The 275,629-nt window shown below is 45.1% G+C and overlaps 7 protein-coding genes and 2 long non-coding RNA genes across 22 annotated transcripts in view; 4 read left to right on the plus strand and 5 right to left on the minus strand.

Moving 5' to 3' along the window:
* EIF2B5 (eukaryotic translation initiation factor 2B subunit epsilon) overlaps positions 1-24,866 on the minus strand; it is a 26,988-nt gene extending 2,122 nt beyond the window's left edge. Inside the window, exons 1-16 of the mRNA XM_083739472.1 lie at positions 24,567-24,866; positions 18,632-18,756; positions 17,367-17,552; positions 17,069-17,246; positions 15,477-15,557; positions 14,789-14,866; positions 13,419-13,731; positions 12,580-12,725; positions 11,902-12,040; positions 10,805-10,906; positions 9,535-9,642; positions 9,222-9,312; positions 6,785-6,908; positions 2,820-2,945; positions 1,532-1,642; positions 1-1,047 (exon numbers count right to left, since the gene is read on the minus strand). The exon at positions 1-1,047 is cut by the window's left edge and continues 2,122 nt beyond it. Coding sequence (XP_083595598.1) covers positions 982-1,047; positions 1,532-1,642; positions 2,820-2,945; positions 6,785-6,908; positions 9,222-9,312; positions 9,535-9,642; positions 10,805-10,906; positions 11,902-12,040; positions 12,580-12,725; positions 13,419-13,731; positions 14,789-14,866; positions 15,477-15,557; positions 17,069-17,246; positions 17,367-17,552; positions 18,632-18,756; positions 24,567-24,731 — 2,139 coding nt within the window. The 5' untranslated portion in view covers positions 24,732-24,866 and the 3' untranslated portion in view covers positions 1-981. The remainder of the gene's footprint in view (positions 1,048-1,531; positions 1,643-2,819; positions 2,946-6,784; positions 6,909-9,221; positions 9,313-9,534; positions 9,643-10,804; positions 10,907-11,901; positions 12,041-12,579; positions 12,726-13,418; positions 13,732-14,788; positions 14,867-15,476; positions 15,558-17,068; positions 17,247-17,366; positions 17,553-18,631; positions 18,757-24,566) is intronic.
* Positions 24,867-57,302: 32,436 nt separating this feature from the next.
* On the plus strand, positions 57,303-105,349 carry ABCC5 (ATP binding cassette subfamily C member 5). Of its 6 annotated transcripts, XM_083739129.1 has the most exons (30): positions 57,303-57,407; positions 61,590-61,772; positions 71,484-71,644; positions 71,899-72,054; positions 72,386-72,533; positions 76,789-77,022; positions 77,858-78,031; positions 78,825-78,972; positions 79,398-79,546; positions 80,014-80,121; positions 81,593-81,943; positions 82,819-82,890; positions 83,268-83,392; positions 83,711-83,783; positions 84,609-84,812; positions 85,419-85,562; positions 85,760-85,862; positions 86,399-86,583; positions 87,724-87,870; positions 89,090-89,219; positions 90,227-90,380; positions 90,495-90,623; positions 90,791-90,977; positions 92,123-92,212; positions 97,977-98,166; positions 99,319-99,478; positions 100,662-100,740; positions 101,658-101,771; positions 103,101-103,265; positions 103,726-105,349. In XM_083739129.1, exons 2-30 carry the CDS (start codon positions 61,644-61,646, stop codon positions 103,825-103,827), a joined length of 4,311 nt encoding a protein of 1,436 aa, XP_083595255.1. In that variant the 5' UTR covers positions 57,303-57,407; positions 61,590-61,643; the 3' UTR covers positions 103,828-105,349. The 6 variants fall into 6 exon arrangements, with proteins under 6 accessions (XP_083595255.1, XP_083595260.1, XP_083595256.1 ...); XM_083739130.1 differs by lacking the exon at positions 61,590-61,772 and having other exon boundaries at positions 57,318-57,407; XM_083739132.1 differs by lacking the exons at positions 57,303-57,407; positions 61,590-61,772; positions 71,484-71,644; positions 71,899-72,054; positions 72,386-72,533 and adding an exon at positions 72,649-76,345.
* On the minus strand, positions 105,231-107,700 carry LOC310845098. Its single transcript, XR_014564452.1, has 2 exons — positions 106,744-107,700; positions 105,231-105,310 (listed from the first exon to the last, which is right to left on the minus strand). It is a non-coding gene; the product is annotated as an uncharacterized lncRNA (long non-coding RNA).
* A 22-nt stretch (positions 107,701-107,722) lies between these two features.
* Positions 107,723-137,819, plus strand: RNPEPL1 (arginyl aminopeptidase like 1). Of its 2 annotated transcripts, none has more exons than XM_083739343.1 (11): positions 107,723-108,980; positions 115,207-115,347; positions 117,041-117,192; positions 118,075-118,191; positions 119,657-119,892; positions 122,015-122,128; positions 124,594-124,706; positions 126,494-126,602; positions 131,040-131,267; positions 133,091-133,233; positions 134,687-137,819. In XM_083739343.1, the coding sequence occupies exons 1-11, from the start codon at positions 107,955-107,957 to the stop codon at positions 134,957-134,959; spliced, it is 2,652 nt and encodes an 883-aa protein (XP_083595469.1). In that variant the 5' UTR covers positions 107,723-107,954; the 3' UTR covers positions 134,960-137,819. The 2 variants fall into 2 exon arrangements, with proteins under 2 accessions (XP_083595469.1, XP_083595468.1); XM_083739342.1 differs by having other exon boundaries at positions 107,737-108,980; positions 119,657-119,904.
* Positions 137,820-139,389: 1,570 nt separating this feature from the next.
* CAPN10 (calpain 10) lies at positions 139,390-164,379 on the plus strand. 6 transcript variants are annotated; one of them, XM_083739517.1, is made up of 14 exons: positions 139,390-139,560; positions 143,112-143,200; positions 144,712-144,858; positions 148,152-148,283; positions 149,633-149,829; positions 151,065-151,282; positions 152,199-152,340; positions 154,294-154,460; positions 154,931-155,214; positions 156,334-156,536; positions 158,094-158,349; positions 158,894-159,099; positions 160,817-160,862; positions 162,578-164,379. In XM_083739517.1, the coding sequence occupies exons 2-14, from the start codon at positions 143,198-143,200 to the stop codon at positions 162,605-162,607; spliced, it is 2,031 nt and encodes a 676-aa protein (XP_083595643.1). In that variant the 5' UTR covers positions 139,390-139,560; positions 143,112-143,197; the 3' UTR covers positions 162,608-164,379. The 6 variants fall into 6 exon arrangements, with proteins under 6 accessions (XP_083595643.1, XP_083595647.1, XP_083595648.1 ...); XM_083739521.1 differs by having other exon boundaries at positions 139,391-139,560; positions 144,655-144,858; XM_083739522.1 differs by having other exon boundaries at positions 139,550-139,731; positions 144,655-144,858.
* A 767-nt stretch (positions 164,380-165,146) lies between these two features.
* Positions 165,147-186,205, minus strand: LOC310844880 (cytochrome P450 2J4-like). 2 transcript variants are annotated; one of them, XM_083739614.1, is made up of 10 exons: positions 185,508-186,205; positions 180,698-180,811; positions 177,323-177,485; positions 175,349-175,498; positions 174,171-174,331; positions 173,473-173,652; positions 171,635-171,776; positions 167,452-167,639; positions 166,683-166,824; positions 165,147-165,981 (listed from the first exon to the last, which is right to left on the minus strand). In XM_083739614.1, exons 3-10 carry the CDS (start codon positions 177,438-177,440, stop codon positions 165,803-165,805), a joined length of 1,260 nt encoding a protein of 419 aa, XP_083595740.1. In that variant the 5' UTR covers positions 177,441-177,485; positions 180,698-180,811; positions 185,508-186,205; the 3' UTR covers positions 165,147-165,802. The 2 variants fall into 2 exon arrangements, with proteins under 2 accessions (XP_083595740.1, XP_083595739.1); XM_083739613.1 differs by lacking the exon at positions 185,508-186,205 and adding an exon at positions 181,866-182,101.
* A 5,633-nt stretch (positions 186,206-191,838) lies between these two features.
* On the plus strand, positions 191,839-205,144 carry LOC310844909 (cytochrome P450 2J4-like). The gene is made up of 9 exons (XM_083739655.1): positions 191,839-192,117; positions 194,505-194,667; positions 195,542-195,691; positions 199,576-199,736; positions 201,059-201,235; positions 201,456-201,597; positions 201,802-201,989; positions 202,545-202,686; positions 204,587-205,144. Exons 1-9 carry the CDS (start codon positions 191,938-191,940, stop codon positions 204,763-204,765), a joined length of 1,482 nt encoding a protein of 493 aa, XP_083595781.1. The 5' UTR covers positions 191,839-191,937; the 3' UTR covers positions 204,766-205,144.
* Positions 199,964-201,050, minus strand: LOC310845158. The gene is made up of 2 exons (XR_014564526.1): positions 200,649-201,050; positions 199,964-200,286 (listed from the first exon to the last, which is right to left on the minus strand). It is a non-coding gene; the product is annotated as an uncharacterized lncRNA (long non-coding RNA).
* Positions 205,145-213,451: 8,307 nt separating the features above from the next.
* Positions 213,452-241,206, minus strand: LOC310844886 (cytochrome P450 2J2-like). 2 transcript variants are annotated; one of them, XM_083739620.1, is made up of 9 exons: positions 240,990-241,206; positions 231,154-231,316; positions 229,500-229,649; positions 227,125-227,285; positions 225,856-226,032; positions 224,960-225,101; positions 223,148-223,335; positions 222,302-222,443; positions 213,452-213,914 (listed from the first exon to the last, which is right to left on the minus strand). In XM_083739620.1, exons 1-9 carry the CDS (start codon positions 241,155-241,157, stop codon positions 213,622-213,624), a joined length of 1,584 nt encoding a protein of 527 aa, XP_083595746.1. In that variant the 5' UTR covers positions 241,158-241,206; the 3' UTR covers positions 213,452-213,621. The 2 variants fall into 2 exon arrangements, with proteins under 2 accessions (XP_083595746.1, XP_083595747.1); XM_083739621.1 differs by lacking the exon at positions 213,452-213,914 and adding an exon at positions 221,013-221,713.
* Between the last annotated feature and the right edge of the window lie 34,423 nt (positions 241,207-275,629).

A 275,629-nucleotide genomic window follows, 5' to 3' on the forward strand; every position in this document is an offset into this window, starting at 1 on the left:
AAAAGAACATCTGTTCTGCTGCAGCTGGGTGTGGATCTGCTGTTCCAGATCCAAAGGGTTAAGACTGGTCAGTAAGCAGGCTTGACGCAGACAAAAGGCTCCCACCATAAGGGGCTACAGATTTTTCATTTATGAATGAACTCCTGGTGAGGTAGGTGAATGTTTCCCCGTTTTGTATGAACAGAAGTTGAAACAGAAAAGGCTTGTGATTCTGGCAAAGGCTGCATTGCCAAGTAGACCTCCAAGTTAAAACAGAAGCTAAGCCACCTCTCTTCTGAATCTCTCCGGATCCAGGAATAACTCCACCTCCATCTGCAGCAGAGGCTTTGGGTATCAGCCCTGACTTTTGGCTGCTGAACTCTCTTCCTGCCTCATGTTGCTTTACCAGCTGTTCCCTTCAAGGAAACGGGGGGGGGGGGGACAACACCCACTGCACGTGCAGCACTACAGGAAAGTCAGGGGCTGCTGGGGCATCTGGTCTTATGGGACTGTCTTCTACACAAATCTGAAGTGGCTCAAAGCCCCCAAGGGTTAAGGCTGACATGGAAATCGGTCTGGAACTGGCTCTGTCACCACCTCCAGCAGCAGCAAAGCCCCCGTCCCAGTGGACAGCTTCCTTATACAGCACCATAGATGTTTGTGTGTATACACATACATGTTTGTATACACACATACATACACGCACCTTCACACATACATGTCTCAGAAAAATCTTTTAACATTCCACATGTCTCTGGCTTTTCCTTCTGACTGCTCTCTCACTGTCCTGCGTGTGGTGCCTTTTCAGGGGAAGATGCTAAGTACATAAACAGCAATGGGATTGTCAGTCAGCTTTGATTTTCAGGTCTCCCACGTACACGCCATGCACCGGGTCTCGCTCTTGCTCGCTCCGCCGCTTCGCCAGGCAAGGTCTGGCACTGCGACCCTCTCCCTCTTGGAAGCAGGGAGAGGGGGCATCTCTTTCTGAGAAAGGCTGCCAGGTCAGTTCTGCTCCCCTTCAGACGACTCCTCTTCGGCCTCCTCTAGCCACTGGATAAACTTCTGAAGCTAAGGAAACAAAGAAGAAGCTGTAACAGGACGTGACAAAATCGGCAAAGGCAATTCCCCAGTGGAACACCAACAGCTTCAGACATTTTCGCTACCAACAACTGAGCTCACTTGTATAGGCTGATCCACACGTACACAGAAGTTTGCTCGCTTCATCCTTGGTTTACCACACACTGCATGGAGCTTACAGGTACAGAATGAGGTGGCAGAATGCCCTGTACCATTTCAGGCTCCAGCAGGGGTGTGTTGGCACATTATTGAATGTTACCCCGCTTAAATAGGCTGGAGTTCAGCAGTAGAGCACCTGTAATGTATGCAGAAGGTCCTTGGTTCATTCCCCCATCCCCAGGTAGGGCTGGAAGTTCCCTCTGCCTGAAACCCTGGGGAGAGACTGCCAAAAGGTGCCATGTGTGCACTTGCTGGTCTCAACAGAAAGCGTCAAAACAACTGCCTATAAAGGCTTCCTCTCACCCTGGAGACTCACCCGCTGGTTTTTACGAAGCTGCCTGCCTTTATCCGATGTGTCCCGTTGAGAAAACCAGGAGAGAATCATCTCTTCTGCCAAGATTTCCAGCTGGTAGAAAGTCATCAACACCTGCAACAAGAGCCGTGGGCACTTAAGATGAAGTGGGCAGCTTATTCTGGATCAGGTGCTTATTCGGGGGCCAGAAGGGCACAGCAAACCAATGTCAGAAGCTTGCTTGGTTGGTAGGAGAGGCCCTGGGATGCAAGATGAGGAGGCTGAGGACAGGGAACTGTGCAGAGCAGGCAAGGCCCACACAGCCCTCTTTCAGTTCCTGAGGCTTCATAGAAATGCCAGAACTTTTAAATAAAAACCTTCTCCTCCTGAGGCTTGCATGGAAAACAGCTGGTGACAAAAGTCAAACCTGTACAATGCAGCCCTACCACACTGCCAAACCCCAGTTATGTCTGCCTGGCACCTTCATTATATATCTTGAGGCACCAGGCAAAAATGTTCCTTCATCACAAGTTCTCAGGGTGGCTCACAGAATAAAATACAAGATAGTTAAAACAAAGACACCAAAATTATTAACACCCGCCCCCCGCCGCCTTCCCACAAACACATTTAAAACGCTGTGGAATATTAATCAGCTGAAGGCCTGGTTGGAGAGGAATGTTTGGCAAAGAGGCACACACCCTCCAAGGTCCCTGGCAGTCTCAGCAGCGCAGGTGATACAAGAGACTTGTATGTCTCCACCAGCTCAGGGGAGAAGAAAGACTTCTGCGATTCAGGAGCCAGAGCAAAATCTCGAAGGTCTCCATTTTCACTTAACACCCCTCCTTCAAACTCAACAATGCTACAGAGAAAAAGTCTGAAAAAGTGGCATCTTTTGCCAAAAAACAGAAGATTTTGTGCGGACCCCTGTGGTTTGAGTAGCTTAGGCTTCTGAGCCTTTGCAAAAACTTGCTTTCAAAACTGGGATCTGATCTGAGGGTTAGCGTCTTCTTGCTACACAGCAAGCACTTGGTGTTTGTGCGTCTTGGACATTTGCCTTTAACAAGGGGCACACAGCAGTGTGTTCTGCGCCAACCGTGTTGGCTGCACAAACAAGTCCCTTTCAACGATAGGAAAGCAGCTTCTTAATCAACTCCTGCTGACAGGCACATGAACCCTTCCCTTCCTGATAAGGGACAGCTCTTAAGTGCTGGTGCAGAAAACAAGGCATAATTCAAGCAGACACGTTGGAAAGAACAAGCTCTTTCTCTCTCTCTCACACACACACACCCTTCCCATTGGCATAAAAACTCACTTTGGCCATAGACATGCATAGGTTTTCGTGCTCCAGGAAGAACTCCTCAATAGCGTGCAAGGCATCCAAGTGATCTGACGCCCGCTTTATGTAGTTCTTGAAGACTGGAGCCCAGTTCTTCAGCAACTGTTAGAGGGGTAAAGTGGGCAGAAGAGAGACAAAGAGGTGACCACTTAGAGGTATCATATACAGACGTGCCATTACATCAGTGTTTCCCAAATTTGTGCCTCCAGCTGTTGTTGTTTTTACTACAATTCCCATCATCCCTAGCTAGCAAGACCAGTAGTCAGGGATGATGGGAATTGTAGTCCAAAAGCAGCTGGAGAGCCAAGTTTTGAGAAACATTGCGTTACGTTATACAAATATAGGGCCCTCTGGGGAGGGCCATAACTCAGTGGCAGAGCACAGGCAGAGCATGCAGAAGGTCCCGGGGTCAATCACAAGCATCTCCAGGTAGGTATGGGAAGGAGTTCAGCCTGAAACCCTGGAGAGCCACTACCGGCCAATGCAGGCAGTACCGATCTGGATGGGCCAATGCCCTGATTCAGTATAAGGCTTCCTTTGTTCATCATCTTATCACTAGAGAATTTGACCTTGACATGCTGACAGCAGTTCACAGCCCTGACATTGTCTAATTAAGCCTTTCTCAGCCTTGGGTCCCCTGTTGCTGCTGGACTGCAGCTCCCATCATTCCTCACTACCAGAACCAGTGGTCAGGGATGTTGGGAGTTGTGGTCCAATAAAAGCTGGGGGCCCAAAGTTTGAGAAAAGATGGCCTAAATTAATGGAAAACAATAAGGCAGCCTTTGACCACTTGGTACCCTCCAAGTTGATACTCCCCGGGGTTGGCAAAGTCTGCTTTAAGGCTAAATTACTTTGGCCATCAATCACATTAAACACATTTAGAGCTAGCTCCTTTCTGGAATCATAGAATGACAGAATTGCAGAGCTGGAAGGGCCCCCAAGAGTCATTGAGTGCAACCCCTTTTCCAGATGTTTGAAAACAAGGCCTTAAGAGTTGGCAACAGAACGACAGGATGCTTTATTAGCACCTGTAGCAACATCTGATTGTGATACTAATTAAAACTCGTGCAATTGGAAATGGTGCATTGTCCCTGCTTGGCAGTTCAGGACGGATGAGGGCCTTACAACGCAGCTCCATCACATACACTGCAGCATGGTGGGAATTTATTACAACTTACAAATAAACAAGAATCGCTTGTACTTGAGGCTTAGCGCTTCTGTTGATTTTGCTCCACAGCAACCAGTTATAGGTTACAGATTTGGGCGAAGCCGAAATAAATTAAACTCCTTTCACATTATCTATTACTGTATAACTATGTGTGTTATCTGTGCGCCCTTCAAAGGCCACCCAGAAGTTCTTGGACTACAACTCCCATCAGCCCCAGCCAGAATGGCCAAAGGTCAGAGAATATGGGAGCTGGGGAGCCAAAACTTGCTCTAAAGGCAGTCAACATTCCCACTAATAGCTCACATTCTCACAAGGACCAGAGCTGCTTGCTTATTAACAGAGAGCTTGTAAAAAAAAAAAAAAGTAATTTCCATTTGTTCTAGAAATTGGGTTGATTTTTTAAAAAGTATCTTGATCACGTAGCGGATTATTATTTATTCCGTAAATTAAAATAAAGATGCAAGGGGCGGGGACTGTATATACTGTGTGTGTGTGTGTGTGTGTGTGTGTGTGTGTGTGGAGTTAATTTTGGGGGCAGCTTGCATGAAATGGAAACGCAGAATTAATTTGCAAGCTTTGATTACACTCAAGAGGACGTGAGTGACATCCTGGCAGAGCCCTCAGCATAACAGGAATGAATGGCAAGTTTTGCATGTACCATGAAAAAGGCATAAAAAAAAGAATTTATTTACTCATGTTTCACCTTTTGTAAGCACCCAAGGCAACACACAAGGAGTAAAACAAAACCAGTTAAATATGGAAAACATTTAGCCGAAAGAAAGAAAGAAACCTGCAATATTCATTATGAAAAGCACTGGATTGGATCCAGCAGGGTCTGTCTGCTGACGGAAGGCTCTCTAATCCAGCAGAGGCTTCTGTCCGTGGGACTTGGAAGAAGGTAGTTTCTGCCCAGTTTTCCCTCCCTCTTGCAGCCACCCACACACCTTCCCCAGATTAGCTCCAGAGGACTGGAGAAAAGGGAGGGTGGTGCAGGAGGAGAGGAGAGCCTTCAATGGAAGGGACAAGATTCCAACCCAAAGCAATGCATCAGCCTAGAACACTGGTCTTCACCTGGTGGTCTGTGACCTGATCCAAGGTGAGTCTCAACAGGAGCACTGCCACCATGCAAACATATGGTGAAAGGTTAAGAAATGAGTCTCTGCTGCGTTAAAAGTGGGTCCAGGGTCTGGAAAGGGTAGAGGTGCCTGGTTTAGAGAAATCAACACGGGGTGGGGGAGAATGGAGAGGGGATTCCAATCAAAAGAACTCTTCCAGTTCTTTTGCCTGGCTGCTATATGCCCTTCAGCTGTGTTAATGCCTGGATGGAGAGAGATGCCTCTATAGAAAACACCAATTTTTGCATGGATGACCTATAGCCCACTACCCAAAGAGCCACATCCATTGCCCTACCTGCAATTTACAGGTGGCCCCAGGAAGGTTGACCATGAGAAAATATGGCCCTCAGGATGAAAAACAAACAAACAAGCCCACTAAGAACACGGAACCATAGAATTGTAGAGTTGGAAGGGACCCCAGGGGTCATCTAGTCCAACCCCCTGCAATGCAGGAATCTCAGCTAAAACATCCATGACAGGTGGGCTTGGTGGATCAGGCCAATGGCCCATCTAGTCCAGCATCCTGTTCTCACACACAGGCCAACCAGATGTCTGTGGGAAACCCGCGAGCAGGATGCGAGCACAACAGCCCTCTCCCCTCCTGTGGTTTCCAGCAGCTGGTACTCAGCAGCATTGCTGCCTTCAAAAATGTGGAGGCAGAGCACGGCCATTATGGGTAGTAGCCACCGAAAGCCCCCTCCTCCATGAATTTGTCCAATCCTCTTCTTAAAAGGTTTCCCACTTCTGGTGTAGACAATTCTGAGCAAGAATGCACCAGGCAGGTTCCTCTGACACAACAGCAGGAGTGGAAGAAAGGAGCAATTAAGTTGGGCTCCAGTGGAGCCCCCCATGTATCCTCTGGGGGAGGCTAGTTGTCGAATGCACCCCTCGCTTAAGAAGCCTTCCTGAAGCTCCGTTTGCGCTCGCCCGAGACAAGTCAGGGCACTGCAAGGATTATCAGCACAGACTGCCAGGAACAGGAGAAAGGATGAAAGACAGGAAGCCCTTTGCATTCCTGGCCAATCCTCTCCTGCACCATTTAATTAGCACTCTGGAAGCAGCAAGACAGCCCCACTAAGTATAGCACTTCGGCCAGAGCCTGTTAACAGCTTCTTACTATTTTATACTTACAGGAAAGAGGAGTTACGAAAGAAAACTATTAAAGCATTTAAGAGGCAGCGCCACCATGACAGAGGAAAGGGGTGGGGGAAGCAAGAACGAAAAGATGCAGCTACGTTAGGGATTTTGACTTGTTGGATTTTCTTATGCTTGCTTTGTTGGCTTTTAATATATGCTGCGTGAATTGATCCTATTTACACTTTCGTATGCTGCCTTTTTGGTGAAGGGTGCATAAGAAGTATTTTTTTTAAAAGAAAAGAAAAGATAGATAGATAGATAGAAGATAGATAATAAGCTTTCCAGACCACAGATGAGCAGGAAATTGAAAACACAGCGAACACTTTCTCTGCAGATAATGCTTTTACAGTTCACAAAATCCAACACAGGAATTGCCCAGGGAGAATCTAGCAGTATCTCATCGGAGGCAGCTGGTTCAGACCTGTGTTTCTGGAACAGCAAATACTGCGCTTTCTCCCAACAGAGGGGAGTTCTTGAAGAACTAAGGACAGACACTGCATCCAGCGAGCAGGGAAACTCACAGGGACTACCAGCATGCAGTAATGTTGAGGGTCCTTTTCTGCGTTTAGCTGCTGCAGTGGGAACTCCAGAACCACTTTGCTGAGCACCTCCATCACCTCTTTCAGGCCAATATTATAGGCATATCTGAATGGGAAAGAGAGAGATAGCAAGGCATTATGGAACATGGACGGGAAACTCATCAATCTCCCCTATCTGATCTGCTACCCACTATCAATATGCACAGCGCTTTCAACAACACTCTGTAATTACTAGTGTAGCATTGCAGGGTGGGTTGGCTCAAATGAGCAAGGAAGAATATCCAAATAAATTAAGTCATTTTAAAGAGTTCCCTGCTGTGATCCTTTGTCTGACATTTTTTAAACAATGGCGGAAGTCTGACCATGTGGTTTTCATTTACAACTAAGTAGGGTGGGGGTTTTTTTGTTCTTTGTTTGTTTACACTTTTTCATTCCAACCAGACCTGGCACCTCTGCATATTTTACATGCTTCCATTTTTTACTTACAAAGATAACATCTTTGAAATATTGCCATATAGGCTCTTTCTTACAGCCAGCACTCATGGTAGTTTTTGAAGTTAAAGCTGCACACTGGAAAAATTTATATTTTCTTCTCCTCCCCTCCTCTCAGGGCTGCTCCTTTCTGCCTCTGCCTATCCCTGCCTTCCCCTCACAAAAACAAATTAGCAGGCAAAAATGAAATTCCCATGACTGGAGGGTGGAGGCAAGGTCAGAGAGCTACTGGAGAGACTTGAACAACTTACTTTCATCAGGAGAAAATGAAATGCCTTGTGTTTGGTAGGCAGACTATCAGCACTTCTCCCATAACTCACTTATCTTTGGTAGAGGCACTGATCTAGTTTAGAGATTCACTTTACGGCTATCATGCTTATATTAAGATTCTGTGTTAACATAGCTGTCATTTGAAAAAAGCCTTTCTATTCACTACTTTGTTTTTAACAATCTTTATCTGCTCTGTGATACTGCATGCTCAGCCGCAGTCCCCAGTGTCCAGACCCAGCCCTAAATATTTAAGAGTGCCAGCAAAGCCTACGACCAGAACTTTACTGCCACAAAAAAATCCTATATAAATAGCATGCTGAGAAAAGTAACATGCCGATTTGACAAGAAGTTCACAGATTATGTTCTCAGTTGATTTATTACTACTACTACGCCTACTATTAGCAGTAAAGAAACTCATACTGTAACTCACACTACAAGTGTTAATAATTATAGAATCACAACAAAAAAAAAATTTTTCAGTAGCACCTTAAAGACCAACTAAGTTAGTTCTTGGTATGAGCTTTCGTGTGCATGCACACTTCTTCAGATACACTGAAACAGAAGTGTATTCTGTTTCAGTGTATCTGAAGAAGTGTGCATGCACACGAAAGCTCATACCAAGAACTAACTTAGTTGGTCTTTAAGGTGCTACTGAAAAAAAAATTTTTTGTTTTGACTATGGCAGACCAACACGGCTACCTATCTGTAGATAGAATCACAGTTAGAAGGGTCCAACCGCCTGCAATGCAAGAATCTTTCACCCATCGTGGGGCTTGAATCCACAACCCTAAGATTAAAAGTCTCTTGCTCTACCAACTGAGCTATCGCAGAGGCATCTGGGAGTTTGGCCCTGCAGCTCAGCAGTAGAGCCCATGCACTTGTTCACAAAAGACCCCAGAGGAGAACATGAAGATGTGTCAGATTCTTTGCTTCAGTGGTTCTCAAAGAGTGGGCAGCTCTTGGAACATCGATGTTAGAGGAGCCTGGACCAGGTCAATGGTCCACCTACTCCAGCATCCATCTCTGCATCCCTCCTGCAGTTCCCAGCAGCTGGTGCTCAAAGGCATCCTGCCTCTGACCGTGGAGGCAGAGCATAGCCTTATTCTCCGTGGGCGTAAGGTTACAGAGTGGGGAAGGATCCTGTAGCAGACAGACCTAGAACAGGAGTCGATGTTGTTGGACTCCAAGCCCCACTAGCCCCAGGCAGCGTGGTCAATGGTCAGGGATGACTGGAAAGAGAGTCCAACAACATCTGGAGCACCAAAACCCAGCCTAGAGAGGTTTCCTAACTTAGAGGTTTAGCACTGCAACCACCCAAAATGTCTCTGCTATCGTGGAAGAGGTGGAGAGACAGCGAACATACAGACACGCCTGGTCAGAGCATCCTCTTCCTCCTCCTGCCCACTTCCGTGACTGGCTTTAGAAATAAGCCTGAGATGCAAGAGGAACAGAACAGGGAATTGACCTGAATTCTGCTTTATCTCCTGCTGTTCAAAAATCAAATTGACTCAAAATAGAGCTTTGTACATGTAACTGTGGGCCTCACGCGTGCAATTGCAGCTCTGTATAATTGTCTTGTCTCTGGACTGACCACCCTCAAATAACAACCTCCTGCAAGTTCAAAACGTCTGGGGGGTGGGGGGAAACATTGTCATACTTGAGAGAGTTGATCTCCAGAACCAGGTTGTCACAGGATATGTTTTCCTCTTCGCCCCTCTGCAGGGTACCCAGCACCTCATTCTGGAAAACTGCAAGCCAAGGATACAGCAGATAGTTAGATCAGAAGCAACAAACACCGGCACTCCCTGCGAAAGAGCCAATAGCAGGAGGCATCAGTTCCCAAATCTGCAAAGCCCAGTGGCCAAACTTGGATTCTTTTTATTGCACAAGTGGTTTTCTACACAGTACACAACAGGAAAGAGGATGCATGCAGAGCTAACTCCTTACCTTGAAAGCCAAATGGCTCTTACCTTTGATATCATCCAACAGAGGAGAAGCTGTCCGGCTGTCTGCTCCTTCAGACCCCAGGCTCATATCACTTTCTGACTCGCTTTCTTCTTCTGCATTTAAAATGGGACCTATTGAAGATGGAAAGAGAAAGTGACCGGCTGCGGAAGTTCCCCACAAAATCAATTTGGCCAAGCACCCCTTCGTCATTTCTACGCCCCAGCCCAGAGGATGATATTCCACCTGCTGGGTGTTTATGCAAAGCTATGAAGCCACTCAAGAATGCCTTGTAAAAGGTCAGGGTTCGCCTAACCAGCCCCTTGCACACAAACCCTGAGCAAGGCCTTACACTTGCACAACAAGGTTCCCCCCTCCCTCGCCTCCCTCCACACCCCTGAAATTGGCTCTGGGGTCATCCAGAGAACTTCAGGAACAGCGCATATGGGAAAGAGAGGGAGGGATCGTTCCATCTGGCAAGCTGAAATGCTTGTGGAGATGAACAACTGGAAGAACGCAGTGCTGAACCCCACCCCACCCTTGCTCAGTCTTCCAAGGACTATGTACTGCAAGATGCTCTCAGCTGATCATTGGACACCACAGCAAGTATTAGGAAAGGAAACTGTCACCCAGGAGTGCAGGATCCTGCCTATGGAAGGCATCGGCATGGCCTCCCAAGTAGGACATGTTCCTAGGAGGCTTTCTCGGTGGCTGCCCCCAGCCTTTGGAACTCCCTCCCTAGAGAAGTTAGATTGGCTTCCTCCTTGTTGTTCTTCCACCAGCAGGTGAAGACTTTCCTGTTCCCACCAGCTTTTGGGACCTGACTGCTTTAAATTAAAGGGCTGGTGCCATGCTGTTTTATTGTGATTATCTGTATGGTTTTAATAGATTTTATATGTGTATATAGTTTTAAATGCATCAATGTTTAGGTGCTCCTTAATAATAGTCCCCCCCCCCTATAATTTTAGCAGTTCTTATTTTTTTCTCTAAAATAAGATACCCCTGCCTTGATTCCCATCATGGGAAAAGGTGTATAAATATATAACTATAAAGAAAATATTAAGAATAAGAATCCTGTATCTGGCTGCTGGCTGTGCCATATGGAGGAAGCCTGAACATGGAACAAGTCAATCATTTGCAAAGCTAAGGGAAGCTGCTGCCTCTTCTGCTTTTTTGCCCAGCTCCTGATCATTCCAAGGGCATCCCACAATCAACAGCCCTCTCCTCTGTGGCTGTGACATTCCACCAACAGGCACCTGTTCAAACCCACTTTGCCCCAGTGCTGTTTGTTCTTACCCCAAAGACTCTGCCTTTGCTCCACTTGGTCCACGTCATTCTCATCATCTGCTTTCCAGAGATAGCCTTTCCCCTCTGAGCCAACGTCCGCTATATTGTAGCCTAGAGTAGGGGGGAAGGAAGCAACGTTGGCTTGATTTCAACCACTTCTCAAGAAACAGGCTAGGTTAAGAAAAGGAGGCAGCCAGCATGACCACACACACACACACACACACCAATAGATGTGGCCCCAAACAGTGCGTGATGATCTGTAGATCAAGGCTGGCAGCCTGTGTTCAATATTGAAAATGGTACTGTACATGTTTAGCATGGTATTTCCCCATCTGTATCTCTTCCCCCAGACAGTCATCTTTCTTTTCAAATCGTTCTCTAAAACACAGCATCAGATTATTTCCATGTTACCAACCAACCAACCAACCAACCAACCAACCAACCAACCAACCGACAACGCAGAGTTAACAGTGGGCTCTCCCTTTTAAGCAGGTTCAAGCTATTGCTTCTTTATGTAGCTCACAGTTAAGCCTATGGAACCTAGCCCACAGGAGGCAGTGATGGTTCCCAACTTGGGTGTATTTAAAAGATTAGGCGCATTCATGAAGAATAAGGCTATCTGTGGCTACTAGCCATGATGGCTACACTCTGCCTCCATGGTCAGAGGCAGTAACACTTCTGAATACCAGTTGCTGGAAGCCACAGGAGGGGAGACAGCTCTTGTGCTTGGGTCCTGCTTGGTCCAGCAATTTCTTCTTATGTTCTCCAACAGTTCAGCCCTAATTGAAATTTTCAAGATGCAGAAATTAAGGCTGGCAAAACCATAGCTGAGCTTGGATTTGAACCTAAGATCAGCCTGATATGCTGAACGCTGCACCACCTAACAGGAGGAGCTGAAGGCTCTCCTGCATCTCCTCCCTACTGCTCCCCTAGGGAAAGGTCCCTCGGCCACTTGCTTAACCACCAGTAGCTGCACATATATCTAATTTCCCAAACTGAACAAGCACAAGGCTCTGCAAAAGCCACCATGAATACAAGGCATGGGGGGGAGGTAGGGAACCCCATACTTTGTTTGCCAGCAATTCCAGACAGAATTGCTCACACACCTTTTAGCTTCACGTTGCTCTCTTCTTTGTTCACACCCGAATCATCACTGAACTGGTCGTCCTCCTCCTCCTCTTCATCCGTGGGATGCAGAGAGATGACGGTGCCTTCTTTGAGGACCATGTCAGGTCCCACCACCACCTGGAAATGAAGCAGTGTTTCCAACTATGCCAGGAATACCTGGTGCTTTGACTCCTCCGGGAGAAAAAAGCACCTGCAAACCCCAGACCCAGAATTCCAGAGCGTTCATGCAGGCAGATGGTCCAAGCAACAAATCCAAGCGCCTGCGGAAGGGTCAGTGGTCAAAGCCGCCAGCAATTCTCATCTTGGCCATCACACTCTTGCTTTAAAGCAAAGCTGATAGCTGCTCAAAATGCCTTGCAATCTTTACGTCGCAAGGACCCCCCTAGAGCAAGTCATCATTATCCCTATTTCGCAGACTGGCAGCAGTGGCTGGGTCAGTGATTAGCCTAGGGCATTCATCAAGCCGCCCAATGTGGCTGGGGCAACCCTAGTCAGAAGGGCAGGGTACAAATAATAAAATGTTGTTGTTGTTGCTGCTGAGCAAGTCTTCAGCCAGAATTTTAATTCTGAAACGGCGTCTTGGGGACAAAGGGCCAGAAATTTGTCTACCGACGTATCACAAGCCCAAGGGCAGAGCAGCAGCTCTTCAAACTCACCTGGGAAGTGAGGACGCAGCGAGGATTCAAGGTTACCCCCTTCTTCACTTCGGCCTCATCACAAACTATAGACTGTTGGATTCGTACTTGGTCCCCTACATGGACGCCGTTCCACAGGAACGCCCTCTCCAAAATGACCTCATCCCCTGCCAATCACAAACAAAAGGACGTGAAACAGAACTGTCATCTTACACTACACAGTTACCCATTATGCAGCAGAAACACTCAATGCTGCTAGCTAAGCCTAAAGACGCTCCATGCAAGAACCTGGGATGGTCAATATATACCCTGACTCATCCTAGCCCTCCTTTGTCACAGCTTCCCCAATTTCCTACCTCTCCCACTCACCCATCCTTCTCTTGCAGATGGTAAGATGTGCCACCTTCCATGTTCTGAGCAGAACCTAGCATGCTGTGACAGCTCTGAGCCTGTCCCCAGTGTTGGGAAGCTGGCGCTCAAGAACGAGAGGTAGCAGCAGGTCTTTTATGTGGGGAAAACACAAGGAGCAAAAGAAGAAAGACTCAAGCTTAACTCAATGGGTCAACCCCAGGAAGTCTGAGCCTGAACCAACCCAGGTCATGCAATGCACTCCAACCCAGCTGTGACAGCTTGCAATCCAGAACAGATTGTCAAAGCCTATGCTACACTGTCTGAGTAGCAGAAAAATTCCCTGAGACAGAGATGGATAATTCTGCCCCTTCCGACGTAAATTCACCTCCCCCCATTTTTCTCTTGGTGGCTATTTATCATTTCTTCTATCAGAACTCCTGCTCCTTCAACCACAAAACGGTGCGGACTTCTCCACCAACCCATGCACCCTCGCCTAGGGAAGAACTTGCCTATTTTGCAGTTGGGGCCAATAACGCTGTTGGTTATGGAGCATTTCTTGCCAACGGATGTTCCCTGCCCGATGAGGACGTTCTCTTCCAAGACGCTGCCATGGCCCAGGCTCACCCCCGCCCCCCGGTAGATGTTGTGCCGCGAATGCATGCAACTCTGCGTCTTGTCGTCGGTGAAGTTCATCTCCGGAGTCAACGGGTAAACCCAGCGCTGCAGGACGTCAAAGGACACGGACTCGTACATCAGCAAGTTGGACACAGGGGCGCCATACTCTTCGGATGTCACATGCATATGGATCTGGTTGCCCAGGACCTGGAGAAGAGAGAATCACAGAATTGTAGAGTTGGAAGGGGCGCCCAAAGGTCATCTAATCCAACCCGCTGCAATGCAGGAATCTCAACTAAAGCGTCCAGGAGAGAGGCACTATTCAGAGATGCTATTCAAAAAACAGCAAGGACAGGCCATGGTCCCCGATTCCCAAGCAAAGGGGCTGAAAGTTTGACTCCTGTCCGTGAGTAAGCTGGAATTTGACTCGGATTTTGGATTCTCAAAGACTTCAGCTGCTTGTTGGATTTCTACCCTTCCAGGGGTTTCATTGCACACAGCTATGGCACCCCTGCAAAGCTACTTTCATAGGTCGTCACTCAATAATTAGGCCACATACCAAGCTGAGCATAAGACAACACCTACGTTAAAAAGAGATAAAGAAAAGGTCAGAGATGGTCTTGGCTGTGAGCCCTGGAAGACCTGCTCCCTGCCTTGCAGGCCTTTTCCACTTAGCCTGGGAGGGCCCTAACTGACTCTAGCTACAAAGCTGAGGCTGCCAAACAGAATCCTGAGCTGGGCTGTAGTTGGGAATTTTTGTTGGAGGATGGGGTTGCTGTTGGCTATTTTGTATCTTTATTTTAGATTTTGTTGTGATTCATATGGAAACATTTCAGTTTGGTTTTGTATTTTTAAATGCTTTATTTATTGTTTGGAACTACTTTTGCTATGTGCATATATATTTTTCTCATATTGTTAAGCCACCTTCAGCATGGTGGCACATGAAAAGGTGGCATACAAATAAAATTATGTATGTATGTCTGAATAGGTTTGTGCAAAGAAACGTTTTAAGTGGCTGCCGAAAAGAATACAGTGAAGGTGTGTTCCTGATGTCAAAAGGCAGTGGATGTGCCTCAGCAACCAGCCTGGGACAACAATCTGCCACATTAAGCCAAAACATTGCTCAAATATGACACTAAAGATTGAGGCCCCAGCTCCCTGTACTTCCTCCACCCACAAACCCCTTCATCAGTCCTTGACGTTAGCACTGTGCAGCCTCTGGCTCTTCATCCTCTCAGAGCAGCCTCCCATCACACAAACTTACTTCTTCGTTCACTAGAAGCCCACGCACCAAGTCATCCCGAGTTTGATAATCAAAGTTATCCGTGAATAACTCTGCCACCTGCGAGAAGAGAAGATGCGCAACGTAAGGGTAAACAAGCCAGAACAGGAAGTCACAGTTCCAAATAATCCTCTTAAGAAAGCTTTGCATCAAGATGAAGAAAATGCAGTGAATTTCTTTCTCTCTCTCTCTCTCTCTCTCTCTCTCACACACACACACACACACACACACACACACACACACACCATTATGTGTAACACAAAAGAGATTTAATGCATCCAAGTAGCCACTGATAGCCTTAACCTCCATAGCCTTATGATTACAACCCTTGGGGGATTTCCATTTTAGAGAAAAGGCAAGTAAGAGGGGGCATGGCAAAAGTCATAAAATCATGCATTGTGTGGAAAGAGCAGAGAAATGTTTTTCTCACTCTCCCATAATACTCAGGGCCATGCAGTGACAGATGGAAGATTCAGTTTGTTTCACTGCAAAGCAGTCGTTCCTCTAGGCTGAAGAAGTCCTTCTGCATAAGCTATTTCCCTAAACAGCAGACCCCAGCCAGCCCTCAGCGTCCAGCTAACACATTTTGCCTTAACGTTGCTAAACACAAAACAACGCTTGAGATGGAGGCCTCTCCAGCGGCAACACTCAGTCTGCTTCTGACACCCACCTGTGGAGAGCAGATGCTGATGTGGCAGTCCAACAAATCATGTCGTATTTGTACTTCTTCAACGTTGCCCTGGAACAGGCTCTAAAAAGGTAAGGACACAGCAAAGGCCTAGTGAGCCTTGCACAACAAATTCGATACGTGCTAACCTAGAGAATTGACAGCAAGAATCTGGCAGGAGGAGTGCCTTGAATGGACCACGCGTGTATGGTGTCACATGAACCAAGCCCAACAACAAGCTCAGACTAAACCACCTGCAGCAAAAACATTTAGTGCCTGCAGAAACAGTACACAGAATTGAAATCAGGAGCAAACTCCAATACGTTTTCAGCATTTAATACTTTAATCAATGCATGTTTGAATGTTAATGGCATAACCGTTACCTGCTTTTCTTCTAAGTTTCCTGGTAAAGAATGCTAACATTTCTGTAAAAATCAGTGGTTTTCTGCTTGTGAATGGCCTGTGTGTTTTTCACAACACTACACAGGGAATCTAGAGAGCTCTACAACACTCCCCTGTGACCCCATTGGTAGGGTGAAATGAGATGTAAAATAATAAGCTTCCCAGTGTTTCCAGACAGTATCACAAGTTAAGTGGAGGTGCTCACAAAGGAAAACACAGGCAATCTGCACGTCCTCTATATGAACATATGAAATTGCTTCACACCAAGAGAGCCCAGTTTTGTCTGCTCCAAGAGCCAGCAGCTCTGAAGGTTTCAGGCAAAGGTGTCTTTTCAAATTTTATCAGAACCCAAGATCGTTTGACTTGAAACACCAATGACTCAGGCTAGGACGAGTCCCACCAAAGCTAGGGATGAACATATTTTCCCCGGTTGTATGAGCTTGCCTAGGATTTGAACTGAAAGTGAGGATCATGCACCTAGTTTAAGACTTTCCACACTTTTAAGGCAACGTGTGGGGTTCCCTCACAGCAGGAAGTGTTAAACAAACATCCACAGCATTCTAATAATAATAATAATAATAATAATAATAATAATTTAAACTTCCCCTTCTCTTAGCTCACTCTTCTGTCCTCTCCATCCCCCCTTCTTTCTCCCATTATCTGAACGCAACAGCACTCTATCCAATTGTGATTCCCAACCGTCTGAACTGGTAATCCAAGACACACTGCTTTGGACCATGGAGGCAGAGCCTAATTGTTCCTTTGAGAGGGAGAACCCAAAGGCTCTGTGGGTTGCAGCCAGGCGCAAGGTTCCCTACTCCTGTTTTAGGCATGCATACAACATTTTCTTATTCAACCATCAACGAACCCTGCAAGATAAGACGGGAGGTGCACTGAACTGTCTGTGCTCAAAAGCAAGCCTGAGCCCGGGTCTTGGAAGGGAACCAGTGATGGATTATCAGGAGAAGAACATAACTGGGTGAGGAATTCAATGTCACATTATTAGGACTGTTCCATCACTGCAAGCAATTCTCTCCTCTCCTCCCCCATATGAATCCCCAGCACCTCAAAGCTAGTTGGGAAGGGAGACCCCTATTGCACCAACAGGGCTCGCTGCGCTGGCTCCCACTCACACAACTGTTTAGCCCAATCTGATCCTCAGGTTCCTGACAGTTGCTCCCCTATTAACACACCGTAGGGAACCGAAAGCGTTTCAGCCCTTGAGTTCTCTGGTAGTGCAGCACTTGCTTCGTCGCACTGTCCATGGCAAGGATGACGTCATCCTCTTGGCACCTGGAACGGTGGCCTGGTGTGGATTCCTTGAAAATCATTGTCATCACAGACACGTTCTTCTCCAGCTTCCGCCGTAGCCTGTAAAGAGGTGGTCAGGGTGTGGTGAAGGAAGAGAGGTTTTAATTTAAGTGACACACACCAGGAGGAAACAGTCAGAGACTCAAGAAAGGCTGCTTCATCTTCCTCCCAGATACCCACCTGTGCTCCTGCAAAGCTGTGGAAATGTTAATATTGGACACCACATCTCCAGAGACAAGTATGAAGTCAGAGCGAACGAGTGACTTGGCATCAACATCCCTCAGCACATCACCAAGTGAGCGGTAGAGGTCTGAAGTCACAAACCGTACAGTATTTGGAGAGGCTGGACGGCACCACTTAGATTTCCTGGCAAAGAAGGCAGATAGAATGGAATTAAAGGGGGCATATGCACACTGTGTACAGCAGATGACGACTCCATGATGTTTTTTTCTGGCATTAGAAGAAACAAAAATCATATTACAAATCAAACGGCTTGAAATGTCTTGAGGGAGCAACAAGGAAATAACCCTAACACCCCCTCCCCCATTGGTTTTAATGAAAATAAGTGTTTCTTTCTTGCCACTTTTGTTTTTGTTTTCTGTAAAGATGCCTTGAGCAGCATGTGGCAAGAGAAGGCATCTAATAAATTTAATTAATAATAAAAATGCGGAGGATCGGGCTAAAAGATTTCTCCATGCACGGGGGAGATTCCAAAAAAACACAGAATACTAAAATGCTACTAGTCATTCTAAGAATTCAGAATAAGGAGTGATATAAATCCAAAGACATACCTACTTAAAAAAAACCAAAACCAGCATTATGAACCAAAATCACCAAATGAGTCTACCTGAGCAGAGCATAAAGCTACAAGACTGCTTAGCCCACATTTATTATCCTTTATTAGCACTGCTATAAATTTGGAGATCAGGAACTATTCCAGATTATCTTGGAAAACAGAGATATTGACTTGTGTATGAAGTATAAAAGAAACCGTCTACAGGAAACCTCTCATATGTGGGTGTCACCTAACAAAAGAAAGCTGGAAAGAATGAGTTGATTTTAAGGTATCTTTGATATCTTAACTATTCTGTCACTCTACTGTTTGTATAAAGAGTGTGTACTACAGACTTTGAGGAAAGCAGGGGCTGGTTTAAAATCCCGTTTTCTCTCTTGCTAACATTCCCTCTCCCCCCAACATCTCTCTCTGCCTCAGTTCCACCACTTAGCACACTCATACATGGAGCCCAATTCCTAGCAAAGCACAGCATCATCTTGTAGCATATCTGCCCTTGGATGCCACAAACCTATATGCCACTTGAAGCATGAGGTTATGAGGGCTGACCACCTCCGGCCTACAAAAGCCATGCACCCACCATCAGCAGGAATAGCTGACCTGAGATAAAGCTAAGGAGGACCAAAAGCAACAAAAATGTGTCTGCTCTTACAGTAAATGTTCCTTGATCTCTGCTGACTTCCAGCAGCAGAAGACGAAGGTTTCCTCCACTCCAGTTGCAGTTAGGAATTCCAGGGTGTAATCTATCATGGCTACATTTGCCAATGGAATCAGAGCCTACAGGATAAAGAAAAGTCAGTGTCTCCACAAAAAAAGTTATAATACATTATATTCTATAATTCTGCTAGCAGGAACACACCCTAACATCTTGTTCAATGTGTGACTGTATTTAATGAAACAGTCTTTGTGGTGTTGTTTTTAAATAGCAGCCATGGGGGGGGGGGGGATAGGATCAGGACCACAGCAAGGAGGGTTAAGCCTGCCCTCCCACAGCACACCTGAGAAAAATCAGCCCCCAAGCTGCTACTGGTGCTAACAGTGTCTTCTCCCCAATGGCAAACTTCAAGGGGTTATATTCAAGGGGTTATATTCATCTGGACTGGGATGTCCAGCACAGAGATACTCCCTGCATGGTCCCAATCCACAGCCACTAGGTTTTTAAAAAAACCAATCAGACATGCATTTAGCATAGTGTGTAATTTGACCTTGAAATTAACAACCCCATACCCTGGGTTTATAGAATTCATGCCCCTGAAACTTGTTAGAATAATGTTTTGATCCTCTTTAACAGCACTGCTGAGTTTGAAAGTTTTATGTTCTTAGTCCTGCATGACATTCCATCTTCCTTCTAGCATTAGCCAATTAAAATTTTAAATTGTGTATGTTACCAAATCTCACCACAAGTGGCCTTCTGAAGATATTAAAACGACAAGCTAAGTTAACAATGAGTTGCAGCTTTTATCAATAGGCCATCTTAATATTTTCATGCCTTAGTCCAGCAATACAACAGAACCAGCATGACATCCAAATGAGCACATCTTCCATCTCGTGTAAAAGGAAGGTGACACGCATCACAGCATAGCAACAGCTATATTGAACCAGGCACTGGGGTACATCTTCAGCCATGGCCTCTAATTTTCCATTCTTTTTCAGTCTCGGCTCCACTAATTTAACCCTCCTTAGTTGGTTGGTCTATCAAAGAAATTAAGGCAGCAATCCTATGCACATTTTCCTGGAAGTAAGTCCCAATTAACACAATGGGACAATCAACACAAGTACGCGTGCCTAGGATTGCTCTATAAGGCTGCAAATCTAGGCACATTTACTAGGCACATTCCCACGTAATTTGGTGGGAATTGGAACCAAGCAGAAATGCAAAGGATTGCATCACAAAGTATGCTCTCCTGCTTTAAAGTTCCACAAGCTTTTCACACTGCACGCAGGCTCCATTTAACCTGACTCTTCAACAAAACATACTAACGGTCAATAATACACGGCCTGGTATGAATTCCTGCTGTGTCATGCTCTCCTATCTCCCATTGCTGATGCAGCAGCCAGCAAATCACATCCTTTTATCTCCCGTTCTGTCCTCAACCAGTCTCCCAAAATAAGTGGCAAGATGATGATTGTATTTATATGCTGCCCATCTAACTTGGGTTGATCCAGCCACTCTTGGAAGCTCCCAATAGAATATTAAAAACACAATAAAACATCAAAGGTTAAAAACATTGCATGTCCAGTTGCCAAAGTCATCATTTATTTATATACTGCCATTTATCTACTACAGTATCAGGGTGGTATACAAAGATAAAATGGGAAAGAGCCGTGCAAAATAATGATTAAAACAACTGGACACTCAAAAAACAAAAAACCTTCAAGTTGCTACATAGGCCTGTTGGCATGGGAAAGTCTTCAAAAGTGAGGGTGCCTGCTGAATTTCTGCTGGAAAAGTGTTTCAAGGCATGGGACCACTGACACTAAATGTCTGACTTCTGTTTGAGGCCAGTAAGGCCTCTTTAGCAGTGGGTACAATGAACAGCGTTCCTCCAGATTATCCCAGTGAACAAGCTGGGATATAAGGACTTGGGCGATCCTTATGGTACCCTGGACCCAAGTTGTTCATCGGACAACACTAAAGCTACACATCCTCCCAGGCTGCGACAACCTCAAATTTTAGGTAGTAAAAGTACTCTTCTTACAAGACTGGCTGGCTAATTCAATGCAGGGAAGGAATGCAGTTTTGTGTGGTGGTTTTGCCTCTTTAGCCTCCAGCAAAGCCACAACTCCCTCAAAGCGACACATTACGACAGCAGCTTCCACGTCAGCAAGGTAAAAGCAAAGCAGCCTCCAAAATACTTGCTGGAGTTCCTTTTTCACTAACCACGGTCCAGGTATGTGTTTTATTTTTCCTCACCGTAAAACCTGTTTGAATCATTTCTGTGTATAAACCAATTAACAAGTCAACCTTCCAAAAAACAAAAAACCCACAAGTCAGCCTTCTCACACATTCCCTGCCTCATGGCTTCATTCCACAGAGTCTAGACAGGCGAACCAACAGAACTTTTGCTAGAAACCTCTGCCTGTAATTTTCGTTTCAGCCCAAATTCAGTCTTTCATTCACAGGAAGTACAGGAAACGAGATAGCACAGCCATACTTCAGCTGTTATAATCCCTGATCCCTCCTATTTCCCTTTCCCCCTGGCTGTTACCTTGTGGTGTGAGGGTTCTTGACATATGGCCACATCCTCAAATTTCAGGGAATAAAAATGCTCTCTTATCACACTGATCAGCCATTTTTCCTTTCTTACACAATGGCACACATTGTTTCCAGGCACACATGACAACAGTAGCTCCAACAGCCGGAACGTTAAACTGGTGCAGATTGTTTCCTAATTAACCACAGCATGGATCTGTAGTTTATTTTTCTTCACTGTAAACTAGTGACTGATGGGAAGTTCCCACATTAAAGTTTTAAGACCTAGGGGGACCTGCATGTCTGAGGTGTACACGTGCCTATAGGTGTCTGGCTTGTGCATTTTGCCGAAAGCCAACTAACTCAATGAACCATACAGCTTCCAGGAAAACTTCAAAGTGCTAATTGTTAAAACCTTTAATCGTCTGGACTCAGTAACTTTTAGAAATGCATCTACCCACACACTCTCCCTTTAAATCAAAGATTGCTGGGCGGGGGGAAATCCTTCTCCTGCTTCTCAAGTTAAGACAGGTGACTATATTTAACTGGGCCTTCTCACAGTCGTGGCACCCTTCTGTTCGTTCCTGCTCATAGCCTACAAGTTCATCTATGAGAGTTTCTTAAGAGCAATGCTATTGTCTCCATCAGCCCTTGCAAAAAAATTAGTTCAGTTCCCTTCCCCCCATCGTGCCACAAAAACTTGGCAGCAACTTGAGTCTAATCAATTCACTCCAGCTTGCTGCATATGGTATTCTTCACTTAAAGTTTCTTGTTAGAAATGAGTCCCAAGTTCTCTTTGTGTGTTCTTTAACATGCACTCTGCTGAAACTGTTTTAGCAAACTGTTGCATGTGTTCATTCCAAAACAAGCATGCAATCAAGTAAATGCTGCACATAACTTCTCAGATGACTGCAGGTGCCTCAAAACTGAATCATATTTTTATCAGCCACCAGTAGCCATCACTGTGGACTCCTCTTGCAAGAAAACATGATGAATTCTCCAGCCTACCAAGGAATCTGCTCAAGAGCTGACTGATTCTCTTTTCTTGAACTATGACAGGGCTCAGCTGCTATTTTCACAATAATAGGTGTCTCTTTTTAATAAGTTTTGCCAGCTGTAAACTGAAAAACTATCCAGCAAAGCCTGCTTAACAACCAGCAATGACACAGATTACAAGGGCTTCCTAAATACTGGATTCCCCCCCCCCCCCTTTTAAAGGCAAGATCAAAGGATGACACATCTTCCACAACAACTGGTAATTTCAGTGGAAGGCATGCTGTTGTTCATGGATCATATGAATTATCCCAGAGAAGTTACCTTCTCCATCAACTGACAATATCTAGAAAGGCTTAAGTCTTAGTACTAACCCTTCTATTGCACTGAATATAAGGGATCATGACTTTCCTTACTTTAAAAGATGCAAGCTAATGTTCTGACAGGTGGAAAGATGACTTAATCTGGCTCACTTTCAGAAAAAAGAACATCTTTCCAGCCCTCAGAAATTATCCCTAAAACTTCCCAATACAGAGATTTTTCATTGGCATTTGTGTGTACACAAAATGCTTGCAGTGTTGAGTGCATGGCTCAGAGGCTGGAGGTGAACATCTTAAATATGTCCCTACAATGAGATTCTTGGAACTATCAGTTAAGAAAGGAGTGTGCTATGAATGGAGTCTAAAGATACAATGGAAGTCATCTCTCCAAGAATGGAAGACACAAAGGGTGGAATTCAACATAGCACTAAAGAAAATGTTGTGTCATTGCTAGGATTTCTCCTTATACAATAAAACATTCTCCCCATACACCCCCTAAATCTTTTATGAAGTTCCCCCAACCTTCTGCAGCACATTTGGGGACAATGGGGTGTGTGCATGGGGGCAGGGGGCTTGGAGAAAACAAAAAGTCCATTGCACAAGGGGCTCATTCGGCTTGTGCAATTGTTTAGTTGAAGGTCAGCCATTCTTTTTTATAAGAAAAGAAATAATTTCTGCTGCTTTAACAGCAAACTGTCATGCAACAGGAGAGATGAAGCTTTTTCCAAAGATGAGCAAAGATCAGTGTTGGGAGAAAGGAGGATGAATTTCAACCACTGAATGACAGCACAATCCAAACTGTGACCAACCACAGGGAAGCTCTATTGAATCCAATGGGGCTTACTCATAGGGTACACGTAGGAAGCTGCCTTATATCAAGTCAGACTATTGGTCCATCTAGCTCAGTATTGTCTGCAGTGACTGGTGGTGGATCTCCAGGGTTTAAGACAGGGAACCTCTCCTAACCCTACCTGGAGATGCCACCGGGGATCAGACCTGGGGCCTTCTGCTTGCAAGGCAGACACTTTAACACTCTGGGCTGTGGCTCCTCCCCAAAATGAGCCAGACAACGGGGGTCCACCCAGCTCAATACTGCCTACACTGGCCAGCAGCAGCTCTCCAGGATTTCAGTCAGGAGTCTCTCTCAACTCAACTGGAGATGACACTGAAGACTGAATCAGGCCAACGCAGACAAGAGCTGCAGTCCTTCCACAAACATCAGATGATGCTGCCTTAGGCCGAGCCAGACCTCACGGCACTGCAATCATCTGCAAGGGATTCCCACACAGCAGGGTTGATGTTGCCATCCTTCATGTAACATTTGCAGACACCTTTGTAACACAGAGCTGAGTCAGCTTCAGGGACCAAGGCTGCTGGCAGACCAATTCTGCGTTACGAAGATGTCTAGATTTGTGACATGAAGGCTGGCAACATCAACCCGGCTGTGTGGGAATCCCTTGCAAATGGTCACAGTGCCTGGAGACAGGGTATGCATCCACAGCAGTGACCAGTGGAGAAACGAGAGGAGGAGCGCAGAGAGAATAAATGCCACGGTACACCTGCAGCAGTACAACCAGAGGACGCCTTCATCCACCCCAGCTGCAACAAAACATGTCTCTCCCGCTTCGGTCTCTACAGCCGCCGCGGCCGCTGAAACCTTCCTGAGACAGATGCCAGCAGCGCTTTCCCAACCTCCCTGGCTGCTGGCTAGAAGTGCCGGCAGCTGTAGTCCAGAGATCTCCTTCCTTGGAGGTTTTAATGTGGAGATCGGGGGGCCATCTGTCAGGGATCCTTCAGCCAGGATCCGTGCCTTGCAAGGGGTTGGAGTAGATGACCCTCGGGGTCCCTTCCAACTCTACGGCTCTAAAACACCTGGGCACCCAAGGCTGGTCCACTCAGCTCAGAATGATCAGCGCTGACCAGCTAGCGGGTCTCTCCCAGACCTGCCCGGAGATGCCTCTGAGGGTCGAACCTGGGACACGCCTCCCTCCCCCACCGACCCTCAGGCAAGGCAGAAGCTCCGGGCGCTTCGCTCCGCGAGGGAGGCAAGGCCGCCACGCCGCCACCCCTGGCCGCCTCACCCGGGGCCGGTCCTTGGAGACGGGGCAGAAGCGGCGGTTGAAGCTGTCGGCGACCAGCACGGCCTGGAGAGGCGGCGGCGGCTCTTCTTGGGGTTCGGCTCCCCGGGAGCCCCCGGACCCGGCTCCACGCTTCCCTGAGGAGGAGCCGCCGACGCGGGCAGCCATCACGCCTCGCTCTCACTCACTCGCTCTCGCTCGCGGCCTCCGTCGGCCCGCCTCTTCCGCTTCCGGAAAGAGCGGGGAAAGGTGCCTCAGAGTGGACGGTGCCTCAGAGTGGGCAAAAGACGGAGAGCATAGACCAGCGCGAGGGGGGGAGGCGAGGAGTGAGGGACCCGCGCGGCGCATGCGCACGCTCGACTTCGTGTGGCGGCGCGTGGCTCCGGCGCCTTTTTTTTCTTTAGCGGCTTGTTCTATGCACAGAAGTTGGGAAGCGATCCTGCACCCAAATAAAATGGTTGCTGACTTCAGAGTAAAATAATAAAAGTTATAATTTTCTTTACAATTTTTGTTATTATTACAATACTATTATTATTATTCCCCACCCGTCTTTTTACCACGCTGGGCTACTTCCAACACATATAAAAACATAATAAAGCATCAATCCTTAAAAACGTCCCGATACAGGGCTGCCTTAAGATGCCTTCCGAAAGTTAAGTAGTTCTTTATCTCCTTGACATCTGATGGGAAGGCATTCTCCAGGGAACCCCCCACACAATTTTTATTTTTATTCTTTTAAATAAGGATAAATGCATAAAATTTTGCCTGCTTGCCTCTCCCCAGACTTGGAGCAGGTCCTGCCTGAGTGCTTTGGTTTGCGATAACTTATATGCAGAATTCATCATGCGAAAGGCTGGGCTGGAAGAATCCCAAACCGGAATTAAGATTGTCGGAAGAAATGTCAACAACCTCAGATATGCAGATGACACAACCTTGACGGCAGAAAGTGAGGAGGAATTAAAGAACCTTTTAATGAGGGTAAAAGAGGAGAGCGCAAAATATGGTCTGAAGCTCAACATCAAAAAAACGAAGATCATGGCCACTGGTCCCATCACCTCCTGGCAAATAGAAGGGAAGAAATGGAGGCAGTGAGAGATTTTAGCTTCTTGGGCTCCATGATCACTGCAGGTGGTGACAGCAGTCACAAAATTAAAAGACGTCTGCTTGGGAGTAAAGCAATGACAAACCTAAACAGCATCTTAAAAAGCAGAGACATCACCTTGCCGACAAAGGTCTGTATAATTCAAGCTATGGTTTTCCCAGTAGTGATGGATGGAAGTGAGAGCTGGACCATCAAGAAGGCTGATCGCCGAAGAATTGATGCTTTTGAATTATGGTGCTGGAGGAGACCCTTGAGAGTCCCATAGACTGCAAGAAGATGAAACCTCTCCATCCTTAAGGAAATCAGCTCACTGGAAGGACAGATTGTGAAGCTGAGGCTCCAATACTTTGGCCACTTCATGAGAAGAGAAGACTCCCTGGAAAAGACTCTGATGTTGGGAATGATTGAAGGCACAAGGAGACGGGAATGACAGAGGACGAGATGGTTGGACAGTGTTCTCGAAGCTACCAGCATGAGTTTTACCAAACTACGGGAGGCGGTGGAAGACAGGAGTGCCTGGCATGCTCTGGTCCATGGGGTCATGAAGAGTCGGACACAACTAAATGACTAAACAACAACAACAATGCCTCTCTCAGGGTGTAGGACAGTCCTGAGCCCACTACTCTCAGGGAGGGAACCGCCAGAAGACCCTCGGAGCTGGACCTCAGTGTCTGGGCTAAACTGTGCGGGTGGAGACACTCCTTCAGGTATACTGGACCAAGGCCATACCAGTACCCCTGGATCTGTAGTAATCTAGGAAAAGACAGCATATTTGTAACCTGATGCAAAATATAAACAAGATCTTAACCCATTTATCTTTTTTTTCAAGGCGGGGGGAAGCTAATGAGTGTATTATTTAGATAATAGGCTTGGCAAGGATTTTTAGACTAAAGGTTTACAGCATCACTAAAGGCAAGGCTGGGTTTGAAGAGGAGAAACTGTGCTGGTTGGCAGGAATAAAACAGCTAGATTAGACTTCTGCTGAGAAACAGATGCTGCATCAGAGACCAGCTGCCCTGGGGAAATAAAGCAGCCCAAAATGGTGGGAGAGGATTAGCTGGCATGTCAGCGCAAGAGAGCATCTGCCTGGGATAAAGGACGCTGCGTCAGCAAAGGAGGTCCTCTTTGTACAAACGGTGCTGCCGGCAATACTAGCTTTGACACCATGACGCTGAGCAGTAGAAGAGTTCAGGTAGGCCACTTGCAGATTGTTTGATACCAGAAAACCACTTGAGGAGATTAGATTGGTTAGCCGCCTATTCTGGATGGGGTTACACTCCCTCTGAAAGAACAGGTTAATAGTTTGGGGATGCATCTTTGTAATTGAAGGTGACACAGGCAGCCTCAGTGGCTAGGAATGCTTTGAAGGTGACTCAGAACCTACAACTAGTCCAGAATGCAGCAGTTAGACTGGTGACTGGGAGCTGCCAAAGGGAACATATAACACTGGTCCTAAAGGATCTTCACTGGCTCCCAATACGTTTCTGAGCACAATTTGAAGTTTTGGTACTGACCTATAAAGACCTAAATGGCCTTGGCCAAGTAGACCTGAAAGAGCATCTCCACCCCCATCTGAGGTCCAGCTCCAAGGGCCTTCTGGCAGTTCCCTCACTGCGAGAAGTGAGGTTACAGGGAACCAGGCAGAGGGCCTTTTTGGTAGTGGCGCCCGCCCTGTGGAATGCCCTCCCATCAGATGTCAAGGAGATAAATAACTATACAGCTTTTAGAAGACATCTGAAGGCTGCCCTGTGTAGGAAAGTTTTTAATGCTTGATGTTTTATTGTGCTTTTATATTTGTTGGAAGCCATCCAGAGTGGCTGGGGCAAACCAGTCAAATTGTTGTTGTTGTTATGTCAGCGATGTCTTGGGCAGGTATAGTTTGGCCAACACGATTCATGCTCTGGTCACCCCAAGGCTTGATTACTGCAACGCACACCATGTGGGGCTACCCTTGGGGGTCTGGTGTGGATGCTCCAGCTGCAGCTAGATGTTAATAGAGGCAAGCTACCACCAGCACATAACTCCTGTGCTTAAAAACCTTGCACTGTTTGATCATAAGTTACTGGGTCATTGTATTAATGTGCAAGGCCCTTAATGACTTGGGTCCAGGATACTTTAAGGGCTGCTTGATTCCTTCTAACCCTTCTGAAGGTCAGGGGTAGAACATCTACGGTAATTTGCATGCACAAATCCCCAGGTTTAATCCCTGGCAGCATCTCCAGTGGCAAATATATTCAGTAATCTGAAATACAATCTTTACCTTTTAATTAGAAATAATAATAATAATAATAATAATAATAATAATAATAATCTTGAAAGGAAGTATTACCATTTCAACTGCTGGGGTAAAGTAGGAACCCCATCAAAGAAAAGGAAAGATGTATCCAGCATCTGCTTCCTTGTTTCCCTCATTCTCTGTGCTAATCGGTCACAATAGAAAGTGAAACTTGAAGCCCAAATGCATCCAAAGTGTCAAGGGAGACACCAAGAGCATTGGAAACCTTACTTGTTTTGTATCTGAAGGTTCGGGGGGGGGGTGGCCAGGTTGGAAGAGGATTCACAAATGAAGGGAAGCTACTCTCCTTATTTGTTTCATAAAATTTACACACCACTTGATTGTTAAAAAACCAAAACCAAAACCCAACAACTTCAAAGTGTTTTACGAAAGGTAAAACAGCCAAATCAAGAAAAATTCACAACCCTACTTGAAAGCATACAAAAGTTCAGATGCTAAAGCAGATAAAAATTACCTCAACTTTCTCAGCATCTGGGTAGGCTTGTTTAAAGAAGAATGTTTTTAGCAGGCGTTCTTTGCGGACATCACACCCCAAAGTACTATTGTTTGGGGGGGGGTGGGAGAAGGGATAGCATTTGCCAACAGCACAGTGAAGACAAGAGCTGTGAATCTATTCCTGGTGTTTCCTGTCAGATGGAGATGGGGGAAATGTCACTTTGGATGTTGTGGGAATACTTCACCATCCCTCCAACAACTGGGGAGCAAATGTTAGAACTGGCTGAGGCCAATCAGCAGGTCTTGGTGACAAAGCAAGGAAGTGGTTCCTAAGTTTATAGTCTTATGCCTTACCTTCATAAGAAATAGTAAAATGTTCAGTTTGGAATCAGAAGTCCAGCAATCTTAAATGAAGCAAAATCACACAGTCACGATTCTCTCTCTCTCTCTCTCTTTCGGTTAATGGGACTGAGGGTTTCTGAGGGTATCCTGCTTGGGGCAAAAAGGAGTTGCAGGTCAAAAAAAAAGTGATTTCTAGGCACCAGGTTAGGGAAGGCTGATTTAGGGATCTGGAAGCAGGAGGACAGCTTACTGGCCCAGTTCCAACCTTTAATAGCAGTCTCTTAACAGAGAGTGTTAACCAGAGGTTGCCTTCTGTTTGTCTCAAGAGACAGTGGAGGAATGTGCCTTTGCGGGTGAGAGCAAACTGTTGGCCTGTTTCAGCATTTGCTGTGGCTGTAGAGACCCTTAGGGGAGACATGTTTTGTTGCAGTTGGGACAGATGAAGGTGCCCAGTTGTGCTGCTGCAGATGCACCATGGCATTTCTTCTGTAATAAACGAAAATCTGCCCTTATTCCCTTATGGGGGACACAAGAGCCCTTATAGAGTCCTTTGCAGGTTCTCCATCGGTCAGAGAAAATAACAGAGGCCAACCAGAGAATACTGAGAAGCAAAGCAGCTTGTAAGCCTGATCTTTATTGAACTGTTGCAACAGGGTGCCCCCTTCACATGCAGGAGAAGGAGGAGGACCTCAAACAAAGGTGTGTCTGTCCTTATATAGACATTTTAAATTGCCCGCTCTGGAGTTCAAGACCACCCCCAGAAACACCATGCATACATCACAGAAGGGGTGGTCTACAACAGAAATCTGAGTGCATTGTTTATCTCCTGTCATTGTTTATCTCCTGTCTGGCAGGTTACCTGTTAATGCTTACTTGATTGGATACCCTGGGGAGCCTGACCAGTCTTTTGTAGAGACAAATACTTAATTCCTGAGCATTAATTCCTTAATTCATACACAGATATACCCTTAAGACAGGTTTTGTGAATGAAAAGACAATGGGGAGGCTTTTCCATTTTCCTTTGACCATGCAGAGAAAACATTTGGTCAGTTTGGGAGCCAAAATGGCTCCAGGGCTGCCCTCCTGTGCTGCCTCAGACATGTGGCCCATACATTTATGTACGTGTTTGCCTGGCATATCCATGAACATTTATTCTATATATAAGACCTTAATTTTTTTTTTTCACTTCTTTCTGCGCTCCTCCCAGCTGTCATTCCTCTCCTGGTCACTGCTATGGATATAGATTCTGTCTGGCCCTTGAGACTCTTCCCAGGCAACACCTCCTCCCCAGGGCTCCACTATGTTGCACCCTCTTTCTTGCCTGGATAGAGAGCTGTGTCTCTCTGTGTGGAAATCAGCCTTTTGTAGGAAGGTTGAATTTGTATTCATTGCTTTGCCCACTTTTGTCCTAGCATTGGCACATGGCCCCTGGAAGGTGACCCATAATAGACTGTGGCCCTCTGGCTGAAACAAGGTTCCCCAACCCTGTGCTAAAAGCATTCCTTTCCAGTCTCCAGGCTGCTGTTGAAAAGGTGTGGGAGCTTTTCCCAAAGCCAGTGCATTCCCTGGCTTCCCCCAGAGATGGTTCACTTCGTAGCCACCAGCTGGAGCTCTTGCTCTGCTTCAGTCCCTGTTTGCAAACCAAGAGAGGAACACTGTTGTTGGCATCTGTCTCGAGAGACAATGGAGTGTGCCTCTGGGGGTGAAGTCAGGCCACTGCATACTATCAGCGTAATATCTTGTCAATCCACTTTGAAAGTTTTGCTTCCATACAAAGTGACAGAGAATTTAATAAAGATAGTGAAGTTGAAGAATGGGTGTTTTCCTTTCACCCAAGTGTTTCCACCCCTTGCGACCACCACCAGAAGCCCCCCCCCCAAAAAAAAAACAACCCTTCCTGGTCTATTATTGTAAATGTTTTGTTGCAAGTGGACTTGAGAAACCATTTTTTTGCTCTGCTCAGGGCAACTCGGGACTCGTGCCGTGTGGATCCTGGCACAGGAGGAAAGGCACAAGATCCCCCTTGGTGCTTTAACTGATTGCGCAGGTCTTGGCTTGCATGCCTCCATACCTCAAGCTTTTATCTACAACAACACGTGTATATTCCTTTGGTACGAGCCGCTGACGTGACGTCCAAACAAAACATAGGAAGATCGATTCATTTCTCAGGCTATTTGCACAAACAGTTGCTACAGACGTCAAGCTACAGCGAGCTCTTGCACAGCCCTTGTTCCCCCCTCCGACCTTGAGACAAGGGCAATCAGTTCTTAAGGCTGCAAGCGATTAATATCAGTTAGAAAGTTGATGGGGCATTCAGCTCCCACCTCTCTTTTCTCTCCAGGAAACTGAACTGCTTGCTTTCCTCCAATTCTCCCCAGACACGAATGTGTGGCAGGAGCCCAGACATTCAATAGTTCCAGTTACAGATAGGTAGCCGTGTTGGTCTGCCATAGTCAAAACAAAAAAAAATTCCTTCCAGTAGCACCTTAAAGACCAACTAAGTCAGTTCTTGGTATGAGCTTTCGTGTGCATGCACACTTCTTCAGATACACTGAAACAGAAGTTTCCAGGCCCTTCTATATAGTGAGAAGGTGGGGAGGGGTATTACTCAGAAGGGTGGTGGGAATGGGTGATTGGCAGATAGCTGTGATGAGCCTGTTGACGACTCTTAACGACTGCAATAGGTCTTACAGGAAGAAGCGAGGGGTGAAAAGGTGAAAAATGGCTTTGTCATGTATAATGAGATAAGAATCCAAGGTCATTCAAGGCAGTGTTGGAAGAACACAGCCTCCCACAAGCTGTCACAAATGCACATAAACTCCAGCAGCAATTATGAAGAGAGCAAAAGGGAGAAGGAAAGGAAACAAACATTTCTATCTCTGCCCTATTTGTAGGTACAAATAGGCTTCTAGTTGCCTCTGGGCGGTCAGATGGATTCCATTTATAAGGGCTTCTTGATGCAGGTGGGATTCTGATTGATGAGTGGCTCCAACCAGTCAATCCCAGGACAGACATAATGCTTCAGAGAAGTGGGCATAACACTGTTATTTGGGGGGGGGGAGTTCCCGGACCACCTTCTAATTCCTGAAATAGCTAGCTAGCTTCCTGATGATGTGATGGGCCATGAAGGGGAACAAAGGAAGTGGCTCTGTGCAAGGTGACAAATGGGTGGTGCCCCCTCCCTCAACTCATGGGTAGTGAGAAGGGAAAAGGCAAAGTTGAGAGCAGATAGTTTGGAGTGATGTGAGTTGGAAGCAAAGCAGCAATCTGGGAAAAGAGGAAGACAGCGTGGTGTTTGAATCCAGGGCTGGGAGAAACAAGACCCACTTGGAGTGTCCATGCTGTGAACCCCTTCATCGTAGGCTTGGGTTGTATATATGTGTAAATAAACAATATATCATAAAGACACCACAGTCTCTGCTGGTGCATATGAATCTTGGGCAAGCGCTTGGAATCTCTGGAAACTCATGTCACTTGGAGATTAGGGTGGCGTGCAGCAAAATCTTTGGGAAACTGGGAAAGGGAACGGTCAGAGTGTTATCTGCTGCCTGTGCCCTGCTAGAGAGCAAGCTTTCATCAGCTTGTGTGTTGGAGGGGAAGCGTGACTTCACCTGCAGAAGGGGATGGAGTGGCCCACCAGCATCTCTCGGTCATTCTACAGGTGTAGTGCGGCTCCAGAAGATAACAGCCCCTCATCCAGGAAAACTCCTGTGTAGGACTGTGCCTTTAAGAAACATTTCCTGCTCCATTGCTCCACCACAAATGTTTTGTAACGTTATCCTTAGTCTCATGGTCATAGATGTTTATCTTGAAAGGCTGGGCTCTGGGAATTGTGTCAACGTTGAGAAGTCTTTGCTGTTTACGCACTCAGTTCAGGAACCACAAATACTGTACACATTCACCCCCTCCTCTAAACGGCACTGGGTCTTCACCTCTGGGAGAAGCCGGGAGGAAGGGGGTAAACATCCTAAATGTTTAACAGCAGCAAGAACAAAAAGTCCCCCACCCACAGATCAGGCCAACCAGAGTCAAATGGTTCGGGAGCCTGACTCACACACTGGGAATGAAGAGTCAGGGTGCCTCTGAGGACATGCTCAAGGAATCCTCTCCTGAGCCACCCAAGTACCAGAACTGAGCTCACAAGCCGTTTGCACAAAACTCAACTCCTCGATTTCCTCCAAAATCAAAGGAATAAAGGCTCCTGAGCCACAATTTTGTGCCTGAATCTGGTTGATGGAATGCATCTTTCCGCAGGGCCTGCAAGACAGAGCTGTTTCGCCTGGCCTTTGGTTTAGACTCAGTCTGACCCTTATGTTTCCCTCCCCTTATGCTTTTGATCTATGGGCTACCGGTACTTTAAAATGAGGCTGCATTTTAAATTGGTCCCCCCCCCCATTATGTTTTTACTGTAATTTTACTGGTGTTAGCTGCCGTGAGCCTGGCTCTGGCCGGGGAGGGCGGGGTAGAAATAAAATTTATTATTATTATAATAATTATTATTATTAATCCAGTTTGAGCAACAGCCCATGTAGTGAAGAAACGTCTCCACCCCCATCATTCAGCCCAGACACTGAGGTCCAACTTCAAGGGCCTTTTGGTGGTTTCCTCACTGCAAGAAGTGAAGTTACAAGGAACCAGGCAAAGGGTCTTCTTGGTGGTGGCGCCCGCCCTGTGGAACGCCCTCCCATCATATGTCAAGGAAATAAACAACTATCTGACTTTTAGAAGACATCTGAAGGCAGCCCTGTTTAGGGAAGTTTTTAATGTTTGATGCTTTATCATGCTCTTAATATTCTGTTGGGAGCCGCCCAGAGTGGCTTGGGAAACCAGAGTGTTGGGCTAGGGCTTAGAAGACCAGGGTTCAGATCCCCACTTGGCCATGAAGCTCACTGGGTGACTCCTGTTGTGAAGGTACCAGCATCTCCGTGTGTTGCCTGGAAAGCAGACCTCCAGGACTGGGCTGCAAACAGAGCAGGTGTGCTGGTCCCGGGGGGATGGTACCGTTACCGAAGTCCGAGTTCGCAAGACGAGAGGCGAGGTCCGAAACAGGGAGCCGGGTGGGGAACAGGAACGCTGGAAGGTCAGCAGCAGGAGGCCGGGCAGGGAGCAGGGACACTGGAAGGTCAGGAGCAGGAGGTCGGGCAGGGAACAGGAACGCTGGAAGGTCAGGAGCAGGAGGCCGGGCAGGGAACAGGAACACTGGAAGGTCAGGAGCAGGAGGCCGGGCAGGGAACAGGAACGCTGGAAGGTCAGGAGCAGGAGGCCGGGCAGGGAACAGGAACACTGGAAGGTCTAAGCCAACAACGACGTTGCTCCCGCAACCTGGGACCGGGCTGACTGACCTTTATCTTCTTCTAAGGCCAGGGGCGGTCCCAGCCCCCAGGAGCCCCGCCTCCCCTGGCCTTAAGGCGAGCACTCCTCCTGGGAGCAACCAGTTCCCTTCGCCTCTCTGCCCTAAGCCTCTGCAGTTCAGGAGAGGCCGAAGGGTTACTGGGCCCCGGAGGAGGCTCACCTGCAGACACTGAGTCCTCAAGCACCTTTGTGGCCAGAATGGTTTCACCTGGTGCCTGCTCCTGAGGATCTGACACAGGTGCCGGCTCCTCAGAATCTAGGCCTTGCCCCAGTTCAGCCGGCCCTGGAGGCGGGGACTCCTGTGCAGGCTGGGATTCCTCTGGTTCAGCCTCTGAATCGGAATCCCAGGCCATCACAGCAGGTAAGTTAATCACCGCCCATATCAGTCACACCCAAGGCACATTGCACCTAGATGTAGTTATGGCAGCCTCTAACGCCTCACAGGAATTTGTGTGGTGGATGGAAACCAGTGGCTTGGTAAATCAAAAGTTAGATTTGACATTTCCAACATAATGTGTGCAACTTAATGCTGTTCAGTTTACAGCTGCAGTTTCTCATACACTTCATTCCTGGGCAAGATTTTCACAGAGAGAGCAAATCACTCCCACACACTCCAGGCTGACTTTATTGGAGAGTCTCAATTGTTACTCTTGCCTTCGTAACACTAGGAACATTGCATGGTGATGTCCTTATTCTGGTTTCCAGTTCATATGACCTATTAGTTTTCCAGTGGAAATCCCCTGTGCTTTAGAGAGAGTGCAATGACTTCCACACCTTCAGAAAGACGTTGGAAGCCTACACTGTCTAAAAGATATCTACAAAACAACAAACCCATGCCAACACAAGAAATACAAGACAAACTAGGGGAGACCCAAATACTTTGGCTAACACGCCATCAACTACATGCCTTCTTAAACAATCCAGCAGTAAAATCAGCAGCCACTATGCCCTTGACCACCTTTGAAAACCTTCTCCTGAGGGACACGGCGGCAAAGGGATGGCATCCACAATATACAAAATATTGCTCCAACATCGCACAAACCCCCTTGACACAATCAAAGAACAATGGGAGCACAGTTTAGGCTATGAAATTAACTCTACCCAATGGACTAAAATGTGGTCTAAACCTCCCTTTAAGTCCATATCGGACAAAAGAAGGAAACTCACTCTGAAACTCACCTACAGGTGGTACTTAACACCACGGAAACTGGCACCAATACGCCCAGGAACCTCACCAAGATGTCGGAGAGGCTGCACCTCCACAGGCACATACCTCCACATGTGGTGGGAATGCCCTAAAATCCAACCATTCTGGACAGCAGTCCTACAAGTGATATGCAAAATAACAAAACAGGTATTAGAACTCACCCCAGAACTGGCCCTACTGAAAATCTTTAAGAATGACCACTCACATTATACAGAGCTTATAACCCACCTACTCTCAGCAGCCAGAAGCCTCATAGCCAGACACTGGAGAGACCTATCAGGAGTAAACATGGACCAATAGTATCAAATTGTATGGGAAACAGCCTTACTATAAAAGCTAAGCAATAAACTCAAACTGACACGGGGACAAATAGAAGAGGATGCCTTCACCCCAGTATGGCTCCCCATTATCACATACACAGCCCAACAAGACAATGACAAGAACTCACCAACATACAAATCAATCTGATTTACCTGACCCAACAAGCCCCCCCTCACAAATGCAAACAAACCCCACTGCAGCCAACCAACCACACCTGCCCCCCAATACCTCTAACTACCAAGAAAATGTAATAAACGAATAAAAAGAGAGCCTACCCAGTTGACACTGACACAAAACCCCACACATACACTATACAAAATAATATAAGCCTCACCACCCCATCCCTCTTCTCCCCCTTCTTCCCCAACACTAATGTCTCATAACAAATGCAACTGATTTGTAAGAAAGTCTGTACAACCTGAAAAAAGAAACAAGGCATGTACTTTTATAAACCAAGAAAATGTTTAATAAAAATAAATTTAAAAGAAAAGAAAACAAAGAAGCTTGCAGGTGTAATTTCAGAGCCTCTGCCTCTAATCTATGAGAATTCTTGGAGAACAGGTGAGGGCCCTGCAGACTGGAGCATATAATGAAGTCTGTGAGCACTTAGAAAAGTGATTATGAAGACCCAGCATGGTTTTTTCATAAGCAAGTCATGCCAGATGAATCATTTCTTTTTTTATGGAGTTACAAGCTTGCCGATCGGAAGGTTGGCGATTCAAATGGTGCAAATAGTTCGAACGGTGAGCTCCCGTTGCTTGGTCCCTGCTCCTGCCAACCTAGCAGTTCAAAAGCATGCCAGTGCAAGTAGATAAATAGGTACCGCTCCAGCAGGAAGGTAAACGGCGTTTCCATGCACTGCTCTGGTTCGCCAGAAGCAGCTTAGTCATGCTGGCCACATGACCCAGAAGCCAGTAAAGCAAGATGAGCACCGCAACCCTAACGGTCAGGGGTCCCTTTACCTTTACAAGCTTGGTGAATCAGGGAAATGCTGTGGTCATAGTATATCTGGATTTCAGTAAGGCTTTTGACAAAGTCTCCCTTGATGTTCTTATGCAAAATGTCATCACTGGAGAGCCATTGTTATAGAACCATATTGTACTGTGCTATGACAGAAGTCACTTTTCCTTTCTTGGAAAGAAAGAAATGAGGCCTCTTAGGTGTTAGTGATGTGTGAAATCTAAGCTTGATATTTCCATAAAGCCCAAATTATACAGAGATGAGAAATGACACCCAAGCTACTAACCCTGTGCTCTGTAACTTATGCAAAGATAGCTCTCTTATGCAAATGAATTTGTTTAGCCTATATTTTGAAACCCAGCACTGGGAGCCAGCATGGTTCTGTGAGTGACAGGTCCGGGGGAGTCCAAGCAAGTCCTAAATCTTCCACGCAATTATTGCATGGCCGATGGCAAATCACAATCTTCGCTGCAGTTCATCATCTTTACAGAAGGAATCATAGTGACATAGGTTGTTGAGGGAAAAGCTATACTGAGATGGCAAAACAGCATCAATGTTAGCATGTAAAAGTGTTTCATAAGCCAGAAAAATAACAGCACACACCCTACAATGGTAGCTGAGCCTGGGATTTTATTAGGTAAGTGTGGGTGTATAAGCAGGTAGGAGGTCAGTAGAACAAATGCACAGACTCAGATTTACGTAATCTTGGGATTAGCAAAATGCTGAGTCACTTTGATAGGCGAGTTGCATATGAAAGGGTAGTGTATTGCAGCCCCGCCCCCGCTGAAGATGTGTGCTCAATGAGCCTACGCATTTTTTGCATTGCATCTTCTCTGCGATCAGTGCTGGTCCTTCGATAGTGGGCAGGTACAACCCCATGGCAACACTGTCCTCAATACATTTTCCACGCAGAAGTAAGTGGTAGCTTTGTGCTTTTGCAGGGTCTCTGTGCAAAAATGTGTGTCTACCCAAGAAGACATTACTGGGGGCCCCTGGTGACCTCACTGTATGAGGTGGGGACAGATACAGCCCCACTCTCATTCGGCCTGATTCAATATCATCATGTGGAACTGTTCCACAGGATCTACTGAGAACCAAAGCATTGCAAGAATCGAAGGCAGTGGTTCTCAAAGGGTGTGGCACGCCACATTGGTGTAGCAGGAGACGATGGCAAGTGTGGCAGGAAGATTCAAGGACAATCAATATTGTGTTCTGGGAATCAGCCATGTTCTTATGTGGTTGCATTGTTTTATGCTTTTCGGATTCCCTATGATGTCAAGGAAATAAACAACTACAGCGGTACCTCGGGTTAAGTACTTAATTCATTCTGGAGGTCTGTTCTTAACCTGAAACTGTTCTTAACCTGAGGTACCACTTCAGCTAATGGGGCCTCCCACTGCCGCTGCGCCACTGGAGCACAATTTCTGTTCTCATCCTGAAGCAAAGTTCTTAATCCAAGGTACTATTTCTGGGTTAGCAGAGTCTGTAACCTGAAGCGTCTGTAACCTGAGGTACCACTGTGTTACGGTAAAATCTGGGTGCTTGTCGGACTAAGTCCGCGGGTCCCTGCGGAGGAAAATGAGCTCAGCCGGAGACAGGAGCAAGCTGCAGAAGATCCAAGTTTATTGCGCAACAGGTCCAAGGCGAGATTGAACAGTGAGAAAGGGGTGACATGAACTTTTGAAACTTCCCTCCATGCCCCAGAATACAGTGCAAAACACATCCCAGTTACATCATGAATACATTAAGAAGAGGTTGGGTTACACAGGATTAACATATGGAGGAGGGAGGGGGGAATATGCAGAGCTGGAGATATGCGCAGATAAGCATATCCTGAGTATGATGAGAAGCATATCCTGAGTGATGAGAAGACAATGGTCCATGTACTGGCATTGCCTGGAGGAAAGGCTTGGCAGAGTGATTTGACAGGATTAGGGTATTGACACCTTGCTTGAGGTATTATGGAGGACAGGGGAGGTGTGATGGAGTCCTAGAGAAATTGAGCAAATTGGCACGTTGATTTTCTATGAATTTTATAGATTTTAGTCCCTTTGGACATTGACAATTGGAAATAAATGGATATATTGTAGCGAAGAAGAAGGTGAAGAAGACATGCCCTCCCCTTCTGTATCAACTGTATCTGACTTTTAGAAGACATCTGTAGGCAGCCATGTATAGGGAAGTTTTTAATGTTTGATGTTTTACTGTGCTTAATAGGTGTGATGGTTTGTGTATGCTCTTCGCAATAAGCACCCTCTGTTCACTCAGAGAGATATTTGCAGTTCTTTATTTTGCATATGTACAAGCAGCACAGTACAATCATGCATCCAAATCGTCTGGTTCAGATTCGGGCAGTGGTCTTCTCCTGCTTCTCCTCCAACAGGAAAGGTGGGGAAGCTTCATGGGACGTCTCTGTTTCCTGCGCTTTAACCCTCTCCTTTCCTGTGCCATAAAGAAGGCTGATTGCCGAAGAATTGATGCTTTTGAATTATGGTGCTGGAGGAGACTCTTGAGAGTCCCATGGACTGCAAGAAGATCAAACCTCTCCATTCTTAAGGAAATCAGCCCTGAGTGCTCACTGGAAGGACAGATTGTGAAGCTGAGGCTCCAATACTTTGGCCACCTCATGAGAAGAGAAGACTTCCTGGAAAAGATCCTGATGCTGGGAAAGATGGAGGGCACAAGGAGAAGGGGACGACAGAGGACGAGATGGTTGGACAGTGTTCTCGAAGCTACAAACATGAGTCTGACCAAACTGCGGGAGGCAGTGGAAGACAGGAGTGCCTGGCGTGCTCTGGTCCAGGGGATCACAAAGAGTCGGACATGACTGAACGACTAAACAGTTCCTTTGCCAAAGGCACAGGCATAGGCTCTCTGTCTGTTCCTGAACTCCCTGTGTGGTGCTGGGGCTCTGCTTCAGCATCAGAGAGCCTTCCCACCTCCTGGCTCTCTCCCTCTTCCCCTTCCGTCACTTCCTCTCTGTCTCCTTCTGACTGTTCCTGCTCTGACTCTTCTCTCCCCCCCCCCAAAGGCGTTCCTTGGCAGTCCCACGACAATAGGTTTGATTTGTTTAATTTGTTGTATGCTGCCCTCAGTGGCTGGGCAACCCAGTCAGATGGGAGGCATCTAAATAAATAAATTGATGAAGCTAATGATATTATAAAGTAGTTGTGTTCTTTGTTATAAATAAAGCACTGTTGGAGGAGGTGTTTCTTCTCCCACCTTCCAAATGTATTTCTTATCAATAAAAACATTGGTGTGGCACAAGCAGATTTTTATTCTGAAAATGTGGCCCAGGAAAAAAAAAGTTTGAGAACCACTGATCTAAGGAAACAGCATGCATGTCTACAATGTTCCTTGGCAGAAAACAGATGCATTCTCTTACAAGGGACTCATGGTGCCAAAATGGTACTCTCCGTACGTTGCTGGCTCTACCAGGAGGCAGAATGAGGAAGCTGCCTCAGGCGGCAAACGCTGAAAGGCAGGAGGTGAACAGAGCTGTGTGAATTTCCAACCATGCTTACAAAACAAAAATACACCACTCAGAATAAAATAACCCCAAACAGCAGTAAAATTCCAACCCAACCAGTTTATATTTGCAAGCTCAAAGCTCCCGGTGGAATATTCTACAGGAAGATATCTGATTAACTGTGGCCAAACCAGCACATTCAGTTAAAGTTCAAGCCATTATTCTAGTTTACAATAATAACTATGCTTAAATTTGCACCAACAATCAAACAAAAAACACTTTGCATGGCTCATTATGTGTGGCGTTGAAAAGAAGCAAGCAGAGGACATGATAGAAAGGATTTTGCATCAAGAAAGTTTTGAAGATTTGGGCGGGCAATAATAGACAAATGCCCTTAGAGGGGAAGGAAGAAAAGTTGTTACTATTATCATTTCTATAGCAGTCTCTCAGCAAATATTCCCTGGGCTGCTTGCCACAAATCAATCTTTAAAAAGCAGCATTAAAATGTTTATTAAAATGTTTGTAGTTGATACTGTTTTAAAATAGGTTTTTGTTTTATTTTCAGTTGCATTGTTTTTCTACTTGGTTCTCTGCCACAAAAATGACCCTTTATTTTATAGCCACTTTCCTCCATTTCATCTGCTATATTCCTCAGAAAGGAAGCTTAGACTGTATTTTTCAACTTGCTTGGAATCTTGCCCTCCAGCAACTCCTGCAGCCAAGCTGGTGCCAAATGTCTTACTCTGCTTAGGACCACATCAGCCAGGCTGAGAGGGGAGTCTTGTTGGGTTTGGGGGGGGGTCTCCCCCGCAAATTATAACCATACTTAACCCTGGGCAGCACATCCTGTTATATCAAAAATTATTGTTCTTCATCTTAAAGAAAGCAAAAGACAGTGATGAAGAAGGTTAACTGAGAGAAGAAGAAGAATTTATTTCCAACCCAGCCACTCCATTAAATGTGCTCTTGAGCTAAGACACAATTCGAAAAGAAACATAAGATATTGGCTGAACTGTGTGTTAAAAACACCAGGCGAGTCCATGCTTAAGGCTATTTATTACAAGTTTCCCACTGTATAATGTGGTTTTCTTCTTACAGGTCATTTTGCAACCCTTCCTCTTAGCCTGTTATTAAGCACTTGCAAAAGGATTTTGCAGGGCGCCATTGTGGTGTGGGAAAAGTACTCCGTAATCAGGCTGCAATCTGAGCCCAGGAAATTTGCAGTTGGTTGGACTGGAGCCAATGGGACCTCTGAGATCAATTTGCTCAGTATCAGGGTTCTGGCTGGCTGGGTACCTAAGAAGAGCCTGCTGGATCGATTGGGTCATACAGACCCAGCCCAACCATTAGGCATTTCCTCAGGCGGCAGAAGCTCCCCAAGCAGCACGCCTGTGGGTGCCCCATCTGCCCTGCCACCTCAACCAGCGGAGAAGTGGTGCTGCCATCTGTGCCGATTTTGGGCATGACTGCGTCTATTTGGGGCAAGGCCTCACCCAAAATTGGTGCTGATTGTCTTTTGTAGTCTGTGCTGTGGCAGCAGGAGCAGGTAAATGGTTGCCCATAAGCTAGAGATTCCCCACCAGGGTAATGGATAAGAAAAGCGATGGACTAGGCGGAATTGGTAGAGCCAACAGCAATAAGAGAACCTAATGAATTTTAAATAAAAGCATACATTCTGCTCATGCAAAAACACCAGGCAGGCCCCACAAATAACTCAGAGGTGCATTTTAAAGAAAATAACACATTCTACTCATGTAAAAACACGCTGATTCCCGGACCGTCTGCGGGCCAGACTGAGAAGGCAATTGAGCCAGATCCAGCCCCTGGGCCTTAGTTTGCCTACTCATGGGTTATTGAATGGTGGTTATGATATAAGCAAAGGGGAGAAATTGTAAACACCATGGAAAACGGGAAAGGAAGTAAAATAAAAAAGAAAAAATTATTGTGTTTTGGGGTGTATATGTGAATTTTTTGAAATTTAATAAAATATAATAAATAAAAACCCCACCAGGGCAATAAATGAGCAAGGTGAGGGATGGGCGGTGTTAAGTTGTGGGTTGACATAGCTGACGACACAGCGATTTCTCCAAATAGCTCTTTATTTCGTAAGCTGGAATAGAACTGACTGCAAACAGCTCAGCCGGCCTGCTTTTATAGGCAGCCGGCTGTCAACATTGTAGCAACAACAGCCCAGAGTTCCCGCCTAAAATAACTGACGTGGACCTGAGTGAAAACTATCTACAGACCTGAGTGAAAACTATATACAGTATCCCCCTGCTGGCCCAGGGTGAAACTTCAGTACATAACACCCCTCCCCACCGAGATAAGGCGTTAGTTACAATCGTAATGGTTTCCTTGTATACAGCACTACGCATAATGGTTCAATTAGGCACAAAAGCATATCAGTTACATTTCCCATACTTAGACCAACAGTGATACATGTCCAACAACATAGTCCTTTAAATAAGTTGGGCGCTTAGGAACTCTGCCAGACCGCCGGGGACTGGTAGCCAAGTCCGGAGGGCCACACAGTTCTTGCTGAGGCTGTGGTGCGACCCTAGGTGGCGTTGGAACCAACTCCCCTGGATCCGCTGCTATGGGTGGAGCCTCCGCAAGTGGAGTGGTTTGGTTCGGCTCCACGCTGGCAGTTTGCGAGGGAGGTGTAGGTGGGGCCTCGCCATCTGTACGTGTCTCTTCTGGAGCCGCAAGCGCAGTTGGGGGCACCTCGGTAGTGTCCAAATCCCCAACCCTGTGCCTAAGCTGGTCTATGTGCCGTCGCCACAAGCGTCCGTCTTCGAGTGCCACCTGGTACGAGGGAGGTCCAGTGACTCCCACTACTGTGGCTGGCACCCAAGGAATGTCCCCCACATAGTTCCGGGCAAAGACCTGGTTTCCTGGGACAAATGACTGTGGCGCGTTGGCACAGCCTGGGGGTTCAGCCATGGCAAAGTCCGGGTGTAGCCGGTTGAGCGGTGACCTGAGGCAGCGGCCCATAAGCAGTTCAGCAGGACTCCGCCATGTGGCCGCATGAGGGGTGATTTGTTGCACGAACAAGTATTCGGCGACCCACTCATGCCAGTCTCCCCGGTCCAGGCGCGCCAGTGCCTCTTTTGCCGAGCGCACCATTCTTTCCGCTTGCCCGTTGCTGGATGGATGAAAGGGTGCCGTTAGGGCATGGCGGATGCCCAGTCCCAAAAGATACCGCTCAAACGTGCCTGACGTGAACTGCCGTCCGTTGTCAGAGACAAGGACATCAGGACACCCATGCGTTGCAAACAGGCCTCGCAGCACCCGGATGACAGCTTCGGTAGTGGTGGAGGGCATCAGGGCGACCTCCAGCCATTTGGAATAGGCGTCCACCACTACCATAAAGGTCCGGCCGTGAAAGGGGCCAGCCAGATCGATGTGCACCCTCAACCAGGGTGTCTTTGGCGTCTCCCAGGTGTGTCCCTTAGCTGCCGGTGGTGCAGGCCTCGACTCTTGGCACGCTTGACAGGCGGACACCCAGGCAGTGATGGCATCGTCCATATTAGGCCACCAGACGTAACACCAAGCCAACGCCTTCATTTTGACAATTCCCAGGTGGCCAATGTGCAGAGCCTTCAGGACGCGCTGACGGAGTCCCTGGGGAATCACGACGGGGTCTCCCCACAGCAGACAGCCGCGATGAGCTGAGAGTTCATGTTGTCTGGTTGCGAAAGGCTGGAACTCTGATGCAAAAGGCCCTTGTGGCCACCCCCTCCACACCCAGTTGAGCACCCGGCTGATGGTGCGATCCTGGGCAGACGCGGAGGCCACAGTGGCAGCCGATACAGGCGCTGCCGGAAGATCCTCAATCAGAAGGAGCGATGAAGCTGGAGCCGGGTCTTCCACAAATGCTGGAAGAGGGCAACGGTAGGCAGCCAGGAAAACAGTCCATCGCAGCATGCGTGGCGAGAGGACCGGTGGAGTTGGACGATCACTGGTGAGGAGGCCCAGGAGTGGCTTGTGGTCAGTGATGAGGTCAAAAGTCCTGCCATAGAGGTATTCATGGAACCTCTTCACTTCAGCCACAAGTGCCAGTGCCTCCTTGTCGAGCTGGCTGTAATTCCGTTCCGTCGGAGATAGCGTCCTGGAAAAGTAGGCGAGCGGTGCTTCTCTTCCGTCTGGAAAACGGTGACTAAGGACAGCACCGATGCCAAAAGGTGAGGCGTCGCAGGCAAGGACCAGCGGCCTGTATTCACTGTACTGTACCAGCACACTGTCTGATGAAAGGAGAGCCTTGACCGCGTTGAAGGCCGCCGTCTCCCGATGACCCCAGGCCCAAAGTGTCTTAGTGCTAAGGAGTCGGTGAAGAGGCTCAGCCACTGTGGCTTTGTGGGGCAGGAACAGGTTATAAAAGTTCAGCAGCCCCAGGAACGCCTGCAACTCCGTCTTGTTCTTTGGGGTGCGGGCCTGCTGGATAGCGTGGATCTTGGATGTGGTCGGGTGAAGGCCGGAGGCATCGATAAGATAGCCCAGGAACTCTACCTGTGGAACGGCGATCTGGCACTTCTCCCTCTTTACCTTGAGCCCGGCCTCTTGGAACCTGGTCAGCACGGCACAGAGGCGCTCGAACAGCTGCTGGTGTGAGTCTGCAGACACCAAGACGTCATCAAAATATGGTACCACGCCCGGAAGCCCTTGCAGGAGACGCTCCATAAGGCTTTGGAAGATGCCAGGAGCCACACTCACCCCGAACTGCAACCGGCGGCAACGGAATCCCCCCCGGTGGGTGACGATCGTCTGGGCTTCAGCAGTGGCATCATCGACTGGCAGTTGTTGATAGGCTTGGGCAAGGTCCAGCTTAGCGAAGACCTTACCCTCACCCAGGGAATGCAGCAGGTGTTGGACAACAGGAACCGGATAAGCGTGCTGCTGAAGTGCCTTGTTGATCGTGCATTTGTAGTCAGCGCAGATTCTCACCGACCCATCTGGCTTGACAGGCGTGACGATGGGGGTTTCCCACTTGGCGTGGTCAACTGGCTCCAAAACTCCTTGGGCGATCAGTTTGTCCAGTTGTTCGTCCACCTTAGCCTTGAGAGCAAAGGGAACCCGGCGTGGCTTTAGCTTGATGGGGGCAACTTGTGGATCAAGGCTAAAGGAGATGGGCGTACCTGTATATTGCCCCAAGGTGCCATCAAAAACCTCGGCAAAGTTTTTGACCAGACCCTCAGTCTCTGCGTTAGAGATGCAGTTGATGCCGGTGACTGCCAGGACGAGGGCATCAAACCAGTCTAGCCCTAGGAGGCTTGGCCGCTGACCTTCGACCACCACCAACTGGAGCAGGCCCGAAAAATCCTTGAAGGCGATCCGGAACCGGCCAACGCCTACCACGGGAATGTCGTTTCCCTGGTAGTCTCTCAGGTGTACGCGGTGAGAGTCGAGTTGCCTTTTGGACACTCTGGGTACCAGTCTTTTGATGGTGCTCCAAGACACGATGGACAGGGCAGACCCGGTGTCGATCTCCATGTCACATGGAGCTCCTTCAATGAGCACCGTGACGTTCAGCTTGCGTCGCGTAGGCGGTTTGGCCAATCGTGGTTCCAGATGGGCAGCGGCAGTTGGTGAGAGCGAAACAACTTTCCTTGGCAGACTGGAGTGAAGACTTGGACTTGTGAGTCGATGAAGGGGGGGTGTCAGACGGAGCCGATCGGCAGACCTTAGCGATGTGGCCCCTTCTGGAACACTTCCTACAGATGGTGTCTCTGAATCGACACTTGGCACGGGAATGGTTGCCTCCGCAGCCGGCACATTCCGGTTGGCCCTTGGACTTCTGTTGGAACTTCCTGCGCTCCCGCTTTGTCTGGTGCATGTCATCGCCTTCACTGGAGGATGCCTCATCACTGCTGGCCTCTTCATGATGCACCGGAACTGGCTCCCTAGCAAGACGCGGGCTGCTGGATTTGCGGATCTCCTGGGCGGAGCGTTCAGCAGCTTCTGAGGCCACAGCCTCCTCAATGGCTTTCTGCAGCGTGAGGTCTGGCTTGGCGAGGAGACGCCGTTGCAGATGGATGTCCCGGACCCCGCAGACGATTCAATCCATCAGGGCATCGTCTAAGTCTCGGAACTCACAGTGCATTGCAGCCTGTCGCAGGGCGGTGGTGTAGTTGTTGATTGACTCCCCCTCTGCCTGGTTCCGGTGGTAGAACGCATGGCGGGCAGCAATCTTGGACGGCTTTGGTGTGTAGTGGTTGCGGAGCTTCTCTTGGATCGTGTCCCATGGTGTTGCCTGGACTGCTTCAGGCGCAACCAATGCTCGGGCCGTCTCAAACACCTCAGGCCCACAGAGGCTGAGGAATAGGCCCCGCTTACGATCCTTTGATACTGCTGTCAGCTCGTTGGCTTGGAGGTAGCAGTCGAACCGAGCGAGGTAGGAGTCCCATGATTCAGAGGCTGGCGCAAACGGCGGTAGAGGCACAAGTGAAGCCATGATTCCGATGCCGGCGTGAAGGGCGATGGATGGAACACAGTGCTCTAGCCAGAACAGTCAGCTCTGAATTGGTTCTGTCCAGTGATTTCGCTCAGTGATTTCGCTCTGTGATTCAGCTCAGTTCAGAGGCTGGCCGCATCTGGCTGTGCTCTGATGTCCATCGATCCCACCTTCGTCGCCAGTGTTAAGTTGTGGGTTGACATAGCTGACGACACAGCGATTTCTCCAAATAGCTCTTTATTTCGTAAGCTGGAATAGAACTGACTGCAAACAGCTCAGCCGGCCTGCTTTTATAGGCAGCCGGCTGTCAACATTGTAGCAACAACAGCCCAGAGTTCCCGCCTAAAATAACTGACGTGGACCTGAGTGAAACCTATCTACAGACCTGAGTGAAAACTATATACAGTATCCCCCTGCTGGCCCAGGGTGAAACTTCACTACATAACACGCGGCTACATTTCAACACAGCTCTTTTGCTTCTCCAGATCAGGCCCAATGCAAAGGACCAATTTACCATCTGCAGGAGCAATTAAACAATTAAAAACATGCATCCTCAGCCCTGCCCCAGATATTCTAAGACTGGGAGCTTTCGCTAGTGGTGAGGCTTTTTCTCAGTCACCACTTGATAAGTAGGAATGAATGAATGTTTATTCTTGCGGCCAAACAGCCAGCATACTAAAACCAGAGTTTCTGCATAGTTCTTTACAAAAACGATAAAGACAATCAGTATGGAATTTAACAATCAATATACTAATTCAATAGACTTGAAATGTGTGTCCAAGGAAACAAGAACTCCATTTAAGAATAAGAAAACTTAACTATAAGCTGTAACAATTTGTGTTTACCCTCATTTACCCTGGAATTCAAACCTACGTAACATATCTTGCTTACAGCAGCTGGTTTTTTCACCTGCCAGAAAGGGATGAATCAGAAGGTGAAGTGAGTTGCAAGAGATAAGAGCCTCTGATGAAACCAGGAACTCTTTGAAAAGTGACTGGTAAAGAGCGTCCCCTGGGGAAAATAGGCTCCTGTGAATTGCCCCCAAGTCTGCAAGGGGCATGTAGCAACTGGCAGAAGCATCCCAAGATCATGGCATCAGATATATCTCCTGTCCTAGTTCTGTCCATGGAAATGTAATCCTTCCTGCACGAGATGTAGAGGGAAGTGAGGGGCAGATAGGGCTCATCAACCTGGGAAGGAAGCCCATCTAGGAGGACAAAAACTCTGGTCCTAAACCTCATTTGTCAGAAATGCTTTGAGAGTAAATCCCAGAGGAAAAATCCATACCTGCTGCCTTGTGGGATATCTTTTGGAGAAGCAAAGTAAACCCGATGCAAATCTGGAGTGGAGCCCTCAGTGCGGTTAGATGGTGCCTTGTACACTGTCTCCTTCCAGCAACTCCTGCAGCCAAGCTGGTGCCAAAGATATTGCTTTCCTTTCCTTTGGCTCACATTAGCAAGGCTAAGAGAGGATGTTCTTGTCATCTGGGCAGTCCAGGGCCCCATACACACTGCCCAGGCTCACACCCCAGGGAAGAGAAATTGTGGAGGAGAAGGAGAATAACTCAGAGAACAGTTGCTGTTGTCCCATCACCTCATTTAGTGTCCCCAAGGCTCCCATCTCATATTACTCTTGATGTTTCTGTCCTGGAGGTGCTCTTGAACTTGATTAGAGGGGACCGGTTGGTGCAAGGGATTCAGATCGGAGCGAAACAATATAAACTTAAAGCTTTTGCAGATGACCTTGTTTTGACATTGCAAGAGCCAGAATCTAGCACAAAAAGAGTGTTACAATTGATTCAGGACTTTGGTCGGGTAGCGGGCTTTAAATTACACAAACAGAAAACTAAGGTGTTGGGAAAAAACTTGACAGATGCAGAGTCAGAACGGTTTCAGAGAGAAACAGAACTAACTGTGGTTAAAAAAGTAAAGTACCTAGGGGTAAACATAACAGCAAAAAATCTGAGTCTATTTAAGGACAATTATGAAAAATGTTGGTCTGAAATTAAGAGAGACTTGGACAGTTGGTCAAAATTGAAGCTTTCTTTGTTAGGCCGAATTGCTGCTATTAAGATGAATGTATTGCCTAAGATGCTGTTTTTGTTTCAAACATTGCAAATTGTGGATAAGACGGAGTGCTTCAGGAAGTGGCAGAGAGATATTTCTAAATTTGTCTGGCAGGGCAAAAAGCCCAGAATTAAGTTTAAGATATTAACTGATGCGAAAGAAAGAGGGGGCTTTGCCCTGCCAGACTTAAGGTTGTACTACGAAGCCGCAGCTTTCTGCTGGCTAAAAGACTGGCTACTTCTAGAGGACACTGATGTGTTAGATTTAGAAGGTTTTAACAATGCATTTGGTTGGCATGCATACTTATGGTATGACAAAGTTAAGATCAATAAGGCCTTTAAGAACCATATTGTCAGGAAAGCAGTGTTTAATGTCTGGACAAAATACAAAGACCTATTGGAAAATAAAACTCCAAGATGGCTATCACCTCTGGAGGCTAAGGCCCGAAAAAGACCCAATATGGAGGCCAAATGGCCGAAATATTGGGAAATAATAGAGAAAGAGGGCAATAATTGGAAATTGCAGAGTTTGGAAAAAATGAAAGACAAAGTGCGAGACTGGTTACATTACGCTCAGATTCAAGAAATTTTTAAAAAGGATAAAAAGTTAGGATTCCAGGTGGAGAAATCGAAGTTGGAAACAGAATTGTTAGAACCTAAGACTAAAGTACTCTCAAGAATGTATAACTTGCTGTTGAAATGGAATACACAAGATGAAATGGTTAAGTCGGCTATGATAAAGTGGGCACAGGATATTGGGCATAATATTATGTTTGAGGATTGGGAAAGGTTGTGGACCACGGGGATGAACTTCACGGCATGTAATGCTCTGAAGGAAAATGTAATGAAAATGATATATAGGTGGTACATGACCCCAGTTAAACTAGCCAAAATATGCCATGTGCCAGACAATAAATGTTGGAAATGTAAGGAAAATGAAGGAACATTCTTTCACCTCTGGTGGACTTGTCCCAGGGTGAAGGCCTTCTGGGAAATGATATATAATGAGCTGAAAAAGGTATTTAAGTATACCTTCCTTAAGAAACCAGAGGCCTTCCTCCTGGGCATTGTCGGCCAGATGGTGCCAAAGAAGGACCGAACATTCTTTTTGTACGCAACAGCAGCAGCAAGGATACTTATCGCCAAGAAGTGGAAAACTCAAGATCTACCCACTCTGGAAGAATGGCAGATGCAGCTGATGGACTATATGCAACTGGCTGAGATGACTGGCAGAATTCGAGACCTGGGAGAAGAGAGGGTTGAAGAAGATTGGAGGAAATTTAAGACTTATTTACAAAAATATTGTGATTTGGTGGAAAGTTAAGTAGGATGTTTGATCATAAATAATTGGCCACCACAAAATCGGATCGGAATGGGATGTAAAGTGAGATTAAGAGAAATTAATTTACAGAGGATTATATTTAAATAAGTGGTTATAAAATTTGCAAATTAGATGATAAATTGCATGGAAAAAATCTATGATGATGAAAATGGCAGCGGGAGATGTGAGGAAGTCCAAAGAAGTTATGAAACTCTGTTGAGATAAAAGAAAGGTTGTTTATCTTTGTACTTTATTTTGTAAAAACCCCTAATAAAAATTTATTAAAAAAAAAAAAACATATTACTCTTGATGGTGTAGCACTTAGAGTGAGGCTGGGAGACCTCAGACATGAATGTTAGATGCGGCCCCCAGACCCCTCTATCTGGCCCTCGCAACTCTCTCCTGGCCCCACACCCCACCAGCCCTACTTCACACTGTCCTTCAAACTAGCCTACTGTACCAAGTTAACATTTACATTTGTTGCTTCGCCTCTGTCCCCATCCGCCATTTGCATGTGGTCCCCAGAAGATTGCTTAGATGGGAGTGCGGCCCTTAGGCAATTTATTTACTCTCTTTTTCAAGTGTCAAAGGTTCCCTCATTCAGCCCTGAAGCTAAAGTTTGGACCATTACGGTAGCCTGGCAGACTGCAAAGTGCAGAGACCCACCATTTTAATTTTCCCAGAGACATCTATACATATGAATTATCCCAGGCAAAGGCTGATCGCCAAAGAATGGATGCTTTTGAATTCTGGTGCTGGAGGAGACTCTTGAGAGTCCCATGGACTGCAAGAAGATCAAACCTCTCCATTCTTAAGGAAATCAGCCCTGAGTGCTCACTAGAAGGACAGATCCTGAAGCTGAGGCTCCAATACTTTGGCCACCTCATGAGAAGAGAAGACTCCCTGGAAAAGATCCTGATGTTGGGAAAGATAGAGGGCACAAGGAGAAGGGGACAACAGAGGACGAGATGGTTGAACAATGTCATAGAAGCTACCAGCACGAGTTTGTTCAAACTGCGGGAGGCAGTGGAAGACAGGAGTGCCTGGCGTGCTCTGGTCCATGGGGTCACAAAGAGCCGGACACGACTAAACGACTAAACAACAACAACACGCCACACATTTAAAGCCCATGACTTCCCCTAAAGAATCCTGGGAACTGTAGTTTGTCAAGGGTGCTGGAAGATGCAGCTCTGGAAGGGGCAAAAAACAGTTCCCAGGACTGTTTGCAGGGAAGCATCATGTGCCTTAAATATATGTTGTGTGTGACACGCAGCATGTGCAACACTCTGGTTGATTCTAGCCATTAAATATAGGTGATATAGATTGGTCCCATTCAAATTATGGTGAAGACAGATGGCATGAGGACCATAAAGCATATTGCAGTTAATGGTTCTTATCTGGCTCTTTTCCTCTTTTTTTGAAGACAAAAGAAGAGAGTTGGAGTCTATTGGAGTCTATCTGGCTCTTGTTGACGGGCAACTATGTGCATTTAACAACTGGCAGCCCCAGGTGGCTTCTTCTAGGCACTGTTCTTCCTTGCTGGGTTAGGGCATTTAAAAAGAAGCTCTGGAACACAATGTCAGAACAAAACCTGCATATTTTCATCAGAAATTATGGCTTCATGTTGTCCTTCCTGGTGTCTTGTTTCTCATAGGGTGCCAGGAGACGGTTGTGGCCAACACCCAAGTCACAAAGTAAAGAGACAACTTTCCCAAGTGTTAAATCACCCTCGCCCTTTTTCAAGTTCTTACCCTGGAGCAGTATGTTTTTAAAAATATTAAAAATATTTATGTTTTGTAGGCTCAGCCTTGATATCATCATCATATACCAACAAACAGCATACATATTTATTTAGGAGGGAACAAACCTAACAGGGCAAAAATGGCTCCAGACAACCCACTGAGGACAGAATGTGCTCAGTGGCCAAAGAACGCTAAGAATTATCACGTTGGAAGGGATCCCAAAGGTCATCTAGCCCTACCCCCTGCAATGAAGGGTGGGACAGGAATGGAGTATCCTGAAAAAAGGCAAGAGTGCTCCACAACTGCAATGTTTTGGTTGTAGATGGGGAATTTTGGATGATGGACCAAATTTGGCCAGGCAGTGGTCCCAAAACTGCCTGCCAGGCTGTTCCTTGCAAGCCACGCCCACCTGTTCCATACCTGACAATCTACGTCACCTGGCTACAAAAGGAGCAGTTGGAAGCTTAATGTGAGCTCCCAATTGCTGGAGAAAGGTATGTTCCCAATGCCCAAGTAGGGAGCCCACCTTGGTCCAATAGCACAAAGCTCTGTGTTAGCAGCAGCTTCAATGAAAACTTTGACAGCTGTGTTGTCCCACATACTTGTCAGCCATCTGATATCATGATTTCAGGTGATTGACAGACACTATGTCCCACCCACTCGGTTTTGTTGAAGGCCCAGTCCCCCTGGGCTGGTAGGTATATTTAAAACAGGAGTGCAGAACCTGCCGCTCTTCATGTTGCTCTACAACTGTTTCTTATCCCTTGCTTGCTAGGGCTGATGGGAGTTGGAGAGCAACCACATCTGCAAAAGAATTAAAGAAGCCTTTGCTCCATTTGAGTGTCCACTGTTTTACTGAGGGAAGGGGAAGTTGAAATTAAGATGGTTTAGTAATTGAACACATGGTCTCCTGACCAAAATGCTGAGGGTGATCATGAGATGGAGAATGGAATCAAGTAGGCATCTGAAAGAGGAAATGCTGCAGCAATGGGTGATTGGAACATTTGCATGTTGGGGTCACTAGGGTCATGCCTAAGGAGTGAAAGGGGAAGGGGAGGGGAGGGGAGGGGAGGGGAGAGAATTTCTCCCAAATATTTATTGGGCCTTGTGAGCCATTCACTTAACAAATGCCTCCCTGCTGATAACAATCAGCTGCACTGCTGGTTCCACCAACCCTCTTGTCTTAAGGAGCCTAAGAAGCCATTATTTAAATGGTCCTGACAAGTATCTCCTTTGTTAGGGAAATTATGGGTAAATGGTGTACAATGACTAGCAAATAGCTGACAAAATGGCATACCCTCCCTGTCCTTAGTGAATGGGAGAAGAGTCTTCTACTTATTTGGTGATGGATCACTCATAGCCAAGCAAGATTGTCTTCCATGAACATGGTCTTAACAGTGAGTCCGTAAGTGACTGTGGAGGTCAGTTCTGATCCACACATCCTTCCACAGTGGGGACATAGGTTTCCTGGCAGGAGTTGATCACTGTGAGGGTTTGCCAAGTGTGCCTTTCTCTTAGCACATTTCTCCCTTTCATCCTGCATTTGAGCGTCTTCAAAGGTCATGACACCTTTGGTAAAGGCTGTTCTCCAACTGGAGTGTTCACAGGCCAGTGTTTCCCAGTTGTCAGTGTTTATACTACATTTTTTTAGATTTGCCTTGAGAGAGTCTTTAAACCTCTTTTGTTGACCACCAGCATTACACTTTCCATTTTTAAGTTCGGGATAGAGTAGTTGCAGCTGGTGGGAACCAAAATCCCAACAGTTGGGAGCCCTCCAACAGCATCCAAAAGGCCACAGGTTGCCACCCCTGCTCTACATATGAGGAGCGTGGACTGTAAAAATGAGTGTATGCAAATCATCTGTAGCAATAACTTACATATGCAAATTAACTATAGCACTTCCCCCATACTTGGCTCCAGGAGAAATATCCAAATTACATTTTGATTGGCCTTTTATTGCAAGCTACCCCTGAGGCCATTTATTCAAATATCTGAAGAGCTGTCCCATGGAAGATGAAGCAATTTTGTCTTTTGTTGCTCCAGAGGGTAAAACCCAAACCAATTGATTCAAATGAAAAGAGATTCCGGGAAAACATTAGGAAGAATTTTCCAACAGTAAGAGCTGTTAAATGGGTGGAAAGGGCTTTGGAAGGAGGTTTTTAAGCAGAGGTTGGATGGAGCACCTGTTAGGGATTCTGTGATTTCTGCATTGCAGGAGTTGGACTAGATGACTATTATTCTATTTTCCGTGGCCTTACCTTTGCCTCTCAGCTGCAACAATTTCCCACTCTCACTTACAGTACTTAGGTTTTGAATCAAGGCCCAAGCATTTCCTTCCTAACAAATGAGGTGGTCAGTAAGGTAGGAAGCCATTGCTAATTATACCATCCTTGTAAGTAGGTCACCTTATTCTTCTCTTGCATGAGTTCTGGGCCTGCTAGGATCTAATGGAGTGCTTGCATTTCATGTATTTATTTAGAAAATGTCAGCTCTGCCCTTCAGTTAAAACTCTCAGGGGAGTATACAGGAAAATAATTAACAGTGCCATCTTAGACATGTCTTCTTCAAGCCACACTAAAGCCAACGGGGCTTCCTCTCGGGCAAGTGTGTTAATTGCAGACTAAGACAGTAACTACGTAAAGTGCTACAGAAAGAAAACACAGAAGCAGCCTTGAAACAAAGTCACAACCAAGGCATTCATGGCCTTTTAGCCCCAATGTTTTAACTCTCCCTGCCCCATATCCTAGATATCCAGCCTTAGGGCTGGATCAGGCCAATGGCCCATCTAGTCCAGCATCCTTTTCTCCTAATGGCCAGTCAGATGCCTGTGGGAAATCTGCAGGCAGGACATGAACTGCATTGGTCTCCTCTCCTGTGAGTTTCAGAAACTATACGCTGCTTCTAATACTGACGGTAAATATAGCCATTAAGGCCAGTTGCTATCAATAGCTTTACGTTCCATGACATCACAGCATATGCTTTCGTAGACTAAAGTGCACCTCTTCAGCTGCATCCTTGCTCCCAGCAGCGTAGTGTGGGCAGGTTGGAACTGCAAATCAGGGTATGAAGTTATATATATGGCTTTAGTAGAAATGTTATAAGGAAATAAGTACAAATAGATTATTAGTGTATTAAAGGGAAAAACAAGGTTAGAATATGTTAAGATAATTATAGGACAGAAAACAGAGGAAGATGGAAAGGAATTGCTGAAACAATTAACAAAAGTGGAATACAAAAAGGGAGGTGTGAGGAGGTCGTTGAAACAAGTGAATGAAAGATATTGAAATTGTTTGCTGTGTCTTAAATTGTTTTTGGTTTGTTTTGTTAGTTTAATGTCATAGTGTTAGTGTTATGTAGTGTTTTTGTTTTTGTATTGTACTGTATTGTCTTGTTTAACTTTTTTTTTTCTCTTTTGTAGTTAAACTGTTGGGAAAGTAATAAATATTTTTTTTTATAAAAAGGAACTGCAAATCAGAGGGCAATGCAATGAATTGCACGAAGTACAGACCACCTTACTCTCAATACATGCCCACTTGACTGCTTTGGTGTGAGGAACTGGCACCTTTACAAGTGCCAACTAACGTTTGTGCCACACTTGCTAGCAATCAGTCTTTCAGTGTGGCAGCCACAAGAAAATAAATGCACACGAAAGCTCATACCAATATTTTTTTTAATATTTTGTTTCCCTGCCCATTGATATCACTGATTTTACTTCTACTTTGAATCAACAGAAGTCTAGTGTCCAGATCAAGGGAAGTAATAGTTTCTCTATTCTGCCTTGGTCAGACCACACTTGGAATACTGTTTCCAATTTTGGGCACCACAATTTAAGGAGGTTGACAAGCTGAAACATGTGCAGAGGAGGGTGACCAAGATGATCAAGCGTCAGGAAACCAAGCCTTATGAGGAACGGTTGAAGGAATTGGGTATGTTTAGCCTGGAAAAGAGGAGACTGAGAGGAGATAAGATAGCCATCTTCAAGTATCTTTTTTTTAAAAAAATATTTTTATTAATTTTAAGAAATACAGAAAAAAGAATAAAGGATAGTTATAAGAAAATAGAATAGAAGAATAACAAATTTCCATGTTCTTTTTCCATCCAATCTAAAGGACTTCCCCACATCCTCCAAACCCTGCGTTCTCTGTCATATAAAACATCAGCAATTTGTTAACTTATTTCAAAACTTATTGTATCTTCCATTTTATCATGTTCCCTGATTTCAATTTTACTATAACCCAATTCTTGTATGCTTTGTATTAAACACAATAAAGTTATTTCATTATTTTACCTCTAAATTCTTGTGTCTTAATTTTCATTTCATTAACTTACATTTGCTGAAGCTAGAGTTTCCTGAAAGGTGCATTTTTTTAACATTCATACAGCTTATAGTGTTTTTTCAACATCTTCAAGTATCTTAAGGACTGTCACATGGAGAAGCGAGCATGCTTGTTTTCTCCTGCTCTGGAGGGTAGGACTGGAACTAATGGCTTCCACTTGCAAGGAGGAGATTCTGACTAAACATTCGGGAAACTGAAGAAGTGTGGGAGTCACCTTCCTTGGAGGTTTTTAGCTGAGATGCTTTAGCCGAGATTCCTGCATTGCAAGGGGTTGGAGTAGATGACCCTTGGGGTCCTTTCCAACTCTATATGATAAGCTTGATGTGCATTTCATAGAATCATAGACTTGTTGGAAGGGATCAAGAGCGTCATCTAGACCAGTGTTTCCCAACCTTGGGCCTCCAGCCCTTTTTTGAACTACAATTCCCATCATCCCTGACCACTGGTCTTGCTAGCTAAGGATGATGGGAGTTGTAGTCCAGAAACAGTTGGAGGCCCAAGGTTGGGAAATGCTGATCTAGACCACCCCGCTGTAACGCAGGAAAGCTTTCTCCTAACGTGGGGCCAGAAGCAACGACCCTGAGACTAGTTTGTTGTTAAAGTTATTGGTATTAGCAGTGAATGTTTCACATTGATTATCTGAACTACTTATGAGGTTTTCGTTGATTAAAGCGGTACATGAACCTTGTCAAATAAAACTAAACCACTCCTATCCACTCCGCGCATTCTATGAAGCCGGCTCAGTACCACCGCAAAATCCTATGGGCGTTTTTTACAAAGAAAAATCCAACGGAGCTCATTCCGGGTGGGGGGGTTTAGAAGCTCCCCTTTCCCCAAAACCACCGCGCGCGCAGAGACTGCAGATTAACAGCGACAGCAGGTCTACAGAAGCGAGCCCCACAGCACCCCATTCAGTTCAATGGGACCCCATTACCAGGGAAAGCGCGCATGGGTCCGCGCAGCTCAAAACCGGCTCGTGCCATTTGCAGCTCCCGCTGCAATATACCTCAGAGTCCGAGCTGGGAACCCTCCACCCCCCGGACACGTGCGCCGCCCTAGGGGGTGGGATGCGCACGTGTGAAGCGCCCAGAAGAACCCGAGAGGCGCTCAGAATGTTCAGGACCCGGCCCGCGAGAGGAGAGGATAAAACTGGGAGGAGCCTGCGGAAAAAGGAGCCGGCTTGCCGCCCCGCGCGCTGCCTTGTGGGATGCGTAGTCCCTCCGCATCCCGAGCAAGGGCACAGGCAGGGAACGCGGACTACATCTACCGAAGCACCCCGCGAAGGAGGGGAAAAGCAGACTCTGCTGGTGTGGTGGTAAGTGGTAGCGGACTGGGCTGCCCGCGCAGGCGCAGTGCGACTGAGGAGCCGTTCTGAGGTTCTCGGGCTCCCCAGTTGTGGCTCCGGGGTCGCTGAGGGCTGTAGAGGCGCTGTCGCTCAAGCCAGGTAGGAGGGCGGTTATTCAAATGGGGGGGGGGGCGATTATTTAAATTGGGGAAATTCCCCCCTCCCTCACAAGACACTTGAGGGGGGGGGGACGCCTCAAAGGAGGTTTGTTCTCCTCAGAAGCCCTTTTTTGGGGGGGGTCAGGGGTTGTTAAGGGGACCTCAGGGGTCGTTTTTGTGAGGGGGGGTTTATATATATATTTTGGGGGGGAGCTGCTCCTGAAGACTTCTCTCCACCCTGGACTCTGAACGGAGTTCCTTGTAAGGAAAAGGTGGAGGCTGTTTGGTATTTTTTTTTGGGGGGGGGGTGTTTTGGAAGGTGCGGGGGGGGGGGAGAGAAGGAGGACATTTTGAAAGAGATCCGCCGGGGAGGCGCCCTTCTCTCCCCCCCCACAATACCTTTGACTTTGGGCTGGGGTTTTTTGTTTGTAATTTATTTATGGGAGGGGGCGGCGGCCTATGAATGCATGAGACATTTCGTGCGGGGTGGGGCCAGGAACGGGCAGGATTGGAAAGGGGACATACATATCTATCTATAGATTTGCATATGCAGTCAGAAGATTAACAGTACCAAAAGGACGGCCTTCCCTAATTGCTGATGCAGCCTCGGTTCCAGTAAGAAGTGGAAGCTCATTTCCTCCTTCCTTTCTTCTCCCCCAAGCAAAAAAAACAACAATAAAAAACCTCCACCTCCCCATCATTCCCAGTTTATTCAGGAGCCTAGATTCGTTTCTTCCTCTTCGATTTGCAAACTTGGGCAGCTCCTTGTGCCACCCACGCTCTTCCTCATCGAGACCTTTGGGGTAGAGCCTTGAAGGGGGCAGTGAAACAGACACCGCTTTCCTTAAGTGGGGAGGGCAACTGGGGGGGGGAGGGCATTGGGAGTCCTTCTGAAGGGCTGGCTGACCACTTCTGTGCCTATTTACTTGGGAAGGAAGGCCAACCGTGCTCAATAGTGACATAGGCTTGCTCTCAGGTAAGTGGCTGGCATTAGGATCGCAGGCTTACTCTCTAGTAAGTGTGATTCGGATTTCACTCCTTGAATTTTTGTTTGTAACTTCTTTATGGAGGCGGGGGGGGGGAGCCTATGAATGAATACAGAAATTGGTGTGTGTGTGAGAGAGAGATTACAAGGTGCAGAGTCAGCCCTGGTGTTTTTCCTCTCCTGCCCTACCAGAGGTTTAGGATGCTCCCTCCCTTGCACACTCCTGCAGAACAGCACATCTTTCTACAAATCTAGTGACAAAGGACTTTCCTGTTCTCCCTTTTCATGCAGAATAATGATTTTTCAGTCATCCAAGTCCTCCCTCTTTCACTTTGCTGTGCTTTTTAAAAGGCGGTCCCTCACCCTCTTCAGGTATCTGCATGGAAGTGAATGGGATTGCGAAATGGCCTATGCAGAGCAGTTTACAGGTTGAGGACCCCTCCCTTGTTTACGTTGCTGCTGCTGTTTTCAGTGGCAGAAGGGAGGCTGTCTAGTGCTGGGTACCTTTCAAGGGACGGTAAGCGTTGAGAAACCGAGGATAGGCGCTGCCGCTGCCGCCCCACAGTTCTAAAATTATGCATTAAAAGTGTTGTTTAAAACAAGAACTGCTTGCTGCTGTTTATAAATTGGCCCCACAGATGGTGCTGCAAACAAAGTAATGGATGACCAAGCATCAGTTCTGGCAGCACAGAGAGAGGATGCAGAATCATCCTCCTGACTACCCAGAAATTTTATAAGGGAGTGGTGTTCTGTGAATGCTTTTTTCTTGGGGGAGGGGGTTCAGTATACGCAGATCCCTTGGAACAAGTCAAATGCAACTACCCTGATGAGCTGCAAATGAAAAGGACATTGATCTGTCAGTTGGTACCTTAGGAAAATAGCTTTTCTAAAGATCTTTAAATTCATGTGAAGACTTGTGCAGTTTTTACCAATGACAAAAATGATTATTTCATGGCAACATAGCAAGATTTGCAGACTCGTGCACTCTGAGGCTGTTTCATAGATCTGCTATGATGATGTATTAATTTTTTTTGTAAAGACTGCTTTAAATGCCCTTGGGGTATCAAAGGCAATGACACCAGATCAAGGTGACTCCCCACCCCCCACCCCAAGGGATGGCTTTATAGACAGTTGATTTGTTGCCATAACCTTAAAAAAGGGTGAGGAAAGGAATTTCGACGTCATTGGGAGGATGAAAACATAGTAACATGAAGGAGTTCCTATGGAAGGTATAGTTGCTTACAGTGTGATCCCAACTATTTTCTACTTGAAACTAAGACCAATTGAATTCTATGGTGTTTACTCCATTACATAAGATTAGTCCTGCAGCCTTAGTGACTAATACACTGAACTTGCATTGTTGCTGTATTTGAGACACAGTGTGAGGTGCATTAATACAGTGCATTGGCTGTAACTATTGCATAGTGCAAGATAACATTCAAATGAACTTGCAGAGAATAACAGCTTGTTTCTGCATGTGCATTTCTTCAAAAGTCACTGCATCTTCTTATCCTTGCCTTAAAAATAAACCTGTTTCTTTGACAGATTTATGTGGAAAATAGATTCTTAGTTATGAGTAACATAAAATAGTTTGAGTGGGGTCCTATAAGAATAAAGATGAAACAACAGATTTCTAAAAGAAATATGTTCTTCCCATTGGGAGGCTTAGAGCGGCTATTGCTATATTTGTGCAATGGCAATTATACCTTCTTTGCTGATATGGATATTCAGTTTGAAATAGCAACAATTGTTGTGGAGATTGGCACCCATAGACACTGTCCCTTAAAGTATCATAACTCCTTATAGACTAGTATGTTACAGCTGTGGACAGAACTGCAATTTGTTTTTTATGTTACCATGAGGCATAATCCCTTTTTTGCCACTTTCTGTCTGTAGGAACTTAAAGTACCGGTATGTGTTTTGTTGGGGACGCAGGTGGCGCTGTGGGTTAAAGCCTCAGCGCCTAGGACTTGCCGATCGAAAGGTCGGCGGTTCGAATCCCTGCGGCGGGGTGCGCTCCCGCTGCTTGGTCCCAGTGCCTGCCAACCTAGCAGTTCGAAAGTACCCCTGGGTGCAAGTAGATAAATAGGGACCGCTTACCAGCGGGAAGGTAAACGGCGTTTCCGTGTGCGGCTCTGGCTCGCCAGAGCAGCGATGTCACGCTGGCCACATGACCCGGAAGTGTCTCTGGACAGCGCTGGCCCCTGGCCTCTTGAGTGAGATGGGCGCACAACCCCAGAGTCTGTCAAGACTGGCCCGTACGGGCAGGGGTACCTTTACCTTTTTTATGTGTTTTGTTGTAGCCAACTTTGTGCTTGTGCTGCTTAGAATAGCTGGGTTTCCATTCTTCCTAATGCATAGTTCCGTCCGACAAAAGCTTAGTTTTATTCATATTGCTACATCTTGTGCTTTTCCTTTCGGAAACATGTAGTGAAATTGAGGAGTGTGTTGATAGGTCTGTTCAGTCAAATACAGTAGTCCCTCATGACCTTTCTGTGCTTGTCAAGATCATGGCTGGGTCCTGCATGTTAAGAATTGTGAAGTGTTTTAGAACAGATGATAAAGCTATCTTCAGGCACATGGACTCCAAATGCTGCTTCTGAAACTTGCATGACAAACTTTTTAGGGAGTAGTGTGTGTGTGTTTCTCTTTAGTTTGAGATCACTGCTAGGCTAGTGCATGGGATGTGGCATATAATCTGCAGCAATGTTAGACACTCAGGTATATAATCTAATCGCCCAATGGCACCTTAGACCTAGGTTACAGTAGCCACAATGGAATGTCTTGGCACCGCCCCTCCCCCCAATTCATGATGGTGATGATTAATTCCATTTCTATACCACTTTATATTGTAAATAACAAATCTCAGAATAAATCAATAAATCCAGAATAAATCAAATTCAAGCTTGAAATAAAATATTTCAGATCCTTCTCAAAGTGACATTTTGCTTTCCCCAATCACCAACCTGGCATTAAGAGATCTGTGTGACAGCAGTTGGACCCGTACCAGTCACAAAATGTGTCTGGCGCTTGGCTAATTTCTGACATGGATCTGCAGGTGGTAACGGAAGGATAGTAGCATGGTCATATTTTGCTATAGGATTCAAAAACTGCAATCCAGGTTTGTTTAAAACATCCTTTAAGAAGATACGGGGCGTGATGATTCTAATGCAAGATTGCTTTGTCTCTTTTTCCTCCAGTTTTCTGTGTGGCAGATACATTTGTTAACCCTGGCGTTAACAGAAGGAGAAGATGAAAGATATCGATCTAGGAAAAGAATATGTTATACCCAGTCCTGGGTATAGAAATGTGAGGGAGAGAGGCAGCCCAGGCCAACATGAAGAACAAGACGGGCTGAATTACCGGCAAGACAAACACAAGGTCAGGAGCTATGATTTTTGTCTTTTGAGTGGCAGCTTTTGGAACTGCCTAGTTTAGCAGCTTTAATTTTATTACGTCAGCTTCATATTTATAATGAGAACATATGAAGAGCCTGTAGAGGTCCGGAGGGTGGCAATATGAGAACAGGCTTTCTCTGTGGTGGGTTCCCACTTGTGGATTGTTCTCCCCAGGTAGGCTCACTTGGCACTTTTGTTACATATGTTTAGGCGCCAGGCGAAAACATTCCTCTTCTCTCGGGCCTTTGGCTAATTAAACCCATCTGTGGCCTTTTAAACTGGTGTGTTTATTGGTAATTTTTGTTACTATGTTATGTATTTTTGTGTTTTTATATTTTAAATTGCCATGTGATCCTCAGATGAAGGGTGGTATAAAAACCACTGATTTTATTAAAAACAAACAAGCAAACAGAATTTCACAGTTGCTGTCACAGAAAATACTGTGTGCCAGCTTCCAGTAGATTATGTGTCATGTAGTAAAGAGACCTGTGATGAGGATACACTCACACAGATCATAGAATTATATAATTGTTAAAAACTTCCAAGGAAGGAGAGTCCTTGGATAGTAGAAACTTTTCCTGTTGTCTGCTTGAATGAAATTTTTGGTCGTCACTGGCTTATTTATATGCTATTATTATTGGTACTGGTGTATCCTTGCTGATGGATTTGCCTAGTAGAGTCAGATTTGTGTGGCAGCTGCTTTCATTAGTTTTCCCAACTCTTGTCACCCAAGAACTTAAATGGAGGTATGGTAGATTGAACCTTGTATGTCTTGGTGCTGATGCTTCATCGCCTGCTTTTTTTAAAGCAATGCACCCTTCTAATTGTGGAATGTCAACCAGTTTTCTCTTGATGTGTGGCAGTCAAAGTAGTATGGGTTAATTCATAGACACCCTGCTTATTGCAGGTAGTTAGGCTGCTTTGGGGACGTGGGTGGCGCTGTGGGTTAAACCACAGAGCCTAGGACTTGCCGATCAGAAGGTCGGTGGTTCGAATCCCTGCGACGGGGTGAGCTCCCATTGCTCGGTCCCTGCTCCTGCCAACCTAGCAGTTCGAAAGCACATCAGAGTGCAAGTAGATAAATAGGTACCGCTCTGGTGGGAAGGTAATTGGCGTTTCTGTGCGCTGCTTTGGTTTGCCAGAAGCGGATTAGTCATGCTGGCCACATGACCCGGAAGCTGTATGCCGGCTCCCTCAGCCAATAAAGCGAGATGAGCGCCGCAACCCCAGAGTCGGTCACGACTGGACCTAATGGTCAGGGGTCCCTTTACCTTTAACTAGGTTGCTTTGAGATGAGCATATTATTTAGTACCATGAGGATTTCAGTGAGTGTGGTTGTCCTTTCATATTCATAATTATAATGGTAATAGCAAGGGTTTGGAATCCATTTGTGTCCCATGAAGTTCTAATAGGCCTTCTGGTTTCTGGAGGCTGTATGTAGCCAGGGGATACTTTTACCTACTGAGGGATGGGTGATTTTTCGAGATAGGCAGGGTATAAATAATAAAATTATTATTAAAATTATTAATACTTATTAGAAAAAAGTCTCCTCCAGCACCATAATTCAAAAGCATCAATTCTTCGGCGATCAGCCTTCTTTATGGTCCAGCTCTCACTTCCATACATCACTACTGGGAAAACCATAGCTTTAACTATACGAACCTTTGTTGGCAAGGTGATGTCTCTACTTCTCAAGATGCTGTCTAGGCCTGTCATTGCCCTTCTCCCAAGAAGCAGGCATCTTTTAATTTCGTGCCTACATCACGAAAAAGTTGGTCTTAAAACAGAAATTTGAATGTTGTTTTTCTCCTGTTGTTGTTTATCTCCTGTCTGGCGGGTTACTTGATTGGATTTCCTGGGTAGCCTGGCCAGTCTTTTGTAATGATAAATACTTAGTTCCTGGGCCATGTCACAGGCTCACACCCCATTCATATCTTAAATGTGCCCTTAAGACAGGATTTGTGAGGAAAGAGACAATGGGGAGGTTTCCCACTTTGACCTTGCAGAGAAAACATTTGCCCAGTTTAGGAATCAAAATGGTTCCAGGTCGGTCTTCCTGTGCTGATCTATGTACATGCTTGGTTAGTACATTTATGAACATTTCCATATATCTAAGACCATAAAATTCCTATCACACCATGTGGAAATTCTGAATATGTTTGAAATGTTGAATATTGCCCAGCCCTATAACACTCTTACTGTGATGTGAACTGAGCCAGGGCTGCATCTTCTTTTTTGTTGCATCTGGTGAAGATGCAGTTCTGTCCCATAAAAGCTTATGCTGCAATATATATGGTGCTTTTGTGCTGCTGCTCCTGCCCCCAAATGAAGGAATGTGTTCAAGTGAGTTAATGGAAAACTCCCCCTGCCATTGTTTTTTTTAAGCAGGTGCCCCATAAGAGCTTGGAACCTCAAAGACTGCGCTGTGGGCCATAGTTTCAAGTGCAGTGTCAGCTCTTAGCTTTTCTTTAATGCTATAGGCTTCCTGCTGTTGTTTGTGACTCAGCAGAATATTGCTCTCATTGTTAGGGGAAGTTAGAATTCCTGTGTTCAAATGCTGGTGGTGACCTTTCACTAAGCTGGTTCCACGGGTGAAATCCAGAATCCAATAGTAGCACTTAACTGGCACATTGCTGGTGACAACAGTGTTTCTATAGGCAGGCATCATAGCTCTTCAGATTGGCTTATGTCCTAGCTTGGGTTTATGCATTGTGTAACATTTTCAGCAAAGAAACTTGAAGCAGCTAGGGGTAGTTGCCTGTGGACTGTGCAGCTAATGTAGCATATTTTTAATGTTCTCTGCTCTCCTTGAAGGCTTCCTTTACAGTATCATAATCTGGCCAATTGAACGTGGGTCTGTTAAGTATCTGCGAACAATGTTTGTGAAATTGTGGAGGAAAGAGTTTAAAAAGAAGGTGTCGAAAGCATGGATAATACAATATCCATTTCTGGATACACACATCAAGAGAGCTGCAATTGTGTTGCAAAAATGGGCTGAGCCAAACATTTTTCAAAATCAGAATTAGGGGGTTGTATCCAACAGGGCTTCCCCTTCTTTCTTCTGTGTCCTCCTCCCTATTTGCTCCAGAGCATCTATGATTCTATGATCTCCCAGCATTTTGGAGCCAATTTTGCGGGTGTGTGAGGGCATCAGAGGAGACTGAGTTTCGTTGGATTTAAACTGATCTGGGGCTATTTTTTACTCCCCTTCAACTAACTGCCTTGCCACTCAACCCAGAACAGATAATTTTGTGGCCCTGTTAAAGTTTAAAAAGTGAAAGGATTATCCAGTGGAGTGGGAGGAAATATCCTCTTGGTATCAGCAATGAAATTTATAAATTTAGCTGGTCTACTTGTGTCCTTTCCACTTCACAGTGTAGGCTACACAGCCTTTTGTCATCATTCATGCTTGGAAAAATGTTGGGCCATGACAGTATGCTCTCCCACACTTTATGTTCCTTGTGTTCAGAATGATTCACAAGTAGCATTTTCTTGCCTGAAACAAGACAGGAAATCAGTCTTGATATGACCTGCTGTTATCCTGGAGTTTTCATTTGAGCTCTCCAAGTCTGTGCAGCAACAGGAAAAAAGAGGCTAATCCACATAATGAAATATTAGAAAAGAGATTGAAAACACAGTATCATAATGCTGTCTTATAAATCTGGGGAATGCTGTCTCTCGAATACTGTGTATACTTCTGATGGTCCTAATTAATTATGTTGTTTCTAAATACTGTATTTCCCACACCTGTCCATTTTCCATTGGGGTACCTTATTACCATCTTCTTTCCCCATGATGTTTGCAGTTCGGTATATAAAACTTACAAAGCTATTCTTATAGAATTATTTTTATTCCTACCCTCACACAACACTTGACTTTCTGTTTTCAGTTTTCTATTGTGTTAAGACTCTCGATAAATAAAACTGCAGCGTGAGAGGTAGCTTCATGCCCCCCACATGGCAATGCCATATAATCACTGGCTTGCCTCTGCTTCATAGCACTCCTGGAGCTTGCCCTTACCGTTGCAATTTCTGTCATCTGCCTAGCCTCCCCTTCAAAGCTATCCTGTTAACTCCTTAACAATATATATCTAAGTTCCTCTTTTCTTGCAGAACTATTGTTCATGCCCTCTTCTTTTTGAGGGTGTTTGATCTGTACTTGCCTTCTCTTTTCTCCTCCCAGCTGTGCCAGGCAGCCACTAGGCGGGTCTTGTTGTTTTCTGTCATTGCAATTCAGGCCCCTCCTGTGTCCTTGCAGCCTAGCCTTCAGATGCCATTGGTGGACAGAAGGCATTTCTGCATCCCATGGAGTAGACATGGGAAATGTTGCAATAGGGCGGCCTTGCACATTCTTTTTTTAAAAACCAAACCCGAAACTTGGCTGTGGCCCTCGTTGAAAAACAAAAGTATTAAATTGTCACTTGAAATAATGAAGGGCCTTGCTAGAAGGATAAAAGACATGTAGAAACGAAGTTGCTGAAGTGATCAAACTCTTGCTATTCTTTCCTCCAGGCTACATGTTTTTTGAAATTTATTGCAACTAAGCCTTTTTCACACCTTGCTTGGCAAGGAAGTCCACAAATCACACAGTGTGAGGAGAGACTGTGCAAGGAACACATTATGTAAATGTGCTGAATTGAGTAACTATTTGTGAGAGTTGTATTCATATTTTACGTCAGTGGTTTTAGGGGAGCATGTTGCTGAAGAACCCTAGAACCCTAGAAGTTTTGGTTATGTTAGGCAAATATTTAAACCAGGTTAAAATGATGGAGCTTTGCATAACGATATGACAGTCTCTTTACTGCAGTCTTCCTCAACCTGGTGCCCATCAGATGTTTTGGGCTACAACTCTTATCAACTCCAGCCAGCATGGCCAGCTGTTAGGCATGAAGGGAGCTGTAGTTTGAAGCATCTGGAGGGCAGGATGTTGTGGGAGGCTGCATGAATGTGTTGCTCGCTGCTGTCTTGACTTCTCAATAATTAGAGGACCCAAATACTCCTAGAGTTGTGATACGTTGCGTACTATGACCCCAACCCTTGATCTGCGAAGAACAGCCCTGCATAACATTATTGATTGTTAAATTTCACTGTGCTTCTGGCAGACGCATTGCTGTTCTTTTCATTATTCTTAACTGCAGGGACAAATAGTGAGCCAGAAACTTAATTGTGTGACTGTAGAAGTGCAAATAAGTTGGTACTTAATCCAGTTTGGTGAAGCTCCTGCTAATTCTCTGCAAACAAGGAGTAAAATGGACTGGATTCTCTGTACTATGGCTGATGAAAACTAAATATTTAGAAAAGATTGTAATGTTCTCTTTGAGTTGCATTTCATTAAAAAATATCAGTAGAGCTTTTGGATTACACAGCTAAGTAATTCAGGGAGGAAATGCAAGTTGCTCTTGTGGGCAGCCAAAACTCTCTTCTTAGAGTGTATTAAGTTAATTGTAGAAATAATGTAATAATTAAACAAACAATGCATAATTCAGTCTTGTCAGCAACTATGAGGGCACTAAAGCGCTAGCTGCAGCTGTACCCTTCCATAATGCAAAATCCTTGTAAAATATTTTTTTAAAGATAGATTGTGGTTTCTTTCCACCACCATCCAGAGATTATACATTGCAATATATATGTATATTGTGAGCTACCCTGAACCTCAGCCTTGTGTACTCCCCCCTCCCTGTCTGTGAGGAAGAGATCAGAACCTTCTAGTTCCACTTTAGTTTAACTACAGTTTAACATTGCCTCCAAACACTAAGTTGTTGTTAATCTTAATCAAAGTTTGCTAAGACCGTTACTTAATGGTTTGGAGTTGTCTTGTTTCAGCAAACCATAAGTTAACGACAGTTTATGTGGTTCTAGGTGGCAAGATGGTAATCTTAAAGGGTGATGGGGGCAGGGCTAGGAGCATAAGAGCCCAGGGTTGCAGGTTCTGAATATTTTTACAGTGCAAATACATGCTTAGGAGGTGCATGCCATTTATACACTTTAAAATGGAAGAATTGCAGAGATAGATGCTCTTTTTCTGCATGGTCCCCCACCCACTCCACCATGGCTTGAAGACCAAAGGAACACTATTCATACCTGCCTCTGGGGGTGAAGTCAGACTGCTGCATTGGCAACACCATAGTGACCTCCCCAGGGCGGCAGCATGGGCAGTGTGTGTTTGGAGGTCCTGGGCTGCCCAGACAAATTACCCCTCTCTTGGCTTTGCTGATATGGTCCAAAGGAAAGTAGAGCAATACGTTTGACACCAGCTGGGTTGCAGGAGTTGCATTTAAGGCATACAGTGGTACCTTGGGATGCAAACGGGATCCATTCCGGAGCCCCGTTCGCATCCTGAACAGAACGTAAGACACGATGGTGTGCCTGTGTGTATGTGTGGGTCACGTTTTGTCGCTTCCGTGCATGCATGTAATGTCATTTTGAGCATCTGCGCATGCGCGAGTGGCAAAACCCAGAAGTAAGGCACTCCGTTACTTCTGGGTTGCTGCGGAGTGCAACCTGAAAGTGCTCAACCTGAAGCACCTTAAACCTGAGGTATGACTGTATAAGGCACTATCCAACCATCTTAGGGTTCCTTCATAGGGATTTTTTTTTAATAAAAAAAAACCTTCCTAAAAAAAACCCTGTAAACCAGTTAGAGGTGCTTGTAGCTTTCTCTTATCTGCTTCAGTCATTGAAATGAAATATGTACTGTAATGTATTTTTTCTTTCCGGAAGCAATACCTGTTTAGGTTAGCTAAGGTTAACCACCTGCACCTCCACTTTTCTCTTATGCTGAGCTACATGTATACAGTATAGTATGTTACTGGTTGTTTTATTTCATGAGCGCTCTCTCTCTCTCTCTCTTTTTCCCCACCTTCTTAGTATGGTTTCAGAAAATGAACAGCTATAAAGGCCTTGTGATTTTCAAATCACATGTAATAGCTTCGTGTGTGGGATTATAGAGGATGATAGGATTTTCAATTACTGTGTCTCGTGGGAGCTCTGAGGCAAACTGGAGAAGGTTTTTGAAAAGTTAATCAGGGCTTGAGTAATTCACTTGAGGCTATGCTATTGCAAGTCACATTTGTGTCTCGATTGGGCTACAAGATGAAGATGCAAAATAACATCTTCGTTATGTGCTAGAGAGGCTGGTGCTTTGAGCACAGCAGTGGTCAGGAAAATTTCAAATACTTGCCATGTTACTGAGTGAAGAGGCAGAGTTATTCTTCTGAAGAAAAGAATGGCATGTTCTGACACTTTAACTCTCTTCAGCTCAGTTTGTATTCTGTACCACATGGGCTTTCATAGGCGCTAGTCAAAGGTTGTGTCATACACCACCAATTGTTTAATTATATATTGGAGATTAGATTATACTATTATTCTGTTAGATTCTCCTGTCTGTAAAAAGTCATTAAGTCATTTGTCTTGTAAGAAAGTAAAATTATGAAGCACATGTTTAAAGTACATTATTTAAAAAAGAATCTGTAAAGTATTGGGTGTTCTTGCTGCTAGCAGCTTCATGTGGTATTTTAGCTTTGTGGCATTCTTGTAAGTTAATTAGTGACTTGCCCAATCCAACTTCAAGAATCAGTGGGCTGGGTTTCCTACATCCTAACTGAACACTCCTCTCTCTGTCACACATTTGATATCTACAGATTCCCCTGCTTGAAAAGGTGGGTTTTGGTGTTTGCTAGTTAATTTCAGGAGTGGTGCTCTAGGCCAAGGAACAATAACAGCTGGACTTAACTGCCTTATTAAGGGCATCCTTTGTTGCTAGGCCTAACTTGACTACCCTAATACAGTATAGACTATGTAATGCAGCTCTTGGTTTGTGATTGTTTATGTAGAGAGGATACAGTTTCTGGGCTCCAGAGCTTGGTAGTACAGTGGTGCCCCGCAAGACGAACGCCGCGCAAGACGGAAAACCCGCTAGACGAAAGGGTTTTCCGTTTTGGAGGCACTTCGCCAAAGAAATTTCCCTATGGGCTTGCTTCGCAAGACAAAAATGTCTTTGCGAGTTCCTGCGGGTTTTTCCCCCTCCCCCCTTTTTCTAAGCAGCTAAGCCGCTTATCAGATGATCCGCTAAGCTGATAAGCCGCTAAAAGCCGCTAAACTGCTAATAGCGCTAATCCGCTAAGCTGTCAATGGGCTTGCTTCGCAAGACGAAAAAACCGCTATATGAAGAGCCTCACGGAACGGATTAATTTCGTCTTGCGAGGCACCACTGTATATGCAATAACTTCTCCTTCCTTTTGAAGAATAAATACTTTTTTTCCAAGTTGCATGCAGGTAGGAAGGAATTGTTGTTTCTTTAAGAGTCGTGTCCGCTATGACTTTTGTAGGACAAATTGATAAAGTTATTGCAACTTTGGTGTGTACATAGCAAATGTCTCTCTCCTAATGAGCAATCAGAATTTCTCCTGATTGGAAGATTTGGAATTGTTTGAGAAATGAAGTGAAAGCTTTTTGTTATTTTGAACTCCCTGATGAATTGGGGTTGGCACAGATCAATGAAATGGGTTTGCATGACACAGAGTATCCTTTTCAAATTATCCAAAGCATGCAAGTTAGAAATTCATTTTTGAAAAGCTGCTCTGGGGTGGGTAGAGAAACCACACTAATTTGCAGCTTTAACTAAATGGTGTCGCACCTGTTTCATCCAGTGCTTTGAAATTATTAACTTTGGTTGTTAACAGGATCTTGTGAAAACTGTTCTGGGTGTATGCGCTGGGTGTTGCCAGAAAGAAACAAATCAGATATAGCAATGTACCAGATGAGAACTATTTTCATCAGTCAGGAAAGGCAGGCAAGGAAGGATGGGTCTATCAGTGGCTATTAACCATAACAGCAAAATGGAACTTCAATTTTCAGACGCATGCAACAGGAGCGAGTAAGGTCAAGGAAAAATCCTGGCAGGACATATAGAAGTCCTGGCTCCAGCTTGCTGGAAGGACCACAAAAGACCTTGTTAGTTTCTTATCCTAGAACTGGCATTGCCTTTTCTTAATGCTCTATACATTCTCTAATAATAATAATAATAATAATAATAATAATAATAGTAGTAGTAGTAGTAGTAGTAGTTATGGTATCTCCCCCTGGAAAGCTGGAATTCTGTAGATTCTACATATGCCACTGGATTAGGTAGTGGAGGGCTGTGTTGTAGCTATGTAGATTTCAATTCCCCAGGCAATATGGTGGCCCATGACTCAGACCCATAGGAGAAATGTCACTTGAGGGATTATATTGCTTGAGGGATTATAATTTAAATGCAAACTACTGGTGGTCTTCAGAGCGTTTCTCTGAGGGATATGATGCAGTCTGCCAGTCACCAGATATTCAGTCAGAGGAGAAGATAAAAGATGATCTGATGCCATTCCCTCCAGCAAAGAGCAATTCTGTGGTTTTCCTGTTGTAGATAGGAACGCACTAGCCCCCATCAAGCAGGGTCGTCAAATTGCTTGGAATACAGGAAGCTGGCAGATATAGGTTCAAACCTCTGGCCCATCTAGTTCAGCATTGTCAGCACTGACTGGTAGTGCCTAGCCATGGTTTCTAGATGGAGTCTTTCCCACTTTTACCTGGAGGTGAAGTGGGATATGCAAAGTATGTGCTCTGCCATTCTGTTAGGATCCTTAATATATGAAATGGACTGAGGCAGAAATAATGCTTTTTAATCCAATTTATTTGCATTCTGTTTTTTTCCTGTCAAGCCGTTTGAATTCCAAGATGCATTGGAAACAGCTGCTCGGGCAGAAGGTCTTCCATTAGATGTCCCAACAAATTCTCACTTGGGCGTGTTGGATAAGGGCCATCACAGAGGAAAATATCACCATGGCTTGAACTTGATGAAACCTATCCGGACTACTTCAAAGTAAGACTTTGTGTATTAAACTACAGACACAACTGATCTGAAAATAGAAGTATTTAGAGGTGATAGAAGCATGCTTGTTGGAAAAATAGCAACTTTGATTTTAAAAAGTGAGTTCCCACTCATACAGCTAAGCTTGCTAAGAAAAAGTGGCAGCCACCATCTTGAATAATTAAAGGTCTTATTTTACTTCTGAAAGCTGTAATGTGTTTTATGCTTTTGGTTTTGTTATAATATCTCTTTTCCTCTAATTATAGACATCGACATCCAATAGACAATGCCGGACTTTTCTCCTATTTGACATTCTCTTGGCTTACTCCTCTGGCACGAACAGCCTATAAGAAAGGAGAACTGTTCACAGAAGATGTATGGTCCTTATCAACCCATGAGTCGTCAGAGGTTAACTGCAGAAGGTATGTTTTTGCTATGTTGTCTCTAAAAAGATTTGCCTTCCTTGGGATAGCCTACTGTAAGATGTTGTGTCAGGTGATGATTGAAGGCTGTTCTGGCTACTTCTTTCTGGAAATTTCTCCTATCTGTTTTCTTTGTCTTTTCCCTTACTGTCAGAAATGAACTTAAGACCATCTAATTAAGGGCTATGCCAGTGGCTCCCCTTTGGATCTTCTTCTTTCTCCTCCTTTCTTTATTAAAAATTTCCCACTCTTGTCCCATTTAGTTCATGTTATTTGATGTTGAAGAAAATGGAGGTGAGATTCCTTACATCTGTATTTTGTGTTGTTCCAGGCTGGAAAGGTTGTGGCAGCGAGAACTGCATGAACGTGGGCCAGATGATGCCTCTCTCCGAAGGGTCGTATGGGTCTTCTGTCGCACCAGGCTCATCATTTCCATAGTGTGCTTGATGGTCACACAACTTGCTGGCTTCAGTGGACCAGTAAGTACTATCCATCCTTTGTCTAACATCCAGAGTGGGCTCCATCCCATTGCCAGTGCTAATGTATTCCAAGTTCTTGCAGAGGATCTTCGAAATGTTTTGATTAGTTAGAAATATGCCTTGCAGTTTGCAGAAAATGAATAAGTCTTTTCAGAATGCTGCGGGAATCTTAAAGCTTTCAAACTGTTCTGTGTGTATGTGGCGGTTTTTATTGTTTGTACGAGGTGGCTGGATACGGGAGGGTGATGAATTTTGGGGGAAATCAGCAAAGCAGTCCTTTGTTAGGTCACTTGCTTTGAGTGCTCTCTGCAATAAATGGAATGGAGTGCTGGTACTAAATCACTTCTTAAGATCTGTAGGAAACAGGGCTCAGAGGATTCTGCAGAGCTAGTGTTGTTCGACTTCTTTGAAAAGGCAGTCGGATAGGTTATCCTTCTGGTGGCATGATTGGAAGACTGTAGCTGCTACTTGTAGGTGGTAATGAAGATGCAGCATGTAGGACTTGACATTCACAGCAATTTTTTTTTGTCGCCTGTTTGTTGCACGTGCTGTGCAAGATTTACTCTTTAACATCTTGACTAAATCTATTCTCTACAAATTTCCCTTGAGGAGTAGGAGCAGTGTTATTGCTTGTAGTACACATTTCAGTGTGCTGTTAAGCGGGATGGTTCAATGCTTGGGTAAGTACAGCTGAGGTTAATGTTAAAAACAGTCTTGTCTTTTGTCTCTCTCTTTTTAAAAATTTCCAAACCCCACTCATTTTCTTAAATCTCGAAAGTTTTCTTGCGTTCCTTGTTAAGAAGGGAGTAAGTAGTTTTTCTTGGTTTTCTTTGTTCTGTTTTGTTTGTTAATAGCTGGTGGTGGAACTTTGAATCACTTGCAAGTGGCTTTATTTGATAATGCTTTTAATTGCCAGTAAGAATGAGGTTTAATCAGAACAAGCTTCCCCCAAGAAGAGCTTCTGTCATTGTTTCACTACAGGGACCTGTGGATGCTCTTACCTCTAGCATAGAGTCGGTAGCAGAGTTGCCCCTTATGTCTTTGGACTACATGATTCCAATCTATCAAACCCAAACTGCAGGACAGGAAGGAACTGAATAGAATATACTCTGTGCTGGATTAGGATGTACCTAATCTGTGCACATCCTCCATTACTCAGTAACCTGTGTTCTCTGAATGAAGAACTCTATTAATTGACTTTGTTGTCTAGAACAAGAGAGGAATCCTTACTACCTCGCTACTTTGAAACCTAATTGCTGTTCATGCTGAAATATCAGTGTTTTTTGTTTTTTTGTTTTTAAATCTTTTCGTGTGAGAGTGGTGCTTGAAAACAGAGCACCCAAATTACCCTTTTGTATTGCTAAGTAAAGTGAGCCATTTTTGCAAATTGCCATTCTCAGGAGTAAACATGGTATGCTAATGGGAAGCAGCAGTTCTTAAAATTCTTAAACATAGAGGTGTTACTGTCCATAAGTTCCTTGTATATCCAGATGTGCAATAGTCTGCCCCCCTCCCCCTTTAAAGTATATTTTGTAAAAATTTCTTTCCTGGCACTGTTTTCAGACTCATGTTAACCCTTCATCCAGTTGAGACAACATGGGTTTGTCTAATGCCTGTAGAGCTCAGAATGAGATGTAACTTTTAAAAATATGTTCTATTGTGGGGGCTGCTAAGCATTTCATGTTCAGGTTTGCTCAGTCCTGCCAAAGGTATTAAATTTGGGTTTGGATGATGCTCAAAAGCAGCCTTTTCTCTTTGGAAGAACAGCAAAAGTTCCTGTTGCAGTGAAGTGCAGTTTGATTCCTCATTTAGTTTTTGAAGAAGGTGTATTGTGGGGTGTGGGGAGGGGGGTTGGTTGGAAGGAGGAGCTATTTGAGGTAAGCCTCCAACTCTTCCAGTTCAACTCCAGCCACAGCTTCCTTTGTGCTGTAAAAGCTGGATGCAGCTGGGGGGGATTTTTCTCTGTAGTGGAACCAATGACAGAAGCTGTTCTTTAGAATTTCCAGGATGGCTGTATTCTGCGATCAGAATGAGACAGTCAAGCTGGGCAGAATCCAACGCCAAGATGAAAGGTAAGGTGACGTTTATTCATGGGAATGCTTAAGATAGTCAGGCAGCTAAGGGCAGCTGTTTCCATGATAGTTTTCAGAAGTAATTTCCCATACCTCTGCTAGTTTTGGTAGCTATAATTTTTGTACAGTTTTATATGATGATATTCTCTTCATTGCTTTAACCAAAAACAATGTTATAAGATTGAAAATGTTGTCATTTCCCCTCTTAATATTGCTATAACAACTTTCTTCAAATCTTAAAAAAGTGTAACCAACCTTTCTTATTCTACACTGGAGTTTCTGATTTCGTGTGCAATAAAAAGGAACACTCTAAATTAGAGAAGAAGAGAATTCCTTCTGATGTTGCACATGCTCTGCTAGAGACTTTTCCCCCTGTACCACACCTGTCAGTGTGTTGTAAGGTTTTGGCTCAGGAGTTATTGGCTCTTCCACTGACTCAGCTGCCTTTGTAGGATTGAATGCTAGGAAAGAACCAAATACCTTCTTGCTTAAGTAACACCAAGCCAGCTGCTATGTCTTGAACATGAAGGATGTAAAGCAAGGCCAATGGAGGAGAAAGCTGGCTTACATAACCTTGAAACATGAGCTGTTGCACTTTGATCAGGAATTTGTATAAGGCTCTCTTTTTGTGCTTTTAATGGTCACTTTGGGAACATGATGGACACCTGGCTCTTAACATGTGCACATGGAAGTGCATGGGAGAAATGCTATACAGTTGAGTTCTCGATTATGACATTCAGAGTTGACTCCCTCAGGACTCACGTGCTTGTTCTGCCTCCATTTTTTAATCTGTCACTTGATGCTGGGCTTTAGCAGCTATTACCTTTGCTTGAAGCAGTGTGCGTTCGTTTCCCATCCATTCTTGTGTTGCACAGAACTCTGATTTGCAAACCTTAGTTTAGTCAAGAGGACTTCCTGCGGACTCTGAAAGCCTTCCCAAACCGCTGCCTTGGTTTCAGATTTTTGTGGTTGGCAAAGGTACTTCAGCTCTGATTAAAGAACCCTAAACGCCAGCATCTGTAGGCATCGTTGAAAAAGTCCGACTGGGAAGCCTTATTGTAGTAGAGCTCTGTTAAACCAATCACGAAAGCCCACCTGGCCTTGGAAGTCTTCCTGACTAGCCACACAAGTTTCGCTCTTCCTCGGACTTTGTGAACAAATACTGGCTCTGCTTTTTCATGTATCGTTTAAATTCTTTGTGTATGTGAAGTTTTAACTTGGTTTTGTGTCGGAAGCCAGACTGTATGTTGGATTCAGGCCTTGTATAACTTTTCCTTGTGTGTGCAGATTTGTATGTTTTCCACAGCACCTTTCTTTTCTTTTCTTTTGTACAGTGTTTGTGAGATGTTTTTATCCATTTTAATATGGTGGCACTTTACAAAATAATAATAAAGTTACTGCTCCCATTTATTAGTACTTAATATTGCGATGAACGTGAGTTGTGTACTGCACTGTGCCCCTTGGTCAGCACATGCGATGGGGGACTCGTGCTTTGGTGCTGTTTCCCTCTCTCTTTGCAGGTGGTGTTTGAAATGTGATTGCCGAGGTAAAATTGTTTTTGTCTTTTGAGGGGGGAGGCCGGGGTGGAGTGGGAGAAGGGTTGCATTTTTTTTTTAATTGTTGCTATCGCCTTTTTTATTTTCTTGCTTGTCCTTTTCTTTACTATTAAACTGCTGATGTTTATTTTCAGGAATGTTTTGCAAAATGTCCTTCTCACACTCTTCCCCAGTTCAACTGTAGGTACATTTGTTCCTTTTTATCAAATAAGCACGTTTGAAACAAAGAAATAAAACAGGTCTTAATGTCATGTGTATATCTTTTATTTTTTATTTTTAAAAAAGATGTGCTCAGTTTTTGCATAAGTACAGATTACTATAAAGAATATGATGATGGATTGCTTTCAGCTAACTGACAGATTTATGTTAAGTTAGATTACCTCAAGGAGCAGGATTTTCTTATAAACCATTGAAAAATTCCAAATTATTTCACTTGCGGAATTTTGACTTTACTGCTTGTTTTCAGCATGGATTATTTAATAGCTGTGGTTCCAAAGACTTCCGATCAACAATACATGTTTCTTACTGGAAATGAAGTAGCTCCTTATTTCTAACTTAACATAAAACAATTAAATGGTTCCTCTGGCACATTGAGGTGTTCATGCATGTTTGCATTTCTCCCTGTAGGCCTTTGTTGTGAAACACCTCCTTGAATACACGCAGCAAACGGAGCCCAACCTGCAGTACAGCCTCTTGTTAGTTTTTGGCCTCTTAATGACAGAGATAGTGCGCTCCTGGTCCTTGGCTTTAACCTGGGCTTTAAATTACCGCACTGGGGTCAGACTGCGTGGAGCTATCCTTACCATGGCTTTTAAGAAAATACTCAAGCTGAAAAATATCAAGGAAAAGTCTTTGGGAGAGGTAGGCTGAAATGCATCCTTTTGCCATTGCAAAAAAAAAAAAAAAAATTCCTGGGAGGTGGGAGTGGGTGGTGTGGGGATGCCCCCACATACTCAGAGTAACCTGCAGTTCAAGTCAAACAGATACAGCCCCCAGCTAGACAGATAACTCAGGCAAGCAGTTTATGCAGAGGGCTCTGTGTGTTCCCTCCACAGCCTTAACCTGTCCCAAGTGCCTTCTGATAACATGCTGTTTAGTCGTTATCTGAACTAGTCCTGCTTAAAGTAAAGCCAGGAAGGATAACAAGACTTCTGAAGGTGGGGAGCAAAAAATGGTCTGCTGTGCTTGCTTCAAGGAGTGTTTATCCGCAAGTGCCTTTGCTCTTGCATTTCATCTTAATTGGCTTGGCGTGGGGTAGGGGCAGACTTACCTGAAAGGCCAGCATCACCCATATGAATCTCTCCAAGCTATTCGGTTGGCCCTTCCTGGCCATACAATTGATGGATATCAAGTGCAGGGCTTCTTCTGCAGTGGTACTCAAATGTGGAATTCCCTTGCTGGGGAGTTTTCTTTCCCCACCTTTGGATTTGAACAGTCATTTGGAGTTTCTTTCTTTCTTTCTTTCTTTCTTTCTTTCTTTCTTTCTTTCTTTCCGTATTGCTCCATAGCTGCCTTTTAGTGTTCAGTTTTATTGACTGGTAGTTGTTTTTTAAAACAAAATGAATTAAATGGTTGTTGTACACTGCTTTGAATGCACATGTGCAGAAAAGCTGCCTGTAAATAATAGGAGTTAAATCTTCTGAGGATAATGTTCATCTCTTCTCCCTGGTCATCTTTCATTTACATTGTGTTTCAGCTCATAAACATGTGTTCTAATGATGGACAGAGAATGTATGAGGCGACAGCAGTGGGTAGCTTGTTGGCTGGAGGTCCTATCGTTGCTATTCTTGGCATGGTTTATAACGTCATCATACTGGGACCAACAGGTTTTTTGGGATCAGCAGTCTTCATTCTTTTCTACCCAGCGATGGTGAGTAGGTGCCTATCTGCCTATGAGCTGAATGTGTATTTAGGAAGGAAAGGTCAAAAAGTCTGCTACAATCAAATGTGATTCTTTTTTTATATGAGTAGCACTTCCTTTGTGTAAAGGAAAAAGTGTGTCAGCTGCATGTTGGTGGTCGCATATGAAGGTCAAACATTGATCTTCTTTGCTAGATGATACACAGAAATAAGGATCAATTACAGTTGTGGTAAATCTGCAAAGAAGTCAACCACACAAATAGATATGGTTCCCAATGCTTTTTGATGAAACTATTTAGGGAAATGTCTGTAAAAACCATGAAGTCTAAAAACATACATTTTTTAAAAAATACCCCATGTAATATATTTAGTAAATACACACTACAGAATGTTAATCATATTGCACACAGCACGTCACATACAATATCTAAACAGTGTTTAAAACTATTACAATGACTGACATACAAAAACGTAACCCAAAATTGTTTTCTAAAAAAATCCAGTCTTCTGAATAATATTACTGCATTTAGAAAGTTGTAGCTTTAAGCAAGAGAATGAAATGTGGTTTGTTCGTGGCAGACTTTGTTATTTCCTTTTAATGCTCCCTGCCACTTATCCTGTGTCTGGATGCTTTCAGATAGCCTTCCTTCCTTCTTGGGCAGCAAGACCCCTAGAGATGAGAAAACCACCATTAAGTCACCTTGCACAGCCCTGGTGAACTTCGATTAATATGTGTTGTTTGTTGTTAAAGGTGATCCTACTGTGTCTGCTCTTGGGTTTTATGGTGCCTCTTTTCATTGCAGATGTTTGCATCCCGCCTTACAGCTTATTTCAGAAGGCAGTGTGTGTCTGTAACCGATGAGCGTGTCCAGAAAATGAATGAAGTTCTTAATTACATTAAGTTCATTAAAATGTATGCCTGGGTCAAAGCCTTCTCTCAGAATGTTCAAAGTGAGTGTCAGTTTCCTTTCTCTCCACCTCCCAACAATTTGGCAAGAAAGAGACCTTGCTAGATCATTTAGCACTCTGCTTCGGCTGAAAGCTGGTCATGACACTGGAAACTTCTTTCTCACTGTTGTTGAACTCGTATGGCTGTTTGTAATGCAAGAGCCAATCTGCATTCATGCTTGGGATTGCTAGTCTTAAAAATGACGCGCTCCAGTGCTGGGCATTTTAAAACCTAAAACATAGGCATATTATTTGTCTTTGGTATTAGTACTTATCTATATCATCATTTTGTTCCACGATAAGTTTAGTTCTGGAACATATCTGTGATGTCATGACTGAAAGTTCTCTAACTAACATGGAGAGCTTCATGCATGCGCTGCGTGTTCTCCTTGTCTCATGTGTTTTGCGGTTGTGTTCTCTATTCTCAGAAATCAGAGAGGAAGAACGCAAAATCTTGGAACGTGTTGGATATGTCCAGAGCATCACTGTAGGAGTGGCTCCCATAGTTGTAGTCATTGCCAGTGTGGTGACCTTCTCTGTTCATATGATCCTTGGCTATGATCTAACAGCAGCTCAGGTAATGTTAACTTCAGACATGGGAATGGGCAGGCTGGGTGGCTGAAATCATCCTTTACCTGCTTCTGGTCTGTGACGCTTCTTCCCATTGCCATTACATTGGGTGAAGAGAGCTTTCCTCCACCTTGGTAGTTGAAAAATCGGGGGTGAACAAATAAAAGCAATAATTACCAACTTTAGGATCCAACTTCTCCTATCCTCAAGGGCCTTGACAAAATTGTCTCCACCTGTCAGTGGAATGTCAGCAGTGCGGGTGCACAAAGCACTTCAAAGGGGAGGTTATTTCACAGGGATGGGGCCACCACAGAAAAGGCCCTCACACACACTTCTCTCTCTCTTCCCCCCCTTCATTAGGGGCTGGGGCTACAAGCAGGGTTTCTTTTGCTGATGTTAATGCTTAAGCAGGCTGATACAGGAGGAGGCATCCTTTTAAATATTGTGCTAAAAATTCTTTCATTTGTGTTTCAGGCTTTTACGGTGGTTACAGTGTTCAACTCGATGACTTTTGCTCTGAAAGTCACACCTTTTTCTGTGAAGTCTCTTTCTGAAGCATCTGTTGCAGCTGACAGATTTAAGGTGAGCAGTCGCAACCTTACTACTTTAGCTCCTTTCAGCCCAAGAAGGGTGTGATGTAGACATTATTGACTTCTCTTGAAATTGCAAGATTGGCCATTTTACAGTAATATACTGACTCAAATCTTAAAGTATGCACTTACCTCCATTGTAAAAAGTGAGTGTAGGATTGCATCATTCTTAAGCATAAGCCTGTAGAGAAACATGGACAGCATGTCATACATGCATTTTTAAATGTGAGGATTTCAGGCTACTGTAAGGAATATAGGTAACCATAATAGTTTATAGTATCAGTTGGTTGCTTAGAACAGTGACTTTCAATCTTCAGAAAACCATATCTGTTTCTTCTGTGGAATCCCTGTGAGTTGCAGGAGATTCTGTGGCTTATTTTAGGATGTTCAGTCCTTTGCAATAGAGAGCTGTCCGGGCTGCTAGACCTCACCATTGTCCTGTGTGTGTTGAGAGTGCATATCAGAACACAACCAGGATGCACATTGCAGCTTGGATATACCACTGGGCTTCTAGGAGTTTTTGGCTGGAGCCCAGCTCTTTCCCCAAAGCCAAAGCCATTTTACATATGTATGTATATATACATTTTATATGCATAAATGGCTCTTGGATCTTTAAGCTACTGCCACTTGAACAATCAGAAATTCCTCAAGCAAGCTAGCAATTTAGCCCATTTTAATCATTTTTAATTATTTGAGAGAGCAGCAGCAGAATCATTACAAAAAGATACAAAGAGGAATCAACTGAGTTTTGCTCAGAGTAGAGTAGACCTAATTTAGTAGTCCAGTGCAATTCCCATAATTATTTCTGGGTAGGGAATTGGTATCTGAGGGAAAGGTGGATATTGGTTGGAAATAGCGGTTTAACTAACTGGAAACTGCTTGGTTTTCATTTGATTTTTCTGTGCTAAACTGTTTGACAGATATTGTGGAACCTAAGAATATATGAGTATATGGATGTGGTGGAAAACATGATAAAGAGCCTCTGTACTATCCTCAGAGTTTCTTGTAACTTGTCAAATTCTTAGGCAACTGAATTTTGTGCAGGGAATTCAGCCCCCCCCCCGAACACTGGCTAAGAAACATTTTGCATCCCTAAGTCTTGTGGAATTTCTAATGAGCAAACCTTTCCTCTGCTTCCTCTTGTCACTCTATGTCATCCTCCAAACCCTGAAATGCAAGATGAATGGGGGGGACGGACGGACGATATTAAACCTAACCATATTTGTGTCCAGAGAATGGTGACTCTGCAGAAGACTCTCTGTCTGAGAACCACCACATTCATGGCTAGCCAGGCCCTTTTGTGGACCTGGAGTTAGTTTTCACTAATGAGCTACCTTTTGCTCTTCAGCTTCCTTCCACTGTATAGCCTGATGTGTGTTGCTGCGTGAGTGTGCCGTAGGCTTGTCCCCTTCCAGTCTTGACCAGGTGTCTCATCTTTGCACCTCTCTCACAACTCCTATCAGAGTTTGTTTCTAATGGAAGAGGTTCATATGGTAAGGAAAAAACCAGCCAACCCACACACCGCCATAGAGGTGAAAAATGCCACCTTGGCATGGGAATCCTCCCATGCCAGTGTCCAGAGCTCCCCAAAGATGACTCCTAAAATGAAAAAAGACAAGAAAGAGAAGGGCAAGAAAGAGAAGATGAAGTTGCAGCAACGCGAGGGACAGCAGGCGATGCTAGCTGAGCAGAAGGGTCAACTCTTAGTGGACAGCGACGACCCGCCAAGCCCGGAGGAGGAGAACAAAAATGTCCATCTAGCAAATGTCCGGCTGCAGAGGGTTCTTTACAATGTTGACCTGGAAATCGAGAAGGTGAGGAATCAGAACTCTCTCTCCTTTGCATCAGAACTTAAAAGGCTGTGTTTTGTGTTTGCGGCAAATACAGTTTCAGTACATCAGTGCAATAATACACGTATTAAGTCCTGAAAAGAGGGTCAGGCATGCTACAGAGCTGTGACCTACTATATAGCCCCACAGGAAGGGTCCATGTGAGTGCTCCTATAGGTTTTTACACATAAACACCAGTGCTGTGTATAATAAGTGAAAGGCTAAAGTGACTTCCCTTCAACACAGTGCGGAGCCAGTGGCATGGTGGTTAAGGTGTTGGACCTAGGACCCTGGAGACCAGGGTTCAAATCCTCACTTGGCCATGAAGCTGACTGGGTAACCTTAGGCCAGCCGCTCACTCTCAGCCTAACCTACCTCACAGGGGTTGTTGTGAGGATAAAATGGGGAGGAGGGGAACTAGATATGCCACCTTGAACTTATTGAAGGAAAGGTGGAATATAAGTGTATCTAAATAAAAATTTAAAATGCAAAAACTGATGCTGCAGTCCTGTGCATGCTTAAATGGGAGTAATCACCAATGTGCATAGAATTGTGCTGGTCGTTGCTTTGAGTTTACTATAGTTTGAGTTTTGTGGAAGTTGTTTTGTGGCAAGTAATTCCAGAAGATATTGGCAACTTCCTGACAAGGGAACTGATGTGAGACTAAAAATACTAATGCTGAGGGCAGCCTTCTCCGGTACTGCAGATTTCTTGCCTCCTTCCCTCCCCACCCCCCACCAATTGTATAATCTAATATTGTCAGTGATTCCTCTCCCCACCCCTTGCACTTGTTAAGATTGCTTCCTACCATGAAATACTATTTCTGTTAGAATAACATTTCTTTTTATGGTCTAATCTAGGGGAAACTTGTTGGCATTTGTGGCAGCGTGGGGAGTGGAAAAACCTCGTTCATTTCAGCCATTTTAGGGCAGGTGAGAAACAATCTCGTGTTTTCTTATTTTTTCCACACTGTCTGTTTTGCTGGCTCTGTTTGCATTCTGCCTGTGAGAGGAGCACGATATCTGTGCCACCAACAGTTGCATTTTGCTCAATGTACCTTTAGTCCACATGATAAATAATTTATCAGACCTCAGACTTGGATCATAAACAACAAGTGAGGCATGCTTAAGATCTTAAAAAGTTTTAAATAGCTATGCATGCTGAACTTGAAACAAGCTATGCTTTTTTTGTGCTCGAGAGGTTGAGCAGGGCGGGGGGGGGGGAGTATAAGAGGAAAGGAAGGAGGGAAAACCTTTCCCATACAGATGTGGAATGGTATCATTTCTAGACTTCCTTCTGCTTGTTTCAGATGACTCTGCTGGAAGGCAGCATTTCTGTGGATGGAACATTTGCTTACGCAGCCCAGCAGGCCTGGATTCTCAATGCAACACTTAGAGACAATATCCTCTTTGGGAAGGAGTTTGAAGAAGAAAGGTTTGTAAGCTGTAGTGATATACTGACAAATTGCAAATGCTCAGCCTGGTCCAGCTTGGTGCGAGTTAAAAAAGATACTCCATATGTCCCTTTATTTCCGTACTATCATTGCATGCCTTCTGAAGCAGTTTTGTAATATGTACTGCCTGCCTTAGTCTGATTAAAAGTTTGCAATTTCTGGCCTTTGGTTTCTTTGGTATATTTGCTCCTTTTCTAATTTTTCATAGCTCCTTTTCAGTCCTTCCTTCCTCTGTTGCAACTAACACCATACCTGGAAATGTTGCTGTTTACTGCTTTTTAAAAATGTGTTTTTTCCAGGTATAACACTGTGCTGAATGACTGCTGTCTCAGACCTGATCTGGCTATCCTGCCTAATGGAGACTTGACAGAGGTAGGAATCTTGTTAGGCAGCCACTCTCCCAGGGCAAACAGCTCACTATAAGGCCAGGCACTCTCACACACCTCATTTTGGTGTACTGGTCTGTTGGCCATGTCATGTTCTCTTTCTGCCTTTGACTGCACTTACTTCCCAGGATTCACAAGCCCAGTGAGCTATAATAATAATAATAATAATTTATTATTTATACCCCGTCCATCTGGCTGGGCCTCCCCAGCCACTCTGGGCGGCTTCCATAAAAACCAAAAATACACTAAAATGTCACACGTTACAAACTTCCCTGAACAGGGCTGCCTTAAGATGTCTTCTGAATGTCAGGTAGTTGTTTATCGCTTTGACATCTGCTGGAAGGGCGTTCCACAGGGTGGGCGCCACTACCGAGAAGGCCCTCTGCCTGGTTCCCTGTAGCTTTGCTTCTCGCAATGAGGGAACCGCCAGAAGGCCCTCGGCGCTGGACCTCAGCGTCCGGGCTGAATGATGGGGGTGGAGACGCTCCTTCAGGTATACTGGACCGAGGCCGTTTAGGGCTTTAAAGGTCAGCACCAACACTTTGAATTGTGCTCGGAAACATACTGGGAGCCAATGTAGGTCTTTCAAGACCGGTGTTATATGGTCTCGGCAGTTAGGTGGTTTGGCTCAAATGTGGAGGAAACGTAGTGCAGGCCTTTGTTGTTTTGGGGCCAATAAACACTGATTTCCATCTTGCTGGGCTATCGTGCAACTTCTCTGAGGTCTTTGGAAGAAGCACAGGATATAAATGTAATGTTTCATCTTAAGTGATAAAAAAGGAGATCCTTTAACAAAGCATCTTTAACTTAGATTGGTGAACGAGGCGCAAACCTGAGTGGGGGGCAGCGCCAGAGAATCAGCCTCGCTCGAGCTCTGTACAGCGACAAGGACATTTACATCCTTGATGACCCTCTCAGCGCCTTGGATGCCCATGTTGGAAACCACATATTCAACAGTGCAATACGGAAGCACATGAAGTCAAAAACAGTTCTCTTTATCACCCACCAGCTGCAGGTACACTTGTGGTTCTGCCCTCAGCCTCTCCATCAGTTTGACGTGGGAAAAGTAAGTTTGGGTGAGGGTAGATGCCGCTGTTGAGAGTAGCTGTTAATCTGTACGGCCCAAATTGCTGATCGCTCTACAGAGGGGAAAGGTAAGAGGCATCTTCACTGTCTTAAGTGTGAGCGCAGAGGGGAAGGCAGCCAAGGGAGTCTGCAGAGAGAAACCAAGGAAATGCATCCAGAATTAAATAACTGCAGCCACACGCACAGTACACCTGGTGGTTAATGTGCAGAATAAGGAAATGAGGCTGCAGCAGTTGGGTTTTCAAGTTTGGAAAAATCTAGTGGATCATAAAACAGGAATGGGCATTTTAGACGAAAATAAACTGCTTTCAAAAAAACAAGAACGAGGTTCTTCAGTAAAGCTGACTAGACACAGTTTCAGGATAAACAGATGGAAGTACTGTTCGGTGTAATTGTAATTAAACCTATATTATTGCGCTAGTTGCTTCATGGTATTGTGATAACCCATTAACATCAGGAAGGGGGAAATGAAAAAGGAATTTGGGCATAGCAGCCTCACACAGTAATTATTCTCTCCCTGTCTTTGGCCTTGTAGTATCTTGTGGATTGTGACGAAGTGATCTTCATGAAAGAGGGTTGTGTTACTGAGAGGGGAAGCCATGAGGATCTGATGAATTTGAATGGTGACTATGCAACCATTTTTAATAACCTGCAACTGGGAGAGACTCCACACATTGAGGTATCTGTTACTACCTTTTCTTATACTTGCAAGCCATTTGTTGCAGCTCTCATGGAAAGTGACTAGTCATTGTTTTTTTTTCTTGTTGATAGGGGAAGTTTCTACTGAGAACCGTCTCTGTAATTATCTTTGTTGAATGTGCTGTTTCGGAGTTAAAATAGGTTGTGTCCAATTTCCCCCATTTGTTTTCCTTCCAGATTAATTTAAAGAAAACCACAAACAATTCATTGAAAAGGCACCCAGATAAAGGCACTAAAACAGGATCTGTGAAGAAAGAGAAAGCAGTCAAGAAGGAAGAAGGTACCATTTTCCACCCAGAAATGCATGCAAACTTACTTCTGCTCAAATGGAACTCTGGCTTAAAGTGATCTAGTCCATCAGTGTATTCTGTTTGGATTTAGTACATTCCTGATGGTTTTCAATACAGCTGACAACCTGGTTTAGGTGTGGATAACCCATCTTGCCCTTTGGCATTTGAAGCTTTAAGTTCTTGTGTGCCACAGAGATGCTGGTTAATCATTAAAACACAGCATCTGGACAGAGAAGTTTGTGTTACACTTGTAAACTTTCATTGAGTGATGTGAGGGCCTGAATACTGATAGGGGTTGTCTTTATATGAGAGAACGTAGAGCAGAACTTAATTCTGACCCACTAATCATTTCAATCTATTTGTTTTATAAATATATGTCATGCATAATTAGGGAAATCTGTATAAGGAGGATGCTGCAACATTCACAGTGCAGATAGCAGTCTCTGGGTCTTGTCTTGTTAGTCTGCTCACTTCTTGCTTCTCTGTCTCTCCCCCCACCCTCCTCCTGTGTATGTGTGTGTTTTAGGTCAACTTATGCAGCTGGAAGAGAAAGGCAAAGGTTCTGTCCCTTGGTCAGTTTATGGCGTCTATATCCAAGCAGCTGGAGGCCCCATTGCTTTTATCATCATCATGGCTCTCTTTATATTGAATGTGGGCAGCACTGCATTCAGCAATTGGTGGCTGAGTTACTGGATCAAGCAAGGCAGTGGGGTAGGAGCCAACAATATATTTGATTTGCTAGTGGATTAAGACGAGATTGTCTTCATGGGATCACATGGTCTCTGCAGTCCTTTTAGCTGTAAATGCCAGGCTAGATCCTGCAAGGTATTTGCTCTCCCACAGAACTACAGGCCCATCTGCAAATCCTTCCATAACAAGGGTGAGAACCAGTCAGACAGCAGCTCTGCTAAAACACCATCCTGTCAGTCAGTGGATCACAAATACCTGTCGTTTATAAAGTGTTTTCATGCATTCTGAGCACTTTACATACATTGTGTTGTTTCAGTACAGTCAACCCTCAGTTGTCGAACATAATCCGTTCCATAATCCTGTTTGGCTTCCGAAATGTTTCACAACCGAGGCGTGGCTTCCAGTTAGTTGCAAAAGCTTCCTTCACTCAAGCGGAAGCTGTGTTGGACATTCGGCTTCCAAAAAATGTTCTAAAACGAGCATTTACTTCTGGGTTTTTGGCGTTTGAGAGCCAAAAGATTCCAAAATGGAGGCGTTTGGGAGCCAAGGTTTGACTGTACTTAACTCTTGAAGGGTAGGTCGATGATATTATACCCACATGACCTTGTGGGTTGTTGAAATTTACAAGAAGAAGCAAGTAAACTCTTTGGGAGACGGGGTAGTTAAAGCTTATAGCAATCATATGCAAAATGAGCTTAGAGAGCTAGTAATCAAAATTGTTAATAACTATTTCTAGGGAGGCTTTGATACTGGAGCAGAACCAGGTGGCTGAGAGACAGCGTCTGTTGGTCCAGTATCTAGAAAGAGCTAGGAAAAAGAATGGAGAATGACAGATCTGTAAGTGCAATAATGTATACAAGGGAAAGTTTTTTTCCAAGATAATTGTCAGCCAAAATAACTTTTATCTCAGAGGGAGCGTGGCCTTATATTGTTGCAAGAACAAACTTGTGAGCCTGATTTGATGGTTTAATTAAATAATTGCTTTGACGTTAAAGTGCATATTTAGCCGTATTATCCTAGACTTCCAGAAGGACTCTAAAAATTCCACCAGCAGAGTTTCATTTGTAGAAATATAGAAATTCAAGGCTAATACAAAGTTTGGTCACCTGACTGTGAAACAGGGCAGATCTATATACTGTGTATGTTCTTGATTTTTAATAGAACACTACTCTCATGTTGGGAAATGAAACGGTTGTGAGCAGCAGTATGAAGGACAACCCACATATGCATTACTACGCTGGCATCTATGCGCTCTCAATGGGTATCATGCTGATTCTGAAGGTTGTGCGTGGCGTCGTCTTTGTCAAGGTATGTGTATGTCTCCAGAGGCAGGAACAGAACGGCTTTTTTCGTTTTGTGCAGCAGAGCCCAATGGCCAGGTTCACTGAGGTGAGCCAGCTTTGTGGCGTATCGCAGAGGAATATTCCTTCATTTCCTTTTGGCACCTGCCTGTCCACCCGTGATGTGTCAGGTGACTCAGATTCAAGGGAAAGAATTGGAAGCACACTCATACTGGGCTACAAATGGAGATCCCTGCTGAAGATGGGATTTGCAGCCGCAGCTGATTGGTGCTGGGCTGCCAAATCTGCTTTCGGCTGGGTTTCATTCCACTCTGGACTTCCTGAGCCCAGAGGATCCCAGCAGGGTTTGTAGCCACCATTAATCTGCACCAACTGCCAACCTGACTTTGTCTAGGATTGCCTGCACTTGGGAGCTGCTCTTGAGTTCAGTCCCAGCAAGGTTGGCATTTGGTGGAAGATTTAAAGAGTACTGAATACAAGCCCCACTTTCCAAGGAAACATTGGATGCATCCTTTAAGGCAGTGTTTCCCAACCTTTGGTCTCCAGCTGTTTTTGGACTACAACTCCCATCATCCCTAGCTAGCAAGACCAAAGGTCAGGGATGATGGGAATTGTAGTCCAAAAAGAGCTGGAGACCAAAGGTTGGGAAACCCTGCTTTAAGGTTCCCAGTTGTTCATTTTCAGCTGCATCTGCACCTGATTTTGCATACAATGTCAGGTGTGGAGCAGGTGACTTGGGGAAAATAGACTTGCAAGCCAAATGAGAACCCTGTTTGGCTTACCCATGGACTGAAGAGCCTCCCTCTCCCCCTCTGTCCAGCTGCCACCACCCTAGTTTGAGTCATCCCAGATATCACTTAGAAAGCATTCCCAGGGCTCTCTGCACAGTCTGCTTTTTCTTTTGGAACCTTCGCTTCTTGCATTGTGAGGAAGGAAAGGAGGGATGCTTCCTTGTGGTTGCAATAGCCTAGCTGCTTCTTTTGAAAGGAGCTGGTGGGAAAGATATTGAGAGATGTTCTGTGAATCTCCATTTTGAAGCCTGCCAGCCAGGGATGGGAATCTGCCCTTCCTGATGATGTTGGACCAACTCCCATGAGCCCCTGGCAGGTCAGGGATGCTGGGAGTTCATCTACACCTGAAGAGCTGTAGGTTCTTCAGCCTAGTTTTAAGTGCATATATCAGATATCTTTGTCTAATTCCATAAACTTCCTTTATTTTCATTGCAGGGGACATTGCGAGCCTCCTCCAGGCTCCATGATGAGCTCTTCCGACGGATTCTTCGCAGCCCTATGAAATTTTTTGATACAACTCCTGCAGGGCGAATTCTTAATAGGTTCTCCAAAGACATGGATGAAGGTAATTGGTCTCTGTTAATGACCTATACTTGGTCTCTGTAAGTGACCTGTTCGGACTAACTGGTAACTGTGGAAAGGATGTGTTTCTGCCAGGGCTACCTCTTCTGGTGGCAAGCTTTCTATGTGTAGATTCTTTTTTTAAAAAAAATAAAAAATGGCTGACATTCAAGCATGTAACCCATACCCATGTGGAAAATAAATATACAAGAATAGCTGCCAATTTGAAGTGGTGTGGTTCCAATAAGACTGTACCCCCCCCCCAAGATGTTATGGAAACTTTTAAAAATGCATGTAAAATATGAAATGTATCTATGACTGGTGGGGCAGAGTAATTTCTTTTATTTATTTGTCAAATTTATACCCCACTCTCTGCCTCCCAAAGCAGCCCAGGGAAAGTCCTGACTGACGTTTTCTAGTATGAAAACTAGTGAGGTTCTAAAAATTATTTTTTATTAAATTTTCAGTTTTGCAATTCCAAATAAACATTTTACAAACGTTAAAATATCCAGTGACTTCCCTTCTTCTCTTTCCATGGTTCATTTTGCATATACATCCCTGCATATTTTACTATAACCATTCAAATCAGTTTTCCACTTTTACATCCATCAATTTTTTTTACTCTATTGAATTTATCTTAATGCTGCCAGCGTTTTCAGCTGTAAACAGTTATTTTCCATATATTCCATATATATAGCAACGTTTTCCCCCCCAAATGCATATAGATGAAAGGGGAGAGCATGGCTCCAAATGAAGTTGTGGGTCAGGGTTTTTCCTAAAGTGGCAGGTTGGTATTTCTGTAGCTGAACAAGCCTGGTTGTAGATATGGTGACAGCCAGAATTAGAGTTCTGGATAGATATGGCCTGGGTTGGAAGAATATGGTGGTAAGTTTCTGTTTCCTGGGTAGAAGTGAGACCTGAATTTCTGAAGGAGAGCTTTTACCAGATCAGAACTCTTTTTGTGTTCAGTCTCCTATGTGAAGACTGCCATCTCCGTCTATTTTTTTCCAGTTGATGTTCGCCTGCCATTTCAAGCGGAAATGTTCATACAGAACGTCATCCTGGTGTTCTTCTGTGTGGGAGTGATCTCTGGTGTCTTTCCATGGTTCCTGATGGCAGTTGGGCCCCTTGTCGTCCTTTTTATAGTGCTGCATGTTGTATCGAGGTAAACGCAACCGTTGTTCAGGGATTCTGCAGTCATGTTCCCCCAGACAGGTGACACAAGTAGTTTGCAGGGCCAGATATCTCACCCTTCCAATTGATTCTTTTCTTTCTGCAGAGTCTTCATTCGGGAGCTGAAGCGTCTGGACAACATTACACAGTCCCCGTTCCTCTCACACATCACATCAAGCATTCAAGGCCTCTCTACGATCCATGCCTACAATAAAGGGCAGGAGTTTCTGCGCAGGTTATTGCTCTACTTCTCTGAAACACAGTATTTGCATGTTAATGTACTCTATATATACTGACTGCTGTCATTTGACTGCAGTCAATTTTTGGTGAAATTTCTCTGCATTTAAAACAAAGGTAAGCTACCTAGAATCCTACTAATATCTCTCATCATTTTTCTTTTAGATATCAAGAACTGCTGGATGACAATCAGTCACCCTTCTACTTGTTCAGCTGTGCAATGCGCTGGCTCGCTGTCAGACTGGATATTGTCAGCATTGCCCTCATTACGACCACTGGCCTAATGATTGTTCTCATGCACGGCCAGATCTCGCCTGCCTATGCTGGGCTGGCCATCTCCTATGCTGTTCAGGTAATGGCGTCCCTTCTGAAGTTTTCAAAATTGCATTTGAATCTTTGAACTCCAGGTGTAAGTAGAAACGCCATTCTTGTGCAGTAGTAAAAATACATTGTTTGACCATATCTATAATAAAAGCTAAAAACTGGCCACGCTGCTTCGCCTCTCTGTCTGAGCCCACAGACATTGGCTGGATTGCTGATATTACATAATACCATGGAGCTTTTCTTCTTTTTTTGCATTTGTGTTAAGGGTGACTGAGAAATCACAATTAATTCAGAATTCAGCTGCAAGACTGGTGACTGGGAGCGGCCACCGGGACCATATAACACTGGTCCTAAAAGATCTTTGTTTGCTCCCAGTATGTTTCCTAGCACAGTTCAAAGTGTTTGTGCTGACCTTTAAAGCCCTAAATGACCTCGGCCCAGTATACCTGAAGGGGGGTCTCCTCCCCCATCGTTCAGCCCAGACACTGAGGTCCAGCTCCGAGGGGCTTCTGGTGGTTCCCTCACTGTAAGAAGTGAGGTTACAGGGAACCAAACAGAGTGCCTTCGTGGTGGTGGCACCAGCCCTGTGGAACACTGTCCTGTCAGATGTCAAGGAGATAAATAACACTGCAACTTTTAGAAGACATCTGAAGGCAGCCCAGTATAAGGAAATCATTAATGTTTGATGTTTACTTGGAAAGCTAAATTCATTCAAATGAAGATGAGAAATCATAACCACTAGTCTGTGTTCAGAAGCTGTTTTTAATTTTTAAAAGTAAATAGTGTTTTTCATTATAGTGTTTTTCATTTTAAAATACCATTAGATTTGGATAGAAAACACACCTTTGTGGTCAACTAATTCAATAGGCTACCAACACAGACTCTTATTACCTACAGATTAATAGGACAACAGGAGGAAAGAGTAGGAATCTAGAATGAAATTGCTATCTTTGAGGTTTCAAATCACTTTCTTTAGGTTAAATCTAAGAGCCTCTTATAATTCTCATGTTGTGCTTCTACTGTTCTGGCAATAGTTCAGATTCCATATTGGTTCTTTGCATATCACTATTCAGATTAATCTAAAACGTTTATCACCAGTCCTTAGAAGCATTCTTTTTTAAAATGCATTTATTTATTTTTTAAAGATAACATCCTTGTCTGTTTTGTCATCAGCTCACAGGGTTATTCCAGTTCACAGTCAGGCTAGCTTCAGAGACAGAGGCCCGCTTCACCTCAGTGGAGAGGATTGACCACTATATCAAGGTACTCAAAATATTTTTTCTATTGCTTTTACTGGTCTTAGATGACCTCTCTATATAAAAGTCCCTCCAGCCATTTAACTGTGCTCTATACTGGCTTAATTTTTACATGTATGCATATAACACCTTGTCTTGATTTATTCTGTATCATTTGACTGCATTAATTTTCATTTCTTTTAGGAAATTTCATTAAGAAGCATTAATGAAAAATATATTTTAAAAATTGGCTTAATTTGACACGTTGTGATATGAGCTTAACCTTGTGGGTGGCATGATCATAAAAATGTTGGTTTCTGCTTCCTTCACTGAGCAGCGAAGTGCTTGTCACAAGACAATGTTTACATTCCACAGTCACGTGCTGTTGGGTTTTCTCACGGGAAAGGAGACTGGATGTGACGTACACTGGTTTCCTGTTTTTCACTGTTCTTTGCAGTTCAGTGAGATTCTCTCCGTGCTTTAGAGGAGAGAGGATGCCTTTCTCTGCTCCGGCAGAGGGAAGATGTTTTTCTGTAAATTACCAGCTTTGAAGTGTAAATAAAGTAATATAGAGCATGTTGGCACGTACTTTTCATCATTCTGCTGTGCACTGGACACTGCTTATCTCCAACATTTGGTTCCGGGCCCAGAAAAACGCAGTGTTTTGAGAATGGACTCCAGAAGTCGGGCTCCTGGCAAAGGAACAAAGGAGCAAAGAATTGGAGTGCCGGCAAAGGATCGGAATGCAGAGGGACAGATCGGAACGGATATCTCTGCACGTCAAGATGATTTGATGAGGTATGTGCTACTGCTCCGGGCAGCCTGCCAGCTTCTAATTAATGGCTTTATGGCTGGACTTTGAACTTTTATAGCCGGTTTTGCCGTGGCACAGGCAAAAGGCTAGAAGGATAAATTTTTCCTATGCTGGGGGAAATCGAAAGTAAAGCAGCTGCAGCAGTGTCGCAGCATGAATTTAAGACAGCAGAGAGAACTTTCACTTTTGAACTTGCTTTTGGAATGAAGCAGCTGCAGCTGTACACAGACGCAGCTTGTATAAAGCAGCTTGATTTAAAGCAGCAGAGATGACGCAGAAGGCTAATGCCAGAGTCATGATGGCTAGCTGCAGAAGGCTGGCTGATGCAAGTGGGGAATCTGATGCCAATCAGCCAAATGCTCAACTCACAGTAGCCTGTGATACTGCCATGATTCAGAATGAAGCAGATCGCCGGGGTGCTAGCTGCATCAACAAGGGGGAGACTTCACAGACGTCATCCCATAGTGCAGTGGAACCACCAGATGGCGCCAAAGCTTTGAAGGCAGTGAAATGCTACACGTGTGGACGTCTAGGCCATATGAAGAGGGAATGCAGATATCCCAGGGCCAAGACAGAGCAGCGCAGCGAAAGCTCATCGCGTGGAAAAGGCCGAGGCAAAGGCAAAGGTCCGGTGTCCAGGACAACGCAGCACAAGGCAATGGTCTCACGCTTCACTCCAAAGGTTGCAGAGGTCCAGAAGACATCTAGATCTTTCTTCGTTGTTGATTCAGCGGCGACCCATCACATGTGCAACGATAAGCGACTGTTCGTGTCTTTTACACCGCAGGAAGGTGCGATTCACCAGGCGGATGACCACACAATTCCCAGTAAAGGCTACGGAACTGTTGTTCTTCACAGTTTGGACTTATCGATACAGGATGTGCTTTATGTGCCAGATGCTAAGCATAATCTGCTCAGCGTTGGACAGCTGAATGAGCGGAAAATTGACGTTTCCTTTAAGAACAAAAGGTGCATCATCACAAAGAAAAATGATTATGTATTGCATGCTGAATATGTTGATCGTTTGTATGTTTTGTATTTTGATGATGTTGTGCAGGATGACACTTGTTGCATTGCAGGTTCTAACAAAAGTTTGCATGCAGAATGTATTCACGATTTTCATCGAAAATTTGGTCATTTGCATTTTGAGGCAGTATCTAAAATGCCTGCCTTGGTTGAAGGTATGACTATTAAACCCTGCAGGTACCACATGAAGTGCAAGGCATGCGCAGCAAACAAGGTAAAAATGGCTGCGAAAGGTAAGGTGTCTAGTAGGCAAGCTACAGAACCATACCAGGTTGTTCATGCTGATTTGGTTGGACCACTAGCGCCCTCTTTGGGTGGAAACAGGTACTTCATGGTTCTCATTGATGCATTTTCCAGGTATATTTATGTATACAATCTCAAGCAGAAATCAGAGGCTTTCCCAAGGTTCAAGGAATTCTGTGCTTGGTTGGAAAATGTGCATGGTAAGAAGGTAAAGACTCTTTTCAGTGATCGCGGGGGAGAATTCACTTCTCAGCAGTTTGAAGCTTTTCTGACTGAGAAAGGAATTCAACATGATTTGTCTAGTCCTCGCTCGCCATGGCAGAATGGACTTGCGGAACGAGCAAATCAGACATTGCTTCAAGGGTTAAAAACCTTGCTGCATGATGCCAATCTTCCAGAGAGTTATTGGGCCGAAGCTCTCTCATGTTTCACTTACAGTTATAATCGCAGGTTATCTTCAGCGATTGGTTGTACCCCCTATGAGAAGATGTTTGGCAAGAAGCCATACATCAAACACATGAAAATTTTTGGTTCTGACATGTGGGTTCACTCACCACAAAACTCCAAGTTAGACAAGCGTGGATTGCATGGTATCTTTCTAGGTTATCAGAAAGGGTCTTACAGAATAATGATGACTGACTCTAAGGAAATTAAGCTCACAAGAAGTGTTGAGTACAATGCCAAGTGGGGGGAGAATGTGGGAATTTTCCAATGTTATCCTGATGACAGTGATGAAACTGAGGATAGTCAAAAGCAACCGCAACAACCCACACCCACTGATGAAGGTTCTGAGTCTGAGTCTGAAACTGAATCGGGTGATTCAGAGGATTTCAAGAGTGCGAAAGCCTCTATGCGACCCTCTGAAAGCTCTGATCAAGAATTGGAGGAACCATTGTTCACAATAGGTCACTTTTCTCCTAAGAAGGAAGAGGAGAGTGTTGAAGACTTAAGGCTAATTCGCAGGTCACAGAGAGCAACAAAAGGCAGACCTCCAAAGAGATTTGCTGATGAGTTTGCTAAGATAGCAGTAACAGCTGTTAAAAGCACCAAGAAGGTGTTTGAACCTTCAAGTTTCCAAGAAATCCAGGATTTGGATTCAAAGGAAGCTGAGCCATGGTTAAATGCCATGAAGGCTGAGCTTGATTCCTTGGAAAGGAACAAAACATGGGACCTTGTTCCAGTAGTTCCAGGAATGAAACTGCTTGGAAGCAAATGGGTCTTCAAAGCGAAGACAGATCAAAATGGCAAGATAGTCAGACACAAAGCCAGATTGGTAGCCAGAGGTTTTGCACAGGTACCAGGTGAAGACTATCACGAGACCTACTCACCCACCGTGAGGTATGAGAGCATTAGGCTTATGCTCAAGCTAGCTGCAGAAGAGAATCTACACATTAGTCACCATGATGTGAATACAGCTTTTCTGTACGGATTTCTAGATGAATCACTTTATATGCTTCCACCTGATGGCGTACAGGTAAAACAGGGATTTGTTTGTGCTCTGAAGAAGTCCCTTTATGGTCTCAAACAAAGTGCACGGTGTTGGCACACAAAACTCACTGAAGTATTGTTTTCTCTAGGTTTTAAGCAAGGGAAAGCTGATCCATGTGTATTTGTCAAAGAGGAGGGGCAAAAGAAACTGTATTGTTTGTTTTATGTTGATGATCTTTTATTCTTTTGGAAGGATGTCACAATGTACAATAATGCCCTAGCTCAATTGAAAGAGCACTTTGACATGAAAGATCTTGGTGAGGTAAACAACTACCTATCTCTGGAAATAGAGAGAGATCAAGATGGTAACATTCTAGTACACCAGTCACGTAAAATTGCTGATGTGTTAAGCAAACTAAACCTGATGGATGCTAACCCTGTAGACACACCGATGACAACAGGTTATCAGGTAGATGACACTGGAGAAGCATTTTCTGATACTACACTGTACAGAAGTGTGCTAGGCAAGCTAAACTTCATTGCCAGATGTTCAAGACCTGACATTGCTGTTAGCTGTAATTTGCTAAGCAGACAAGTCAACAATCCTACTGTTAAGGATTGGAAAGCTCTGAAACGCATAGTGCGGTATTTGAAAGGCACTATGCATTACAGACTGAGATTTAACAATCAGAAGTCTGGTGGTCTTGAGATATTTGCAGATGCAAGTTTTGGAAGTGACACTACAGACAGGAAAAGTACGTCTGGAGTTTGCTATAAGTACAATCAGGGTCTATTTGATTGGTCATGCAAGAAGCAAACAACAGTTAGCTTAAGTACTTGTGAAGCTGAACTGAATGCACTGTCTTATTCACTTAAGGATTGTGAATGGTTGTTACAATTGTGCAAAGACATAAAAATTCCTGTCAAATGTCCAATCCAGGTTTACCAGGACAACAAAGCATGTTTGGCTTTGCTGAATTCTGAAGGTTGTAAGCAAAGCACGAAGCACTTGCAATTAAAGTTGCAACATGCTAGGGAACGTATTCAAAAGGGACTCGTAACGGTGTCCTATATGCCAGGTAATGAAATTCCTGCTGATGTATTGTCCAAGATTGTATCAAGGGATCAACACTGTACCTATGTGCAGAAGTTGGGTTTGTACTAATATTGTACGAACACGCTGCCCAGTGATGTTCACAGAAAGGGGGAGGATGTTGGTTTCTGCTTCCTTCACTGAGCAGCGAAGTGCTTGTCACAAGACAATGTTTACATTCCACAGTCACGTGCTGTTGGGTTTTCTCACGGGAAAGGAGACTGGATGTGACGTACACTGGTTTCCTGTTTTTCACTGTTCTTTGCAGTTCAGTGAGATTCTCTCCGTGCTTTAGAGGAGAGAGGATGCCTTTCTCTGCTCCGGCAGAGGGAAGATGTTTTTCTGTAAATTACCAGCTTTGAAGTGTAAATAAAGTAATATAGAGCATGTTGGCACGTACTTTTCATCATTCCGCTGTGCACTGGACACTGCTTATCTCCAACATATTGGCAACTGAACTCCAGGAAGAACACTTGTCAAAAGAAAGAAAGAAGGAATGTTCTGAGTTGTGAGGTTCCTTCTGTTCGTGAAGGGGATGAGATCTTGTGATGGTGACTTTTCCCAATCCATTTCAGGAAGTGTCTGAAATCTCCACTGGGAGGAGGCACCCCCTCAGTTTTGGGGGCTGTCAAAGCTGAATCTGTTCTCAAAAATAAAATTTGGTAGTACAGCAGTAATACTCAACAAACAGAGAGCTGAGAAAAGAGTTTGACAGAAGGTCACTTCTGTGTCCTAGATTTATTCCCCACATTGCCAATATTTATCCCCAAAAGTTTATGTAGTCATAATCCATCTAGCTTATGCAATGAGGAGGGGTGAGAGAGAATTCTCTGAGAAACCAATACCTTGGGCAATAGCTGTAACTGAGACAGCTCTTTGCTCCAGAAGCTTCTGACACTTTTGTTCCCAAATTGGATGTAAGAGGAGCTGTCCCATCATCATGGGGTATTTTCCTTCCATGACTGAAGATTTGAGGGAAAGAGTGCCTTGATCTCAGTAAAAATGCTTCGAGGTCAGGAGTCGCCCTATCTCTCCCATGCATGATGTGTCAGTTTCTGTTGAATCTTGCTTGTGTTGAAGAGTCAGTTACCAGCTGTAGTCTCTTAATGAGAACATATTCCTGGGGCCACTGTTCTCAGCTGACACCTGACCTCTTTTTTTTTTTTTAATCCTCTGCAACTTTCTAAGACTCTTTCTCTGGAGGCTCCAGCTCGGATTAAGAACAAGGCTCCCCCTCCAGACTGGCCCCAGGAAGGAGAAGTCATCTTCGAAAATGCAGAAATGCGGTATCGGGAGAACTTGCCGCTTGTCCTCAAGAAAGTGTCCTTCACCATCAAACCCAAGGAAAAGATTGGCATTGTGGGAAGGACAGGGTCAGGTAAGGACATATCTAGGCAACACTCCAGGAAGCTAAAATCCAGCCCCATGTATCTTTGCGAAAGTGCTGCCATCAGTACCAATGAAAGCTGACTGGAGCCACCTAGTGGCTCATGTGTCTGGCACTTGTTATTTCTGAAGAAGAACACCCTGCACATTGGCAACTATATGCACCTGCACAATTGACACACCCACTACAATAAAACTTGATGGTTTGGCTTCATTTAGTCCTGTTGGCCCAATCCTGCGGAATGCTCTGCCAGGAGAGATTCAGCAGGCACCTTCTGTGCCAACTTCTAAACGCCTTTTGAAAACCTTTCATTTCTGCCAGGCCTATGCAGGCAGTAAAGAGCACATCCTTCCAAAATGGTTTGCTGATGTTTCTTTTTTTCTTTCTAATGCTTTTATTGTATGTTTGTATTGTTTTAAATGACTTGGATATATATTAAGATATAGCAGTATAGAAATATTTTTTTATAAATAAATACAGTGGTACCTCGTGTTACGTACCGTCCCCCTTATGAATGCTGCGGGTTACGTGCTCTGCTAACCCAGAAGTAGATGCCCCTTGTTGCAACCTTGGCCCCGGGATGCGAGCGGAAGTCGCGCTCCAGTGGCGCTGCAGCAGCAGGAGGCACCATTAGAGAAAGCGTGCCTCATGTTACGAGCGGTTTCCTGTTGCGAATGGACCTCCGGAACAGATTAAGTATGTAACTCAAGGTACCACTGTATAAATAAATTGAGTGTCTTCTGGGTTCCTCCCAGGAATATGGCTTTTTCTCTGGTCAGAGTTGTTTTTATTATAGTCTTTTGGCTCCTTCACTCTCAGAATTGCAGTCAGAGGTAGCTATAGAACCTGCATTTTATTATTCTCCTCTCCTTGTCCCATTTCACTTTTATATTATGTCTATTGAATTATAAGCCATGATGTTAAGCTGTGAACTGCTTGAAAGGTGGAATCTAAATATATTAGGCAAATTTTAAAAAGTAACTTTTGGCTGCTAAAAGGCTGACATGGCATCTCTAATTTTAACCATTCATGGAGTGAGTTTTTAATGTATTTGCTTCTGCCTGTTGTCTGGACTTGGACCATGACTGTGTGTTACAGAAGTCACCAGTTAACCCTTAATTCCTCCTTGCTTTTCCACCCCAGGGAAGTCCTCTCTAGGAATGGCTCTCTTCCGCTTGGTTGAACTGTCAGGAGGCTGCATTAAAATTGATGGAGTGAAAATCAATGACATTGGCTTAGCAGATCTCCGGAGCAAGCTGTCCATAATTCCTCAAGAGCCTGTGTTGTTCAGTGGTACCGTGAGGTTAGTTTCACCCATAGCCAAAGAGGTAGAAAAGAGCTTGCATCTTCCTCTCCCTCACCTGCCACCCTTCAAGTGAAATGGCCTTAGCCACAATAGAAAAGGGAGTTCCATTGCCCTGGGACATGGAGTAGTGATTCACTGCTGCTGTCTACTTCCACTGTCCCCATTTTGTTCCTTTTGTAAGGCAAAAGGGAATTGAATTAAGTATCTTAGTGCTGCTTAAATATTGATTCGATCTTCCTCAACGTGTTGCCTTCTTGATGTTTTTGGACTCCAAAATCCCATCAGCCCCATGCAGCTCATGGTCAGGGATGATGGGAGCTGTAGTCCGGCAGCAGCCAGAGGACACCAGGGTGAGAAAAGTTGGTTTAAGTATTCTGTGATAAATGGTTGCCATTGCGACTAACCCCCAGGTCAAGGGCTTCTCCCCCACCCCACCCTCAGGTATTACTGATTTGGGGAGTGGGAGCTGATGATGATAATACCGTAGACCCAGCAGTGGGTTGGGCAGAGCCCAGCACTCTTATGAGGGATGCAGATGTCCCTTCTTCCCTGTCACCCAGTTGATAAGTCCCACTCCACAGTTAATCTGTGTTTTTCAACCGAGGAGGGAGGGTTGCGTGGCTCTCTCTATGTGCAACTGTATATGGTGGCCACACCCACAATTGTCCTCTGTGGTGCAATGGGTCAGTGTGTCAGGCTGTTAACCAGAAGGTTGGTGGTTTGAGCCCACCCAGGGACGGCTGAGGACAGTATTCCTGCATTGCAGGGATTGGACTTGATTGACCCCCCCCCCAGGGTCCCTTCCAACTCTAGTTCTACAGCCCCTGGAGGGTTGGCCTTCAGGCCAATATAGGTTCGCCACCTCTGTCCTAGACACTTGTTTTTGGGAGCGCGCCCTAGTTTTACCTAACCTGCGTGAACAAAGATGATTCAGTCTTACAGACTTCTAAGTCTGTGGTGCTGGCTGCAGAAAGTCACAAAAACATGTCCGCTTAGTATGGCATTTGAGCGTTGGGCAAAGTGGCTGGTTTGGAGCAATTCATCTTTGATTTTGGGTTCCTTGAGGTGGTCTTTTGAAGATGGCCTGATTTCCATGGTGCTTGTGTCTTGGTGGGTGCTTACATGCCTTTTGAGAAGAGAATTGGTGATCGTATCCTGTTACACTCTTTCCCTCCTCTAGATATAACTTGGATCCTTTCACGCAGTACAGTGAAGAGCAAATCTGGGATGCTTTGGAGAGGACTCACATGAAGGACTGTGTAAGTAAGGGGATTGGTGACAGGGGTTGGGGGTTCTTTAGCAGCCCAAGTGTGCAGCACCTTGGCCGTGTAAGATGGTTGCCAGTGTCCCATTTGCATGAGAAAAAAGTTTTTCTAGCAAGCAAGCCATCATCATCATCATCATAAATTTATTATTTACAGTATACCCCGCCCATCTGGGTACCCTTGGTCATTCCTTCAGGTATAGAGCAATTGGATAGGATTGACTGAAATGAGTCCTCTATCTTCTTTTGTAAAAGGAAAAAAAATGCAGGGAAAGCTAATAAGGTGCAAATTATATAAATTTATTAAATTATCTGGCTTGAAGTTAAGCACATTTGTTAACTGGTCACATACATACCCTTACTGGCTCTGTTTTTTAGAGTGAGGCCTGGCTCATATAAACAACTGGAAAATTGGAAGGATTAAGGAGACTTGCACAGATGTGCAGTGATGCACATAATGAGGGTCAGCATAACCCATCTGGATAACAGCTTCTAAGAGACACATATGCATACAATTTGTACATGGTTTCCAAGATCACTGCTGACCTGCACGCTTACAGGGTCAGAGATCATTACTCACTTTTGAGTAAAAGTGATTCAGATGTTATAAATTAATAAAGGACCGTGCCAGATGAATTCTTGTGCACACTCTTGACTGAGGTAGGGCTCCTCGTTGGTGATGCTGTGTGAATCTGGTGTGGACCATGCTGGAGGTTTCTAAAAATCAGAGGAGAATGCTTACTTTTAATCTTGGATCTGTGTGTCATGTTCCTTGCGTGAGAGGTGCTTGGACTCTTGTGACACACTTCGTTTTTCTCATAACCGGTTGTGGTGCTCCTGGAAAACACTGTTGTGCTGCAACAGTGCCAGACCACAGCATTGATCCATCTCTATTCCCTTGTTCTGGTTCAGATTTCTCAGATGCCCATGAAACTTGAATCCGAAGTGATGGAAAATGGCGAGAACTTCTCTGTCGGGGAGAGGCAGTTGCTTTGTATTGCCAGGGCATTACTGCGCCGTTGTAAGGTGAGCTGGTGTGTAGAAGACAAAGACCATATGTATTTGGCATATTATCTTCTTCCCTAAGAAAAGCTTGTTCCAATGTCAGGATTAAAGCAATAGTTAACTGGCTTCCACATCTTTTACTGTAGATAATTTTCCAGAATGCTGTCTTTGTTCAGAGTACACATGTCGGCTTCATCCTCTGATCCCAAAAGTGAAACCTGTTTAGCTTTCTGCATTTTACTCTCTGCCTCCTTGCTTGGTCTATCCTCATCTGCACAGGCAGAAGAGTGCATACAGTTTCAGCTCCTTTCCTGTTACGCTACTAGGGCAATTTTCTACTGTGATGCACATTGCATGCACATGTTGGATTTAAAAAGAAGGAAACGATAAAAGCCAGCATATGTTTGAAGTTTTTGGCAGTCCCGGTTTTTTTAACCATTATCCACCATTTATTCTGACAGTATCAATCTGCTGTTGGGGTCCAGCAGACTCCTAGCTGGACACAAAATGTATTGTGGTACACTGGGCCCCACAATATCAACTTAATTTTTTGTAGTGAAGAAGAATGTACAGAGAAAACATCCTGTAATGTTTTTTTGGGGGGGCAAACAGGCCTGTGCCTTGTGCCTAGGGAAAAGATCCAAGCCACCAATTAGGCAGTCATTTATGGGCTATTAGAAGGACCTGGACGAAAAGCAGAAGAGGGAGCAAACAGTAACTTTAAATGCATAGGTGAAATACTAGTCATAGTAAATAACAGAAGGGGTCCAATGTATCCCAACAGCCTAATAGGCTTCCTCCTCCTAATCCCCCCAGCTAAGATGGTGTATCAAGTTTGCACTATTTTTTGTGTTGAGAGAGCCAGCGCAAAGCAGAATTCAGCCTCCTAGGGTTAAGACCCTGTTGGGTGACCAAGATGGTGCCTTCTTTATGCTGTTGGACTTCCAGCTCCCCGTCAGCTAACATGTTCAATGTTCAGAGATGATGAGAGTTGCAGTTCAGGAACACCTGGTGAACCCAGTGGATCCTTTGAGTCCTTTCATAGTGGGCTGTTCCCTGGGGCAGAGCAGGAGGACTCCAAACAACTAAGGTCTATGGATTCCCACTGTGAGGCAGCTCCCTGTGGCTACTCTCTGTTTAGTCTCTCCCCCTCACCTAGGAAAAGTACTTTATTTATTCTCTTCGCTTATTTGTCTGTTTGTACTTACTTTCCTACTTGTACTTTGGTTTTCTTGGCAGCTTCTGTCAGGGCTTTGTTTTGTTTTGTTACATTTTTGGTCCTTCTTGGGAGCACTGAGAGAGTTGTATGTCTCTATTTTTAACAACGTTCATGTTACGCTTTCTATTCAGATCTTGATCTTGGATGAAGCAACAGCTGCCATGGACACAGAGACTGATTTGCTGATCCAGGAGACTATCAGGGAGGCATTTGCAGACTGCACAATGCTGACAATTGCTCACCGCCTGCATACGGTTCTGGGCTCTGATCGGATCATGGTTCTGATGCAAGGGCAGGTGAGCAAGAAATGAACCTTCCCCCCTCCCTACGCAGAAGATCACACAGAACTAGTGTTCTCAAGCCGTTGCAATGAGCCCCTCTTCAACCCAGGACAGAATTGTGCAATGCTTACATAATTAGGAGAGATCTCAGGTCTGGTTTAAATGTTAAAACCTCTGAGCTGTTCAGCAATGAAACACACTGCCTTAAAGAGGTGGTTTGATATTCTTCACTGGAGACTTTTAAGGAAAATCTGAACAGGTTCTTTGTTGGGGTGCTTTAAAACTTGTTTTTGAAAGCTTCCGTGTGGGGCTGATGGGTGCTATAGTCAAAACATATGGAGGGCACTAGGTTGAGGAAGGCTGGACTGCTTTAATGTTGTCGTGTTATTCAATGTTACTCCTTTTGGTAAATGAAAGGTTTAATGGTATACATTCCATGTATCTCTAATGGTCTCCCCCTTAATTTTTGTTTTAGGTGATGGAATTTGATACTCCATCGGTTCTCCTGTCCAATGAGAACTCTCGCTTCTATGCCATGTTTGCTGCTGCAGAAAATAAGATTGCTGTCAAGGGCTAAAATTCAGGGCAATGTCACTTTAATCGGGAGGGTAACAGTTTCTGCCTGTGGCAGGAACTCCTCTGTCTTCATGTTCTCCAAGCAGATTATTGCCTTTTCATCTTTTAATTTTTAGCATTGTGGGTCACGATCCAGTTCTTTTCTAAAAAGTACTGTAAGGAGGGTTCTTTATGGTTTTTATTATGGTATTTATTCCATATTCTTGTTACTAGTTTTTTGCTATTAAATGCACTCTACAAAATGGCTCAGGGAGCCATGATTATAAATTTATCAAGAGGCCTATATTGAAGCTTTATACATGTAGCTATATCTATACAGAATTCTGTACATAGCCTATATTTACAGTGGAAATGTAAGCTGTTTATTTTATATTAAAATGAGCGCTGTGTTAATACCAGTGCATATTATTTTCTATCATTTTTGTACAGTTTTACGGTACTGGGAACCTGGCTTTTTCCAGGCTGCGTTAGACCCTGTTCCGTCTTCTGCAGTCTGTTTTCTCTTAGCGCTGGAATTTCCCAGATCTCTGGATGGAAGTGGGCTTTTGCCCTTGTCTCCTCCTGTGTCCTGTTGTCACTGTCCTTCACAGAGGAGAGATGGGTTCTGTTGATGTGGCTTGGTTTCATCAGACCCATCATGCTCTTTGGCACATTGCTAGGGCACATGGAAGTAGTGGCAGCTGTTTCCCATAACACGCCTGCAGTGGGCGTCAGGTTTCTTTGTGTCTCTTGTGAGATTCATAAATGAGCTTTGTCAGTAGCAAGAGAGGAAGAACCACACATTAGCATTAGATACCTTTAAAGAAAAACTCATTGCCACTTGCTCTGGTGCAATAAAGGGAATGTGAATACACATTCTCTATCAGCAGAGTTCGGTTTATATTTTATAGAAAGGAAATGCAAACTGCTTCTGCTTTGCTGAGCACACCCACCCATCATTAATGAACTACAGCAATTAACCACCATCAGATTGATACCCTGGTGCTGTCTGCAAAAGTTTTCAAAGTGGCCTCTGCTGAATTATAGATCTAGTGATCTAAATACACTAATACTTCACTTGGGAAGCTTTTCAGATACTTGGGTGTTTGTAACAATTCTTTGCCCTACTCTGTCTGCGTGCAAGCTTTTTATTTTCTGCATATTTGTTCCTATAAGTATCCCTCCCACCACCACCACTGCAATTTTTAGCAGGCTCCTGCTGATCAGGGTTTAACACTGGTGTAGGAAATTTTATTTTCTTACTGTAAAGAGACCTACCTCAGGTGCTGAGTCCTGTGTGGTACGTTACCATGGTTACTGTACGCCATCCCCGTTGTCTGGGGCCAGTAGCCCAGATGGGCATGGTCAGTCTTGTAATAGCTGTGATTTTAAAATTGGTCAGCGTTGCATGTCTTTTTTCCCCTACTCTTTTTTTTTTTCCTTTGGTCCAGTTGGACATTTTATAGCCTTAGCATGTTTGCAAATTGTCTTGTTGAGACAGAAATCTGAAAAAGTGAATAAAAACTATTTTGGGCTTTGTAAAACTCTTGTGTGCATTCTGTTATTTGGGCCGTGGTGGATATCTTCCCAGCAATAAAGTACATGGAATTTGCCCTGCCGTTACTACTTGGTGCCAGCAATGTTTTTTTTAAAAAAGGGGGTACTCAAGGGTATGCAGTACAGGAACCTCTTTTTTGTTGTTATTAAAAAGTGTGATACTTACTCTAACAACCTCATGGTGAGTACTGGCACCTATTTTTGGGGGGGGGGGAAGCACTGGGTGTCAGCTACATGAACAAATCAACATCCCTAGTACATCAAGCTGCAGCTCTTTCTTCAGAAGCACTGGCTGCATCCCAACTGCAGTGCAAAGCAGTAAAGGGGACACAAAGCTACATCCCTTCTGCAGAGGTGTAAGGAAGAGCCAGTGTGTCTTTGCGGCTAAAGTATTTGACTCTAGGAGTTGGAGACCGAGATTTAAGGACTCCGTGCTCCAAATGCACCATGCAGCTCATCGGGAGAGTGGGCCAGTCCCTTGTCTCTCAGCCTAATCTGCTTCACAGGGTGGTTGCGAGGCTAAAAGGGAGGGGAGGGGAGAACCCCAGAACTCCTTAAGCAAAGGCGGGGCACAAATGTAATCAAATGCATTTGTAGTTTTAAAGCAAGCAATGCTGGGACAGGGGTAAGTAACATCATTGTACAGTGGTACCTCGGGTTACAAACACCTTGGGTTCTGACTCCGCTAACCAAGGTAGTACCTTGGGTTAAGAGCTTTGCCCCAGGATGAGAACAGAAATTGCATGGCGGTGGCAGCAAGAGGCCCCATTAGCTAAAGTGGTACCTCAGGTTAAGAACGGCTTCAGGTTAAGAACGGACCTCCGGAATAAATTACGTTTGTAACCAGAGGTATGACTGTATATGGTAAGAAGGACAGTTGCTTCTGTTGGCTCTGCAAAAATAATAATCTGTTCCATGCCAGGATGGAAGGTGCCCTTGCAGTTAAGAATCAAGCTTTATTTCTATGCTAACTGGTTAACAGCATGGTTTGAGAAAGCAAATTATCACAGCAGTAAGGAAGCCGAGCAGCTGTATGCATGTCTACTCAGGAGTAGGGTTCACTGAGTTAAGGGAACTACTCACCACAAGTCATTTAGGAAATCCGCTCCTCCAATCCAGAGCTGAGGAGAGGCAAAGGTATGATAGCTTTATTTGCCTCCTCACCTGCCAGGTGGTTGGGGGCATATGCTATTGGGTGCCTTTAAACAGCGCCCAACACTCCTGCGCCACCTCAACTTTCCCAAAGGGAAGGCTGGAAAGGGCAAGAAAAGATTGTGCACTTGATTCCATGAGCTAGGTGAAATTTGGCCAGGGGATGGATCCAGCACACAAGCAGCCCTGCCTACTCCGTGTTAAAACAATTGTTGAAGGAATTTTTTACCACAGGGCTCTTATAAATACTGCTTTCAGCAGAACACCAGCTTGCTTCTTGGCAAATATCTCTTGACATCTGAAATAATAGGCTCCCGAAACAAAAACAAGGAAAAAGTCATTCAAGCTGGTTTCCTATGTTAGATGATTCATTATTGTAATTGAACACTTAAAAAAAAACAACCCAGCTCTGTGAATGTTTTGGTCAGTTTTGCTCTTGATTTTAGTAGGTACAAATCTTTATACTGGCTTGTATCCAGTATTAGCCCTACCCAGTGTGGACCCACTGAAATGAATGGCCATGACTTATTCAGGACCAGTAATTTCAGGTCTACTCTTTATAATCTGGATGCAACACATTCTGATTTGTAGCGTCCTGGGATTAGATAAAGGAAACAAAACTTATTAACAAGCAGGCATGCTGATTCCGTAGGCAAAATGATTTGCCTAAAGGGCTCAGGGCTTAAGTACCTCAAGTACCACCATCAGCTGAAAGGCAAGAGAGCTGTGTGAATTTCCTCCCATGTTTACAAAACAAAAATACACCTGCATCACTTGCCCAGAGAAAAAAGTTTGAGAACCCCTGTACTAAGGGAAAAGCTGCTCTGCCCAAAGAGTGTGTTTAACCTATTTTTTGGATTTCAAATTTAACGTACTTGTGTGTGTGTTTGCAACGCCCTGCCAAATCACAATGCTCTAGAGCATGTGCAGAGTCTCTTCTGCTTGGCTTCCTTTTTCAGCGCAACGCGTCGAGTACCCAAAGAAGAGAAGACGAAATAATGAGCCTGGGGGAAATATATTAAGGGTCTTTTGCCGGGTCGACCCGACTCCGCTCCGAATCCTCTCCGTGGCCGTCCACACGGCGAGGCCTCGGCCTCCGCTCCTCCTCCTCCTCTCCCTTCCCCCCTGCTGGCCGCTGCCGGCCTCCTCCTGGCCCCGAGCCGCCTCCCGCTTCCCTCGGGCGCCTCCCGGCGGCCGGCGGCCCCGCACCCTCGGCGAGGCGCCGCACGCGAGCCCGGCAGCCAGTCGGCCCGTCCGTCAGGCAGCCAGGCCCCGGCGCTGGGCAGGGCCAGGCCGGGCCGGGCCGGGCCTCTTCCTGGCGCTGCCGAGCGGCCTGCGCGAGCCTCCCGCCGCCGCCGCGCCGCCTCCCGCCCATGGATTTCACATAGCCGCCGCCTGGGCCGCCCGCGCGCGCCTCTCTCCGCCCGGCGCCCTCCGCCCATGGCGGCCTCGGAGAGCCCCCCGGACGTGGCCTCGGCCTCCAGCTCCTCGCTCTTCCGCCTCCGGCACCTCCGCCTGGGGCTGCACTTGCGGCCCGACGCCCGCGCCTTGGCCGGCTGCTCGGTGCTGGAGCTGTGCGCCCGGCGGGGATGCCGAGCCGGCAGCGGCAGCAGCGGTAGCCAGAGCCGCCGGCAGGCCCTGGTGCTGGACGCGCACCCGGCCTTGCGGGTCGCCTCGGTCGCCTTCCGGCCTTCCCCGGCCGGCGGCGGCCGCTGCGGCTTCGTCTTCCCCGACGCCGCCTCGCCGGGCAGCGCGGAGAGCCGGGGCGGCGGGGATGGCGCCCCGAGGTGCCCCGCCTGGGACCCCGCTCCCGCCTCCTCTTCCTCCTTCTCCTCCTCTTCCTCGGAGCTGTCCGGCCCGGAGAGGAGCGACCCGGCCCCCGGGCGCCTCTTGACCCGCTGCCCTTCCCCGCCCACCGGGTGCCCCTCTCCCACGCCCCTCTCGGACCCCCACCCGCACTGCCCGCTCAGCACCCCCAGCGCACTTTCGGCCTTGGGGCCGCCCCTGGCCCCTGAGCTGGCGGGCCCCGGGCCCCCGGCAGACCCCCTGGCCGCCCACCGCTGCCACCACAGCTGCCCGGTGGCAGGGCCCCCCGACTTCCTGGTTTCAGCAGACTGCCCCCTTGCCCCTGGCTCTCAGGGTGGGACCCCTCCGCCGGACCCCGAGGGTGCCCTGAGGGGTGCAGCGGCTGCCCCGCACTCTCCCCTCGCTGCCCCGGCCAGCCCCATCAACCACTTTTCGTGCTCCTTTTCCGACTTTCCTCTCGTGCCTGGGGTGCCCCCTCCACCCATTCCCACCTTCCCCGATGACCCCACGCCGGCCTCGGTGGCTCCCTGCCCGCTTTTCTTCAGGGTGGACCCCTTCACGGACTACGGTTCGGCCCTCACCATCTCCTTACCGTCTTCCCTGGAGCCTCACCAGCCCTTCCAGGTCATCATCCGCTACACCACCATTGATGGACCCGCTGTAAGTGCCCCTTTCTCTGCGCAACCCCAAAGATTGTGTTTTGGGGTGGGTGGGTGGGTGGTGTTCGTGGGGGCATTTTAGGGGATAACTTGCAGTGGGGGTGATGGTCATGGAGGCTGTGCAGATCTGGAGCTGATTGCCCTTTGACAGCAGCTCGGCTGGAGTACGGAAGATGCTGCAAGGTCTAAGAGGATACCAGCGTGGTTAAACAACAGAGTCAAGGAAGTTACAGTATAAAGGCCAGCTTTGTTTAAGGAAACTGAAGCCTCATCCAGGTGACGGGAACAAGAAAAAGAAAGCAGATTATTGCAAAAGAAATGCAAACTGACAGTAAGGGATGCAGAAAAATAACTTGAGCGACAAGTTGCTAAAAAGAATAAAAAATAAATGCATTTAAATACATTTCAAGTGGGTAACTTTGCTAGACCATTAGATGGGGAAAACCTGTTAGATGTAGAAAACCAGAACAATTGATGCACGTTCCAGAGCAGGGACAGGAAACTGGTCTACCATATATAATTAGATTATGACTTCTGCCATTCTTGGCCATTGGCCTTCTGGTTGGGGCTGATGGGAGTTGGAGGCCAACACAAGTTGGAGAGCTATAAAGGTTCCTCCTCTTAATTCAGGAGGATACCCTCCTGAAGAGATCCAGCACTGCTGCCTGGACCCTTGTGGAAGCGGTGAGTGTTTTCTAGAATGCATTCTAGCATCCTACGCAACAGGCAAGGGTTTTGTGGCAGGCAAAAATATGTGAAAAGACTTCTCTGAGGTTTACCTCCAAATCCATCACGTTAGCTGTCATGCCACATTGGTCTGCATCAAACGTAATGGGGCTGACCCAACAACAAATGATTAATAAAGTTCAGTTGCTCCTTTCCCCTCTGCTTCCCTCATCCTCTTGGGCACCCAGCTGTATTGGAGATTTCTCGTTTCTTAACCACAGTTTCCTGGGACATCTGAGCTGGAAAACTGGTCTGAAGGCTCCCTTCAAAACAGAATATCAAACCAGGACCAATGAGCCCTTAATGCACAGTTTCCCAGTTTGGATACCATATGCAACTGGTTTAAGATATTGGAAAGTCTCCTCTGCAGATAGGCATGTGGGACAGGTGGGGGCAGGGATCCACTTGAATTCCCCTTCCCTTCACTCTCCAACCAGCGATCCTTTGCTCTTGATCTGTTACAGGTCACCTTGTGACAGCTGCTGACACGGCCTTATCCTTTCCAATGAACATGGCATTTGTAATGAACTCAACTCCCCCCACCCCAAAGACTTAACAGGTGTCTGATAATAACTTGCATGCATAACAAAACATTTTCATGGAATAACGTTTCTAAAAGATGTTGCCTCTGCTCCCTATTTCTCTATCCTCTCTATTATATACGATATTATATCACTTCCAGAAGATGTTCAGATTTCGATTCTTGCCACATTCTTTCTAGAAGGTAGGGTCAGAATTGGGGAACAGCTGTCAAGGACACTCTCGGATGGTACCATCACAAGGCTTCTGTCAAGAAAACAGCTATGTGTCGGTTAAGTCAAGGAGACTGAGATTTGGAATAAGAGCAATTCCCTCTCCCCAGAGAATCCTGGATACGCTGTGAGGGGAGTTTAGAGATCTCCCTGCACAGAATTTTCAGCACACTCATGAAACCAGAATTTAAAGGATTCTTTAGAAAAGCTGGACTGCAAACAGGATTGGAGTTGGTGACTAGTTGCCAGTTCCCCAAGACAATTTGCAACGATGCTAGATGAACAGTTTCAGTAAGCAATTGACTTACGTTCCACTGCACCCCAAAATAAGCTTTGGGGTATGCTGTATATCTCTGTGACTTTCCCCTTTTAGATCCTCAAGACCCTCAAGAATTCTTCTCTATCAAGCCATTGGTTTTGTGCAGTGCTTTTTAACACATGGTAATCCTACTTGCAAATAAGGCGTTGGAGCTGTGCACTCCAAACAAAGCTTTGGGCTACCATAATAAGTCTTATACCTGCAGCTCCAGGGGAGTATCTTCTATGAGACACTCCTAGCACTGCAGCCCCCCAGCGCTTTGATTTGACTCAGGATACTGAGAAGTGTATTTCCTCCATTCCATTTATTATCAGTATATAAGGGGAAATGGATAAAGAGCTGGGGGCGTGGACCCAACAGATGTGGGCCACACCATATCACACACTGGTACAACCAGGAGACTGTTGCTTTTGAATCGCCACAGCAATGCTTCATTTTGGTGCAAGACACCGTCACACATGCTGGGCTGTACCCACACCAATAATGGCCAACGTATATGAAAATATGGAGCTGGAGTTATGCACTTCTGCAAGCAAGAGACTATTGCCTTTGAGTCATCCTAACGTTGTATCTGCTACAAGAGATAATCAGGCAGGCAGCTCCTATGTAAATAGTCCCTTCTACCAAAATGAAATAGTCTTATTGATATCATAGAATTATAGAGTTGGAAGGGTCCTCTAATTCAACCCCCAAAGCTTAGTGCCAGATGTGCAACCCCAGTTCCTGCATCATTTCTGCATGCATTAGCAATTATTAGTGTGGACCCAATGCTCTTGACTCCTGGGCTGGGTGCCGTGCTAGGGCACCCTGAAGGTGACAGTCCTCTGGTTGGGTAAGTATGATTTGTGGTGGCCCCAAGCCTATTGTGGGTTGTGCAGCTCCAGTTCCTTACTTGTGTATTTATTTGCAAAGATTTGCATGGCCAACAGTGTCTTTTGCAAAAAGAAAGAGTTGAGTTGGAAATAAGGCTAGGGAAGTCCGAAAGCGATAGTCTCTTGGTTTTGTGGCGTGCACAATCCCAGTTTCTTACTCATTTCCACATATATCGGGCAGTTCTTGATGTAGATCTAGTATACTTTTTGGTGAATTGCTCAGAAATTACACCAGGTGAACACAGTGTTCTGGTGTTTCATAGATACCACTCTTCTGGAGGTGGGTGGGTGGTATATGATACCACAAAGCTTAATTTGGGGTGTGCACTCCCAGTTCCTTATTAATTTCTGCATATACTGCAATGTGGCAAACAAAACATTGGGCTGGACACAGTTCTAGAGTGTCTTTGAGGGTTACACAGCTATAATTCCCTTTTTTTATTTTTACATACTTTGGTGATTAGTTGCACAGGGACAGCACTCTCCATAGCATCGTGCACCACAACAAAGCACTGGGTCTTATACAATGCTGAGGCTGACTCTTGAGGCAGTTCCCTCCCCTCCCTGGGATGACAGAGTCTGTTGCCTTTGGCCATTATCCTTTTTTGTGCAGGAATTTATTTGCTCCTTCCCATCTGTTTGAAATCAACTGCTGGACAATATAGTATTTACTTAGATTTCCCCATCCTTATTTCAAATCCTCAGGGCCTTTCCATTCCCTCTTCACCCTGTTTGATAGGTGAGGTCAAGAAAATAGGGCTTTAACCCACTTAGGAGCAGCTATCCATAAATGGTTGGTATTTTTCTCTTAAATCTTTTTCTCTCTCTTTGTGATAATCGGACAATTGAACTTCTTATCTTTACTGTTGTGTGCTTTTCGTGACAATGGAACAAGCCATGCTTGTCCACCAGGTTCTAAAAAGAGGGCAGTGGAAAGGCCTTTGTCTCTCTGCTGCCTCTTGGAAGGCTGCCCGTGGTCAAGACAGCTGGAGACCTCTGTGCCATTTCGTTCGAAATGTTGACACAGCTCTGGATTAATTTCCTTCTGTTTCTCTGCACTCCTCCCTTGCTGTTCTTTCCAAGTGAACAAGGCACACATTCTATGAGCGTTTCATTTCTCCTTGTGCTGTTTGGCGTAAAGCACAGATTTGTAGGAAGGCTTGAACTGTCTTTACTGTAAAAGTCCAAATATATATATAAAACCGGCTTGTAGCCTTGGGATCAAAATGTTTTGGAATTAGCTAGATGCTCGCTAAATGAATGGCATGCTTGAATCTCTCCGTCCTGTTTAGAGCTTGGAATTTTAAGAAATAGGAGAGGGCGAAGAGAGGGGATTGGTCGGCTGGCTGCCGATGTCACAGCTGGCCCAACATACCACTTGATTGAGGGCCAAGAGAGAGAGAGGGTTGGTCTAGCATGGGTATGTCTGTATCTGGAGCATGGGCAACCTAGTTTGGGACGACTCCTGGATTTTTTCTTCCAACGGAAAGATTAATCATTGAATCAGTAAAAGAATGTAAACTGTAGTGTGTTTTTGACCATCCATAATTCCTTTGATGCCAAGTCCATGATGTGGCTGTCAACAGGCTTGGTGCTGGAAGCCGAGGGGTAGCAGCAGCCTTTTCAGTACTTTTCCTCTGTTGATCTGTAGTGTACGGATAAGTGAGGAAACTCTTACTGTTCCTCTGGGTTTCTGATTAAGGGCAGGAGTATAGTATTGGCAGGGTAGGACTGATGACCAGGCTGCCAGCTGACTGCATGCACACTGTGGAAAGTTACCAACCTGGTCCTCTCCAGATGTTTGGAACTACAATTCTCAGCACCTCCAGCCAGCCTAGCTATCTGCTTTGCATCCTGAAGGTCTCAGGTTCAGTCGCTGGCATCTCCAGGTATGGCCTGGAACATCCCCTGCTTGAAACCCTTTATAGCTGCTGCCAGCCAGTGTGGGCAGTACTGAGCATGTTGGACCAGTGGCTTGGTTCAGTATGAGGTAGCTTCCTTTGTAATACTTTTTGTTGAATTTTCAAAAGTTGGACATATATACTTCAATACATAATAATTTTAACTTTTCTCAACTTCCCGCCCCATTTTCCATTGTGTTTCAGTCCCCCGCTTGCTGCACAATACCTTCTTATACCAATACATCAATACTATATTCTCTAATTCCTTCTGTTGCTCACATTTCAGATCCTGCTTGCGAGTTCATCAAACTATAATATTTCCTGAGATAGTCCAAAAAGGGCTTCCATTCTTAGTATGAGAGAGCTTTTCCTATGTTCTTGTGCTGGTGGGAGTTATAGTTGAACCACTCTGAGATCTATGGGTGTGGGGCAGTTTACAAATTTAATAAATAAAAATAATAAATAATAGTCCAAACATCTGGACGGCAGAAGCAAAGGTTAAGTTACCACGTGGCTAAGGGCCATCTGGATTCACTGTGAGCAAGGCTTGCTGTGTATGTAGAAATTAGGCATATATGTAAGTCCTGCTGCTGTTTTTGGCATTGCATTTTAATTCTGTTTCTAATGGCACTTGTACACATTGTGATGCCGCCAGTGCAGGTTAGTCCAGTGCGGTGGATTCCAGTTATGGTAAGGTTAGGTGAGCCAGGGTTGCTGAGAAGAACAATCACATGGGGGGGGGGGAACTTGCCTGCAATTACACAGAGAAGTTATTAAGTTATTTCTTTGATATAAATCAAGCACAGAGAGACATGCTATTATTCTGGTTTGTGAAATCAGAGCAGATGCATGGCACCAGGGAGAAGATAAAATGGAAAACCTTCAAGCACGCATGATGGGAAAGTGTGGGACAAAGAAGCCTGTTCGGAAGAAACCAGCCAGCCTTTGACTTGTTGATGCCCTCTGAATATACATTTTTATTTATAAAGCTTACTGTCACTTTTTGATAGAATGCCTGAAGTCATGAATCAAACAATTAAAACAAAATACCTGTTACAAACAGAACAATACTTCAAAACTAGCAGCAGCAATGTGGAAATGACACCAGCTTGGGCATCTGTCAGTGTTATTTTAAACACCTTTCTTGAACAAAAATTGATGCTTGAGTTTGCTGGCAAAAAGCATGCAGAGATGGCATTTGGTATGTTTCCTCAAGGTAGTTGAGTTTGGTAGAGCAAAGAATTGGTGACCTGAAGTGGTGGTGAAGTATGTCTGGGAGGAGCCATACCTTCTGGTGTGTTAAGTAGTAGTGGTACGGACTGGCTAAGTAATTAACTATTAACAATTAGACAGCTTTCAACATGGATAAACTGTGATGGTTTCTTTGCCTGCCTCTCCTGGTTCACTTTCATACAGGGCATTTGGTTGGTCCTCCACTACGGTTGTGCCAATGTTGGTGGAAAAGGACGCAGTTTGGCTTACTCATGGACAGACACAGGGCTTGTCTGCCTCCCTCTCCTCTTCCCTCATGAGTGATGTGTGCAGTTTAATAAAATGAAACTCGTCTCACTCTTTTAAAAAATACTCTCTGCTCCCTTAGGGCCGTTGGTTTTATTACTGTCATTTCTCACACATTCCTTCTTGTTGCTTCCATTAGATCTGGTGGCTGGATCCTGAGCTGACCTACGGCAACGCCAAGCCATTTGTCTTCACGCAAGGCCATTCCGTGTGCAACCGCTCCTTCTTCCCCTGTTTTGACACGCCAGCTGTGAAATGTACTTACTCCGCCATTGTCAAGGTAGGAGGAAGCCTGTAACAAACCACTGATTCCTTAGGGAGGAGAAACAGTTGTTCAGGTTGCTGTGCTCTGTGAAATGTTGGGATCTGTCTGAACAGACCTGTTCGGGGGAAAAGTTTGGTGCTTTCCCTTATACCATATTAATACTTTTGGGATGGGTGTTTGGCTAACAACTTTTTCTTTATCTGCTGGGTCTATTGCCAGAAGGCCATGTGCAGGTAGGCAGTCAGGTTCTAAGCATCCCCCCCTTCCCAAAGAACTCTGGTTTGTTCAGGAGTTGGACTCTGAAATAAACATCACCATGAGCCACTGACTTTTATACCTCTTGATCCATTTCGATCAGCACAAGAGACTTTGATCTGTGTCTCCTTGTTCACTCAAGTGGTTGGAGGATTAGGCTGAGCTGACTTCAGACTTGTGCAGGATTGCTTTTTTGTTTTGCTTATTACTAAAACCCCTGCGTTCCATGGGTGTGCTTTTAATTTTAAAAAGTAAGAGTACACACTGATGTTCTCTTAAGGCATACCTAATTTGCGTTAAATGCTTTTGAGTATTAACGCTGGCTCACAAATGTAGCTGCCTGACATTCAAATTGAAGTCTGATTCAGCATCCTTTTTGAAAGGCTGACAATACTGGTCCATGAGAAACTGGCTAGTTGGTATATTAGTGGATCACAATCTCCCCTTCTTCTCACCCCAGGCTAGGGCAGAGACATCTTGCTTCAACTGATATTGCTCACACCTCTTGAATATCCTTCCTAGAAAAAAGCTGTCCGACTGTCTAATCTCTTGTTGTTGTTATCTCAGATGCCAGAGGGTTGGCAGGAAGGATTTCCCAATGGTAGGAGCTGGGGCTTTAGTGCCCTTTACTGCTCTTTTCACCTACCAGTGACTAGCAGAGCAACAAAAAGTTATGCAGACTTGGATAAATTATGGAAATCTTCTCATTTTTCACAGTTTATATAGAGTTCCTTTTATCTTAGGAATTTGGATTGCATGGGCAGTTTCTATTTTTTTTTAGTGCACATTTGCCTGGTTTGCATGTCACCAAACAGCGGTGAAGATGTGAGTTCCCAGAGAAGAACTCACAGCTGCTCCCCACTCTTTTTTTTGGTTTTGCTTCTGCACTGGGCTGAACTAAGCCCAGGTTTGGCTTAGCCTGTTGTCCAAACCCAGACTTGTAGCTAAACTCTCTCCTTACCAACTGCAAGCACTGGTCAAGAAAAAAACCTTTGCTACAGTTTGTGGTTAGAGAGGAGCGAGCCTCACCCCATAGGAACAAGGGGAGCTGCCTTGTTTATCTAGCTCAGTATTGTCAACACAGGCTGGCAGCGACTCTCCAGGGTTTAAACAGGGAGCCTTCCCCAGCCTTACCTGGAGCCGCCAAGGATTGAATCTGGGATCTTGTGCAGGCAAAACAGATGCTCTGCCCCTGAGTTACAGCCCTTCTTGTGCTTGGATGTCATGCCAAGTCAGACCTTGGCTTAGCTCAGCGCAGCACAAGAAAAACAAAAAGGACCAGGGAAGAGCAAAGTGGCTGCTTGCTCCTCTCCAGGACTCTGCATGTTTGCACACAGTGAGCCACAGTTTAGCTTGCTGGGATGTGCAGACTAGGCGACTGAGTGTTGTGCAAACCAGCTCTTAGTCTCCTTGGCCCGTAGAGCATCCTGACAGCCCGTTGCTTGTTTCCCAGGCTCCTGCAGGTATGCAAGTGTTGATGAGTGCTACCCAAAGCACCTATGAGGAAGAAGAGGGCACCTATCAGTTCTACATGGAATACCCAATTCCTGCTTACCTTGTGGCACTGGTGGCAGGGGACCTTGTACCTGCAGACATTGGTCCTAGGTAAGCTACTTTTGTCTGCCTGAGCTGTGCTCGTTGTGAGGAGCTGCTTTAGCAGCCTTTCAAATGTGCCCACAAAGTTCATTAGCCTGTATGTTTTCATTGTTTGTCTACTAGCCTGCATTTTTGTGCTGGTGGTGGAAGAGTAGAAAACTGCTTCCCACTAAGCAGAGTGATGGAGAAGGGATAGAGTGATCCAGGTGCCTTCCTCTGGCCTGTTGCATTTCCATGCTGGTGGTGGAGGAAGTGCACTGATCGAGGAAGGCTGGAGCAATCTATGCCTCCTCCACCAGCCCGCTTGCTCGCCTGCACAGAATCCTTGCTCACCTGCGGCAACCAGGCTAATGCGCAAATGCAAGGCTTGTGCTTGGAAGCCATCGAGCCAGATGGATCAGGAAAAGCTGCTCCTGGTGACATGGGACACTGCAGGTAGATCAGACCTGTGCAGCTTGAACACTGCTGACTGGTTGTGCCGCAAGACACCTGCCACACAGTGTGGCATCTCCATATCCAGGAAAATATTTGTGGCTTTTGCCTAATCATCAGTCAGGAACTTTACTTAGACCAGGGGTAGTCAATCTTTTTATCCTACCACCCACTAATGCATCTTTCTTGATGGTAAAATTTCCTTACCGCCCACCAGTGCTCGATGGAAGGAGGATTCAGCTTGTGCTGTAGAACCCCCTACTGCCCACCTAGAATCCTGAAATGCCCACTATTGGGTGGTAGGGACCAGGTTGACAGCTCCTGTCTTAGACCTTGAAATTGTCTGCAAATTGTCTGTATTTTAGGTTTCGTAACAGGGATCCAAAATCACTAGTGAATGATATAAATGGCGGAACCAGCATGAAGTCAGTGAGTTGACTGTTGCTGTCTTTGTAACAGGAGCAAAGTGTGGGCGGAACCATGCCTGCTGTCAACAGCTATCAGCAAACTCTCGGGTCGGGTTGAGCGCTGGCTCAGTGCTGCAGAGAGCCTCTATGGGCCCTATATATGGGGAAGGTAGGTTTGGTGCATTCACGCTTTTGGAATAAAATTGAAGGTATCTGTAGAGGCAGTGATTCAGGAGTTTCAAGGGCCTCTTTTCTACCCTGCCACCCGCACCTCTTGGGTACCAAGAATGGTATCAGGTATCCAATGGGTGCCTCATCCGGAAGGGTTTTATTCTGAAGTTAAGGGTGCTTTGGCAAATTGTGAGCACGCTGTTTACTTGCACAGAAAACTTGGAATAATATAAAGTCTGGCTCATTCTGACACAGAGTGCAAAAGGATCAGAATCCAGAGCTAATGGGTGAAATGTTAGACTTTTAAATGGTGGTTTTTCAAATGGTTATAATGAGCCTCCCTCAGTCAAGAATACAACAATTGTTCAAGGCTCTTCATGGAGTCATAGAATTATAGAGGTGGAAGGGACCCTGAGGGTCATCTAGTCCAGCCCCCTGCAATGCAGGAATCTCAATGAAAGCAGCCATGACAGACGGCCACCCAATCTCTGCTTAAAAATCTCCAAAGGGGGAGAGCTCACCACTTTCTGAAGGAGTCCATTCCATTGTTGAAAAGCTCTTACTGCCAGAAATTTCTTCCTGATGTTTAGTCGGAATCTCCTTACTTGTAACTTGAATCCATTGGTTCGGGTCCTACCATCCAGCGCAGCAGAAAACAAGTTTTCTCCATCTTCCATGCGACAGCCGTTCAGCTATTTGAAGATGGCTATCCTGTCTCCTCCCAGTCTCCCCTATTTACCAAGCTAAACATACCCAATTCCCTCAACTGTTGCTCATCAGGCTTGGTTTCCAGACCCTTGATCATCTGGGTTGCCCTCCTTTGCACACGTTCCAGCTTGTCAACATCCTTCTTAAATTGTGGCAGGTGAATGTGGGAGGGGAGGCATTGCCGTAGCTGTGAAGAGCTGCATTATTCTTTCATTCTCCTACTGCAAGTAGAAAGACTGTGATAAATAAGGGGCTAGTCCATTGGATTGTGTGGCGTTATAAAGGAACTCCAGAACTGATTTTGTGCAGTGTGTTACGGGGCTTGAGTCCCTGCACAAAGCCAGTCCCTGTCTTAATCTACCCCATAACATGGGAAAATCTCAGGTTTGCCACTCTCAGCTTCTCTGAGAAGTGGTGGATGTGTAACATACAGCCAACCCTACCGCTTAAATGGCAGTGCTCCTCCCACCGCACCCAGAGTGCACAGATGGGCTGGGAGAGACAGGCAGTTTTAGGGTGGCGTGATTGATGGGGTCGCACTGGGGCGCCAAAACAATGCTTTAGAACAGAGCTTGAGAGGTGAGGGGCACCAAATTTTAGCATCTCACAGGGCACTGCTGAAATTTGAGAGCCCAAATTCTTCCACTGCTGGGAAGGGGGACTCCTCCATGCATTTCCACACAATTGTGATAATTATGGCTCCAAGGTCCTGAGAGTGACCTGTGTCCTCCCCGCCCCCTCCTTGTCCCTTCCAGGTACGACATCGTTTTCCTTCCTCCCTCTTTCCCCATTGTCGCCATGGAGAACCCCTGCCTCACCTTCATAATCTCTTCCATCCTGGAGAGCGACGAATTCCTCATCATCGACGTCATCCACGAAGTGGCCCACAGCTGGTTTGGCAACGCCGTCACCAATGCCACGTGGGAAGAGATGTGGCTGAGCGAGGGGCTGGCCACTTATGCTCAGCGCCGGATCACCACTGAGACCTATGGTAAGCGGCAGGGTAGGTGGCGCTTCCGTGACCTTGTTTACATCGTTTGAAAAGAAGAGCTTGTTTCAGCAACCTGGGCGCCATTAGCAAAGGCCCTCAAGAGCTGCCATTCTTAATAGCATCTACAGTTCCTAACCCAGCACCAGGGAGCTGCAATCCTGACGCTCTAGATCTCTTGGAGCTCCTGATACTTCCCAAATAACCGTTCTCAACAAATTGGAAGCCAGGCTCAAGATACCTCCCCACGGCTCCTCCCCTCCTGGGAGCAAATTTCCCCTTCGTCTCCCCACGTCTGTAAAGCAGTTTGTCTGTCCTTTGGTGAAAGCCATCATTATTTAATCAAGATCTGAAACCATTATTTGAAGTGGGTTTTAGATCCCGCCTCAAGAGTAGCCCTAATTCCCTTCTACGATTGGATTGAAGACTTACACAAACTTGCAACGTATGAACAACTTGCAGATAAACGCAGACTTGTCATGGACAAATTCAGTGACATTTGGAATCCATTCTTAAAAATACTATAATAGGTTAAGATCTGGCGAAGTGCAATAACAACCTTACAGTTAACGCGAGGGCTGTTTAAGCAGTATCCCAAGGGCAAGAAGAGAGAAGCTTAAGTAGTCCAGAACTAGCTTTAAAAAAAGTTGCTTCAGTATTTTGTCTCAGTATGTTAATTCTAGAAGGGTAGTCAGGTTGCAGAGTCCTGCAATCCTGTATCATCTCACAATTGCTGTTAACCTTTTTTCTTTCTGTTTAATCAAATGGTACATTAGCACACATGTAACAGTAGCATCAAGCAAACCCCCCCTCCATCTATTTATATGTACCAAACCAAGAATTCTGCTCTCACAGTCTTTTAATCATACCCAACCTTGACCTCTGAAGACAAATAAGATAGGAAATCAGAGGAGAGATTGGACCACTGAAATGGAAACAACTGAATTTTAATGAGACTACTCTGGAGTCGATGAATTGTGGGTTGCGGCTTGATTCTTGGTTAACTGATACACAAAAAGGTTTCCAGTTCCATGCAGAAAATGTCCCAGTTTATGTGATGCACTTGAAAAGCTCAACATGTGGGTGGTAGCAGCTGTCACATAACTTGATTTAAAATTGCCTTTAGGGTGACACCCCTAAAGTTTACACCATTCCATCACCTGCTTCCTTGAGATCCTGTGCCATCTCTTCTGCTGAACACTGGGCGTTTCTTGGGAAGCCCAGGATTTCAACCTGGTCATTTATCTCAGATTAGCTGCTTGCTCTTGGCCTTCATTTCACCAGTTCCCGAAGCAGTGACCTACCTCACAGCAGTTGTGGGCAGAAGATTGATTGCAATCAACTGGTAGATGTCTGGACAATCTGCAGTAGATCAGAATTCTCTAAATTAAGCTGCTGAACTAAAGAAAGCTTTGGGGGGGGGGGGGAAACCAGGAGCGGATTTTTGTGTGGAAGGACTATGAGCTCAGATCCGGTTCTGGATATAAATTCCTGGGCTAAGCGTGTGCTCAGAGGCACCTTGCACCAATTCCAAGTCTATATCCTACCTACTATTTTGCAGTTGGCTCCAGTTGGGTTCCCTTGAGGTTTTAGTCAAAAACAGAGGAAGCAGATGCCACAAACCTGAAGTGTGCCCACCCCTTCTCTGTAAAATTGTTGTAACACTGAATGAACTAATTACTTCCCCTGAATCTTAATTATAATGCCAAGATTGAGGGCTTTTGCAATTTGGCAATGTAGCTTCTTGTAGTGTTTGGGTGGCCTTCCATGATGTCACAGAAGGGTGGGGACAGTCTGCCAGTGGGTGAGCTGTTCAGATGCTGGCAAGGACTGGGTCAGAATGGTGAGGCCCTGTGAAGAGAGCAGGCCTAATAGGGAGGGTCACAGGGATGTTAGGAATGGGGTTTGGAACTGGAAGCGGTCCAGAGGAGGGAAGGCAAAGGCAGAAGGCCACGAGAGGTGTGTGTGAGGGCCGGAGGGACTGGGAGAGAGAATGATCAGAGAAAAGAGGTGGCTAGGAGCTGCAATGGGAAGGGAAGCTGAAGTCCATATGTATATTTGAAATGCACAGCCAGATTTTTGGCTGCAGGCTTCAGGCACCAATACATTTTGTTTTCATGTGCAGGCGCTGCCTTTACGTGCCTGGAGACTGCCTTCCGCCTTGATGCCCTCCACAGGCAGATGAAGCTCCTTGGGGAGGACAACCCTGTTAGCAAGCTTCAGGTCAAGCTGGAGCCAGGTATGTCCTGTGTTGAGATTAGCCGGCTGGGTCTCGGCTTTTATAAAAAAGGCCTGCTCACCTTGCCCACCTCTGGCTTCCTGTTATGCATGAGCTTCTGCTATCTTGACTGTAATCTCATCCCACCCCTCCACCCCTTGAAGCCTGAAATAGGTGGCTGCATCTTGGGTCAGTTCCACAAAGCAAATTCAGTGTCGCAGAGAGAGGCCAAGCATGAAATATCACAGCACAGTGGAAGTTGTTTGTTACCAAAATGCTGCTCTAAATTAGGGGGCAGGCAACGAGCTTTCACAATGAAGTACGGAGGTGGGTATTTTGGATTTCAGCCCCGCAACACGCCCCTGCATTGTCGGGTTCCCTTCTTTCTCTCATCTCGCTGCTTCTTTACATTCTTTGACTACAGAAGGGTCTATAAGGCTGCAATCCTTACTACTAATAGTAATAATTTATTATTTGTACCCAGCCCATCTGGCTGGGTTTTCCCAGCCACTCTGGGCGGCTTCCAACAAGGATTAAAAATACATCAAAATGTCACACATTAAAACCTTCCCTGAACAGGGCTGTCTTCAGATGTCTTCTAAATGTCAGGTACCATATTTTTCGCTCCATAAGACACACCAGACCATAAGACACACCTAGTTTTTGGAGTAGGAAAACACGAAAAAAAATATTCTGAATCTCAGAAGCCAGAACTGCAAGAGGGATCGCTGTGCAGTGACAGCAGCAATCCCTCTCGCTGTTCTGGCTTCTGGGATAGCTGCGCAGCCTGCATTCGCTTCATAAGATGCACAGACATTTCCTCTTACTTTTTAGGAGGGAAAAAGTGTGTCTTATAGAGCGAAAAATACGGTAGTTGTTTATCTCTTTGACATCTGATGGAAGGGCGTTCCACAGGGTGGGTGCCACTACCGAGAAGGCCCTCTGCCTGGTTCCCTGTAGCTTTGCTTCTTGCAGTGAGAGAACCGCCAGAAGGCCCTCAGCACTGGACTTCAGCGTCTGGGCAGAATGATGGGGGTGGAGACGCTCCTTCAGGTATGCTGGGCCGAGGCCGTTTAGGGCTTTAAAGGTCAACACCAACACTTTGAATTGTGCTCACTGCCTGACAGTAAGCCTAAGCCCCATTGAACTCTGTAGGATTGTACTGTAAGAACCCCAGGAGATTACATAAGGCCTAACTGCTAGATTACTTGATGGTAATACCTCAAGGACTGCCTCTCCCCATATGAACCAACCCAGACCCTGTGATACCATCTGAGGCCCTTCTTCATGTGCTTCCTCCAGGAAGCACTCTTACGCCACTTTCACAGCTCTGGCTTCTCCCAAGTGACCCCGGAAACTGTACAGTGGTTCCTCAGGTTACATACGCTTCAGGTTACAGACCTCGCTAACCCAGAAATAGTGTTTCAGGTTAAGAACTTTGCTTCAGGTTGAGAACAGAAATCGTGCTCCAGCAGCGCAGCAGCAGCAGGAGGCCCCATTAGCTAAAGTTTCAGGTTAAGAACAGTTTCAGGTTAAGTACGGACCTCCAGAACGAATTAAGTACTTAACCTGAGGTACCACTGTAGTTTGTAAAGAGTGCTGAGAATTCTTAGGAGAACCTTAACAAACTGCAGTACCCAAGATCCTCTAGAGGAAACTATGAAAGTGGTACAAGGGTTCTATTTTATTTTCATTTTTATTTTCCTTCCCTTTCCTTTTTATAAATTTATTTATTTGTGGGGGTTTTTCAGATCAAAATTTTACAGTGACATATCCAACATACAACATAGAAACAAGATTCCAAATAATCTCCCTTTGTGGGTCCTATTGGTGATTTGTGGGTCTTATTGTTGATTTCCTCCTGCATCTTTTAGAATAATCCAAATCTTTTACCTCTCCATTGTGTCCAAAATTCACCATTAAACTACAAGTGTTATTCCAATCCTACTAACAATTTTAACTGTTTACAATGTTTTAAAAGATAAATTGTAAATTTTCCCCATTCCTTATTGAAATGTTGGTCTTCCTGATTTCCTTTCCTTTCCAAGATCCCAGGGTGGTTCATAGAAGAAAAACAGAAAATGAGAATATAAAATACATAATAAAAACAAGCCAATACCCCCCCCAAAAAACAAATTTTTAAAGCCATAGAATCCTAATCAGCCGAATGTGTGGTTGAAGAAGTGTGGCTGTGACCACAGATTCATCCCCCCCTCCCTCTTGCCTTCTTCATTTTCTCCTCTAGATTGCAAACTCTTGGCAGGTGGGGTTGCAGGTGCCTGTTTCATGTTTTGCACCATCGACACTGATGAAGCTGTATAAATAAGTCATTAAAAGCCGTAATTGGAGGAGGAGGGAAAAAAGCTGTGGACCAAGGAACCTTCTGGTGGCATTTTTGCTTGCAGCTTTACCAAGATACTACTGTGTTCTCTCTCTCTCTCTCTCCTCCCCTCCCCTTGCCTATCCCCCATCCCTCGGTCTTACAGGTGTGAATCCTAGCAATCTGATGAACCTCTTCACGTACGAGAAAGGTTACTGCTTTGTTTACTACCTGTCTCAGCTCTGTGGAGACCCAGCACGCTTTGATGCCTTCCTTCGAGTTAGTAACTTGGGTTTCAGAGGCGGGGTGTGTCCGTGTGCATGTATGTGAGACTCTTGCCTGTATGCATTTCCCTTTGAGACACCCATGAGAAAGAGAGGGATGTCAAATTTAGAAAAGGAGGAGGAGAGGCAGTATGGCATGCTTTAAGCAAGGGCTTGAAAATAGCTGTTTGCTAGATGAGGATACCTCTGCAGGAGACCGCTCAGTGAAATAGATCAGCAAAGGGTCCCAGTTAAAACAACTCAGTCAATAATAATAATAATAATAATAATAATAATAATAATAATAATAATAATAATTTATTATTTATACCCCACCCATTTGGCTGGGTTTCCCCAGCCACTCTGGGCTGCTTCCAACAAAATAATAAAATACAATAGTCTATTAAACATTAAAGGCTTCCCTAAACAGGGCTGCCTTCAGATGTCTTCTAAAAGTCTGGTAGTTGTTTTTCTCTTTGACATCTGGTAGGAGGGCGTTCCACAGGGTGGGTGCCATTACCGAGAAGGCCCTTTGCCTGGTTCCCTGTAACTTGGCTTCTCGCAGCGAGGGAACCGCCAGAAGGCCCTCGGCACTGGACCTCAGTGTCTGGGCAGAACGATGGGGATGGAGACGCTCCTTCAGGTATACTGGGCTGAGGCTGTTTAGGGCTTTAAAGGTCAGCACCAACACTTTGAATTGTGCTCGGAAACGTACTGGGAGCCCGTGTAGGTCTTTCAAGACCGGTCAAAGCAATGAGTTGGGAGGTAGTGGAGTAGGAAGACATGATAGAAAGGGTTTCATGGCAAACACCCATCTTGAGAATGTGGCCTACACGTTGCCAGAGACCTCGCTTTCACTGCTTGTCCCCCCATCCCCACAAGTGTTAAGGAAGAGATCAAGTAAGCAGCAGTTAGAACATAGAGGCTGGTGCTGGTGTAAAGTGAGGCAATACTTAAGGGGTCCTGAGTCAGAGCTCCAGAAACTGCTGGGCTGGATGCAGCAAGAGGAGCAGGAACGGGGATATATATTACTGTTGTTCTTAATATTAATAGATTGATTGTTTCATTTTAGTATCCTTATATTGTATTTTTGTTTTTCTCTGTAAGCTGCTCTGAGTGATTTTTTAATAGAAAAGCAGGGCATACTGTTCTGATCTAAGCGGCTAACATGGCAATGTATGCTAGATAAATCTCCACTGGTTTTCTCAGGCGTGGCTTCTGACTCGTTCTGCGATTAGCCTGAGTCTTGTGTTTGTGTACGCCAAGAGATGCTGCCATTTGCACCCCTGCTCTCCAATTACCAACAACTTTCTGGAGCATTATATATTTTATTTCTGCATTCAGCCTGGCCTTCCTAAAGGATTGAAGTGCCAAATAAATTAAAGGAAGTTCTTGTGGCAGATGAATGTCCTTTAGTGAATCTTTAGGAGGAAGGAGTTTCATGATTTGGGGTGTTAGTGGTAATGTGGGTCAACAATGTTGGTTTACATAAGTTCTTTCTTTCTTTCTTTCTTTCTTTCTTTCTTTCTTTCTTTCTTTCTTTCTTTCTTTCTCTCTCTCTCTCTCTCTCTCTCTCTCTCTCTCTCTCTCTCTCTCTCTCCCCTATGCAGTCTCCTGTGGGAAACAGACTTTCCTTACCTGTTTCATTTCATTTTTTCCTCTGCATGCTTGTTCCATCTCCCTTTGCCTTCTCTGTTATTGCCCTTCCTTCCCTGTTATATAGATGATTTTGCTACTTAACTGTCTTTCTCTTTCCCCTGAAACTTGCCAACTCCTTGACCCATTCTCCCGGCTCTCTTCCAGGCCTACATCGAGAAGTACAAGTTCACTAGTGTGGTGGCCCAAGATCTCTTGGATTCCTTCCTGGCTTTCTTTCCAGAACTGAAAGAACAATGCATTGAGAGCAGAACAGGTAGAGAAGAACACATTGGCTGATTTTGCTTTCATTAAAGCACGGTGAGAATAAATGACCCTGTGAGCTTCTGCACTAGCATCGCCTTCATTCCGTGGGTGTGCAGTGCAGCAGCTGTTGTGCCATTCAGACAGGGACAGAGAGAGGGGACGGCTCCGCAGTCGTGGTGCTTTGTGTGGGCCTCTTTGGCAGTCAGGTGGTAAAGAGGGTGGGATGGGATGGGAGAAACCAAGGGTCTGGAAACCAAGCCTGATGAAGAAAGGTTGAAGGAGCTGGGGGTGTTTAGCCTGGAAAAGAGGAGACTGAGAGGAGATATGAGAGCCATCTTCAAATATCTGAAGGGCTGCCATATGGAAGATGCAGCAAGCTTGCTTAATGTTGTTCCAGAGGGTAGGACTTGAACCAATGGCTTCAAGTTACAAGAACATCAGGAAGAAACTTGTTGTCTGTAATTATTATTATTATTATTATTATTATTATTATTATTATTATTATTTATATCCCGCCCTCCCCAGCCAAAGACGGGCTCAGAGCGGCTAACAGCAATAAAAGTAACACATCATTCTAAAATCAATTCATTCTAAAATCAATTCAAAATCAAATTATGGCAACCATTGGGCTAGAGTTCTATGAGGATTACCAAAGGAGGGGGTCAGGCTGTGCCTTGGCCAAAGGCCTGGTGGAACAGCTCCGTCTTGCAGGCCCTGCGGGAAATGTCAAGTCCCACAGGGGGATAGTCTCTTGTGACAGAGCGTTCTACCAGATCGGGGCCACAGCCGAAAAAGCCCTGGCTCTGGTTGAGGCCAGCCTAACCTCTCTGTGGCCCGGGACCTCTAGATGTTTTTGTTTGAAGACCATAAGGTCCTCCGTGGGACATACCAGGAAAGGCGGTCCCATAGGTACGAGGGTCCCGTAGGTAAGAGCTGTTCAACAGTGGAGCAGATTTCCTTGGAAGGTGGTGGACTCTCCTTCATTGGAAACTTGGCTAGCCACCTGTCCTGGGTGCTTTGGTTGCGATTCCTGCATTGCAGGGGGTTGATGGAAGGTCTCTTCCAATTATATGATTCTATGAGAAGCAGCAAAGAGCTGTCCCCTCTGGCCTGCCAATGATTCAACTGTTTCTTGCACTGTTGCAGCTTAAGCTAAATCTGTAGGTTGCAATTCGTAGCAAAGGAGGAGAAGGCAGGGGCTGGGTTCAAGGAAGTCACAACTGTGAATTGCTTTCGATGGCTGACTCATCACTGATACTGGAATCTGAATATAATTCATGCTGTTGCTGTTCTAAGTTCACACCACTTAGAGCTGGGAGGAGAAAAGGGAAGTATTTAACAGGGTGTGGCCTGCAGCAAAGACATGTGAAGAGCTGGGTGGCTTGTATTTGTATTTAATTTAATTGCTGCTCGGTTTTAAGCTATATATTTTCCATGGGCTCCCATCTGCAGTTTCAAGAGTTTGCCCCTGTCCTCCTTCCCCTCTCTGACTGGTTAGTGTTGTGCCTGCCAGCAGAAAGAAATCTCCATCATGAATATCGTCTCTCAAAGGTGCTGAGGAGAAGAAAGAAAGAAAACCAGGCTCGACAGAATTATGTCGCTTGTTTATTTAATTCCATTTATGAATTGCTTCATAAAGTGAAAGCATCAGCGATGAAGACATGCATAAGACAGTTTCATATGTAAAAACAGTTCAGATCTAATACAGATACATATTATGATGATGATGATGATGATGATGATAATAATAATAATAATAATAATAATAATAATAATAATAATAATAATAACAACAACTCCACTTAAAAGGCTTGTTGAATGGTGAAGGTCTTCAGTAGAGACGGCACCTGTCTTAACATTTTGTGGATTTTATGTGGTGGATTTCTAGCCTGTCTTCTAGGGTATGTACTCTTCCTAAGGTGGAGGTGATCCCAGAAGCAAGCGAGGGTGCACTTGGCTCCTCCATCTGAGCAGGCATGTTAAACTACTGCAAAATTCCTTGAAGGCCCTCCTGAGCCTGTGGAACTGCCTGCCACTCCCTGCTCAACAGCCTTTGACACCCTGCTACTTGTTAGGGTTGTGTTTTAAACAACCCACAGATTTGTGCAAAGCTGTGGGGTCGTGTCTCAGAGAAATAGAAACTGCTCAGAGCAACAATATGAAGCCACATGCAGATTGCGTGGAAAACCAGGCTTATCTGGTGTGCATCTACTTTCCCCGTCAAAGCACATGTGGTTAACTGGAATGCCAGCCTCCACTGTTAGCTTGTTTTGGCAAGGATGCCTGCAATTCTTCAAAGTGGTCCAGCATAAGACCATGCAAGTCCAATCCTTTCGTGTGCATCTCCCCAGATATTCCCTGTAGGTCACCTGCTCATTGAATCATCGTAGCCCTGGGTCATATTTAAAAACCTTCTATATCCAGCCCAAGCCTTACCAGATATATTCCATCTACCATTCTGATCCATTGCTAAAATCTGAGAGCCAGTGTGGTGTAGTGGTTAAGAGTGGTAGATTTGTAATCTGGGGAACCGGGTTCGCGTCCCCGCTCCTCCACATGCAGCTGCTGGGTGACCTTGGGCCAGTCACACTTCTCTGAAGTCTCTCAGCCCCACTCACCTCACAGAGTGTTTGTTGTGGGGGAGGAAGGGAAAGGAGAATGTTAGCTGCTTTGAGACTCCTTCGGGTAGTGATAAAGCGGGATATCAAATCCAAACTCTTCTTCTTCTTCTTCTATATTAAAAGGAGTTGTATCCAATGTCAGCCCTATTCCGAATAAACCCATTGGAAATAATGGATGTGACTGACTGAGGTTCATTAATTTCACTGGACCTTCTTTGTTGGATACAGCCAAACATGTCACAAACTGAGCATTGTACAAACAGAAAATTAAAAAGTTAAGAGTCAGAGTCCAGGGAAGCTTGGGTAAACACAAGAGTTTTCAAGCAGCATTTAAAGTTCATTGCAGTCTCCACCTCACCGGTTACTCAAGGAAGGGGATATCACAGGCTATTGCTCTCATCAAGAAGATCCACTTCTGCATTGCCATGTGGTGACAAACCATTTTCTGTAGTGGCTGCCCGTTTGTGGAATGCTTTCCCCAGGGAGCCTTACCTGGTGCCTTCGTTATATACCTTTAGGCACTAGGCAAAAACATTCCTCTTCAACCGGGCCTTGGGCTGATTAACATATGATACCCTTTTAAATGTTTTTGTGGGAAGGGAAGTAGGTTATTGGTCTGTTCTTTTTTATTATATATTTTCTGTATTTTTTTATCTTGCATTTAATGTTGTGAACTGTCCTGAAACCTACAGATGGAAGGGTGGTATAGAAATGTTAATAATAATAATAATGGTCATGAACTGACCTGCAGGGTCTCCTTGGAAGATCTTAAAAGCTTGGCGTGATCTGTACTGGGGCAGATGATCTGCTAGGATTCCTGACCCCAAGCTGTGTCATATCCAAGGACTGCAGTGTAAACAATAATAGTGTTATTTCATGGTATTATCTGAGTAGGGCTTGGAGTGGGGAGAAGGGAGAGGTATGATTGTTTTGTGATATTGGAGATTAAGATTGCCTTGGCACATGGTCTGTACACTTGGGACCCATGCTTTGCTTTACTTTGTTGTGGAGCACATGTCTTGCCTTCTGAAGGTCCCAGTTTCATAGAATCACAGAATCATAGAGTGAAGTGAAGGCATGAGGTGGGAGTTGGTATTGCAGGTGAGCTGTGCAGAAGCACTCTGGCAAGCATGCTCCAAGACAAGCTGCTGGCTAGCTCTGTGGAGGCTCCTTTTATTAGCACAATATGCAAAACCAGTCAGATACATTTTGGACTGTGACCTTTACACATCTTACAGTCCTGAGATCGTTGGGTGGTACAAAGTTATTTTGGCACCTGTTTCCACCGCATCAGTTCCCCCTTGCACAGGTATGACAAAGGAGACAAAGGTCACAGACAGGGCACGGCAGACTACTAAGAGATCAAAAGTTAGATAGAGGACATGATGTTCAGACAGCTGTGGCCTTGTCTGCGGGTGGAAGTGTACTCCACGTCTGGCAATCATTCCTTCAGTAGAGTTGGAAGGTACCCCAAGGAACATCTAGTCCAACCCCCTGCGATGCAAGAATCTCAACTAAGGGGTCCAAGACAGATGGCCATCCAACCTTGGCTTAAAACCTCCAATGAAGGAGAGTCCATAGCTTTTCTAGTGAGTACCATCCACTGCTGAATGGTATACTGGTATCACGAGCGAAAAACATCCCCAGGGACAGGACCGAAGAAATATTTGTGCCTGAGATGCTGAAGGACTACTGCCAACCAGTTCAGATAGTGTTCTGCCACCAGCCTGATCCAGTATAACATAGCTGCAAGTGCTCACAGAAGCCTGACAGAAAAGAAGTGCAGGCCGCTCCCTGTTTGATTCTGGTTTGTGTGTCTGTTGCAGGACTAGAGTTTGAACGCTGGCTCAATGCGACGGGTCCTCCTTTAATTGAGCCAGACTTATCTCAGGGATCCAGTCTGACCTGCCCCGTGGAGACGCTCTTCAGCCTCTGGACTACAGAGCCTCTGGATGCTGTGGCTGCTGCTGGCAGCGTTGATATCGCAGAATGGCGGACGTTCCAGACCGTGCTCTTCCTTGACAGGCTGCTGGACGGTTCTCCGCTGCCTGAAGGTGAGTTTCGTTGAGCTGGCAGGTGAGCATCTGAGTCCCTACGTAGCTCAGTAAAAGGTTTGTATGGGAGACAGCCCTAAGTGTAAAATGGGAGCATGAGTGACCAGCCCGTAGTATGGAGCTGGAGGAGGAGAGGACAGGACCCCCTGGGAAACTTGACAAACCTGCTGTACTTGAAACTGGGTGTGGTGAGTACAGCTGAATGGGACACAGCTGTGGGCAGCCTGAGGACGTATCACATGCCTTGTGCCTTCCGATAAAGAATGGGAGACACGGGTGATGTCTGCTGTTTCCAGGAACTCTTCTTGTTGTGAGACTTTTGTGGGCTTGCTGAGTGTTTGTCTGGGCCCTGGGTGAGAACCCGGAGGCTGAGGAGGTGGGTGTGTCAGAAGGAAAATGAATTGATCATACACACACACACACACACACACACACACACACACACTGTATTTTTTGCTCTATAAGATGCACTCCCCCCCCCCCCTCCTAAAAAGTAAGGGGAAATGTGTGTGCGTCTTATGGAGCGAATGCAGCTCCCTTTAAAGAGCCGCGTGGAGCGTGTGTTCAGCTCTTGGGGGCTTTTTAAAGGGAGCGCGGCTCTTGGGGGAGCCTTCCTCCCGCTGCCTGGAAGAGGCTTCGCGCAGCTATTCCATAAGCCAGGCGATCCCGTTTGCTGTCCTGGCTTCTGCCTTAGCCGCGCGCAGCCTCTTCCAGGCAGGGGGAGCCTTCATCCCACTTCCCTGGAGAGGCTATCCCATAAACCAGGACAGCAAGAGGTTATCCCAGAAGCCAGATCCCTCTTGCTGTTCTGGCTTCTGGGATTCAGAATATTTTTTTAATTTGTTTTCCTCCTCCAAAAACTAAGTGCGTCTTATGGTCTGGTGCGTCTTATAGAGCAAAGAATGCGGTGTGCGCGCGCGCACACACACACACAAATGTAACTTTGTATTAATGTAACATTCTAATATGTAACACTGTATTTGTGTAATATTTAAGTCATCTGTTGTTGTTTAAGCTCTTCGTACACCGCTTAGAGATACTTTTAATATATTAAGCGGTATAGAAATTCAATAACCAGATAATAAATATTCAGGTCTTCCAGAGTTATCCGTAATAGACTCGACAGCCAGGTGGCTTATTAGCCAGTAAGGAAACACTGCAAACTCCTAAGCAAAAGAGATGGTCGCAAGACGCTGCATCTCGCCACATCCATTTGGAGAAAAAAATTGGCCAGTGTTTCACAGCTGTGGATTCTCTAGAGACAGCAAAAGCATGTATTTTTATAAATTACAAAGATCCGGTCTAACTGTTACTCTCACCCCGGGTATCAGCATGCCTGTAGCTAGTTTGGGGGTAGGATTGCAATTTGGAAGGGTAGCCCATGTTTTGCATGCAAAAAAATTCCAGGTCTGGTTTTGGCATCTCCAGGTAGAGCTGAGAAAGGTCTCTGTGTGAAACCCTGAAGAACCACTGCCAGCCAGTGCAGACAGTATCAAGTTATATGGAGCAGTGGACCTGCACGATCAACCACAGCTTCCTATGCCCCTATGAGTTTCATTTCCTCCTTAGTATTGTTCAGAGCATCTCACCATATGAGCAGAAGCGACCATGCTGTGAATGGCAGTGAATGTTAGCTGCCTTCGCTCATACAAACTTCAGAGCAAGCCAGAGGCAGACCAAAATCTAGGGGCATTTTTCGCATTAAGGTGTGGTTGGGTTAGATTTGCAAATTCAGTCTTCTCAAGGATCTGAAGCCCTTCTGGGTTGGAGAATTGCCAGGCCTCCTTGTTCCATTTCTGAACGTTTCCGTATGTGCTCTTCAGAGGTGATATCGAAGCTGTCTGAATGCTACTCGGCTCAGTTGGACGGCATGAACGCAGAGATTCGCATCCGCTGGCTGCAGATCATTGTCCGCAACGACTACCATCCCGATCTTCACAAAGTCCGGCGCTTCTTGGAAAACCAGGTACTAACTTCCAGATTAAAAACGCCCTGCGTCTCTCGGGAGCATGAGATTTGGGCATGAAACAACTCTGGAACTCCTGCTGATTGACCGAGTGTGTGGATCAGGTGTGTGGTGCAGTTTGTCGGTGGCTGGTGGCTGAACTCAGTGGTGGGCTGGATGAGATTAGGCAGGTCAGTATTATGTTTCCTGTAGCGCAGACAGAGGACTGATGCTGAGAGAGTGTGGCTCGCCAAAGGCCGGCTGCCGAGTGTAAAGTTGAGAGCCAAACCAAGACTTCCTGATCTGGAGGAGGTGCTTTACACGGAGGAAGGAATCAAGAGGTGGAGGAAAAGTTTGGATGTGGGTGGGAAACATGCGAAGAAGCATCGCCCAGGAGGAGAGAGGAGGGATAAGAGATGAGAAGAGATGAGGGTGTAACAAGAAGGAGGACTCAATGAAATTAATGGACATCGCTAACTTAGATTTCAGTTACAGGTAGGTAGCTGTGTTGGTCTGCCATAGTCGAAACAAAATAAAAAAATTCCTTCCAATAGCACCTTAGATACCAACTAAGTTTGGTCTGAAGAAGTGTGCATGCATGGAAGGATTTTTTAAAATTTTGTTTAGAGTTCAGTACGTCTGAGTGTATCTTGGATGCAACTCATGGTGTTTCAGTAGATTTTAAGAAGCCAATCTATTTATATCTTCACTTTTGAATCTCTATTATTATTATTAATTTCATTTCTATACTGCTTTATATTTTTAGGGGGGGGGGAATCTCAAAGCAGTTTACAACCTACATTAAAACAGCAAATAAAACAATTCAGAATAAAACATTACTGAAGAAAGTTGAATATAAAGTATACAGTCAAATACAATTAACATTCAAACACAATTCACAGGAAACTAAAATATTATCCTAAACATTTTTTTAAAAAACACTGCAGAGGAGGTCGACTGCAGAATGCATCTTTAGCAGAGCAAAGTTAACCAAAAAATTATGATAAGCATTTCAAAACAAAACTGTGAAGTCAAATATAAAAGGCACATTTGAAACAGCATAACTAGCAAAATAATAAAATAGTCTCATTTGCATAGAACATATCTGCTTCTGTGCTCTCTAGTACTTTTCCTTTTACTAGGGTGCAAGAATAATGTGTTTGCACAATAATAAAAATGTTTTTGTGGGAGAGGGTTATTGGTTTGTTTTTGTTTCGTTATGTATTTTGTGTTCCATTTTGTATTTTTATGTTGTGAACTGCCCTGTGATCTTTGGATGAAGGGTGGTATACAAATTTTAATAATAATAATAATAATAATAATAATAATAATAATAATAATAATAATAATAAATAATAGGCCAGTCCTTTGGCTGGCTTATGCAGTACCACCGATCTATCAGTTTTCCTTGTTAGCGCTAAACCAGAATGCATATTTATTTGTGCACGGTCACTGAGTCCCATTTGTATTGCAGATGTCACGGATGTACACGATTCCATTGTACGAGGACCTCTGCACCGGCAGCCTGAAGTCGTTTGCCTTGGACATTTTCTACCAGACCCAGAACCAGTTGCACCCCAACTTGCGGAAGACCATTCAGCAGATCTTGACGCAGGGCCTGAACCCGCTCCTTGCCATGGATGCGGCAGCTGTTATGGCAGACCCTCTGGCTGCTGTGGTAGAGGACAAACCCCCAGAAGCTCCACACAGTGCCATTTCTCTCAGGGACGTAAACGTGTCTGCTTAGCTCCCCAGCTCATGCCGGGCCTTTGAAAGTGGAGGAGCAGCCAGGCGAGGGGCAACCTGAACCGAGTGCTGCCTCCTGACCCTCTGTGCCACAGCTTGGGGGGGGGGGGGGAGATTGGATCTGTTGTCGTCGCTCCCACCCACCCCCGCCCCCATTACACACACAAATGTGCCTTCCGGTGCCCGATTCGTTGGCACAGCCAGATATCAGGGATGTCTCCCCTTCTAGCTGCAAGCGGGAACTGTTACGGGATGGATCTGTTGACTTGATGCATCATGAATGTGGATTCCAGGGCGACGTTTGTTCTCCCACTGCAATCGGGAAGAGTTCTCTCTCGGGCACTTGGGAGGGTCTGTGTCCTCCAGGCCTTCAGAGAGGCGAAGTCGCCACTGGCTGTGCACTGACAAGGAAGTAAAGGGAGTGGGGAACACGATCAGGATCATGGAGATTTGAAGGTTTGGCAGTGTTCTGCAAAGAACAGAAAAGGAGTGATGGGGGAGTCTGTTCTGCTTTTGTGCTCTCTTACTGTGTTACTCAGGAGGTGGAGGGTTTAGAACAATGCCTTCAAGCAATGCCTTGGTTTCATCAAGCTGGTCAAGCGTTAAAGGCTAGGAGACGGGGTGGATTTGAAATCCTCCCTCATTTCACTTCTGATTTTCTCCTCTGCGGGACGTTTGACACCCAAACCCACTCAATTAACTGCAGTGGGGCCGGGGGCCTGTTTTCCTAAAACTACGCTGCAAATCCTTCATTAGTGTCTGGAACTCAGCTCTGAAAACAGCAGGTAAGGATGATTCGCATCCCCTACTCATCTTGCAAATTAACAAATGGGATGCAATGGCAAACTCAGGCACAATCCTCCGGTAACTTTCCACATTTGTTATAAATGTGCAAATTCTGCTCATTTTAAAAGAGGCCAGAAGAAGTGAAGATTGTGTCGGATTGTTTCTCTGGTCTGTTGGTGCTTCCCAATGGTCATAGGAATGGACAAACAGGCAAGGTTTTGAGTGCAGAATGATATGCTTTGTGTCCTGTTCAGCCTGTGTCTTGGCTAAGGACATTTTTAAGTCTCTCTCTCTCTCTCTCTCTCTCTCTCTCTCTCTCTCTCTGGATGAGAAAGCAACCGTTGAATCTGAAAGCCAGCTTCTTCCAAAGCCGTCTCATGAGATCAGAGCCATGCTGCCCACCGGCAAAGCCTTTCCTTCCTGGCCAGTAGGCAGAGAGAAACAGAGATTGACTATGCAATGCCGTTCTGACCAGCCAGCCGAATTGCCGTCTGTGAAAAGTAAATGGAAGGGCAACCGCATGTAGAGGCATTGGTGCATCTTTCAGAAGATGGCTGGAAGTGGACAAAACGGTGCAGCGTCACATTTTCCTGCTGTGGGAGCGGCTGTGTTTTTAATATCTCTCTCTGAGCGCCTTTTTCTGCAAGAAGCAGAGAGCTGAGGATTGAACAAATAGGTCTACAAAGAGGCTTCCAATGAAAATCAAACAGGGTGCTGGGAATTGCCATATCTTCCAGGGGTGGAGGCAGTATAGGAATGTGTGTGTGTTTTTAAATTAACTCTGTTTGCCTTTTTGAGAGTTGAGTGTGCTCGAAGGGCTGCTTAACGCTTCGTGACAGATGGGGAACCCTTTGATTCATGGGCTGGATGGATGCAAACCTCAGAGGTTTCCCATCAGGCTCCCTGAACGTCTCCTCTTTGGCCCCCCTCCTACTTGAGTTCTGTGCTGGCTGCAGGAGGGAGGGAGAAAGCGGCAAACTACAGGCATTGGGACTTGGTCCAGATGGGGAGCATACCCAATGGGGATAAAAGCCCTTGACCTCCCACACCATGGCTCCAGTCTGTATCAGGCTCCCAGCACCAAAAAAAGATCTGTTGAAATGAACTGGGTTGGGGGTTTTTTGGCAATGCAAATTGCAGGGGGGGGAGGCTGCTCTATGTTCAGCGTGTGTGTTTTTGTCTGATAAGGGTGTGTGACTTCGTGTATCTGGCCCTCCCTTTGCTGAAACATCACTGCTTTTCTCAGTCCGAAGAGTTTTCCTCCCCCCTGCCATAGATGTCTTGCCCCCGTGCACTTGGGGAACACGTGGCGGACTCTTCCTTGGGACCTGCGGTCGGTGATTCCTCTGCAGTTTTTGGACACACACAATTCCCCTCCTCATTTCCCTGTCTGTTGCACAAAGTAGTGTGGAGCAGCCATGGGTTTTGCCTGTGCTCGTGGCCACCACATTTCAACAAGAACATTGGTTAATGTCGCCCGTTCTGGAAAAAGAGAGGCCATGTTCGGCACATTGCAGGCAGGAGCGAGGCATCTCGGGCAGCAGTCTGAACATAGAAAAATAGTGGGTGCTTGCTATTTACATTTCCGTTCTCCCCACCCATTCTTTGATTTTAAATTGATTTTCAGGCAGCGTCGGTGTTTCGCCTCAAAGCTTGATAAAGCAATAACAAACTGCAAGCATCGGAAAGATGCTTCACCTAATTTGTGGTACCTTGAAGTCACAGCAAGCTCGTTTTCCCCTCACAACAGAGATTAAATTTAGTTAAAATCGGTGGGGGATATGGTGGGGATTTCCCTCCCTTTCCACACACCCACCTGATACATTGCAAACAATTGGCCACTCTTGGCATGCAGCTGACATGCACACTCTTTGACAGCAGTTCCAGCCTGGCAGAGTCTTGCCCCCACCCACCTTGCACCCTGGGCTGCCTTAGGCCCCTGTTTTATTGCAATCCTCCCCCCACCCGGAGAGAATGTATGTAACCCTGGTGGAAATTCCTTTTAAACGTACATTGATGCCTTATGATAACATCACTGATAAATGTTGAATTAAACTAAACTTTGTGACTTTCTGGATCTCTGTTTTGCCTGTTTTCCCACCCCCACTGCACCATCTATGCTTGTCTCAACCTCAGCCCCATCCACCCCAGACAAATATCACACCAGGGCACGAAAGTATTGATGCAAGATTCACAGACTTTGCCAGAGGAACACTTAATTACCATATTTATTTCTTGGCATTTCTAGACCACTTGCCATCCAGATCTCAGGGTGGGTTACAAAATTTTAAAACAATGCCACTAGGCACACTAAATCAATCTGAGCACTGTTAAGATCACCAGCACAAAACCTAACAGCAGTCATCCTTAAAATGCCTGGGCAAATTAACAGTGCTTAGCCTGGTGATTCCAGGTTCAAAACTCCCTCCCCAGGGAAGCAAGTATTTTTCAGCAAACCTTAAGAATTTCTTGGTTTGCTCAATGCTGGTTGCTTGTTTGTGATGAGATTTCTATGTAGTAATGAGATTCAAGTACTGAACAATCACAGCCCGACCGAGTAGCTAGGAGTGTGCTAGCTCTTTAAAGCTGGATTAGCAACGGATCCCTAACAATGCAGAGCAGGATCACTGGTGGAATGTTTGCATCACATGGACCATGGGTATAGGCAGGATATTTGTTGGGGGGACAATAAATAAACTGCTTGGTGTTTTAAGGTAGCTTTCACCTAACAAGTTTTGGGCTGCAACTCTTATCAGCCCCAGCCAGCATTAACTTCACGTATGAATTGTGCATGCACACGAAAGCTCATACCAAGAACTAACTTAGTTGGTCTTTAAGGTGCTACTGGAAGGAATTTTTTTTGTTTTCACGTATATGCTAATAGAATTTGAACTGGTGGCGAACGACCAGAAAAAGAGTTCCTGGGGTCAGTGTATGGCAACTGCGAAAAAGGCAAATTCCATGTGCAGGATTATTAGGAAAGGAAATGAGAACAAAACTGCCGGTATGATTATGTTAAACAGACCCATGGCGAAACAAAAAAAATTCCTTCCAGTAGCACCTTAAAGACCAACTAAGTCAGTTCTTGGTATGAGCTTTCGTGTGCATGCACACTTCTTCAGATACACAGACCCATGGCGCTGTGTCACAGAATCCTGTCCATCTAGTCATGCAATTAAGTGAGAGGGGAGGCGGGTGCAAAAAAAAAAGAACTGGAATGCTCCTAAGATTTATCTTGCCAGCAGATTTTTTTTTTTAACCCTAACAAGCTGTGGTCTGCACTGCAAGGGCAGCAAACATTGCAGAAGACGAGGGAGCCCAGTTTTTTAATTCAAGGCAGCTCAAGTCCCAGATTTTGTTACGCGCCGGAACAGATGCGGGTTAATAACCGGGAGGTTCCATTTCCGTGCGCTACTAACCATTCCTCTTATTTGGCACTCTGTGCCAGAGCCTGAGTTATTGTTTGTAGAAAATGCATAGCTTGCCTACGCTCAAAGATCTGAAAAGAGAGGGGGGGGGGGGAAACCCGGGGCAGTTTTGCACAGGCGAGAGGGAGAAAATACCCCAAGGGCATGCTGGGACGTGTAGTTCCTCCGGCCAGCAATGCATGCTGGAAGCCTTGCAGCTCGTCGATGCAGATGCATGATGGGAACAGTAGTTTTCTAGGCTACAAAGGTACTGCACGGGGGTTTGTGTGTGTGTGTTTTGCACCGGGAACAACGGGGTCTTGCCATTGGTCGTGGTTGCATCGTGTGCTTCGGACCTTCCTTTGGGTTGGCTGGAGAGAGGAGATCTCCGCTGCGATCTGGCTGAAAGGTGGGACCGGGGATGATGGATGCAGAGCGCGCCGTGCAAGGGGCGAAAGGGGTTGCTTGCTTGCACGACCATGCACGCCTGCATGCAGAGTTGCTTTGCCATGGGAAGAGAACAAGAGGGGCTTTGTTTGCTAGGGCAAGGGGAGGAAGCGGAAGCTGGTGTGTGGCCAAGGTAGGGCTGCCCCAGGCATGGCTTTTTCTGGGGTGAGATGGATTCCTGGCGTGCTAGAATTCGCTGCCATCCAGAAATGGAGGTGGCCATTTGCTTGAAGGGCGCTAAAAGGGGGTGCGCAATCGGCAGCGATCGGGCATGGCACCTAGCGAGCCTCCATGTTCCGAGGCACTCTACCTGTGACTCACAGGTGCCGGGCGCGCAAAACAGGGGAGGCCCGGCTTGCTGGGCAGATCCTGAAAGACTGGGATGGACAGGCCTTCGGTGTGGTCCCGGGTCGGGGTTTCTGCTTGGAATGGCGATGCGGTGCAACACAGAACAAGGCGCCTGGGCTTTTTAGTTGTTGTGGAAAATATCACCCTGCCCTGAAGTGGGTTGCTGCCTTCCTCTCTCTTTTTTCCCTGATTAAAGTTCAGCCTGTTGCACAGCAGCTGAAAGCACAGACGATGGGGCTGGGGGTGGGATGCATATAGATGCATTATGCTGGCTTGGGGTGTTGCACCACCGGACCCTGGGAAGCCATGAAGACCTGTCACCGGCTCCCAACCTAACCTGCCTTGCAGGGTTGCTGTGAGGGTGAAATGGGGAAGGGGAGAATCAAGTAGACCGCCATGGGATCCCTGGAGGAAAGGTAGGATAGGAACGTAATGAAGAAATAGCTTGGATCTGCGGTGAGAAAGATGGGGATCGGGGCTAGATCAACCGTGAAGCAAAATAAGCATCAAGAGAAGGGGGCCACCGCAGCAATTTAAAGCCTCCTACATTAATGGGGGAAAAATGGCGTAATAAAAAGAATAATTATTATTTTATTTTTTATACCCCGCCCATCCATATACACACATGATAATAATAATAGATAATAATACTAGATAATAATAATTAATAAATATTAATGGTATACATTAATCTTGGAAATACAACAAAATTAGAAGAAGAAGTGTGCATGCACACGAAAGCTCATACCAAGAACTGACTTAGTTGGTCTTTAAAGCCTCCTACATTAATGGGGGAAAAATGGCGTAATAAAAAGAATAATTATTATTTTATTTTTTATACCCCGCCCATCCATATACACACATGATAATAATAATAGATAATAATACTAGATAATAATAATTAATAGATATTAATGGTATACATTAATCTTGGAAATACAACAAAATTAGAAGAAGAAGTGTGCATGCACACGAAAGCTCATACCAAGAACTGACTTAGTTGGTCTTTAAGGTGCTACTGGAAGGAATTTTTTTTGTTTTAACAAAATTAGAATCTGTCAATGGGCAAAGTGCCACTCGGTCCATTGAAGCTCACATGTTTGTCGGCTGAATTAGACATATACAGAGGCATCAAAATCTTTTAAAGTGCTCAGGGCCTCTAAAGGTCTCAATCTGGCCCTGAGGGCGGTAGGCTGACATGTCCACCGTTGTGGCCCTGTGTGTGTTTGTGGGGGACAAGGGACATGAGGTGTCGCTGGCTTTTGATGGCATGAAAGAACATGGTGTTGGCGATGCAACATCAATGTTGGTCGCGGTGAGTCTGGGGTTGCTGAGGGCAAAGATGCTCTTCTGCGCTTCTGAGGTTGCTTTTGGGGGGTCGGTTGTGTCTGAGGATGCCTGCAGTCGCATCCACACACCGTATATTTAAAGTGCAAGACTCCCCCCCCCCCACAAAAAAGAAGCCTGGGAACTGTAGTGCCAGCACCTTCTCCAAACTACGGTTCCCAGGATTCTTTGGCATTGGCAAGTCATGTGCTTTAAATGTGGTGTGGGTGTGAAGAGACCTGAATGGGTTTTCTGTGGGGGCTATTGTGAGCATTTCATCGTTCCTGGCATTGTGTGGGGAAGAAGTGTGAGCAGGGTTGTCTTGGTGATGAAAGGAGCGGCCTCTTCCAACTGCCTCCACACAAGAAGGGCAGCACACTGTTTGTTTTTGCTTATTGTACAACATTTACTGTATTTTTTGCTCTATAAGACTCACTTTTTCCCTCCTAAAAAGTAAAGGGGAAATGTGTGTGCGTCTTATGGAGCGAATGCAGGCTGCGCAGCTATCCCAGAAGCCAGAACAGCAAGAGGGATCGCTGCTTTTACTGCGCAGCGATCCCTCTTGCTGTTCTGGCTTCTGAGATTCAGAATATTTTTTTTCTTGTTTTCCTCCTCCAAAAACTAGGCGCTTCTTGTGGTCTAGTGTGTCTTATAGAGCAAAAAATACGGTATATACCGCTTTACCTGACAGAAAACCCCTAAGCGATTTGCAAAGAGCAATCCAAAATATTCATTTAAAATACAATTATTATCGTTATTATTATTATCTGACGGGGGGTTGCTCCGGCTACTCTAGGCAGCTTCCGACAAATAATAAAACCACAGTAAAACGTCAAATATTAGAAACTTCCCTATAGAGGCCCTGCCTTCAGATGTCCTCTAAAAGGCAGATAGTTGTTTAATAAGAATAAAAGGTCTCAATATAAAATTACAAAATATAAATAAACATTGCCGTTTAAAAATAATCCTAGATAAATGAAAAGGTAGCATTCCTTTTTGAACACCTGATACATTTGTGCCGAGTCATGCAACAGCAAAAACAGAATTCTGGGAGCTGTAGTTTGTTAATGGTGCTGTTAGGAGGCCCCTCTTCCCCCTCATGGAACTACAGTTTCCAGAGTGATTTAACAACCAGCCCTTCTTCCCAGGGAACTCTGGGAATTGTAGTGCCCCCAAGGAGAGGACGGTCTCCTTGCAACTCTCAGGGCCTTTAACAAACTACGGTTCCCAAGATTCTTTGGGGGAAGCTATGATGGTTTAAAGCACAATACTGCCATATATCTATAGTGCCGATGGGGCTCGTTGCAAATAAATGGGAAAAATGTTCATTTATTTTGCCATATCTCCCTATCCTGTTCTGGCAATGCTGGCATCACCATTGCCATCTCAGCCAGGGCCAACCTCATAAGAACAGCGAATTATATTTATATCGGGGGCAGAAATTTGGAGTTTCCGGTTGCAGAGTTTTGATTCTGTTTGCTTTGCATGAAAGGCCCGGAAAAGCTCATTGTTTCTCACTCAGCTCCTCACTGTATAGGGCTGTGGTTCCCAACGTGGGGCGCATGCCCCACAGGGCGGCAATTTGATTTTTAAGGGAGGCAATTCGAGAATGAGTTTAGACCAAGTTAATGGCCTTTTAGGCTTCCTCCGCGTGAATAGGAGTTCCCTTTTTGAATAATAAGAATTATATGTCACCGGGGGGGGGGGGGATCAGGATTTTAGAGATGCTCAGCTGGGACACAGCCAAAAAAAAGTTGGGAATCACTAGTATCGAGTCTGGTTTTCCCCATGCAAACTGATTCCTTTCTCTGTACCTCCCCCCCTCCCCGGTTTGTATAGACCCAGCTTGTGGGTTCTTTAGGACGTATCCGGGGTTTCTGAATGAAGACTATTGCAGGTAAAAGGGACGGAAACAGAGAGCAGGCATGGTAAGTGACTTAACGTTCATTTCACGCTAGGGGGAGCAGGAGTCTGATTTTTGTTGGCTACTTATAGGGTAAGGAGAGCATTGGCTTCTGCTATTTTAGAGCATCTCTGGACTTGGTCCATAGACAGCGCAAAGTCATTCCCAAATGACGTTGCAGTTCTCTTCTCTAACATCCCTCCTCTAATGGACTCCCAAAAGTTTCACGGTCCCTGCCAGGTGCTTCTGGCAAGCCCACAAGTACCGTATTTTTTGCTCTATAAGACTCACTTTTTCCCTCCTAAAAAGTAGGGGGAAATGTGTGTGCGTCTTATGGAGCGAATGCAGGCTGTGCAGCTATCCCAGAAGCCAGAACAGCAAGAGGGATTGCTGCTTTCACTGCGCAGCGATCCCTCTTGCTGTTCTGGCTTCTGAGATTCAGAATATTTTTTTTCTTGTTTTCCTCCTCCAAAAACTAGGCGCGTCTTGTGGTCTGGTGCGTCTTATAGAGCGAAAAATACAGTAAGTTGTGAGGGCAACAGCCCTCTCTCGCTCTCTGCCTCTTGAATCTGCTGTGCAAAGGTATACTGCCTTTGAAGCTGGAGGCTCCTTTTGGCTGTCATGCCTAACCAGCCCAGGGATCTGATCAGTCCTGTTTCAAAGCTAGTGGCCATCCCCAGTGAGTTCTGTAAGTTAACTATGCCTTGCATGAAGAAGTCTTTCCTTTTATCCGACTCAAAACCTCCTGCCCAGTCCATTCTGTGATCCCAAGCTCTTGTATTCGAAAGGAGCCTCTTTCTGGGGGCCTACAGGACCGCCTCTCCCGGTATGCCCCACGGAGGACCTTAAGGTCCATAAACAGCAACACCCTAGAGGTCCCGGGCCCTAAGGAAGTCAGATTAGCCTCAACCAGAGCCAGGGCCTTTTCAGCACTGGCTCCGGCCTGGTGGAACGCTCTGTCTCATGAGACCAGGGCCCCACGGGATCTGCAGGGCCTGTAAGACAGAGTTCTTCTACCTGGCCTTTGGCTTGGAATCAACTTGATCCCCTCCCCCTCTTTCCTTTTTCCTTCTGTGATGGAACTCCTATTCGGGGACTTCCCTGGCTTTTTTCTGGCCCACGTAGGACCAGTCTGGATAGTTGGCCTTGGTGAAGATTTGACATTTTCATCCCCAAAAAGTTTTTGATTTGAGTTCCTACTGAAATGAGGCTGCATTTTAATGTTCTATTTTAATCTTGCTTTTAAGTTGTATTTTAATCGATTGCTTTTATACTTGGTGTTAGCCACCCTGAGCCCAGTCTTGGCTAGGGCGGGCGGGGTATATTATTATTATTATTATTATTATTATTATTATTATTATTATTATTATTATTATTATGTCTTCTTTGCTTTCTCTCCTCTCCCACCACCCTTTCTTTTCTGACAGTGTGTATCTTTATAACTGTGGTACCTTTCTCTCCTTTCTAATACGGTTGCAGGTTTAAATTGGAGTCCTGCAGCTTCTGACGTTGATGTAAATATTTGCTGTTTCATAGAAGATGCTGGGAGACCGGGAGCTGGCGGATCTCAAGGGAGATCTTTACAAGGACCTCGCATTTCCGGCTAATGACGACTCTCTCTTTTTTAACTACTCGACTCCTCTGGCTCATTTCAGGGGGGAGATTTGTTGGCTGAGACCTCAGGTTTGTTTTGGCTCCTCCACACGCCCTATTTATTGTGCTTTTGTGATGATTTGTGCTCAGGGCAGTTAAACGCAGTCCCACTTTCAATACTGTTTGCATCTGCCAAGGTTTTGGAGTAGTCAAACTGCTTCACTTCCAACTAGTGCATGTGCTGTAACTTCCCACTGAAATCAAGTAACTTTTCATACCACAAATGTCCTGGTTTATCCTTTGACCCGTTCCACATCTCTAAGCACTCGATTGTTTAGTGTGGCAACGCCTGCACATTGGAACTCCCTGCCTCTTGAGATCAAGCAAGCAGACTCCCTCACTGAGGCGTTCCCAAAGTAAAGGAAGGATTAATAAGAATACACACAGAGGCTTTAACCAGCAAGACTCTGGGAAGGGTGCGTATGATAGTCTCTCTCTGTGTCTCCAGCACCTCCTTGGCCCAGGTCGTTTTATTCACAAAAGAACTTTTTTACAGAGTGTTCGTAAGAACCAATCAGATTTCTTCTGAGCATTTCAACAAACCCCACGTGGGGAAGTTAGACTACCAAAACTAATTAAGCACAGGGTAAACAAAGAACAGAACTACAAAGAAGTATATTTGCCAACCCCTGAGGTCATAAACAAGCAATAAACATGATAAGGATGGCCAGGAGGACAGCGATCATTATCACCTTCATGTGAAACCTGTTTCCTCGCCCTAAGATTAACATCCTAGGATTAACATATCAGAAAGGCTACTTCAAAGAAACTTGCCCACTGTCTTTGATGACCCAGGATGCCTGCCTGGCTGTGTACGTGACTTGTGAAGAAAGAGAAATGGAACAGAGATGCAGAGGTGTGAGTTGATCAAGAATCATATCAAAATAGTTCAAACCCAGTCAGCGCAATGCTTTCATTGCTGACACAGATGGCTTACTCTATATTTGTTATAATTCCTCATAGCAATCCCACCTGATCGCTACATTCACTGTACTCTTTTTGGTGCCTGCAAATAACATTCTTGTTTAGACAAGCCTACCCATTTGCTTAGTAAGTTGAGACAATTTTAATCTGTTTTAGTATTTTAACTTTTGTATGTTTTGAACCATGGCTGTGATTCCCCCCCCCCCCCCGGATTTTATTGTTTTATATTTTTGAGGGTTTTTTTTTTACTGTCAAGTGGTGTGTATTTTTTTTAATTAAATGACTAAATAAAATACATGCAAAACCCACTAGCCTACAGAGACCCTTTGACTGATGTGGGTTTTTTTAAAAGCAAAATCCTAGTCACTAGTGAGTAGCCGAACAAATAACAAATTTACCGTATTTTTCACTCTATAAGACACACTTTCCCCCTCCTAAAAAGTAAGGGGAAATGTGTGTGCGTCTTATGGAGCGAATGCAGGCTGTGCAGCTATCGCTGAAGCCATAACAGCAAGAGGGATCGCTGCTATTCGGGCTTCTGGGATTCAGAATATTTTTTTTTTCTTGTTTTCCTCCTCCAAAAACTAGATGCATCTTGTGGTCTGGTGTGTCTTATAGAACGAAAAGTATGATAAGTTGTTGGTTTGTTTTTTTTATTAAAAAAATCATCCCAGGATGATGACAAGAGTGAGGCTCTTAAGAGCAGCCATGGTGGATTATTGACTTCATAAAATCATAGAATCTGCAATGTGTCGGGAATTCAAGCCGATATGGGCTTGAAACTGGCAACAATCCCATGCACCCGGCTTGATTCCCCGTTGACCTCCCTGGCTGCATTCCCCAGCAAGCGCAGGCAAGGTCTCGATAGGCGATTCTTCTCAAACGTGAGAAGAACACACACCCTCTTTCCTGCCCCCTGGCAGGGGAAAGAGATAGACAGAAACGTATTTACATGCCTTTATTTCTGTCTTTGCAGTGTTACAAAAAACATGACTGCTCTATTCAAACTCCAGCAGTGTAGTAACAAACACTTCCTGTACCTTCTGGACAGGAACAAACGGAAGAGCTCATATTACACTCTGAGCTAATTCCGATGCTTCGCACTGTGAATTGACTGTCCCTCTGTTTCCCACGGGCAGTCCCAACATTCCCATCATGTTTACTTTTCAAGCTAGCACTTTGCAGCAGCATTGCATCCATATCGTAACACAATGAACTGGGTTTCCCAGCTGGCCTGAGCCGCATCAACCCAATCTAGGCATTTTGGTACTCCATGTGGTCTGGCGGAGTGGGAACAAGGATGCAAGTCTGTTTGTCCTTGCCAATGTGGAGGGTCAGCTTCTGAAACAGGGAGCCTTTCCAACTGGGGTGGGGGGGAAGGATGCTTCCCAGGTGATTTAGAAATCATGTGAGGAGCCTCCATGGGTACAGCTGGTGTTTTCCTCCAATTGTGGGGTTGTTTTTTGGGGGGGTTGTTAACACACTCACCCCTCCTTCATGCCATTCTAATTGTGCAAATAGAATCCCAGATCAACCTCATTCCTGCTCCCATACTTCAAGTGAAAAGTTTTGCAAAACCACCTTTTATTTTTAAGAGGGCAACCCTGTCTTTATGCAGACATACCTTACTATAAAATAAATTCATGCACATTTGAAAAACAATGGGGAAGCTGTACCAGGAAATGCAGGTTTGTGTTGGATGGGGCAAGTGGAGGTTATGTTGGTGCGAAACAATCGGCTCCTGTCTTAGCTGGTGGAAACTTACATTACCATTTGTTTCTCTCCCCAGAACTTGCTTCTCCATTCTTAAAACCTTAGGTTTATTTTCCACCTCTGTGCACAGCATCTGGGGGTTGATTTATGACCCATGACAGCAGCTGCCCATTTATAGATAATGAGCACCTGTATGATCACAGCATTCCAGATTTTTCCAGAGCAGTGACTTGTTACACAGTTGCCTCATGCTTAATTTGAGGAAAGCATGTTGCTTAACTACAAAAAAACCAGCCCAAATTAATAATAAAATAATAAATTTACTTACATGATTTGACTAATTCTGCAGCTTTTCAAAATAGGTAGCAAGTGAATCGGGTGGGGAGCACTGGCTTAGTCACAAATGATGAAGTACAGAACATGCAATAGAATTATAGAATCGTAGAGTTCGAAGGGACCCGGGGGGGTCATCTAGTCCAACCCCAGGCAGTTGCAGGAATCTCCACTACAGCATTCGTGACAGATGGCCATCCAGCTTCTGCTTAAAAACCTCCAAGGAATAGAACCAATCTGTTCTGTAAAACCACTCAAAGCAGAATCCCAGAGCCTTTCTGTTTAATCCTGAAATACAGTTGGCTCTATAAAAAGTTAGCAGTAAACTTGCACTGTTTCTTTCTCCCCACCAGGAGATTTGTTCTACACCTCGATTATTTTCCGACAATCAATATGAGTGGCAAGTCAAGCAAGGGATGCTGGGAGACTGCTGGTTCCTGTGTGCCTGTGCCGCTTTACAGAAGAGTAAATACTTGTTGGCCAAGGTACAGGACAGTGCTGCTCCTTTGATTGGGAGAGGATCCATGTTCTTACGGTCTGGTTCTCTGCAGATGTTTTGAACTACAACTCCCACAAGCCCCAGCCAACATGATGAATGGTCAGGAATGATGGGAGTTTCAGTCCAAAACACTTGGAGGACAACAAATTGCGGATGTTTGACTCACTATCTGTTTTGGCACCAGGAAGCCTAGCTTGGCACAGTGCCTCTGAAACGTAAGGTGCATTTTACTGCATTATTTTTATTTTATTTTATTTATTAACGCCACAGTACAAATATGAAATATTTACATAGTAATACATATATTATATTTATAAAGTCACATTTTCACATTCCATTATGTACCAACATCTAGCCATTTCTTATTTGCTTCATATTTCTTGCCCTGTGTCTTCCCTCCACCACTGCGTGACTTCCTTGTTATTATTTTAAAACTTTATTATTGTGATTGTATTTTTGTATCTTAATAATTAAACATACATTCTTATATATCTGTTTAACTTAACTTTGTGAAATCAGTCTATACATATCAATAAATTCTTGTTGGAGCTTCTTTTGGACATGTATTCTTCTATGCATTACCATTCCTATTTGAGATTTTGATTAGATTGCATTCTAATTGTTGCCGTCATTTTTGCTAATTCAGTCATGTTGCCCATCTTTCATTGATGGTACTTCTACTTTTAGTGTATTATTATTACCTGCTTGATTCAAAACAGGTCCTTTAAATCACTCCAAATCTCACCGCTGGTTCCCAGTCAGATTAAACTTACCGTATTTTTTGCTCTATAAGACTCACATTTTCCCTCCTAAAAAGTAAGGGGAAATGTGTGTGCATCTTATGGAGCGAATGCAGGCTGCGCAGCTATCCCAGAAGCCAGAACAGCAAGAGGGATCGCTGCTTTCACTGCGCAGCGATCCCTCTTGTTGTTCTGGCTTCTGCGAAGTCTCAGAATATTTCTTTTCTTGTTTTCCTCCTCCAAAAACTAGGTGCGTCTCGTGGTCTGGTGCGTCTTATAGAGCGAAAAATACAGTAAGCATATTAAGCAGAAGTATCTATTTAGGAAATGAGAGGAAGAATGAATACGGATGTCTGGCCAAGGTGTGTTTGGAAGATTAGAGGAGTTACCAAAACACTGCCCTGCTCATTGTGCCATGTCCCCAGGTTGCACATATGCTTTTAAGATTTTTTCCTGTAGCCATGAGGACTAGAATCTTGCTATGTTTTAAGAAGGCAGGAAGGAAAGGAGTCTTCGGGCGCCTGCACAGACGCGGAATGCAAAAGCCTTTGTCTGCTCCTGTTGCCTCTGACTTGCTTTTGTTTCGTTTTCACAGGTGATACCTCCAGGTCAGCCCAGCTGGAGAGATGAGAAATACAGAGGCTGTTTCACTTGCCGGGTCTGGCAATTTGGGCACTGGGTGGAGGTGACCATAGACGACCGCCTGCCTTGCCTGGGGGGCAAACTCTGCTTCTCGCAGTGCCAGACAGAAGATGTGTTTTGGCTCCCTCTCCTGGAAAAGGCCTATGCCAAGTACGTGTGGAGGGACTTGCCCTGGAGGGGATTGCAAACCGTGTGCCCGGCTGCACAGATTCACACAGCAATTTTCAAACAAGTCTCTGTTGCACTGAGTGTTCCTTTTGTGTGTGATCTTCCACACATGGAAGTGGTTGGAAGAACCCTGAAGGGGCGTAAACATTTGAAAGCTTTCCTGGCTTCGTTACTTTGACACTGGGAATGAATACAAAATGAGAGGATTTCCCTGATAATTCCCTAAGGGCAAACGGCTCATCTTTTAGGACCGACAATCAGTCCATTGTGTTGCCTTGTTCCTCCTTGGGCAGAGCCAAGTGACAGGCCAGACATTTACCCTCTAAGGGCTCAAAAGGTCTCCTTAACTTCTGGGAGAGAAACGGGCCCAGAAATCCCAGGAACTTGATTATAGGACGACAGTTCCTATTGTGACTTACCTGCTACTTTTGATGGGGTTCTCCCAGTGAATAAAATCAAGAAAAATTATGCCCTGTACAGTTTTAAAACAAGCCACTGTTGAATTATGGGTTGTGGAATTGGCTTGTTAAACTGGCCAGGGTTTGTGGTGAAACACCACTCCTGGTTCACACTCAGCAAGAAGCTAAGATTTGGAGGAACTGAAAGGAAATGCTGGCCCAGTCCTTCTCCCAGCAGCATGGGAGTCCCTTGGGTGGGGAGTGTTTGAGCCCAAGGCCTGGCTCAGCCTCATTCCCATTCCTGTATGCAGTACTAAACCATGGTTCAGTGTTACATGCAAACGTGGCCTGTGTGTCCTTTGCAGTCCTTGTTTTCTTTTCCAGAATTGCCCTTAGTGTGCTTTTTGCATAGTGAGGACTCTGAATTTGTGGAAAAGTTAGTTACCTATTCAGATTTTTCTAAACAAAAATATTTTCAGCAGGATTCTAAATGCTTTCCAAATCCGGTGCACTTATTTTTCTTCCTTACAAAAATAGGTGTGGATGACATAGCATTTTCCATTTGTGTGGATAATTTTGACTGCTGGTGCCCAATGTATCAGAGTTGCCTGGTCTTGCAAAACACATCCGAAAGCTTCTAGCCACCAAAAATATTTAGTAGGCTTGACTCGCCTCAATAGTTCTGATACATTTGCCACTAACTGATGCACTAGTGGATTTCCCAAGGATTGGCAGGCACTTTGCATGTTTTCACCAACTTCAGCTTTCTTTTGAAGTACTGGTATGATGTCCTGGAGTTTTTGTGTTTTCTCTCTCTAGGGTGCATGGATCTTACGAACAGCTCTGGGCAGGCCAGGTTGCTGACGCTCTTGTGGATCTGACAGGAGGCCTAGCGGAGAGGTGGTCCCTAAAAGACCCAGGCCGGAGCACAGAAAGGGAGAGGGCAGGCAAAGTTTTGGAGAAGGCGGTATTTAGGAGACTGATGAACTTGAAAGAGAAATGCGTGATGAGCTGCTCCGTCTTCAGCTCACGGCAAGGTAAACATGGAGCTCTTTAAAGCCAGTTCAGTCTCAGAATTTAGCTGGGCAAGAAGCCTGTGGATGGCCAGGCTGCTTTCTGAAATGCGTCTGTTGTAAGCAGTCTTCATTTTCAAGGTTTTGACAATCACACCCTTGTATTTCATTGCTGAGGTGCAGTTAGCATTCAAAACCATAATCTAAAACACAGTACAGTAACCAGAAGCGTAACCAAAACCATTAGTGATACTGTTATCCCAGTATAGTTACTCTGGCTGCACTGAAGTTTTCTGCAAATAAATAAGACCTTGAATTGATGCCTGGAGAAAGATAATGGGAAGGGGGTGTTGGTGAATGGCCCCCTCGGGAAAGGCTGACTCCTCTTCCCAGGCACTGGGGCCTGTTGCCGGTGATCTGCCCCTGGCTGGTCTTCGGTCAGTCCAGGGAGATCTGTAATAACGCGACACCTCCCTTTTGAGAGATGCACACTGTCTTTCCCCTTGCATTTCAGCAGAAGAAAGAAAAACAGTCTAAAAGTAGTCTAATCCATTCTACTTTATTCCCGGACTGTACACTGTACACAAGCTTGCACAAAGCATGTCTGCTGTCCCAGAAACCTCCGTACAACTCACTCACTCCCCCTTTGCAGCAACAACAGGAAGGTCTCAAGTTACACTGAGAACACAACCCTGAGAAGAGCGTTGAAGATCCTGTCTCACGCTCAGAAACATCAGATGAATCACATGATGTAAACAATGAGCTGCTAGTTCGCAGCTGCTGAGCACTCATATCCCAACAGGGGGTTCCATAAACTGGGAGCTGCCATTGCAAAGAGATGATGTTTGCATGTCTGTGGGGCATTTCTTCCCCTCTCCCCGGGGGTGAAACGAACGCTGCACATTTTTTAAACCACCACTTGCCTTCTCCGCATGCCCAGGTACCAGCGAACTGGGGGAGTTCCACGCCTTCATCGTTGTGGACATGCAAGACCTCTCCAAAGTGTCCCGGAAGGAGATCATCCTGCTGCGGATCCGTAATCCCTGGGGGAGACGTTGCTGGAAAGGGCCCTGGAGGGAGGGGTGAGTGGGCGTTCCACATGCCAGTTTCTTAAGCATGCCCCTGTGCTGTGCTTTTGTCCCTGCATGGGTCTGCATCGGATGCCATTTGCAAACACCATAAATGCTTCTTCAGGTCTTTTCCTCAAACTAGGAAGCGAGTTGCTTATATCGGTTTGGGATGATTCTGCATACATTGGCGGTGGTGGTAGAATTCTTAATTGCCCCATTCACAGCCCAGTTCCCTTCTTTGAAGGGCTGTAAAGGGGGACATTGACAGCTGGTTGAGGCTGGTAGGGCAGCATGCAGGGAGCCCAACCCTAGGTGGCGCTAGAGCCCATTGACAGGCAGAGCCAGCTCGTTCTAGTTCCGCCCCCATCCCTTCTGAGCCCTACAAGGGCAACATGGAGGCTAAGGAGGAGGAAGCTGACAACCAGGGCCACCTTCTGGACTGCTTGGAAGTAAGGGGGCAGGCGGGTGGGGGCTGGCTGAGGTTGGTGGGGCAGTGCGCCCCAGTGGGAAGAGGGTTATATTTTTGCTAATGCGCTCGCCAAGGAGAAGACAGTGAATATAGACGTAGGGTATGATACAATATCTTTATTGTCACTGTCCCATACAGAACAATGAAATTGAAAAATCTACATAAGACATTCAAAACCCCCTAAAAACTCTGAAACCCCATTTTAAAATACAATATACTATAGAGACTCCTTATACTGCATTTACAACCAGAATTGCATTTGGGTAGAAACTCTTTCTAAGACGGCTAGTCCTGGTCTTTATAACCCCGTACCTTCTTCCAGAAGGCAGAAGCTGAAAGAGATCATTTCCGGGGTGCGCACTATCCTGCGCTATCTCTGCAGCTTTCTTATGGCACCTGGCAGCATAGATTTGATCTAAGGTGGGAAGAGTGCACCCAATTATTCTCTCGGCAGTCTTTACAGCCGTGCAGCTCCCAAACCACAAACACACATACCTTTGCTGATTGTTACCTGCCGGTGTGCCAACAACCATTCTCGTCTTTCTGCTTCTGCGCCAATGAAGCATGGCAACTTTTGGCTCTTTCTGTCGGGCGAAACCAGACGTAGAATGGGAGATGTTCAGATAGGCTGTCTCTCAGGAAGGTGTCCAGGTGAGGAAGAGGACAGAGCCCCTTCCTCCACCTTAAGGACTTGTGGACAAGACAAACTTTCAGACGGCATACCTTGTCTTCTATACACCTCTTAAAACCACAGGAGCCGTAGTTCTCTGTTTCACCCGGGAGCCCAACTTGCCAGCCTGGTTGGCATTCAGCATCCTTGGGCAGATGCCTGGGGACCAGTGGTCTGGCAGGCGCCAACACTGTGCTTGCCCTGGCCTCTCTTTTGTGGGGTGTCATGGAGGAGCCATTTTAATTTCCCTTCCCCAAAGCTCTGGATGTAGCATTGGTCCTGGGGCATTGTGGGAAATTAAAATGGCAGCTTCCATATTAATTCCCCACTGAGCCTCAGAGTAACATCGCAGGGCTAGTTGAGGGGAAATTTCTATTTTGCTGTAGGGACTTCACCTTTTGTATTTTGTTAAAGTACCGTGTCCAGTGTTTCACAAGTTTGGGTCTCCAGCTGTTTTGGGACTACAATTCCCATCATCCCTGACCGCTGGTCTTGCTAGCTGGGGATGATGGGAGCTGTAGTCCAAAAACAGTTGGAGACAGTTGGAGACCCAAGTTTGGGAAACACTGAACGACATTGTGAATAAAGATAATAGTAATAATAATAAATGTATCTATTATGACATTTATTCCCCATATCTCTCCCCCTGTCCATTTTATCTTCACAACAACCCTGTCAGCTAGATAAGGCTGAGATTGAGTGACTGGCCCAAAGTCACCCAGTGAGCCAAGCAGGGATTTGAACCCTGGTCTCCCAGGTCCTTGTCCGGCACTCTAACCCCCCACACTGACATTGATTTTTGTCCTTGTTGCCTCTTGTTCTTCAGTGGTCCAGGGTGGAGCCAACTGGACCCTGTGGTTGCTGCAGAGCTGTTGTCCCAGATTCAGGAAGGAGAATTTTGGGTCGAAGAGGAGGAGTTCTTTGCGGAATTTGATGAGATCATAACTGGGTACCCGATTACTGAAGAAGGACAGCTGCAGAGCCTTTACACCGGTAGGACACAAGGAAAGAGATGCGGTCTCCCCTTGACCCCAAATGCTGCTCTGGCTCAGTGATGCGATGTGTGCATACCGCATTTTTCGCTCTATAAGACACACTTTTCTCTTCCTAAAAAGTAAGGGGAAATGTGTGTGCGTCTTATGGAGCGAATGCAGGCTGCGCAGCTATCGCTGAAGCCAGGAGAGCAAGAGGGATCGGTGCGCACCTATCCCTCTTGTTCTCCTGGCTTCACTTCGCTGGAGAGGCGCTGCGCAGCTTTCCCTCTCTGTGCAGCGCCCCTTCAGCGAAGTGGGAGGAGAAATGGAAGGGGCTCTGTTTTTTCTCCCGCCTTGCTGGAGGCACTGATCAGAGAGGGAGAGAATATTTTTTTTTCTTGTTCTCCTCCTCTAAAACTAGGTGCATGTTATGGTCGAGTGCGTCTTATAGAGCGAAAAATGCGGTATTTTTTCCATCTCTCCCCACAGACAGAGTGCTGAGCCACACACAGAAGCTGTACGGGTCCTGGGTGAGGGGCCAATCCGCAGGCGGTTGCCGCAACAACAGCACCTTCCCCACGAACCCCAAGTTCTGGCTGAGGGTCTTTGAGCAGAGCGAGGTGTGCATTGCCCTCCTGCAGAAACACCGCAAGCACAGCACCGACTGGGCGGGCAGGATCCGCAACTGGCCCCGCTTAGTGGAAGCAGATCCCGCTTTAAACGATGGCATCCGAGGCAAAAATTACCATGCGGTGGGGCTCCACATATGGAAGGTAACGAGCAGGGTGGGTGGAGATCTGGGCCGCCTCCTTATACAGAATGTTTCTTTTTTAAAAATACAATTATTTAGTTTTTCAGTTTAAAGTTTTACAGTCAATTATCCAACAACCAACAGAAAGACAAGATTCTCCTGAAATTCCCTCTTCCCCTTTGTGGGTCCTTTTGTTAACCATTTCCTCCTGCATCTTTTATAATAATCCAAAGCTCTTACATCTCCATTATATCCAAAATTCAAAATTAAACTACAAATGTTATTCCAATTCTACTAATGAGTTTAGCTGTTTACAATGGTTTTTAAGATAAATTATAATTCCCCCCCCATTCCTTGTTAAAATTTTGGTCTTCCTGTTTTCTGATTCCCAAAAAATGTTCAGTAACTGGAACACTCAAATTCAGCAACTAAGCCGTTCGAGATGCAAGGTACGACTGTAGTTTTATCTTGTGAACTGCCCTGAAATGTATGGGTGGTGGGCGGTGTCAGGGAACTGCCATCGGAGGGACAGGTGGTGGAGAGGCTCCAGGAGAATAGGAGAGACTCTACAGCAGAAGAAGGAACCAGTAGGGGGAGAGCAGGAGTTCCAGCGGAAGGGGAGTCGAGGGAGAGGCTCTGGGATACTTCTAGTGAGAATAGTGAAGAGGTAACAAGACCCCCGTTAGGAACTCCCACCCTTCGCCGGAAACTGTCACGCAGAGAGTCACGAAGGCGCATGTCCGTCAAACAGCTTTTATGTTGGAGTAAGTTCCGTAGACGCCCACTGTCAGATTCTACCAGCGACTGACGGAGTCATGCTTTGGGGGCTCCGTTAGTGCCTAGGTTTGGGTGACCAGCCAAACCCCACAGGGATCAAGCTTTTACGCACAAGCAGCTCATTATCCCATCACAGGCGGTATACAGATTTAATAAATAATAATACTGTTGAGCACAAAACAGGTTCTAAGGTCAGATTATGGGGGCTTTCTTTGTATACATTGGGGTGGGTTCCTGGGGGAAAGGACAAACAGCTCTTTCCAGGGGACATGAATGCTTTGTGTTCCTGCTTTGTGTTTGCCTTGACCACTTGCAAGACTTTGTAAGACCTCTGCAGCACTGCCATTGATTTTCCACCTTCCAGGTCGAAAAGAAACAGTTCAGCCTCCCAAAGACGCTCTCTGCTCCTCCAGTTTCCAGCACCGTTTGCCACTCCTACAACCGAGAGGTGCACCTGCATTGTGACCTCCCTCCTGGCTATTACCTGGTCATCCCCAGCACCTTCCTGAACGATGCTGAGGGCAACTTCCTGCTTCGGGTCTTCTCCAGCGGAAGAATCTCCCTCAGGTGCATCCGAAAGAAAGGAAATGCAACGTGGGGAGGGAGGGTGGTACATGAGTCAGACCCTTAGTCCATCTAGCTCAGTTTTGCCAACTCTGGCTGGCAGCATCTCTCCAAAGTTTCAGACACAAGTTCTGTCCTGGAGATGCTGAGGGTTGGGAAGCAGGTGTTGTGACACCGAGCTTGGCAGTTTGTGTGAAACTTAGCTGCATCTTGAGATTTCCCACCCTGTGATTTAAATAATGGTGGGCACTCTTACTGCAAGTGCTATATCATAGAATCGTAGAGTTGGAAGGGACCCCAGGGGACATCTAGTCCAACCCCCAGCAATGCAGGAATCTCAACTAGTTCGTACATGACAGATGGCCATCCAGCCTCTGCTTAAAATCCTCCAGGGATGGAGAGTCCACGACCTTCTGAGGGAGACTGTTCCACTGTCAAGCAGCTCTTACTGTCAAAAAGTCCTTCCTGATGTTGAGTCGGAATCTCCTTTCCTGTAACTTGAATCCATTGGTTCGAGTCCTACCCTTCAGGATGGGAGAAAACAAGCTTGCTCCATCTTCTGTGTGACAGATACTTGGAGAGGGCGATCATATCTCCTTTCAGTCTCCTCTTTCCCAGGTTAAACATGCCCAACTCCCCCAACAAGAGGATAAACTTTCTGCCGGTAGGAGCTGTTTGACAGTGGAACCAACTCCTTCAGCAGTTTATGGACTCTCCTTCACTGGAGGTTTTCAAACTAGAGGTCAGATGGCCATCCATCATGGATTCTTCAGCTGTGATTCCTGCATTGCAGGAGGTTGAACTAAAGGCTCTTGGGGTCCCTTCTGACTCTACAGTTCTATGAAAAGCCACTAAGAGGTTCCAAGAGAACCAGGAGGTGGTCCATGCCCCACTACAGGTCACCAACCAGTGCGACTCCCCCTCCAAAATCAGGTCTTAAGCCAGGTTGGCGTGGGCAGGAGCAGGATATAAATTTATTTTAAAGAAGCATAACATGTCCAGATGAATCTCAATTTAAGGGATCACATATGGGTTTGGTGACCCAGGTTCTTCTTCTTTGGCGATCCCTTGTAGCTGAGTAAGATTGTCTTCCATAAACATGGTTTTTAACAGTGAGTCTGTAAGTGACTGTGGAGGCCAATTCTGGATCCACACGTCCTTCCACAGTGGGGACATTGGTTTCTGGGTGGGAGTTGATCATGGGGATGGTTTGCCAAGCATGCCTTCCTCTTAGCATGTTTCTCCCTTTCTTCCTGAGTTCAAGCATCTTCAAAGCCCATGACACCTTTGGTAAAGGCTGTTCTCCAACTGGAGTGCTTGCAGGCCAGTGTTTCCTAGTTGTCAAGTGTTTATACTACATTTTTTTTAGATTTGCCTTGAGAGAGTCTTTCAACCTCTTTTGTTGTCCACCAGCATTACGCTTTCCATTTTCTGACCAATGGGGGTTGAGCTTTTAACGCAGAACCACCATGATGGGTACTGTGGTCTAGAAGTGCCCTTTGTTAACACCACCTCTCTTCCTCATCTCTTCTCTTTGCCCTCCTCACCTTGCCTTTGTAGTGAGATAAAACTCCCGTCGCCCGACAACGCCATCCGCGAAGAGCTCCCGGGGGGCGAGTGGGACACAGCCCGGCTGGAGGGCTGCTGGAGGAAAGGGCAGAACGCCGGCGGCAGCCGCAACTTCCCTTCCTTCCACACCAACCCCTGCTTCCCTTTCTCCGTCCCCACAGGCGTGGGGCAGAGCAGCATCAAGATTGCCCTCCGCCAGCACTGCCCAGATAACAAGTGCCGCCCAATAGGGTTTCACATCTTCCAGGTAGGAAACATCAAGGACCTACTCTCCCCATATGAACTGACCGGGCCCTGCATTCATCTTCTGAGGCCCTTCTTCATGTGCCTCCTTCACCTGAGGTCCAGATGGTGGCAACACAAGAACAGGCCTTTTCTGCCGTGGCTAACCATGATTAAGAACCCACACCATGGTTGGAGCTTCCATAAGTACAACCGATAAACCATGGTTTGGAACTGCTTCTCTCTCTGCTTCTGTGTCTCTGTCTTTGTTTGTCTTTCCTCTCTCCTTTCTTCTTGGAACTGTCCCTCATCAGTTCAATTCCTTCCTGAGGCAGACCAGTAGCCTCAAATGTGGTTTATCAGCCATCTTTGAATTTGGGCATAAAAGCAAACTGCGGTTAGCGCAAACCCCTTCAAACCCCAGTTTCAGATGCTGGTTTCTTGGCCTGAAACAAACCATGGTTTGTGGGCAGACTTCGGGTTTGTGGTAAAATTGAGCCTGGCCATTGACTTAAGGGAGTCGATACCCGAAGGTCACAGCCTTCGTAACAGCCTGCAATCCTTTTTAGGTCCCCAGCGACAACAACAACGTGAAAATGCCTTCGTCTTCCTTCTTGCACTTGGAGCCGGTCGTTAGTTGTGTGCCCCATTGCTACTCGCAGGAAGTAAGCCAGCTGTGCCGCCTCTCTTCAGGGAATTATGCCATTGTTCCTTCTACGTATTTGCCAGACACAGAAGGCAGCTTCACAGTGATTGTAGCTACCAAAATAGACAGGTAAAGCCATGCTTGCTTCTGTTAGATCAGTGTTCCCGAACCGGTTGCCTCCCAGATGTTTGGAACGATCAACTCCCATCAGCTTCAGCACGATGAGAGTTGGAGTGTCAAAATATCTGGAGAGCACCAGGTTCAGAATACAGTGGTACCTTGGTTCTCCAACGGCTTAGTTGTCGAACAAATCAGCTCCTGAATGCCGCAAACCTGGAAGTAAGTGTTTCTGCGGCTTCCAATTGAGTGCAGGAAGCTCCTCCAGCCAATTGGAAGCCATGCCTTGGTTTTTGAACGGTTTCAGGAGTCGAACAGACTCCCAGAACAGATTACGTTTGAGAACCAAGGTACCACTGTACACGGATGTCTTTGCAAAACAGGACTGGGCACCTGCCTTGCCTTGTCTCCCCCCATTTCGGCTGGGGAGTCCTGTTCTTTGAGAGTCCTGTTCTAGGAACTGATCCACACTACAAATAGAAAACAATTTTTCACTACTAGGTTTTTAAAAGTAATTTTAATAACATAACAAAATGCACAAAATATCACGTACACCAATAAACAATCCATAAAGGTAAAGGTAAAGGTACCCCTGCCCGTACGGGCCAGTCTTGACAGACTCTGGGGTTGTGCGCCCATCTCACTCAAGAGGCCAGGGGCCAGCGCTGTCCGGAGACACTTCCGGGTCACGTGGCCAGCGTGACATCGCTGCTCTGGCGAGCCAGAGCCACACACGGAAACGCCGTTTACCTTCCCGCTGGTAAGCGGTCCCTATTTATCTACTTGCACCCGGGGGTGCTTTCGAACTGCTAGGTTGGCAGGCGCTGGGACCGAGCAGCGAGAGCGCACCCCGCCGCAGGGATTCGAACCGCCGACCTTTCGATCGGCAAGTCCTAGGCGCTGAGGCTTTAACCCACAGCGCCACCTGCGTCCCAAACAATCCATAGTAATAAATAATAAAAACATAATACCATATTTTTCTGTGTATAAGACGCCTCCATGTATAAGACACCCCCTATTTTGGGGGACTCCAAGTTAAGAATGCACCACTCAGCACTACCCATGGATAAGATGAACTCCAATTTTAAACCTAATTTTTTGGTTAAAAAAACCCCTAGTCTTATATACGGAAAAATATGGTATATTTGACTTCCTTTAAGCAATATCTTATTTTGAAATGTATTCTCTCATTCTTATTTATATTTATATTTAATTGCCACATTTTGTAGTTGACCTTTGTAATGTTTTATTTTGAAATCTGTGCGCTCTGGCTTCCGTCATGGTGTTTTGTTGCGCTAAAAGTCCTGCTGGCCACATGATCTGGAAAGCTGTCTGGACAAACGCCGGCTCCCTCGGCCTGAAAGCGAGATGAGCACCACACCCCATAGTCGCCTTTGACTGGACTTAACCGTCCAGAGCTCCTTTACCTTTACCTTACCTATTTTGAAATCTTTAAGATAATATTTTATTGATGCCAATGGTCCAGTGTAAGCAATGTAAAAAACAGATAAATATTTCCCATTCGCAACAGAAATTGCCATTTGTAGCTCATGTTTTCATTAGCCCCTCTAATGGCAAAGTCGGGTGGTGAGTGTTGGCAAGGTGTGAAGCAAAAGAAGAAGCAGCAGCAAAAATTGGCTCCTTCAGGATATCTCTGAAGCTGTTGGTTAGTGATGTAGGACTGGCCCTACATTGTATTTTGCAATAGTAATATATTTTTTTTGCACAGGAAGAGCATTCGGAGCAAGGAGACCTTGGGGCAAAGGCTGCAAGAGGCAAGTGGCATTTTTAAAAATCAGTTTATATTAAATTAATTGTGTTTTTAATTGCAATTCTCAGCTTGGCACAAGAGGCAGTTACTTAGATGGTATGAGTTTTAATTCAGCAACATCTGGAGAACCACAAATCCACCATCCCTGCTTTAAAAGCATTAACATCCCTTCCAGTTGTGCTCTTATAGCTTTTGTTGCCTATGTGCATAGATTCCTCAGAACAATAAAAAGGCTTTTAAAATCACTCCTGAAAATAGCCATTTAAATAAGTTGCCAGTGGTTGTGATTTATGAGTTGGATGAGCAAGGCCGAGAGTAGCCAGGTATAACATCCGAAGGGGGTGGGTGGCGAAGAGGCTTTTCAAAGCCTTGCTGGCCTTAGAACAACTCTGTGAGGTAGGTCAGTGTTATTATATGGCAGATGTGTTACTCAGAGCCAGGCAGCCAAATCTCCACTCCTGTGTAGACAGTTCTTACTTGGCTTGTTTTTAAATCACCATGGAGAAGCCTTAGCAGAGCCAAGAAACACAGAGCTAGAATATCCCTTTTTAAAGTTTATTACTACAGAGCAACCTTCATAATTTTCCAAACACGCTTGTGCAGGCCAGAATTCTTGTGGTGGTCAGTTGAGTGCAAGTTAGACACACAAATTCAAAAGTAGTTCCTTAATGCCACACACTGTTTCTCCAGAGTCGTACGTGTTACGGTTGTCTCCCGCTTGGACTACTGCGATGTGACTCCATGTGGGGCTACCTTTGAAGGTGCCTCGGAAATCACAACTAATCCAGAATGCGGTTGCCAGACTGGTGACTGGGAGTGGGCGCCAGGACCACATAACACCAGCTCCCAGTACATTTCTGAGCACAATTCAAAGTGTTGGTGCTGACCTTTAAAGCCCCAAACGGCCTTGGCCTAGTATATCTGAAGGAGCGTCTCCACCCACATCGTTCTGCCCGGACACTGAGGTTCAGCTCCAAGGGCCTTCTGGCGGTTCCCTTACTGAGAAAAGTGAGGTTACAGGAAAGCAGGCAGAGGGCCTTCTCGGTGGTGGCGCCCTCCCATCAGATGGGAGATAAATAACTACGCAACTTGTAGAAGACATTTAAAGGCTACCCTGTGTTGAAAAGCGTTTTATTATGTTTTATTATGCTTTTATATGTGTTGGAAGCCACCCAGAGTGGCTGGAGAAACCCAGCCGGATGGGTGGAATATAAATATTAAGCACTCCCCAACTCCTAACATTATAAATCTAGCATCAACAAACAATGCAAGTCTTCTCCAAGACATATAACACGACTTGGATGATCAAGTCAGCTAAGTGGGCACACATCTTACCCCTCCCAGAGAGGTTTGGGATGTTATTGAATGATGTAGCCCTGGTAGCTGTGAGCTCAGGTGTGTTGCTTCAAAGACAAGCCAAAATCTGCTTTAAAAGGCCCTTAGCACCCAATTTAAACTCCCACCCTAGAAGCACGCCCCTCTCTAACTAACATCCGTGTACTGAAAGCCCTCTCTGGACATATCAGGAGGACTAGGCACTCTGCTTGTTTATAAGAGCTCAGCTTCTCTGAATTCCATGCCATTCGTGTCGGACCTCTTGACTGTGTGGATTTCTCCTTTGCACTCTTTCTTGAAGGTTTTTTGGGGGGAGCCCACAAAACAGCAGTTTCTGTTTTTGTTTCCAACAGTGTGCATGTTTGTTTTTCTTTCATTCTGCAGGTCTCCTTCAAAGCTGTGATGAAAATGTAATTTGGAATTGGCACACCCAGCAAAGGAGGAAGTGGCGGGCGCCTTGAGAAGGGCAACACTGTTTTTTCTTTAACCTGACGGATGTTGGGCCCAACTGGGTTTTCCCCCCAGGCAGAGTCGCATCTGGTCCTCTTAGTCACCCTCTCTTTAAAATCAAACGGAACAAATCTCACCTCCAATTCCTCTTCTGTTTGTTTGTTTCAAATACCCCCGTATGAACTGTGTTGAGATCCATGGACTTTGCTTGGTGTACTTCGTTCAGTGCCCTCTAAATATCGGCGGAAAGGCACCGCTGTGCATGTGCTGTGTTCAAATCTGTTCTGATTCTGTGGTGGTGAGACTTTTGCCCTGTGTGTGTGTATGTGTGTGTGTTCATAGTGGAAGTCGGTTTCTCGGAGACCAAACCGTTAACCAAATAAGCTTTGGAAACAGATAGAAGGGAAAGGAGGCCAGGAGGAAGCAGACAGGAAATGCTACCATCCTTTCAGGAAGGAAGTTTTTAAAAAGATGGTGATTGCAGCCAGCGATGCTTTCCACATATGTAAGACGCCACTCGCAGCTGGGTGCAGCGCCTTAGGTGCTTGACAATCCCCCCCCCCCCACTGTATTGGCTGCCCCAAACAAGGTGTAAATGCAGGAGATGGCTTACATTATTTTATTTGAGGCATTTCTATCTTGCTCTCCATTAAAATGTGCAAGACAAAAAATAAAACCAGATTTATATAGTAATAATTAATAATAATATATGGAACCAGTATCGCCTCGAGACAATAACCGTGAACGGGTCCAGTGAGTGAGCAGCCTGCCTGTCTCCACCTGTGAACAATTAACTGAAGGGTGAAAAAAATATGTTTCTAAACCTATTTGTCTTCAGCCCACAAAGGCAGGTTGGCTGTTGGGCAGACTTGCTCAAAACTGCTTGGGAAAACCATCCCCTTAGCAAACTTCTCATCATATCCCTTAGTGGCTTAGTCCTTCACGGTCAAGGCTCCCCCCAAAAAATGAGTATCGCGTGGAGGGCGATAAGAGGGCAGGACTCAGGAGGTATAACAGCTCTGTCTAAACTGGATTCCTCTCCCAGCTTCATAGAATAGAGTTGCATGGGTCACCCAGCCCAATCCCATGCTTCTGTTTCTGCCTCGTTGGATTCCCATTCCTTTTTCTTGATTTCCCACTGCGCTCTTCCACTGCACTCCAACGTTCATTTTTTTAGGCCCTCCACCTCCTGATTTCAGTGATTCCCTCCACTCAATCAGCACCACCTTGGCCAGGATCTGGTGAGGCATGAAGGAAAAACCTCCTAATAATCCTGGCTGGAATTTCCTGCCTTAGTTAGCCGCATAGGTGAGCCTTTTGGTGGGGCTGATCTTGCAGCAGCTGGGCTGCAGTTCCCCCAGAACGTCTTATTTATTTATCTAAGTTATTTAAACAGTTGTGTTTATCTGTTTGGGGAGATTCTAAGGAGCTTCTTTCAGGAGAATGTGATCTGGAGAAGCGAGAATAATCCCCTTTGTAATAAGGCATTGGTTTGAAATTGTTTGCGGCGAGGAAATTGCACGTGACGGATTTAAGAAGAGCTATAATTTTAAAATTATTAGTTGGGGAGAGTTATGCCTCTATAGTTCAAACTGATCTTTTTCCAGATTTCCTTGGAAAGCATTTCTTAAGTGAGATTTTAAAATATTGTATTTTTTTTTAATAAATGAGGTCGTCGGTGAAACGTCTTTTGAAAATAATATATTAAAATGTTAAATGGCATTCCGTTCACACGAGCTTTTTTGGTGAGTTGTGTTCTTTTATACTGTGGTGCTTTTTTATGGTGATGCTTTGCCGGTTGTGTGTGTGTGTTGAAAACGGTAAGGGAAATGGAAAATGGCCTCATTTTTCTCTGCTATAGACAACTCTTCCTGGCATCTCTGTTGCCCACTAGACTTTGCAACTGTCTACGTTTTCAATTTGTTTGCCCTATTTGGATACAGGAAATTGACAGGCCTGTACAGGAAACAGAATGAGGCATCTGAAAAAAATATTTCCTGCCTGGGATTGCAGAGCAGCTTTTCTAAAAGCAAAGGCAATGATTTTCTTTGTAGTGGCAATCACTCCCTATATCCCTTTTGTTGCTTTGCTCCAACATGCTACCACGGGAAATTAGAAAAAGCAGAGCAAGCTTGGAGACCAGGGAGTGCCTGTATGTATTTGTATATATGTATGTGTGTATATGCAATCTCCTTTTCCTTCCGTGTTAGTGGGAAAGGGTGGGTGGGAAGATCCTGGAGGTAAGAGATGGTATCTCTCCTAAATGGATAACAAGGGTTGTCAATATGCACAGTACCCAGCCCTGCATGGTTTATTTGGCGCCTCCTGCAGTCATTGGTGCGGTCTGGTTATAACCGTTTAGCTACAGAGAAATGCAAACACTTACATTCCAGGTTGCTGTCTACAAAATGACACAGGAAGCAGCATGGAATTAAGCGTGGCAGGTGTTCAAAACCTGGGCTATCATGGTATTTGTGATAAAGCAACAAAGAGTCTTTCATCACTTAATAAACACATTTATTATGGCACAAGCTTTTATGAACCTCAGCCCACTTCCGTCGGGTTCACGAAGTGTGATCTCCACAAAACAGTTCCCAAATAGTCAGGATAACATTTCCAGAGACATACTAGGAACAATTAGATTTAATACTGTCAATAAGTAAATGCAAAGGAACCAATCCCTACTGAGTTGTATAAAACACTACAAATTAACTAACCTAATTTAGTCACTTAAAAATGGAATAGGAGAGAGAAGAATGCCTAACAAAGGAATAAAATGGCAGCATAAGAATTGGGGGAGGTGGAGAATTGTCTTTCCAAAAAAGTTTGCTGCAATTAACTCGCAAGCATTGGATGGAAGCCACACCTGTCACCTGTGGCTGCCTTTCCTCCCAGCCCCCACCTGGGTTTTCTCCCTTATGCCACTTCTCCATCTCTCACCTGGAGAGAGGGAGAAGATGGCCATTCATTGACTCTTTCCGGGAGGCTTCTGGTGCAAGCTGAAGTTCACCTGAGCAACAGGTAACTAAGGTTGAGGGTGGCAGCTTTAAGAAGCTTGCGAGCCACTGCTGGCAATGAGAATGGATGACATGGGCTCTTCCAACAGCTCCCCTTCTGGCCCACCCAGCACTCCTGGAAGGAAATTGCAGCCAGGTTGGGTTAGCGTGGAATTGCGAGGATCCTGTACGGGTGCGGCTGACAGATACCTACATTAATGGCTTCCATGTTGACTTCCTTTTCTGCATCTGGAAGGTGGAACTTGAAGGCACGCAGCAGGTTAGCGAAGAAGATGAAAAGCTCAATCCTTGCCAAAGGTTCTCCCACGCAGGACCGGCGCCCTGCAGGAGAATCGAAGGAACAGAATCGCTTCCATGAAAGAAAGACACAATTCCAAGCCCTCGCCTACTGTGTTGGTCATTCTCATTTGATGTTACCCAATTATCATCAAAGGTGGTCTGTGTAACTCGGAAGCCGCTGAGACCATATAACACCGGTCCTGAAAGACCTACATTGGCTCCCAGTACATTTCTGAGCACAATTCAAAGTGTTGGTGCTGACCTTGAAAGCCCTAAACGGCCTCAGCCCAGTATACCTGAAGGAGCATCTCCACCCCCATCGTTCTGCCCAGACGCTGAGGTCCAGCTCCGAGGGCCTTCTGGCACTTCCCTCGCTATGAGAAGCCAAGTTACAGGGAACCAGGCAGAGGGCCTTCTTGGTAGTGGCACCCGCCCTGTGGAACACCCTCCCATCAGATGTCAAGGAAATAAACAACCATCCAACTTTTAGGAGTTTTCAGGGAAGTTTTTAATGTTTGAAGTTTTATTGTGCTTTTAATTTTCTGTTGGGAGCCACCCTGAGTGGCTGGGGAAACCCAGCCAGATGGGCAGGATATAAATAAATTATTATTATTATTATTATTATTATTATTATTATTATTATTATCATCATCATCACCACCACCACCACCACCACCATCACGGTAATGGGATTTCACCATTAAATCTGCATCCTGGGAAAGGAGAAGGAGTAGGTTCTTTACCTGTTGAAAAAGGCAAGAAGGCTTTATTGCTCGCAAACTGGCCAAACGAGTCGAGGAAATGCCCCGGGTTGAAGGTCCAGGGGGTCTCCCAGTACTCTGGATCATACAGTGCCGAGTGGAGGTTGGGCAGCACCAGGGTCCCCTGCGCAAAAGGGAGAAGGAGAGAATTACTTCGGATGAGTTTGCAAATTAATTGTTGCCATCAGAACATCCTTGTTCTTTCTAGAAATAATTTTACTGTTTTATCCTTTTTGTACCTTGGATCTTGAACAAATTGGCTCCCGAACAATTGAATTCCGGAAGTGAGTGTTCCGGTTTTTGAACGATTTTTGGTAGCTCCACAGCTTTTGACTGGCTTCAGGAGGTTCCTGCAGCCAATCAGAAGCCACACTTTGTTTTCTGAATGTTCTGTAAGTCGAACAGACTTACAGAATGGTTTCCATTTGACTTCCAAGGTACGACTGTACTGCTTTTAAAAAATAAGAAAAACCGAACAGCATATGAATTCCATGAAATAAATAAATAAGCAAAATAAAAACAAATGAGAAACATGATTCAAAATCGTGTGAAACAACTGCTGGGCAAACCTTTTTGCAAGACAGGGCCTTGTCTGCCCTCCATGTAATCAAATAAACAGGCTGCCTGGAGGAACCCAAAGCATCCCAGCTCCTGACTGGTGCCAGTAATGGTCACAATGATGATTATATTTATTGTATGTTTATTCATACCCCGCCTTTCTGCCTGTGCTGCTTTTGGGAGCATCTTGTACCTTTTTAAGGGGGAAACCCAGCAAAGTGATGTCCTCCAAGCATTTCCGGAAAGGTCCGGTGAGGGACACATTGCAATGGCGCATCACCTCATGAAGTACAGCATTGGTGTAGGGCACTTTAATCCGGTCCTCATAAGTGATGACGTGGGAAGGTCTCAGAACGGCATCTATTTCCTCGTGGATTTTCTCTGCAGATAAATAATTCCCTTAATGGACGCCAGCAGAATTCTTCTTACTTGTTAGTCTTCATTTCCTCATACCATCTCGTTGATTTTTTAAATTTATTATTATTATTTTTAAATGCTTTTTATTGAGTTTTCTTTAACATAAACAAAATAAATACTCTAACATTCCACAATCATATCTCTACTTATTTTCTAAATACCCTATCGCGCATGGACTTCCCTCCCTCCCCTCAACAGGTTTTCATATTAAATTTTCTCTTTTTTCGCAGATTCTTAATAGCATTCTATACACGTCACAAAATTTATTTTAATCCTACTACAGTCTTTAAACTTCTACAGTTATTACCTATATATTCGACAAATTTACTCCATTCATTTTTGAACTTTGTTTCCTCTTGGTTACGGATCCTGTGGGTCAATTTTGCTAATTCTACATACCATTTTTGTCTGCCACTCCACTAGTGTTGGTATTTCCCGAGTTTTCCATTTTTGGGCTACTAAGATTCTGGTGGCAGTCGTAGCATACATAAACAGTCTATGATCTGCTTTTCTTAATTCGTCTCCTATCAATCCCAGCAAAAAGGCTTCTGTTTTTTGGGGGGAAGGTATATTTAAACAGTTTTTTCAATTCGTTATAAATCATATCCCAACATTTTTTCATTTTTTCACATGTCCACCACATGTGAAAAAACTCTCCGTCTTTTATTTTTCATTTTTATTTTTTTTATTCTTAAGGGTGGAGGACCTGTGGACCTCCAGATGGCCCTGGACTACAACTCCCATGATTCCTGGCCATTGGCCGTGCTGGCTGATGCTGAAAGGAATTGTAGTTCAGCAACATCTGGAGGGGCTGCAGGTTCCCCATTTCTGCCCTGGACCCTTTGGACTTGAGGCATATGGAAAATGGGCCATCATAAGGTTGATTCCTTTATTTCAACAAGTTATATATTGATTCACACACCCCTGGAATGTGCCGGGAGGTGCCTGGCAGGAGGAGAACATTCCATTGCTCAATATGAGCCTCTTAGCACTAAACTGAATTCCACAAACTGAACTACAAAATACAAAGCAAGTTAAAATTCACCCTAAAACCAGAAATGCCTGTTGGAATAAAAAACACCTGAACTTCAACAGAGAGGGGCCTCTCTGATCTCAGCCTTTGGAGAGCTCCACAGGATTGGGCCCACAATGCTGAACGTACAACTCCTGATAGTTGCAAGCTGTAGCTGTGAGCCACAGAGGGCCACTCACTCTGCCACAGACCTCAGTGATCAGGCAGTGATATAGTGAGTTTGTGGTCCTTGGAGTATCCTGACCCTAAGTTGTTAATGTGCCTTGTAAGTTAATGCAAGGCTGTAGAAGATACTGCCCCAGGCCATACCGATATGCTGTGGTCACCCCGCTTTTTTACCCTCAAGCTCTCCTATTTCTTTCACAGTCGCATGGCAGGCAGAATTTCCCCCGGTGCAGTTTTCTGGGTAAGGAAACACATTGACAGGGAAGCTACACTGGTTGACTTTCTGCCTGCGGCGGTTCAGCAGGAAGTGAGACCCAACTCTTCAAGGTTCTGCCTAGACCTGTTCATTTGGCTCCTGTTACAGGAGATTCACACCCTTCCTCCAACTCTCTTGATATTTTGCAAAATGCTTTGCAAGTCTGACTCAATTCTCACTGCTCTTTAATCTGGGATTGCACCATTGTCAGCTTACTTTGTAATTTTAGGAGTTTCACACATGTAGTCGACTGAATTTTGCAATTTTGTTATTCTACAGTCATTATTAGCTCGTCTATTCGTTGAATGCATTGAATTATTTTTTTATTTGCTGTTCAAAACAAAATGTGCCACTGTATTCTGCTCTGGTCAGACCTCACCTGGAGTACTGTGTCCAGTTCTGGGCACCACAGTTCAAGAAGGACACTGACAAACTGGAACGTGTCCAGAGGAGGGCAACCCAAATGGTCAAAGGCCTGGAAATGATGCCTTATGAGGAACGGCTAAGGGAGCTGGGCATGTTTAGCCTGGAGAAGAGGAGGTTAAGGGGTGATATGATAGCCATGTTCAAATATATAAAAGGATGTCACATAGAGGAGGGAGAAAGGTTGTTTTCTGCTGCTCCAGAGAAGCGGACACGGAGCAATGGATCCAAACTACAAGAAAGAAGATTCCACCTAAACATTAGGAAGAACTTCCTGACAGTAAGAGCTGTTCGACAGTGGAATTTGCTGCCAAGGAGTGTGGTGGAGTCTCCTTCTTTGGAGGTCTTTAAGCAGAGGCTTGATAACCATATGTCAGGAGTGCTCTGATGGTGTTTCCTGCTTGGCAGGGGGTTGGACTCGATGGCCCTTATGGTCTCTATGATTCTATGATTCTATCTTTCGATGGCAAAAAACAGCATTTAAAACTATATTAATTGTAATGCAACAGCATCATAAAAGTATTACCCACCCTCTACTTATGGGTGCTTTCTCTATGGGGGCCTTACATTGTATTGAATGTCCCTGGGTGTGTTTATTGTTTTGTTTTAAACGGCAGCCAGGTGGGCCTAGTCAGGATTGAAACTCTGGCCAGTGGGAAGCTGATTTTCCTCCTCCTCTCTCCATGGTCCTGGAAAAAACCTGCCTCCTTGAAGTTGCTGTTGACCCCAGTAGCTGAGTCCCATTCCAATGGAAACAGTGGCTTGGGAAGGGGTGGTTTATGGCAGCAAGGCAGGGGGAGAAAACTTAGTCTTGCTCTTAATCATGCTCTGCATCAGAGGGACCCAGTGTGGGTGGTACCACCCACTGAGAGTGGGCAGGGTTACCTAGGGGGGCATTAAGAGGCCAGGGGGCAACAGAAGGGTGCTGGACCAAGTTAATCAATTTTGTCAAATGAACTAAACTAAACAATTTTCATTGGATTTGGACTAAATGTGCAGTGAACTGTTACTGCTTTGAATGTTGCTGTGTTGTGCAAACCGCTATTCTGAATCATGCTTTTTACAGGGTCAGGTTGGGGGCAGAGAAAAAGAGTTTATGGAACTCCTGCTCTACAACATGTGCTGTTTTAACCCCAAATCCAGACACGTTCAATGGGATCACACATTTCATGCAATGTGCAGCTTTGGCTAGGGATGTAAGAAGAAGAGTTTGGATTTGATATCCCGCTTTATCACTACCCGAAGGAGTCTCAAAGCGGCTAACATTCTCCTTTCCCTTCCTCCCCCACAACAAACACTCTGTGAGGTGAGTGGGGCTGAGAGACTTCAGAGAAGTGTGACTGGCCCAAGGTCACCCAGCAGCTGCATGTGGAGGAGCGGGGAATCAAACCCAGTTCACCAGATTACGAGTCTACCGCTCTTAACCACTACACCACACTGGCTACACCACACCACTGGTAGGAAGGCACCGTATTCCGTTCTGCCCTGCATTTGGCAAATACAAGGTGGACCATAAAACAATGACCTCTTATACCATTCAGAGTATGCGCCATTGGTATTCCCATTCCCATTGCAACACAGTTGTGGATGCTCACCCCCAGCTGATGTCCCTGGGTTGCATGCACAGTCTTGCACATGCTTACATCTGGACTGGGCAACACAGTTCTTGAATCAACATTAGCAACACACTTTGCAATGGCCTCAGCTTCGGCTGTGAGTCCTGGAAGACCTGCTGCCTGCCTTGCAAGCCTTTTTACACCTGGCCAGGGTGGGTGGAGCCCTGACTGATTGACTCCAGCTACAAAAGCTGAGGCTGCTGGACAGACCCTTGGGCCTGGGGGTATTGTTCAGTGGGGGTTGTTGTTGTTATTGCTATTAAATTTTTGTACATCTTTCTTTTAGATCATGTTAAGATTAATGTGGAAATTGTTCAATTGGGCTGCATACTTCTTGAAGCCTTTTCCTCACATCAAATGTAACACACCCTGTTGTGAGCCACCTTGAGCATGGTTTTAAGTATGGGAAGGCGGACTGCAAATAAAATGATGCAGATGATGATGATGATGATGATGAGTGACTCACCTTGAACATCTGGATATTTTAACAAGTAAAGCAATCCCCAGTACAGGATAGTCGTGGTGCTCACGGTCCCTCCAATCAAGAGGTCAACTACAGTTTGAACCAGGTTGTCTTCATTGAAAGTGGACGTTGGCTCATCTTTGCTCTGTGGGCAGAATGCACAAAAGCTTAGTAGATCCCTTTCCATCAAGAGCTACTTGTGAAGTTTCCTTGGCCTTTTTGGGCAGCCAGTATTGAAGGCAGAGCCAGGTCATGAGTCAAAGATTCAGTTGCCAGAGATTCAGTTGCTGAACAGTCAGGGCTCCCGAAATGCTCCTTTTTCTCTGCAGCTACTTATACCCCACTCCCAGCCTATTCCTGACCCCCAGAAAACTGGGGGGGGGGGAACCTTCCATATAATGAGCAGCAACATTCAGAAGGGTAAGCACAAAGCTATATTTATTGGATATTTTCAGATTCTTGCGCCAACGTTTTTCTCTCTTGGCTGCTTCAAAATTGATTTTATGCTGCTGTGCTTAGGCTGGTTTGTAGAACGGGCCAGCTCAAAGACACTTTGGCACCTGTGGTGAACCACAAAATGGCGGGGCTTCCCCACCAGGAAAGAACAGGGAGTGAAGATCCACATCAGAAACACAGGGGGCAGAATCAAATCAACATGACGCGATGGTTGAACTGGGAATCAAAGGCTGTTGTGTGGGGGAAAGAGGCCCACCCGTGCCAGATGGGTGAAGACCCCAGGAGACCAGAGAGGGCAGCCCCTGCCATTTCCTTCCTAGGGGAGGAAGGAGACTAGCAGACTCTCCTATTCACCAAGAGGCTGCTGTTGAGGTGGTATTGTGTGTGTGTGTGTGGGGGGGGGTGCTGTGGGAAAGGCAGATCCGGCCTCCAAGGGGTGTCCCGTAGCCATTGCTACAATTGAGGCATCCCTTGGAGGCTGGATTTGCTGCCACTGTGGGTCGTCCCACTTGAGGCAATCGCTTCATCTTGCCTCATGTGGACCAGCCCTGTTTGTAGATAGTTTGTCTTCTGCTGCTTTCTGTTGTTGCTAACTAGTTTAATTGTTTAGGACTCTGGACTGCATTTGGCACTGAGTTTTAAACTGCCCGGAGGACTTCTGATGTTCTGTGCGTGGCATATAAATGCAATTCATCAATACGGAGGTGGTACATTTAGGGCCCATTCAACCTCAGTCAGGGTCCTCGTGGGCCTTGCTAGCGTGATTTCCAGAATACAGTGGTACCTCAGGTTACAGACGCTTAAGGTTACAGACTCCGCTAACCCAGAAATAGTACCTTGGGTTAAGAACTTTGCTTCAGGATGAGAACAGAAATCGCATGGCGGTGGCGTGGCAGCAGTTGGCAGCCCCAATGGCTAAAGTGATACCTCAGGTTAAGAACAGTTTCAGGTTAAGAATCGACCTCCAAAATGTATTAAGTTCTTAACCCGAGGTACCACTGTAGTAGGAATTCCACCCCTAATTTCCAGCGAATTCTGGGAATTGTAGTTCTGTGAAGGGAATGGCGGCCTCTGAGCGACTGTCAGGACCCTTAACAAACCACAGCTCCCAGAATTCTCTGGGGGAATCCACGGCTACTTAAAGCAGCATCACAGTGCTTTAAATAAATAAATAAATAAAAATTTTAAAAATTGTCCAGTAGCACCTTAGAGACCAACTAAGTTTGTTCTGGGTATAAGCTTTCGTGTGCATGCACACTTCTTCAGATAGTGCCTTAAATGTTTGATTTGAATGTGGCTGGCTGTGGGTGAAGCAGCATCAGAGACTGGCTTTGCCTCAGGAGGACAGGCATGGTGATGAAGCTGGACAGAAGCCATGTTCTTACCTTTGCCATTTGGTCCAGGTAGAGGTCAATGAGATCCTCTGGTTCTTGACCTTCCTTCCATCTTTCCTGGTGGCTTTGGACCTCATCCTTCACAAGGGCATGGAGGAAGTTGTTGTATTCAAATGCTTGTTGATGCGACCCTTGTAGGCGGCGCATAATCCGTGGGAAAACATTATATACCTGTGGCAACAAAGGAAAATGCAGGTGAGGAGGAGTGTTGTGAAATTAATTCCGAGTGAGCCAAAAAACGGCTCTGAGAGAACCTTAATGTGCTGGAAAGGGGAGGCAGGCCATTTTTCAGAAGAATGCAATGTTTCTGCAAAGGATGCAGATTGATCTTGCAAAAGAATAAAAAGGAAGGCAGCAGCTGGTCATGCCAAACCCAAAAAATAGGTGGAGTTTTGCAGCATGCACTGTGTGGGGTGAGACAGTGGCGTAGCGTGGGTTATCAGCACCCGGGGCAAGGCAAGTAATTTGCACCCCCTAACCCATGGATTTGCACCCCTAACCCGTGGATTTCCCTAACCCCCAGATGTTGCGCCCGGTGCGGCCGGTCCCCCCTGCATCCCCCACGCTACGCCACTGGGGTGAGAACACAAGGACCCTGAGCGGAAAGGTCACTGTTTTCACTTAATTTGAGGAAGCGTAACAGAAAACGGCTTTCAAGAGAACAAGAGCAGGAATAGAAGGAAGCTCACCCCACCCCTGAAAGAAGCCGGAATGAAGACGATCAAATAGGTGGCTTTTATCAATCGGTTGAAAGAGTCATCCTCACTGGCGAAGCGATGCCCAAACAGCAAAGAGCAGATGACATTGGCCACAGCATGGTTTATGGGGGTCTGGGGGTCGAAGGCTAAACCTGTGAATGCAGGAAATATTAGTGGCATGGTACACACACTCAGTAGTGCGGGTGGCCCTGTGGGTTAAACCACAGAGCCTAGGACTTGCCAATCAGAAGGTCGGCGGTTTGAATCCCCGGGACGGGGGGGAGCTGCGGTTGCTCGGTCCCTGCTCCTGCCAACCTAGCAGTTCGAAAGCACGTCAAAGTGCAAGTAGATAAAAAGGTACTGCTCTGGCGGGAAGGTAAACGATGTTTCCATGCGCTGCTCTGGTTCGCCAGAAGCGGCTTAGTCATGCTGGCCACATGACCCGGAAGCTGTACGCCGGCTCCCTCAGCCAATAAAGCGAGATGAGCACTGCAACCCCAGAGTTGGTCACGACTGGACCTAATGGTCAGGGGTCACTTTACCTTTACACACACTCACACACCATCGCCAATGAATTAATGTAGGGTATTCTTTTCCTTTTTCTTCCCCTCCCGCTTATATATTCTAGTTTTCCTCCCCACCACCCTTTGTATCAATATGTTGAATGTTGTTTGTATTTTGCATTTTTAAAAATAAAAAAATTTCTTTTTTAAAAGCAGTAAAAAACATTTACAACCGGAAACTCCTTCACCGGGCACCTAAAAAGATCGTCATGTTGGCACTAGGCAGACCCCTCTAGGGTGCCAACACTGAAAAGGCCCTCTCTCTTGTAGCAAACCTCATTTGTTTCATTTTGTCCACACTCTACTTTGCATTCATATGTGGCAGAACTGGCAGAAGATGAGTTCACAGCCACAAAACAAACCTGCTCATCTCAAATTTAAAGACAATTGAATCACTTGGAAACAGCTGCTGTGCAGGGCAAGCGCTGCAAGGTTATTTTGGCAAGTGCATCAGCCGTCAGCTGAATCCCAGAGGGATGGGGCTGTACCCTTTCATTTCTGCACAGTTGTCTTCCGAGTGCCTTGCAGATTGGTCCATTGCAAGAAGGAACCCCAGATCACGTGTCGTGTGGAGAGGGCTATCATAATCAAAAACTAAAAGCTTACCTTCCTTGCTTGTCACTGCCATTAGGAGTTGGTGGGCTTCGTTGTGAATTCTGTGTTCCAGGTGCTTCTTCCCCACCCCAAGGCTTCTTAGTGCCATCATGGCAAAGTATTTCTGCTGCTTCCAGTTATGGTTGTTTGTAGGATAAATGCCTGTGTGACACAAAAGAAAACCCTTTTTCTGTGTCAAGCAGTGCAGCTGTAATATGATGGGCGATAATATCTTTTGCCCTCCACAATAATGTTGACAATGACAGATTCTTTCAACTGTGTTTATCCATTGCAGCTAAAGAGGTAAAGATGCTTCTTGAAGGCTGGCAAATTAACTATGGCACAAGCCAGCCTTTGCTAACCTGGGGCTCTCCAGGTGGCTTGGATGGGCTGGTGGGAGTTGTCATCCAAAACATCTGGGGAGGACCAGATAGACAAAGGCCGGTGTGAGCTTTCTAGTCCAAAGTCCACTTTGTAAGATGCACAAAGTGATATCCTCAGCTACTGGCAGGATGGGAAGCAGTGAGGTCAGAGGGAAATGCATTGCAGAAGGTACAGACTGTGACAATTAAGTTATTAGGCAGTCACAAAGAAATGTGAATGAAAGATGTTTTGTAATGCTACATGACAACTCAGTTCTGGCACCTCTCCATTGCCATTCTAAGAGAACAAGGGAAGTGTTCATGGTGATTTCTGGCACTTCTTTTTTTCTAGAAAAATAGCATTGTATGTGTGTGTTTATAATAAATACTCCGCACAGATAGTGCTCAAACCTGTAAAGGTTTTTCTATTTTATTCATAAAAGCATTAAAGAAAACAGTTTATTTTAATATCCCTGAAACAGGATTCCATATTCCTGACTCATGTTGTTTATATCTATCTATCATCTATCTATATCTATCATCTATCTATCTATCTATCTATCTATCTATCTATCTATCTATCTATCTATCATCTATCTATCTATATCTATCTATCATCTATCTATCTATCATCTATCTATCTATCTATCATCTACCTACCTACCTACCTACCTACCTACCTACCTACCTACCTACCTACCTACAGTGGTACCTCGGGTTAAGTACTTAATTTGTTCCGGAGGTCCGCACTTAACCTGAAACTGTTCTTAACCTGAAGCACCACTTTAGCTAATGGGGCCACTGCGCCGCCGGAGCACGATTTCTGTTCTCATCCTGAAGCAAAGTTCTTAACTTGAAGCACTATTTCTGGGTTAGCGGAGTCTGTAACCTGAAGCGTATGTAACCTGAGGTACCACTCTATCTATCATCTATCTATCATCTATCTATCTATCATCTATCTATCTATCTATCTATCTATCTATCTATCTATCTATCTATCATCTATCTATCTATCTATCTATCTATCTATCTATCTATCTATCATCTATCTATCTATCTATCTATCTATCTATCTATCTATCTATCATCTATCATCTATCTATCTATCTATCTATCATCTATCTATCTATCTGTCTGTCTGTCTGTCTGTCTGTCTGTCTGTCTGTCTATCTATCTATCTATCTATCTATCTATCTATCTATCTATCTATCTATCTATCTCTATCTATCTATCTATCTATCTATCTATCTATCTATCTATCTGTCTATATCTATCTATCTATCTATCTATCTATCTATCTATCTATCTATCATCTATCTATCTATCTATCATCTATCTATCATCTATCTATCATCTGTCTACTATCTACTATCATCTATCATCTATCTATCATCTATCATCTATCTATCTACCTCTTGCATACTAAGAAAGAGATGGGGTGAGGTCAAAAACTGAAATTGGACCTCAGTTGGCAGGAAGAATTTAAAGAGCTGCAGCTCTGCAGTATCTCTGTGCCAGGAGTTTACCAGATTTCTTCTTGCCACCTGTTTGTTCAAGGCATCAGAAGGACACCAAAGATCTGCTTTAGTCTAATTTCCAAGAAAAGAATAATATTGGTGTTTACCTCTTTCGCCCATCAGATCCTTATAGAAAGGTGAGAGCGCTCTTCCCGCAGTCTCTTCCGAGTGAGTGACAAGGCACCCTTTCACTGCCTTGTATCCATTCAGCACGACCAAAGGCATGGTTCCTGCCCAGACAGTGTAGATGTCTCCATAGATGTTTGCCAACTAGAAAGTTCATTATCATTTTAATTTTTTTTAAAAGCAAGAATATAAGACGGTCCCTACTGGATCAGGCCAATGGCCCATCTAGTCCGGCGTCCTGTTCTCACAATGGCCAACCAGATGAACACAGGAAACCCAGAAACAGGCTCTGAACACAAGAGCAACTCTCCCCTTTTGCTGTTTCCAGCGGCTGCTGTTCAGAAACAGCACAGTCTCCAGATGTGGAGGCAGAGCATAGCCATCCTGGCTAGCAGCCACTGATAGCCCTCTTCTCCTCCATGAATTTGCCCAGTCCTCTTTTAAAGCCACCCAAGTTGGTGGCCATCATTGCCTCCTGTGGCAAGGAGTTCCATAGTTTAGCTATGCACAGGTGTAGTTAAAACCACAGCTGAAGAAGTGAGCTGAAAGGAGATTTTCTGGCATTTTTCTTTTAGCATGGGGCCAATAAAGGATTGGGGTCTGGGAATTATGCAGTTCTGTGAACCACAAAGCTCTGAGTTCAGATTTTGCCTTGACCGTGAAAATATTTGGAGACTACTTTCTTATGGACACTGACCTGCCTTAGAGGACTGTTATGAAGATTACGGAGGTCAGGAACATGAAGTCCTTTAACCCCAAATCTCTGAAGGTTTGTTCACATGCAACGTTCAATGAAGGTACAATCTATGTGCCTTGTGCACAAATATTTGAGCTGTACAGTCGTCTAGTTGGTTGCTATAGTTGAGCCTCAGAACCATAGAGTTGGAAGGGACCCTGAAGATCATCTGCAATCCCCTGCAATGCAGGAATATGCAGCTGTCCTGTAGGGGGATCAACTCTGCGACCTTGGCATTATCAGCACCGTGCTCTAACCAACTGGGCTATACAGCAAAAAGGAAGTTGGCAGCAGTGGGACAAATCAAGAAGTGTACACTCTTCCAAATAATAATAATAATAATAATAATAATAATAATAATAATAATAATTTATTTATACCCCGCCCATCTGGCTGAGTTTTCCCCAGCCACTCTGGGCGGCTCCCAATCAGTGTTAAAAACCGTACAGCATTACATATTAAAAACTTCCCTGAACAGGGCTGCCTTAAGATGTCTTCTGAACGTCAGGTAATTCTTTATCTCTTTGACATCTGATGGGATGTGATAACAACTTCTACTTGTCTGCAGTGCAATGTGTAAACAAGATTGGGAGCAGCTAGTATGTACAATGTGGAGTGGAGAAATAGCAGCTAGAGGAAGGAGTGCCAGGTCTACCATGAAGCATATTGGCCTTCTGTGAAATGGGCATATCCCATCCCTGCTGCCACATGACCACAACCCTGGAGCAGGCCTCCCCTTCCTGACAGCTACTTCTGCTCTGGTCCCTGATGCTGGCAGCTGTCTGGTTGGGCACTCCAGGACCAAGCCAGTATCCTGCTTGCTTGGGTGTCCCACAGCTGGCTCCTTGTTGAGTCACGGAGCACCAATGGTGGGCCTTCTCCCTCAAGAACTGCAGTACTTTTAGAGAGAGCCTCGGGTGCTGGCATCTGCCCTGCCAGGTTCTCCACGACTGCTGGCATTCAGAAGACCAGATCAGGCTGGCTGCCCACAGGCTGCTGCCCGGCAATACAGGGAGACACCTTGCATAGGGCTTCCCAAAAGTCTTGCCTTGCAAAGTCTCCTGGTGAACTGCAGTGCGACTTTGGCGACTGTGCTGCCTGATGGGAGTTGTAGTCCAAAACACCAGATTGATAAGGACACAATTTGAACATTTAAAATTGCTCCTAAAAAAGGAACCAGTGTTCTGGAATGTATTGAGCTGTAATCAACCTTTGGTTGGCACTTCTGAGAAGTTTCTCCTGTTTGTATTCTTTGTGTGCGCACATATACAGACTTACGAATGAACAGATGCAAATGCATGCAAATTGATGTGGCCCAGCCCACCCACCACTAGGGGGAGCACTCCAGCCTGAGGCACAATGCTGACCATGTGCATAGCACTAAAACTATGGTTTAGCATCACACCCAAACTGGACTATGATATATATGCCTGCAGGGCACTAAAGCAGCAGCCAGAAAACCACCTCTCCTTCCTGGGGAGTCCTTTTCTTCTAGACAGAAGACTTCTTTGCCTTTGGAAAGACTACTTAACCAACTTGAGAGCGTCTCGGTAAACAACTTGCTTTTTAAATAACCTTCTGACTCATGGTGCCTTCTGGGGAGGGCCAAAGATCTCTCCCCCCGCCATGCAGCAGTCAGCTGGGAACCTACTAGGATAGGAGCATAGGAAACTGTTTTCTACTGAGTCAGACCAATGGTCCATCTACCTCAGCATTGTCTACACTGACTGTCAGTGGCTCTCCAGGGTCCCTGTAACTTTTTTAAAAAGATTAATTTTTTTTTACAGAAAATAAAAATCAAGGGACCCCAGATAATTTTTTTCTTTTCTTTTGGGAGATGAAGGATTTCTAATTCAACTTTGCTGGGTTAAAAGAAAATAGTGAATTTGGATAGAAACACGAGGCACCAGTAAAATAGGTAAGAGGACTCAGTTTTGCAATCTTCTCTTTCTGTTTCCTCTTCTTAATTATCTTTGTTTTCCCCAGTTTGAAGGTCACTAACTTTGTTCTAAACACACTTTGCTGACCTGATCTAGTCCAATCCTCCTTGCGATGGGGAAGAAATTTGCTTCTGTTCACTCTTTAATATGAAACTCCTGAACACACATTTCATGAAACCATGACGTGAACTGAAACAGTTACCCTTTGAAATTTGCACCTCTCTCAGTTTTGCAATGTGGTTCCCCAGTCAAATATTGTGACCCAGAAATGTGCATATTTGGGGAAAGCGTGCATCGAGATGCATTACATACATTAGCGGATATAACATACAAGAATACATTACTTTAGGGAAAATTGCTTGCAAACGTGTGTCTATTGGGAAAATTTTGCCGAAAAATGCTGGAGAGGTCTTTCAGAAGGACTTTTAAAAAATATCATGCTGATGCAGAAATGTGGACATCTGAACTTAATATCAGAAAACAGAGAAACCAAAATGGACAGGTTTGACTGTCTCTAATCTCTCCCCAGATGTCCTCTGGGGGCTCAGCCAATATCATAGTAGTGATCAAAACGATGCTTAAGTAAGCTCTGGGCAAATGACCCACGTTATCCTGCCTCCGGGCACCATGCCTTTGCCCCCCCTCCACCCGCCTGCCCACCAGCCACTGCCAATAATTACCTTAGCAAGAATCTCTTTCTTAAGGGAAAAATCCAGGAGCCACAGATTGCCAATAACGGGAAGAGGCCTCGGTCCTGGGGGGAAGTGGGTCCGTGCCCATAGCAGCTTCAGAAACTGTATAACGAAGAGAGAGAGGACTGCGAGTAGGAAAAGTCCACTTAGCCCAATCATCCCCCTAAACGTCCCTTTTCATCCTTTGTCCTCGGTCTCTCCTTCAGAAAACCTCCTGGTTCTAATTATTGCTAAGAGATGTCTCTGCAGTCATCTCTCCTGCAGACACATCGCCTCTCTTTCTCTCCCTTCCTTTTTCTTTGGTTTATTATTATTATTATTATTATTATTATTATTATTATTTTAAAAATGGTATTAATGAGTGTGGGAGCCCCCACTATTTGACTAATCCACGCCTACTGTGCACTCTGAGCTCTCACTGGCTCAGCGGCCAGTGATGAGGTCAGCTGGGCAGGTCTGGAGAAAGGAGGGATGACTCCCAATGAATCTCAGGTAGGGATGAATGACTCTGTCTCAGTGTTGCGTTCTCCCAGCTTCTCATTTTCCCCATCTTAAATTCAGTTCTTCACAGTTCATGATTTATTTATTTCCTTAACTCCTCATGAAAATTCACCTGCACTTCATCCTGATGCATGCATTTAGTAAATGCATTTAGAATGCATTTATTTATTTAATTTTTTAAATTTTCAATGCAAAATTACAACAAAAATTACAAATATTGAATCCGAAATAAAACAGTGCAAACAAGGGAAGGGAAAAAACAAACAAACAAGAGAAAACACATACACACAAAAAAAACAAAAACCAAAACACACACCTACAAATAAAACCATATAATCATTCTAATCTAGTCATTACATGTATATACACATATTGACTTCCTTCCTTTGTTCTAAGGATAGAAAGAATAGAATGCATTTATTATAACACCTAAAACAGGGGTCCTCAAACTTTTTAAACGGGGGGCCAGTTCACTGTCCCTCAGGCACTGTCGGGGGCCAGACGGGAAGTTTTGGAGAGTGGGCTGGCATGCTCACAGGAGCTGGACGCCTCGGAAGCTGGGAGCCTGCAGAAGCTGGTCAGAAGCGACGCCCACTGCCCAGTGCACCTCTCCAAGGGGCACAGAGATGGAGACAAGGACCAGCTGGTGCCCCACCTGCAGCTGCCACCCCGTGCGGGCGTTTCCGCCCCTTCGTCCTCCTGCTCCCTGGAGGTGAAGGCCACCACCTGGGCCACTTTCGCCGCAGACCTCATCATCCTCCACCGTCACTTTGGCCGCCAATGAGAGCGTGGTGGCGGTGGCCCCACCGAGCCCTAGCCTGGCTCGGCTGTCCTCCAGGAATGTTGCTGCTGCCCCCCTCATGGGGATGCAGGACAGCAGCAGACACAGGAGGACCAGGGCAGCGGCGGCAGCAGGAGGAAGAGGCCGAGTGGCGACGGCTCCACCAATCAAATGCGCTTGGTTTACCTCCGCGTGGTGCAGGGATGTCTCTGCCAATCAAACGCCGCGCCTGGTTTACCTCAGCACGGCACGGTGTTTGATTGGCAGAGACATCCCCATGCTGAGGTAAACCATTTGATTGCATTTGATTGGCAGAGCCACCACCACTCGGCCTGTTCCTCTCGCTGCCATTGTCGGGAGTCTTGGCTTCATGGCGGGCCGGATTTAGAACCCTGGTGGACCTGATCCAGCCCGGGGGCCGTAGTTTGCCAACCCCTGACCTAAAAGATCTACCGTGGCTCCCAGAACATTTCTGAACACAATTCAAAGTGTTGCTGCTGACCTGAAGGAGCATCTCCACCCACATCGTTCAGCCCCAGAGCTTTTTTGCCATAACCTGAGCTCATTTTTTTCTCCCCATTCAACTGCTTTCTTCTCAGATTTAAAGAGTCAGGACGGCTGGTCACGAATCTCTGCCATCCTGTCGAGATCGTTCCTTACTCTGTCATTAATTAAGGTGTGATTTATGAGTATTCTCTGATGCCAAAGGCATCTGCCAGGTGACTCACAGAATGGGCTTCCACACTGTGCTTGAAGGGAACAGGAAGATGTCGCTTATGGGAAACTCTTTTGTTGGGAAACCAACATCTTATCAGCGTGTTTGTTTCTCTCTCTCTTCTAGCAAAACAATTATCTAGGTATTCAAAATAAATGCAAGCGATGAAACCATAGCTGTCAACCTTCCCTCTTTTGGTGGAAAATTCCCTTATTCCAGCGCCGTTGCCTGCTGCTATCTGGGATTGTTAGATATCCCGTAGACTGGCCCCGGGGACAGGTGAGGCTGCTGATCCCTTATTTTCAAATCTGAAAGTTGACAGCTATGGATGAAAGAGATCTGCACCTGGGGAACGTTGTAGTAACTGAAGAAGAGGACTGGGGTGACCTTTTTTAGTTTCTAATCTGAAAAAACAAACTCAGACTTGTGCGCTCGATTAACAAAGTCAGCAGTGTGGGAAACAGCTTTTTAAAAAACGAAATTATGAACCCGTGCTTCTAGAAGCAGCTTGATCTGCAGATATTAGCAATCGGTGGCACTATCATTTTTTACAAATCAAGTTGCTTTTAAAAGCACAGAAACAAGGTAGCCTGTTTCCCTCCCTCCTTTGGCAACACTACTGGAAATCAAGGAAGTGAAGCTCCCTGGGCCCAAAAGGGCTTAACTACGACCACTCATCGGGTTGCTCCCAATATTTTCTTTGTGCCCAAAAGTTGGCATGTGTTTAATTTGATGCCTTTTTCGGTTGCCATGCATCTGCTTGCCCTCTGAGATAATCTGGGGCAGCCCTTTCATACATGCCTTTGCTTTCTGAAGTGGTGGGCAGAATGCCCGGGAAGGGCCTTTTCCCTGGAGTGCGCGGGATGTGCAATTTTTTTGTGCGCTTGGCAGTCAAATTCTCTCTCTCTCTCTCTCTCTCTCTCTCTCTCTCTCTCTCTCTCTCTCTCTCTCGTGTTCCATTCAGCAAGCAGATGGCCTGGTGGGGTGGCAGTGCTCACCTGAGAGCCAGTGTGGTGTAGTGGTTAAGAGCGGTGGACTCGTAATCTGGTGAACCGGGTTTGCGTCTCCGCTCCTCCACCTGCAGCTGCTGGGTGACCTTGGGCCAGTCACACTTCTCTGAAGTCTCTCAGCCCCACTCACCTCACAGAGTGTTTGTTGTGGGGGAGGAAGAGAAAGGAGATTGTTAGCCGCTTTGAGACTCCTTCAGGTAGTGATAAAGCGGGATATCAAATCCAAACTCTTCTTCTTCTTCTGACCTCCCAACAGCTGTATTGCTGCTGCTTACTAGGAAAGAGAAGAGTAGGTCTGAGGTGGATGTGGTGCGTCTACACCATCAGGGCTAATCTGGTGTTCCTGCCAGTGCATATACACTGTGCTGACCTCCCCTGAACATCCACCTCTTCTTCCCAATAAGCAGAAGCAACACAACTGTCAGGAAGTCAGGTGAGCATCACAACATCCTCTACTGGTTTCATTGTACTTTCCCAGCTCTCTCTTGAATTATATGTTGCACAGATTTCTTTTGTTTAGCCCTAGCTTTTGGGGGTTTTCCATGTTTTACTGCTCTCTCCTATACACCGTATTTTTCGCTCTATAAGACGCACCAGACCACAAGACGCACCTAGTTTTGGGAGGAGGAAAACAAGAAAAAAAATATTCTGAATCTCAGAAAGCAGAACAGCAACAGGGATCTTGCTGTTCTGGCTTCTGGGATAGCTGCACAGCCTGCATTTGCTCCATAAGACGCACGCACATTTCTCCTTACTTTTTAGGAGGGAAAAAGTGAGTTTTATAGAGCAAAAAATACGGTATATGTAATTTAAGAGGTTGTTTTTCTGTTGACTTTTGGCTTTCTCCTGTTTCTAATATTTTGCTGCAGTTGGAGTACTTCATTTCTCAGAGGAGAAAGGAGGCCTATAACCCCCCAAATGAATGAATAAATCTGCCAAGCACTCAGCTCAGACCCCGACTCCTGCCCATTCGTAGGACCATCTGCAGCTATAAAAAACCCATTAACATACTTCTATCATATCTCATGCTCCCATCAGCAGTAGACTCCATTCACGGTAATGAAAGACAGACAATTCATGAAGCTGGGAGTGGAGGGGAACACATTACTGATCTTCCAATTGACAGACTCCTACTGAGGAAGCCCCCAGCCCACATTTTTAAAACCACCTTTTAAACTGCAGCCGTAGAGATTGCCTGCAGATGTGAGCTGAGCTCAAGACTCGCTGTACACTATTACAGACCCAAGAGCCCTTGTAAATAAGCGAAATATGAGGCTTCCCACCCCCTAAATTTGGGATCATTTCCAAAGCATAAAACCCTGTCTGTCTGTCTGTCTGTCTGTCTGTCTGTTTTTAATTAAAAGAAATACTGCATTGCAACACAGCAACGGTAAAGAATAGTTGCATCATCAATAAACTGAATATTTGCCAGGGGGAAAGACTAGCCACACATTTCCTAGCACTTGGGCTGCCAAGGCTACGCTAAACCAGTTTCACAGAGTTGCGATGAAGTTTGCATAGATTCATGTACATTTTGCTGAGCAAGATTATGGTAAAGTTGTAATAGTAAACATATTGAGACATCTTCTAAATTGTGGTATTATTTAGGCATATGTCTCACTTAAATCACTTCTCTTAATTAGAGTGACAAAGCCATATCAGCCCACATTTTGCATGTTCAAACGTAACAGTATCATGCCCCAAGCTTGGATCTGTAGCATGTACCTATAGTATGTGCCAAATTCCTGAGCTTTTGGATCTCTTTCTTGCACTCTGTGTTGTAACACTCACCCAAGACCAGATCTGGCTTCTTGAGATGTTCAAGAAGTGTTTCCAATCATCTGGTCCTTTTAATTATAGATGCCAGGGATGGAACAGGAGACCTTCTGCTTATAGAATGTGCTCTACCTAATGCTTTCCGATCCTTCCTAATGTGGAAGAGGCATTTGTAATGCCAATGAGCATTTGGTCCAGTGCAGGATTGTGACAGCAGATTGCAAAGCAATTTGACAGTGCCTTGTCAGGACTGGCACAACTGTTGGGCAGAGGGAAGCAACTTCCTCAGTGCGAAGTTGCTGATGGGTGGCAGCAGTGCTGCCTCTGTGGCTGCTCTGGCCCCTCTGAACTAGCCAGCAACCCTCAGGTGTGCTGGGGGATGCTGCTATCCTTTTGCCAGCGTTGACGTTTGAGTCATTTTGCAGACCAGCCACCTTCTGAACATGGAAGGGGAGGCACCATCTTGTCCTTTGCCTCAGGCAGCAAAATGTCTTGGGCCAGCTCTGTGCCTTGTACATCTTCTCAACAACATACAAATTTGATAGCCATAATAACTGTTGTTGTTGTTGTTGTTGTTACCTGAAGGTAGAAGCAGAACGACTGTAATACAAGGGTCTCCAACCCCACCACTGCCCAGAGTCACTACAGAAGAGCACCCCGGTCAATGGTTTTAAAACCTTCAGAGAAATCAAGGTGATTGAGCAGAGTCACACTCCCCCTGTCATCAAATATCAGCCAGGGGGACCAAGGCTGTTGTAGTGCCATAAATGGACCTGAAAGCAGAGGGGAATGGGCCCAGATAACTGCCAACCAGCCCCGGAGCTTTTCAAAATGCTGGTTTATACCATCTCTCCCTCTCTGGCCCCCTTCCTAAGTAACAACTTGTCAGTGAAACATGCGAAGAATAATCACATTGATTCAGTTACAGATAGGTAGCCGTGTTGGTCTGCCATAGTCAAAACAAAAAAAATCCTTCCAGTAGCACCTTAAAGACCAACTAAGTCAGTTCTTGGTATGAGCTTTCGTGTGCATGCACACTTCTTCAGATACACTGTGTATCTGAAGAAGTGTGCATGCACACGAAAGCTCATACCAAGAACTGACTTAGTTGGTCTTTAAGGTGCTACTGGAAGGAATTTTTTTGTTTTCACATTGATTCAATAAAAGTTTTGGACACCCACTGAAATTAGATTTCACTTTGTTGTCTTTAGGGTGTTGCCACCTTTGAACCTTTTACAACGTTCAATGTTACAATGCTTCGTGTTGTGAATTCTTACCATAATAGGCAGTTGCTGCTGGGTTTTTCTGAGGAGCCTGTTCTACTAAAATTTGTTAGCTCTTTTATGGCTCAGGGATATTTTACGACGCTTCATGTCATGTCACTGTTATTATGGGAGAGGCCTCGGGGGTCCTGGGCATAGCTGTCAACTTTTCCCTTTTCTTGCGAGGAATCCTATTCGGAATAAGGAAATTTCCCTTAAAAAAAGGGAAACGTTGACAGCTATGGTCCTGGGTGCATAGTGGAAAGGTGGCAAACACTTTCAACAGCCAGCCAGCCAAGCACCCACAAGACCCCAGTCCAGAGAACTTTAGCCACACTTTAGTCAGATTGAAATCAGTGGGAGACATTTATTACATAATGTTGAAAAACAACTTTCTCTCTTTAGATCTAGGTCTCTGCCTGGCAGAATCTCTCCAGGGTTTCAGACAGAAGGTCTCTCCTAGCCCTACCTGGGGATTCCAGGAATTGAGCCTGGGTGTCAGGAGTGCATGCAGGAGCCAGGCCCTGTGACCGGTAGGGCTTCGCAGGACTGGGGCTTTCCTAAGTTTGTTCTCTAGAGCAGTGTTTCCCAACCTTGGGCCTCCAGCTGTTTTTGAACTACAATTCCCATCATCCCTGACCACTGGTCTTGCTAGCTAGGGATGATGGGAGTTGTAGTCCAAAAACAGCTGGAGGCCCAAGGTTGGGAAACACTGCTCTAGAGGCAAGGTGCGGCCACACAGGTGAAGCCGACTGGTAACTCACAGCACCTGGTGGCAAGAGCCAGGAAGGGATATAAGGTCAGCATTTCCCTTTGGCTCTTTGCCACAGCAACACGTTCCCTGCCTTGGGCTTCTTGACTCCTTGCTTCCTGACCCTTGGCCCCTTGGCTTCCTGACTCCTGGCTTCCGGACTCTCATTCCTGCTCCCATTCCGCTGTCTTGCCCCTGGTCCTGACATCCTCCGCCAGGACTTCAACCGCCTGTAAACTGGACTGTGACACTGGGATACATGCCTGCATAGCAATACTCTGCCACTGAGCTCTGGCCCTTCCCAGGCCAGCTTACTTCATCAATTAAAAACAGCACATACAAGAGGATTCTTTCTAGAAACCAAGAACTTGAAAACAGCCTTTGCTCACAGCTTCTGGTTTCTTCATTGACTGTCAGATCCTGACCGCTGGCTGCTCTCACAGGTGTTATTTTCTTGGCTCCTGGCTCATCTCAGACTCAGGGTCTGATGAAAACACAGACACCTAACCAGCTCTGGCCTGAAGCTTGTGCAATTATTTATATCTCAAGGTTTCGCATCTAATTGCATGCCTCTCCTCATGGATTTGTTTGGAGAAACCGGTCTGACAACAGCCATGAATCATCACTGTCCTTAACATGTGTTTCAAGCTAAAGTTGTTCAGGTGTTGTGATGTGATCTCTCCCCAGCCAGCTTTACTTTGAAGGTTTGAATTCTGGGAACCACCTCAAGCCACTGACTATGCTTCAATTAAAGCTACATTAAAACCTCCCACAAACGGGTTGCCACAACCTGTTCCTCCCCAGTCTGCAGGAGAAGAAGAAGAAGAAGAAGTGAGCAATGGTATTATTCTTGCCACCATGCAAAGAGCATCCCTTGGAGAGCAAATGATGAGGATGGTGATTTTCTTAGTCCAACTCCTACGTTGATGTGTTCAGCTTCTTTGTTGATCACGATATGTAGATGCCTTCTAAAAAGTGTGAAGGAAGCGTTAGCTACTGTATAATAGGGAAACGGGGAAATCTGCTAATTTTGGTTTCTGTTTCTTATTTTTCCAGTTGTAAGTTTCAGTTCTCCACATTTCTGGATTGCTGTGATTTTTAAAAAAAGTCGTCATAAAAACTCACCAGCAAGTGTCCTCAATTAAACACGTTTTTCTATGCAATCCCGCCTAATCTTTCTGGCATGCTATTTTCACTTAAGTTGAATTTAATGCACACTTTGTTTTATTTATTCATTGCGTTTATATCCAGCTTTTATCAAGGAACTCAAGGCAGTGTGCCTGGTTCTCCCTGCCTCATTCAGTCCCCCCAATAGCCCTGAGAGATGGGTTGGGCTGATTGGCAGTGACTGGCCCCAGATCACCCAGTGAACTTCATGACTGAGTTGGAATTTGAGCCCTGGACCTCCAGCTCCTACTCCAACACTCTAACCACTACACCTGTATATGCATTTTTGCAAAATTCGGAGAGGTGTGAATTTCCAGGGATGGTTGTACTTCGCTTCACATCCTGTTTTGGAAATTGCAAATTACATAGCACTGCTTTTAAACGTGAACAGAATCAGATTTCTCCCACATCTCCCTAGTCTGCTCAGTGCGGAAGCAGCTGAAGACAACTGAATGAGCATTCTTACTATTGCATTGGCAGCTGTTTTAGCAATTGTACACAAACAGACGCATGCACACACACAAGGAGTCTTGCAGCAGGAAGATTAATTGCTGCACAAAGTTGTTCATCAGAAACATGTGGCCTCAAGTGCCACAATAAATCCTCTGGTCTTCAAAGTGCCATAATAAGACACCTTTTTCATGTATTTGCAATTCCTTTGATTATAATTCCAAAACAATTTTCTAAATTTATGCTTTGGTTGTCAGTATAATCTCTTGGAGTAGAAGGGCGTATGAGATGGGAAAGGCCTGTGTGGAAGGAACTTGGTCAAGCCAGAAGGGAACTGGGTGGACAGAATGGAAGAGCTGGAGGCAGAGTTTCATCACCATTGTTTTATCTTTAGAAGGTGTGAAGAATGAAATGCATCCCCGGAAAAGCTACAGAATGCATAGGCAAACTAAGGCCCAGGGGCCAGATCCGGCCCAATCGCCTTCTAAATCCAGCCCGCAGATGGTCCAGGAATCAGCATGTTTTTACATGAGTAGAGTGTGTCCTTTTATTTAAAAGGCATTTCTGGGTTATTTGTGGGGCATAGGAATTCGTTCAATATTTTTTCAAAATATAGTCTGCCCCCCCCCCAAGGTCTGAGGGACAGTGGACCGGCCCCCTGCTGAAAAAGTTTGCTGACCCCTGAGCTACAGGCATAAATTCCAGGCAGAAGCAATCTGTTGGCAACTGATAATCTGATAATGTCAGCATGCATGTAGTCAGGTGCCATTGGCTACAGGCTGGTTTTATGACTCAATTTGCTTCTATTAATTTACTGTTGAGTTTCACTAATTGTTTTGTTCATAGAACTGACTGGTCTTAAATGTTTAGGTGTTTGAATGTTTTTTGTCTGATTGTTCATGTTGGATGTTTGAATGCAACTCAGCTTGCAGAAGAGGGGTTCCGTGTGGGATAAAACAGACAGTGGACTCAGCTACATTAGTAAATAAACAGCGATTTGAATGCACTATAAACATGCAATACCAGATGGTGCCAGAGAGCAGGAAATTTTAAAATGCGATTTTCCATAGAGATTTTTTTATTTTGTTATAATGATCTAATTTCTGACTTATTTATAGTGGGGGTTTTTCTGTGTCTAGATCCACCCTGTATTAGGGCCTCCTGGATTATCTCTGCATCTTTAACCTCTTGAACTGACCTATCTAGCTCTTTGATTCCAGACCGATATCCCTTAGTTTGCATAAGGTTTGACAACTTCTTCCTCCTCCTCATCATTATTATTCCTCTGGCACTAGCTGTCTCTCTTTTCCCTGGGCCCCTACAAAGCTGCACTTCAAAACAGTTATTTGGTTCAGTTATTTGATACCAATAAAATAGACGTCATTTGTGACCTGTGCTCAGTTACTCAGTGGAATATACCCATCAGATCTGGGTTGCAGAGAGATGCGTGAAGAACTTTGTTTTTTTGTTAAAATGTTTTTTAAAGAGGCTGAGGACAGTGCCATAACCTTGGCAAAAACATGGTAAAAATTTATACTGCCTGCCTTGAATCTAATTTATGCCAAAGGACTTAGGTCTGCTATATACGCACTACTGTAGGAATGCTAAGTTACAACCTCATATCATGGCTGGCTGGACCACACAGCCCTGGCAGGAATGCCCACCCCAGTGAAAACCAGTTGCCACAGAGAAAGATCTCACCCTGGCCCTAAAATACTGCTCTCAGTGGAAAATAAGGTTGTTACTTGGCACATCTCTTTTGACCATTTAAATGATAGGTTCCCAAAATGAAAATGAGGGAAAAGTCACTCAAGTAGGTTGCCTGTTTAAGTATTAGATGTTTCAGTGATTATTGTAAAAAAGAAAAGAAAAGAAAAGAAAAGAAAAGAAAAGAAAAGAAAAGAAAAGAAAAGAAAAGAAAAGAGAGGGGCATTTTGTTTGAATTGTGTGAATGTTTCATTGTTCCTGTTCTCAGTTTTAGTAATTGCATCTGATGTTGGTGGATACTGTGATTATTTGCAGTTTCCTGAGACTGTAATGTACAGTGGTATCTCAGGTTACAGACGCTTCTGGTTACATACGCTTCAGGTTACAGACTCTGCTAACCCAGAAATATTACCTCGAGTTAAGAACTTTGCTTCAGGATGAGAACAGATATTGTGCAGTGGCGGCGCGGGGGCAGCAGGAGGCCCCATTAGCTAAAGTGGTGCTTCAGGTTAAGAACAGACCTCCAGAATGAATTAAGTTCTTAACCTGAAGTACCACTGTACTTCTTTGTCTTCCAGTAAAGTAGGTTAGATAAATCAGATATTATTATTATTATTATTATTATTATTATTATTATTATTATTATTTCATTGCTTTCCAAACGAAAAGTGAGCAATGAGCCCATAAAGTACACAAAATGTAAAAGCTGTTAAAAGCAAATGCACCAAGGAAGTATGACAAAAGACAGATTTTTTTACCCAAGAAGTAAAACCATACTTTTTACAGCTACAGTTGATGCACCAGGGAAACGTCAACCAAATGTGTCAGCTGTCGTCTTTAAATTAATTCGTAACTTTAATCGCTCCTAGCCTGATCTGACATATTCAGGTGAGGGAGGACTTTCATAAACTTTCCATAAAACAAGTTTCCGAACATGTTACGACGCAGGAAAAGTGCCTGCCTGGAGCTGTTCAGATATGGGATCTGAAATCAGCGTGGGGAGGGGGGGGGGGAAGGCCTGAAATTCAGGCACAGCAAATGAGATGCACTCACACCCACGGGACAGAGCGCAAGGCGTCCAACTCGTGCCTCTCTGCAACTCAGAGTCATGGAAATGCCGGCACTAAGTTCCATTTTCCTCTTCCTTCTCTTCTGCCTCTTGATTGTCCAGTTTGTGAAGCTGCAATGGAGAAAACGACAATTCCCTCCCGGACCAACGCCTCTCCCCTTTATCGGATGCCTATGGCAGCTGAGGTTTTTCAATGTCACTCGTGAGAGCCTGACCAAGGTATCTATTTCCCAGCAGTTTGATTGGCTGACAGGATAGAGGAACGGGCAATAGCAAAGGGAGCTTAATGGCTGGTGGGTTGATAAGAGGAGATTGATAGGAGAAGGGTGGTCAAGCTCAGCGGTCAAGCATCCGTTGTTCATGCAGATGGTCCTTGGTTCAATCCCCAGCATCTGGTGGTAGTCTTCTCTCTCTAAAACCCTAAAAATCACAAGTCACTGAATGCACCAATAGTCTGACTCATCTTAGGGCTTCTTCTGATGCTCTAGGTTTTGGAACTTTGGATATACTAAAGTCTTGTTTGTCAAATGATTTTTTTAATACTGGGGTCTCTGTGGCCACAGCCCCCTCATTTTCAAATTAGGGTATTAGCTGTCTTCAGGATTATTACTTTGGGCGGGTTGGTTGGTCAGTGTGCTCTGTTAGAAGTTTTAAAATTTGGAAATTTAGAAACGAATTCTTGCTGCAGCGCATCGTAAAACCAATTATACCTTCTGGATTCATGCTCAAGTTGGAATTCTGTATTCTTTATCTGTCAGAAGAAGGCTGATCAATCAAAACATGTCTGATACTGGCTTTGCACAATGTTTGTTTTCATGAGATTCTGCATGTTATTTCCAGTTTGTCAGTGGCATAGCATATGAAGATAAATCTATGGGCCATTAGGCTAGGATACTGATTTTATTAAGTTAGAATCTTAAAGTTGTATTGTGCATGCCACAGATTTATATTTTACTTATAGGCTACCTTGACTTTTCTTTCTATCCATAAAGTATGTTTAGCCTGGAAAAGAGGACAGTGAGAGGAGATATGAGAGCCATCTTCAAATATATTAAGGGCTGTCACATGGAGGAGGGAGAAAGCTTGTTTTCTCCTGCTCTGGAGGGCAGGACTTGAACCCATGGCTTCAAGTTACAAGAAAGGAGATTCTGACTAAACGTTTGGAAAAAAACTTTCAGACAGTGAGTGCTGTTCAGCAGTGGAACAGTCTCCCACAAGAGGTGGTGGGCTCTCCTTCCTTGGAGGTTTTTAAGCAGAGGTTGGATGGCCATCTGTCATAGATGGCTTAGCTGAGAGTCCTGCATTGTAGGGGGTTGGACTAGATGACCTTGGGGTCCCTTCCAACGCTAAGATTCCATGATTCTACTGCATGCAAAAATAGGTTTATTAGGAGACATTCCCTCTAAAACGCCGAGTGATTTTTCATGAGGATTCAAAAGCAAAATTTCAAATTGCTGCAGAAACGTGGAGGGTTGAATTTAAGACTGAGAAAGTGAGAAACTGAGAGATGCCCAAACTCTCAGATTCGCCCATCACTGTCTGCCACTGAGGTTCAGCCCATCTCCTCTTTGGAGCCGATTGCAATGTGAAGCAATCAGTAAGGTTTATCGAGCCCCTTGTGAGCTCTGATGGCTTTAGAAGGTTGCAGGGAGGGCAAAGTGGCCTCACTCTGCCCAGGGAGCCCCGCCAGGCACCAACCTTGCCATCGTTTAGTCACCAAGCAAAGACCTCTTTGTTTTCTTGGCCAGCGATATACAGTGGTACCTCGCAAGACAAAATTAATTCGTTCTGCGGGTTTTTTCGTCTTGCGAATTTTTCGTCTTGCGAAGCACGGATTCCCATAGGAATGCATTGGGTATTAACGGTTTTAAGAAAAAGGAAACGTTATCGTCTTGCGAAGCAAGCCCATAGGGAAATTCGTCTTGCGAAGCAACTCAAAAAACGAAAAACTCTTTCGTCTTGCGAGTTTTTCGTCTTACGAGGCATTCGTCTTGCGAGGTACCACTGTAATACTGTATTGCTGTTTTTAATGTGTTCAGATGGTTTTGTTATGGCATTTCTAGACACTTCGCTGCAAACCCCCCCCCAAAAAAACACTTTGGAGCTTTTAAAATTGGGAAGTGATGCATGAATTTAATGAACTTAAAGGAAAAGGTAAAGGTACCCCTGCCCGTACGGGCCAGTCTTGACAGACTCTGGGGTTGTGCGCCCATCTCACTTAAGAGGCCAGGGGCCAGTGCTGTCTGGAGACACTTCCAGGTCACGTGGCCAGCGTGACATTGCTGCTCTGGCGAGCCAGAGCCGCACACGGAAACGCCGTTTACCTTCCCGCTGGTAAGCGGTCCCTATTTATCTACTTGCACCCGGAGGTGCTTTCGAACTGCTAGGTTGGCAGGCGCTGGGACCGAGCAGCGGGAGCGCACCCCGCCGCGGGGATTCGAACCGCCGACCTTTCGATTGGCAAGTCCTAGGCGCTGAGGCTTTAACCCACAGCGCCACCTGCGTCCCATTTAATGAACTTAGCCCAACCCAAAACTAAGAACAGAACTGCTCAAAGGTTGGGTGTGGTTTTTATTTGCCTGAGCTTCCCTGGTGTTTTCCTACAGGTGGCAAAATCCTATGGGGACATCTATACGGTATGGTTTGGTCCTCACCCTGTGGTAGTTTTGGATGGGTTCCAAGCTGTGAAAGACGGTCTCACCACCCACCCAGAAGACGTAGTTGGCCGGCCAGTAGTCCCATTTTTTAGAGCTCTGGCAAACAATAAAGGTAAGGCTGCCTGTCTCGCTTGCGTAGGAATCACAGGGTCATGTTGTTCCCATAACAGAATCCAAGGAGTGGCTCTGTGGTTTTAGTGGCGTTCCTCTTTAGTAGGCTTTGGTTATAAAGAGCTCAAAAACCTATTGCTTATGAAATCAACTGGCTGCTTCACACGGTTCAAATCTTGGCTTAGCAAGACCCCACAAACTCCTCAGCTTCCAGAGAGAGGGGCTTGCAGCTCTTCCCAGATCCCTTTTGCATTATATTTGGGGAAACTGTTTTGCAAAGATTTCCACCCAAATACTGATGAATTTTCACAAGGACTTAATTCTGATCCCCTCCTACAAATTGATGCTCAAGGCAGTTTATGGCATGAAATATCATGTATGATCATGACAGAATTAGCCATAAACAATAAATAAAATGTATTTTGCATAAATCATAAGATATAAAACAAAGATACAAAAAGAAATCAATAAGAGCAATGACCCGCCCTCCCACACCCAAGCAATATCCCAGCTCAAGTGTCTGTTTACCAGCTTCAGTTTTTGTAGCTGGAGTCAGTCCATCCATCCATCCATCCATCCATCCATCCACCCACCCACCCACCCACCCACCCATCTGTCAGTCCTTCAGGGCTCTGCCCTCCCAGCACAGATGGAAGAATGTCTTCCAGGGCTCACAGCCAATATGCTCTTTGGCCTCTTTAGCAGTCTCAGCTTTTGTAGCTGGAGTTAGGGTCTATGCTAGTCAAAGTCCTGGCATTGGAAACAGGGCTTTGGTGGCAACCTCCTAGCATAATTTCGAAGGGTTTGGATTCTGTGCTCTGAATGCAAATAATGGGTCACTGCAGCAGTCCACAGCTGACTTTCAATGCCTCCAGGTATCTTGCTGTCAACGGGCAGTACATGGAAGCACCAGAGGAAGTTCTCGCTGATGACTCTGAAGACATTGGGGCTGGGGAAGAGGACGTTGGAGTACCAGATCCAAGATGAAGCTTATCACCTGGTGGAGAACTTTAAGAGCACTAAAGGTACGGCACAGCTCAGGGTTGGAGGGAGAATTTGCCCTTTAATTTATTTTCCAGTCCAGAACCCTGTTTTCTTCTTATGCTCCCATTAATTTCAGCAAGCTAAATCTAAGAGCAACCTCAGGAAGTTTTAAGGTTCCTCTTAGTTTTCATTGCATCTTAGATGGAACATGCATTTATTCATGTTTTATGTCTGTGCTAATAGGCATCTGATTTGACCAATGGTTGCAAGCCATAAATATTGATTGCACTGGATTCCAGTTTTAGCCTGCTTTCTTCTCCTGTTCTCAAAGAGGAGACGAAAACACCAAACAAAATACCTTTGGCTGGAGACCAAGGGAAAACCATCAGGTTTTTGGAATCGTGCAGCCAGGATACTTTTTCCAAACCTTGTATGAAGAACTGTAATAGATACTTGCAGTGCTCCCCCCTTAAAATGTTTAGGGGCACCCTAATACTGCACCCTGATACTGCCCCTCAATGAGGCCAAACTTAGATTCACAAAATGTTTTGGGGTATGCATTCCCCTGCATCCCCCCAGAAGAAAGCACTGAATGTTGTTGTTTAGTCATTTAGTCGTGTCCGACTCTTCGTGACCCCATGGACCAGAGCACGCCAGGCACTTCTGTCTTCACTACCTCCCGCAGTTTGGTCAGACTCATGTTTGTAGCTTCGAAGACACTGTCCAACCATCTCGTCCTCTGTCGTCCCCTTCTCCTTGTGCTCTCCATCTTTCCCAACATCAGGGTCTTTTCCAGCGAGTCTTCTCTTCTCATGAGGTGGCCAAAGTCTTGGAGCCTCAGCTTCACGATCTGTCCTTCCAGTGAGCATTCAGGGCTGATTTTCTTAAGAATGGATAGGTTTGATCTTGCAGTCCATGGGACTCTCAAGAGTCTCCTCCAGCACCAGAATTCAAAAGCATCAATTCTTCAGCGATCAGCCTTCTTTATGGTCCAGCTCTCACTTCCATACATCACTACTGGGAAAACCATAGCTTTTACTATAAGGACCTTTTACAGATAGGTAGCCGTGTTGGTCTGCCATAGTCAAAACAAAAAAATTCCTTCCAGTAGCACCTTAAAGACCAACTAAGTCAGTTCTTGGTATGAGCTTTCGTGTGCATGCACACTTCTTCAGATACCATAAGGACCTTTGTTGGCAAGGTGATGTCTCTGCTTTTTAAGATGCTATCTAGGCTTGTCATTGCTTTCCTCCCAAGAAGCAGGCGTCTCTTAATTTCATGGCTGCTGTCACCATCTGCAGTGATCATGGAGCCCAAGAAAGTAAAATCTCTCACTGCCTCCATTTCTTCCCCTTCTATTTGCCAGGAGGTGATGGGACCAGTGGCCATGATCTTTGTTTTTTTGATGTTGAGCTTCAGACTATATTTTGCGCTCTCCTCTTTCACCCTCAATAAAAGGTTATTTAATTCCTCCTCACTTTCTGCCATCAAGGTTGTGTCATCTGCATATCTGAGGTTGTTGATATTTCTTCCAGCAATCTTAATTCCGGCTTGGGATTCATCCAGCCCAGCCTTTCACATGATGAATTCTGCATATAAGTTAAATAAACAGGGAGACAAAATACAGCCTTGTCGTACTCCTTTCCCAATTTTGAACCAATCAGTTGTTCCATATCCAGTTCTAACTGTAGCTTTGTGACCCACATAGAGATTTCTCAGGAGACAGATGAGGTGATCAGGCACTCCCATTCCTTTAAGAACTTGCCATAGTTTGCTGTGGTCGACACAGTCAAAGGCTTTTGCATAGTCAATGAAGCAGAAGTAGATGTCTTTCTGGAACTCTCTAGCTTTCTCCATAATCCAGCACATGTTTGCAATTTGGTCTCTGGTTCCTCTGCCTCTTCTAAATCCAACTTGCACTTCTGGGAGTTCTCGGTCCACATACTGCTTGAGCCTTCCTTGTAGAATTTTAAGCATAACCTTGCTAGCATGTGAAATGAGTGCAATTGTGCAGTAGTTGGAGCATTCTTTGGCACTGCCCTTCTTTGGGATTGGGATGTAGACTGATCTTCTCCAATCCTCTGGCCACTGCTGAGTTTTCCAAACTTGCTGGCATATTGAGTGTAGCACCTTAACAGCATCATCTTTTAAAATTTTAAATAGTTCAGCTGGAATACCATCACTTCCACTGGCCTTGTTATTTGCAGTGCTTTCTAAGGCCCATTTGACTTCACTCTCCAGGATGTCTGGCTCAAGGTCAGCAACCACACTACCTGGGGTGTACGAGACATCCATAAAAGCACTGAATACTTGTATCTATTGTGATTATAGCCAAGCTTCCTTCCAAGGACCTCAAGGCAGGATACACTGATCTTCCTTACCCCCAACCATTTTTACCTTCACAACAACCCTGTGAGGTAGGTTTTGGTGAGAGAAAGTGATATATGAAAGTCAACCAGTGAGCTTCAAGGCTGAGAGGGTGTGTGAGTCTGGATCTATTAAATCTTAGTTTCATACTCTAACTGCTCTTTCATGCTGGCTCTTCAGATCTTCATCCTGGGTTGGCTGAGTGCAGAGGCCATGGCTGATTCCTCAGATTAAACCAGAAAAGTGTCCCCATGTCTCTGTTGCCACATTACTCAATGAGAGAATTTCAGCATCAAAATATTTTGGTCTTGCAAGGCAATTAAGATATCCCAGGAATCAAACGATACCGCTTCACTGTGAAATAATAAGCATGGGTGAGATGAGAACTTCTTGATATCTCAGTCTTGTGACATGAAAGAAACGCTTCTCTTTTACTTCTGAATTTAAATTTTCTGCAGTTCTGAAATCACATCACGGCCCACACTGAGGCTTTTCTTTTGAAACATCTCCCACACCACCTGTTGCCAACACACACTTTGGCTATTTTTGCTTATGGTTACATCTCACCCAAAAATAATATATTTATTAAGAGCAGCCAAAAAAATACAAAATAGCTAGCTGTGTAGGAATTATCTTGGGGTCAGATCCTGCATTGCTGGCTGACTATTTTGCAACTTTTGGGCTGGCTTATTGAGTTGTTTTTGTTTTCACTATGTATTTTGTGTATATTGTGATTTTGTGGTGTAGCTACCCTGAGACCTGCAGGTATACAAATTTAATTAATTAATTATGTCATGGTTTTTTGTGCTTTTATCTTGTAAACTGCTCTGTGATGCTTGGATGAAAGGCTGTATAGAAATTTAATCAACAACAACAACAACAACAATGAATAACAACAAATAAATTTTCCTAAAGCAGCCCCACCCACCCTGGACAAAAACCAAACAAAAAAACAACTTATCCAACAACAGGAAACAAAGTGTGATGGAAATATGAAGAAAAGGGAGTTTAGGTGCTTCCGCACTAAAAGATGGAGTTCTTACAAATGTATAATGTAGCTCCCGTAGCAGTGCCATCTCTACAGATCAAACTGATTGATTAGGCATATATTGGGTAAGGCAATCTCTCAGGTGCCAAGTTGTTAAGGGCTTTATATACTAACAGAAATGTATTGATCTTGTCTGGGTAGCAAATCAGCAGCCATTGCAGGTCTCTGAGCACAGATGTCATATGCTGACAAGGCCTCGCTCCTGGCAGCAATTGTGTCGCAGCATTCATGCGTTGAAATAACCAATGCATGAACTGCTTTGGCCAAGCTTTCCCAGTCCAGGAACAGTCATAACTGAAGTACTCATTTCAGTTGGTAAAAGGCATTTCTAGCCATGACAACTATCTGAGCCTCCCGTGACCAAGCTGGATCCAGAAGCTCGCTGGGACTCATGGGAATTGTAGTCCCAAACATCTGGAGGACACCAGGGGGGCAAATGTTGGTTGTCGCTTCTTCTGCTACATTGACAGGGTTGGTTCATAAATGGGCCCTTGATGATTCCATTTGCAGGGAAACCCATGAATCCGTCCTTCGCTCTGACCCTCGCCGTTTCCAACGTGATTTGCGCCGTTGTGTTTGGGCATCGCTTCTCAACCGAGGACAAAAAATTTCACGAGCTCCTGGAAGCAATGGAGGCCATATTCAAATTTGCTGGCAGTCTCGGTCATAACGTAAGCAAGCCACTATTTTGCTTTGCTTTTCAATATTTCCTTTCCCCAAAGGAACAGCAGTAAAAGGTTTCACTTTTGCTAGACAGTTTGTGGTGAGGGAAGAATTTCCTTAGAAAATAAATGCAATCGTATTTATTATGATATTTAACAATTACAATATCCCCCAACAATTATGATAATTAAGTTTGAAGGAAGGCCCAAGGAGTCCCAAAAGTTTTTTTTAAAAAAAATGCATGTAAGTGAACTTGAAGATGAGCTAGAAATCTTTCAAAGTTCTACCCGAAACCAAACTTGATTCATGTTCTGTTCACACGTCAATTTTGGGAAGTATTTTCTGGTGCAGTTCAGAAATTATTGAACTATTTCATACCCTTCAAGTGTCCTGATAAAATCGGGACATCCCACTTTTTTTCATGAGAGCATGCTGCCCATTGTGGGCACCGCAATCTCAGGGCCACACTCTCGCATGGGTCACATGACTTCCCCTGGAAGACCTGCACCTGGTTTTTCGCCTCAATGTGTTGGAGGGTATCCTATTTCAGCCTACTACCTAAAAGGCGGATGTGGGTGGCACTGTGGTCTAAACTGAGCCTTGGGCTTGCTGATCGGAAGGTCAGCAGTTCAAATCCCCGCGACGGGTTGAGCTCCCGTTGCTCGGTTCCTGCTCCCGCCCACCTAGCAGTCCGAAAGCACGTCAAAGTACAAGTAGATAAATAGGTACCGCTCCAGCGGGAAGGTAAACGGTGTTTCCATGCGCTGCTCTGGTTCACCAGAAGCAGCTTAGTCATGCTGGCCACATGACCTGGAAGCTGTCTGCAGACAAACGCCGGCTCCCTCAGCCTTTAGAGCAAGATGAATGCCACAACCCCAGAGTCGTCCGCGACTGGACCTAACGGTCAGGGGTACCTTTACCGAAAAGGCCTTCTGAAGCAGCTAGGCCTCAACCAGCCCTATAGTTGAAAGAGTGTGGCAGGCCTCTCTAGGGAGAGATTTCCACTGAAGGCTCAGCTCCTTGTAACTGTCACTTAAGCCGCTTCAGGGCTTTCCCAGATGACCTGAACATTTCTTGGGAAGGTTCATATAGAGATAAGTGACCCCATGGTTGCCTTGGACATGAAGAAACTGCCTCACACTGAGTCAGACCTCGGTTCCAGCTAGTATTGTCCACACCGACTCTCCAGGGTTGCAGATATGGAGACATTGCCAGACCTACCTGGAGATGACAAGGATTGAACCTGTCTCCTTCTGTGCACAGGACAGGTGCTCTAATACTGAGCAGCAACTTTCTCCGCACCTCCATCTGTTCATGTCTCTTTCCCCAGATTTATAATGTCATGCCCTGGCTTATGAAGTGTATCCCAGGGCCTCACAAGAAGGCCTTGACCGCCCGAGACTTTGTGTGTTCGTTCATAAGGAAGGAGATCAACAAGCATCAGATTGCAGGACTCCCAGATGACCCTCAAGATTTCATTTATAGTTACCTTGCTCAGATAGAGAAAGTAAGTAGCTGCTTTGTTCATGACCAGAACTGCTCAGGATGTGCTGTCCTCATCCTCTTCTCCATAATTTGAGCAATTGCTCCATCCCCAATTAGAATTTGTATTTTTCTTCCTGCTGGGAAATGCTCCCTTGTGAATGTTTAGCTGCAAGCCCTTGAAAATTTACAGCTGCAAGCGTGACATTAGGTGTGTCCATTTTTCTATTTCTTCTCTTCTGTAGACGAAAGACCAGCCCAAACCAGCCTACGATGAAAGTAACATGATCCAGTGTATATTTGACCTCTTCTTGGGTGGAACAGAGACATCCAGCACCACTCTCTACTGGGGAGTTCTGTATATGGTGCTTTATCCAGACATCCAAGGTGAGATGATGTAACACTGCACCACTTTCGAATTGTGCAAATGATGTTCAACTGCTGCGTCTTCTGAATGACGCGGAAGAAAGCAAGATGTTGTCTTTCATGCCAACCAACTGTTGTGTTGGGATGAATTTGCTAAAAAGTTTTGCATGCACTTTGTGTGTGTGTGTGTGTGTAAATAAATGAATGTGTTTGGATTCCACTCAGCGAACATCCAGAAGGAGATCGACGCGGTTGTGGCTCCCGGTCAAATGATCAGCGGCGAGGATCGCAAGAAGCTGCCCTACACCAACGCCGTGGTCCATGAGGTCCAGCGCTTCAGCAACATCATCGCGGTTGGGTTGCCCAGGTTATGTGTGAAGGACACCATGATTCGACAGTTTACCATTAAGAGAGTAAGTGAACCTCCACTGCCCACATCCCCTGCTTCATTCAAATGTCTAAGAAAACGCTGCAGAGGTTTATCAGATACCACTTTTAGTTCTACCATTGAAGGAAAGCTGGCCATGTTTCTTCTTGGGCAGGAAATGACATTCTGCCCACTGTACATCTAAAGCACATGACTTCCCCCAGAGAATCAGGGGAACTGTAGTTTACCCACAATGAAGCTACAGCCCCCCGCACCCTCAATAAACTGCAGTGTGCAGAATTCGGGGAGGGGAGCCATCTTCTCTAAATGTGCTGTACAAGTATGGTGTCCACACAGCCTTTGTGTCTTTCACCATCACAGAAGATGTTGCACCATCCCTGAGAGGTGAAGATGCTCAGAACATTATCTCTGACCAACAAGAGGCCAATTGAGTCTCTCTTTGCCAGAGCCCTCTGCTTCTCCAGTTTGGTAGCAAATCATGCAATTATTGGAGAGAGGGGTTTTACTGAACTGAGAGCTGAGTGTATGACCTGCTTCCCTGGAGCAAGGCAGGACTGAATCTCTGACTCTTTCTTTCCAGGGCACCATGATCTTTCCAAACATGGCTTCTGCCTTGTATGATCCCAACGAATGGGCGACGCCCGAAAGCTTCAACCCCAACCACTTTCTTGACAAGGACGGAAATTTTGTTTGTCCAGAAGCCTTCATTCCATTTTCCTTAGGTAGATGAAAAAGCTGGAGACAAAATCTTGGTGGTTTCCTTGAGGGTTTTGCTTTGCATTGTTGGGAGCTGAAAGACATAGTAGCACGCCTAAGGCTGCCCAAGGCGTATATGAAGAACATAAGAAGAGCTTTGCTTGATCAGGCCAATGGCCCATCTAGTCCAGCATTCTGTTCTCACAGTGGCCAACCAGACGCCTGTGAGATGCCTTCAAGCAGTGAGGCGTTCTCAAAGTAAAGGAAGGATTGAACTCTGATTAATAAGAATACACACAGAGGCTTGAACCAGCATGACTCTGGGAAGGGTGCTTATAATAATCTCTCCCTCCACCCTCCGGCCCAGGTCGTTTTATTCACAAAAGAACTTTTTACAGAGTGTTCGTAAGAACCAATCAGATTTCTTCTGAGCATTTCAACAAACCCCACTTGGGGACAAAGTTAAACTACCAAAACTATTTAAGCATGGGGTAAATAAAACAGAACTACAAAGGAGTGCATTTGGCAACCCCCGGGAGGTGATAAACAAGCAATATACATGATAAGAAGGATGGCCAGGAGGACAGCGATCATTATCATCTTTATGTGAAACCTGTTTCCTGGCCCTAAGATTAAAATCCTAAGATTAACATATCAGAAAAGCTACATCAAAGAAACTTCCCACTGTCTTTGATGACCCAGGATGCCTGCCTGGCGAAGCAACTGGCAGTGTACGTGACTTGTGAAGAAAGAGAAATGGAACAGGGATGCAGAGGTGTGGATTGATCAAAATAGTTTAAACCCAGTCAACCCAATGCTTTCATTGCTGACACAGATGGCTTACTCTATATTTGTTATAATTCCTCATAGCAATCCCACCTGATCACTACAAAGCAGGATTCAAACACAAGACCCTGTCCTCTTCCATGGTTTCCAGCAACTGGAATTGAGAAGCATTGCTGCCTCTCCAGCTGTGGAGACAAGCTACCATGGCTAGTAGGAATACATATTTTCTTAGGAGGGGCTCATTTTCATAGAAACACAGGGGTCTGCCTTGTCTACCCTGGCAGTGTCTTTCCAGGGTTTCAGATGTGGGGCAGGGAAGGAGGACCTTCTAAGCCAGGCATAGGCAAACTCGGCCCTCCAGATGTTTTGGGACTACAACTCCCATCATCCCTAGCTAACAGGACCAGTGGTCAGGGATGATGGGAGTTGTAGTCCCAAAACATCTGGAGGGCCGGGTTTGCCTATGCCTGTTCTAAGCCATTCCTGGAGATGTTCCACCACTGGCCCAGGTCTCCTATATTTGAACAGCAGATTTCCCCATGGAAATTCAGTTTGCCCCTCTAGGCTCCCAATGCATCTTCATGCCCTGGGATGTGCCTGAAGTCTCCACATTAATGAACACTTAGCCTCAGGCCCTCAGCAGCAGAGGGTGGTAGGGTTTTGTGTCAAAACTGAACAAAAGGGTTGTGAAAGATCTAGATACAGTGGTACTTTGGGTTACATATGCTTCAGGTTACATACGCTTCAGGTTACAGACCCCGCTAACCCAGAAATAGTACCTCGGGTTAAGAACTTTGCTTCAGGATGAGAACAGAAATCGTGCTCCGGCGCGGCAGCAGTGGGAGGCCCCATTAGCTAAAGTGGTGCTTCAGGTTAAGAACAGTTTCAGGTTAAGAACGGACTTCTGGAACGAATTAAGTACTTAACCCGAGGTACCACTGTACTTTTTTTCTGGGAAAGCTATGCCCTGCTTTTCAACTTAAGAGTTCTCCAAATGGGAATGGATGTAAATTTATTGGCACCTGGTTGGCCACTGTGAGAACAGACTAGATGGGTCCCCCTTTTCCTGATCCAACAGCGGAGCTCTCCTTATGTCCTTACGGTGCACAGCCTGACTTCACCTCTCTCCTTCTCCTACAGGGCAGCGAGTGTGCTTGGGAGATCACCTGGCCAAGACGGAGATGTTTCTTTTCTTCTCCAACCTCCTGCAGGCATTCACTTTCCACTTGGCGGAAGGGTCAAAAGATGTCAACACAGAACCTATTTTGGGGGGCACTTTGCAGCCTCACTACTTTGAGATCTGCGCTATCCCTCGATAGACCCGGCGTCTCATGTCTCTTTGGAAATCTGCTTAGGAAAAGTTGCAAGGTGGAAACATGCTGTACTGTTAACCCAAGGCCGCCGACTTCTGGTGTGGGTAGCTTCTTCAGAGTCCTGAGAATCAAAACGTTTGTCGTGAGACAAGGAATAAGTTTCTAGACCTCCTGACTGCAAAGGAAAAGCCTGAAAATACACAACAATACCTGTGAATAAGGTCTGAGTGCAGTGGATCCCAAAGTGGGCAATATCACCCCACAGGCGCAGGGGCATTGCTGGGGGGGGGGCAGCTAAGAGACTTTGAAAAGCTGGGGTCACTGGATCAAGTTCATCCATTTTGTAGAATTAATTAGATAAACATTTTAAACTGGATTTTGAATAAATGTGAAGTTAATTGTTACTGTTTTGAATTTTATTGTCTTATTATCTTCCTTAGTGGGTTTGTCAAACCGCTATAATGAATAATCCTTTTTACAGGGTAGGGCCAGCCAGGGCACTGGGGATGAGTTTATGGAACCAGGAAGGTGGGTGTCACTGTCCAGAAACATTTGGGGAATTACTGCTCTAAGGTATGACTTCAACATGACACAGCTCTTTTTATTCTTGTCTTTTGGCCATAGGCATCCTAACTAGGCATTGTCTCTCTCTTCTTCTTTTTTTTAATAAATATTTATTAAGGTTTTTTTAATATATATAAAAGAAATACATAGATAATAAACAACATTACTTGTATCATAACAAAATTTCATAACTTGTTTGGACTTCCTCACGTCTCCTGCTCCCACTTACATCGTTAAAAAGTTTTTTTTCAAGCAAATTATCATCTTGTTTACAATCTTATATCCACTCATTTAAGTATAGTCTAGCAATTTTCCGAAAGGTTTATGTTTTCCTTAATCTCACTTATCATCAAGTTCCAATCTAGTTTAGTGGTGGCCAATTATTTATGATCAAGCATCCTTCTTAACATTCAACCAAATTACAATATTTTTGTAAATAAATCTTAAATTTCTTCCAATCTTCTTCAATCCTTTCTTCTCCCAGGTCTCGGATTCTGCCAGTCATCTCCGCCAATTGCATATAGTCCATCAGCTGCATCTGCCACTCTTCCAGTGTGGGTAGATCTTGTGTTTTCCAATTCTTAGCGATGAGTATCCTTGCTGCCGTTGTTGCATACATAAAAAATGTTCGGTCCTTCTTTAACACCTTCTGGTCGACAATACCCAGGAGGAAAGCCTCTGGTTTCTTAGTGAAGGTATACTTAAATACCTTTTTCAACTCATTATATATCATTTCCCAGAAGGCCTTCACTTTAGGGCAAGTCCACCAGAGGTGAAAGAATGTTCCTTCATTTCCTTTACATTTCCAACATTTATTATCAGACAAATGGTATATTTTGGCAAGTTTAACTGGGGTCGTGTACCATCTGTATATCATTTTCATTACATTTTCCTTCAACGCATTACATGCAGTGAAGTTCAGCCCAGTGGTCCACAACCTTTCCCAGTCCTCAAACATAATGTTATGCCCAATATCCTGTGCCCACTTTATCATAGCAGATTTAACCATTTCGTCTTGTGTGTTCCATTTTAACAGCAAGTTATACATTCTTGATAGTACCTTAGTCTTTGGTTCTAACAATTCTGTTTCCAACTTTGATTTCTCCACCTGGAACCCTAACTTTTTGTCATTTTTAAAAACTTCTTTAATCAGAGCGTAATGTAACCAGTCTCGCACTTTATCCTTCATTTTCTCCAAACTCTGCAATTTCCAATTGTCTCCATCTTTTTCTAATATTTCCCAATATTTTGGCCATTTGGCCTCCATATTGGGTCTTTTTCGGGCCTTAGCTTCCAGAGGGGAAAGCCACCTCGGAGTTTTATTTTCCAATAAGTCTTTGTATTTTGTCCAGACATTAAATACTGCTTTCCTGACAATATGGTTCTTAAAGGCCTTATTGATCTTAACTTTGTCATACCATAAGTATGCATGCCAACCAAAAGCATTGTTAAAACCTTCCAGATCCAATACATCAGTGTCTTCGAGAAGTAGCCAGTCTTTTAGCCAGCAGAAAGCTGCGGCTTCATAGTACAACTTCAAGTCTGGCAGGGCAAAGCCCCCTCTTTCTTTCGCATCAGTTAATATCTTAAACTTAATTCTGGGCTTTTTGCCCTGCCAGACAAATTTAGAAATATCTCTCTGCCACTTCCGGAAGCACTCCGTCTTGTCCACAATTTGCAATGTTTAAAACAAAAACAACATCTTTGGCAATACATTCATCTTAATAGCAGCAATTCGGCCTAACAAAGAAAGCTTCAATTTTGTCCAACTGTCCAAGTCTCTCTTAATTTCAGACCAACATTTTTCATAGTTATCCTTAAATAGACTCAGATTTTTTGCTGTTATATTTACCCCTAGGTACTTTACTTTTTTAACCACAGTTAGTTCTGTTTCTCTCTGAAACCGTTCTGACTCTGTATCTGTCAAGTTTTTCCCCAACACCTTAGTTTTCTGTTTATTTAGTTTAAATCCCGCCACCCGACCAAAGTCTTGAATCAGTTGTAATACTCTTTTTGTACTAGATTCTGGCTCCTGCAGAGTCAAAACTGGGTCATCTGCAAAAGCTTTAAGTTTATATTGTTTCGCTCTGACCTGAATCCCTTGCACCAACCGGTCCCCTCTGATCATATTCAAGAGCACCTCCAGAACTGAAATAAATAACAGAGGGGAAATCGGGCAGCCTTGTCGTGTACCTTTTTCAATTTTAAACTCTTCTGTAACCACATTGTTAACTATCAATTTTGCCTTCTGTTCTGAGTATATTGCATCAATCCCATTCTCAAAACCCCGTCCCACTCCCATTTCTTTTAAATTTCTCTCTCTTCTGACCTTACCTGACATCATGTCCGGCCTCAATGAACACTGCTCCAGCCTTCTATTCAAAAAGGTGCAGAAAACACCCACAAAGATGGAAGATCTTAATCAGTTAAAAATTTCCTCCTGTGTCACTTAGTTTTCTGCTTTGCTTTCGTTTTTGCACAGAGAATTATTTTCCTACTCTGTTCTGGATGCTGCAGAGCAGCCGTATCTGGGACAGACTTGTTTCTGTTCATGCTCTGAGGAGGTCTCTTGGCAACACCAGTTCATTAACACCAAGTCATGGCTCACAAACATTTTCCTCTTCTTCCACATAGTTAGGCCAGCCACAAGATCATTTTTTGCTGGTGTTAGTGTGGGTGTGTTAAAAGCATTGCCTCTGAATACCAGTTGCTAGGAATCACAAGGGAGGGAACACACCCTTTAAATTAATCCTATTTTACTTTCATTTGATTGCAACCCCTTGTTTTTCTCTAACCTTCTTCATCTTGAAACATGAAGAACTAAGTTCTCCCCGCCAAGCAGAGAAGTGCTTTCAACCATCCCCTTTTTTTGAAGAATAGTCTTGAATCAGAATTCCAGAGTTAGAACCTTTAGGCCTGCGTATGTCAGCACAGGGCAGGTAACCTGTGGCCCCCCAGGTGGGATTGCTATGAGGAATTATAATAAATATAGAGTAAGCCATCTGTGTCAGCAATGAAAGCATTGCACTGACAGGGTTTGAACTATTTTGATATGATTTTTGATCAATCCACACCTCTGCATCCCTGTTCCATTTCTCTTTCTTGACCAGTCATGTACACTGCCAGTTGCTTCGCCAGGCAGGCATCCGGGGTCATCAAAGACAGTGGGCAGTTTCTTTGATGTAGCTTTTCTGATATGTTAATCTTAGGATGTTAATCTTAGGGCCAGGAAACAGGTTTCACATAAACGTGATAATGATCGCTGTCCTCCTGGCCATCCTTCTTATCATGTATATTGCTTGTTTATCACCTCCTGCGGTTGCCAAATGCACTCTTTTGTAGTTCTGTTTTATTTACCCCATGCTTAATTAGTTTTGGTTGTTTAACTTTGTCCCCACGTGGGGTTTGTTGAAATGCTCAGAAGAAATCTGATTGGTTCTTACAAACACTCTGTAAAAAGTTCTTTTGTGAATAAAACGACCTGGGCCAGGGGCTGGAGACAGACAGATGGAGAGATTATTATATGCACCCTTCCCAGAGTCTTGCTGGTTCAAGCCTCTGTGTGTATTCTTATTAATCAGAGTTCAATCCTTCCTTTGCTTTGGGAATGCCTCAAGTGGTGCCCTGTGTGAGGCTAACCTAAAAGGGAACCATGTGAGGCTTGTAAAACACCTCAGCGTGTGAGGCAAAGCTAAAAGGAAACCTCAGCAAAAGGAAACTCCTTCCTTTGCTTTGGGAACGCCTCACCCCCCCCCCCCCGGACACTGGACTCCTGCTCCCATCAACCCTGACCATTGGCCCTGCTGGCTGGGGCTGATGGGAGCTGGGAATCCAGCAATTTCAGAGGTGCCACTGGTTCCATGTTCCTGGCCTTTTCCCCCTAGCCCACCCAGTTCCTTGCCCCATCTGAAGCAGAACATTGGAGCTCTCCAGGGTGCTGAACTCCTGCTGCTCATCACAGGGCAGCAGAACCTGAAACTACTGGACTAAAGTTCCCATCGTCCCCAACTATTGACCCTGCTTGCTGAGGCTGATGGGATTTGAAGTCCAGCAACATTGGGATGGTCACCATACCACTCATCTCAAATTATTTCCTAAATGCAGATGTGTGCACACAGACAAGTACTTTCTATGATGAAGTAATCCACCATACAGTTTACAATAATTTGTCTGCCATTAAAACTGGTATACTTTTGGGAGGATTGCAGCATGTGGTGTGTGTTTGAATGGAATGTGATTTTTTGAAAAGAAGGTCAGGTTACTGGATAAATCAGAGAATGAAAGCCATGGGACATAGAAGTACATAAGTTATTAGGTCAGTGGTTTTACTTTCTGGGAACACTTTCCAGGTGAAATTGTTTCCCGAGAAGCCCAAGGTTGCAGAAGATTTTGAGATGCATTCATGAGTGCACTTTTTGTTCCCATAAGGCTTTGGGCACTTCATGCTGGCTGGGGCTGATGGAAGCTGGAGTCCCAAACATCTGGGATGCCATAGGCTCCATGCTCTTGATCTAGAGGATGGATGGGAGAGGAAACCACAATGCTGGATTTTCAGCCCCTGGTTTCTAAGAGGTCATTGTATTTTATTTTATTTTATTACATGAGGTTATATTGAGCATAGTCCTAAGTCACTGGTTCCATCAAGGCAAGGATTTCTCCTTGCATAATGGAACATTCCCCCTTCTTCAAGCCCTGTGTGTCTCCTAAGTCTGTTCTGGAGTTTTCACCAAAGCCTTTAAGCAAACGTTGGGATGGCACAAGTCATGAAAATGGATACTTTGGAGGTACATACAGAGGCACGAGAACAAACATGCATATGATTTTTTTATGCATACTCTTACAAAAATTGCAAACGGCTGTGGAAATGGGGCAGACTGACATTATGGCCGGAAAATTGAGAAACTGAGAGATAGAAATTGATAGCACCTCCCACCTCGCAACCCCCCCCCTCTAAGCTTACAGAAACTGCTTTTGTTCCAACTTCACAACCAAAATATAAGATAACAGCAAACTGAACACTAGCTCAGGTTTCGGTCTTGCCCCTTCCCCCAGACATCTGGTTAATTCTTGGGCTTTTATTTTTTTTTAACTGCCTTCCTTTATTGTGTTCATTTGTTCTTTTGTTCCCCTGTTGATTACAAGAAGGACCTTTCGTTTTTGTACAAATGCAAAAGTACTCCAGATTTTTGTATGTCCAGATGGCAAATGAAAGTTCTTGGTGACGTCATGGCCTCTCAGCTCCGTGAACAACTGGCCTCTGTTCCAGGGTGTCCAATAATAATGTATTGAATCATTTCGTTTTATCATTCAGTCTTGGAGATGCTTCCCAAAGCATTCAACAATAAGTAACTGCTTGCATGAGCAGAACAACCTCCACCTGTGCAATGGGGATTCCCTGCTCTTCTCCAAAAATACACTGCCCCCTAAATATATTCAAGTTTTCCCACCCCAACCTTTCAGAACAGACCTGAGGGTGGTGCAGGGTGTCCAATGGGGGGGAGAGGAGATGAGAGTGAATCCCATTTTGCAAGTGGAAGTTGCACAACTATTTAGTAGAATACTGCTCAAAGTGTCCCCTCCAATGCCAGAGCAAGACTTCCACTGAGGTTATTATAATATTATGTAGTTTCCCAGCAGAAATTACACCCACCCAGCCACCCATACCTCTCTTAACTTACATATAAAATAGATCATTTTCTCTCCTGAGACCTCATATAGCAATACAGTGCTGCCTTGGGTTACATACGCTTCAGGTTACATACGCTTCAGGTTACACACTCTGCTAACCCAGAAATAGTGCTTCAGGTTAAGAACTTTGCTTCAGGATAAGAACAGAAATTGGGCTCTGACGGCACGGTGGCAGCAGGAGGCCCCATTAGCTAAAGTGGTGCTTCAGGTTAAGAACAGTTTCAGGTTAAGAACGGACCTCCGGAACGAATTAAGTACTTAACCCGAGGTACCACTGTATAAAATAAATTATAATCAACAGAATGCATATGTTCAGGTAGGTAGCCGTGTTGGTCTGACGCAGTCGAAATAAATTGAAAAATTGCCCAGTAGCACCCTTAGAGACCAACTAAGTTTGTTCTGGGTATGAGCTTTTGCATGCATGCACATTTCTTCAGATGCACTGAAACAGAAGTCACCAGACCCTTATATAATGCATATGTAACATACATCGATGTTCTCACCTTGTTTTCATTTCATTCATTTTTTAAAAATAGTTTTTATTGAGTTCTGCAGATTTTATATTCATCACAATCATTTTTTTTTAAAAAAATGATATATAACCCCCTACCTCCCCCCCCCTCTTCCCCCAACCTCCTCTTCTGGTTCATTATATATTTACTTCTCCTGCCTGTTTTCTTCTACTTTCATTTTATAATCTTTTAATTAAATATTGTTATAATCTTACCAATTTTGTACCATATTTTCCACATTACTTCTTACCCTTTGTTATTTTCCCATTATTACATTTTTTTTTATTTTTTGCTTTTCTTAATTGCAAGTGTTTACTCAAACCCTGCTAGTGAGTCCACTTCTTTCATTTCATTCATTTATTCAGTTGGGTGATTGTTCCATACCACCCTGTGGCTTGTACGAAGGGTGGTTTATAAAAGTCAAACATGGAAAAAAGAATGCATAAAATAACACAGTCCCTGGAGTACACAACGAGGTATAACAACCTACAAAACAGTGATTTATTAAAAGCAGCAGCAGCAACCAGCTGATTTCTCCAACCACGTCTTTTCTCCTCCTAATGCCCACTGAAAAAAGGCGAATCTTAACCAGCTGCCCAAACCCATAAACCCACCTCCATAGGAAGGGAATTCCAAATGGGAGGAGCCACCACCGAAAAGGCCCCTCCCTTCCTGGTCCCCATACCACATCCTTCATCCTGCATAGGGACCATGAAGAGGGACTCCCCTGATGAAGTAAAGCAGTAGTTTCACAATGATAAGATGTAACTGGTTTTTGCTACCCTTTTTGGCTCTAGGCTGTTGAATGAAACTCATGGCCCCCATGTGAAAATCTGGGGAAAGCAGGCAGTTAGGTGAACATGATCCTGGCAAGGCACTTACCCTGGCAAGGAAGCAATCCTGTAAAGCAGGTCAGTATTATTACTACAATACAGACAGGGGCTCAGGCTGAGAAGGTGGTTTGCCAATGAACCAGCCCATGAATGATGAAGTTTGAGCCAGAAAATTGATGTGCGTGGGGCTACAATTTGTGCGAAACCTGAGCTGCTTTCTGGGAAAGCTGCACTCATGCTTGTCCTTCAGGTGAGCGAGCTGTATCTGTCTGTAGCCTGCAAGGACCAGTTTCATTATATGCCAGGTTCTTCGTAAATACATGGTTGACACATGGTTGAAATGGCTTGGTTTATTCCTTACGGAAATTAGGGGAAAGAGCCATGGTAGATCAACTGCTCTGCATGCAGAAGGTCCCAGGCTGTGTCTGAGAAAAACGGGCCAGAAGAGGAGGACCTTTGGCCTCATCCAGCTAATACCATTCTGTGCAGGAGTTGAAAACAAGTGCTGAATCGTATTGCAAATAAATTAGCAGCTGGAAGACATTCACATCTAGATAATAATAATAATAATAATGGGCTGGGCGGCTGAAGGGAAGTTTTGCTTCTGCACATGATTCTGGCAAACCGTTCTAAGCTGAAACATTCCTTCCTTACCCTAGAATGTTCAGTTCACATTGAGTTCATGAAAACATTGTACCCTGACCTGTTCTTAATGCATGATTGACCACACCTACGGATGAATGCTATATCAATCACCAGTAATAGTTTAAGTCTTGCTATATCAATCACTAGTAATAGTTTAATAAGGAGGTTTTCACGCCTGTCCAATTCTGTGTTCCCTTTCCCACCCTTTAATCTATTGATGATTAATGCTTATATGCAACCTTTGAATTGTATTTGTGTTAACCAATCAGCAACAAGCACATACGTGGCAATGCTGTAATATTCAATAAAAGAGACTCCCTGAGACATGCTTGAGAGATGCCTCCCATATGACACTGGTCAAAAAAATTTCCAAAAAATTATTAAAATACTGTAATACATCAAAAAAAGAAAAGAAAAAAAGCTTCCCTAAACAGGGCTGCCTTCAGTTCACTGTTGAGTTTGGTTAGAAAGCCATGTACCCACAGAGGAGTTCCTGTTCAGCAACATCAGATTTCTTAACCAATGCAGTTGAGTCTTCTCCATCAGGATTCATGAGAAAGTAGCTTGGTTCATGGATCACTGCCTTGTTGTGGAGAAGGGGCTTGAATAACTCAGAGAAGCTATGGGCTATGCCTTGCAGGGCCACCCAAGACGGACAAGTCATATTGGAGAGTTTTGACTAAACGTGATCCACCTGGAGCAGGAACCGGCAAGCCACTCCAGTATCCCTGCCAAGAAAACTCCATGGACAAAGACAACAGGCTTATAAAAGTTATGACGCTGGAAGATGAGCCCCTCAGGTTGGAAGCCATCCAACATGCTACTGAGGAAGAGCAGAGGACAAGTACAAGTAGATTCAGAGCTGATGAAGCACCTGGGCCAAAGCCGAAAGGTTGCTCAGTTGCAGATATACCTGGAAGCGAAAGGAAAATCCAATGCTGTAAAAAAAGATATTGCATAGGAACCTGGAATGTAAGAACCATGAACCTTGGTGTCAGAGCCACCCGAGGTCCCAGCTCACAAGAGACCAAAATCCAGTCCAAGTTATATACAAAAGGTTTTATTGAAGAACATTGTTGTCGTTACATCCAAGCTCCGTGGCTCAGCATCTGTTACCCTTAGATGTTAGAAGTCCCCTCTGAGTCAGTCCCGCCCCTGCACCAGCTTAAGAGGCTTGTACTGCTCCACCTTTTCCTCTCCTTCCTTTTCCGCAGGGTCTTCCTGCCCCCCTGTGCTCCCTCCCTCCGGGACTCCCCCGAGGCTGAGTCTTCTGACGCCTGCTCCCCCCTCCTTCGTGCTTTGGGACCAGGCTCCTCCTCAGGGCTCTCCTCATTTCCGCGCGCCTCCACATTTGAACTTGGCGCGCGTACGTTGCCTCTGACCTTCCTTTCGACCGTTACGCTACTCTCGGTACTACACTCCTCCCCTTCCGGCAGGACGTTCTGCTCCGAACTCCTTCCCGTCTCTGCTTCCTGTTCTGCTCTTTCTGACACACTGGCAACTCCACCCTCTTCACTCCGTTCCGACGGAGAGGCCGGTCCCGATCTCCAACCCCCACTGGGGATTCCCTCTTCGTTCCCCTGCTTCTGACTGCTTCCCTCTCTACTGCCCCTTGGCCTGACCAGGGGGGCTCCCTTTTGGGAATCCTCCGATTCACTTGACGGACTCACTGACAACCTCGGGTCGTCGTCGTCCTCTTCCTCGTCGCCCTGGGATCCCTCCCCCTCGCTCTCTGTCCCTGAAACCCTGACACATAGGAACCTGGAATGTAAGAACCATGAACCTTGGTAAGTTGGATGTGGTCAAAAATGAGATGGCAAGAATAAATATTGACATCCTGGGCATCAGTGAACTAAAATGGACAGGAATGGGCGAATGTTCAGATGACCATCATGTCTACTACTGTGGGCAAGAATCCGGTAAAAGAAATGGAGTGGCCCTCATAGTCAACAAAAGAGTGGCGAAAGCTGTACTGGGATGCAATCTCAAAAATGACAGAATGATCTCGATACGAATCCAAGGCAGAACTTTTAACATCACAGTAATCCAAGTTTATGCACCAACTACCGGTGCTGAAGAAACTGAAATTGACCAATTCTATGAAGACTTAGAACACGTTCTAGAAATGACACCAAAGAAGGATGTTCTTCCCATTATATGGGATTAGAATGCTAAAGTAGGGAGTCAAGAGATAAAAGGAACAACTGGCAAGTTTGGCCTTGGAGTTCAAAACGAAGCAGGGCAAAGGCTAATAGAATTCTGCCAAGAGAACAAGCTGGTCATCACAAACACTCTTTTCTTTCCAATTCTTAAACGAGCAATGCAAAGAAATAGAGGAAAACAACAGAATGGGAAAAACCAGAGATCTGTTCAAGAAAATTGGAGATATGAAAGGAGCATTTCGTACAAAGAAAACCATAATAAAGGACAAAAGTGGAAAGGACCTAACAGAAGCAGAAGACATCAAGAAGAGATGGCAAGATGTCCTTTCTCACCACTTAAGATCAATAAGAGTGAGTCAATAAAGGGGGTAACAGTCGGTCGAAATGAATATAAGGTAAAGGCTTTTGCCGATGACTTGGTTATAACAGTGGAAGAACCCCTAACAAGTCTTAAAGAGGTATTAGAAGAAATAGAACAGTTTGGTCAAGTTGCAGGTTTTAAATTGAATAAGAAAAAAACTAAGATAATTGCTAAGAATATGGAACAGGAATTGATTGAAAGAATGCAGCAACAAACAGGTATAGAAGTGGTCAAGAAAGTGAAATATTTAGGAATTTGGTTAACCCCCCAAAATATTGATTTATTTCAAAATAATTACACACCAATGTGGAATAAAATTAAGAGAGACTTAGAGGTGTGGGGGAGGCTGAAGTTATCATTTTGGGGGAGAATTTCAACGATTAAGATGAGTGTGTTACCGAAGATGTTATTTTTATTTCAGACAATTCCGATAATTAAAGGGGACGTGATATTTAAAGAATGCCAAAGGATAATTTCAAGGTATATCTGGCAGGGTAAGAAGCCGAGAATACAATTTAAGTTATTAACAGATGCTAAAGAAAGAGGAGGCTTCGCCTTGCCGGACTTGAAATTATATTATGAAGCATCATGCCTCTGTTGGTTGAAAGAATGGATGAAATTAGAAAATACAGAATTGTTGGATTTGGAAGGATTTGATAACAGATTCGGCTGGCATGCATATTTATGGTATGATAAGAAAAAAGTTCATAAAGGATTTGAAAACCACATCTTTCGAAGATCTCTTATAGAAGTTTGGGATAGGTATAAAAACCAATTGGAACAAAAAAACCCCACATTGGTTGTCTCCGTTGGAGGTGATGAGCGTGAAGAAAATCAATATGAGTGGGAGGTGGATAACATGTGGGAATAATTAAAGACGGGGGTAAATGGAAATTAAAATCATATGATGAAGTGAAAGAGTATGTTAATGACTGGCTGCATTATTTTCAGATTAATGAAATGTTTAAAAAAGATGTTAGAGAAAAAGGTTTTGCTGAAAAAGAATCAAAGTTTCAACAAGAAATATTGAAGAATGATTTAATTGGTTAAATTGGTTATGATTCATTGGGCCAAAGATTGTGGGTACAACATACAATTAAATGATTGGACAAAATTGTGGAATGAAGGATTAAAATTTACTGCTTGTACTGCATTAAAAGAAAATGTGAAGAAAATGATATATAGATGGTATATCACATCAGTAAAGTTAGCAAAAGTGTATAAAGTAAGTAATAAGTGTTGGAAATGTAAGGAAAAAGAGGGAACATTTTATCATATGTGGTGGGAGTGTAAAAAGGTAAAATGCTTCTGCGAGATGATATATAATGAGATAAAAAAATGTTGAAATATACATTTATAAAGAAGCCAGAGACATTTCTTTTAGGAATAATGGGAAATAAAATTAATAAGAAAGAATATAGGTTGTTTTTATATGCTGTAACAGCAGCAAGAATATTATTGGCCCAGAAATGGAAACAAGAAGAATTACCTACAATGGAAGAGTGGAGAATGAAACTAATGGACTACGCAGAACTTGATAAATTAACAGGAAGGATCCGGAACCGGCGGGACCAGAAGTTCACTGAGGACTGGAAAAATTTACGGAGTACTTGAAAAGTATATGTGACGATCAGACAACGTTTGTAGGTTTACAGGAAGCTCTGTGAAGAATTAATAGTTGAAATGTAAAAATGAAAAAAGAGATAGGATATGTGTCAGAGCTGCCCAAGGTCCCAGCTCACAAAGGACCAACGCCGGTTCTTATATATACAAAAGTCTTTATTGAAATTCAGTTTCGATTTCAAAGCCACGGCGCGCAGCTCTACGTCTTGAACTCTAGACCGCCAAAGCTCCGTCTGAATCTCCTCCCCCCAGGCACCAGTTTAAGACTCTAGCCCTGCTCCACCTCTTCCTTTGCTCTTTCCTCCTCTGGGTCCGCCTGTCCACTGGGGTCTTGCCCTTTCTAGACTCTTCTGAAGCTGAGTCCCCTGAGTCTTCCCCCTGCCTCCGGCGGGCTTTAGGACCTGGTTCCCAATCCGGGTTTTCTGCCGTCCTGCGCGCCTGTACATTTGAACTTGGTGCGCGCGCCCAGCCGGCAACCTTTCTCCTGACCGTTACACTGCTCCTGTCACTGCTTCCCCCTTCAGGGGGGCTAGCTGGACCTGACTTCCCCTCCATTCCCTCACTCTCTGATAGAGGCGTGGTCAGCTCGGACTCATCTTCTCTCCCTACTGGAGGAGACGCTGGCCCTGATACATGGTACTCTTCCCCCCCACTACGCTCTGGTGGGGGAACTGGTCCTGATCTCCCCTGTGCCTCTGCTCCTGAGCCCCTGACAATATGTTATTAATGTAATGCAATATTAAACAGGGAATGCGCAAAAAGTGATTAAGACGGAGGATTCTCAGAGGAGTTGATGGAAGTCCAAAAAGATTGTATTGGTGATAAAGTGGATGGGCTTTTTTATAATTTTGTATTGTAAAAATTAATAAAAATATATTTTTTAAAAGGTGGCAAGAATACACAGAGGAATTATACCAGAAAGATATGGATGTCTCGTACACCCCCGGTAGTGTGGCTGTTGACCTTGAGCCAGACATCCTGGAGAGTGAAGTCAAATGGGCCTTAGAAAGCACTGCAAATAACAAGGCCAGTGGAAGTGATGATATTCCAGCTGAACTATTTAACATTTTAAAAGATGATGCTGTTAAGGTGCCAGCAAGTCTGGGAAACTCAGCAGTGGCCAAAGGATTGGAGAAGATCAGTGTACATCTCAATCCCAAAGAAGGACAGTGCCAAAGAATGCTCCAACTACCGCACAATTGCACTCATTTCACACGCTAGCAAGAGTATGCTTAAAATTCTACAAGGCAGCTTTAAGCAGTATGTGGACCGAGAACTCCCAGAAGTGCAAGCTGGATTTCGAAGGGGCAGAGGAACCAGAGACCAAATTGCATACATGTGCTGGATTATGGAAAAAGCTAGAGAGGACTTCCGGGTTAGCGCGATCGGTGAATGGCGGATTCCCTCCGAGCTCCGGAGGGAATCGGCTCTGCTGAGGACGGGTCCTGCCACGCCGGCGACGCGGGGACCCTTAGAAACCGCAGGCGCGGAAGCCTGCAGACTTGGTGACTCGGTGGGCACCTTAAGCGCCCTCCCCGACCCACGAAGAGCCTTTTTAAAGGCTACGGAGAGGGTATGGAGAGTGGCGTGGTGCTGTGAGTAGACCGCTACTTCAGTGGAGTGAAGCCGCGAGCCATGGCCGGAGAGCGCTGACTTTCTTCCCAAAATTTGGACTGGAAAATAAATAACCCGTGAGTAGAATGGAATTTGGACTGTAAAATTTTCACCTTTGAATTCGGCACGACCGGGGGATATGCTAAAGGGAAGTCCGCACCCCCCTATCTACAAACGATCTAAAGCAAGGATCGGAGAACTAAGGTGGAGAGATTGTTGTTTTGTCAGATAAAAGATCTTTCCATGAATTTGACAGGAGAAGTCTTTGTGCTGGAGAGAAAGGGAGGAATTTTGGAACTTTTTGTGTAACCCCCCCCCCCGAACCCGGGAGCGTCCTGTGTGGGTGCCGGAGGAAAAAGAATAAGGAGTTTGACAGCTGTCAAAGGAGCTGTCAAACGGGCGGTTAAAGTTAAGAATTTCGCTATTTAATAACTCTCTGAACTAAAGGTGATACATTTGAATTGAGGTGGTTGGAAACAAAGTAGTAATAAATAATAAAGTAACGGATTGTTGGAAAAGGACTATTAAGCAATTGGAATCCCCCTAGGGGGAACTAGAGACATTACAATGGCTGCAGAGGGAAAATTACTGGCAGAAATAGAAAAAAAGTTCTTTCTCGTGGGAATTCTGCAAGAGCAGAGTACGGCTATGAACAAAGAACTTATGACCTTGAACTCTAAAACAAACAACTCTGCTGAGTGCACAAAGGATTTGACTGACAAAAAATCTGCAGCTGAACCAGAAGAGATATTTTTGGAATGGATGGAGAGGAAAGAAGGAGTGGAGATAGTTCAGGTGGAAAATACCAACCAAATAAACACCAACCAAAAGCCTATATTGTCAGAAAATAAGGAAGAAGATCTTTGGATTACAAATCTGCGAAAGATGAGAAAGATAAAGAAGGAAGTCCCTGGAGTACTTGGAACACTGGAATTCAAAAGAATAAAGAAATATGATCGAGATTTCCTTTTTGAGTATGGGAGAGCAGGTGATCTTTTGCAGCAATTGCTTTTAAACATTTTGGATGGAAGAAAATTTGATGTGACTGTGACAGAACTTCTTCGAGACCTGAGGACCAACAAAAAGGACTACCAACAAAATTGGCAGAGAGAGACTGACAGAGAATTGAAGGCCTCGGATGTGAGGAATCCGGGCTAGGAACTGTTTTTGGACATTTGCTTGGGAAGGGATGGAAACCGGGGTAGGGAGGGAGGGGAGAATAGAATTTCAAAATTTTATGACTTTTGTATTTGGCCAATGTGACCTATAATTAATATAATAAAGGGAGAAATTCGTGGAAGGGAAGTTAGGTCGACCTTAGAAAAAGGATTTAATGTTTATAAGAGAATTGGAAATGGAAAAGTTAAATGTTTATAAGTAAAAAGAGTTAAGTTTTAAAAATAATAACAATATGTTTAAGATGATAGACAAGAACTTGCTGAAATAATTATTTGGAATTGGGATGTATGAAGAGGGGGTGGGGGGAAGTCAAGGAAAGAGGGTAAAGAAAGTAAGGGTATGAAATTGTATATGTGTTGTCTTTGTCTTTTTGTGTGTGTGTCTTTATAAAATGTAAAAACCCAATAAAAATTTTATTAAAAAAAAGAAAAAGAAAAAGAAAAAGAAAAAGCTAGAGAGTTCCAGAAAAACATCTACTTCTGCTTCATTGGCAAACTACGGCAAGTTCTTAAAGAAATGGGAGTGCCTGATCACCTCATCTGTCCCCTGAGAAATCTCTATGTGGGACAGGAAGCTACAGTTAGAACTGGATATGGAATAACTGATTGATTCAAAATTGGGAAAAGAGTACGACAAGGCTGTATATTGTCTCCCTGCTTATTTAACTTATATGCAGAATTCATCATGTGAAAGGCTGAGCTGGATGAATCCCAAACTGGATTTAAGATTGCCGGAAGAAATATCAACAACCTCAGATATGCAGATGACACAACCTTAATAGCAGAAAGTGAGGAGGAATTAAATAACCTTTTAATGAGGGTGAAAGAGGAGAACGCAAAATATGGTCTGAAGCTCAACATCAAAAAAACTAAGATCATGGCCACTGGTCCCATCACTTCCTGGCAAATAGAAGGGGAAGAAATGGAGGCAGTGAGAGGTTTTACTTTCTTGGGTTCCATGATCACTGCAGATGGTAACACCAGTCACAAAATTAAGACGCCTGCTTCTTGGAAGTAAAGCAATGACAAACCTAGACAGCATCTTAAAAAACAAAGACATCACCTTGCTGACAAAAGTCTGTAGAGTTAAAACTATGGTTTTCCCAGTAGTGATGTATGGAAGTGAGAGCTGGACCATCAAGAAGGCTGATCGCCAAAGAATTGATGTTTTTGAATTATGGTGCTGGAGGAGACTCTTGAGAGTCCCATGGACTGCAAGAAGATCAAACCTCTCCATTCTTAAGGAAATCAGCCCTGAGTGCTCATTGGAAGGACAGATCGTGAAGCTGAGGCTCCAATACTTTGGCCACCTCATGAGAAGAGAAGACTCCCTGGAAAAGGAAAAGGTGGAGGGGACAAGGAGAAGGGGACGACAGAGGACGAGATGGCTGGGCAGTGTTCTTGAAGCTACGAACATGAGTTTGACCAAACTGCGGGAGGCAGTGGAAGACAGGAGTGCCTGGCGTGCTCTGGTCCAGGGGGTCACAAAGAGCCGGACACGACTAAACGACTAAACAACAACAGCTTGGTTTGGTGACGTCTGCTTCTAGGCTCTCTGGGCTAGCCTCTTGTTCCTTCTTCTAAGCTGTAGCCTTGCGAGGAACAGCACAGATCATGTAAGGATACGGTTGCACAGCTAACCCTCCTCTCACAGCGTTTGTGTTGATCTCCTGCACGCCATCAGGCAGCCGTAACGTGAACGCTTGCAGCAGGTTAGTGAAGAAGAGGAAAATCTCCATCCTCGCCAGATTTTCCCCGAAACAGAGACGCTTCCCTAAGGAAGGAGATATTACCCACTGTAATAACTGGACAGCTTAGGGTGACCAACAACATAAGGTTTTCCAAGAGATTTCGCCCATGTTGTGTTGACGTCTCTAGTCTAAGGATTGGGATACCTCAGGCCTAAGGTATGCGGCCCTTAAGACCTCTCTACCTGGCCTTTAGAGCTCCCCCCAGATCCCATGCCCTCCTGAGTCGCACCATTCAACAACCCTCCTTCATACCCTTTTTGGGTGTGTTTGCCTGGATTTGGGGATACAGAGGGAGTGTGCGTAGAAAACTGTCACAAGGCAACATCTGTATTCGCTGCCCTGCCCACATTTGTATCTTGCCCCAAAGGAAATGTGGCCCTTGGTTTGAAAAAATGTAGCTCCACCCTTCCTTGCTCTGCCCCAGTGTTTCCCAACATTGGGTCTCCAGCTGCCTTTGAACTACAACCCCCATCATCCCCAGTTAGCAGGACCAGTGGTCAGGGATGATGGGAATTGTAGTCCAAAAATAGCTGGAGACCCAAGGTTGGGAAACTCTGCTCTAGAACCAGCCATTCCAGTGCACTCTGCACTGAATGGCAAGTCACATTTACCTATTGAAAATGGAATGAAGGCGTCTCTGACGAAGAAGTTCCCTTCTTTATCCAGGAAGTGGTTTGGGTTGAACTGGTAAGGCGTTTCCCACTCTTCAGGGTCATATAGCGCAGATGCTATATCAGGAATAATTACAGTATCCTGCAAAGAGAGACACAAACTGCCTGAGTTTAACCTGGCCTTCGGACCGCTGTGTAATGCTGCTTTTGATACCTTGAGTTGCCAGATAAATAGAAAGGGAGGAGAGCTCTGGTAGGCTGGGACGGCTGGTAGACATACATGGAAGGAATGCTGTAATTTTCCCAAGGCTCAGATTTTGATCCAAGCCAGTGAAGAATCCAGCTCTCATTTAATATGGGCATCTGTGACTCCTGAAATTATTCTCTGAGCCCAGCTCAGGAAAACATTATAGGAGTGCAGGAAGTCAGACTACAGCACCATTTCTTTCATTATGATTGTTTTGTATGCCTTTAATCGGTATTTTAGGTGGGCTTTGTTATCATTGTACTCAGTGCTATTCTTCTAGAAAAAGAGGTGAAGGAACTCACCATGAATACCTCGCTTGTTCTCTTACAATGGCAATGGCACCCACCTGAGAGGTGCCAGAACTCATTTCCAGTGAGTTCTAGCTGAAAAAAGAGCCCTGATTGTACTTTGTATTATGATGTATTTGCTAGCAGCCTTGGGATTCATTTGTGAGGAAGTGTGGAGTATAAATAAACCAGGGAGACTTGATCTGCTGGGCACATGCTGCCCACTATCTAGAAGACTCTCATCAGTCTAGCTATTGGCAGGATGTGCACTAAATTTAAATGTTGTTGTTGGGGGGGGGGGGAGTTCTGTACCTTTTTCATGAGAAAACCAAAAATAGTTGCATCCTTTGCACATTGCCTGAAATTTCCAACCAAGAGAACGTATTTGTAGCGCTGGATTTCATGAATGACAGCATTGGTGTAGGGCAGGTTCATCCGATCCTCATAGGAGATGCATTGGGAACGTGTCAGGGCAGCATCAATTTCGGCCTGAACTTTCTCTGTGGAATCATGTTCACATTTAGAACCAAAGCAATCTTACTACGATGACCGTGCAGCTCTATAAACCCTACGGCATCCTCAGTCCATAAAGACATTTGTAACTGAGGTGGAAATGAATCCCTAAGGCTATGGGTGGGGATGAAATTTTGCTTGATTTGCATACAAATTCCCATTTCGCCCCTTTCAAAACAATACAAGTACCAAAACACAACTACTCTTCAAAATGTGCCCTTCTCCAAGTCATTTGATTTGACCTAATTTAATAATAAAAGTGATTCCTGCATCACAGAGGGTTGGAAGAGAGACCCTTTGCGTCCCTCCCATCTCTACAATTCTATCATTCTATGGTTTGCATCCCACATTTGCAACAACGTTATTGAGTGCAAAGTGGCTCACAACTAACAACAGCATTAAAAATTAACAAACATTACAATCTCTATAATCATATAAAAACACAACAGTGTATAAATAAGGCAAACAAACAAACAAACAAACAAACAAACACAAATTCATCAAACAATTAATGCATTCCAACACAAGCTCAGAGTGATTCAAAGTATCAGAAATGGCCGCTGAGCACCAGCCTTGAATGTCATGCAATTCCCCAATAGAAAATGTGTACAGAAATATGTGCATTAGGGAAAGGTGTGCCTGTCATAGTAAAAATAACAGGGGGGGGGAATACTTCATATTATTTAGATATTGCAAAAGTATCTATATTAGGCAAACACTGCATGCAAAAATGTGGTTTTGGGGGAGGAAATATGCACTTAAAATGCTGACAGATTTTCATGAGGACTAGGAGCGTGGGGCAGGGAGTGGAATTTGCAAACTGGTGCAGAAATACAGAGACCTGAAGACTGGAAAAAAGAGAGAAACTGTGTATATTTCTCCGAATATACACATTTTGACAGTAATACAATATGGTGACCATGGACACCATAAAGGTAAAGGTACCCCTGCCCGTACGGGCCAGTCATGTCCGACTCTGGGGTTGCGCGCCCATCTCGCTTAAGAGGCCGGGGGCCAGCGCTGTCCGGAGACACTTCCAGGTCACGTGGCCAGCGTGACGAAGCTGCTCTGGTGAGCCAGCACCAGCGCAGCACATGGAAACGCCGTTTACCTCCTGCTATAAAGCGGTACCTATTTATCTACTTGCACTTAGGGGTGCTTTCGAACTGCTAGGTGGGCAGGAGCTGGGACCGAAAGATGGGAGCTCACCCCGCCGCTGGGATTTGAACTGCCGACCATACGATTGGCAAGTCCTAGGCACTGAGGTTTTACCCACAGCGCCACCCACGTCCCTCATGGACACCATACTGAGTTCCAAATCACGGGGGCAGAAAGACATACTGAAAACCGATGGTGCCATCAGGACAGGACTTTATACCAGAAGGTACAATGAGTTGCCCTAGCTGTTACATGTTGATGTGGGTGTACAGAAATGCTTAGGAACTTTTCAAACCAACAATGAATATGTGGGTTTTCTTTCTCACACACACCACATTAAAAAACTGTACTTGATTTGGGCCACGGCCCTCTGCCGCTTTCCCGGTGCCCAGCTGCTGCACAAACTCCCTCTGGACCGAAACATTTCAAGAGCATTGAAATCCCGGCTCTCACCTTGGATGTCTGGATAAACCACCATGAAGAGCAGAGCCCAGCACAAAGTGGATGAACCAGTATCTGTCCCGGCTGTGAAGAGGTCATAAATGACATGAACCAAGTTGGCTTCGTCAAAGGTCGATTCGGGGTCATCCTTCTTCTGTTGTCGACAATGAATTTATATTGATTTATTGCACGGATATCCCATCTTTGTTCTCCAAGCAAGGGGTGTGGTGTACATGGTTCTTCCCCATCCTCATTTAATCCCCACAACACCCCTGTGAGGTAGGCTAGGCTGTGAGGGGCCATGGTCACTGGGTGAGCTGAGTGGGGATTCGAATCCTGGTCTCCCAGGTAGTAGTCCAACACTAGACAAATTCATTGTTTTATTCCTTTTGTAAACTGCTTTGAGTTTTTTGGGGGGAGTTCTTTTTTTTTAAACTATCAAGCAGTATATAAATCTTATGAAATATCGTATTTTTTGCTCTATAAGACTCACTTTTTCCCTCCTAAAAAGTAAGGGGAAATGTGTGTGCGTCTTATGGAGCGAATGCAGGCTGCGCAGCTATCCTAGAAGTCAGAACAGCAAGAGGGATCACTGCTTTCGCTGCACAGCGATCCCTCTTGCTGTTCTGTCTTCTGGGATTCAGAATATTTTTTTTTCTTGTTTTCCGCCTCCAAAAACTAGGTGCGTCTTGTGGTCTGGTGTGTCTTATAGAGCGAAAAATACAGTAAATAAACCCATAAGCTGATGACAAACTGGACTTGAGGCTAAGAAAGAAGAGAAAACCAAAACTGGCAGACTCATACATCCATGCTTTGGACAGAGCCCATCAACCTACAGAGAATGGTGTTCCTTCGGGGCCCTGGAGGCATCTCCATTCCAACAGCCCCCCAACCCAACAGCCACCTACTTTATTTATTTCATCCAGATAGAAGTCAATGAAATCCCGCGGTTCATCTGTTTCCCTCTTCTCCTTGTGCCTTCTGATCTCACTCCTTCCAAATGAATGGATGTGCTCCAAGCACGAGAAGGCCTTCTGGTGGGGTCCTGGGAGGTGGCGCATCAGCCACGGAAACAGTTCATACAACTGGAGGGGGAGAGAGAGAACATAAGGAGAGTCCTGAATCTTGATAAGGCCAATGGCCCGTCCTGTCCAGCATCCTGTTCTCACAGCGGCCAATCAGATGCCTCAATGGGCATCTTTTTCTTCAAGGAGCTCAAGGCAGTGGACATGGTTCCCTCCTCATTTGTAATCCCTACAAGATCCCTGTGAGGTAGGTTAGGCTGAGAGGCAGTGACTGGCCCTTGGTCACCCAAGGAGCTCCATGGCCAAGTGGGGATTTGAACCTAGGTCTCCCTGGTCTTAGTCTGACACTCTAAGCACAGCTCCACATTGGCTCAGGTGTCCCACTGCTTATTTCTCTTCATTGGATTGCTGACTCCAAGTAGGCCTGAGGTGTCCCATCAAGCGTTCACAAATGGAATCAACTTTTCGCCTGCACGTTCTCCCTGGTGGCTGGTACCTCCCTCAAACGGAAGAAGGATCAGGCCAGGCAAGAGGTGGCATGAAAGTGCCTTGCAAAACTGGTAAGATTGTGTGTGTGGTGTGCGCAAACACACACATATATGCATATACAAATACTCAGAGACTACTACTACTACTACTACTAATAATAATAATAATTATACCCCGCCCATCTGTCTGGGTTCCCCCAGCCACTCTGGGTGGCTCCCAACAGATTAAAAACAGAATAAAACATCAAACATTAAAAACTTCCCTAAACAGGGCTGCCTACGGATGTCTTCTAAAAGTCAGATAGTTGCTTATTCCCTTGACATCTTATGGGAGGGCATTCCACAGGGCAGGTGCCACCACCGAGAAGGCCCTCTGCCTGGTTTCCTGTAACCTCACATCTTGCAGTGTGGGAACCGCCAGAAGGCCCTCGGCGCTGGACCTCAGTGTCCGGGCAGAACAATGGGGGTGGACACGCTCCTTCACACTAGGGGCTGCTCCCCGCCACTTGCATTGCTCACCAACCCCACTTACCTGCAACCCTCTCCCTTTAAACATCATCCTAACCCCCATCCCCTCACTGCTTATCAGCTGCTGTGCAAACTGCAGGATGATGACATTTTGTCTTGCAATAATATAACATAGCAAAATAGCAAAGTCGCTCACCAAATGAAATGTGGAGAGGAAAAAATGTGCTTCGTACTCAATGCATTCTATCAGCTTCTGATACACTTTGTCTTCAATGTCGAAAGGGTGTCCAAAAATTACGTTGGAGATCACACTACAGAAGGCATGGAAGAGGGGGGTTCTAGGGTCTACAGATTGGCCTAGAAAAATACAGGTGTCCTCTGTCACAATGAACACTCTGAGCAGTGTTTATCTGCATAATCGTTCAGCTCCTGCTCCCTTCTAAGAACAACTTGTTTGTTTTGCTCTTCTTTTAACCATATTGCTCCTTTAGGCCTTCTGAACACAGGGGGAAAGGAATCCACCCCAAGGGGCCAACTTTGACAAGTGGGCAGGGCAACCTACCTGCCAATCACCTGACATCATTGTGGCACCAGGTGGACGCACAGCAGATAGAAACAGGCTGCACACCCCCTGTGACCTGATTGTTTGCTTCTCCATGCAGCCACTCCTGGGCCTTTATTCTGATCCAGCAAAACTGTTCACATTCCCCGGTTAACACCAGTCCTCATGGATGCATAGCCTGATGCAGCCTTCAACCTGGTTCCCTCCAGATGTTTTGTACAACAATACCCATCAGCCCATGTCAGTGTAGACAAGAGCTGTTTGGCAGTGGAGCAGACTCCCTGGGCAGCTGGAGTCAGCAATAACTCACACGGCTCCAGCAAAGTTAACTCTTTATTCAAAAAAACACAGACAGCTCAGGAGGCCAGGCCTAGCACAGCAACTTTTCCTGGTAGGATTTGTCGCTATGAGGTAGTTTCAAGGACTAAAAGTCCCCTGTTTCCCACAGCTCCCTAAGTCTCCTCCTTCTCTGGTTCCTTCCCAAGCAATCTGAGGCTCCATCATCTTGCCTGTCTTCACTCATCCCTCTTCTGGGAGACCAGCGGGGAGGGGAACTGGTCACAGCAGGAAGAAGAGTCCTCCTGGCTTCTGCAGCAGCCAGCCTCATCTCTGCCTCTTGCCCTCTCTCTTCGCCAGCCTCTGCTTCTGCTTCTGCCTCTGGTTCTGGATTGCTCTCTGCCTCAGCCTCTTCCTGCTCACTAAACCCTGTTGCCTCTTCAGCTTCTGACACCTCCTCTTCCCAATCTTCTCCCACTCATCACCATCCCACCACCACTCCCTGGGCTCTGAGCCTTCTTCCCTTGGGAGTTCCCCAGCTGGTGCCTCCCATCAGTCCTCTGCATCCCACCAGTCCATGACAGATGGCCATACATCAAGGACTCTTTAGCTGTGATTCCTGCATTGCAGGGGGCTGGACTAGATGACCCTTGAGATCCCCTACAAGTCTATGATTCTATGAATGATGGGCATTGCAGTCCAAAATCTAAATCCTTTGAAGACAGAGGTCCTCTAGCTGGGCCAGGATGATATGGGGATGAAGGACAAAATCCCTTCTCTTGTGGGAGCCCAATTAGTGCCATTGCCTTCCGTTAAGAGTTTGGGTGTAATCCTTGACGCCTCCCTTTCCATGGAGGCACAGGATACTGCAACAGCCAAGGCGGCATTTTCCCACCTTTGCTGCATTAAGCAGTTGGTCCCTTACCTTTCCCGCCCCGACCTGGCCACAGTGATCCATGCGACAGTCATCTCCAGGCTTGACTACTGTAATTCGCTCTATGCGGGGCTGCCCCTGAAGCTGTCCCAGAAACTCCAGTGGGTGCAGAATGCTGCAGCAAGGCTCCTCACGGGGTCTCTGCCATGGGAGCATATTCACCCAGTGCTTTTCCAGCTGCACTGGCTCCCGGTGGAGTACAGGGTCAGATTTAAGGTGATGGTTTTGACCTTTAAAGCCCTTCACGGCCTAGGACCCTCGTACCTACGGGACCGCCTCTCCCAGTATGCCCCACAGAGGACCTTAAGGTCCATAAATAGCAACACCCTAGAAGTCCCGGGCTCTAAGGAAGTTAGATTAGCCTCAACCAGAGCCAGGGCCTTTTCCACATTGGCTCCGGCCTGGTGGAACGCTCGATCTCATGAGACCAGGGCCCTGCAGGATCTGATTTCTTTCCACAGGGCCTGTAAGACAGAGCTGTTCTGCTTGGCCTTTGGCTTGGAAACAATTTGATTCCTTCCCCCTCTTTCGTTTTTCCTTTCTCCTCCTGTGATGAGGCTGCATTTTAATGTTTTAATGTTGTATTTTAATCCTGTTTTTTAAGTTGTATTTCAATCAACTTGTTTTTATTATTGGTTGTTAGCCGCCCTGAGCCCGGTCTTGGCTGAGGAGGGCGGGGTATAAATAAAATTTATTATTATTATTATTAAAACATCTGGAGGGCACCTGGTTGGTGGTGGCTGATCTGGTTCATTCCCGGTGTTAGGAAAAGTGCCTTAGAATCAACAATATTCCTGACCTCTTTTGCTTGCGAAGAACTCCACCATGTGGCTAGCCTCCTCTTGCACACAGAGCTCCATGCTTCTTCTTCCAAGGCCCAGCGATCGGAGCACAGATATCCCAAAACGCCGCTGCTCCTTCCAGGTGTGGCCACTTGAAAACAGGATACCTAAGGGCAGCAAGATATTCTTGTTCAGAAATGAATTTTCCAAGCCAACCATCTGTATAAAACATGGCCAAGAGACAGCCGCTCGACTGCTGTGCTTTATTCCAATGCACCATCCGCACCCTCTTTGCTGCCACCTGCTGGTGTTCCCTCTTGCAACGCACCCCCAGCTCTGAAATTCTAAGTCTACGAGAACCCTGCTCATTGGTTGCACCCCTGAACTGACTGTGAGTAAGGCCTAAGGGCACAAACTTCCTTTGGAATAGGTCTCTACAGCCACAGCAGGCGCTGTAACTCTCCAACAGCTTGACAAGGCGCACTCCTCCATTGTCTCTTGAGATAGACAGATGCCAGCACTGCTCCCCGTAAGTTTACTAATATGCCAGTTTTCTGCAACAGGCTGTGTCAAAAGTGGCTTGCAGCAAACATTCAAAACACCGAAATACAAATATATGAAATACAGAGCATGTCAGTAAATTCAAAAATGACAAAAGCCAACAATTTAACAAACACAGAAGAAATTCAATTTAAAAAACAACAACCAAGGTTTAAGCACATAAATACAAAGCGAAACAAAGGTTAACTAACAATAAAGTTTCTGATTCTCATGTAGTATATTGTAAGTGGACCCACTATTGCTATTGAATGAACACCGTTACTTGCACATATTTTCTTTAGGAATTATTATTATTATTATTATTATTATTATTATTATTATTATTATTATTTTATTTGTACCCCTCTCATCTGGCTGGGTTTCCCGAGCCTCTCTGGACAGCCTCCAGCATGTATAAAAATGTAATAAAATGTCAAACATTAAAAAAACTTCCTGATATAGGGCTGCCTTCAGATGTCCTCTAAAAGTTGTGCAGTTCTTTATCTCCTTGACATCTGATGGGTGGACATTCCACAGAGAACTGTGTATCATGGGAAGACTGCTACCCAGATATCCCAATGGGAGTCCCAGGTTTCCTGGGTGGGGGCTTGACCCAGAACATAATAGAAGAAGAAGAATTTCTTAGACCAGTAGTTCCCAAAGTTGGAATACTAAGAGGCTAGAGGGCGGCAACTGTCCACTGGAGATGAAAATGACTACCAGACTTTGAGAAGCTGGCATCACTGGATCAGTTTCATTGAATCAATTAAACTAGTTTTAATTGAATTTTATTGTGTTCATATCTTTCTTATTGGGTTGCGGAAAGCACTGTTCTGAGACTCCAATACTTTGGCCACCTCATGAGAAGAGAAGACTCCCTGGAAAAGACCCTGATGTTGGGAAAGATGGAGGGCACAAGGAGAAGGGGACGACAGAGGACGAGATGGTGGGACAGTGTTCTCGAAGCTACAAACATGAGTCTGACCAAACTGCGGGAGGCAGTGGAAGACAGGAGTGCCTGGCGTGCTCTGGTCCAGGGGGTCACAAAGAGCCGGACACGATTAAACGACTAAACAACAACAACAACATTGAGGTGGGGGCAGTGGGAATGATTTTATGGGTTACACTTACCCTTTGCTTTCATTGTGTCTCTGACAAAGGGAGTTACTACACGACATGAGGTTTCTTCCGAGTAGTTGCTGAGGACTTGCTTCACCAAACGAAAGCCATTCACAACAATCATCGGCTTGTGCCCAACCCAGATGGTGAAGACCTTCCCGTAAACCTTGGACAACTGTGTCATTTTAAAAATAAAAAGGCATATATGAAAACAAGAGAAGCATTCGTGGTGAGTTCCGGCACTTCTTTTTGTAGAAAAATAGCACCGGGGACACCAGTCATCTATATTATTTATATGTAAAGGTAAAGGGATCCCTGACCATTAGGTCCAGTCGTGACCAACTCTGGGGTTGCGACACTCATCTCGCTTTATTGGCTGAGGGAGCCGGCATACAGCTTCCGGATCATGTGGCCAGCATGACTAAACTGCTTCTGGGGAACCAGAGCAGCGCACGGAAACACCGTTTACCTTCCTGCCGGAGTAGTACCTATTTATCTACTTGCACTTTGACGTGCTTTCGAACTGCTAGGTTGGCAGGAGCAGGGACCAAGCAACGGGAGCTCACCCCGTCACAGGGATTCGAACCGCCAACCTTCTGATCGGCAAGTCCAAGGATCGGTGGTTTAACCCACAACACCACCCGCGTCCCATCTATTTATATGTACTGTCCACCAAAATGTGATTCATCAGTTCTCCCCAATTCTGTTGTATTGTTTTTTACACTATGTGCAAAATTCAGTATTTTAAACAATAAAATTAAAAAGCATAACTGTATGAGCATAATTAGTGCAGGCAATTGGGTTCAAATAAACATAGCCAACCACCTGCAATGAGTCCCTTCCAGTTGTGCACAGCTGAAAACCTTCTCTGCAACATGACCCAACTAACCCCACGCTTTAGAAAAGTCCATGACTGGTGTGATTTGAGAATCAGGAGCAGTTAAAGCAACAAACTGGGTTTGCAGCATGCTACATTGCATTGCGGGACGCGGTAGGCTCTGTGGTCTAAACCACAGACATGCCGATCAGACATGCCGATCAGAAGGTCGGCGGTTCGAATCCCCGCGACGGGGTGAGCTCCTGTTCTTTGGTCCCAGCTCCTGCCCACCTAGCAGTTCGAAAGCATGTCAAAGTGCAAGTAGATAAGTAAGTACCTCTCTGGTCGGAAGATAAATGGCGTTTCCGTGTGCTGCTCTGGTTTGCCAGAAGTGGCTTAGTCGTGCTGGCCACATGACTCAGAAGCTGTACGCCGGTTCTCTCGGCCAATAAAGCGAGATGAGCGCCGTACCTTTACCTTTACATTGCTCTGCATGATTCACCTTGATGACATGTGCTCAGGACCAACTCCATGGAATTCCACAGCCAAATTGCAACAAAGGGTAATTACATCTTTGTTGCAATGTCTTTTTTCTTATAATATATTTATTAGCAATTTTTTAATTTAGTTACAATTCCAATAAACAATACCATATAGCATATCTTTTAACATAATCTTCTTAACTTCTTTGGACTCCCTCACATCTCCCGCTCCTGCGTTCCTAGCCAAGAAATTTTTTCCAGCAGATTTATCCCCTTATTTCGATTCTTATTATCTAATTTTCCAATATCTTTGTTGCAATGTCATCCAGTTCTTTCCTCTTTCCCAACATTTCCTCTTTTCCAACATTTCCAAACTCCTGGGATAAGCTGATAGTTTTTATTTTATTTTATTATTTTCTATAACACCCTTTATCTGAGGATCACAGAGCACTTTACAATATGAAAACATAAAAACACATAACATAGCAAACAAAAACAATACCCCTCCCCTCTTTTAAAGCTTATTTAATTATCCCACTCCAGGTTGTTTAATTATCCAAAGGGCGGGGGTATTGTCTAACCCACCTGAGAGTAAATGACCCATTAACAGGTGAAATATACTCAGAGTCGCAAAGTGATTTCATGCTCTTTATTCAGCTCATAGTGGTGAGGAGGAATGAATGAAAGTCCCCTCAAAGTATCTGCTTTATATACATTATTTACACAATGGGCTGCACATGATTGGCTAATTCCGGAATTCTACTGTAAGCCAATCAGGTTGTGGATTCACTTCTATCTGGAGCATGATTGGGTGGTTCCTGCTAACCAATCATACTGCTGCATTGTTCTAGGACCAATCAGACTGCTGCATTCTGAATCCTATTGTTCTAGGACCAATCTGACTGCTGCCTTTTGGAGCCTATTGTTCTAGGACCAATCAGACTGCTGCAGTTTGGATCCTATTCAACTCAGTACATAACAACAGGGTTGTCCGGAAGCATCCCATCAGACATTTTTCAAAGCCATTTTAAAGTGCTGAGCTTTACACACAAACAAAAGGAGACATATATTGAGCAATACAGAAATGGAGGTCCACGCACAAGACAAAGGACAGATTGTGGAGGATTCTGCAGCCCAAGGATTCCTTTGTTGTCCACATTTGATCATTATTTAGCTGTAAATCCATGTCCCCTCATTTGAATTTGGCTGAGTCCACATCCACTTGTATCTGGTGGCAGGGAGTAAGTGGGGGAAACCAGAATATGGCAAGGCTACCTCTTGTTCTGAATTGAACTCTGCTTGATTACACCGAACTTCGCATTGTAGGGGGTTGGTTTCCAACTCAACTGCTCTATTATTCTCTGTGACCACCCAGTCAAACTGCCAATTGTTGGGTAAACATCTTCTCTACTTCATTACTAACTTATTTAGTGCATGTACTAGTGCAGCAGATCCCACCGCTACCACCAAAATGTAGTGGATCTCACTGCTGTATACCAATATGTAGCGGATCCCTCCCATGTACACACTCCATAATATGTATTTTTCAACCACCACAGGTTGTGTTTTGGTTCTTCTGTGAGGGAAAAAACTGGGAGACTCAGGCAGAAGTTGAACAAGCAATAAAGATTAATTTAACAGAATGATGTGAATAAAAAAAGGATGTATCGGGAGATAATGCCTTTTCAGGAAATAGTTAACCTATTATTAATTATACTAAATCTAATAGATGTTACAGGCTTCTAATCAAGCACAGCTTCTGTTAAACTTCAGTTGTTTATGTTCCGTTATTACGCTTCAGGCAGATGTCAAAAGTTTCTAGACTAGATGGCAAATGCTCAGCTTATTTCCAGTTACTTCGCTTCAGTTCCTTAACACAGTTGCTTCATGGGGTTTTATAGCTTAACACTTTGGCTCCTTAATTAGGAAATCTTTATTGAGAGTTCACCACATGAAGCATTACTGCTCAAACCACTTGGAAAGAAAGGAAAGTGGCTCACATATGTTGATTTATAAAGGACCATGATGGAAAATGGAAAATAAGAGATTTTGATGAGATTAAAGATCATTTTCAGAGTTGGCTGCATTATCGACAATTAAGGGTTCAATTATACAAGGTCTAGGTTTCAAATGAATGTGATTGAAGGGAAAGTGAAACTAATGAAGGCTGCACACAGCATACTGATAGAATGGGAGATGAAAGATGAAGAGGTAAAATCAGACATGATCAAATGGGCACAAGATATAGGTCATAACATCATGGTGGAAGATTGCGAAAGGTTATGGAAGATTGATTTAAAATTTACAGATTGTTCTTTGTTGAAAGAAAATTATATGAAGATGATGTATAGATGGTATATGACACCAGTGCAGCTAGGAAAAATGTATAAAACTAGCTCAAATATGTGTTGGAAGTGTAAGGAAAAGGAGGGGACATTTTACCATACGTGGTGGGATTGTAATGAATTAAAAAATTAGAAACTGAAACAGACAGATTGACCCATTCCCTACTATTTATTTGGTGGAGGGTGGGCGGAATTATAACATGCATTGAAACATGAGTTGGAGTGCACATGCCAGGCCACAGGAGCCAACTCCTAAGGGTAGAGGTCCCTTCAACCTCCCCAATAAAATATTTGAGGGGGCCAGGTCCCCCCCCCAAAGTTGACGGACACTGCCATTTAAATGATGTGCGTCTTATGATGGTGTCAGGGAACTGCCATCGGAAGGGCAGGTGGTGGAAGGGCTCACGGAGGCTAGGAGAGACCTAGCAGCAGAGGAGGGAACCAGCAGGGGGAGAGAAGGAGCTCCGAGGGAAAGTGAGTCGGAGGGATGGCTCAGGGACACTTCTAGCGAAAACAGTGAGGAGGTTTCAGGACCTCCTATAGGGACACCCACCCCTCGCCGGAAACTGTCGCGCCGAGAGTCCAGAAGACGCGTTTCCGTTAAGGAGCTTTTATGTTGGAAGAGATTCCGCAAACGCCCACTGTCGGATTCTGCCAGCGACTGAGGGAGCCATGCTTAAGGGGCTCCGCTATAGACAGAGCTTTGCTAATCTGGGCAAACTCTGAGGGACTATGCTTTTACGCACAAGCAGCTCATCATCCCATCACAGCAACCCGACAGTCCCTGAAAGCCGCTTGTGCAAGGAGAGGGCATCATGAGCAACCCAACCGGAGCCGGAGACGCAGGAGGAGCTGCAACGGGTCCAAGCCTGGAAGAAAGGTACAGGGTGTTGGTAGTCCAGCTAGCGCTGCAAACGGCGAGGCTCGAGGAGAGGAGGGCTCAGGATGCAGAAAAGGGAAAAACCACCCCACTCACAAGGAAGGTGCCAGGATTGGTGCAGAAGTTTGGGGGTGATCCCAGGAACTATCAAGCCTTTAGGACAGAGATGCAATATGCCCTCAATCTGCAGTTTGATGACTTCCCGATGAGGAATCGAGGGTAGCGTTTGTGATTGGCCATCTCGAAGGGGGGGGCGAAAGACTGGGTGAGGCCCCTGATGGCAGCTAATAATGACGCCCTAAAGGACTCGAGGAAGTTTTTTCGCGCCATGGATCTGATGTTTTCCAGCGAGATTGAGCAGGGAGTGGTGCGCAGACAGTTAATGGCGTGTAAACAGGGGAGCCGATCTGTCCGTGAGTACTGGACTGAGTTCACCATGTTGATCCATAAATTGGGATGGGACCTGTTGGCGGAACCGATACAAATGCTGTTCGAAGAAGGGCTATCTTCGGTGGTGAAAGACGAACTTTCCCGGGCGCCCAGGGCGGAGTCTATGGACCAGCTGACTAAATCTGCGCTGGCCAAAGGAGCACGCCAGGAGGCGAGAGCTTTGGAGAAGCGGGAAAGGAAGGGGGAACGTTGGAGGGATTTCCGCATTCCAGAGATTCCCGAGCAGCATTCCCCGCCAGTAGAGCCGATGGAAATTGGAACAGCGCGCGCGCGCGCAGTTTCAAACCCCAGTGAAGGGCGGAAGAAGGAGGGAAAGAGCGCCAATAAATGTTTTCTCTGCCAACAGCCAGGTCACTTTGCCAGAGTCTGCTCGCAAAGAAAGGAATGGCGGGAGCTGTTGGGGGGGAGGAGGAGGGAGTTAAGGAGCAAGTAAAAGCCAATGCCTGGCTGCCACCATCGGGGCACAGCAGCCAGGCCAAAGAGCAGTGAATGTGCCCACGCCGGAACCCCCAAGACCAGCGCTTGTAATAGAGGTGTTGCTAGAGCTGCCAAACGGACACCCACTAAAGATAAAGGCGCTATTGGATTCAGGCAGCTCCTGTAATTTTATGAGTAAGGAGTTTGCAGCCGAACACCAGATACAGACTATCCCTTTAAGTAACCCCTTGCAGGTGACCACGATTGATGGGAGGGAGCTGTTGGGGGGAGAAGTTAACCAACAGACTGTCCCAATGATAATGAGGGTGGCAAGACACACAGAACTGATAGCGTTTAATGTGGCCACCTTGGGAGGAGCGCCCATTATTTTGGGGATGAGCTGGCTAGCGCTGCATGATCCGCTAGTGGGGTGGCACCAGAGGGTAGTTTCCTTTGGGTCAGCACATTGCCTAGAACACTGCAAGGAGGGGAAGGCTCAGGAAGGAGCCAAGGCCACTCTAGCAGGGACTAAAGTCACGGATAAAGGGAAGGTGCCCCGACAATACGCCGACCTGGGTAACGTCTTCAGCGAAAGAGAAGCAGACAAACTGCCCCCGCATAGACCCTTTGACTGTCAAATCAACCTACTCCCTGGGGCCCAGCTACCAGTGGGCAAGCTGTATGCCATGTCCGATAGGGAAATGCAGGAGTTAAGGGAGTTCATTGACAAAAACCTGAAACGAGGTTTCATCAGAGAGTCAAGAGCGGTGGGGGGCAGCCCAGTGTTTTTTGTGGACAAAAAAAACACGGATAAACCCAGGCTTGTAGTTGATTACAGGGCCCTGAATGCCGTGTCGGAATCAGTGGCTTTCCCCATGCCCAGAATTGATGACATTTTGACCCGAGTGAGGAAGGGAAGGATTTTTACCAAACTGGACCTGAGGGGGGCGTATAACCTGATACGGATGAGGAAGGGGGATGAATGGAAAACCACCATGTTCACCCCTTTAGGGGCTTTTGAGTATCTCGTTATGCCCTTCGGTCTACAAGCAGGATCAGCCTGTTTTCAATCATTCATGAACCACGTCCTGGGACCTTTGCTTTACAAGAATTGCGTGGCCTTCTTAGATGACATGTTGATATACTCAGAGAACGAGGAGCAGCATGTAAGGGACGTCCGGGAAGTGCTGGGCAAGCTGCAAGCAAACCAGCTGTGGGTGAAACTGGAGAAGTGTCAGTTTCATACCAAGGAGGTGGAATTCCTGGGGTACCGCTTGTCAGACAAGGGATTGGCCATGGATCCCGGCAAGGTTCAGGCGGTACTGGAATGGAAGACCCCGAAAACGAAGAAGGACGTGCAAAGGTTCCTAGGGTTTGGAAACTTCTATCGGAAGTTCATCAAGAACTTTGCCCACTTGACGGCCCCCATCACTGACTGTCTCAGCAGCAAGAAGAAATTTGTTTGGACGGCAGAGGCGCAGCGAGCTTTCAAAGAGCTGAAGAAAGCGTTCGCGTCTGAAGAACAGCTCCTGCATGTGGATTTACAAAAACTGATGGGAGTAGAAACGGATGCATCGGACCGAGCGGTAGGGGCGGTGCTTCTGCAGCCGGGGAAAAGTGAGTCGGAGTGGAGACCGTGTGCCTTCTTCTCGCGAAAGCTGAATAAATCCGAGAGGAACTACACCGTGTATGACCGAGAACTACTCGCCATTCATGAAGCGTTCCGGAGATGGAGGCACTTACTAATTGGTGCACAACACAAAGTCCAAGTGTGCACTGACCACAAGAATCTAGAGTATTGGAGAACGGCACGAGTACTCAACCAACGACAAGTGAGATGGGCCCAGGAGTTCTCCAAATTCCACTTTGAAATTTGTTACGTGCCAGGCCCGGAAAACGTCAGGGCGGACGCTCTCTCCCGTAAACCAGAATATTTGGAGGGGGAGGGGGGCGCCAGAAGAGAGACATATCATCCCAGAGGACCACTGGGTGTGTGGGGCGGCATTGGTGGGACAAAGAGAACTGGTAGAGGGGACTGAGAATGATGAATACGCCCAGGATAAGCTCAGAGGTCTTCGGAGGGAGGGAGAGAACCCGGGAGGGTTCGAGGAAAGAAACGGGGCATTGTATTACAAAGGGGCACTGTATATACCCGAAGGAGAATTGAGGGGGAGAGTACTCAAACAGTTGCACGACAGCCCTACAGCGGGGCACTTCGGGCAACACAAAACTATGTGGTTGGTTACCAGGGAATTTTGGTGGCCCAAGGTGCGGGAAGATGTACGGGAGTATGTAAGAGGGCGTGACCGATGCCAGCGAGCAAAAGGGGAAAGGCGGGCGCCGGCGGGGTTATTAGAACCACTACCCATACCAGAACGACCATGGGAGGCAGTATCAATAGATTTTATGACGGATCTGCCGAAATCCAAGGGAAAAACAGCCATCATGGTTGTAGTAGACCTGTTAACCAAGATGTGCCACTTTGTAGCATGCTCACATGCGGTCGCGGCAGAAGAAACAGCCAAATTGTTTGTAGAACACATTTTTAGATTGCATGGCTGCCCCTTGAGGGTGGTCTCCGACCGAGGGAAACAATTTACGTCCAGGTTCTGGAGGAAGCTCATGAGCTTACTGCACGTAGAGGTTAATTTTTCGACTGCCCGACACCCTGAAACCAACGGGCAGGCGGAAAGAGCAAACGGTATCCTCCAACAATACTTGAGGTGTTATGTCAATGACAGAGAAAATGATTGGGTAGAAAAGTTGGCTCTGGCAGAATTTGCCTACAATAATGCGGAGAATGTGTCCACAGGGATGAGCCCCTTTTTGGCCAACTATGGGTGTCATCCCAGGGCATTTCCAGGGGAAGGAGGGGAGAGATGGAGCGTCCCGGCAGCAGAACATTTTGTAGAAGAGATGGAAGCGATCCACCGTCAGCTCCAACTCAACCTAGAAAGGGCCAAAGAAGAATACATGAAGCAGGCAGACAGGAATAGAAGGGAAGGTGAAACCATAAGGGTGGGGGACCAGGTGTGGCTGTCGACCCAAGGGTTGCCGTTCAAAGGGGGTTGTAAGAAATTGAGACCCAAAAGATTGGGACCATTTGAGGTCATTCAACAGGTCAATCCGGTGGCATTCAAACTCAGGTTACCGAACCACATGAAACTACACCCAGTATTCCACAGGTCGCTGTTGTCACCGTACAGAGGGGGACGTGAAGGGGTGTTCACACAGGGACCAGTCATAGAAGAAAGGGAACGCAACCACCATGTGGCGGAAATCATTGACTCCAGGTGGAAGGGTAATCAGGTGGAGTATTTGGTAGCTTGGGAAGGGGAACCAGAGTCAGAAAATACCTGGGTAACTGCAGAGGAAGTCAATGATGAGGTTTTAATAGAAACACTTCATCAAAGGTTCCCAAGGAAACCTCAGTCTGTAACGAGGTTCCGGAGGGAACATTTTGGCACCACCAACGAGGAAGAGGAGTTCGAAGGGTTCCCGGAATCGGAGCTGGAAGAAGGAGTAGACTCCGATGAGGAGGAGTACTCGGGGACAAGGGACAGCAACCGGCGGAGGGAAGTGTTCAAGACTTCGGAAGATGAGGGAGGTTCTTTCAGGGGTTTTGCATCCTCACCGCCCATGGAGGAAGGGACGGGAGGGGGTGAAGGGGGCCCTGGAGGGGAGGTGGATGTCAGGGAACTGCCATCGGAAGGGCAGGTGGTGGAAGGGCTCACGGAGGCTAGGAGAGACCTAGCAGCAGAGGAGGGAACCAGCAGGGGGAGAGAAGGAGCTCCGAGGGAAAGTGAGTTGGAGGGATGGCTCAGGGACACTTCTAGCGAAAACAGTGAGGTGGTTTCAGGACCTCCTATAGGGACACCCACCCCTCGCCGGAAACTGTCGCGCCGAGAGTCCAGAAGACGCGTTTCCGTTAAGGAGCTTTTATGTTGGAAGAGATTCCGCAAGTGCCCACTCTCGGATTCTGCCAGCGACTGAGGGAGCCATGCTTAAGGGGCTCCGCTATAGACAGAGCTTTGCTAATCTGGGCAAACTCTGAGGGACTACGCTTTTACGCACAAGCAGCTCATCATCCCATCACAGATGGATTATGCGGGATGTGGCTCACCTGGGCCCCCTCAATGTTTTACTCAAGTTGGCACCCCTGTGTCAGGCAGAGTGGAGAGGGAGAGAGAGAGGAGGGGAGGTATTGAAAGGCACAACAATAAGCAGTTTGCCTTGTGCCCCATAAGTCAGCCTGTGGCCTTCAAGGGTGGTGAAGGAACCCACCTCACATGCCACCAGTAGCCTTCAGGAAACTGGGTCGGTGTCTGGAGCAACAAATAGAGGCCCTTCCTCTGTGACCCAAGGGATCCTGCATTCCCCAGTAGAGCAGATGCTGGGAAGTCCTGCTGCTACACCCTCGTATTAGGAGACAACCCTTAATATGCAAAAAAGGATACCTTGGAGAGGGTGTCTTGATGCCATCCAGAGCCAAAGCACCACAGGGTCCCCAGGAGAGGTAGCGGAAGTGGTCCAGGCGGGAAGTGGCGCCTTGCCCACTGTAGCTTCAAGAACTGCAGACTCAGGAGAGATACCGCCAGAACTGCAAGGCAGCTGCTGATCTCCATTGCCACTTAGGTTTAAGCCTCAGCTCTGCTCTGGGATGTCTGAGGCAGGTTGGGTTGTTTTTCATATTCTTCCTACAAAGAAGGCGTTACACCTTTGCCTCCAGCATTTGTATATTTGTCAATAGTGACAATTACCAAACCTCAAAGTTGTTTCAGACAAGGACGTCAAGTGCCGGTATATCAAGTGCATTGCAGGAACATTCCAGGAACAGGTCCAAGCGCTGATGATGAAAAGGAGGACAGAAACATTCCTGAAGAATGCCAAAGCAGATATAATACTTTTACAGCAAACGCATCAGACGAAAGAGGTGGTTAATGAACTCAAACTGAGAGGTATAAATAATTATGAGAACACATGTCAAAATCCAGAGGGATAGCAACTACAGTGGAACCTCGAGTTGCGGGTGTAATCTCTCCCGGAGGCACGTCCACAACTTGAAGTGTTCTTGAAGTGAACTTACCTGCAAATGTTGAGCTGGCATGGATAGCGCAAAGGGGGATGCGCTGGAACGAATTCAAGCCAGCCGTGATGGCGAGAGCAGCCTCTGAGGCCCCACCTGATGCCCTGGTTATCCAGTTGGGGGAGAACGACCTAGCGTACCGCAAAGCTATAGACTTGAGATGGAACATTTTTGACGATTTTGCTGATCTGATGGCGGCTTATCCAAACATTACTATCTTGTGGTCCTCGTTGCTGGAGAGGAGGACATGGAGGGATAGTTTGAGCCCGGTTGGAATCAATAAAGCAAGAAAGGTCTTGGAGCGGGCTGTGGCACGTAGAGTGGCGGCTCTGGGTGCGTGCGTCATAGGCCACCCAGGCATCCAGTACAGCAACGAGGCCCTCTACAGATGGGATGGCGTGCATCTGTCAGATGCTGGAAATGATATCTGGTTGGGGGACATCATAGCAGGGATTAGGAGTTGGTTACAGGTTTGAAGGTATTGGCGGCAAGCTTTGCTTGATTGGCGGTCAGGCATTGGCAGGGGTAATTGTTATGCAAATGAAGGGGGGAAGGAAGTGCCATCACCTTCCCCCAAGGAAAAGGGTAGTCTGGTAGAGGACTCCGGGGGGCGTTGCCTTGTCCGAAACCTAGGGAGGTAAGGGCCTCCGGCACGCCCCCGAGCGGTGACACCTGTGGGATCCCAGTTGGCGTACTTCAACAGGACTCCCACGGCTTGTGGATAACCCTTCCCGGTCTCCATGCCGGGTAGTTGATAGGAGCCAATGCCTAAGGCCAATACCTTTCAATTCCTGTAATCAATAAAGTTGTGGCCTTTTATGCCCATTAACCTTAAATAATGTGTCCGGTGTCTTCATTTCACATGGGGGGAGGGGATTTGCCACGCAACGCATATGGTATGTCAAAATCCAGAGGGATAGCAACTACAGTGGAACCTTGAGTTGCGGGTGTAATCTCTCCCAGAGGCACGTCCGCAACTTGAAGTGTTCGCATCCAGAAGTGCTGTGTCTGCGCATGCGTGTGGTGCAATTTAGCGCTTCTGCGCAAGCGGTGAAACCATTCTGGTACTTCTGGGTTGCCGTGGGACACAACTTGAAAAGACGTTACCTGAAGTCGACGCAACATGAGGTATGACTGTATAATTTCAAAGAGATGCGGATTTAGATTATTATTAACAACAACAACAACAACAACAACAATTTATACCCCGCCCATCTGGCTGGGCTTCCCCAGCCACTCTGGGTGGCTTCCCAAAAAATATTAAAATACTGTAATACATCAAACATTAAAAGCTTCCCTAAACAGTGCTGCCTTCAGATGTCTTCTAAAAGTCTGGCAGTTGTTGTTCTCTTTGACATCTGGTGGGAGGAGGTTCCACAGGGAGGGCGCCACTACCGAGAAGGCCCTCTGCCTGGTTCAATATTATACAATGATGATAATGATGAACCAAGCGGCCTGCTCGGTGAGTCCTCGCATGTTGTGCTAAACCGGTGCAGCACAGAGCGGCGACTTGCTTCTGTGGCGCCAGAAATTGCTTCTCCATAGATGCCAAAAATCGCATCTGCACAGATGCAATCCAACCCAGGGAGTGATCTCCGTGGGAGTGAACTGGCCCAGGTGAGGAAAACCTTCCCGACCGCAGCCTTAGACAGTATGTGGGAGGTTTTGCAACCGCAGCCACAACCATTAGACCTATAATGCACAATAATCATGCAGGTTATGTTCGTTGAGAAATCTAGGAAAGTTGAAAAACAAATGTCTTGCACACTCTGTCATGTAACAGCATTAAATTCTTCCAGGAATTTAAAGCTGGTTACTGAAAAATTGCACAAGAGAGATATAAGAGAAATCTTTTTATATGCGATAGCTGCTGCCCAGTTACTAATTGCATCAAATTGGAAAGCGGAAAACAGTAAGGGAATGGCGGAAGAAGTTACTAGACTATGCAGAAATGGCTCAATTGACAAATAGGTTAAGGGGAAATACAAAACAATCATTCACTCAAAAATGGGATATGTTCAAGAAATACCTACAAAAATATAATAACAATATAACATCTATGGCAGCTTCTGAATGACCCTTGTATAAATTGAATATTAATAAATAAGGAAAAATGCTACAATGTGTTTTAAGAAAGTATTAGAAAATATAATAAGAGTAAGGTAATAAGTCTAAGTTCATTCAATATTGTAAATGTAAAGTACATTGGGAAATGACGGGAAGTCTATGTTAACATAGTTTACGTTATTTGATTCTACTTTGGTTTGTTTTTCTTTAGTTAGAAAATATAAGAAAAGAGCACATTTAAGTATAAGTTTAAATTGATATTTAATGGTAAAAACATTTAAGGTTGTTATTATTATTATCACTATTACCCTTCACATGTACATAAGATTGTGTATGAAATCCATGGATTTCAATAATAATAATAAATTCATGAGAGAATAAGGGTGGACAATAAAGAATGGGAACAGTGTGGGGGTGGAGAGAATCAAATCAGCTTCACTCAATGTTGAAATGGGAATCAAAGGAATGGTTTGTGTAACCTTGTGTTGCATCCCAGTATCATGCAAAACAGCCTTATTCAACCTGGTGCCCTCCAGGTGTTTACAGAAAGTCCCACCAGCCCCAGCCCTGACACACTTTGAGAGCCTCTAAAGTATGGGGATCTGGGACTTCCGCTTCAGGCTCCATGGAAGATGGCTGAAAATTCCATCGCTCCGGCTCCCACGGCTCCGGTACCTAGAGGCTGAGATGGGAGTAATCAGCCTCCCAAAATCTTCATGAGGGTATGGGAAGACACAGTCTCATCCGCGGATGCCCAACAAACCAGCCCCAAATTCGGAAGGAAGGAGGGGCTGGGCGCACTGGATGGAAAGCCCCCGAGAGAGTCTGGCTCTCCTGGACGCTGTCTCTGCGAGCGAATCGAGTTCCATTTCTTAAGATGAAAAATTGGATTTAAGGTTTGGACATGCTTCGAGCGAGGAGGGAGGAATTACTCTGCCAATTAAGCCAGCCACTGAGGTGCCAAAAAAAGACTGAGTGGAAGAAGGTTTAACATCTAAGTTGGTATGTTGGAACAGAACGGAAAGGGGGGGGTAAGCCTCTCTTACTATTGTACTTTGCTTTATTATAATATTTGGCAAAAAAAAAAACCCAAAAGAGCTATTTGCATTAACTATAACAAGCGAGATTGGAAAGTTTTGTATTTGTTTATATAATATGGCTCTAAAATTATAAACTGTGTGGAAATAATAATACTATATAACTAAGGCTTTTGATCTTTGATTTGCTTGGAAGAGGATAAAAGATTCTCCAAGGTGTGGACATCAGACAGAAGCAGAATCTCATTAGCTGCTGGAGAGGTGTTAAAAAACTTAGGACAGTTTCCTAGAATCTATGTGGGAGCTGTGTCGCAATTTTAATTTGGAAATCCGCCATTATGGAAGTCAAGACGGAGTTGCAGAACTACAAATAGTCATAGGAGGAGGTGAGCCTTTAATATGTCGTTATATTTGTATTTCCAGTTTGATTTGGTAACTCTCCCCTGGAAAGGCTAATGTTTGATGCAACCGGTCTGGAGAAATTAATTAGCAGACACTTAGACTTGATTTCATCGGAACTGAGTGAAGATGGTGGCTGCCAGCAGTGAAAAGTCCTTTGGATTGATTCGGCAGAAACACCAGCGTGTGAGGAGATGCTGCAAACTTATAGAGGGGAAATTATTATTATATTATTATTATATTATTATATATGATATATGATATGATCAGAACCCTCCAAACTTGAAGCATGGGAAGTCCTATTTATAATCTGGCAGAATATTCAGATTATTTGATATGTATATGTATAATTTGGAATATTTAATGCGATTGTATTGGATTGTTAAAGTGGAAAATTTAATAAAAATGAATTATTATTATTATTATTTTTAAAAAGTATGGGGATCTGGAGGGTTGCCACTATCATTTTATTGTCTCAAACTACTCAGCAGAGCAGTGAAGAGAAAAAGGCTCATTTCAGACTACAAGTGGAACTATGTGAGTTTTGTGCTGCTGGCAATTGGCTGTTCCATACTTTGTCAAGCTGCCACCCTTCAGGGTCTTTAAACTACAACTCCCATCATCCCCGGTGGGCACATACACATCTCACCCCTATTGGCTGAGCCCAGTCCTCCAGTCTTCTAAGGCTGAGTCAGAGGGTTTTATTTCTCCAGATTCTATATATAGTTCGTTGGTAACCCAATCCATTTGATGCAATGCTTATCAGCATGCAGCGAGAAAACCCTGCAGGTTGCCAAGTGCGAAGGAACTTGTGCTACCTCTCTCTTTGTGCCTATGTTAAGAAGCTACTTTCGCCCGGCACTCATTCAGAATGAAAAGCATGTTCTGTGTTACAGTCAAAGAAGAAATAGGAAGAACTGTTTGCTTGCTTGTTTGTGTGTTTATTAAATTTGCATACCACCCTATAACCACAGGACTCAGAGCAGTTCATAGGATAAATTATTATTATCATTAATGAAATGTACGTACCGCACTGACAATCACGGGGCAGTTTACAACATTAAAAAAGCCTTACGCTGCATCATAAATCTGCTTTAAAAACTTTGGAAAGTTGATTTGAAGTTTACGGATTGTATATTGTTAAAAGAGATTATATGAAGATGATACACAGGTGGTATGTGACACCAATAAAATTGGCAAGAATGCATAAACCAGAACAAAGGAATTGTTGGAGGTGTAAAGAAGGGGAAGGCACCTTTACCATATGTGGTGGGAATGTAAGAATATTCAATTTTGGGGGGAAATGATATATAATGAATTGAAAAAAATGTTTGAAATGACATTTACTAAAAAAAAAGAAGCTTTTTTGATAGGAATTTTAGGATAACTGCCAAAAGAAAAACAGACATTATTTATGTATGCAACAACAGCGGCAAGAATTCTGATAGCACAGAACTGGATGACTGGAGAAATACCATCAAAGGAACAATGGCAAGAGAAGTTGATGAACTATGCAGAGTTGGCAAAGTTAACAGATAAACTACATGAAAAAGACAATAGTGACTTTGAAAAAGAATGGGAACCTTTTACATCATATTTGCAGAAACAACAAAAAAATCACTGGCAGGATTTAAATAAACATTTGCAATTTTATTTATAACAAACCAAGAAACTTAATAGTATGATAATATAGAAGTATATATAAACAGCAGAATGTAATATGAGATGTAATAAACCAGGGATGGAAGCTGAGGGAAGTCAGCAGGGAAGAGGGAAATTGAAACTTGAATGTACCTGTAATGTAATGATTACAGATATTGTAAAAATGAAAAACCCAATAAAAACGAATTAAAAAACAAAACAAAACAAACTTAGGCTGCCCAGACACAAGCAACGTGTGTTTGCTTTCTCTGGTAGAAGTATTGTTACATTAAGGACTTTGGGGGTGCATAATTTGCTAAAATCTCAGCCACTATGAATTAAATCACCCCACCCGACTCAGCCTTATGACTTCGAATGATCCCATCTTATCCTGACGCACAGATAATCCAATGCGACCTGGTCTCTTTCCTCCTGGCAGCAGCATACTTGAGGATAGCAGGTCACTGGAAGACTGCTGGATGAAAGGTTGGCTAGATAAACTGTGGGATGTGATGTTAGAGGAAAGAAGGGCCACCCAAAATTATGTGGTTTGAGGGATAGCTAAGAAAATTGAATTTGATGTAACATGGTGGTCCCTTTATATCATAGCTGAACAAAGATGGGCATTTATTACAATTTCCAGTGAATCATAGAATCATAGAATTGCAGAGCTGGAAGGAACCCCAAGGGTCACCCAAACCAACCATCTGTAATGCAAGAATTGCCACTAAAGCATCCATGACAGATGGCCATCCAAACTCTCCTTAAAAAGGAGAGTGCACCACTTCCCAAAGGAGTCCATTCCACTGTTGTACAGCTCTTACTGTCAGAAAGTTCTTCCTGATGTTTAGTCAGAAACTCATTTCTTGTAACTTGAATCCATTGGTACAGATCCTACCCTCCAGAGCAGGAGAAAACAAGCTTGCTCCATCCTCTGTGTAAGGTAAAAGGGTAAAGGTAAAGGACCGCTGGATGGTTAAGTCCAGTCAAAGGCGACTCTGGGGTTGCGGTGCTCATCTCGCTTTCAGGCTGAGGGAGCCGGCGTTTGTCCACAGACAATTTTCTGGGTCATGTGGCCAGCATGACTAAACCACTCCTGGTGCAATGGGACACCGTGATGGAAACCAGAACGCACGGAAATGCTGTTCACCTTCCCAGCACAGTGGTACCTATTTATCTGCTTACACTGGTGTGCTTTTGGGCTGCTAGGTTGGCAGAAGCTGGGACAGAGCAATGGGAGTTTAGCCCATTGCATGGATTTGAACCGTTGACCTTCCGATCAACATATTTGAAGATGGCTATCATATCTCCTCTCATTTTCCTCTTATCCAGGCTAAACATAACTAGCTCCCTCACCAGTCTTGGTTCCCAGACCATGGATCATCTTGTTCACCCTCCTCTGCACACATTCCATCTTGTCATGATCCTTCTTGAACTGTGGTGCCCAGAACTGGAAACAACTCCAGCTATGCACATGACCTTCTTAAACCAGATGTTAAGGCGAGTTGAAGGCTTCTTTCCACATTTGGACTATTGTTCGTTGAGCAGAAACACAAGAGGGTTTGCATCATAGGTTTGCATTTACCTTGTGAAATACAGATATCAAGCATAGTTTAGGTTGCACAACAACAGGTTTCCCAATAATTTCAGCAACTTCCTTTGATATCCACTCCCAAAACTTGTGCACATGCTCACAGGACCACCACATATGCCCATACATCCCTCTCTCTTTGCAATCCCTCCAACATAAGGAAGATCAAGATTTAGTCATATGAGTGAAGTACACTAGAATCAGAAATCACCGGCAGATTCCTTTTAGAAAGTTCTCCTGAATGTTTGTGGAGACAGAACTAAAGGGGCAAGTAGACCATAGTTTTGCCCATTGACAGTTGCCATGGTCTCACCCCAAATCTGTCTCCCAAACTGATTTCAGCGAAGGAAGTAGGAAGAATTGAAGGCTCATTGAAAATGAATGCATGTACAGGGATAGCTCAGTTGAGGCTGTGAGTTCGAGCCCTACATTACATGAAAGACTTCTGCATTTGTGGGGTTGTACTAGATCTCCAGCTGTTTTTGGACTATAGTTCCCATTATCCCTAAATAGCAAGACCAGTGGTCAGGGTTTATGGGAACTGTAGTTTGAAAACAGCTGGAGATGCAAGTTTGGGAAACACTGGACTAGATGATCCTTGTGGTCCCTTCGAATTCTATGATTCTATGAAACAAGCCCCCTTTGCAAGACCTCAAAGGGTTTTAAACTCCTTGTGTCTACCCTTGGACCTCAGGTCTCCCAAGGGAAGATCTCCACTGTCAAATATTTAAACAGCTCAGCCCCAGGTTCTGCAGACACTTCATAAGGTTCAGTTCAGAGAGTGGAACCTTGCACTCATAAAAGTCAAGCAGATGTGCAAGGCTGACAATTGAGGGGGACGAGACTGAGGAGGAATGGCTGAGACCGCCGGCCCCTCCTCCTGAAGCATCCAGAGAAGAAGAAGACAGTATTGAATTATAGCTGTGGTTTGAGGAAGATCACAGCTCAGAGACAGGTGAACAGAAGATTTGGGAGGTGTTGGGAGAAGAGAAGGAGGGGACAGAGCGAGGGCAGCCAGCTGAACGTTGTCACTGGAGAGCATTTCTGACACCCCTTCTCCCAGAACTCGATGTGCATTGCAAGTGGAAGAGCAAGGACTCAGAGACAATTAGCCCCTGGCGCCCATGGTAAGGAGAAGTGCTGTTGCTAGGAAGGAGGAGGAGCTCAGTTGGAGCAACACCATTATTGTAGAGACAGCGTTCTTTTGTATCTCTTTGCGAATACCGAATAAATTATGTGGTGAGAACTCTATTAGCTATCTGCCTTTTGACTGCCACCGGGGGAGGGATTGTAATTCCCTGAAGTCTTGACAGAGCCTTGACAACAATTGCCACTCAGTTGTTTATCTGTCCATCTAGGCCACACACCCATTGTGAAAGAGTCAATTAAGTGTTTCCAAGAAAGGCATTGCTTCAGCACAAATGGGAGAGCTGTCAAGGTCAGGGGGAGGATGCCCTGAAATATCTGAAAGGCTACATCCTTCAGTACAGACACTCTCAGGTGCTAAAATGGTGGTAGTCCCAACAGATAATGGAAGAGAGGCCATGCTCTGTCGCAGTTCCTAAGCTGTGCAATTGTTCCTAAGCTGTCCAATTGTCCAATTGTCCACATCCAGCTGTCCAATTGTCCACATCCAGCACCTTCATTAATCTGTTTGCATTGCTTGCTGAAGACACAGCTCTTTATCCCGCACTTCGACACGTTTATATACAGTACTTTTAGGACCCACTCTGTTCTTCTGACTTGTTATTTGTCTCAAACTCTTTTTAATGTTGTATTTTGAATTGTTTTTACTGGGACCTTAGGGTGAACAGTTGTTTTTTAAAGATAAATCACAACAACAATAACAATGACTTTTGCTGGCAACCTAAAAATACAAAAATAAGCATGACTATTACCAATGTCAAAAATGTTCCATTAACCTGTGCAAAGATTTTACTTTCTGGACACTGAACGCACTCCCACTTTCCAAGCTCATTTTTCCGGAGGGTAGGATTCGATCCAGTGGCTTCAAGTTACAAGAAAGGAGATTCCAGCTAAACATCAGGAAGAATTTTCTGACAGTAAGAATTGTCTCTCTCATGATAAAAAATATCATGATCCAGAAAGAGGGAGAATTCCGGGAAACTCAAACAACAGTTAACTACTTCAAGTTTTATGCCATAAAGTTGTTACACTGCATTGTTTGGATTTTATCTGCCTTCTTATTTTAAGCCTTTGCCCTTAGTCATCAGGAGGAAATGCTTCTGTTCACTTGCTTCATACTGAAAACCTTTCCTGGAAGCAAATATATAAATCAGTGCTAAAGTTCGGGAATGGATCTTTGAAAAAGACGCCTTTATGGACTCCACCAAGATAAAGAACTCTGGGTTTTCCTACTGGCTCCCCCAAGTAAAAGCAGTCAAAATCTGTGCCAACTACTTGGTCGAGATCACTGACCCCACCCTTCGGAGAGCTTTTACTATGGCACGGTTTCAAACATTGCCAACTGCCTACCTGACCGGTAGATACACAAAAACCCCAGTAGAACATCGTCTATGTCCTTGCCTTATGAGAATTAAAGAGGACCTTACACATTATTTCCTCTATTGCCCCATTTATTCGGGCTTTAGAGATGCATTGCTGCAAATTATACCCAACTCTATAACCAGTCCTGAAGATAGAGTAAAATTTTTGTTAGTTGATGCAAACCCACGCATTACCCATGTGGTAGCGGTCTTTGTGATGAAGGCCATGAAAGCCAGGGAAAGATTTATGAACGACAATGTAAAGACCCCTCCATCGTCTGTTTGACTCGCTGCTCGTTTTCCCTCCTTTTCTATTTTGTGGGAAGAAGGTTTTGTCGGCATAGTATGTAATGAATTTTAACAATTTTTAACTACTGTAGTGTTGATTTTTGTGCACAGGCATGGTCCTCACAATAAACGAATTTGTTGTTGTTGTTGTTATAAATCAGTACACCCTTTCTCTTTCTGCCAGGAACAGTAGTTAAATCTGTGGGCAAAGATAAACACATTCACTTCAAATCAACCAGCCTTTTGATCACTGAAATTGTGAAATAAAATTAACTTAGTGAAGAAGTTATTCTTGCTCAGCTATGCCATATTTACATATATATGAAACCTGAGCCTACATTAACAATATTAATATTAATAATAATAATTTATTATTTATACCCTGCCCATCTGGCTGAGTTTCCCCAGCTACTCTGGGTGGCTTCCAGTCAAGTATTAAAAACAATACAGCATTAAATATTCATCATCGATTTTATTGCATTAGCCATGTGGCCATAGCATAATATACATAGAAATAACAACATAAAATGGGGGTGGGGAGATAAAAGTGGATGTCGTCCTGGGCGAATACTTTGAAAAAAATGGGGATAACAAAAGTAACAAGGGATTTAAAACATCGAGTGACAGAGAATGCAAAAACAGGTTCAATTGTGCGGCATATCGACTACATCTGTGGTGTTAAAGAAGAAGTTGGTGCCGCTTTCCTCTTCATCACACTAAGGAGGAAGTTAGCTGTCATCTCCGTAATCCAACAGTCAGAATCCCGCAGAAGAAGGGACACTATCCAAGGCTGGATTGGGAGATGAAGCTTGTTCACGAGAGGAGTTAGAAACCGAGATCTTTCATCTGTCCAGTTGGGACAGAAGAGCATTACATGTTCCATAGTCTCCAGAGCCGTGTCATTGCAAGTGCATGTTCTATTTGCGATGGGAACTCTGGAGTAACGACCCGACAGAACTGCTGTAGGAAAACAGTTGAGACGGGCACAGGTAAAGGCCCTTCGCTTAGCCTCCGAAGGAATTGTGAGGCAGTATAGAGGGATCCCTTCAGGGGGTGGAATAGCTAGGGCTAAGCCTGAACACGGCCCTCTAGCATTAAATATTAAAAACATTAGAGGGCTTCACAGCATTAACACCTCAAGAAGGTCTTGCTTCTCCCAGAGCCAAAGCCTTGGATTCAAGCAGAGGTCCTGGCATGGCTTTCTCTCTCTTGCCTCTCAGTCCCATCACTGGAGCTCAGCTCTGCTCCAAACTCTGGCTTTGTCTGTTTAGAGAGGAGGCCTCGTTCACACACCAAGCCATTTAATGACTCTTCTCCCAGCCTAACTCCTTATCAGGGGCTGGCCTGGCTAGTCCAATAATTAGAAGCCTTAATTAAACCCAACACTTACTGGATCCAAGGATTAGAGGGGTATGGAACACCTTCAAACTCCTAACCATATGTTTCTATGGCAGCTGGGCTTTACCTGTGCTCTAGAAAGATCCCACATTTCTCTCTGCGGCGTTCCCAAAGTAAAGGAAGGATTGAACTCTGATTAATAAGAATACACACAGAGGCTTGAACCAGCAAGACTCTGGGAAGGGTGCGTATAGTAATCTCTCCCTGCCCCTCGGCCCAGGTCGTTTTATTCACAAAAGAACTTTTTACAGAGTGTTTGTAAGAACCAATCAGATTTCTTATGAGCATTTCAACCAACCCCACTGTGGGGACAAAGTTAAACTACCAAAACTAATTAAGCATGCATATTTCTGGGGTAAACAAAACAGAACTACAAAAGGAGTGCCGTCTGGCAACCCCGGAGGTGATAAACAAGCAATATACATGATAATGATGGCCAGGAGGACAGCAATCATTATCACCTTCAGATGAGATCTGTTTCCTGGCCCTAAGATTAACATCCTAAGATTAACATATCAGAAAAGCTACATCAAAAGAAGCTGCTCACTATCTTTGATGACCCAGGATGCTGTCTGCAGTACGAGGCTTATCAAGAAAGAGAAATGGAACAGGGATGCAGAGGTGTGGATTGATCAGGAATCATATCAAAATAGTTCAAACCCAGTCAACACAATGCTTTTATTGCTGACACAGATGGCTTACTCTATATTTGTTATAATTCCTCATAGCAATCCCACCTGATCACTACACTCTCACCATGGAAGGTAGATTTGATATTTACTGCTTGTTACACCTTGAGAGAAAACTATATGAAAATGATGTGTAGGTGGTCCTTAACACCATATAAGCTAGCAAAGATGTATCCCGCCCTCCCAGCCGAGAATGGGCTCAGGGCGGATAACATCAAATATGTTATGGCTGGGGAGAGCGGGATACAAATAAATAATAATAATAATAATAATAATAATAATTATTACAAAAAGAGAAGGGAAGTCAGGCTGAGCCCTGACCAAAGGCCTGTCGGAACAACTCCATCTTGCAGGCCCTGCAGAAAGATGTCAAATCCCGCAGGGCCCTGAGAGGACTTCCGGAGGCGGCGCAAAACAGCAATGGCGGTCCTCTTTACCCAGTGAAGAGGGGCTCCGCGAAAAAGGGTCGTCCGCTACGGCAAAGCGGAGACCCATTAAGAAAAACCGCAGGCAGAGCGAGCCTGCGGCCGTGGGACTCGGCGGGCGCCCAAAGCCCCCCCGGAAACGAAGAAGGGGCTCCGTAAGGGGCTCCGGAACGCGAAAGGGGGAGCGGCGCTGTGAGTTCATCGCTCTTTTCGTGGATGCAAAGCCGTGCTGCTGCTGCTGATGAGCGCCGACCTTTCTTCTTGAAAACATCAAAATTGGCTGCTACATACCCGTGAGTAAGGGGAGTTAAACATCGGAAAATTTGGGAATTTGGTTGAAATTCGGCTGAAAACGGGAGGCGAGTAACAGGAAGTCCGTCTCCCGATCCTGCTAACCAGATTAAAGCAATTGCGCAGAAGAGCGCTGAAGCGCCGAAAAGGGACTGTAAAAGTAAAACGAGGGTGTATTTGACAGACTTTGTAGTGAAAAGACAAGCAGGAAATCTTTGTAAAAGTTGTGGATTTTATTTTTGGGACCTTCTTCCTAATTTTGAGCTATGTGGAGTTAAAAGGGACAACCCAGCTATCGGGCTGTCAGTGTGCAAAGGAGAACTGTCAAACTGCTGATACTGTTATTGGAGCTTAACTGATACATAGACTGAGATACTAATGTTTAAACATTGTTGCTGGGACCTTTCTTGACACCTTGTCGCTTTTCTTCAAGACAAAGAAAGCCTGTGGAAACTTCCTTTTGTGCTCTGGAACTATTAAAGACTTAACATAGGGAATATAAGAACTTCAATGGCGGACAAGAGTTCTCTCCTTCCTTGAAACTTTGAAATACCCCCACCTAGAGGATTGTGGAGACATAGAGGCCTGGGAACTGTACTTTATTGTGATTCTTTGTGGTTAAATTGTATACACTCTGGACTTTGTCTAACTTATGAAACAAAAAAAAAATTGACCTTGAACAGAGGCAGGTGTGGAATGAGTGGCACAGGGAGAACAAGAGCAGCTAAAGCTAAAGAAAAAGAAAAGAAACCAGGGCAACTTGTTCAAACAACCCTATCTCATCAACGAAGATCATCCGTCCCAACTGTGCTGACAGCACAGGAGGTGGAAATTGAAGAGCCTGCTGTAGAGCCTGCTGCAGAAGATATGGCAACTGGAGGATCTGAAATAGTCCTGAAACAAATCTTGGAACAACTTGGAATTTTAAATCAAAAAGTGGACAATCAATCATCAAAAATTGACCAAGCTACATCCTCTATTACTAAATTATCCGAGCAAGTTTCTCATCATACTCAGGCAATTGAAAAATTGCAAGGGGCAACGACTGAAAATTATAAGCTTGCGGTGGAAGCTAGTCAAAAAGCAGAACAGGCGAACAAAAAGGTTGATGAGATTAGGGGGAAGTAAGGCCTCTGAAAAGACAGGTAGGGGAACAACAAGCCTACCTGTCATTGGTTGAATTGAAAAGTAAGGAAAATAATCTCAGATTAAGGGCTATCCCAGAATTGGAGGAAGGAAATCTACAGGGATTTTTAACACTTTTGTTCTCCAAATTCTGGGGGATAGAGGAAGATAAGGACTTTAAAATTGTGACTGCCTTTAGACTGGGAAAATTGATAAAGAAGGACAAGTCCAGAGACTGTTTGGTTATTTTGAGATCAAGAGAGGAAAGAGACAAGATACTAGGCCTACATTTCAAAAAATCTTTGGAGATAGAAGGTAAAAAGGCTGAAATTTACAGAGATATACCTAAACACCTTTTGGATCTTAGGACCACTTATACAGATTTGACCAAATTGTTGAGATACAACACAATCCCTTATAGGTGGGAGTTTCCGCAAGGACTATCATTTACCTACAAAGGAAGGAAAGTAAGAATTAAAACACCGGAGGACCAACAGAAGTTCCTACACGACCACGAGGAGGACCTCCAGAAAGGAGCTGCAGCTTCTTGGCCTCCACCACCACCGGGACCATCTCCAAAGCCTACACCGCCTGGATCTGGACCAACATTACCACCTCCGGGATCGGAGGGAAACCTAGACACCCCATTGTAGACCCACCAATTAGACCAGGATGTCGCTGCAGCTTCTTAGTTGGAATATAAACGGCAGAAATTCTCCGGAAAAAAGAAGAAAAGTATTTCATATTTTGAAAAAAGAACAATTGGACATTATTTGCCTGCAAGAAACACATGTGACAAGGCTCCACAGAAAAGTGCTAATTAATAAAAGACTAGGCCAAGAATTCATCTCTTCGGACAAAGTGAAGAAAAGAGGAGTGGTGATATATGCAAAGGAGAGCCTGTCACCGAAATTCTTATTCAAAGATGAACACGGCAGAATTTTGGCGATTGAAATTCAGACACAAGGAGAAAAATTTCTGATATTAGGAATATACGCCCCAAATGAAGGAAAATCGGAATTTTTCAGGAAGCTGCATGAGATTATGCTGGACCACCTAGACTACAACAACATCATTATGATGGGTGATATGAATGGGGTTGTGTCTGTAAATATGGATAAGTCGCAAAGTGCTAACATAACGAAAGATGGCAGACTACCTAAAACTTTTTTTGAAATGACTGACAATGTGGACTTAATTGACATATGGAGGGTTAAGAACCCCCTAGGAAAAGAAGGGACTTTCTTTTCTGAAGCTCATCTGACATGGACACGAATCGACCAAATATGGATAACTAGAGGACTGGCACCTAAGACTAGAAAGGTGGAAATCTGCCCAAAAACCTGCTCCGACCATAATGCTTTGAAAATGGAACTCAGACTAAATACAACCGGATCCTTCAGATGGAAAATGAATGACACCCTACTAAGGGATGAGAAGATTGTTAAGAAGGCCCAAAAAACTTTAAAGGACTATTTTGAGATAAATTTAAATACCACTGTGGAAAAAAGAATAATCTGGGACGCAAGTAAAGCAGTCATGAGAGGGTTTCTAATACAACAAAACACGATCAAGAAAAAACTCTGGAATGAAAAGAAGGAGAAGATATTGGAAAAAATAAGAGATGGAGAAAAAAAAACTAAGATCCAGGCCCAAGTTGAAGGAAGTGCTGAGAGAAGTGAAATTTTTCCAAGCACAATATTTGAAATTGATAAATCAAGAGGTGGAATGGAGAATTAAACAAATGAAACAAAGATCTTTTGAATCAGCAAATAAGTGTGGGAAACTGCTAGCATGGCAGTTGAAAAAGAGACAAAAACTTAATACAGTTACAAATCTAGAGATTGAAGGGAGAATGGTACAGAAACCCGAGGAAATTAGAAAGTGCTTCCAGAGATACTTCAAAGAGCTTTATTCACAAGGGCCACAGAAAGATTCGGAGGTGGACCAATTTCTTAAAACCAACGGATTACAGAAAATACCTCAGGAAATGAGAACAACCCTGAATAGTAATATCACACAGCAAGAAATTGAAAGCGCCATTCAGAACCTCCAATTAGGCAAATCTCCAGGCCCCGACGGACTTATCTCCAAATACTATAAGGTTTTGAAGGACTATTTGATACAACCTTTGTTGGAGGTTTGTAACCAGATTATGGAGGGGAGGAAGGCACCGGAAACGTGGAAAGAAGCCTTCATCACATTGATACCCAAACTAGAAACTGAAAAGACTCAGCTTAAGAACTACCGCCCCATCTCACTCCTAAATGTGGATTACAAAATTTTTGCAGACATTTTGGCAAGTAGGTTTAAAAAAGTGCTTAATGAAGTGATCCATAAGGACCAGGCTGGCTTTCTCCCTGGTAGGCATTTGTTTGGCAACACAAGAAACATTATTGATATTTTGGAGCTTTTACAAACAAAGCTAAACACTAGAGCGGTGCTAATCTTTATTGATGCGGAGAAAGCCTTTGACAATATTTCCTGGATGTTTATGAAGAAAAATTTGGAAGGGATGGGAGTGGGGCGGGGGTTTGAAAATGGAATAGAAGCAATATATTCAGAACAAAAAGCGAAATTGATAGTAAACAATGTGGTGACAGAGGAGTTTAAAATTGAAAAAGGGACACGGCAGGGGTGCCCCCTATCCCCCCTATTGTTTATTTCAGTTCTGGAGGTGCTATTGAACATGATTAGAAAGGACCGGTTGGTACAGGGAATTGAGGTCGGAGTGAAACAATATAAATTGAAAGCATTTGCAGATGACCTGGTATTAACATTGCAGGAGCCTGTCTCTAGTACTAAAAGAGTGTTAGAATTAATTTCGGACTTTGGTCGGGTGGCGGGATTTAAGCTGAACAAGCAAAAAACTAAGGTTATAGCAAAAAATTTGATAAGTACAGAAACAGATGAGTTTGTGAAAGAAACAGAATTAAATGTAGTTTAAAAAGTAAAATACCTAGGGGTGTATCTGACCTCCAAAAATTTGAATCTGTTTAAGGACAACTACGAGAAATGTTGGTCAGAAATCAAAAGAGATTTGGAAACATGGTCAAGATTGAAACTTTCCTTGTTGGGCCGAATAGCAGCTATAAAGATGAATGTATTGCCAAAAATGTTATTTTTGTTTCAGACCCTACAGATCGTGGACAAGGTGGAATGCTTTGGAAGGTGGCAGAAGGATATCTCTAAGTTTGTTTGGCAGGGCAAAAAGCCCCGAATAAAGTTTAAGATATTAACTGATGCGAAAGAAAGAGGGGGATTTGCCCTGCCAGACTTGAGGTTATATTACGAATCCGCAGCCTTCTGCTGGTTGAAAGATTGGATCTTACTGGAAAACACTGATGTCCTAGATCTGGAAGGGTTTGACAACGCCTTTGGGTGGCATGCATATTTGTGGTATGACAAGGTCAAAGCGCACAAACTGTTTAAAAACCACATTGTCAGGAGAGCAATTTTAATGGTCTGGACAAAATATAAAGACTTATTGGAGAGTAAGACTCCGAGGTGGCTCTCACCGGTGGAGGCCAAGGCACGTAAGAGACCTAATATGGAAGCCAATTGGCCTAAATATGAGGAAATTATTGAAAAGATTGGAGACAATTGGAGGTTGCAAAGCTTGGAAAAACTAAAAAACAAGGTGCGAGATTGGTTGCATTATGCACAAATTCAAGAGGTCTTTAAAGTAGACAAGAAGGTTGGATTCCAGGTGGAAAAATCGAAACTAGAGACAGAATTGTTAGAACCAAAAAGTAAACTACTTTCGAGAATGTATAACCTGCTGCTTAAATGGAATACTCAGGATGAGACAGTCAAATCCGCCATGATAAAGTGGGCGCAGGATTTGGGGCATAACATTATGTTTGAAGACTGGGAAAGGTTATGGAACACCGGAATGAAATTTACGGCATGTAGTGCCTTGAAGGAAAACATTATGAAAATGATATACCGGTGGTACATGACCCCAGTCAAGCTTGCTAAGATATATCACCTGTCTGATAATAAATGCTGGAAATGTAAAGAGGCGGAAGGGACATTTTTTCACCTCTGGTGGACCTGCCCGAAAGTGAAGGCCTTTTGGGAAATGATTCATAATGAACTAAAAAAGGTACTTAGATTTACCTTACCTAAGAAACCAGAGGCCTTCCTCCTGGGCATGGTGGACCAGAGAGTGCTTAAGAAGGACAGAACCTTTTTTATGTATGCTACTACAGCAGCAAGGATCCTGATTGCAAAACATTGGAAGACACAAGATTTACCCACACTGGAGGAATGGCACACGCAGTTGATGGACTACATGGAACTGGCCGAAATGACTGGCAGAATCCGAGACTTGGGAGAAGAAACATTCGAGGAGGATTGGAGAAAATTTAAAGACTATTTGGAAAAACATTATAAGTTGTATGAATGTTAAAAAACGCACCTTTTAGGAAATTCTAGCTTCAGTAATGTTAAATTAAAGAAATGGAAATTAAGGTACAAGGAGTCAGAGATAGAATAATGAAACAACTTTATTGTGTTAAAATGAAAAGGTACATGATTTGGGCCATAATATATTTGAAATTGGGTAACATGATAAAAAGGAAGATACAATAAGTATTGAAACAAGTTAACAAATTGCAGACGTTATGCATCACAGAGAATGTAGGGTTGGGAGGACGTGGGGAAGTCCAACAGATTTGGAAAAAAGAGTAAGAAAAATTTGTAACTTTCCTTTTCTACTTTTATAATATGCTCTTTATTCTTTTTTCTGTATTTCATAAAACTAATAAAAAATATTATTAAAAAAAAAACAAATCCCGCAGGGCCCTGATATCTTGTGCCAAACTAAGAGGACTTAATGATGATGTATTGAAGAAGGATTGGAGACCACTGATGGTCTATCTATTAAAGTATCAACCATACATGAAGGATTTGACATGGATTAATGAAAGAGTAAACGATAGTGGAGTTTAGATAGTAAAAACATATGTGGAGTAAAATGGATTTAAAAAAATGTCAGGAAAGGGTTTGTGTGGAAAGTTAAGAAACTTTATGGGGGTTTTTATTTTAAAAATGCATAATGTTCTGGAATATTTTTGGATATTTAATAAAAATGTTGGAGGTGGTTTTTTTGGGGGGGAGAGGAGGAAATATTCCATATTTCTCTTCATTCTTCCTGGCTAGTGTCAAGGCTCAGGGAATCCTTTCCTTCCCCTGGTAGCGGCAATAAGCTTCTTCTATGGCGATCCCTCGTAGCCGAGTAAGATTGTCTTCCATAAACACGGTTTTAACAATGAGTCCGTAAGTGACTGTGGAGGCCAATTCTGGATCCACACGTCCTTCCACAGTAGGGACAGAGGTTTCCGGGCAGGAGCTGATCACAGTGTGGATTTGCCAAGCGTACCTTCCTCTTAGCACGTTTCTCCCTTGCGTCCTGAGTTTGAGTGTCTTCAAAGCACATGACACCTTTGGTAAAGGCTGTTTCCGGGTGGGAGTTGATCGTGGTGTGGATTTGCCAAGCGTACCTTCCTCTTAGCACGTTTCTCCCTTGCGTCCTGAGTTTGAGTGTCTTCAAAGCCCATGACACCTATTGACACTACAGGAGCCAGAATCTAGTACCAAAAGAGTTCTGGAATTGATTCAAGAATTTGGACAAGTAGCGGGATTTAAGTTGAATAAGATGAAAACCAAAGTACTAGAGAAAAATTTAACAGTGATGGAGAGAGAAAGGTTTCAGAAGGAGACAGGGCTAACACTGATTAAGAAAGTGAAATACCTAGGGGTTAACATGACTGCCAAGAATCTGAATCTGAAAAATATTGGATGGAAGTGAAAAAGGATTTAGAAATATGGTCAAATCTGAAGTTATCATTGCTAGGCCGAATTGCTGTGATAAAGATGAATGTATTGCCAAGGATGTTGTTTTTGTTTCAAACACTGCAAATATTAGATAAAATGGAGTGTTTCAAGAAGTGGCAGAGAGATATCTCTAGATTTGTCTGGCAGGGCAGAAACCTCGAATAAAATTTAAGATACTAACTGATGCTAAAGATAGAGGTGGATTTGCCCTGCCAGACTTAAAACTTTATTATGAATCAGCCGCTTTTTGCTGGCTGAGAGAATGGATGCTTCTTGAGAACACTGATGTGTTGGATTTAGAAGGTTTTAATAATGTTTTTGGGTGGCATGCATATCTGTGGTATGATAAGGTCAAAGCACATAAAGCGTTTAAAAACCATATTGTCAGAAAAGCACTGTTTAATGTTTGGATAAGATATAAGGATTTGCTTGAGAATAAAACCCCAAGGTGGTTGTCACCAATGGAAGCGAAGGCGCAGAAAAAGCTTAATATGGAGGCTAAATGGCTGAAATATTGGGAAATTTTGGAACAAGAGGGAGATAGAGTAAAACTGCAGAGTTTTGAAAAATTAAAAAATAGAGTGCGAGATTGGCTTCACTATTATCAAATAATGGAGGCATATAATTTGGATAAAAAAATTGTCTTCCAGGTGCAAAAATCAAAATTAGAAACAGAATTGTTAGACTCCAAAACCAAGAATCTGTCAAGAATGTATAACTTGCTGTTGAAATGGAATACTCAGGATGAAACGGTGAAATCTGTTATGATTAAATGGGCACAAGATGTTGGACACAACATTATGATGGCTGACTGGGAACAGTTATGGACCACAGGTATGAAGTTCACGGCATGTAATGCCTTAAGAGAAAATATAATGAAAATGATATACAGGTAGTACATGACACCAGTCAAGCTTGCAAAAATATATCACTTGCCCGATAATAAATATTGGAAATGTAAAGAGACTGAAGGTACATTCTTTCACCTTTGGTGGACATGCCCAAGGATTAAGGCTTTCTGGGAGATGATCTATAATGAAATGAAAAAGGTATTTAAATATACCTTTCTGAAGAAACCAGAGGCCTTTCTCCTGGGCATGGTCGGCCAATTGGTGCCAAAGAAGGACAGAACTTTCTTTATGTACGCTACAACAGCAGCAAGAATACTTATTGCAAAGCATTGGAAGACACAAGATCTACCCACCCGGGAAGAATGGCAGATGAAGGTGATGGACTATATGGAACTGGTGGAAATTACTGGCAGAATCCGAGACCAGGGAGAAGAGTCGGTGGAGGAAGATTGGAATAAATTTAAAGATTATTTACAGAAGTATTGAAAGATTAATGAATGTTAGAATGATGTTGGAATGAATTTATGTGATTTTAGCAGGAATGTAACAAAGATTTAAGAAAAATAGACTGTTAATTGCTGAAAGGAGGGAAAGCAAACTTATATTAATACCAAGATAAGTTTTCAGAACAAAAACTTGAAAAGAGGGAAAGGATTTGCTGAAATGGATAATTGACTTAGAATACAAAAAAGGGAGGTGTGAGGAGGTCAGGGAAATAAGCCAATGAAAGGAAAGTAATGGAAAGATTCGCTGTATCTTTTTTTATTATTATTTTTACGGATTTCAATTCTTTGTTTTTTCCCTTTGATTGTTCTTTTTTCTTTTTTGCATTTTATCCTTCTTGTTTAAAAGGATGTTTTTCTTGATTTTCCTTTTTGTATTCCTAAAATTTTAAATAAATATCTTATAAAAAAAAACCAACAAAGCCCATGACACCTTTGGTAAAGGCTGGTCTCCAACTGGAGCGCTTGCGGTCCAGTGTTTCCCAGTTGTCAGTGTTTATACTACATTTTAAAGATTTGCCTTGAGACAGTCTTTAAACCTCTTTTGTTGACCACCAGCATTACGCTTTCCATTTTGAAGTTCGGAATAGAGTAGTTGCTTTGGAAGACAATGATCAGGCATCCACACAACATGACCAGTCCAACGCAGTTGATGTTGAAGAATCATTGCTTCAACACTGGTGATCTTTGCTTCTTCCAGTACACTGATATTAGTTCCCCTGTCTTCCCAAGTGACATGTAACATTTTTTGGAGACACCGTTGATGGAATCTTTCAAGGAGTTGGAGATGGCGTTTATAAGTGGTCCATGTTTTCACAGGCATACAGTAAGGTTGGTAGTACAATAGTTTGTAAACAAGCATTTTGGTTTCCCTGCGAATGTCCTGGTCCTCAAACACTCTGCACTTCAATCGGGAAAAAGCCGTACTCGCAGAGCTCAGGCGATACTGGATTCCGGCATCAATGTTGGCCCTTGTGGAAAGATAACTGCCTAGGTAGGAGAAGTGATCAACATTTTCCAACATTACACCATTAAGTTGGATTTGTGGCACTGCAGAGCGGTTATTTTGTACTTGTTGGTGCAGCACTTTAGTTTTTTGGATGTTGAGTGATAGGCCAAGCATTCTGTAAGCTTCTTCAAATATATTTAGGGTGGTTTGGAGGTTTTCCTCTGAGTGTGCACACACTACGTTGTCATCAGCATACTGAAGCTCTATGACGGAAATTACGGTAACCTTACTCTTTGCTTTCAGCCTGCTCAGATTGAACAGCTTTCCGTCTGTTCGATATATGATTTCTACTCCGGTAGGGAGTTTTCCTTTGACAAAGTGTAGGATCATGGCAATGAAAATAATGAATAGAGTTGGGGCAATAACACAACCCTGTTTAACACCTGATCCCACTGAGAATGGTTCACTTTGAGAGCCATTGTTATCTGCGATTGTTGCTATCATATTATCATAGAGGAGCCGAAAGATGTTTACAAATTTATCTGGGCAGCCAATTTTCAGAAGGACAGTCCACAGGGCATTACGATTTACAGTATTGAAAGCCTTAGTCAGGTCAATAAATGCTCTCTGCATTTTGTTGAAGCTGTCGAGTGGTGAAAATCATGTCCACTGTCCCCCTAGAAGGCCGGAAACCATTTTGGAATTCAGGAAGGGTCACCTCGGATATTGTTAAGAGACGGTTTGCTAAGATCTTTGCAAGAATTTGCTGGCTGCAGCTAATAGAGAGATGCTTCAATAGTTTCCACAATCAGTTCTGTAACCTTTTTTTAAAAGAGATTGATAATTTTGGCATCCCTAAAGTCTGCTGGGATCTCTTCTCTTTCCCAGATTTTTTGGATGAGCTTGTGAAGTTGTTGTGTAAGTTCAATTCCGCCCACTTTGAAGATTTCGGCAGGTATCCCATCAGATCCACTGGCTTTGTTGCTTTCATTTGGTTAACAGCTGTACACAACTCTCCCATGAGCTTGCAATATGAGCGGCAAGAAGAAACAGCTAACAAGCAGAGTCCTTACTATGTAATTGATTCAGGATTTACAGAGAGGGACAAAGGAATGCAGTCCCTATCCATCACTGTTATTGCTCCGAGTAATCTCCCTCCTTTCCCTCTCTGTCGTCAGCAGCAGCTTCACTCACCTTACTGTGGCTACGTAAAGCCCTTTGTGGGTTTGCTTTCTGCTCTTCCACTCTATCAGCTGTCCTAGTTCTGGGGGAAGGCGAGATCTGCAATGCCTCTAATGATAATGAGTCAGCCAGATGTTCTGCCTCTGTTGCACCCCCCTCCTGCCCTTCCATTACCTCCCAGCTCTGTCTTTCTTCTGTCTGAGAGTCATGACCTTCAGTAAACCACTGTAGTAATTCGATACTGCCCTTCTCTTCTTGGGAAGATTCAGGAGGAGTAGGGGGTAGGGGGCAGCCTCCACCATTCCTATTCAGTCCAGTCCCTGACATCTAGATGGACTCCTGCTGGATCAGGTCAAAGGCTCACCTAGTCCAGTATCCTGTTCTCTTTTTTTTAGGAATAATTTTTTATTAACCGACCAATCACATCAAATCAAACCAAATTACATAAATTCCAAATTACACAGCCGAATTTTAAATTTTTGTTGGGGGTACCCATATTTCAAGTTCCGAAGGGATCCAATCAACTTCTTACTTCTTACTGCTGTTTTAATGTCCACAAATCTAACCTTATGATGTTCACAGTCCTAGCCAGTACTTTCTTATTATTTTTCCACATCTCTTGTTGTTATTTTCATATATTTTTCCTTTCTCTTTGTGACCTCTGATAGTCTCTGCAAGCTGGTTAGAACAGTTTGTAATCCTGCGTGGATATTATTTTTTTTATCCAGTAGCCATATCCAGACGTTTTCCATATAACATCACTTCCATACCTCAAAACAGTCTTAGCGTCATTAATCTTCACCAATCTGCCTCCTTTCTCAAAACCTCTGAGGAGATTGACTAGGAATGCAGTCTGAAAACAAATCCGTTCTTCCTCCTGGCTATAAATCCTTTGGCAAGATGGCGCCATTCCCAAAAGCTCTTATTGCTTCTCGGTCTCCATAAAGCATACTTTTGGTTAAAGTTTATCTCCACACAGACCTTAATCATCCTGCTTGGGTCAGTTCAATCGATGGTTCTAATGAGGAGGGGTTCTTGTAAATCACATAGAAGGAAAGTAAAAAAAGGTCCCCCCCCCCATTCAGCCCCATTGTCAACATACCCCACCTTTGGTGTATCTTCATCGTAAAATATTCCTGTTTCTCCAGCCCGTCGTCTTCTTTCGCAGAGGTCACTTAAATTAGCAGACTTCACTCCCCTTCTTCACTTGAAATATGTGCATTTGCTTCTTTTGTAATTAATTATTCCAAATTGCTGCAACTAGTGTGCAATCAGAGACAGCGTCCAGGAGAGCCGAGGTCCACACGGGGGCATTCTGCCTAGGGCCCTCACCCCCTTCTTTCGAATTAGGGGGTGATTTATGGGCACAGCAGGCAAGGGTAGTGTTCCCCATTTCCTTGGGGCAACAAGGGAGGCTCCCTACTCCCATAACAGCCTCTTAATTTTTTATTAACCGACCAATCACATCAAATCAAACCAAATTACATAAATTCCAAATTACACAGCCGAATTTTAAATTTTTGTTGGGGGTACCCATATTTCAAGTTCCGAAGGGATCCAATCAACTTCTTACTTCTTACTGCTGTTTTAATGTCCACAAATCTAACCTTATGATGTTCACAGTCCTAGCCAGTACTTTCTTATTATTTTTCCACATCTCTTGTTGTTATTTTCATATATTTTTCCTTTCTCTTTGTGACCTCTGATAGTCTCTGCAAGCTGGTTAGAACAGTTTGTAATCCTGCGTGGATATTATTTTTTTTTATCCAGTAGCCATATCCAGACGTTTTCCATATAACATCACTTCCATACCTCAAAACAGTCTTAGCGTCATTAATCTTCACCAATCTGCCTCCTTTCTCAAAACATCTGAGGAGATTCACTAGGAATGCAGTCTGAAAACAAATCCGTTCTTCCTCCTGGCTATAAATCCTTTGGCAAGATGGCGCCATTCCCAAAAGCTCTTATTGCTTCTCGGTCTCCATAAAGCATACTTTTGGTTAAAGTTTATCTCCACACAGACCTTAATCATCCTGCTTGGGTCAGTTCAATCGATGGTTCTAATGAGGAGGGGTTCTTGTAAATCACATAGAAGGAAAGTAAAAAAAGGTCCCCCCCCCATTCAGCCCCATTGTCAACATACCCCACCTTTGGTGTATCTTCATCGTAAAATATTCCTGTTTCTCCAGCCCGTCGTCTTCTTTCGCAGAGGTCACTTAAATTAGCAGACTTCACTCCCCTTCTTCACTTGAAATATGTGCATTTGCTTCTTTTGTAATTAATTATTCCAAATTGCTGCAACTAGTGTGCAATCAGAGACAGCGTCCAGGAGAGCCGAGGTCCACACGGGGGCATTCTGCCTAGGGCCCTCACCCCCTTCTTTCGAATTAGGGGGTGATTTATGGGCACAGCAGGCAAGGGTAGTGTTCCCCATTTCCTTGGGGCAACAAGGGAGGCTCCCTACTCCCATAACAGCCTCTTAATTACCCCATGTGGGTCGGAGAGATGGTATTGTTGGCCATCTTCCAATGCGCCCCCTAGTGGCCCCCCCAGCATCCTGTTCTCACCAGATGCCTATCAGAAGCCAAGAAGCAGGACACAGGTGCAACTGCACTCTCCCCTCCAGTTGTGTTTCCCAGCAGCTGATATTCAGAGGCATATTGCCTTCAGTGCTAGAAGTGGTGCACAGCCGCCGTGGCACCAGGGCAGCCATTGACAGCTGTTATGTACTGAGTTGAATAGGATCCAAACTGCAGCAGTCTGATTGGTCCTAGAACAATAGGATCCAAAAGGCAGCAGTCTGATTGGTCCTAGAACAATAGGATTCAGAATGCAGCAGTCTGATTGGTCTTAGAACAATGCAGCAGTATGATTGGTTGGCAGGAACCACCCACTCATGCTCCAGATAGAAGTGAATCCACAACCTGATTGGCTTACAGTAGAATTCCAGAATTAGCCAATTCCAACAGAGGGGAGGGTCAGACTGAGTCCAAACCAAAGGCCAGGCGGAACAGCTCTGTCTAGCAGGCCCTGCGGAAAGATGTCAAGTCCTGCAGGGCCCTAGTCTCTTGTGACAGAGCCTTCCACCAAGTTGGGGCCAGTACTGAAAAGGCCCTGGCCCTAGTTGAGACCAATCTAAACACCTTGCGACCTGGGACCTCCAAAATGTTGTCATTTGTGGACCTTAAGGTCCTCCACGGGGCATACCAGGAGAGGTGGTCCCATAGGTACATGGGTCCTAGGGCTTTAAAGGTCAAAACCAGCACCTTAAACCTGACCCTGTACTCCACCGGCAGCCAGTGCAGTTGGTAAAGCACTGGATGAATGTGATCCCATGGCAAGGACCCCGTAAGGAGCCTCGCTGCAGCATTCTGCACCCGCTGGAGTTTCTGGATCAGCTTCAAGGGCAGCCCCGTGTAGAGTGAGTTACAATAATCAAACCTGGAGGTGACCATCACATGGATCACTGTGGCCAGATCAGGGCGAGAAAGGTAAGGGACCAACTGCTTAATACGGCGGAGATGGGAAAATGCCACCTTTGCTGTGGCTGCAACCTGCGCCTCCATGGAAAGGGAGGTGTCGAAGGTTACACCCAAGCTCTTGACAGAAGGCGCTGGCACTAATTGAGCCCCCGCAAGAGGGGAGTTGGCCCCCCAACCCCATGTCATCCCGACCGAACCAGAGGACCTCTGTCTTCGAAGGATTTAACTTCAACCGGCTCCCACACAGCCATCCAACCACAGGTTCCAAGCATCTGGTCAGAGTGTCCGGGGCCGAGTCAGGGCAGCTGTCCATCAACAGATAAAGCTGGGTGTCATCAGCATATTGATGAGAACCCAGTCCAAAGCTCCGGACAATCTGGGCAAGGGGGCGCATAAAGACCTGCCTCAATCCAGCTGTCTATGGAGATCATCTGTTAGGGCGACCAAAGCCGTCTCGGTCATGTAACCAGGGCGAAAGCCGGACTGAAATGGGTCCAGAGCCGATGTTTCATCCAGAAATCTACCAGGCTGTTCAGCAACCACTCTCTCAATTACCTTACCCAGGTACAGAAGATTTGAATAGAATAATTGGATAGATCTAAAGGATCTAGGAGGGACGTGGGTGGCACTGTGGGTTAAACCACAGAGCCGAGGACTTGCCGATCAGAAGGTCGGTGGTTCAAATCCCCGCAACGGGGTGAGCTCCTGTTGCTCGGTCCCTGCTCCTGCCAACCTAGCAGTTCGAAAGCACGTCAAAGTGCAAGTAGATAAATAGGTACCGCTCTGATGGGAAGGTAAACGGCATTTCCGTGCACTGCTCTGGTTCGCCAGAAGCGGCTCAGTCATGGTGGCCGCATGACCCGGAAGCTGTACGCTGGCTCCCTTGGCCAGTAAAGTGAGATGAGCGCCGCAACCCCAGAGTCGGCCACGACTGGACCTAATGGTCAGGGGTCCCTTTACCTTTAAAGGATCTAGAGATGTTTTCTTTAAGAGCGGATGCACCTCTGCTTCCTTCAACTCCCCTGGGAAAGTCCCCTGAGTTACATCCTATGATGTTCTTGGCAGATCTTGCCACATGGATTGCCTCCCTTATGGCTGTTTTCCTTTCAGAGTCTTGAGTTTGCTCAACGGCTGTTGCTTTCCTATTCCCTTAATCCCCAGTAAATGCCAGTGAAGCCTACAGTGAAGCCTTTCAGGATTTAAACACTGACACAGTTACTTCAATCTGCAGGGTGCAGTTATCACACCCATCTTGCTTTATCCTGAATTTACCAAGAAACGGCTCATGAAGGTGTAGTGTTCTGGTGCAGAGTAGCCAGCCCATCTCTCCCACCAGCATTCTCCAACCTTCTGCCCTCCAGAAGTTGTTGCAGCTCCCATCAGCTCCAGCTGGCTTGGCCAATTGCCAGGGATGGTGAGAATCTGAGATCAACAACAGCTGGAAGGCTCCAAATTGGGGGATAACAACAACAACAATTCTTTTTTCCCAAGGGATACTCGAGAGTACACAGTACCAACACTTCTTTTTTATTGTTACTAGAACAACTTCTTGGTGGGTACCTAGATTTGAAATTTGCATGGTCTGTCTTTGCAGCAGGATCACTGGCCGTGGTCCTGAAAACCCACAGCTGATTCCCTCTCCTGCTTTGGCTTCGTGGGACTGCTGATCTCCCCCTAGCCTGGACTATTTACTTATTTGCAGTGGTCTGAATCCGTGCGGATCAGTACACTTGTACGGTGCTTTACGCATTATCTGCCAAGAATGTCAAAGGCCTGGTTGAAGAGGAATGCTTTTGCCAGGAGCCTAAATGTGTATAATGAAGGCACCAGCCATACCTCCCTGGGGAGAACATTCCACAAATGGGGAGCGACTGAAAAAAAGGCCCATTCTCGCGTTGCCACTTTTCTGACCTCTTGTGGAAGAGGTGCATGAAGAAGGACCTCGGAGGATGATCTCAGGGTCTGGGTAGGTTCATATGGAGAGAGGCAGTCCTTGAGGTACTGCAGTTCTGAGCTGTTTAAGCCTTTATAGGTCAAAACCAGCACTTTGGATTGGGCCCTAAAACTAATTTTCAGACAGTGCAGTCAGGCCAGGATTGGTGTAATATGCTTGGCCCTGTGATAATATGCTTCTGCACCAGCTGAAGTTTCTGGACAGTCCAGAGGGAGCCCAGAAGGATATTATGGTTGATGGTATCGGAAGGTTACTGAGAGGTCAAGGAGAATTAACAGGGACCCCTTTCCCCTGTCTCTCTCCCAACAGAGATCATCGTACAAGGCTGCCCAAGTAGTTTCTGGGCCAAAACTGGGCCAAACCCCCAACTGAGATGGATCTAGAAAATCAGTTGCTCAAGAACGTTGCTGATGAAGGGGAGATTAGCAACTGGCTGGTAGATTTTCTGAGTTAAGGAAGGGTTTCCTGAGGTGACAGGGGCCACTTTCTCTTGCAAGGAGGCATTAATCACCTCACTGGCCCAGCCAGCTGCCCCCTCCTTGCTAGTTTTTATAAGCCAAGAGTCTCCAGGGCACAAGTGGTCGCCCAGACCAATCCAAACAGCTTGTCCACATGCCTGGGCCTTACTAACTGAAACTTATTCAACACAGCAGGACTAGACCGACTCCCCCCTCCCCATTTCCGATATTCCCCAAGTGAAGATCAGCATCTGAAATGGGGTGGGGGTGGGGGTGGGGAGATAAATATCAGCATCAGGAAGAAGTGGGGAGCGAAGATCAGCACTGTTTTGGGTGTGTGTGTGAGGAACATCAACTGCTTATTATAAATCACACTTAACAAAGAACAATTGTCATGCTAGCCCTGCCCCACACATTAACCATTACACCATACTGCCAGCTATTTCAGACTTTTTACAACTGAAACACCCCTGACACCAAATCAACTCCCCCATAGTCTTTCAAATCTTTAATGGGAACAGCATTGTTTGCCACTGTTCAAGTAAGTTTAAGAGCTGGTTATTAACTCAGTAGCCCAGTGAGAGGTGATGCAAGAAGATTTGCGAAACTTTTAAAAACTTTGCCTGAACATCGCAGCATGAAGCTGCTGTCCACAAGGGGCTGTGGTGCATGTTCTTCCAATATATAGAATCATAGAAATGTAGCGTTGGAAGGGTCATCTAGTCCATCCCCCTGCATAAATAAAATAATACTCACAAATGGTTAAGGAGAAAAACGTTTTCTATGGTTGCCCATCAACATCACATGTTGGAACAGCTGTCAGGGCAAAGTCCAGCTGTGAGGTGTGAAGGCTGCTCCCCACGAGGCCCTTTTTACCTGGCCTAGGGGGCTGGGCCCAGACTCACCAGCCCCACTGAAGAGGCTCCTCATGAGGCCAGAGGCACATTGCCTGGCTGTGGGGCATGAAGGCAGCTCCCCACAAGGCCCTTTCCACCTGGCCTAGGGGGCAGGGCCCAGACTCTCCCAGCCCTACTATGTTAAATATGAATTCTGTAGTTGACCTCCTTTGTAATGTTTTATTTTGAAATATTTAAGATAATATTTTATTTTTCTGTTATGTTCCTTTGACTGTATACTCTATGTTTGACTTTCTTCAGATTATTTTATTGATTTAATATGCTGAAAACCGCTTTGAGATTTTTCTTAAAAATATAAAACAGTATAGAAATTTGAAAAATGAAATAAATAAAATAAAGAGGAATGAAATAAAGAGGAAGAACCCTACAAAGTGGGAGTAAAGGTTTTGAAGTGGTTCATCAACTGTTAGCTCCTGGGCAGCAGTTAGAGAAATTATTTCTCAGTTTGCAGCTATGAATATATGCACATTTTATGCAAATCCGTGCCTTATTTTGTCCTGTTTTCAGTTACTTGTTGTCAGGGTTTCAGGGACAGAGAGCGAGGGGGAGGGGTCCCAGGGCGACCAGGAAGAGGACGACGACGACCCGAGGTTGTCAGTGAGTCCGTCAAGTGAATCCGAGGATTCCCAAAAGGGAGCCCCCCTGGTCAGGCCAAGGGGCAGTAGAGAGGGAAGCAGTCAGAAGCAGGGGAACGAAGAGGGAATCCCCAGTGGGGGTTGGAGATCGGGACCGGCCTCTCCGTCAGAACGGAGTGAAGGGGGTGGAGTTGCCAGTGTGTCAGAAAGAGCAGAACAGGAAGCAGAGAGGGGAAGGAGTTCGGAGCAGAACGTCCTGCCGGAAGGGGAGGAGTGTAGTACCGAGAGTAGCGTAACGGTCGAAAGGAAGGTCAGAAGCAACGTACGCGCGCCAAGTTCAAATGTGGAGGCGCGCGGAAATGAGGAGAGCCCTGAGGAGGAGCCTGGTCCCAAAGCACGAAGGAGGGGGGAGCAGGCGTCAGAAGACTCAGCCTCGGGGGAGTCCCGGAGGGAGGGAGTACAGGGGGGCAGGAAGACCCTGCGGAAAAGGAAGGAGAGGAAAAGGTGGAGCAGTACAAGCCTCTTAAGCTGGTGCAGGGGCGGGACTGACTCAGAGGGGACTTCTAACATCTAAGGGTAACAGATGCTGAGCCACGGAGCTTGGATGTAACGACAACAATGTTCTTCAATAAAACCTTTTGTATATAACTTGGACTGGATTTTGGTCTCTTGTGAGCTGGGACCTCGGGTGGCTCTGACACTTGTTTTTTCTTTTCTTTTCTGGCGATGCAAAAGTTCCCACCTTTATATATTTTATTCTTATTTAACTTACCCAAGCCTTCTGTGGGACCGGGTTCTTTAATTGGTTGCTTTGATACATTTATATTATTCCAAAATGGAGCGCAATAGCAAAACACAATCAGTGAAAGAGAAACAGTTCCCAAAACGAACAGATCAAATAAAATGCAAGGAACCACAGTGAGAAAACTCACTGTAGAAGCACAAATCAAATGATATGTCAGGATCCAAAGAAAAATGCCTTCAAGAGTGTGGGCATATCACATATCATTTGGAAAGGAATTCCATTGGCAAGGGGCCACCACCAAGAGAAAAGTGTCTCATGTAACCACACTCCCCAGGCAAAAACATTCCTATTCTCCCAGACCTTTGGCCAGTTAGACAGTCCACGGCCTTATAAACTGTGTGTGTGGGGGTTTGGGGGGGATTACTGTGTTCTCGCTTATTATTATGTTACATTTTTGTGTGTTTTTATATTTTAAACCACCATGTGACCCTCAGCTAAAGGGCAGAATATAATATAATCATGGTCAAGTAAGTTCTGGGAATTTGGAGAAGCTAAGCACCAAAAGATTTGGTTTTGGGAAATTATTGTTATGGATTTGGGAGGGGGAATTTCCCCCAAATCATAGAAATTAATAAATGATAGGATTTTGGTTATTTGGGATGTGGAGAAATACAAGCGGTAGAGGAATTCCTGGGCTAGTCTATGCAAAACAACCTGGCCAAGCTAGGGTCATTAAGAAACAATGCAGGGCCTTCTAGAATAATAAAAGAAATAGGGGAGATGATCCATAATGAACTTAAGAAAACATTTAAAAGAACGTTACCTGAAAACCCAGAAGCTTTCCTTCTGGGAAGAATAACAATGGAAAAACAAAAAAAACCCAAACTACTCTATGGATGTATGTGACTACAGCTGCCCGAATTCTGGTAGCACAAAAGTGGAGAAAAGATGTAGTACCAGCAAGAGAAGAATGGCACCTTAAAATATTAGAATATATAGAACTTGCCAGCAAGACAACTAGATTAAGAAATAATGACGATAAGAATTTAAAAGAGGACTGGACATTATATGTAAAATATAGGGGGGAAATAGTATAACAAGAAAGTAAGTGTAACAGACTGGGGGGCGGGAAATACTCAGCAGCAGATGTGACCAAGTGGGACAGTGTAAGGTAATGAAAATAATTTAGTAAAATAAGAAAGCGCAGTCAAAAAGACAACAGATAGGAAAACAGATAAAAAGTGGAAGGCTAGTTAAAATTAAGGCTTATAAGAGTTATAATATGTTACTATTTTTATTTACAGATATGTGTCATGTACTTATGTTAGTCTCTCCCTTCCCCCCCATTTCTTGTTACCATGTGTTTGACTGTAACATACCGTACTATGCATTGATGATATGATAAAACAGAATACAGGGCCATTGAGGACAATTGGCAGTGCAGATATGCATATATTTACAGATATGTGTCATATACTTATGTTAGTCTCTCTCTCCCCCCCCCTCCGTTTCTTGTTACCATGTGTTTGACTGTAACATACTGTCAGAGCCACCCGAGGTCCCAGCTCACAAGAGACCAAAATCCAGTCCAAGTTATATACAAAAGGTTTTATTGAAGAACATTGTTGTTGTTACATCCAAGCTCCGTGGCTCAGCATCTGTTACCCTTAGATGTTTGAAGTCCCCTCTGAGTCAGTCCCGCCCCTGCACCAGCTTAAGAGGCTTGTACTGCTCCACCTTTTCCTCTCCTTCCTTTTCCGCAGGGTCTTCCTGCCCCCCTGTGCTCCCTCCCTTCGGGACTCCCCCGAGGCTGAGTCTTCTGACGCCTGCTCCCCCCTCCTTCGTGCTTTGGGACCAGGCTCCTCCTCAGGGCTCTCCTCATTTCCGCGCGCCTCCACATTTGAACTTGGCGCGCGTACGTTGCCTCTGACCTTCCTTTCGACCGTTACGCTACTCTCGGTACTACACTCCTCCCCTTCCGGCAGGACGTTCTGCTCCGAACACCTTCCCCTCTCTGCTCCCTGTTCTGCTCCTTCTGACACACTGGTAACTCCACCCCCTTCACTCCGTTCCGACAGAGAGGCCGGTCCCGATCTCCAACCCCCACTGGGGATTCCCTCTTCGTTCCCCTGCTTCTGACTGCTTCCCTCTCTACTGCCCCTTGGCCTGACCAGGGGGGCTCCCTTTTGGGAATCCTCGGATTCACTTGACGGACTCACTGACAACCTCGGGTCGTCGTCGTCCTCTTCCTCGTCACCCTGGGACCCCTCCCCCTCGCTCTCTGTCCCTGAAACCCTGACATCCATCCCCCCCTCGAAGCCCCCCCTTCCCCCCTCCCGCCCATCGGGTGCAGGTTGTAGGAGCTGCAGCTCTTCGGAGGTGGATGCAGGATACAGGTTGTGTACCTCCATATCCTCTGCTTGTAGTTCGGTGTATGAGTGTTCGAATTCGGGTTCTTGACCCAAAGTGTTCTCTTCTCCCTCTTCCATTGGTACCTCATCTGGTGCTGCCAGCCAAGGTCCCGTCAGCCATTTCCTGCGCCAGTCCTCCTCTGGTTGCTCGTCCCACCAATAGGAGGTTTCTGTGTCCACCCCTGAGCACGATCCCCTGGGCGGGCTAGATTCTGGCGTTCTCTCCTCGGCTGAAGAAAAACCCCGGAAAGTACTGCCTGAGAGTGTGGGCGTAAAGAGCCAGTCATCAAAGTACTCGGCTGGCATGGGTCTATGCGGGAAAAGGGCATGGAACTCGTCTTTTAGAAGAGGTTCGTCTAAAGCGTAGCCCGGCACCCAACCGTTGGCACTGGCTGGAGTGCCCTCTGTGGCTAGAAAGTATTCTACCCCCTCTTCCCCCCATCTCGAGTCCAGGATTTCTGTGACCTCGTTGAGTGGTTCGGCCCTAGGCGCCCTCTCCCTCTCCTGTGACTTAGTGTGTAGTTGCGGGACTGTTTCAGACTCCTGAAACCTGTGCGGTGCCTTGTAGGGGGTGAGCACCGACCTATGAAATACCGGATGCACTCTGGAACCTTCGGGGAGGGCTAGTCGAAAGGCTACAGGGTTGATCTTAGCCTCCACCTGGTACGGCCCTAACTGCCTGTGC

Source organism: Podarcis gaigeae (genome assembly GCF_964106915.1).
Source record: "Podarcis gaigeae genome assembly, chromosome: 5".
Taxonomy (NCBI): domain Eukaryota; kingdom Metazoa; phylum Chordata; class Lepidosauria; order Squamata; family Lacertidae; genus Podarcis; species Podarcis gaigeae.

Excerpts from the sequence above, each read along its gene's own strand:
- LOC310844880 (XM_083739613.1), bottom strand. The coding sequence starts at position 182,072 with ATGAGGGGGGCAGCAGCAACATTCCTGGAGGACAGCCGAGCCAGGCTA. Across the intron at positions 180,812-181,865 it reads GCACGGGGTGGCAGCTGCAG|TTTCTGAAGCTGCTATGGGC; the intron begins GTGGGGCACCAG and ends TTCGTTATACAG. Across the intron at positions 167,640-171,634 it reads AAAATATCCAGATGTTCAAG|AGAAAATCCACGAGGAAATA; the intron begins GTGAGTCACTCA and ends ATTTATCTGCAG.
- CAPN10 (XM_083739517.1), top strand. Across the intron at positions 148,284-149,632 it reads GTAAATACTTGTTGGCCAAG|GTGATACCTCCAGGTCAGCC; the intron begins GTACAGGACAGT and ends TCGTTTTCACAG. Across the intron at positions 159,100-160,816 it reads GTAGCTACCAAAATAGACAG|GAAGAGCATTCGGAGCAAGG; the intron begins GTAAAGCCATGC and ends TTTTTTGCACAG.
- LOC310844909 (XM_083739655.1), top strand. The coding sequence starts at position 191,938 with ATGGAAATGCCGGCACTAAGTTCCATTTTCCTCTTCCTTCTCTTCTGC. Across the intron at positions 195,692-199,575 it reads GAACTTTAAGAGCACTAAAG|GGAAACCCATGAATCCGTCC; the intron begins GTACGGCACAGC and ends TTCCATTTGCAG. Across the intron at positions 201,598-201,801 it reads GCTTTATCCAGACATCCAAG|CGAACATCCAGAAGGAGATC; the intron begins GTGAGATGATGT and ends GATTCCACTCAG.
- ABCC5 (XM_083739129.1), top strand. The coding sequence starts at position 61,644 with ATGAAAGATATCGATCTAGGAAAAGAATATGTTATACCCAGTCCTGGG. Across the intron at positions 72,534-76,788 it reads TTGCTGGCTTCAGTGGACCA|GCCTTTGTTGTGAAACACCT; the intron begins GTAAGTACTATC and ends TTCTCCCTGTAG. Across the intron at positions 90,624-90,790 it reads GGGCAGGAGTTTCTGCGCAG|ATATCAAGAACTGCTGGATG; the intron begins GTTATTGCTCTA and ends TTTTTCTTTTAG.
- LOC310844886 (XM_083739620.1), bottom strand. The coding sequence starts at position 241,157 with ATGGAGATCAGCAGCTGCCTTGCAGTTCTGGCGGTATCTCTCCTGAGT. Across the intron at positions 229,650-231,153 it reads AGACACAATGAAAGCAAAGG|GTATCCTGTTTTCAAGTGGC; the intron begins GTAAGTGTAACC and ends TGCTGCCCTTAG. Across the intron at positions 226,033-227,124 it reads TCCTCTCCACATTTCATTTG|TTGTATGAACTGTTTCCGTG; the intron begins GTGAGCGACTTT and ends CTCCCCCTCCAG.
- RNPEPL1 (XM_083739342.1), top strand. The coding sequence starts at position 107,955 with ATGGCGGCCTCGGAGAGCCCCCCGGACGTGGCCTCGGCCTCCAGCTCC. Across the intron at positions 117,193-118,074 it reads CCTGCAGACATTGGTCCTAG|GAGCAAAGTGTGGGCGGAAC; the intron begins GTAAGCTACTTT and ends TCTTTGTAACAG. Across the intron at positions 126,603-131,039 it reads ATGCATTGAGAGCAGAACAG|GACTAGAGTTTGAACGCTGG; the intron begins GTAGAGAAGAAC and ends TGTCTGTTGCAG.